At 42.8% G+C, this 288,358-nt stretch overlaps 1 protein-coding gene and 1 long non-coding RNA gene across 5 annotated transcripts; one reads left to right on the forward strand and one right to left on the reverse strand.

Annotated features, from left to right (window-relative positions):
* Positions 1–21,062: 21,062 nt before the first annotated feature.
* On the reverse strand, positions 21,063–200,126 carry XYLT1 (xylosyltransferase 1). 4 transcript variants are annotated; one of them, XM_077186663.1, is made up of 12 exons: positions 199,905–200,126; positions 154,591–154,629; positions 111,667–112,192; positions 84,169–84,341; positions 83,335–83,537; positions 62,548–62,628; positions 50,588–50,804; positions 48,332–48,508; positions 45,465–45,724; positions 41,936–42,131; positions 36,618–36,951; positions 21,063–29,045 (listed from the first exon to the last, which is right to left on the reverse strand). In XM_077186663.1, the coding sequence occupies exons 1-12, from the start codon at positions 200,124–200,126 to the stop codon at positions 28,723–28,725; spliced, it is 2,751 nt and encodes a 916-aa protein (XP_077042778.1). In that variant the 3' UTR covers positions 21,063–28,722. The 4 variants fall into 4 exon arrangements, with proteins under 4 accessions (XP_077042778.1, XP_077042777.1, XP_077042779.1 ...); XM_077186662.1 differs by having other exon boundaries at positions 45,465–45,727; XM_077186664.1 differs by lacking the exon at positions 154,591–154,629.
* On the forward strand, positions 200,113–216,599 carry LOC143695331 (uncharacterized). The gene is made up of 3 exons (XR_013184431.1): positions 200,113–200,230; positions 200,684–203,923; positions 215,969–216,599. It is a non-coding gene; the product is annotated as an uncharacterized LOC143695331 (long non-coding RNA).
* Positions 216,600–288,358: the final 71,759 nt, after the last annotated feature.

Consider the following 288,358-nt stretch of genomic DNA (forward strand, 5'->3'; position numbering starts at 1 on the left):
TGCTTTCTGTTTGCAGCAAATTTAAGTGTGATATTTATAGGCATCTCTGATCTCTTTTGATCCATTCTATCCATTTGAAGAAGCTGTGCTTTGAAAAAAACCACCGTATTCCTCTCTTCAGTGGTGGAATTAGAGAAAAATGCCAAGACACCAACTTTCAAAATGCTTCTGATGCCTTTAATGTTTATTTTAGTGCCTAAAAAATATTGGAGGGCCTGATCCAGCAGCAGGCATGGGTAAGGAAAGCAGCAGCAGGTCTTTTTGCACATGAGTTTGTGGCTAACATGTCTCTGTAGTGCCAGGCTGGGAGGTTATCACACATACTCCCACCTAGAACATGAAGTCCCTGCTGGAGCCCATCTGATGTAAACACATTTGTACCAAGCATGCTCTCCCTGTCCATGCATATTCATGAGGTGCCATAATGCTCTGTGCAGTGAGCACACTATCGGCCCTGCCTGACAAATGGATCTCTGATCTAATGTATGGATGTCACACATGGATCACAGGAACTTTGGAGGGAAATGTGTTCCTGGGAGCCGAGCTGCTTTTGTTACAGCACAGAGCAGAGTGGTGCAAAGTCTCCTGAGCTTGGGTGGCACTCAGCAGCTGACAAACTGGAAACAAAGGAAGAAGAGGAAGCTGTGCTATGAGCAGGAGAGGCTGGTGCAAGAGAGGTGTTCAGAGACAAAAACAGCATGGCCCCCTCTGAAGTTCCTTGGCTGAAGCCTGGGAGACCACAGAGTAAGGCTGAAATGGAGTTTCCTGAGCATGTGGAGCTCAGCATGCCAAGGCACACAGTAACCAAGATTCTCCAGCCCTATCTGAATGGTGCCTTCACACCTGGTCTGTGCAGCTACATCACATGCAAGTCCTTTGCCTGTATTTAAAAAAAACATGATCTTGAAGGCAAAGGTGTTCATAAAGAATTTGTGCTGAGAACAAACCAGGACATGCTCAGGGTGTGGCTCGGGGGCAGCCAGACCATTCAGCTGGTGCTGGATGATCAGGAACTTCTCAGCTCATGAGTCTTTCCTGTGCTGCACATATTTACACATCCAGAGGGCTGTTTTGTGCTCAGTACTGAGGCTGAACAGGGCATAGCACAACTGATGCTGCTTGCTTTGTGCACACAATAAACCATCAACAGATGGTGGATTGCTTGTATCCTTTCCTCTGTGTAATTTCACAATCCTGCCCAAGCAGTCTCTAATAAGCACCACAGGTAACACAGAGGCTGAAGAACCCACATCATCCCTTCATATTGACAGTGCAGCATGAAGAGCTTTAATGAAATCATTGTTCTATTGATGCAATCAGACCGTGGCACATTGTCACTGCCCGCAGGGGTTCAGCAGTTAAGAGCAATCAGTTAAGTGTTAATCTTGTGCAGCACAAGAGCATGCTTGAGTTCTGAGCTGAAGAGCAAGTGATGATAGAAGCCATATAAACAGCACCCATAAAGGCAGCAATAATAACCTGGTGCAGTTTTTTCAAGATTGTGGTATCCTCTGTAGCCCAGCTTCTTCATCCAAATGAAATTCTACCACGTGAAATCCATTGGAAAGCTCATGTCAACTCTGAATGCACATAATTGTTATGCCTCATTAATTTGGTGTGTTTATTTGAATCGGCTGGTGTGTTCCTAAAATATGTAATCTAGCATTTAAAAAAAATCTGATTGCTTCACAGAGCTTTGAATGGCTCTAAGTGAAAACTGCTCTGTTGCTCATTTGTCTTTCTCATTGGAATGCAATGGATAGCTCACAAATGAACAGGACTGGAAAGGTGTTTAATTTATGAACCAAGATGTAGTTCTAAATAATGCCTAATTAAATTCATTCATGACCTGGCATGTGATACCTAGCTTAGCCTGGGCATTGCAAACCATTAGTAAACACTTTAATTGTAATAATTGCCACTGGCAGTAATTATTTTCAGGAAGACAGCTAATTTCAATCAGCAGAGGGAATCTGAAAGGTGAGGAGCACGCGTCCTTGTCTTTTTGAAGTACCAATAAAAGCAGCTGCACAGCACAGTGGCAAATACTGGGCAGTGCTTTGTAGGAGCAAGGGTGAGGTTTGGAGAAGCTGAGGACACATCCCAGGCACTGGAGCCCCCCTCCTTCAGCAGCAGCCCCTCAGGCAGATCAAGAGGGAGCCATGGCAGGTGCTGCCAGCCCAGGGGCTGCAGGATGGGATGATTCTGGAAGATGTGAGGCACAGACAGGGGGATGTACACAAAATACCCTCCCTGTTACTGCCGTGGCTGACATGCAATGGCTGCTGTCTCTGCTGTCTGGGCCAGGAGCCAGCACCCTGCCACGCTGCCGAGGAGGAGCTGCCAAACTCTGAGGGAGCTGTTTAGGCTGGCCTGAACCACCTCCATGTTTGATTTCTGGAAGATGGAAAAACCTGGACCTCAGTCCAAAAACTGAGAATTGAGCATAGGATTGTTGTCAAATGCTGCAATTAGACACAGAGCTGTAGACAAGGAATAAAGTGTACCATTATTTCCTTGTTAAATTAACTTTTCCACCAAAACCCTGTGATGCTCACTGGGAAGATGTCACTTGTAATTTTTTTCCCTGTGCACTCAGCGTGGTTCCGTCTTACAGGCACTTTAGCACTGAATTAATTACTACATTAATGGATGTCTATAGTCCATTAGTAAATTAAGACCTGATGCTAATTCTCTTGGGGGGAAAGAGAGGGGTGTCTATTTAGTACCAAATTATTCAGTTCGTTGCCAATGGACTCTAAGTGTTCAAAGGCAGGAAGAGAAGTACATCAAAGAGACTCTAATTTGAAAAGCATAGGGGACACTGATCTCCAGGCCTGTCCATGTTACAGGCTGTACAGCAGCACATAAATTAGCTTTGAATTTATAATCAACCACATCACTAGGGAGTTGGTAGGATGAACCTCTACCACCAGGCATTTTCTTGAAATAGCACCTGACCATGCAGGTTTTGGAAGGGTACAGGTAACCTGGAATTTTCTGGAGATATCAACTTAAATGAGGGAGATTTTTCCTGCCTGCTCTCCAAATGTGACAGACTTGATCAATCATCCTTGAACTCCAAAATAAATTTAGGAGAAGCCAGCAACACAAGGGCGAAGAAAACAAGGACACGAGTAAACACAACATTGTTAAATTTGGCCCAAGTCTGCTTTGGACCCTGCCCAGAGGTCCCTGAATCCTGGGTTTGTCTCTGTGTCAGAAGTGCTGCTGTTGTTCTGGTGGGGCTTGAGGTCAGCCCGTGGCAGTGGCTGCAGTGATTGTGGCCAGGTTTGTGTCCCTGCTCCATTCCCTCTCCCTGCCTTGGGAATGGGCAGCCCTACCAAGGCTGCACTGCTTCCTGCTCAGGAGATCCAAAAAACGTCTGCATGCTCAGAGCCACTCCTGCCAGAGCTCTGCTGCCTTTTCTGCACTAGGAATGCAAGCCACGCTTAAGCATTTTACCTTAATAGTATACAAAAATGAAATTTGTTCCATAAGGGAGGAAGTCACCATCCAAAAGCTGTTCATGTGGGTTTTTCCTCTCTGCCAGCAAAAATATAGCAGTTAATTAGGCTGGAAAACCCAAAGGAAAGTGAATTCTGATGGCCAATCATGAAGTGGCATGGAAAGTATCTCCATGACAACAGAAATTTATAGCACTTCAATTTTAATATATCAATGGATAAGGGTAGTTTCACAGGCACTGTGCAGAAGATACACCCCTTTCTTCTCTTGATAGTCCCTGGATTAAATGGGAGCCATGTTAGTGTGGTCCCGGGTGTGACAGTGAAAACAACATTATGAAACCTGAAAGTTCTGAATGCAAATACACCACCAAGGTGAAAACTGACTCTGCTGTGTAGGACAAACACTTGGACCTTTTTTTGGTAAGATACTGCAGTATATCATAGTGATTTCTTCCCATATTTTAGTGTTACGTGTCTATTTACCTACTCAGGGCTCAGCTCAGTACATGTGGCACAAGGAGGTGCCAGTTCCTATCCCAAGAGCACAGTCCACTTCTTGAAGAGGTTATCAGTAATTGTCATTTTCTGATGTTACTGCTTTATACCCCATAATGAATTCCAGAGTGCAGAGGAGAAAAGAAAGGAGAAGATGAGTTCAGAGATCATTGATACGTATCCCAAAGTCTGATCTACATTCTCTGCTCATGAGGAGCAGGAGTATTATGCTTCCATCTTAAATACTGTATTTGATATATTTTGTAAATCCATCCATGGCCATGAATGTCTCTTATAGGAAATGTCTTGTAGTATTTAGTAGTGAATTAATAATTCAGACATCCATAGATATTTTCATTGATAATTTCACTAAAATTAATCTATTTGTATTTTAATTTAAGAATCAGACTTAAGTATGATAGTATTGGCTGTGGGAATATTTACCATTTTTTCTTTTAAATCCTAACAGGAAATATATCACTTTTGATCAGATTTGATAGGATGCTCCTGTCCATAAAAGAGCATCTCATGACTTCACCTAGAAAGAGCTCATCTTTCATTTTCACACACTTGAGCATGTTTTGTGTGGCTCCTTCCCACCAGCCATGCCTTGGACTTGGCCTCCTGGGCAGAGCTGGCTGGGAATGCTCAGGGAGAGAGATGTGTCTATAAATATATGAAAATGGCAGGGTGAGGAACCACAGCCTTCTGGTTTGTTTTCTGTAATACAATATGGAAAGTGCTAACAGGATTAGCTTTTTGTGATGAATGATAACAATATATTAAAAACAAATGTTAATAGGCAGCATGAAATTGCTAACAAAGTAGAAATTTGCTAATAAAATTCGATGGACCTAATTTAAACTTCGATAATGTATCTAGCCTTGAGAGCCCTTTTCCACAGAGCCAGCAGTAGGATGGTGAAGATTTTCAGTAGAAGGATTTTCAGTGCAGAGCCCAAGGCTGCCCATGCTTCTGAATTCTTACACTGCTTTTCTTGCTGCAAAGTGACCCCTGGCACCTGGGAAGTGAACATTTCCAGGTTTTAAAATAATCCAAGAAGGGTTGAACACTGAATGTGTTACCTGTGTGGAAACCAATGTGAGCAAGAACCTACCCAAGCCTCCTGAGACTTGGGGCTCTCTGGTGATACAGTGGCTACAAGAATGGGTGGAAAACTTCACTTTGGGGCACATTTTGTTCACTTCTGTGGATTGCCCTGGGCAGCTCTAAAATTATCCAGGTTCCCAGTGAATCTGCAGAGCCTGGAGGAGGAATCAGAAATCTGGGTGAGCTGGGGGTGAGCAGACTGGGGTCAGAGCAGGGTGGGACCTGGGGAAAGCAAATAGCTGATGCCTGCCCTGCAACACCCTGGGTGCTCACTCTGCAGGGCATCTGGGCTGGCTTTGTCCTCTGGCCATGATATGACTGTTTCAGTCTTCAGAAAAACTTCGGAAATTCCATTACTAATAAATATAAATAGGTTCCAAACCAGCCCATTTGGGAAGGAAGTGAGAGCAAGGGCAGAAAGATGAGACAATGCATGGAGGGAAAATTGGTTAAAGCAGACAAAGGAATCTAAAATGCAGAACGAATAAATTAATTGGATAAATAGTAGGACAAAAACAGGCAAACCAGAACAGAGACACGTGTCCTGTAATAACTCTTTCAGAACTACTCAGATTAAAGGAGAAAGTAGAGATCAAATGAGCTAATTTAAGCAGATGCCAGGCTGAAAGGATAATGTGAACCTTAATTACTTACTCTTACTCTTCTTTCTCTTCTTAACTAAGTGAATTTCCCAGACAGTATTTTTGAGTTTTGCCAGACAGGAACCCAACTGCACATTTAACCAAGGGCTTTGGCAAGGTCCTCTTCCTCAGCACGTTCTTCTTTCCGTTTTTCCTTAGATTTAATTATTTTCCAGCCTGGCCTTCTACCTGCTCCCATGCTGAAAATCACTTTAGAAGGTATTTATGAGCAGCCCAGGGAGTGGCTCAGATGCTGCAAGGCTCCTCTGTCATTTGGGATGTCCTTTGCTGTTTCTCTGTGTTCCTTGACCTCATCTCATCCCCATAGCTGCAGACAAAGCTCCTGCCACTGGTCCTGCTGCACCCAATTTCTGCAAGCTTGTAGGAGCACTTCAGACTATTTTCCACTCATGTTTGAGCTTTCTCCTCAATCTGGGACACTTGTGAACTCTGGGATCATTTCAGAGGGGTTTGGATCCCCTGGGCACTCCTTTTCCTGCACAGTGAGCTCAACATTTGCAGCTGTGGGGCTGCCCACCAAGGGCTGGGAGAGTTCAGTTCTGAGGAGTGTCCATTGCCCACATCACACTTGAGACTGAGCTTTTTTCTACTCCATGTGAATTTTCAAGATGTTAAAGAGTCACTGCATTTCCACAGGAGTAAATGGGAAATGTATGTCAAGTGAGGTACGAGAGAAAATTACATTTTTTAATAGGTTTGCATTTTAAATGAATAATCAGTCCACTGATAAAATATAATGACTTGGGACCACAGAAAAGATTCAAGGAAAGGCAGTGCTTTCCTTTTGTCTCACAAGTGACACTCAGCTGAGAGAAATAACACTTTCTAAAGCAGCAACTATAGCAACAGGAGGATTTGACTGGGTAGAGGTCAGGGAGTATAAGCTGTTTTTCACTGCTGATTTTAACATGCCATCCTCACAATTGGCTATTACTTGTGGTGTTAGGAGCCCTTTGTTGAGATTCCATTTCATCCGGTGCTATGGTGTGCTGAATAATTAAAGCTGTCAGCACAAAAATGAAGTATCTATGCACCTTTGAGAACAACTCCAAAATAATTTGATGTCCCAGTTATCACAAGAAAATGATTAACAAAAGAAGCTATTCACAGGGCAGGAAAAAAAAATGCTTTGAGAACATCTCTGTGTATTTTCCACATCATATTGCCTAGAACGTTGTCACCCGTGGCAGTCACATGAAATTTCCTGGTAACTGCAGGTGTGTGGTTTCTGTGTGTTGGGGGTAAAATTCATGCACCTCCCATCAGAGCAGGAGAGCACAAAGCAGGGGCTTGCAGGTGAGGCAAAGGGCTGTTCCTGTACCCAGCCACAATGCCCATTACCCCACTGGCCTTTAGGAGGGAAAAGGTTCACAACACATTTTCATCCTCATGGCCCAAGCCATGGCCTGACCTGCTGGGGTGCTCTGTGGGTGTTGTCAGATCTCAGTTCAGAGCCACCTGTGTCCCACCAGGATGCAGGCAGGCAGAGGAAAGGCTGAATGCTGTCCCTCCTCTGTTTTTTCCCACTGAGCACACCTGTGAGCACTCTAAGGTCCTTCTCTGCTACCCTGGGAGTACAACCTTGGGTTATTTTCAAGGGGTGGGACAATATTGGGAATACACAGCTTGATTTACAGCCACAATAACAATTAGAGATTAAAGCTCATTAGCACAGGATTCTCAGGACAGGAAATTCAGGAGGAACAAAGCAAAAGCAGCAGCACTTTCCTGGGGATGGATGGGGGGTGTTCATACACCACAGGCTGTGTGTTTGCTCTGGGTGTGCTTCCCATTGGTGACAGGCTGTGGTGACAGAGGGATCCCACTGCCATTGGTGGCTTCCTTCTGCAGGGAGGGACACACACAGCTATCAAGGTCTTACTGTAGCAGAATCATGCCAGGAAAACACTCCCTCTCTGAAATTCCTTTCTGACATTAACACAACCCAGTTATTCCAAGCACTCAAAATCTCAGTGCACAGGTCAGTACAGCAGGTTCCAGCTGCTCATATTGTAGGACTGCATCAGAATTGTGTGAAAAATGTGCATCTAAATAGGGGAAAACACAGTGGCAGTGCTCTCTGCATAACATTCTGGGGCTGGCAGAGTTTTCTCAGGGCTGTAAGGACAGGCTTAGCTTTGCCATAACCTCCCACAGAAGTGCTGTGCTGCTTTCTTTTTTCATTACACCTGTTTTTAGGTCCTCTGCATCATAAAGGAAATGGGTGCCTTGTGTGGCTCTGTACAATAATATCCCTGTAGCTCATGCTGAAGTTAAAGATAAACCCTTATCTTCCCTGGGTTTCTTGCATGAAGCTCCACAAATCCTGAAGCCATTAAACACAGGGTCTCGGTGGAGCGACTCACATATTCTGTCACACAGGTTTGTCCAGAGGCATTTAGCTGCTCAGAGGCACCTGGGTAATGCCTGTTTGCAGTTATGTGTCCTAGCTGGGCACGGGGCTCAGCAGCAGAGCTGCCATTTGTGCCCAGCAGTGCCCCTGGATGTCACTCATCTGTGCCTGTGCCAGGGGTTAGCTCCAGGGGACAGCCCAGCCCCACAAAGCCACTCACTCACTGTCCCACCGTGGGCTGGGGGCAGCCAAAAGGGAAAAAGGGAGAAACTCGTGGGCTGAGATAAGGACAGCTGAATAGGTAAAGCACTCAGAGCCATCAGGGCTGAAGAAGGGCAAGAATATTTCATCTCTAAGGCCAATGGAAAGAGTAATTTCCCCAGAAGCCAGAGCTGCTGTGGGTTGTCCTTTTGCTGGAATCTTGGTTTTATCTGTGTTGAGCTCAGGAAGTTTTCACATGCCCAGAGGTTGGGGTGGCTTTAGAAACAAGCCTGTTTGTATTTGTGCTCCACATGGAGCAGTTTAATATTTGGGTTTTTCATGAAGCTTCAGTCTCTGCTTTTAATAAAATGGCTTGCAAGCAGTCAGATTTGCTCTTGCATAGGGGAATAAATGACTCATGCCTTTTAGGGGCCCCATTCCTTCAAGACAAACATAAGAAGCTGTTTTGCCCCCCATTTTTGCCTAGGGCTTCATGTCACTCTCTCTCTATATCCATATATATATATATATTCTGCACTAAATACAGAGAGTAGAATAAAGTGTATACGTGCATGTGTGTATCTGGAGTCTGGGGACACAGAAATACATCTCTATATAAATACATGGAGTTATGTATATAAATATACAGAGTTAATCTCTTGTCAGGGGGGTTCAGCTGTTGAGAGGCTGTTGCTCTTGCTGTCAGTGTGTCCTGTGGAGGAGGCAGCACATCAGCACACAGGGCTTGCCTGAAGCTCCTGTGGGCACACAGCTTTGGGATGGAGCCCCAGGGTTTGCTGCTTTTGCTGGGAGAAGCTCATGGGGCTGCAGGAGCTGAGCCACGGGGATACCACCCAAATCCCATGTCCTGCTCCCATTGCTGCCTTGCATCAATTTATGTTTAGCTTGTGACTTCTGGCCCTTTCTTCTTTCCTGCCAGCCTTTAAGGTTTGTTGTGCTTGTTTGTCTTACCAAGCCCTTACAGCAAAGCCCATCTCCTTCTGAGCAGATGTCAGGTGCACTGCAATGAGTGTTTGGTGCATTTAGGTGATGCCTCCTCACTGGCACTGTCCCCAGCATGGCCGTGTGGCACATCCATCATTGCCTGTGCAATGGGAATGGCAGTGCAGCTCCTCCCTGCTGCCCTTTCTCCCCTGGGGGCTATTCCCCATCCTGGAAATCAATACACACTGCTATGAATCGCTAACTAAACCTCCAGCTCTTGAAAATGGACATAATGTGCTTCTTTCTCCCTGCTTGGATCCCTTGTTCAGTGCAACTCCCCTGTCCCTCTCCTGGCATTTAGCCATTTGTGGGCTTTCTATAGGTTGATGATTATTAAGTTGTGTCCATATTGCATCGCTGCATTCTGCTGCATCCTTGGAAGTGATGCCACTTGCCACAAGGACAGCAGATGGACAGAACATTATGTAAAGAAAATTAATCCTCCTGTGGTGGGAGTTCCCCAAAATGGCAGAAAATCAAGGCAATAAGTTAAGTGCATAAATATTTGCATCAAAGTCTAAACCTGCAGGGCATACAGAAAGGGCACATATTGTTCAATGTCCCATTTTTTATTGCTTTGTCAGACAGGGCCATTACTGCATAGTAAAGGATATGTACTTTCCCCCTCATGAGGAGAAGAGAACTGTACAGCACCAGTATATCAGGTTATAAATTGCTGAGATATATAAGGCTTGACTCTGAGCCCACTGGAGTGGAGGTCCGGGCTCTCATGCTGAGAAGGTGTGCATTGGTTACACTCCTGCCCCTTTCTCTTTATTTCCAATTACCTAGAAGAAAAGAAAATACTTAGAGCATTACAGATGGTGTTGTTTAAGGAAGTAGGGGACAGCATTTTGGTTGTAAATAGGGATTATTTGGGAAAAGCAATGGACAGTGCAGTGCTGATCAAATGTTGAGGCTGTGTCCTAGCTTTGGGAATGTCCCAAGCAAAGCAGTCTGATACTGAGTGAGCAAGCCTGCTGCAGCTGCAGTGTTTGGAAACAAATGAGGGCCAAATTCATTCCTGCTGTCTCTGATGTGAACAATATGGAAGGGAAAATAATCAGCAAATTTTACAGTCAGCTATTTCTGCTCCAGAAATGCAGAGGAAGCCACAGCAGTGAGTACCTCACACCCCTGTGGGCTTTTCCCCCTTCAAAATCATGTAGGCTGGTCAAAAAGCAAGGGCAGGATCTGCCTTCTTTGAACTGACATGCTATGAGAAATCCAGTGTTATGTTCTGTGCACTGAGGGATGTATTTCCATCTGTATTTCCATCTAGATCATGTTAGGACCTAAATCAGACCGATCTTTCATTTTAATGGTTAAATGGAGAATAATAAAACATTTCTGTGAGTAAACATGGGGCTGATAAACGAAAAAATAGGAAAATAAACAGCCAACAGCTCCCATTTGGGATCAAACAGGATTATTTTTTTTGTCAGATGGAAATTAAAATGATGTTTGTTTGGGTTTTTTCCTGTGGTTGCTGTCTTTCATCCTTCCTTAAAGCAGACGTTACACTCAATTCCACAGGAATTTACATTAGAACCCAGCAGCAAGGTTAAAAGCCTAGACATTGTGTGTTTTACCTGAAGAGAGGAAATGTTCCTGCAGTGTTGTTGAGGCTGAGAAGCAGAGATGTGCTGGAGTGGAGTGCAGTGATCACAAGCCCTGAGCCCTGCCCAGGCTCCTGCTCCAGGGGCCTCTGCCCACCCCTCAGGTGCTCCTGGCTCCAGGGCTGGGAGTGCCTGGGACTGGTCCCAGCAAGAGGCCAGTCCTTGCCATGGGGAAAGCAGGTTCATGTGCAGGAAAGCCTCATTTCCCCAAAAGTACAGCAGGAAAAGCCCCAGCTCTCTGTGGCTCTATGCAGGACACAGGGCTGGCTGCTGCTGGGTGTGGAGGTAAATAGGACTGGAGAAAACAGAGCCATGCAACTTGTTGGGTTTTTGGACTGTTTTCAAACAATGAACCTTTAAGTGTTGGTTAAATCGTTATAAAATGGTGCTGAGCCAAGTCCTGTTTCTCTGGAAGGGAAAGACTCAAGGTTCATGGAGGAATGTAAATTGTCAGTATTTCTTCATATATTTCTTCCATCTCTTTTATTCAGGATTGAAAGAGTTAATATAAATTGGACTAATTTTTTGCTCTGCCCTCAAAAATAATTTTTTTTTGTAATAAGAAAAACATTAGATATGTGAATTCAGTGATGTTTTGCTACAAACCTGTCTGCCTACAAAGAATGTACTGAGGATAAAAGAGTCCAGCAGAGTTAGATTTGATCTAGGGGACTAAAACATCCACACTTACCAGCTCAAGAAAAAAGCCCTCTTTTTCTGCTCTGTGCAGCCTCCCAGAGCTTTTCTGGGAGCATTAGGGGCACTGCTGCTCTTGGGGGCTATTTCTCAGCCCCTGAGATGGTACAGGTGTCAGACAGTGGAAATGACAGGTTTTGGCTATCTGAAGGAATCCAGGACTGATTTATTCCATCTCAAAGAGTTCTGGGGTGCTCACAGAGCAGAGCTGAGCTCTTGGACAGTGCAGAGCTCCAAGGGGAGCATTGCTTCTCCATCTCCTGTGTTCCCCCACCCCTACAGGCATCCCCTGAGGCTACTGGGGAAAAAACTGTAGAAAATGCCATTCTCCTTTGGGGAACTTTATTTTGACTGTGCCCTTAAATGGAAGGATTTTGAATCAAAGCTATTTCCACAGGAACCAAGAATTCAGGGTGTTTATTTATCTTCTTGTCACTAATAAAACCAAATTGCCTGTTAAAAATAGTCCTTGTGCCTTATGCAAACAGACAGGGGATGATGCAGCAGGCAGGGAATGAGACAGGAAAATGAGTGATCCCAAAATTACTTCTCTGTCTGTCATGAGGTTTGGGAAAGGTCTCAGGTCTCTGCTTTGCCTTGTGAAGCCTTGGAGACAGAGCCTCCTCCTGCCAGGAGGTGTTTGGTGTTTGCTGCTGCCTGGGATGTACCAGCCCTGTGGTCACACCAAACAACCAGGCTGGGAGCCACCAGTGCTTTTATGCAAACATTGTTAGTGCCAAAACCTCAGACAGGACTGGAGCTCCCAGGATGGCAATCTCCTCAGGAGCTGGTCGGTTGAATACAACAATTCCTGTGCAAACCAGTCATTTATCTCTCATGAGGTGTGATTTTTTATGCCAGACCCTCCTGTCAGAGCCAGCACAATGTACCTATCTCAGGGAGTGCTGGGGTCAGAGAGCTGAAGAGAGGAGCCATAGAGCTCCTTCCCTTGCAGCTGCTAAACAGCAGCCACAGCGTCTCCAGTGGGAGAAAAACCAAAATCACTGCATGTGCTGGGGCTACCCAATGGGTTATTCAACACTTGTGTAACAAGCTGCAACCAGGACAAGCAGCAGGGCTTTCCATCACTCCTTGGATCAAAGGTGTTGGTAAAGCTCCTGGTGGGTCAGCAGAGGAATGAGGCTCAAAGTGCAAGAACAGGAGAAAGGATGGGACAGACCTACAGAAGCAGCATGGCCCAAACCCACACATCATCCTTCAGCTTCTCCCCAGTCACATTGGCTTTCTAATGGTTCATTTATGCCCAACTGAAGGAACTCAGGCCCTGCAGGGACAGATGGGAAGAGGCAGGAGCACAGGGAATACATGAGGGAACTGCTACACAGGCTGGCATTTGCAAAATGTTTTTAAACAGCAGATTTGTCAGCATATAAATGCAACACTGAAAATCATTAGGAATAAAACAGCAGCAGGAAGCTGTGGACTTGACCAACAATTGGCCTGGAACCTTTTCATCTTTATTCACTGAGCTGTATCTGTGATTGTGTCCATGTCACAGAGACCTCCTGAGGGTTCTCCTCATGGGACACAGGACTGGCACCATTTCAGAGATATCAGTGCCTTTTCCTTTCCATATGTGTGTGTGTGTGTGTGTGTGTGTGTGTTTATGTGTGTGTGTGTGTGTGTGTGTGTGTGTGTGTTTATGTGTGTGTGTTTATGTGTGTGTGTGTGTGTGTGTTTATGTGTGTGTGTTTGTGTGTGTTTGTGTGTGTGCGTGTGTGTGTGTGTTTATGTGTGTGTTTATGTGTGTGTGTGTTTATGTGTGTGTGTTTGTGTGTGTGTTTATGTGTGTGTGTTTATGTGTGTGTGTGTTTGTGTGTGTGTTTATGTGTGTGTGTGTTTATGTGTGTGTGTGTTTGTGTGTGTGTTTATGTGTGTGTGTTTATGTGTGTGTGTGTGTGTGTTTGTGTGTGTGTGTGTTTGTGTGTGTGTTTATGTGTGTGTGTTTATGTGTGTGTGTGTGTGTGTGTGTTTATGTGTGTGTGTGTTTATGTGTGTGTGTGTTTGTGTGTGTGTTTATGTGTGTGTGTTTATGTGTGTGTGTGTGTGTTTGTGTGTGTGTGTGTTTGTGTGTGTGTTTATGTGTGTGTTTATGTGTGTGTGTGTGTGTTTATGTGTGTGTGTGTTTATGTGTGTGTGTGTTTGTGTGTGTGTTTATGTGTGTGTGTGTTTATGTGTGTGTGTGTGTGTTTGTGTGTGTGTGTGTGTGTGTGTGTGTTTATGTGTGTGTTTATGTGTGTGTGTTTGTGTGTCCCCAGCCTGCTGCAGCTCTGTCCCCACTGCAGGCAGGAAACCCTGAGGCAGCACATGGGGCACGTGCTAATATTTATCCCTTTGCTGGTATTGATTACTCCCTCAGGGACTTACAAATAATTCAGTCTGAATAACAGCATCCAGAGAGTGCAGCTGCAGTGACTGGTGATGCATCAGACCCGAGGGAGAAGAAAAGAGCCTTCCCTGGAAATTTTCATGCATGGACAGGTGCTCTGCTGTGTGGGTGGACATATTTCACCACTCTTGCCATGCAGTGATGGATGGGTGACAAAACACCTCCAAAAAGACAGAACAGGAAAGTTACAGCACAAAACCTCTTTCATGAGATTTACCTAACTATGAAGCAAAACCCAGAGCAGGACAGGGTCACCACGCTGGGATCTGGTTTTAGGAGCACAGCTTTGGCTCCCCAGCCAGCAAAGGCTTCTTTCTCTTCTGACATATTCTGATGCTGCAGCTGATTTCCCAGTTAGGTTTGGAGATGACAGGGCTGTCACTCAGCTGTGCTTTTTCACAGTAGTTTAAAAGTCAGATAGTAAGCAAAACTCCCAAGCTCCTGATGATACCTGTCTCAGGAGGGAGTTTTCTCACCAGAGTATTGACTGGTGCTCTGCTAAAAGGAATATATTAAACCCCAGGTCTCCAGGTAACTCTAGCCCCAGCTTTGCTGAAATCCAGAAGAAAAGGAGATTCCTTGGAATTATGTGTTGCTGAAATATTCTCTGGGGTGAAAATCTTTGTCCTAACATGATCAGAAATGTCACAGAGAGAATTTTATGCCATTCAAAGCCTTTCAGTTTAACAGCACCTGCATGAGAGGGGGTCTGAATCCCCACCCACCAAAAGTTGAGCTCATACCCCCTGTATCACCTTTTCCCACTGAGCTTCCAGAGAAAAAATATTAAGAGCTAGAGAAAATGAAACTAAACCAAAAATACTCCAGACTTACAGATGATGCTCTCCCTCTAGCACGCTCTTGAGGTGATTTTATTAGCCTTTAAGGAACTGTGTCACATATTTCCCCCATCCCTCCTTACTTTATAAATACCCTTGAAGACTTTCAAGGGTTGGTCCAGAGCCCTTCATCAGCCCTGTGCATGGACAGGAACTTTCACAGCACTGCAATTCTTCCAGCATGTCAGAAAAAATTCCTTTAAACGTCCCCCAGTGTAACTCATCTGAATTAGTCCTGCTGCTGGTTGTGGGAGGAGAACCACTTGCAAAGCAGGGAATGAATCACTCAAAAATGAATATTAAGCTTGTTTGGAAATGAAACCAAAAGAACTGAGTCAACACAGACTCTCCTCCCCGTGGGAGACAGGGCTGCTCAGCAATCCCCATATCCCAGCAGGGCACGCTGGGTGTGTGCAGCATCCTCACTCAGCCTGGCTGCAGGGTAACCCCCGTGCCCCAAGGGCTGCAGTGCCCGTCCCTCCCTGGGCTCTCCACATTGCAGGGGTGCCTGAAACACACTGCTCCAAGTCTGCACTCCACTCCCCAGGGCTGTGCCCCCACCTCCCTGGCAGGGGGAAGGACTCTTGCTCGTCTTTCCCCTGGCTGTGACAGCATCAGGTGCTCCAGAGCTCTCGCTCATCCCCATGCAGACACAGTGGGGCAAGGCAGGATCCTGCATGCTCCAGGATGTGTGGGATGGCTGTGACTCTGCCAGGCTTTCTGGGCTGCCCAGGGGGCTTTTGGCAGTAATTGGTGGTTTTCCATGGGAGCTACTAGGTAATGCTTGGGTTTCTGTGGAACCACACTATAAAACAGGGATGAACTTGTGAAAAGACACAAACTCTACTGTAATGAAATATGGACATGGAAAGGGGCCAGACTCAGCTCTTCTTTTCACAACAATTTGAGTTATTTCAATGTATTTTAAATAGTTAATGACTTTGTTGTTCATTCAGCTCAAACCATCTAAAATAATAAAAGAATTAGAAGGAAAAAAGGAAGTTAAAGGTAGTCAGAAATCCAGCCAAAACATTTGGCAAATAAAGAAACCCAGCCTGCCTGTGTGTGAGCAGCAGTATTTGGGGTTAATGACACTTTTTGTCCAGACTGGAGCAGAGAAAAGGAAATTCTCAAGACTTAAAAATATTGCTGTAATGTGAACCGCAGTTCTCAGCCAGCTCTTGTTCTGAAGTTATTTATTTGCCATGACTAATTTGCAGTTTCAAATGCGGTCACTGCCTCACACGTGGCAGTGCCTGGGCTCACTTGGAGCCCAGCAAAGGAGCTCTGCCTGTTCCCATGGGCAGTGCCAGCCCTGCTCTGCAGCCTGGAACCAAAGCCCATTAACACTGAGTTCCTGAAATGCATTTCCCAGGCGTGCAGGATGCTCACACACCAACAGTGAAGTGCGGGTGCAGACTCAGATCGCTGCCTCGCTATTTCTCTTCTTGCCCTGTTTGTTTTTTTTTTCTTTTTTCGATTAATCAGCCCAGGGATGCAGAGAAGCCAAGTGTCTTGACAGCACAGAGGTAATTTGGGAAGGGCAGGCAGGCTGCAAAGCTCCAAGCAGTGGGACCAGCATTTGGCTCAGCTCTGCTGTTGCCCCTGGTTTTAGGGTAAACACGTTGTTAAGTTTGTTCAGCCAACCATCACTTCCCATTTTCCGTGCCCAGAGAGCAGGATGAGGCTGGCAGCACTGCAAACACAGGTGGTTTAAGGGTTCTCCCCACCCTAAATCTCCTCTTGGGGTGAAGAGAGCGTGTCCTGATGCCCCTTTCCCAGCACAGACAGTCTCTAGATCTGCCTTTAATTAAGATGAGAAAGGGGGGCTTGGGGGGATTCTGAGTCGATTTCTGGCACTTTCAAATTCCTTTAGTTCTGTTTGATGCACATTGGGCATGAGCTGAGATGCACCAGGCAGAGAGCTGGGCTAAAAATAAACCCAGAGTGTCACTGCTGTGTCAGTCTCCTGTTGATATTTCTTGGTTTGTTTTATGACATCTTTGAGGCCAGTCAAGTGTAGGGGGAAAAACAAAAGAGAGAGAATGTTTGCTTTTGAGGCTGGATTAAGGGTGAGCTGGTACAAATCATGTCATTTCACTGAGTGGATCCAGAGCATTACAGTCTCTGTGGTGCTGGTTCACACTCATGCTCATGCACTCTAAATAAGAACTATCTTGTTCTTATTTAATAATAATTAGCTTGTGCTAATTCTTAATGCATTATCATATTGATACCAATTTAACTGATGTTAATTAATTAAAGGAATGGACAAATTAAATCAGCACTTACCTATCCATGTGAAAGAAAGGGGCTTAGAGTCAGCAAGTAGCAGAGGTGCTGGCTCCCCAAAGAGAGACCAGGGGAATGTGAGGTGTTGATCCAGTGAACCTCGAGTTAGGGACTTACTGGACCTATGGAGAGAAGGACTAAATCTGACAAAAAAAGCTCCTAAAGAGGGAATTCTGGAAAGAAATGCATACTTTTAAATGCATTTGGGCATTGCATCAATTGCCTGGGGGTGCAAGGTCTCTGCAGTGAGCAGGTCCCAGTGCATCCCCACTCTGTGGTGGGCTGCAGTGGTCCCTGGGCTGTGCCTCCCCAGGGGACAGCCTCCCCCATGGCTTGGCTGCTCCTGCTGTGGCCAGGCTGCTGGGAAGTAGCTCACAGCACTTTTTCTTTTTTACTGGAGGCAAAAAGTAATTTCTTCCTCTGAAGGCCAGGGCTGGAGCCGTCCTCTGCTAATGAATGCAAACCATCAGTGAGCAGTAATGGAAAATCGGGGATGATGTGGCAGGCAGTGGCTTGCTTTCATGGCACCAGAAAAGCCCTTTTAAATTTAAATTTAGCAAAGAATTTAAAGCACATATAGGCAGACTCTATTAGAGAGTGAAATATTTGATCTTGGCTATTAATCTGTTATAAGAATACTTTCATTTCCTTGCCATGTGTATCCAGTGATAGACTTTCATAAATGAGATCACATTAAAATGTACTTTATGTTTCTAGTCAAATCTCTCTTATTATTATGCAAGTCCTAGTTAGGGGAAAAAAAAAAAAAACCCAGAAAACAATTACAGAAGCAGACTAAGAAGAGCATATTATTTTAACTCATTTATACAAGTGAAATACTGCTCCGCCTTGAAGGCTGTACATTGTGCACTGCTAAACACCCTGGGAAGAGATTGCTCCATTGCAGCCATGCCACCAGATTTGGGATGATTTATGGGCAGTGGAAATACAAATAATCTAAAGCAGCCCACGTGGTGTGGGGCACTGCTATGTGTATATAGACACAGATATACATATGTATTTTTATATGGAGTACATTCATATTGAAGCATTATATTCCTATTGAAGTATTACATTTGGCCTCTGTCTTACTGAAATCAAATATATTTTAAGGATGGTCCATAATTAATGTGAGCTATCATTCCTGACACACTGCACCATGGGCAGACAAGTGTTTTAGGGAGTTTCAATGTGCCCAGGGAGGCTCTGCTGCCCTGGTGCTACCTGTGGACACGTGCAGGGATTGTGTCAGCCCAGCTGGGCCAGGGGCGAGGGCTCTGCAGAGCTGCACTGCCTGCTCTGGTGGAGGCATTAATTCAGAGAAGAGACCACTGTCAGCCTGGAACAAGCACAGAGCATCATGATGGATGTTTCAGGGTGAGAAGGAAAAAGTGTTTTACATCTTATAACTCACTTTGGCCGATTAGGCACAAATGTCTGTTTTAAACCTTCAAATCTGGGCACCCAAACCATGTCATAATCCTGCCACTTTTTGAATGTCTTTTCACTCCATTCAAGCAGCCTGACAGAGACCCAGCAGGGGCCACAGCATCTGCTGTCATGCTGCTGGAGCAGAAAGCTTTGCTTCCAGATTCACCAGTGCTGTGGATCCAAATGCTTCTCCAGGATGGGGCAGCCATGGTGTACAGTGGAGGTGTACACTGACATCAGGCTTTAGCTGAAAAGCCCAGTCTGGTGTCTTCCAGAAGAGGGTGCAGCTCGAGGCTTGAATCTGCAAAATGCTGGATACTTTTGGATCATGTTAATGCTATTAATAAATTAACCTGAAACTCCTTGCCTGTGAATTTCGGATCCTGGCATGACTCTGCTTTGCTTGAGAGCTGGCCAGAACAAACTGGTGCTTGGCAATTTATTCCAGGACATGAAGTGTCTGAGCCTTGTCCTCCCAGAGTCCCCCAGCTCCAGGTTCAGCCCTTCCCCATCCAGGTGGGATTCACAGTTGGTGCCTCAGCTGTGCCCCTGCTCAGAGCCCTGCAGTCAGGGCAGGGAGCAGCCAAAGGCTGATTTGGCACCAGAATAGCCACGATCGTCTTTTCTGGAAGAATGAAAAATTGCTGTCGGTGTCTGGTTTAAACTTCAGTACAACCTCAGTATCTCCTCTTTTTTAATCATTCATAGACAGTGAAGATTTACAACTGTTTGCATTTGTGAAGCCTTAGATTACTAACAGCCTCTGATTTTTAGAAAATAGGTTACAATAGATTCTTTAGCAACAGATGAGGAAATGCCAAATTTCAAAATCCTCATTGTCAAGGCAATTAAACACCTCGTTCCTGTTGCACTTGGTTTACTGGGCAGCTGTTGGCAAAGTGCTCTGCCCTAGGTCTTGTGTCATAGTGTGAATTAACCATGTTCTAGACTATAAATAATAATTACAATAAGAGACCTCAGGCATGGCAGATGCAGGGATGTGGTGATGGTGTTTCCAGCAGACAGGGAGGCACAGCTTTTCCTGCCAGTGTGACACTCTCAGACCAGCCTCTCCATGGGGAACTGGGATTCCTGTGCCTTACAGAGCAGATTCTCACTGAAGTTTACAAGGCAAACAAAACACTTGAGCACCTAGCAGCCTGATTTCCAACTCCCCCCTCAACCTTTCCTTTAAAGCAGTGGCCAATGACGCATTTGGAGATAATTAAAACAAAGGTTGAGGGTTTTTTGTTTTAATATGCCATGACTATTAGCAGCTGGATTCGGAGCATACTTCTTATGCCAGCTATAAATAAAACCAGGCTTCAAATTTGAAAGCAGGACTTTTTTTTCCTTTTTCTCCTCCACAGAAGATCTTTTCTTTGTGCCAAGACTAAAATATTAGCACTGTGTTCCCTCCTCTGTTTAAACAGACCTCATTGCATCTAAGTGCCAAAAAAGTGGAATTCCTGAACAGCAGGTGAAAAGAAAACACAAGATCAAATGCAGTTCTGGCTGCCAAGAGAACCTGCAGCACGGCTTAGGGGTGCATGAAAAGTCATGCAGCTCCTTGTGCTGTCAAAGACTTCTGGAAGGTCATCAAGGAGTTTTTCCCACATCAAAAAGCTGCACAGGGAGACAAACCTGCAATACATCATGGGGATGGTGCTAAAGATACCAATCATCCACTTTTAGGAGAATTTAACTTTTCCCCATCATATCTATGGAAGCAGCTCTGTGTGGAGACCAGGGTATGGAAATAAATGTAAGTGCTCACACTGGGTGAGCATTAGGCAATGGCTGGTTCGGGTCCATAACCCAGCAGGGAACTATGGAAGAAATGTGTCTTTCTGAGCTCATCCTTGCACTAAAGGCAAAGGACACATATTTTGCTGCTCTTGGAACCAGCCAGCCCTTGCATTAATTTGTATTTCTGCACCCAGCTGGACATCTGTAAGCCCAAGAATCTTTCTCTGGCTGATGCACCCTTGGGGACACAGGGAAGAAACTGCTCCAGCACTGCTCGTGGTTAATGGCCTTCAGGAAACACTTCAGCTGAGCTCCTTGTTGATCCTTTGCCTACCATTCCTTGTCATCACTGGAAAAAGCAGAGAGGCTCTGACACAAAAGCAGACATCTGGGTTTGAAAACAAGAATTTGGACGTTTCTCTGGGTCCCACTGTGCTGGCAGTGCTGGGAGTCCTGCCAAGTTCATCCACCTTCCACCCCTGCACTGGGGGCAGCACCCAGGTGAGGCTGCAGCACTGCCTGTGAGCAATGACAGATCCCCAAAAGGTTTCATCAGTGCTTCCCCCATAGTGGGTGTGGCTGAGAAATGCCTGACCAGGCAGCAGCACTGGGATCACAGGCTGGAAGTGCTCAGGCCCATTTCCCCTCCTAAAAATCACCAAGCAGCAAAGTTCTTTCAAATAAGACACACATGGGTGGTGTTGAAAATAATACAAAGTGCACATGCTCCTAAAGACAGCCTTTTTTTTTTTTATTTTAAAACTCTGCATCTGAAAACACCGTATGACAGAAAGCATTATATACACTGCAGTGTTTTTGGTATAATACAGTATTTCATACATCCATTTCTTTTTCTGCAAAAAAATTTGCTTTGTCGGACAAACAACCAAACTCCCATTGACAAAGAATACAGCTAAGGCACATTGTTTCTGCTAAATGAAAGACAAAAGGGTGCAAAAACGGGTAGTGCAATAATTGCTGAAAATCACATTCTACTACAAGAAAAGCATTCTGACTTTGAACTTTGATTACTGGTCAATTTAAGACATTTCAATATCTCATAAAATACTCCTTTAAATAAATAGCAAAATATCTACATCTTTCAGTGTGTTCCATTTGAATTTCCAATTTTTTTTAAACTTTTTTTTCCCTGTATATACATGGTTTTCTTTTTTCTTATTCAATAGATTACAAAATATTTCTGTACAATTTTATGCATATTATGATCTATAACAAAATAGTTATTTCTTAAAACTATATTACCACCAGTCTTTGAAAATGACAGATTAGGAATAACTTATTATGGACTATGTTAGGCAATAGAAAAATCCAATCAAATCAAAACAGAACCAAAAGGACAAAGTCAGAAAAATAATTTCATTACATTGAATCAATTATTTTAGTTTCACAAATCTTGTTTTATATGTAAACCCTTTTCAGTTGCCTTTGGGTTGTATCCACATATGGATACCAACATAGGACAGGATGTGGGATTCCTAAAAGCACTGCAGCCTGCCGGGAATATTGGTGCTACTCACTGAAACATTACACTTCTCATGGAGGAAAGTATTAAAGAAACCCAACATAGACAAGCCTTAGCAGAAGTCATTGCTTTCTGCTAACTTTGACAACCTTTGAAAGAAGCTCCAAATGCCAGATTTTTGCAAATGCATTTATGACAAAACAACCATGTTCTAAATGTACTGTTTGATTCCCAACCAACACCCAAAATCTGGCCCTATGTGGTGACGTCCTTCAGATTTAAAGACCATACCATTAAGAGGATATTTCTTCTCCCAGCTACCAGTACAAATCTGAGAGGAAAGCTACTACAGCATGTTAAAATGAGTGAAATTACTCTACAATTTGTCTTGTGCAACTGAGAGCAGTCTGTCCTGTTGTAGTCTGAAGATAAATTAGAAGTTACTAAGTTTGTACTTAGTATGTAATTAAACCAAGTTCCTTATCTACAGTGACTTGCAAGAAACAGAGCTCATAATTTCCTAAGGTTTATATGAATGTCTGAGACTTCCTTTTGCCCGAAGGGAAGGTCATTTTCTTTCCTTAAAGACTGCATTTTTAAGCAATTTCCATTGTATTTGTGAAGTGTAAGCTGACAGCAACACAACTGAACTGTAATAGAAATCTCAAGGTGCCTTTTATTCATTCCGCAACAAACAGAGAAAGTGAGCAAGACACAGACAACACCAAAGTTCCTAACACAGTTTAAGGCCACATTTAGAAAGGATGGAAGTAAGGCTTTCTTTAAGGGGCAACACACTGGATGCCACAATGGGAACAGACACCGAGTGATCCAAAGCTGATAGGATTCATCCACAGAAAAGCTGAAACAACACCCTAGTTTTGGCAGCAGGTCTGTGCCTTTTTTTGGATCTAGGCAGGAAAATAAAATGAAATGCCATAGACATCCTCCTCTGGAATACTCCCAGCAAACTGAAGGTGCTCCCTTAGCAGGAGTGCTATTGTCTCAGTCAAGGGTGTTAATTACAACAGAACCAAAGACAAGCCGAGTCATTACAATATACAAATGCAGCGCCATGAACCGCGCCTAGAATCGTCACTCTGGTATCAGAGGCACCTGTACAGTATCTTGCTGTTTATTTGGCAAGGTTACAAGTAATACTTCTAGGTTGTAACAAAGTAGAAAGAGAATTTGCATAGATTGTACATTCAGTTCAAGGAGATTTCTGGTACCTTTTTTGTTGTTCTCAGGTAAACGTGTTTGCAGACACAGTGAGGTAGCAGCTGTGGTAGCACCCATGAGCAAAAGAAGGTAACCAAGGCAGAAGCAAAGAGCAGAGTGATCAACACACTACTGTTAGTAAGAAGGAATGGAATCCACGTGGTACCTGCAGTGTCACATCCTGAGGGTAACTGCTTCCAGCCCCACACGAAACTGAGACCCCCGAATGCTGCCCTGGTCCTGGGCAGCACAGGCTGTAAGGCCTTGTAGCTCGAGTTTAAATGCTCTCAGCCTGATTATTCTTTCCCTTACTGTGATGATGGTGGTGAGGGTTTTGAAGGTCAATCTCTTCTACAATACACCTTTGTGGGGAATTACAAATCAGAGTGTTTGCTTGCCTTTGAAGATTCTGCAGGAAAATGTGCTGTCCTACAAATTCTTTCTTGCTGTCCTCAATCTTAATTCACATTTCTTTGGCTCCTCTGTGCCTGGCTGCAGCAGCAGCTGCCCTCAGGGCTCAGCAGCAGGTATTCCTGCTCTCAGGAACTCCTCCTGGGCCTCTGGAAGGGCAGTGTCCTCTCTAACACTGCATCACTCCCAACTCTCTGTCAGCATCATCTCTGGAGCTGCCTTGGCAGAAGCCTGAGGGTTTGGTTTGGAAAGTGTTTTTTACATGAATTTTTCATTTTTTCAAATTGTTTTCAATTGTCATTTAATATGGGCTTAAGTTCTACTAATCCTTAAGACCACATTGGAGGTCTTGAATGGTAGAAATAAAGACACATATGGATCATTATCTTTTCACAACTGGACTGAAGCAAAGGCCAGTGGGAAAGGTTGCCAACCATGTCCCACCAGGTCTGTCTTATTCTGTTACTGAAATATCAAATAACCAAATCTCCTCTTACATATATCAGATTCTCAGGCCTGAAAATCAGGACAAGGTAACTGCTGGCTTCCACCAACTCCTTCCTGTGTGCAAGTACTGAACTGACTGAAGGCTGCTCTGAAAAGCCAACTTTCTGCAACTTTCTTCATCTGCAGCTGGGTTTCTGAAGAAGCCTAGGGTATTTAGATCAGTCAAGTATAAAACTTCCTGCTCTATGGAAAGTGCTGGAGTTGGCCAAGGTTTCATGTGGCCAACTCCTGAAGCTTTGGGAGCTGGGAAGATGACAAGGAGGGTGTGTCAGCCAGAAGCAAGATGGCAATTCTCTGATGCTCTGATGAAAGAGAACTAGAGAAATCCACAGAAAGCTGGTCCTCATTGCTGGGCCACAAGAAATATCTGCATCTTGTCTATCAGGATCTTGTCTGTCTTGTTTACCAAAGCTGAGATCTCAGGGCATCAATGGTTTTTAGCCTTGCTGTCCAGAAGGAGCCCAGTTTGTTCAAAGGTTTGTTTCAAAGCAATTGTGTCAAACTTTTGCAAAGTTTCAGCATCTTCTCTACCCTTCCTCTCTCCCTTAGGTCAGGTTTACACTATCCCTGTTCTGATTCACTGACTTCACTACTGTGCTCACTACAATCATGGCTAAGGGTGATGGAAGCCTCATTAGGAAGGCAATTAGTGCTGCAGGAGATGGAGGGAAAGTGAATGCACATTAGGTGGTACTTTTGAAGGTGCTGCAGGATCACTGTTAATACACCATTAAACAACTGTACAGGCATTGTGCACTGAAGCCAGTACCCAGGAAAGTCAATTTGTAACACACGAATGCACATTCCTGTATCTCTAGGCTTAGCAATAATGAAGGCTTAACAACAGAGATACAGAGGGACTTTCTTGTATAACACTTGCTATCATGAAGGAATTGTTAAAATTCTCTGCTTGCTGAGAGCACAAAAAATGAAGACATAATTTCAATTCTAAAAAAAAAACCCTTGAATATCAGAAAATGAAAATGCAAATATTACTACTCAATGTCCAAATGTCATCAAAGAAGGAATTGGACAAATGTGAAAATAAACTGTCATTTGAGCTATTTCGTTTAGCCTTGGGGTTTAACATTACCATATAAACAGGTTTGCATAACGCTGAGCCTGACTTTGGACATAATTCATTAAATCACATATGTAGTTTTTCTGCATTTTGCCACATTCTCTTTCTGTGTAGTACAGATTGATCACAGGAGTGTTACATGGCTGTCATGCAGAATGGGCAGGGAATTTAAACAATTTAAACAAAGCAAAGCATTACACACAGAGGATAAATGTGTGCATATGGAAATAGAAACCCCTCCCATTGAAAGGAATTTTGATCAAAGCAGGCTTCCAGCTGGGATCCTGTTCAGCAAGGACTGGCCAGTGTTACTGGAAAAGAACACCTGCACATTCAGGTGAAGATGCATAACTCTTGTGTTTTGTACCAGCTGTGGGTCCCTGCTCTGAACTCTCCTTTTCACCAAATGTAAGATCTGTGAAGTTATTCTCTTCTGACCACTGACAATGTTCTTCCCAGGCTCCCAGTGCTGCCATTTCAAACCAGAGAAGCCACTAAGCAGGACTAAGTTGGGCTTAACAGCATCACCTCAGAGACAGCTCTGATCCCTGATGCAGAGTCTGGCTTTATATGTTTTTTATTCACAACTCCTGGACTTTGGAGCTCAGACACTGAGTCTCATATATATCTTTTGGATCCATGTCTGCATAACAGCTATAGCAGAGGTGGCTGTTTAGGTCCAAAACGTGACACTGACCCCAGAAGATGTTCCAAACATAGCAGCTTATCTTTTGATGACTTCAAACACATCTTTTGATGACTTCAGACAGCATTTACCCCTAGAATACTGTCATACCCTTTATTTATGCTGGACTTGACTCTGAAATCCTCATTTAGCACTAGCACTCTGGAAGTTTTGCCTGAGAAAGGACTGCAGGATCAAGCCCTTCAGCTCCACATCCTATATTTTAACAACAGCACTGGAATTGCCAGCTTGCTACAAAACTTCACTGTTTAAATGCGTCTTGCCTTTCAGAAAATAATCTCATATAAATTTTCTTTGAGATATTTTAAACCTAGCATATAATGCAAATGGATATATCAGCAACCATCTGTTTTCTTTCCCTTTTTTGTACTAAAACAAAATAATTTGCACCTTATTTTTCAAATGATAAAAGTGGCAGCTTTTTTCCTAACCGCAGAAGACGTGATTGTCGTCACCTTCTGCTTGGTCTAGTTAATGAAAACTTACAAAAAAAGCACTTAAAAACATTCCTGCTTAAGAATAAAAACATCAGATTTAAAAACGAAGTTATCTGCATGCGTGTGCGTGGGTGCACCCCTACACATGTGCTTATGTGCAAGACAGACTGAAGATTTTGTGGCTACCTCAGGAGTCTTACTGAGAACAAGCACTGCCTGGGCTTGTTAATAGATTTTATTGTGTGCCTTAAATGTGACCTTCTTCATTTAATCTGCAGGGCTTGGACCATGCAGTCACCATTGCATCAGTGTGAATAAAGCCCTGGATTTCACAGTGAGGATTGGAGGTCCCCAGAAAATATGAACTTCACAAAGGAATGTTACATTAAAACAAGCACTGTTAAAAACCCCTACTGAAAAAGTAATAACACTGTGATTCTATTACATAAACCTGTTGGCAACCCTGGTTTCACACACGCTTGCCTCTAGAGCTGGTTGAAAGCTGGAACATTATCTTGACTGGAATATTCCAATCAGCTCTCATTGCTACAAACTTTCCTAAAGCTACTGCTCATGACTGACAAAATCAAGACAAACAAAGAAAGGGAGGTGTGAGGGGAGGAAGGCCTTTTCTTAATAAAGGCAGCTTCAGTTAGTAAAATAACATAATCTTCAAGCTGCAAAAGCAGCACCTACTAATTAGTCATTGACTAAAACATAAATAATAAATACCTAAATTGTTCCTTCTATGCATCCATTTTTGTGCCAGATAAACATTTCAATGCTCTGCCTTAATGCCAGCACAGCTGACACCACAATTTCAAGTCCAAAGCAAACTGAAGTAGCTTTAAACCAATATGACAGAGATACTCCAAGCCATGGGGATCTGTGTGTTACAGTCCTACTGCAAGTGTTGTTTAAAAGGGAATTCAACCTTCCTGTGAGACATGATTATGGAATGATCTAAGGGTCTGTTTCCCTCCTGATGTGGACACTTCACTCTCAGCAGAAAGCTATCCATTTGCACACAGAAGGGTGAACAGATACCTTCCTTTATTGCAGCAACAGGACTTCTTTCCTAATTAACCCAATGGCTTTTGATGGTCTTTTTTGGTTCTGTTGCTAACTAGAGATTAACACAGCAACAGCAACAAAGTGCATGTTTTTGCTAATGTAAAACACATTAGTTGGAGATGAATTTGTATATAAAACCTGTATTTCAAAAAGTTATTGGAATGTAAATTAATTTTTCCCTCCTGTAGAAAATGCAGGTTGAAATGATGCAAAAACATGACTATTTAAAACAGGATGCAGCCTGCTAGGAATTCTGAAGACAGGCAAGGGTAGATTGTTGACAGAATAAAGTAAAAGCATGGAGAAACATGACATTGTTCTCCTTCCCCTGGCTTTGGGCAGTGACCCACATCCTGCACAGCCTTCCAGCTGCCCTGGCAAAGCCTGGAAGGATCCTTCTTTAGGAAGAGATGAAGATCTGAGACCAAGGAAGGGAATTAGTGTTAAGACTTACTAGCCACTACTCAAATTAGGGAAGAAACCTGTTGTTGCTGATTTAGGTCCCAATTTTACTATTTTATTGGTTTACAACTCCACTGTCTGAGAAAAAACTCAGCTCAGCTCATGAGCAAAGGGCGTGAGCAGACACATCACAACCCACCCCAGCCTATACACACACACCTGTGCTCTACTGGCAGCCTGTGAAAATACTCAGGTACTGGTTGCTTCCAAAAATGCCTGCAGATTTGAAAGGGCTGAAATTCAAAAAACTTCTTTGTTCTTTAATAAATACTCTTAGTACACTGACCCTGAACCCGACTGCATGAGACATAAAAGACTACTATAGCAAAACACTGGTTTCATTTAGAGTTTATCACTAAATTTGTGTGAAAAAATCTCTGAAAGGAATCTGAAAGTTTCTGCTTTTGCTCCTTCTCTCTAACTAGGATAAAAGACATCAGCTGTGTCCAGAATTACTTTGTGTTATTAAAAACCCAAGTGAGGCTGTACCATAATTACTTCACATTCTCTGAGGTCATGTGGCCATACAGGCTTCAGCCTGCAGGAACCAACCTCCCCAGAAAGTGTAAGTAGAAGGGAATTTTGATGTGATTTATTCATTATAGCAAAATAATGAAAGCCTATGAAACAGCAGAGGCACGGACAAATTTATTTAAAAAAACCCCTTTAGCAGCTGCTCCTTCACTGCTCTCCCCATGGCTTGGTGCTGCTGTTTCCAACCCCACAGGCTGGTGGGTGCAGTGGCACCTGGAATGGGACAGCACAGGCTGTGGGATGAGGCCACGCTCCCAACAGAGCTGATGGAGAGGGCAGTGCCAAAGGCCTTGTCAGAACTTCGGAACTTTTTTTTGTTGTTTTGGTTTTGTTTTTTTAAAATGAATTCTATTACAATAAGTAACAAAAAAAATGTAACTTCCCCTTAGGTTTCTAAAACCTGGTGTGAGATTCACAGAGAAGCAAGGTTCAATTCCCTTTTAAAAACCTACGGCGGGCAGAGCGCAGCGGACGCTACCTCAGGCGGCCGTCGGGTTTGACGGGGCCCAGCTCGGACTTGGGGTCGGGGCTGAGGGAGCTCCAGGCGGTCTGGGCACAGCCCTGCAGCACGGGGCAGGCCGTGGGCCCCACGCTGCACACGTCCACGGCCGACCAGACGCCGCTGACCAGCGAGTCCACCCAGGCGTCCAGGCGGGCGCCCACGAGCCCCGCGTTGCGCTGGGCCTGGTCGGCGCGGGCGGCGCTCACCGGGATGTTCAGCACCGGGTTCAGGCCCTGGAAGCTCTGCTCCATGTACGCGTTCTTTGGAGGCCCGCTGTGCAGCTTGATGGCTTCCTCTGGAAAGGAGCAAAGCCCAAAGTTAGTGCATTGAAAAAGCCGCCGCTGAGGGTCTAAAGGTACATTCAACAAGAAGAGCAAGGGATGAGGGATGAGCTGTAGCCCATTTCCCACACATTGCACGCCAGGGGTTGTGCTCAGCTTTGGCACTCCTCGTGCTCAGTACTATGGATTCTGCTCACTGTGATTCCCATCCTGCAAGTGCTGCCTTAGCAGGCAAAGCTCTGACCCTGAAAATAGAGCCACCCTTATTATCAACACATACAACCAACCCCAGAGCTGCAGGACATCCAGGACTGGCTGCACCTCAAAATGAGGAAACAGTTCAAGGACACCTGGTGCAAGAAGTCTGCCAACCCCTGTCAGACATCCAAGTGCTATCATTGATTTGTCTAGAAGAAAGAGCCAAGATCTGAGCCTGTTTTGTTGTGGTTTTTTTTTCCCTAAACAGATGAACCTTGCCCTGCTGTGGAAAAGCCAGAACATTTGTTCTCTATCTGCCTACAAAACCCAGATGGTTCCATTTGTGGCACTAAAAGGACAACACCATGGTCTTGGACAGACCAGACCATAATGAAACACACATAGCCCCAGCATGATTCCTGGAAGTGCTCCAGTCTCACTGGGAAAGTAGTCTCCTGTGAGGGTTATATTTTCAAGCTCCTGTGCTGAACAGTAGATCACAACCATTCCCTAATGACACTTTGCATTGTGGTTGCTTTCCTTACCCATCTCAGCAAAATACAGTACAATAACCCAAATTTGCAATATGGCAGTAAAAATCAGTGTCAGGCTGTGACAATTCTTTCAGAGACCTAAACTGGACGCTGTGGGTCAGGCAGCCCCTGTCAAAGGTTGGCTGACTTCTGAGAGTCTGAGTGCACCAAGCTGCTGCTTATAAAATCAGGATGAGACCCTTGAAAAACGTTCACCGAGTGCCTGCTGGGAGCAAATTTCCAACCATTTCTTTCCGCTCTCAGCTGCCTTCCCCAGCATCCTCACTCTGGCAGCACAGAGGATATGTTTAGCTCTGCCAACAGACACAGTGTCTAGAGCAGAAAATGGGCCCATTCAGGCTGCTCCAGGCGAGGAAAGCCACCGCGCTCAGCGAGCGTCAGAGGCCAGGAATTACATATTCACAGCTACAATTCCTTCCACATGTCCTTGCTGCTTGCACTGCAGCCTGACACTGAGTCCTTTCTTCCATGCAGAGGACAGCATCTCAGGTGCTGGAAATAAATCCTTGTATTTATTTAGAGGGAAAAAGGGTATAATTGGAGCTTTGCTATTACATTTGCAAAGTCTTTAATGTCAAATACTGTGCAAGTCCTTTACTTCAAATCCCCAATTAAAGTGGTTCAGCACAGGCCCATCACTATTATACATCATTTAACTGTTCCTGCATTTATCTAAACCCCTCTTTGTATTTTAAATGGCAGATACACACAATAACCTGTAGTCAAAATGAGTTCAATCTGTGCACATGTGTCAGAAATGTGCTCTGCCAGAGCACTGCAGTTAAAGAAATAGAACAAGTACACATGATTAAATTTCCTCCTTTGGAAGCAATTAAATATGGAAGACTGTTTGTCAACATTTTAGTTAAATAGGAACGTTCTGAGTAAAAATTCCCAAATAAATAAGAGTTGGCATTACTAGCAGGATCATCTGATTGAAACAGGCAATTCAGCAAGCTTGTTGAATCAATGCCTGTTGCACATGTGTTTGATGCATGGAACAAGAGAGATCTTTATTCAGACAAGAAACAGGATGAAATGGAACTTGCTGTTCTCTGTGGCTCAGCCTTGTACATGTCCCAGGTCTCAGGACTTGGTGGATTATCAGGATTGGAAAGGATGGAACCTGCAGGACTCAGTGCTGGGCAGAGCAGCAGAGGTTGTGTTAAGGCTACCACTGCCCACAGTGAAAGGTGCTGCTCCAGTGAAGACACACAGAGAACCCTGACCTGGGACAGGTGGGGACTGCCTGCCCCACAGCAGAGCAGCACCCCAAGGTAGGTGTCAGCACTCCTAGAAAGGAAAAGCTGGGCAACAGCAACCTGAGTGCAGAGTCACATGTACTCATCAGCAGGAAATGCTGGGGACCAGACCCAGAGCCCTCTCCTGGAGCCTCCAAGGCTTTGTCAAATAGTTCAAAGCAGAAAGCAGAGAGGATGCTGCTCATCTGAGCAATGGCAGATGGGCTGTTCCTCTTTGCATTAAAGGAAAAATGACAGAGAATCATGATTCCATGATTTACTGAGCTGGTACAGAAGAGAGACAGTGAGGCTCCCAAGCCCTGATATACTGTAAAAAAGGAGGCTGGAGCTACTGGGTGTTCTCTTGAAGCACTGACACTTCAGTCAAGTGTCACAAGGAAGAGCTCATGAAAAAATAATAATGAAGAATGTAAGGCTTGCCTCTAAATATTTAGACATTTAAATCTGTTTGGCTAGCACAAACAACACAAAATTAGCTGAATTGCAGACATTAAGCCAGACATTTTGTGCCTGCCCTTTGACTTCAGGAGGATGTGTATCAATGCAAAATATATTCCTCTGACTTGAAAATATAAATTTGAAAAACTTGGTTATTTTTGACCCCTATTTGTATTTGCTCTTCACCCATATGTGAGGACACATTTCTCAATTGACTCTTCTTGGTCTAACTCTTTCAGATTAAACATGCAGCCTATGGCCAGCCATACAGGCTGGGATTTCAGCATTTTTGTGTGGGTTTGTTCATCATTTTGCAGAAAAAGCAAATTAGTTTAGACAGACAGCAGGCTAAGGAATGAAAAATGTGGTTATCTTGGTACACATTAAGGCACTAGACCTGTGGGTTTTTTAAAGAAACATGAACGTACAGCTTTATTTCTTTACTTGAATTGTGTTAAAACCCTCTGGCAAAGAGGTAATTTTTTTATTGACATTTTGTTTGTTTTCTCTTGCAGCAAACAAGACAGTGCTGCATTTGCTCATTGTGGAGCTAATCGACTCCTTGTCAGCTGGATCTGAACTAAATTTCAAAGCAAATCCCTGTCTTCAGGGTTTTTCTCAGAATGATGATTCCAGGGCATGTCTGCTCTTCTGCAGTCGTGCGCCTGCCTGCTGCTATTACTGCGTTTATCAAGAACATGTCATGTTACCTCTGGTTAATTTAAAGAAATCACAGCAGTTCTGACACAAGTTGCCACCCACTTTATAATCGGTATAGATGCAATTAGAATTGATTGAGCCACTGCAAACAACCAAGGGCAAAACAAAGGTTTCCCAGTATCTGCTAATTGAGATGATCTATAAATATGGATTAGGTCAAAAGGCCGTGGAGGTGCCTGAGTGCATCACCCGTGTCTGCTAATGCTGTCAGCCCTTGAAAGGGGGCATAGGGACCAGGCACTGGTATTTCAGGCTCCATGGGAGCAGCAAAGATCAGCAGCCCCACGTCCAGGACATGCCATCAATCTGGGAACAGAGTGGGAAAGCAAAGCAAAAAAGGAAGTTGTTCTTTCTCACTTCTCTCCTTGCTTGAAGGAGGAAGGGCTTTTAATGTATTCATTTATTTACAATCCAGGGTTTACTATCATCTTGAGGTTTTGGGGCTTTTTCTGCCCCAGAAGTGAACCTGCTACTGGCTCACAGTAACCTCTTTGGCTTTAATGGAACAGGTACCATCCATTAAATGGATGACAACTCATTATTGGCACTCCAGCTGGGAGAGTGCTGGGGAAACTTTGCTGTGAATATAAACTCAAATTAATAAATGAAATTGCTTTGGCTTTTCCTGTTCCCCTCACTGTGACCCTGGGAGTCGATCACACTTGGCCTTTAAAGAGCAGGGAAGGGGGGAAAGTGGGATGATGGGGATGCAGAGACAACCTCTACTGAATTTGCTGTTTTCTTAGGATTTGAATCTGCTGGGTAGCTTGGATTACAGTCAGTGAGCTGCTGCCTAAGTGCTCTGAATGACACCTGTTGTCTGCTTCTGCCTCTGCAGTCCTTCACAGGAGAGCTGAACATTTGGCTTGAGTCTCCAAGTACTCAAATTCTGGTTGCCTAAAGCTGCCAGCAAAAGTCCCCCATTCCTGTGTGATCTGCCAGTGATCTTACACGGTTCTGCTCCCTGTTTTGTCTTCTTCACATCCCATTCCCTCTTTGTCTTGGCACAATTATTCCTAGAGCATCCTGCTGGTCCTTGGCAGCCCTCCTGTGTCTTTACAACAAGTGTGGAGCTCTTGGCTTTGACACACTCAACCATATGGTGAGAACCTCAAAATTGTTGTTTAGAAGAATAAACTGGAATCTGTCTGTGCAGGAGGTAGAGGGAAGGAGACTGGTGGAGAAGGTGAACCTGATTTCTCCAAATGATTTATCACAAATGAACCTAATTTCCTTTTCTTTTTTACTTTCTCCAACCAGGCAAATACTTGCAGGCACTCCTGAGCCAGAGTATCAGCTGAAGGCTGAGCTGATCAGTGACACAACTCAAAGCAGAGAACATAGACATAGATATGGATGACTGGAGGGGGAGAAGGACCAGGAAGGAGTAAGTAACATTAGATTATAGACTCTCCACTGAAATACCTTAGGGAGCCATATTTACAGTGAAAATATCCCAAACAGTATCCTCAGTAATTCCGTGTAAGATCTGATCTCTCACAGATTCAGGTTTTGAAGAGGTCAATGAATATGCGTTTTTAAAACAACTTACATTCTATCAGCTACTCACATCTGGACACAGCATCAAAGAAAATACTCACTCTTGATTTCCCTTTATGGCTTTACTTGCATGCAAAGAATTTAGGCCAAAATTAATAAATAATTGGAAATAAAAACCCCGAATAAACGAGCGGCATATGCTGTTTTTATAAACTGCTAAACAGAACATCTTTGCTGGCAGCTGTCCCATGATTATTTTTTTGTTTTGAATGCAATTATGAATTCTGAGAGTCATGATACAGGAATGAACGTGTTTTACTTTGATTATTCAAAAGAAGAGCCAGTGGCTTCCTTCATGATGCTGGGAAACCAAAACAACTTTTCCTTGTTGTGCTCTGGGCTGAAGTGATGTGTAGATAAGCAATGATTTAGGAAATACAGGGATTGTTGTCATGCCCATGCTCTCAGGATACAAGATGTTTTTGTGCAAATGCTTTTTAGAATGGCAAAAGCAAATTGCACACAAGATCATGGAGAGATTTTTGTCTGTAACTTTGTGGACTCCACTTTCTATATCTGGAGTGGAGAAGAAAGAGGGGCAAAACCATTTTTGAGGAAATGACATGCAAAATGTGTCAGTCCAGGGCAATCTTTCTGACAAGAGTTGTTTCTTTTAATCAGGGCAGGGGAGTGCAGGGTGGGGGTTGGTGGTGGTGGTGAGGGAGGATGGCTGGAAAAAGGAAAGATTTAAAGAAATCCCTAATAAAACATATTCCCATCTTCTACTGACAACTCTGGGCTAAGTCTGATGTATTTTAGTTTTATTTTCAATGTTAAGACAGGAAAATAATACTATTCCTTCATTTTAGAAGATTTTTGGCAGTGTTTGAATTGTTTACGGTAACAGAAATCATTCTTTTAGAAGTTCTAATTCTTCTGTCAAACTCTCATTATGCCTTTATTTGGCAGAGAAAAATGTTTTTAGAGAATAAAGTGATGACAAACTGACAAAAATCTGGAAATCAAAGGTAAATCATGATTGCCTGCACAGAGCACAATAGTGTCACTGAGACAGAAAGCCTTAAAAAAAAAAAAAACCCAACAGGAATTTGCATTGTAAATGCAATTCTAACAACAGTGCAGTGTCACTGCCTGCCCCTGTAATTAACTTTCTTCTCTACCTCCATGCCTCAGTCATCTACAGATTACACATCACATCATCAGTAGCAAATCACTCCTGAGACTCTCTTCCTAGACAATATTGTTCCCAAGCTTTATATTTCATTCCTGTAGTAGATTCTAGTTACCACAAGAATAAACAGGCTTCTCAATAAAAAATGTGAGCCCAGTGTGTCAATGGGCAATACAGGGTAGCTACACAATTTCAGTGGAATTATTCCTGATTCAGAGTTTGAACCAAAGGGAGTTTTGCCTTTACACCATAAAGTGTGGGCTTATTTTGAAGTCTGACACATGTTTACCTGTCCATGGGGCTCTCACACTGTAGGGAAAAGCAGCAAGATTGCTGGCTACATGCCACCTTTTCCATCCAATTTATGCCTTAAATGTTAAATTACCAAAGAACATGGAATTCATTAATTTCCAGCAGACAAGTTGGTAGCAGCTGCATTCAGAAGCGGGCTGCCTCAAACTTTGAACATGTATCCCTTCTTCACATGGTGTCTGTTCACAATTTATCACTGCCTATTAGCTATTAACAGCAGTGGGCTGGAGGTGGTTTCGTTTCTGCTTAAGAAATGATGCCACCAAATGTTAGCAGCAGAAATCAGTAAATTCACTCTTGTGCTGGAAACGTGTGGAATCAAACTCCTGTTGAGTGAGATAAGGGCTGCATTAGCTCTCAGCAGTTGTCTGCTGGTGTTTGCATTACAGAAGCAGCACGTTATGCTGGGAGGTAAATGCCTGACTCAGTTTATTTGCTGCCTTGTCAGGAAGAAGAACTTCTGAAAACTTAATAGGATCATTCATGTATCTAGGAAATTTAAGATGTCTAAAGTTATGAATATTAATACTGGGCAGATGGAAGCACTTGAGCACTTTAAGAAGAATGGTAAAGATATTCAGAGCAACAAGCTTGTTTTGATCTTACTGAATAAAAACCCAGGTGTGGCTGTAAAATGTTCCCTCTTCTCCCAGCACAGTGTCCTGGGCACTGCCTGCAGACCCAAGCATTTGGATGGTGCCTGTGCCATGCAGACATGGGAGCCTGCAGAGCCTGGCAGCCCCAGAATGGCCTCTGTATTTGGATGGCTCAGGGCTGCTGTGGCAAGGAAGAAAACAGTTTCTTTCTAAAAACTGTCAGTGTGGGTCTGCTCCCAGGACTGTATTTGTAGATATTTCTGTAACACAGAACACTTGCTTGGCAAGTGCTGAGCAGGTTTTGGCAGGTATCAGGCAGAAGTCAATGCCTGGACCTGACAATATGTCAGGTGAGCTCTGGCCTAAGGTAATTTTGTCTAATCCAGCATTTTGTAAATTAATGTTTTTATTGTTAAACACACAGGCTTTGTCAAGAAAACAGTTTAAACACATGTAAGTCTCTAAGAGGAAATATGAATGAAAAGCAGCACAGAAAGGTCAAATTTTCTTTCCATTTCTAAATGATGGCTTTTATGATAGCTGTTAGATTATTGAGAGTCTGAAGTTCTCTGGATTCTGAACTGTGCATAATTTAAAGATACAAATAGTCTTTTGTTCAAAGTGGCTGTGTTTTACTGACTGGATACAGACACTTCCACTTCTCTTAGTGCAAAATTTTCTTCTGACTTAGTATGTATAAAATCCCTTTCTTTAATCCTTTTCCAGTACACTGCTACTTCATTTTTTAACATCAGCATTTACAGTGAATAGACAAAATATCTATATTATTCCTGTAGCAAATAATAAAACTTACCTTGTTTGATAGGCTGCTGATTTGAGAAGGTGAGAGGAGTAACGAGGAATTTGGTTTCAGCTACCTGAACCCAGTGGTGCAGAATTTTTATTGTCCAGACACCAGGTCGCAGGGGCAAATTCAGAGGTGGTTTGTAGTGAGTAAACTCTGCACTGGATTCGATAAGAATATCATATGTTGCTGCAATTACATTAATGGGATCCACCCAAATGACAGTCACGGTGACATTGGGGCCTTTCCCCCACTTCTGCATCCCCACTGGCTCATCTGTTGGCCCAAGGAGTCCTCCAAAATTCCTGAAAAGCCTTTCCTTGGCATCCCACTCAGTGCCAATCTGAAATGAAAGAACACAGGGCTGGTAGCATCATCTCTGTAAGCACCTGAGACCTTTACGGCAAATAAGGGCTCTCAAGAGACACAAATCATATTTCTCTAATCACATGAATTATACATACATTTAAAAGCAACATGACCTAAGATCATAATGCATACACAAATTATGAGGCAAGAAAGAAGGCTTGCTTTCTTGCTCCCTTTCTGATTGATAAAAAGGTTTTCTTTATCTTAGAGTGACACACCAGATGATAGCAGCTCTCTCTTCCTGCCACAGAAGCAGCCAACAAAGGACCAAGCCAGTGGCTGGACACAGCCTATGCACAGAAAAAAATAGTGACCCATCATTTCCTGGGTCATGAAAATGTATTACACACTTGAGAGATGGAGAGATGGACCCTGCAGCTGAGACCTGCCCAGCTGCTGCTAAGACCAGGGAAGACACTTCAGCTGCTGACTTCAGGACAAGTCACATCATGTCCTTTACTACAATCCACCCATGAGATGTTGTCTCTTTGTACTCCCTTCCTGCCCCATGTGGGAATTTATCTCTTGTAAACTCTTATTGTCATAATAGTGACATTGTTTTTCATTTATTCACAAACAGTAAACCAGTTGATTCACAATCTAGTGTAAATACTTAATTCATGTTCAAGTGCTCTTTATATGGATTTCAATGGTTCACCCACAAACTTCCAAGCTGTTGCCACTAACACTTGTGCACTACTGAAACCAGCACCTCTGACCAGCCAGCATGGAAATGGAGTAACTGCCTTTCTTAGGCCATTAGGAAGATTCAGTATCCCAGCATGAGAGCCAGAAGGTGTTTATGAGGCTGAGCACTATGGAACCTTTCCATCAGTTCTCCTGTGACCACAGCACTGAGGGCTGCACTTCTGCTTTTAGAGGCAGTTCTGGTATGAAACCCCTCAAAGTCCTTCTGGTCTTCTTTTGCCCTACTCTCCAAACAGTGCAGATGACCAAAGGGTTGATTTCTTCCCTGTATGGAAAGTCTCTGTGGGTGACCTCTGGAGACCCATGCACACAGGCAGGATCCCCACTTTCAAAATACATGTGGATATTGCAGATTTTCCCCACACAGAGCTGTCCTTGTCCCTAAGCTTCACCTTACAAGGGCATGGTCAGAACCTGCTTTCCTGAAAGCATAAGAGATAATTGTAGCTCATTTGCTTCAGAGATTTTTCTTCTAGATTTCATTTCACTTCATGAGAGTAAGTGATTCCAATATAATGCCTAAATCCTCCCCCCCACCCCCAAATCCCCAGAACATAATGATTACCTGATGCCTATTACCTGTACTGGAAACTGTCCAGTCTCCAGTCTCTTCTAAATAAATCCCTGTGGTTGGCAGACAAATTACTGGAGGACTGCAAGCAAAATGCTACAAGGTCAGTAAAATAAAACCCTACCATCCTAACTCCATCTGTCATCACACAAATTCCTCCTACCAGGCTATGACACTGCAGAGTATGAGACAAAATGAGTCTTCCACTACTCTGCAATCAACACAGCATTTGTGGTATTTCAGAGGAATTTCAGAGGTATTTCACCCAGCACACCAGCTAATCAAAGCAGACAGCATAGCCCAGATATCAGACCCAAGCACTGAATGCCTCGAGGAGCTGTCAGTGTGTGCTCTCCTGACAAGACTGACTGAATATGTATGGAAATAAGCTGAGAAAGAAAATTTCCTGACCAGGCCTTATTATCTACTCTGCCAACCTTCACTGAGGTGCAGCCATATCACACCTACCAGTGCTCAAGGGACCTAGAAAGAATAAAGTCACAACATGTGAAACAAACCTACACCCTCCTGGGCAAAGAAAATCTGTAAGGAAGCTCTTTCCACCACATTCAATATTTCTTACTGAAGAAGTCATTGCAGAAAAATTACTTCATCCTCAAAAATTAAACATTCACTCCTGACATCCAACTATTTCCCCTCTAGTTTCTCATCCCTGAGAAAATAAATCAGAAAGTTACAGTGCCCTTGTTCCAACCTCCAGGTGACACTGCTCCGTGCCAGGCTGCACAAAAGATGAGATGTGCTCACACACACAGAGGTTTATCAGACTGCTCTGTGGAAGAGCTGAGGCTGCTTTTGGGGAAAAATTGTAACACAATTGTTGTCTGGTTGTTAAGCTTTGGCACTGGGCTCCCTAAAGCAACCCCAAAGTTCCAGCCAAAGGGCAGGGCAGGAGGGGAGGGAAGGACAGGTACCCCCAGATCCCTGTGTGCCCCAGGGCTCACTGCAAGGCTGCACGGGCACCTCGGGGAGGGAGAGGCAGGGAGCTCTACACTCTGCTCATGGCATCTGCCCTTTATGTCTCATTTCCAGCTGGGACAAACTTCCCCATGCTGCACAGCTTGCAGTACCAGCTGCTTTTAGAAGCACAATATTTTATAGGGAATTTTACTTAAAGCACTGGTTAGAGGTTTATAACCCCTTGAACTTTACACAGCCGAGTTCCCAGCACTGAGATGTCCGATTTTACAGGGCAAGAGATACTACAGCCCTATAATAAGTTTCACAGCTCTTTAAAACATTGTGAGTAGGCTTTCACTTTCAAATAGAATACACCAAGTATGGATGGAATCAAGCAGTAATGAATATCTGATAAATTATGAAGAGATGTAGCACAGAAACTGACATTTTCCACATCATTATTTTAATCACCTTTATTTTGGGCTTCAAGAGCAAGCACTGTGCACGGGGTATGCTTGGAAAGCTGGAAATCTCTCATTGGTTCAAAATTTCTGTTTCTATCTCAGTTCAAACCCAGATAAAATTTTCCCGAGATAAATTATACCCTGATTATGGGTTTGTGTCTCATTGCTCACCACAAACAGGACCATTAGGTTCACACAATGCACACTAATTGCCTGCCACCTAATTTATTTTATTCTCTGTGATGAATCACAAGTCTTAACAAGACCAGAAACAGCATTTAACTGATAGAGGGTGAGCTGAGACTTTTAGTTCTGTGCAGCAAATCAATCCCCTGCCCTGCACAGAGAAGCTGCCTGAACCCAGGCTGGCAGGACACATAGTGTGTGCATTGTGCACGAGCCAGCTTCAGGAGGTGTGGGAGTTCCAGGCTTGGAAATCATCTCTTGGATTTCCTGTGAGTTTATTTGCTTTGACTCAGCCTGCAGGAGCCATGTGCCATCGAAATGCTGCCATGAGCTCCCCCCAGGTGTGGGGCAGCCCAGCTGGCTGATGCCTTCCCACTTGTCTTTCCAGGGTGTGGGGTGAAATCTGCTCCTTGGGAATGAAGTCTGAGAGCAGCAGAGGGCAGGAGGCAGGGGCTGGAGAGATCCCATCAGCTCTGCTGCAATCTCAGTTGTGCACCAGGGTCACAAATACACTTGGGAGCACACTCAGTGCAGCTTATTTGTGTGCTCTTCCTGCTGGCCCCAGTGCTGCCAGGAGAGGAGAAAGTTCCCAGCTAAAATAGCCCCATTCAGTTTAAAATTCCTGCCAGATCATGGGGTGAATGTTGTTGAAAAACAAGAAGTTCTATGTCCCAATAAGCTTAAATCTCAATTTTATTTTCTGTGAACACTCATGCTTCCATCTTAGCTAAACTGCTAAGTTTGTTTTCCATATGCTGGACCTTGACAAAGCAGTGGCATTTTAATAAGAAGTAGCAGATCAGAGCTTTCCAGTCACACTGAGGCTGAAGAAGTTAACACTGGATTTATAGCAGGGTAATGAGACAATTATTTGGCTCAGAGGAGGAGATCCCTACAGGCCAAGGGAAGGCAGAAAGTAAAAAAAAAAAACCAATTAAAAATGTAATTATTTACTTTGTATGTCCTGGTCTTTTAAAATATGAATCATCTATGAAAGGAGAGACAATTAAAGAGGTTAGGTGATGAAAATAAAATGAAAACAAGTAAGCAGCCACTAAAACTCTTTTTTTTGAGTTTCAAACAGAAGAAAATGTTTCCTTATGCTCAAAAAAGCTCACCAGTGATTAAATTCTTAAAAGTACTAAATAAGCAGAAGAAATACTCCTACAAATCACAAGAATTGGAGCTTGTATGAACATTTATCACAGCATGAAATGGCAGGCTACCATCTGACACATTGATAAATGAAACACATTTCCATCCATCTCTTTAATGGCACATTAGTGTCATGGATTTGCCATGCACACCAAAACACTGAATCCCACCTAGGCATTTCTTAATTGCCCAAGAAGATGGTAATTTATGGACTTAGCCATAATGACTGCAACACATTTCTTCAATCAATTTTAGGCCTTAATTGAAATTTGCGGCTTAACAAGAAAAATCATGAAATTAACTGCTCAGACAATTGTATCTTTAAAACAGAACACAGATGTCAGGTCCTATTAGTGGTCAACTTTCCTGATATATTTTAGGTAGATTTTTTATACTCTATGACAGACACTGGGACAAATTTCTAGAAGAATAACAGGATTTGTGGGAAATCTCAGCCACTGCTGTGATAATTTTCTCTTTTGTGTTACAACATCAATATACTGCTCACATGTGGTATCAGTACCTGACTACCACTAATTTTGAGAGGTTTTTCTAGTGTACTCTTGAGAGACACAGTTAAACATGTTACCATTTACATCTGGAATTGCAGAAAAATGGAATTTTCCCCAGGAGCCTTTCACAGCACTCACAACAGACATGGTGGCAAAACTTTTAAGTTACTTTTAAATTACTGAGCCCCTTTGACAACAACAAAAGGCTTCCATTTGGTTTTAAAACAGAAGGGAGTGAGAACACTCAGATCGATGTAAGAAATGAGTGTTGACCACAGACCTGAACTGCCAATGGTGTCATCTCCTATGATGAGGAGGTATACTATGCTAGAAAGCCATTTTCACCTCAAATTTCCATGGAAATCCAGTTTCCAAAGGCTGCTGATTTAGTGTTCACTCCTGTGATGCCAGAGGAGTGCATGGGTGGCTACGAACACTCACCTCTGTGAACTGCAACCTCCCAAAATCACTCGGTGGACTTGCAATCTTGAAGACTTTCTTGGGCATCACCCAGGTTTCCAAAGTTTCCAGTTTACTGACAGCCAGATTGGTTGCATGGTGCCTGATCAGGAAGCCTTGGAAACGGTCAGCAAGGAAGTACAGGTGGATGGAAACTGGATGGCCCATGGGGTAGTATCTGTAAAACAGCACATGCTCAGCAGTTATGTAAGAGAATGAAATCTCCATTTACTTGGAGCTAGTGGCTTAAGAAGCATTCATTTCAAATAGAAAATCCACCACTGTACATTAAGAGATTTCAAACGTGTTCATGACTCATTATAAAATATTTTAGGCTGTTCCGATTACCCCGTAACATAAAAATATGTTACTAAGAATACAGGCTAATTAATTCCATATCCTCAGCTCAAAGCTCTTTAGGAGTCCTTCTGTGTGCCAGAGAGCTCCTCTCCCTCACCACCTCTCCTGGTAGAAAGGGGCACCCAGAGACACTCACAGATTGTTAGGGTGCAGCTCTGTTTGCTCGGATAAACTGTAGGATAAAGGATGCCCTAGGATTGTGCCTGTGCTCCAGAGCTGCCTTTCCTGCCCCAGCAGGGTCAGTGCCTGTCTGCACAGGACAGCAGGGAGTGCTGTGTGACCAGGCACTGACCTCTGGGCCCCCTCCATTCCCAAAACCCTTCCCCAAGGGCAGGGCTCTGCAGGCTGGCACTGCAGCGAAGGACACCAGGATCCTGTCCCCATTTTAGGTCTCTGTATTTTAGGGAAAAAACTTCACATTCTGTAAAGACTTGAGATTGCTTTTACTCTGATTTTTTTACTCATAATCAAAAAAAGAAAAAAAAAACCTTGAAAAAGGTCAAATAACTGGGCAAAACCAATCATTGAGAGATCTGGAAGCCTTCAGTTGCAGCTGAGATTTAAAGACATTGTAGTCACAGCTTCAAATAATTAAAATGTACGGTTGATTGTCTGCTATGGCCTCAGAAACATCTGTAACAATGTTTGGGTACATATGGATGCATAAATAATTAAAAATGTGTTATTCATAGCTCAGAAATTGAATATTTTGCTACTTTACAGCACTGACATTAACTGCAAAACAAGTTAAACCAACCAGCATCACACCTTCCCAGTAAGTCAGCCAAGCCTGACTTGTCAGGCTTGTTACCACAATTAAAGGATGAGCACTAAGGATGAGCACCAGGGAGGACTTTCCATTGCACGAGGTCTGCAACACCCCAGAAGGGACTCTTAGAGCTGGAGAAATCAACATAAGAAGACAGGGTACCAACAGGGCCAGCACTGATGGACCGAGCAAAACCACTGCAAAGCTACACAGCCAATGCCAGCAACAATCTGACTTCTGTTCCCAGTACTAAGACCTCCTGTTTTATATGTGTGCAGCAGCAAATATTTACAATATCCTTGAAATAGACTGAGTAAATTGCCTCTTGGCAGCAGAGAGTAAAAATGCCTAGGGATGGAAAAAATGAATTAAATCTCAATCACACATTAATGTAGCTCCCACGGAAGATGCTGACACTCCATCTCCTTTGGTACCCGGGCAGTCTGAGGGGGGCATGGCCCTGCTTAGGAAAGTGTGCAAAGCAGCTGCTCTTACAAACATCTCCTGGGCTGCTGTGGGTGGCAGCATGGGCCTGACTCCAAGGGGGATCCGAGGCAGGAGCTGCTTTCCTCCCAGCATGAGCAGGACCACCAGCCTGGGGCTGTGCTCAGCCCCACAGCAAAGGGGATGCCCACTGTCAAGGGGCTCAGCCCAAACCAATCCTGCCATTACTGCATTAGAGGCATGCAAGACCACGAGAGGGAAAGAGGAAAGGTATAGGTGCAAACGCCCAGAAGGACAGCACAGGATCAGAAGAGAGGAAATGTGAATCATAAACCTGAAGATCAGCCATGTTTCTCTGATCTGAACTGGATGCTGACTCACAGTGTCTTGAGGGGGCTCAGGTAGGTATGAAAACGAAGCCTCCACTCGGTATCACTGTTTGCAATTCCTCCCTGCACTGTTTCATGAGACTCCAGCCTGCTGAAGGAGCTGTGCTTTATCCTGGAGACAGCTGCAGTCACGGTGTTCCTATCTATAATCTGAGCAAGCTTGAAAAGCACCTTGAGTTCCTGTACAATGGAAAGCTCCTCAGAAACAAAAGTGATAATTGATATAAATCAGCACCAGAATACTGGCAAAAGGACTGAGAACAAAAGTAATTCTCAAATTATTTCAGTACTGGTTATACAGAGTCCCCATCCTCTTTGCTGGCTTCACTCTGCAGGACAAATGACCCAGGACTTCCTCAGGTCTGCCTTTATTTCATAGAAGGAAGGCATGCTACTAGTGATTATTTCTATCTAATTGTTATTGATCTTTTATTGCTTTGCACCGGTAACCTTCACTGACAAAAGTCTAATAGGAATCTGGAGCACTTATTGCCACATCTTTCTAAATGGGGCATTGCTCAGCACTTCCATGACTAATTTAGGAAGGTCAAGGCACATTTGGTTCCCTCTTGAGAACACAACATGGGCAATGTCCATCCATCAAAGCACATGGAGTGTTTGCTGATTTAGGCTCTATGTGTTTTCTATTAGGATAAAAATGGGCAGGCTCCAGAAATACATTCTGAAGATGGAATTAAGAGATGGTAAAGTAAGACTTAAAAAGAAGAACCATCTCTGCTTTGAATCTAGACAGCTCCAGATGTGTTTGCAGGCAGCAAACATCTACCATGAAGAGAGCTTTTCTATGCAAGTCTAACTTCAGAAATTCTTCCTTTAAATCCCTTTTAGACTGAATTCTTCTTAGCCAGGCTTAGAGGTGAAAAAGGAATCTAGAATATAGGGATAATTTCCTTTTAAAGAATAAGGAATTTCATTTGAGATAAATATAACTACCTATATATAGATATATAAACACCTACGTATATTTTATGTATTTGATGCTAATAGATCTTACCAGTTGCAGCACTTTTGGCACAGAGAGCTGCACCAAGCAGGTGAACTGAGCCAAGCAAACTCTCTGTACTCCATGTGTGCTCCCAGGGAAACAAACAAGCAAGGACCATTAACCTGCCTGTGTTCAGATTTGTTCTGAAATCCTGTCCTCTGCTTTTGGTAAGCATAATAGAGGTGAACATGACCTCTGCTGCAATCACACAGAGGGTTTAGGAGCTGAGGCTATAATACACTTGCTGAAATTAATCAAGGGAAACGCAGCAGTGGGGGTAGCACTGCCCAACTGGATCCTGTCAGTCTTCATCAGGCTGGAGAGGAGCTCCTTAAAAGTGCAGCAAACAGGTCACATAATGTCAACCTGGAATAACCAAGGCTTTATCACGGCCATAAATACTCCTGGAAATCAGCGCTGCGCACTTGCAGCTGCCTGGCTGTGCTGGTGGCCGTAGGCTCCAGGCAGCACAGCCGAGCAGGACGAGTCTCCCCGGAGCCTGGCGGTGCCTGTGTCCCCTGCAGGAGCAGGGCCAGCACTGACCTGCAGCTGTTGTCCCCAGCAGCGTGGAAGGAGGTCTCGGCCCTGCGCAGGCCCAGGCGGGAGAAGGAGTGGAACATGGTGAGGGCCACGTCGCTGAGGGCGCCCGGCCCGTCGGGCTCCTCGTACACGTTCTCCCAGTAGGAGCGCAGCCCCGGCGTGCCCGGCGGGTAATTCCCGTACAGGAAATAGTCCAGCTGCCCAATGATCTCCTGGTTCACCACCGCCTCGAACTTGCGGGCAAAGAAAGTTGGCCTGGCAGTCTGCTGTTGGGACAGGACAGGACAAAGTCACTTGTGGCCACAGAGAGTAACACAACTTTCACAAAGACTGTGAGAAGATCAGAGAAAAGAATGAGAAACAATTCTTATCTTAACTCGCTGCACCTGGTATTGTGAATGTAGCCATGATATTTTCTGAAAAATCCTTTCCTTAGGATTTTTTTCTCCTGAGAAGCTGAGAGGCCTCAGAAACAAAATGATTATCTGCTGCTGTGGAATGCAACAGGTGGATCTGTGATTGGTCTCATGTGGTTGTTTCTAATTAATGGCCAATCACAGTCTGGCTGTTTCAGACTTGTTGGTCAGTCACAGGATTTTGTTATCATTTCATTCTTTTCCTTTCCTTGCTAGCCTTCTGATGAAATCCTTTCTTCTATTCTTTTAGTATAGTTTTAATATAATATATATTATAAAATAATAAATCAAGCCTTCTGAAACATGGAGTCAGATCCTCATCTCTTGCCTCATCCTGGGACCCCTGTGAACACCACCACTGTGAACATGTGGAATGTGTTACAGAGATTTGTTTACCAAAGGGTGCTTTTCTAATTAGCCAGTGGTGATGGTGTTTGGACTGGAGGACCAATTAGGTCCAGCTGCATTGTAACTGTCTGTAAGAGCAATGGATTTCTTAATAAAGAGATTATTAATCAGCCTTCTGTGAATCATGGAGTCTATGCTAATTATTACCCAGCCAGGGGCCTGTTGCAACAATAGACACCGAGTTCCCATTTTCAGACATGGCACTCTGTCTTAAGCAATGGGTTGTCTCCATGGGCAAAGATGACTTAAAATGTCACCTTTGGGACCATTCATCGTTAGGGGTGATGTTAAGATTCAGCTAAAAACTACATAATTACTCCATGAAAACCCCTTCAGACCAACAGGCACCCTGTGCTGCCTGGCTCAGGAAGGCTCTTCAGGTGCAGGAGGGCTGCGGAGTGCTCTCCAAAGCCCCGTGTTGGCCTGGAGGCAGTGCAGCACTGGCACGTGTTACGCAGGGAGCAAAGTGGACTGAGGCACTGAGGCTCAGAAGAGGCAGAGCAGCATTTTCTGTATATGGATTTGCTGCCAGGAGGTGATAAGAGGTCTCTGGGAGAGGTGCCATTTGTGGCTGTGGTTTCTTTACTTCTGAATGGTTCTGCCCAGATTTTTTCTCAGTGCTTGACACAATCTTGCGCATATAACTGCTTTATATGCTACTCAATTACCATTAGCTTTCAAAAAGTCTTTGTTTTGCCTTGTTCGTATTTGAGCATGGGTCCTGAGGTGCCAAGGAGTTCAAGAATGTCCCAGATGGTTGGAAAATTCTTTTGAGGATGCTCAGTTTTGCTCTGAGATGGCGCATGCTGTGGGCTTTGTGATCTCGGCTTGTTTTGTGCCTCTGTGGGAACAGCAAGCCCCAGTCTTGTGGTGCTGTGTGCTCATGTGAGGGGCTCTCTCACCAGAACATGTCAGAAGCTGCCTTTTCATCTATTCTAATTTTGAACTGTCCTTTCCAGCTCAGTTTACCTGATTGTTTTCTGAAATATCATTGTGGGTTCACAGCCTGGAGCAGGTCAGGCTCTGTAGTCTGACAGGAATTTTTAAAGATTTGCCATTTATTCTGTGCTGGAGAATTCCCTGCAATTGGTGTTTAGGACAGCAGAGCCTCCTTTAGATAACATCTCATTTGCTCTTTTTGTGAGTGCCAGTGTCACTGACTTCAAGCGTGCCTTGTAGACAGCACATTACAGCAAAGAAAAGATCTCTGTTTCAGAGCAGTCATCATTTCTGTGCTGTAGGGTAACACATTCCCCATCCCACACAGAGCCTGAACAAACATGCTTTATGCAGGGAACCCCGAGGAGCTGGAGGGATGGAATTGCAAATGTGGTGACCTTGAAACAAGTGGCTGTTCATTCTCAATAGAAGATGCACGGGCCGGATACAGCCTCGAGACTGAGTGCAGCCCGGAGCACAGGACTCGCTCTCATGTCTGCCTTGAGGAAACTATCTCAAAGGAACTGAATAAACCTTTCAAGACAGTCCTGCCAAACCTGGGTGATCAAAAACTCATGACTAAGGCTCCCAAAATCATGAGATAAACTTTAATATCATTGTGCTGATGAATATAATAATGAAAATGGATTTGCCTTGTGCTGTGTAAGTCTCTAGCACGCACACTGATCAACTTCTAAGCTTTTTTTAAAGATGATAAACATTGCTTAAAGCTGAAAGCTAGGAGTGTTGTGAGTGATGAAAGCACCTGAGCTGGAACATTGGAAAAAACCATTTGCACAAGAAGTTACCAAGTAATAGTGGTACAGTCAGAGATGTGTCAAGCTTCCCTCCTTTCTAGCACAGCCAATTACCAATGCCAAGGAGCTTTGTGACCTTACCATGCAGTGGTATGTCTCCAGGGCCAAAACATAGGAGAACTTATCTTTCATTCCCCTGAAATTAAGATCAGAGCTTCCTCACATCTCTTTCTCCACCTGCCTGATGGAGTGAAAGCTTCCCTTCTCTCTCCCTGCTGCAGCCATGCATTCAGCCAGCTCTCCACCCCAGTACAGGGGGAAGAGCCTCTCTGCAGGTGTGTTCAGTTACCTGGAAGCGGTGGAAGTCTGCTGGTTTGAAGTCATTGGGTGAGCAGCCACACCAGTCAACAATGTGCTTGTACTGGCACTTGCAGCCCAGCTTCCTGTTCCAGTTGGTGATGCGCAGGTTGTTGTCCACCATGGAGTCACAGAAAGGGCTGTTCTCCAGCACGGTGTGAAAGAAGGACTGCAGCAAACACAGAGCACATCACCACATTTAGCTCCTCAAATTTCCATTTTCTCCTTCACTTCAGCTCATGGGCCCAAGCCTACTGCAGGTGAACTATTTTAGTTTGAAATGACAGGGTTAACAAGCTCTGTTGTTTTGCCACCTATGAAACACACTCCATGTGCCTGTATTCCACAGAGCATGGAAAAATCACAACCCTCTACAGACCCAACCAAACTGTAAGAACACACAGCTAAGGTCTTGCTCCAATAACCTGGCACAGAATAATTGCACTTCTACAATGACCAGCTTTGGGCACTGGCACCCCAAAGGACTCCAGGAAAGGCACCAGTACCAGCAATCATTTTATTTTTATTTCAGCTGTGTGAGCAATTCTAAGAAATGCCCTTTATTTCCCTTCTGTAAGTTGCTCCCTGGTCTAACAGATTTAGACTATTTTTCTGAACAATGTACTAATGGCATATTTCAAGTTGTTTCCCAAAACAATTGTCAAAACTGCACTATCACCCTGGTTACTCTGATAAAAATACAGTCTCAGACAGCTCTTATGTGGGTGTCTATCTCCAGCACTCTGAAATGCATTGCTTCTTGAGTGGCTTTGTTCTGAAACACGCAGTTCACTCTAGGCACCAAAAGGACATTCTGCCTCCTGCATTTACGTCTCAAATTGTAAGTCTTTATTTGCTGACTCATGGCAGCATGGAATTCCTATTGGGCAATCCTAATTATATCATCATAATAACAGCTATTACATAACCATGTGTAAAGGGGATGGATATAGCAGGTTAACAGGTCAGTGAAGCAGGGCCATTTTACAAAACCAGCTATGTATCTTGCAAAGAAAACCTTGTAGAAAAAAGCTATGGAATACCACCAATTTTAGCTCTGCAAGAGACCATTTTTGGAGCAGTGACTTCTCTTTAAAATCAGCAATAGTAAGATCTATAAATAACCAGCATAACATTAGCATGGCTGGCCCCCAAATAATCCCCCTACCCTTTTTAATGTTAAATGACAGCCCAGTGAATATGGATTTTATGCTTGAACTGTTTGGTTAAACCCATAAAGGCATCCATTCTCATTCAAGCGAGAGGGGGAAAAAAACCCTACCCAATTACCCATTGCCCTGTGTCCTTTTATAGCAATACAGGAATTTCTCTAGATAATGGATGAAAAGGTTATCAGAGAAGAGAAAAAAGGTGATTTTTAACAGAAACGGGATTAAAAGCACATTATGCAACATGTGTGGGGAATAATAAACCTCTACCAAAAGATAACAATTGCTGTGCTCCACCAGAAGCTAACGAGCAAGATTTGCAAGATCGGTGTCACCCATCCCTCAGAATGTTCAGGAAACAAGGCAGTTATGGGTTTAGAGGCAGTCATAGCTCTTCCTTGGGCTGCAGGATGTGGAGCAGAGGCTGGCAAGCCCGGGGAGCAGTGTACCTGCTGGGGCAGGTGGAGCACAGGCTGCCAGCCCCAGCTCTGTGCCCTCCCTGCAGAGAGTGCACACTGCTGGCACATTGCTGCGCGCCAGGCAAAACCCCACACTGCTGTGCACTCCCCTTCTGCATCACTTGCAGCCAGAGCGACTCCTGAGTGATCTAAATGATTTGTGACTGTGCCTTCTGGCTGAGTTTTGAACAGAACAATAAACCTTTGTTTGCAGGGTTTATATTTTTAAAGAAAAGTGCTGGATAATAGCAAGGAAAGCTACTTATTAAGACAATTCGCCATCTCTAATATCCTTCAAAAGCTTTTGTGCAGGAACAATTTGCAAGCAAAGGGCAGCTGGATTTTGGTTGTTCAGTAACAGATTAATAGGCTTAGAAGTACAAAACAAAGCCGCTCTTTGCAAAAAAGTCCCACAAACAAACAAGGCAATAAACAATTGCAAATGATGTTCTATCCCTACAGGGCTTACTCATTACAGAAGTAAAATTTTCATTACCCACTGTGGGATGCTCCAAGCCCAGTGACATCAGGTGAAAGCCCCTCTGATTTTGGTCAGCTCTTTGGGACAAGCACAAACACTGCAGGTTTGAGCACAGAGAGGGAACCTTTGCATTGACGTACCTCGGCAGGAAGCAGCGTGTAAGAGTAAAACCTCTTCATCTTTGTCACCAGGTCATCATTGGAAAAAGTGACATATTCCACAAACTTCCTGTTCAGGAGGAACCAGTCTGAGCCCCCATCCACTGTGATTCCTTCTGGGATCTTGCGGTCCCCCAGGCGCCACATGTGCGTGTCACACTCCAGGAACAGCCGGTCCAGCCCCTGCTTTCTGATAAATCTGAGGGAATGCAAGAGCAGCCATTAAATGTTAATTTGTAGTTTGCTATCATCGGGAGATTTATAAATAAAAAGCTACTTTAGCAAACAAAAAAGGATCAGAAGGTCACTTGTTTATATTTCTGTTCTACTCATAAGTAATGTAGAGAGGTTTAATAAATGATTAATCAGTTATATGTTCTGTTACCGAGGCAAAGATCAACAGATTGCTTTTAAATATTATTTACACCTTCTGCTGTCCTAAGGCTGTGCAGGTGACAGAACTCTAGGGCAGGAAAGTCCATAATGTTCATTAACTCTGAACAAACCACCACAGAAGAACTGCAACATGAACAGGAACTAAATACATTCTTCTCTCTCTAAATAAATTCAGTTTTTAAAAAACAGAAAAAGGTACATAAAGGTAAAATGACCAATTTTCTCCTATGCTATTATGTCATTTATTTTTCTACAGGGATATAGCCAATAAGGAAAAAAATACCATTGTATTGGTCTTTGCTGTAGAATGAGCAAGTTTGCTCCATTTTCAAGTCTCTGGGGAGCAATGTTTTGTTATTGCTGAACCATGAATAAGAGGAGCAACTGCAGAACTGCAAAGTTATGGAAATGAATTATTTGAAACCAATATAAAAGAAGAAAGCTGGGAAATCAATCTGTGTTTGAAAACGCTTTGGACTGAATGCCCACTCATTGTTTGAGGCTGTATGATCCAGGTTTGTGTTTGTTATTCCATTTGGGAATGGTTTCCCTGAAGGAGAAGCAGGGCAGCTGTGAATTAGCACCGAGGGGGGCTGAGCACCATCCACCCTGGCTGGATGTGAGCACTGGGCACATCCCACATGTCCTGAGCAGTAACAAATGCTCACTGACCACACACTAGAGCAATCCACAGCCCCCAGACCCCGCTGGGTGCAGGACCTGCAGGATAACAGCAGCTGTGGCAAGAGCCTTCCCTTCCTGAACCTCACACAGCTGTGCCAGGGCATTTCAGGATTAGCAAGCCAAGATGAAATTTTAGTAGTCCTCAAACACATGCTACTGAAGGTAAGGGAAAAGAATGAAAGTTAAGGAACAACAAACACCAGAGCTTTCTGGAGTCCTGCATCTGGAAACATGAGCATTAACCCCGTAGGCCAACTCCCTGATTCAAGTTCTGTTCTGTACCAATCAAAGAACTGAGATGCAATTATGAAATGGTGCATATTAATTTTCAAAAGGACCGTAAATGACTTCAGGGTCTATGTCCTACTGATAGCTATGTCTCTTTTCACAGTATGAGAAGAGCTCCTCTGTTAACACAACAGCGCTGAAAATGCGTAAATGAGAGTCGAGAAATTTTTCTTTCCATGAACAAGTTTCTAATTTCATGTTCCATTATGAAGGATAATAGAAAAGTCTTGCAATTTTAATGCAGTGCTCTGGAATGTAATCTTCAAATTCAATATTTATGCAGTTATCTCCAAATCAAATATTAATGTGCCTGAAAGTTTGGTCATTTATTTATTTCTCTTCAAAACTAAATGCTCATTAGAGTTAATTATTTTAAGAAAATAACAGAACTTTATCGACTATATTTAAATAGGAACATAAAGTTTTTTTCCATGAAGTAATTTCTTTCAACTGCTATCTCTACCAATTTATCACCCTTTACTGTCCTTTTCAAACAGAAGGTTCTTTGACTGCAATAGAAACCCTCAAACAGAAAAAGCCACCTGGCTATTTCCAAAACTGCTCTGCATAGAAACTGCCTCAGCCTGTGTGACATGATCCAGCTCCAGCTCCCCTGTACTGTAACAGCTTCAGCCTTTTTGTCTGAACTTGGCAGCAGAGGAGCATGACCACGCTCCAGATGAGAAGGTCCCAGCAAATCCTGACTCACAGCCTCCTGTTTTCCAAAGTAGTTGACAGGTTCTCTTTTTTCTATACATGCACAGCTCTTTTTTTTTTTTTTTTTTTTCTAGCTAATGGCTTGGAAAAGCACATCTCGGGATATGGAGTGAAATAAGCCAATTCCTGGAAGTACAATTGTTTTCACAACAAACCTCAGCCCCCAAATATACAACTGGGTTCCTAGAAGAGAGTAAATGTACTTTCCAATCACTTACCCTCCAGCAAGGCAGCACAGCCCAGCTAAAGAGCTGCAATGCCTTTAGAGATCTCCCAAGAAATGACCCTTTTGCTTGTGCTTCTCGAAACCCTCCTAGAAACATCACACCAGGTTTCAGATACATAACAGCTGAAGAGGTGTTTTTCAGAAGGATCACCCTTACTGAACCTCTTCACACACAGTCACAACACCTCACTGGAATAAGGCAAATTTGCAATTATTAGCAAAGCAAATCATTTCTGTGGCCTATGAAGCAATGATTTGTCCGAGGGGCTGTGAAGACACAGCTCCCCACTGGGTGATGGCTTGCTGCTCATTTATGTTCCTTGGCAGCCAAGGGGACCAAGTGTATTTCAGATCTGCTGGAAGCTAAATAGGAGAGGCTGCTGGCACAGAGAGCTGAAGAGCAACCAAAGTGGAAAAGGTGGGTGAGGTTCCCTTTTGTCCCTCTGGGCTCTCTGCTAGGATGACTGATGCTCCCAGCTACTCCAGCAATAGAGATTCTGGCACTCAGGCAGGCAAGAACTTACCCTAAGCATATTGAATACTGCCTGAGGGAAAGGGAAAGGGGTATTTGTATGCCACATAGGCCTTCCCAAGAAATGAAAACCTCTTGGACACTACAAAGAGTTCATAAAGATTCTTGACTAGCCATCCAAGAATGATTGCAGCCACCTCTGAAAAGAAAGATAGGGAGATGGAGGGCAAAAGCATGACCCTACTGGTTTGTTTCTAGTCTCATGCTGTATTTCATTAGTTTCTGGTTATTCTCAAGGGAATACCAAATCAGTAAATTTTATGAAGCCAGGCCAAGCTTCATAAAGAGCAATGAAATGCAAAAAAAGGGTGGTGTTTCCTCTTGTCTTTCTCTCTTGGGTCTCAGAAAAATGCTTGCAGATAATTCCCAAATTAAAAGTAGGGGGGGGAAAAAGGCTTAGTAATAGCATTTCCTTAATCCTAGTCAATGTGGAAAAATTCAGGTGCTTCCTGAATGTCACCCTGAACATCAGGTAAGACTGGGATACCTCTGCCAGCTGCAAATGCACTGGCCAGAACAACGACATCCTACTGAACCAAGGTATGGTTGGCCAAATACAACAGAGATTATCATCAGCTGAAGACAACTGGCCTTTCTCCTAATCCAAAAGAAAACAACAGGAGGAAAACAATGATAGGAAAAGAGTCAACCACGAGAAAATCGAATTAAAAAAAGACTAGGATTAAGAAAAGCATGCTATTTTGCCTTATTTCATAGAACACTCACTCTTATGATTCACAAACACATCTTATGCTTCCCCTTATCAACCTTAATTCTTTCTAAAGAGCCTCCAGTTTTGAGGGCCTGGGGTTACACTCAAAAGTAAGGAGGAAAGACAGGATATTAAGAAGGTGTGTCAGCACCTGAGCTCAGCAATCAGACACTGACACACATGAAAGGTGCCACTGAGCTCTGTGTGTGGATGCAGCCTCACAGGTTTCAGAGAGCTATTTTTACACTTTGCTAAGAAAACCCCACTGCCTGCAGCACGTGGTCTGTCACTGAGTGTAGATGTCAGTCCAGGCAGCTCATGATGGCAATCCAGCTCAGGGAGCTCCTCTTACTTTGTAGTTTATTTAAATATTTATAAATGCATTTCAGACAAGATTCTAGGACTGTATAACATATAAAGCATTTGTAACTTGTGTAGCACATACTCCTACAACATGAGTATAAACACAGCTCAGCTCTTATGATATGTTCTAACTGCTAATAAATATTGCCACACAGTTACTTTATCAGCAAAAATGTCACAACCAAATATCCTCCTTTTTCATAGTTTTCTCCAAAGGACAGTGCAAACCACAGCAGATTGTAGAGACCCCTGCTCCTGAATGCTCTACTTACACATTAAGTCAGAGAGTTTGCTGTTTTCTTTTTCCTGAAGTTTATGAATGAGTAAAACTTCCTAAAGTATCAGAGGCTATCAGATTGCTAAATGCCATTTACCAGTAATTTTATCACTAAAGGGTTTTTCTGGAAAGAATATATTTCTAAGGTGAAAAGGTTTCTTCCTAAACGTTTCCTGTTTCTGGCCTCTCTCCTAGAAAACCTCCCATTGACATTTCACTGTTAACCAGGTGCACCTACCCAGGACCTCAGCATCGTTATTCAGGATTTAAGAATAAGAACTATGAATAAAAGTTACAAAACTCCAATGAAACAATTCCTCACAAGTCAAAAGCCAATGTCAATGTCAAAGCAAGACTCTGTAGAGCTAGAGCTCCGCTAGCATCACGTCCATGTTTCCCTGAGTGTACGTGGACAAGCTCTGCATGCTTTGACTTTATCTGCTCCTCTTTTCATTGTTTTTAGATGAAAATTTGAGGAAGAAAGTCCATTTCAGTGCAAAAAGTCAAGTAAATATTTTTACAGATGAGAAATGTGAGAGTCACTTGCCAGCAGTGTTTGCACAGCCACCTTGGAAACACCTACCAGGGTCAATCAGCTGGGAAGCACAAAACAGTAATTTGCAGTTTAGGTGACCAACTAGAAAGCACTGAACAATAATTTGACAATCTTGACTGTAGCAGTTGCAAGAAGTAATTTGTGAGCAATCTCTAGGCTACCACACATATCCATAAACCAGGCACTGAAAAATTCTTTATAATAAACAGATTGATGAATCTCAAGCCTGTGCAGGGCAGAATCAATCCCTGCCTGCTCAGGGCAGAAATCCTGGCCTCACTGAGTATGCTTAGTCCAGCTGACTCTGATTTCACTCCATTTCCATGAGTAACTCTATTCTACCAAGGGTTAAACAATATTTACATCTGAAATAATTAACAATTGGCTATTTAAACACAATGTCTCTATGGTACCAGCTATTCATCTGTTTTTCTGAGGCTAGGATGTTGCAGTGTGTTTCCTGAGACCTTCCTGTCATGCTGAAAGCCTCCAGGGCTGATCCCCCACTCCCAAAATGGAGGTGAAGCTTGAAAAGGGGAACAGTGTCAAACAGAAATAGCACCTACTTAGTCTGTCAAGATGAGGAAGATTTCTACCCAGTATGACAGGCATCGTGTGGAAAGCACAGAACAAACAATTCCTGCTGTTTCAAAAAGCCTTGAAAATAACTCTCAGTACAGACAGAAATGATGGAAGAGAAAAAATAATTGTAACTTGCTTTTCAATGTGCTTTAACTGTGACATCCTAAATGCAATTGCTATGAGGTCAAAAATGTTGTGAGAGCAGAATTCTTATCTTTTGTTAATTCCCTTACTCAGGGTAAGGGAAACACATAAAGTGAACACATTCCTATCTCAACAATCCCCCAAAGCCTTAATGACAATGCAGGAAAAAACTTCAACAATATCAGAAAGAATTTCTCTCTTGACTGAATTTGCTCTAGTCAAAGATTGGGATTATTTATTGATTGGCCTTATTTCAGGAGCAAAAGCCAAAGCCATAAATAAGCACACAAACTGAAATGCTTTTAGCAGTTTTGCCCACTGTGCTAAACGCTCAGGAGTTACCAAGGAACACAAGGAAATGTCACTCAAATGGGATCAGTGTTTGTCACCTGCACCTCTGCATGGCCCACAGCAGAGCCAGGGGGCAGCTGAGCAGGGGGGTGTGCAGGGCAGGGCAGAGCTGGGAGGTCACAGCTGCCCCTGGAGCACAGGGATGGGCTCCAGAGCAGGACACCCCGGTGACACAGCCACCAAAAGGGAGGCAGAGCTCAGACATGCAGTTTGTGATATTTGCTCCTGGAGTTTCTGTGGCAGAAGCTGAACTGGAAGTGATGGGAACAAGGAGCTCCACTGGAAGGATTTTTTGGCAGTCCATGTTTTCAATGTATGTTAAACACTCTTATATTAAGAGTGCAGTTAAACCTGGGGCAGACTACTGCTGCCACACGCTCTGGGCAATAGAAAGTTTAGATCATTTATATTGCAGCAAAAATGGTACAGCAATTTGAATATCTCTTTCAAGACACAAGTTCAGCCTGAAATATTATATTCAATGTGTCCCTTCTCAATCAGTGGCATCTTTATGGAAGCCAAGCATCCATGGCACTTAGGGTATTCCACATGAGATGCTGTTGAACGCTGATGAATACAACATTTTATCTGGTCATTATTCCATCTCTATATGGACATGATTAGACTTTTCAAGCTCACAATAGGCACCTCATATGCTATATAATTTGTTTCTGCTTCTTTCATAAGCAATCTTCCCAGAATACCCATTTAATGCTTTAGTCCTAGCACATCTTTGCATTCTCTTTAGAAGAAATTTCTCATGATTCTTTCTTCTTCTCTGCCTTTTCCTACACATTAACTTCCACTGGTTTTGAAAAGCTTTTCTTTCCACTTTCTATCTTTCAAAGGAGAAGTCTCTTTCTCAGAGAAAGTCTTAAAAAGCCTCAATGTTTCTCAATATTTTAATGTTGCAGGCCAGGGAGCAAAATGAAAAACCCTCTGAAATTCTTTAGTTGTAGGAAACTTGCAAAGTCTATTTTTTGCAGTAATGACTCTACTAGGAATTGCCTTGTTTTGTCAACAATTCCATGCATTTCCTTGGGAGCATAAAGCTCGAGAGAGACTTTAAAAGACTTTCCTGTGGGTTTCTTTATCCCACTCTTCACTTACACAGTACCTTTTAAGCAATACTGAAACAGCTTTTAGAAGGTCAAAAATGAAATGGCTTCCTCTCACCATAAGGGATGTCACAACTCAAATGTTTCTGTTTCTTTTTATATTAAATAAGCAAAACTGCAAATTATAGTATGCAGAATGTAGCATGAACTCACCACAGACAGACTCGATATTAAACCTGACATTTTACCATCTGTTTGTCTCCAATAAATGTCTTCTCTGGAAGGTTTCTTGTCTCCTCACCTCCTTTCTAGTGACTGAGAGCAAGTGTGAGTCCCTTCTGTAAAGGCTTTCAAGCTACCAAATCAGGCCACTGACCTTTGGGTACACCAGGGCCAACAACATCTGTGCAGCTTCAAATGATGTTTCCTGTCATAACCATTGTATAAAATGCCTCAGGACCTCAGATGACAGGGCTGCAAGTGAAGTGTGCTGCTCAATGTTCTTAGATAGCAATAAGATTCCTGATTATTTTACCAGTATCTCAATTTCCACCTCCTTCCTAATTCTGTCCTTGCCCCATAAAGGATGGCTACTACTTCAAACCTTCTCACTTGAACCAGGAGATGATCTTGCTGTATACTCTAAGAACAAAGAACATCCTGCTTAGTCCCACATCAAGATATATGGCTGCTTTTGTTTCTCTTTGCACTGACAGCTTAGAGCTCTGTTTTCCAAAACTGAGCAGAAATAAAAGCCCTACAAGGAGGTGAATTGTCAAGCTGAAGCTGTAAAGGCTTTATGGCTCCCCTAATGCTTAGCATAAAGCACTAAGAACATTTGAAAGTTAGCTGTAATGTCTAAATTTTTAAAGTGCAGTCTCTTTGCAGAGAAGATGCATGTTGCTATTTCAGTCACTACACGTCTCATGCAACTGTTGTGCTGAACTACTTCCAAGCAAAAAATAGATCTTAGTCCATGTGCTCCAGAACACTCAAGTGTTCTAAAAATTTAGCAAAAAAAGTATGAGGCTGAGGATAATTTGTGCCAAAGGAGCCACCAAATATGTGACATGAGCAGCAGTGTGAGTGCTGCTAGGACATGTGGTTAGGCTATTCCAACAGCAGTGACAATTAATCCATTCTTTCCCCTCGTGTTTGGGTAATTCACCAGTGCAATACACAACTGTGTTTACTGTGTGATCCATTTGCTAACTGACCACCAAACCCCCATCAATGCCATGCACAGCACACCAACAAACAGCCTGTGCCACTGGGGAAAAAAGGCATGTCTGAAATGGGGTGAAACAGATGTGTGCCAGCAGTGCACATTTTGGGAATGTGCCCCAGTCCTTTGGTAGCTGAGGTTTCTCCAGCCTCTGAGAGCTGGGATGGGATTGTGATGCCCTTTGATACAGGTCACTAAAACCTCTAAAATCATCTGGAACCCAGAAAGGGGACAACACAACTGCTAAAACAGCAGTAATGAGGAGAAAAAATCAGCAGAAGAAAAGAATGTGGACACATACTAAAATTTTAAGGGTCTTTAGCTGTTTGTATTTTGCCTATGAGCTCAAGATTTCTCTAAGATCTAACAGCATCCAGCCTTCTCAGCATTTTTGCAGTGTTTCCCAAATGACTGCTGAGGAAAGGTTTCTATACAAACACCCCCCTCTTCCTGCCTGCCATTGAAGATGTCACATTTGACTATCTTTATGTTTTATAATCATCCAGGTGCTGCTCCTGCCAAAAAAGAAAAAAATCTTCTGTGTATTCCAAATTGCAATAGCTTATACAACTACCAGGTTATTCACTTGCTTTTAATAGTCTAAGACACTGAAAATAGGAGGAAATGTGTTGCCCACTAAGCACTATGTAACAACTCCAGCCACTGTGTGCAATTTCATTTCATACATCCACCTCTGTCAGGAAATAATGCTTCCAGCTGAGTGAAGGAGCCATTTTCATGTCCATTCTCTTTGCTGAAGCCACTAAAGGAAAATCAGAGTGATGCACTTTTTCATGACTTTGGCATAACTAAAAGAAAACTTAACTCTATAAAAGGAAGCCTGATTTCTCTCCTTATTTGGCAGTAAAACAAGCACTGATTGTGCACATGGCTTGAATACAAAGTATACTGTAATTGAGCTGTACAAGCATTTCAGGTTTGAGATGGCACTTCTAATCTTTCTCTGTTGTATGATCCAAAGACTATGATGACTTAAAATTAAGAGTTTTCAGTTGTTTACAAGGCAGACTTGAAAAGCTTATTGATTAGGTGCCATTATTCATCCACAAATTAAAATTAAAAGTATCAGCAAGGATTATACATTGCTTTCAATTATGTTTAGATGCTGTGCTCCTGTATTAGTAGTTCCCATGTTTTGGACCATGTTTTAGTTTTCCATGTCTTGGACCAGCAAAATCATTATTGTACATGGGGCACCAGCCAATATAGGCCAGTGTCCTCTCCCTTATTATGGCTTCAATTAGTTGTTTTAAACAAACAATTCTGTTCCAATGTGTTTTGGATAGAATATCCAAAGGGAGTTTTCTTTTATTGCCCAATAACATGGACACTGGCCTATGTTCTAAAAGCTGTACTTTATTTTTCCTTTTTCTAAACTTTTTACTGCCAACCCTCGAGGCTGTTGCTTCTCTTCCAGACCTTACTAAGCTCTTGGCCATGCCATTCTCTTCATGGGGTATTTCTATTCCCCTGGGCTGTGACAGGACAAAGCAAAGAGCAAAATTTAAAAACAGGAAAAATTAGTAGGGAAAAAAACCCCATCCCTTACTCTTAGAATGAGCAAATCATTGAGTTTAGCTGTGGAAATTCCCCAGGCAAAGGTCACAAGAGGTTGGGAGAATATTGTAAAGCAGCAGCACCACACACCCTGTGCCCCCTGGGGACACTGGCTGTAGGACACAGGGTGACAGCCTAGGTGGGGCTCACCTGCCTGAGCTGCTAGGAGGAATTTCAGCCCAGAGCAATTCCCCACTCTGACTGCAGGGACAAACCTGAGTGCTGTGAGCACAGCTTACACACCTGGGCACTCAGTGAAAGTCAGGAACTGTGTCAGATGGGAGAGCAGAGGGCACACTGACCAGTTCAGTCAAGACTGAGTCACTCAAACACTAAACATGAAATATCAGGCTACAAGTCTTCACTTTAGACAATTCTCTCTCACCAGGTGGATGTAGAAATTCACCCACAATACAAACAGGGTATAATTACTTTTTGATCAGCTCTTGGAAACAATGGAATGAATTTTTACCCAAGACCAGCATTACTCAGAGGTGTTTGCAGCTGCTGGCTTGAGTGTGTCTACAGCTGCCTGGGCTGTGCAGGAGGAGGGAAGCCACTCTACCTCCCTGACAGAAAATTTGGGGACGTGCCAAGGAGCAATGTGAAAGGAGCCATTCATCCAGTGGTCAGCAGTGGGAGCACTTATGGGACTCAGGGATTAGGGAACCATAGCAGACAGAGATGGCAAATCTGCCCTCATGTCCCAGATCGTGTTTCCTGATGCACAGGGAATTTATGGTAGAAATCCAGGGAAAAAAAATAAAACACAGTGACATGTTGTAATAAGCTAAAAGGTATTTAGCTGTTTATACAAAGAGAACCATTGAACTACTAAATGAGTTTGCTATTCCTGTGATGGAAGGACAAGTGGCACATTTGCTCATTTCATTATTAAATTAGTACCAGCTTAGTGTGTTTAATTGATTGAAATTGTTCTGATCCAGTTGAAGTTGGCATGTTTGAACCAGCCTGATGTTGGTGTGTCATAATCCATTAGTTATTTTCCTTTGCCAGCTCAGGGAATTTGAGAAGACTCAGGAGCACCAGAGGAGCAAGGAGGCAAGAGACCAACTGCTTTTCCCTGGCTCTTTCTCTCCTCTTTTCTACACTAACTGTGCTGTCCATCAGTATTGCCAGCTAGAGCTGAGTCTGCCAATCACTCTGACACTCTGCATTTCCCAAACCAGGGACTCTCCTGTGAAAACTGTTGACTTGGCTTTAAATATGACTCCTCACAGGATTATTTTTTACTACCTGCTATAGAATTTGTGCATGCACAAGATGAATGCTTGTGAGGACTTAATTTAAACAGGAACATGACAGAATTGATAAATCTGGTGACAAGAGTAAGAATGGCCAAGAAGAGAGAGAGACTTGTGAGTTATTCTGCCTGCCTGCTGTGCTGAACACATGACTCACTGTGTCACATTCTCTGGGTACACTTGACATTTTACAGAATAAAGGGAAGACCTGGTGACCCAAGCAGAATAAAACAGTATTTTTAGATGCAAAGCCACTGGGGCTCAGTGTATGGAATTGCTGGAAGTGCAGCAGGACTGCTGTTATGGTACAAAACCAGCAAAAAAGAGGAATAGCAAAACTATGAATAAAGAGGAAAACAGGACCACTGCAGTCAGATGGGAAACTTCTTTCATCTGCAGAGGTTGTTAAAGCCTTTGGAAGATGCTGTTTGGTCACTGCTGCTCCCTCAAACCACAATGGAAAGTTTAAGTACTACTGATGTGTGATGGGAAACACAGCACATTCCTTCTCCAAGGCTTGTGCAGGGTGGATGAAGAAGGATTTTGATCCAAACTTTAGTAGACTGTGATAAGCTCCAGCCACCATCCTCATTCTTAGTGGCATTGCAGGCTGCCACAGGCTCCCACAGCTGGGGCTCTGCTGTGCCAGGCTGTGCTGCAGAGCTCAGCTAACCCAGCCTTGCCTGGGGCCACCAGGCCAGTGCTGGGCTGTGGCAATTGCCACTTGCTCACAAAACATCAATCTGTGCTGAGTCCACAGGAGGATGCAACACCAGACTGCCTAGAGCCTCTCTCCCCACAAAAGCACCTCTGACTCTGCGAAGGAGTCGCTCTGGGCCAAGGAACAACCATCAGAAAAGGGTTTCCTCCTCATGCACTTCTCTTTCCTGGATTAGGGATTTCTTCAATCAGGTGACACTGGAAACTGTCACCATACAAGAATTCTCAGTGCTCTGGTTAAATTAAGGTGAGGAAAGGGCCAGCTCACCTTGCATTGTCCCTCCCATGGGATTTCAAGAAGTTCATGTCTCGGTATCTGGACAGGAATGCCACGAGCTGATCGTTTGTCCTGTGAGAGAAAGAACAAAAGATGCACAAATTACACTGTAAAAATCACTGCATCCAGAGCAATTTATAGATAAATTGTTCTCATTTGGGGACCATTCTCAGATTCTGAAGGAGGTGGTTCCAAAAAAAACTTTGATCCTGCTGCTAAACTTCAATGACCCCCTCTGCTCAGGAAAGCATATTTGGAAGGAAGCACAGATTTATTACACCTTAACAAATTTCTTATCAACCCTTGGCAGGTATTTAAAGCACTATAACAGAGAATGCATGAAGTAATACTGCTCAACACTTCTTAAGTATGAAAATCCAGCTGCAAGATGACTGCACTGATAGTTCCATTTTACATGCTTTGCTAGATATTTCCTAGGGAGTTTGGTTCAGTATCTATTGGCATTTTATTTGTTTTCATTGTGTAATAGAGAAGAGGTCAAGGTTGGAATGCACAGTGCAGAGAATTTTGATGTCAAAAAGGCAGTATAATCAACAGGAACAAAGGAATTTAGAAGGTTAATTCCAATTAGTATGACAGGCAATCTGACACCAGCATTTTCAAAATTTCAGCTGACATGTCCAAGAATGTATTCACATTGACAGCTTTTGTGGTCTGTTCTTTCTTTAACAGTGGAGCAAAAATGTTCTCTATTTACCTAGGTCAGCATATTTAGGAAAACTGAATAAATCACATTAAAAAAATCTTAATTTCCCGAATTGCATTTGAATCCACAACCTTATGGATACAACACCATTTAAGCAATGGTCTGTAATGAAGTTGGTAGCAGAAAGACTCCAGATAAAAGAGCTGTCAATACTACTGTATTTTGAAAACATTTCATTATTATAAGCCATAGAAAACCAAGTTAAACCTGAATGTGTTTAACTGTACTAAATGTGTTTAACTTCTGGGGTCAGGCTGCAACAACCTGGAAATGTTATCAGGCAAGTAAACTATTTTCATAATCTCATTGATATTATCTAGACCAAATGAATTATCTGTCAATCAAGCATCCTGACAGACAGGGCCCTGAGACCCTCCTCCTCTACTCCCTCATGTGAGCTGCAGCACCTCCCAGGGTCAGACTCTGCATCTCCATTTGGCAAACTCAGAAACTGCTTTCTGTATAGTAAGCTGTGCAGATTTTCACATTTGCTGCTCCAGTGACTCTCCATCTTACTGGGATGAATAGGCATTTAGTGAATTTACTTAGCAATGCTTCCACATGAAATGGTTTCAATGGCTGACATCTTCGGGTGACTTTCTAGGCAAAAGCTAGCATGCAAAGATGATCTTTAGAAATATAATCAAGTTTGGAAGTGCTTGAGCTTTAATTTCCTTACAGGATAAAAATCAAATCAACCAAAGTAACAATCCACACCACTCAATAAAACATCATCCTTTCTAGATTGCTCACCAACCTGTATTTTGCTATTCAGCAGTACTCTACCAAGTGTATCAGGACTTGGGGCTGCCATACAAACTTCTCACTGCTTCTCAGCTTTTAGGTAATTCTTATAAATGTCCAAATGATGCTTTAGCTCTCAAAGTAATCAATAATTGACCTTTTCTCTCTTCTTGAAAACACTAGAGGTATCTTGGTCCTACTTTGAATATTTTTAATTTTTTTGTTTTAATGAACTCATACAGAGTTTCACTCCTTATCAATTAATATGCTTCGTTTCAAGTGTTGACAACATGGAACTGAAACATCATAGGTCCATTTGGTAACACTTTCTAGTTAATTGACATTTAGATTTATGCAGTCAACCAATTCTATGCTCAGCATGGCACCACACTGAATTTCTATTAAGCTTTCATTCAAAGTGCTCCTTCTGGCCCCAACATCATGAGGATGCTGCACATGACCTCTGACTTATTCCACCAGAAGACATTAAAGAGAAAATCAAAGGTATTGAACACACCATCGATGATAATGCATTTGTTCAAATCCTCCTCACCTTGCAGAAACCTTTGCCTTGAGGGGCAGATTTCCTAAATGCCTCTGGCACAGATTGCTGCCACACTTCTTCATGTTCAGCAGCAGAGTCTGTGCCACGGCAATGCCTCTGGCACAGGCTATTCCCAGTGCCTCTGGCACAGGCTATTCCCAGCGCCTCTGGCACAGGCTATTTCCAGTGCCTCTGGCACAGGCTATTCCCAGTGCCTCTGGCACAGGCTATTGCCAGTGCCTCTGGCATCAGCTATTCCCAGTGCCTCTGGCATCAGCTATTTCCAGTGCCTCTGGCATCAGCTATTTCCAGTGCCTCTGGCACAGGCTATTTCCAGTGCCTCTGGCACAGGCTATTCCCAGTGCCTCTGGCACAGGCTATTGCCAGTGCCTCTGGCATCAGCTATTCCCAGTGCCTCTGGCACAGGCTATTCCCAGTGCCTCTGGCACAGGCTATTCCCAGTGCCTCTGGCATCAGCTATTTCCAGTGCCTCTGGCACAGGCTATTTCCAGTGCCTCTGGCACAGGCTATTCCCAGTGCCTCTGGCACAGGCTATTGCCAGTGCCTCTGGCACAGGCTATTCCCAGTGCCTCTGGCACAGGCTATTCCCAGTGCCTCTGGCACAGGCTATTCCCAGTGCCTCTGGCATCAGCTATTTCCAGTGCCTCTGGCACAGGCTATTCCCAGTGCCTCTGGCACAGGCTATTCCCAGTGCCTCTGGCATCAGCTATTTCCAGTGCCTCTGGCACAGGCTATTCCCAGTGCCTCTGGCACAGGCTATTCCCAGTGCCTCTGGCACAGGCTATTCCCAGTGCCTCTGGCACAGGCTATTCCCAGTGCCTCTGGCATCAGCTATTTCCAGTGCCTCTGGCACAGGCTATTCCCAGTGCCTCTGGCACAGGCTATTCCCAGTGCCTCTGGCATCAGCTATTCCCAGTGCCTCTGGCATCAGCTATTTCCAGTGCCTCTGGCATCAGCTATTTCCAGTGCCTCTGGCACAGGCTATTTCCAGTGCCTCTGGCACAGGCTATTTCCAGTGCCTCTGGCATCAGCTATTCCCAGTGCCTCTGGCACAGGCTATTTCCAGTGCCTCTGGCATCAGCTATTCCCAGTGCCTCTGGCACAGGCTATTCCCAGTGCCTCTGGCACAGGCTATTTCCAGTGCCTCTGGCACAGGCTATTTCCAGTGCCTCTGGCATCAGCTATTTCCAGTGCCTCTGGCACAGGCTATTTCCAGTGCCTCTGGCATCAGCTATTGCCATTGCCTATGGCACAGGCTATTCCCAGTGCCTCTGGCACAGGCTATTCCCAGTGCCTCTGGCACAGGCTATTTCCAGTGCCTCTGGCATCAGCTATTCCCAGTGCCTCTGGCACAGGCTATTTCCAGTGCCTCTGGCATCAGCTATTTCCAGTGCCTCTGGCATCAGCTATTCCCAGTGCCTCTGGCACAGGCTATTTCCAGTGCCTCTGGCATCAGCTATTCCCAGTGCCTCTGGCACAGGCTATTCCCAGTGCCTCTGGCACAGGCTATTTCCAGTGTCTCTGGCATCAGCTATTTCCAGTCCCTCTGGCACAGGCTATTCCCAGTGCCTCTGGCACAGGCTATTCCCAGTGCCTCTGGCACAGGCTATTTCCAGTGCCTCTGGCATCAGCTATTTCCAGTGCCTCTGGCACAGGCTATTTCCAGTGCCTCTGGCACAGGCTATTTCCAGTGCCTCTGGCATCAGCTATTTCCAGTGCCTCTGGCACCAACTATTCCCAGTGCCTCTGGCACAGGCTATTCCCAGTGCCTCTGGCACAGGCTATTTCCAGTGCCTCTGGCACCAGCTATTTCCAGTGCCTCTGGCACCAGCTCTTGCCAGTGCCTCTGGCACTCCTTTGTACAAGGATGGAGATGTGGGCCTGCTTTTTCTCTAAGTAAGGCAATCAAAAGCAGAGATTTTCAGCTGAAGACATCACTGGGAGCAACAGCAACTCCACACTGCCAAATTAAATTCTGCTGTAGCTCCACAAATTTCAGGGATAATTCACTGAGCATAAATTTGGCACAAAATCTTTTACTAACTATCACGGTAAAACAGAAAGTAACAAGTGCAACAGAGCCTTCTTAAGAAGGAAATAAAGTCATGTGGAGAGGGAGGGTAGTTCATGCTACTGATTAAAAATACACTGATATTGCATATCACACTCCTATCAGTTTCCCCAGTGTAACACAGCACGAATACAGAGTGAGGAAAAAGCCCTTCTGCAGTTGGTGCCTGAGGCTGGCCTGATGGATGCATCCACACAGCTCTCACTTCTATTTCCTTTTGCTATTAAACTCACTTGGAGGGCAAGGCACCAGGGAGAAGGGTTTGTCAGCTGGTTACCTGTATCACTGGCAGGGAGGAGGGTGGTGTGAGTGTAGAGAGGCTGAGAGAAAATGGGCATTTCAGGTGTGCAGCACACAGGGAGAAATGCAAAATGAATCTTCCAGTGAACTCCAAGAGTGGAGAGAGCTTGTGTGTGTGTGGACTGCCACGAGAAGATGACAAGTGAAGAAGAGTGATGGGAAACAAAGCATGTTTGAGTTCACTGGTGCAGATTTGGTGCTCAGCAAGGACAGGTCTGCCAGCTGGGATGGGGGTGCCCATCTTCCCCAGAGCCCTGCTGAGGTCACCTTGGTGAGGTGTAGAGCTCCCCTCCTGCAGCAGGGGTGACAGGGCTGGCAGGGGCACTGTGCCCACCTGCTGGGGAGCCACTCAGCAAAGCAAGGATGGCAGCACTCACATGGGCAGGCAGTGAGGCTGCAAAAGGGACTCAACCCATGGCACTGCCCAGATGGGCATGTGGCTGAGCCCCCAGGCTGGGACCCTGCTTGGGATTAGGTCAAGATTAGAGTTACAGGTCTAAGGGAGAGAAAAAGGTGAGGCCTATATCCACAAGGAAATTCAGAAGATATTGCCAAAGCAAAATCTGGTACCAGTGTTTCCTCATGAGCAGCCCCTGGCCTGGGACTGAGGTGTCCCAGGGTGTGAGCAGGCAAACCAGGCACTCAGCAAGCACATGCTGAGCATGGCAATAATTTCAGAATATGGCCTATACACTGGAGACTGAAATGAACAACTGAAGAATGAATGGGGACTGAAATGAACAACTGGAGGAGAAGCAGTGACCTTGTGTTTGCACTGTCTGAGCACACTGGAGGTCTGTGCAGAGAGCAGCCCCTGCACACAACCACAGCCAGACCCTGTGGGCAAGAGGCGGTGCTGGTCTGGCTGGTTTTAAGCAAACCCTCCAACCCTAGTGACTAATCCAAGCAAAGAGCAGAGATGCCCTCAGTCTGCAGCTGTGAAAACAGATTAGGAAAGCTTTTGGAGAATATGAGAAAAGGAAATCAAGATATTATTGCTTTTGGAGGATAGTGATGGCTAATAGAAATGTTCTGATTCAGCAAGGTACTTTAACACATGGGCAACTTGAAGGATGTAGGGAATAGCAGGCACTTCAATGGGATTATTAATTAATTATTAATATGTCAAAACCTATGCAAGTTAATAACAATTTGGCTAAGTTAGATCAAAAGTTCAGAATCTTTTGGCAGCACACAGGTATGGAAACAAGATGGTTTGATTTTGTGTAGGAATCAGATGAAGGAAAGAGTTTATTAATGCTCTCAGTTTATTAATTATTCACCTTAATTAACTTAGGGCTATCCAATGACAAGTCTGCTGGCTGCTTCACAAAAGGAGTTAGTGCAGGGAGGGGGTTAGCCCTGGCCATGGTGAGCAGTGGTGGCAGCAAACACAGCAGTAGCTCTGCCTGGTGAGGGCTGCTGGAGAGGCAGGCAAGGATTACAAAAGCAGCTGAACAGGTAAAAAAGAAACTCAAAGGCAGAAGTGTTTAGGAGAATAGGGCAAGGAGGCTAATGTGGTTTGAAGCAGCAATGAAGGGCCTCAGCAGCAGGGATGATGAAGGCAAAGATACAGTCAGAAAGAGATAAGTCAAAACTGTTAAAGGTTCTCCCAGAGCCCAAAGCTTTGGTGTTTCCACTCGTTCCTGCCTGACTCATGCCCACAGTTTCCTTTCCCAGGACTCTGTGACTGTGTGAAGGCACAGCCCCACAGAACCCAGACCTACAGCAACCCCAGAAGCTCTTTGCCAAGAAACTGTTTCTACAGAAGGAAAAGACTGCAGAGAAAAAAAAGGCTGTAATTATGGGGCAAACTTACCTCTTCAGAGTTAAGCATTATATTAATGGTTAATATGGCTAAACACATTAAAACATGCAGATATACACAGAAGAGCCTGAAAGTGGAAGAACTGAACACCTTAAATTCTGCTACCTTCTTTTCAATAAATTCTTACTATGATACTTAAGCTCCCTGATTCCCGTAAGTTATTAATTTCATATTCATTAAGGCAGTATTGTAAGGTATTAGGGCATGCCATCACCACCAAGCCTTGTGACAGAAGAGTTCCCTCAGCAGAGTTCCTCACCTGGCTGTTCCTAGCCTGGGCCATCCCTCTGTGCTCAGCCTGGCTGCCCAGGTTCTGCAGCACTGCAGGGCACAGAGGAGCTGGGGAGGAAGGAGAGCAGCCCAGGAGACAGGGAAGGGGTTTTGCCAATTGCTGCACACACCTGCACAGCACCCAGTGCACTCTGAAAGCTTCTGCTGGGGCACAGCAGCACTCAGGGCATCTCCCCACTCCAGAAAGGGATCCTGACCTGCTCTGGTGCCTCCAGTTTGCACACATGTGGGCACAGCATGTCCCCTTACAAAGGGATGCAGCAGACAAATGATTCAACAGAAAAAAGCAGAAACCTACAAAACCTCCTCCTGGAACACTTACAGCAGGATGATCAACCACTCAAATGCAGCATGAGAAGAATGTGGGAAAAAGTCTGCAGGGTTCAGCTTTCAGACTCTGGACAGACAGCCTGACCCTCTTACTGGTGTTCCCAAGTCCTCCTGCCTCTCCAAAGGCAATTCAGCACAAGGGGAGGCTCAGCAGAGCCTGACCCAGGCTGAAGAAAGAAAAAAAACCCCAACAAGTCTGCCATCTAAAAATGCAAAGAAAGGGGAAGGCTATACTTAGCCTTTGCTATCCATCACAGAACAAAGATTAGCATGGCAGCCTTTCTCAGCAAAGCTGATTCCAGGAACAACAGCCATTCATAAAACAAACCATAAAAATGAGAACAGCAGATATGATTTCAGAGGCCAACTGCATGAGGAAGGCTCTGGGTGACAGTTAATACCTCAGCTTTTACAACAGTGTTGTCTTAAATGGTTTGTTTTGTCTTTCAAGTCAGGTTTAACAGAGGAACAAGATAATGGAAGAAAACTATTGCCTCAGCAGCTCAGCTGCTGGAGTGCTTGGAGATCAGAGCTGGGCTGGGAATTCACACCTGAGTATTTCAAAGTGTCAGCCTCCTGCATGTGGGTGCTGCAGGCACTGATCACTCATCACAAGGGATGAGCTCCTCTCCTGCAGCCCTGCCAGCGCTGTGAGATGCTCGAGACATTCTATTAGCAATACACTCATCTTGGCTGTGCTTTCAATTACTGCTTCCCATTCAACCACTGTCTGTTTCCTATGGAAAAGAAAGGAACTTGCATAGTCAAGAAAGAGTGGAAGTCTTTTTTGGATGGCACACTGCTGAATAAACCTCTTCTAGTGAGAGTACATAAATGCCTGGCTACAAAGGAGATCTGCTGAGAGAAAATAGAATATACTGCACTGTCTGCTTCCTGAGCCACTCCACAACCTATTTTCTATAAATTCAGACTTCAGATGGTATTTATAAAATAAATAAATAAGCCCACTGCTGAGAAGCAGCAGCACATGCTTAAATGAAAATCCTAAAGAGACCATATAAGAGAATTCCACCAAGGATTAATGAACAAATGTGATTAAAACTATCTGCAGTTGTGGACTGCTGCCAAAATGCTGCCAGCAGTGTTTGATATGTAAATGCTTAAAACATTTGCTGTGTGTACTGTTGCTGATGCAAAGCCTCTATAGAGAGTTTCTCCATCTAATTAGAGATATTGGTTTAGCAAACTTTGGAGTCTATAAAACCCTCAATGTCTCATTATTCTTTTAAAATAGAATATTCATTTGTTTGGAATGTTTTCCAGCTATATCCCATGAAACCCTGAAAGGCCCTTGGCTAATGAAAAACTCCAGCCCAGTATCAGCTGATAAACCCTACAGCTTTTATGATAATAAAATTCTCACCACATGCACTCATTAAAACTTTGTAATGTCGCTTTTGACTTTCTTTAAATATTCACTGGGAAAAAAGTAAATTACTCAATTTCCAATTATTTTATAGCACGATTTCAACAAGCATTTAAAATCTCCAGGACCTTATCAAATACACCCTACAATGGTGCAATCACTGTGTCTCTGATCTGGTGAAGCCCTGAACAGTAAGTGCTGAACTGTAGCACATTTGGAGCTCTCCCAAAATGATGCAACTTTCCCACTGTATTGTCATAAATCACTTCATGGGTCAGGGCCCACATGTCCACGTGTCCAGAAGCAGGATGTGCAAGGATTACACACAAGGACAAGAGCTGAGAGCTGTCCTTAAGCTCATCTTCCATCTCTTAGGGCACAAGTACATTTACTAAGGAGACTTTTCCAGGCAGGCCAATCCAGCCATAACTCAGATTGTCCATCCCCACCACTGATATGTCACCAATGTTTAACTCACTGGTGTTTGTGTAACATTTTTACAAAATGCCCTCAGTCCCAGGAGTACCTTTGAATTGATCCTAGGGTTTAATTTGTCGGTGACAATGACATTTTCTCAGCATCCCTGCTGCTGCAGTAAAAAGTAAATAAGAAAAACACTACTCTGTAATACCATTTCATATGCAGCTCTTTTTCTCTGATTTTAAAGCCACCATAAGTTGCAAGTCACTATATTTTAGAGTAAAACTACAAAATACATTAAGGTAGTTTTCCTTTCATAAATCTAATTGTATGCAATTGCTAAGTCTAGATTATTTGTATGCCTAACAACAACAAATGCACTGAAAAATACTTGAATAACAAAGGCTTCTGAAGTACCTTCCAAATGTGCAGCTCCGTAAGACCTGGTAGACATGAAAATAATCACAGAAAATTGGCTACGTGCAGGATGACTTCTTCCCTACATAACCTGGTATTGATACATGCAGATCAGAGGTATTTTGCTAGAAAGGAAGGAAATGTTTCACTCTGATTTTTTAAACAATTTTCTATTTATTAAAGTTTATGAATCATCAGCATATCACCGCCATTATTTATTTTTTCATCTTGCTGGCCCAGAATTTGTGTGCCTGACAGATAGCCTTTGCTAGAAAGGCCTATAAATGCCTATTTCAAATAAATATTTTTAAGTAAAGGCAGAGATGTGTGTCTAACTTAGATAAGAGCTAGAAAACTTGTTAAAGGCATATACTGTAGTAAAGCAAAATTCCTCTCCCACCACATTCACAAGAGATGTCAGTTTAGTTGAACTGCAGGAAAAAATATCCATTTCTATCAGTGCTGGCAAAAACTGTTTATCAAGCCTTGCTAGCATTCCCATTATTCAAATTTGGAAATTAAAATAATGCAAATCAGCACAGAAAAAATACAGCAACGTGGGGTTTAGACACTTCAACTTACACTCTGATCTAAAATGCTCAGCATTCATAGAATCACATGATTACTCAGCATTATGTCAGCTCCAAACATAGAATCACAGAAATGTTCAATTTGAAAAAGACCTTTAAGATCATGGAATCCAGCTCTGCCAAGCCCATCACTAAACCACATCCCCCAGTGCCACTTTCCCAAGCTAAGGTGCCAGCCTTGAGTAAAGGAGATTTCCTTTGGCAGTGCTGCAGTCATGTTCACAAGCAGATTTTTGTTTCATAAGTCGCAAGTTCAGGGGCTTGTGAAAGGTATTTAAGAGAGAGAACTGCCACATCTGCCTTCTTCCCATATTAATGATAGAATGGAGGAGAAGCAGCAGTGCAGGCAGGGGCAGGTGAGCCTGCCCACACTCCTGGAATCTTGTCACACTCAGGCAGATGGGCTCACACAGAGCACAGTGAGGCCAATGCTCCCCTTAGTCACTGTAGCTGACCAGCCACTAATAGCTGCCACTGACACTGCAGTCAGCAACTTTCCAAGGTAGCTGTGCTGAGGATAAATGGAAAGAATTGTGATTTTCATGGTAAAAAAGCACCAATTTGGTGGATGACACCAACAAGTCCAAATGCGAATGTTTTTAACCTTTTTCTATTAAGAGTGTAAGGACTGATTGAATGCAGAGTGTGGAGCTAATGAACACAAACTATCTGCTGACAGTTTGGCACAGAAAGGCTGTTTTAATATCACACAGTCAAAGGTCTATCACATTTTTGATTTCCACCAATAAGGAAGTTGAGTGTTGACGTAAATGATCATTTTGATAGACTGTGAGCAGGAAGCAGCCATGCACCTGAAGAGGTTACCTACACACACTGCTATTTACATTGAGACACATGTCTAAAGAGGATTCATGCCCAGAGCTTCTAAATTTATTGAGGTTATTTACTTAGTTTTAATCCTGTAAAGAATAAAACCCAATCTCCCTTTTCAGCATTTTTCTATTTTAAAACTTTTATGACAATAAGGGCTTTCTCTCACTAGGAAAAGAAAAATCTATGGAGTGGCAGAAACCTTGGAAAATGCACTTTCTGCCCAAAGTGCATCTTTGAAGAAAGCAGTACACAAATGACCCATATTTTGTTCCTTAAAATATTTTTAGTACCTTCAATAGTGAGACAAGTTCCCTCTTGCAGATCCTTTAATCAATGAAAAAAATACTTTTTTTCTATCCTCTTTCCTACTGATAAGCACTATGCAAAGGACTTTATTCTGTTTTCATATTTGTAATTCTCCACAATCAGTGCAGTGCACTCACTTTATGCCTGTGTAAGCCAGAGCATAAACCCAGCTCTGTGTTCCTGGAATAGGCAGTGGGAAATCATAACAAAGGGTTTGTGGTGTTTCCCAGTCTAGAGGCTGTGAAAAGGTGTTCCATGTGTGACAGCATGGTAATAGATGAACATCACCTCTTACTCTCAGAGGTGCTCTGTCTTTCCCTGCCTTGTCTCATGGTAGGCAATTCTCCATAGGAAAAATTCCCAAGCAACCATTACTTTCCATAAGGCCCATCCATTGTGTCAGAGTGGCAGCAAATTAACTGCTGCCAATTACTACAGGATTTCTAAAGCTGCTGAAAAGTATTTGCCAAGATAATTTGCCTTTCACAAAGTTGCCTTTGCCTGTTATTATAATAACAAACCATTCAATTTCCAATCACTGCCTCAGTGCAGGGATCAGGGTAGAGAATTCCCACATTAAAGTGCCATGAACTCTTGATGGGCCATGGCCCTACGGGTGCCAGAATATCACTTGTGAGGATGCTGCACTACAAAGAGTTAAGACAGACAAGATTATCCTATCTCACAAAAACATCTGAGTTCACTTAATATCTGCTGGAAAGCATCTGAAAAAAGAGAGAACTGAAATACTTGACTAACCAGCTGCTAATACCCAAGGATATTTAATTATTAAAAGTAAACATGATATAATTTTAGCTTTATAAAAGCACTGGGATTTTATTTAGTACAGAATGATGCTCACTGCTTTGTATTTTTCCAGTGTTTCTCTGCTGCTGCATATTCATGTAGAACCTCCTCTGCCTCCATGATACATCCCATTTTGATGAAAACAATAATCACTGATTAAATAAGCAAGTGGAGTGAGCTTCAGAAATGATCAAGTTCATTACTCAAATTAGTGAGATTTTGTATAAAAAGAAAAAAATCTAGATATTGGGCTGAATAGGAGCTTTTTGTTTGTTTATACCGTGTATATTTTACATTGCATGGTTTACATTCAGCGGTTTTTTTCACCATCTCTAAAATTAAATTATCAAGAGTTTTGTGCAAAAAGAGAAATTAAAATTAAATATGATTTAAAGCAACCATTCACTTCATCCAATTCACACATTCCCACATGCATCTGAAATTTTATTTGTACAAGTCAATATGAAAAACGATTCACTAATTGTTGAAAAATGGTTTGATAGTTGTTGAGCAATTACAATTAAAGATGCTCAGTTCCTTCCAAGAAAGTGGGAAGAAAGAAACCTCCTTCCCCCTGCTTCTGATGGCAGAGCTCTGCCTGGTGGGGTCTGTCAGTCTGGGGTGCAGTCCTGCTGTCCTGCCACAGCAGAGACCCTCGAGCACCCACAGCTGCCCCCCCAGGCCAGTTCCATGCCAGGGATGGCCCTTGCCATGGAAATCATCTGAATTACCTCGCACCTGACTGGCACAGTGCATCCCATCATATGAATACAATGATCTGAGCCACTGCCAAAACATCTGAGGCTGCCTCAATTAAAGCCATAAGCTGACACAAATAACCAATTTGGATTTATAGACCTTTTAGTCTTCAGCTGTCCCAAGAATGCATTGTTGCAAGATTACCTGCTAGAAGTGACTTTGGGGCAGCAGACTTTTAAACCAAGATCAACTCTGCATTTGGAAGAGACTTGGCCCCAAACCAGTTCCTAATGTGGCAAAGAGTGCAATTATCCTGATGAAAGCTTAGGGATGCTGGTGCCTACAGCTGGTTCATCAAGTAATGCTGAATGATGGATATAATTAAACTGCGTGCAGCAGAGTGGAATGTGCTACAATGAACCATTTAGGGCCTCATCCCCTCCCATCAGCCTGGAGCTACAGATGGGCCATCACAAACAGTCAGTGGCATTCAGCACTGCTATTTGTACAGGCAGGTTCAGAGGTATCATACAAATGCTCTGTGCAGGTTGAGCAGAAAAGAAATATTCCACTGTAGTAAGGTGCAATTGTAAAAGCCAGCTAGTCCTTAATTCTAATTCAGATTGCACAGCAAAATATTGGTCTGGGATTTCTGATTTCTGCACTGCCAGGTCAAAGCTCCCACAATATCTCGAGATACAAAGTTCTGACCAGTTAGCACCAGTCAGGACTAGAAAGAAAAATAAAAAGAAGCTTTGGAAAAAGAGATACATTCTGCAGCAGATCCCTGAAGATGAAGAACACCACATACAGAGGTGCCCAAGAACACCACACACAGAGGTGCCCAACTCTCCTGTGAGCCACCCGAGCTCTGCAGCGCTGGGCAGGCTCACAGATCCTGCATTTGGTCTACAGAGCTGCAAGACCTGAAAAATCTTCAACATCAAATACCATTCAACTCTTAGACTTTTAGCCCTATTTTCAAGGGAAAGAATTTATTCATCTGTCCCTCTCCTTCCTATTCTATATCACCACTAAAAGACTGAATCAGAACAACATTTTGGCTCACCCTTTAATGGCCTTTTGGTTCACAACTATTTAAGAGTGACTTGGGAAAGGTATAACAGCACATGTTGTGTTATCTTCACTTTGAAGTGCCACCAGATATTATTTTGCAGCTGTTTTATTGTAAGTGGCATCCTGAAATCTAAACAAAAGAGTGTCTTAATGGCAATTTCAGCAGATTTTTAATTTCCTGAGAGAATTCAGCGGGACCACGAAGGGAGAACACATTTAAAATGCAATGCCTTTATAGGAACATTTCCCTCTTTCAAGCACTTTTAGCTTTTGGAATTTTTGTAATGATTTCACTGAACTTTCTAAAAAAACCCAGCAAAACTCAAATGAGTTGAAGACACATTCACATTTCTCCTCACAAACCCCAGGCAAACATCACAAGGACCTGTTCCTCTGCAGCTTCTATTACACAACTCAGACTTAATCCAAAGTAAAAGTCACTTGGAGCAAAGCTGTGGGAGAGCACACAAGGGAGAAAGTCACACCTGGGATTTCCCTGATGATCAACATCCCCCTGCAGCTCAAACTCCACTGGAGCTTCTTGCCCAGGAATGCAGTGAGCAGCTAAATGCCATGGGAAAGGCCTGCCAGGATGGTGCAGCTAGTGGGGAATTTTTCTAACCATGGTTTTAAAGTACAAAAGCCATTCTGCACAAAGGACTCTTTTCTTGGCTTCGTCACCCCACACTATTTGTCCACAAAGACAAGTTGTAAGTGAAAAACAGATTTTGTAAACATCCCTGGAGCTGTGAAGGAGAAATACAGAGCTGGCCAGATCCCTCATGCTGCTCACTGCCTTCCTGTGCCCCAACACACTGGTCACCCTCACAAAAATACTGTTCCAACCATTACTGGAGCATCCCGATGACAGAAGATGGAACTTTACTGCACATTATCCCAACATTTGTGCTGTTACTGTTTACAGATCAGGCTGAATGGCAAATGAATCCAGGCAGACTCACATTTAACTCTTTTTAGGAAACAGACTTTTTTCTCAGTCATAAATAAATTTAAAAAAATTACATCCAGAAAGCAAATGGCAAACAGATGAAAACCCTTTGGCTCTCTGCTTGAGGACCTCCCTGTGAGCAGCCCCAGAGCCAAGCCAGAGCAGAAGGGGCCACCAGCCAGGCAGCCCAAGAGGGCTCAGAGGTGCAGTGCCCATCAAACTGCAGCTCTGGCATCTGGGGCTCTGGTCTGCCAGGCAGATCCCCCAGGGGCCAGACACCAGCTCAGATGCCTCAGTTCTCATGGGAGGAGAGAAAGGGCTCCGTGCTCACACTGTAATCAACAGTGCCAATGCTGCCAAGTACAAGAGCACTTGGAGTAAAAATCCTATTCTAAAACTGTGCCTTACTGACACATCTTTAATCTGCAGGCACAGTAAAGATGCCTGGATAGCCAATTCCAGTTGGGGGTGCTTTTATTCCTGTTCCCAGTCTCAGGCTATGGAGCACATCCCAGAACTACCAAATACCCAGAGGAGTTACTATGAGCTGCAGATGTCAGTTCCCCAAAGCAAAAGCTGCTTCATATCCTTAAAGCCAGGAGGGGAGGGCAGAAGGAATAGCCCCAGCTGCTGTGGCTGCACAGAGGAAGGGTGGGCCTCCCATCACTAACATTTGCCAGCTTGAAGAAAACATTATGTTAACATCAGAGGTAAATAAAATTTTTAAGCCACAATAATTTCCACATTTTACCCCACCCATTTGTGACCATGCACACTGCTTTCCCAACCACTGGAAGCTTAACAGTAAAACAGAGAGGTGGAACAGCAAATCAAAAAGATAACTTTCAAAATATATATAAATCTCAAGCAAATGTGCTGGCAAAGTGAGGAAAGAAGAGAAGAAAAGGTTATTTGAGGGATTAAAGAAAGAAGCAAATCTGAACTTCTCAGAGAATGCAGATTCAAGAAAAACACTGATAAAGTTCCTTTTGGACAGGAAAAAAAGATTTCCTGTGAAGCATTAAGAGTGGATTGACATCTGGCTTGCCAGATAACAATATTCTGGCAAACAAAGCCACATACAATGTTGGTGACAATCCTGAGATAAAAACCTCAGGCTCTGGCATCTTAACAGATGTTGTAGTGGAAAAGCTACCTGAGCTGCACTCCCCTCTGGATGCAGGGAGAGGATTGAGCACTGCTTCAGCCCAGGATAACATTGCAAAGGGCACTTCAAAGAACACTGCACTATTTGCCCAGTGCCTGGTACATTATTCTAGTGGCAGGGCTTGCTTTTCAGATCAGCACTGCAACACTTCATATGGGGTGTAAGGTCAAACTCAGCCCTGGAAAGTCAGTATCCTTTATCCAGGCTTTCATGTCCAGCACCAATTTATGTAGTGCCAGGAAGGAGATATCTCTAGAGGACAGCTCTGAAGTCTGAATCTCAGTGAGACACAGAATTGTTAAATTAAGTCCAGTCAAACTGATGAGAAGTGAGACAGAGTGGAACTGCCTTTTGAGCCAATGGCTTTGCCTTATTTGCCATTGCACAGCTCTCATCAGCCCTGCTGGTTTTGGGATTTCTAAGCTCACAGCCATCAAGAGGGCACAGCTGGGTCTCAGACATTTCTCCCAGAGCCAGAGTGCTGGATGTGAAAGCCAAGTGCTTTGTTTCAGTTCTAAGAGGAGATTTTCCTGTATTTCCAATATTGCATTTCAAGCCTGCACATTGCAAAAGCTGAGATGTTTTGCAAGAGCAGCTGGGTAGCTCCAGTCTGGTGTACCCACTCCAGGCAAATTGTATTCTCTTTTCTTCTCCCTGTCACCTGCTCCAAAGGTTGTGTCATTTGGTCACAGGTGAAACTGGGGCAGGTCATGGTGAACTTGAGAGAACAGAAATCATCCCTGATGTAGTTTCTATAGAATGGCAGTCACCCATGCTTTGCAGGGGATGAAACTGAGCCAGTGGCAGAAACAAGGAGATGATCTCCCAGGTAGTTCTAGCACCTGAAAAATAACTTGAAAAAGTGCTAAAGCATTTTTTCCAAAGGTTGAACTTCCTTAAATCTGTTGGTTGTAATTATTTTCACCTACCACAAGAAGAAAATCTGAAGACCTCTTCCCTGCACTCCCACCTTTTTACTCTTGGCAAATATTCTCTGGCTCAGGGACCTCATTTAGATGTCATCACTCTGGTTTTTTATCAACCAATGTCACCTTGACCAACAGAGGGCATAACAATGAAGCAAGTGCAGGTCAGTCAATAGTTATTTGCTAGCTCAGTTTTTAAATTTCTGTGTTATTCTGATTGGCAGAGATAATCTCCATATTGGCACCTGCTTAAAGGAGCAGGGCCAGTCAGATCATCCCATTTACTCCCTGCAGTGTGCAGTACCTCAGGTGCTATTTTTATGATGATACACCTTCCATTCAAGCACCAGACCCAAACTTCTGCTGAATGTGTCTCATTTAACTGAGGCTTCCCAGCACAGGCTTTTTTGGAAAGTACACAACTTCATCCTAAAATAATGCCAAGCAGCAAAACACAAGTACTTTCACTGGGTTTCATTTAAATTCTTTTGTTATACCTGATTGCATATAATGGAAAATGTAGTTGTATCTGCATTCCTGGCTCCATCAATAAGACACTTTATTTTCTTACTATTCTGAAGCACTCCCCAAGCTTCTGCTAATAATTTTGCTTGACCTTTATTAAAGACCAAGCATTAGCTGGCAATTAGATTTGGTGATCCCTTTGGTGATTGAGGCTCAGTGATTTACTGTAAATTACAAATAGTTCAAATGTTGCATTATGTTTATTCTTTATACAAGCTCTGTGGCCAGGTAAGCACTGACACGATATTCACTGTTAAATGATCTCATTAAACTCCTTAATTTAAGTGGTGCAACACTTCACCTGCCACATTATCCAAGGACTCCTGCAATGCACATTAAACATTCAGCATGAATAGATGCTCTACCACAGTTCACCTTGTTAGGAGTGAAATTTCAGTCCCTGAACATAAGGTTGACTACTTTATGCTGTTTGTCAGAGACAATAAATAATGCAAATAGATAGCCATGTAAAGTAAGAGGTTGAAGACATCAATAGCTTTCCCATAAGGTTTTGAAAGAGGCTCCCAAAAGAAAAGACTTTAAATTATGAAAAAAATACCACTAAAATTAAAAAAAAAAGTTAAGGAAAAGGAAGGAAGGTGCTGATTTCTTCCATTTCTTGTGAATGCAATGACTGTGAGAGATGATTTCTTGAGAACCCTCCAAATCTGTTCCTTTTTTATTCACGAGCCCAGAGCAAAAGGAGGGACAGTAACACAACCTCCCATCTCTGAGTTGCTTGTGGAGGTTTGTCTTTAACCATTTCACCCCTCCTTCTCCTGTTGAGAACGTTTAACAGAGCTGAATGAAGTCAAGGGTGGATAATGCACCACATCTTTTCACTTAGGCCAATAAATAACATATTGCCTCTTGATTAAAGGGAAACACTTTTGTTGGAGGCACCTTCATGTCCAGACTGTTTGCCAGTGGTTTCCACTCAGTAAGAAGGAGAAGCACATGGGTTAGAACCTCCTCTGTGCTAGTGCTGGACCTACAGACTCCACAAACAAAACATTCAGACGTGAGGAGGAATAATAAGGGTATCTGGATTTTCCTGGCATGCATATGTTTTATTTTTCATATTTTTAATTGTTTCCCTCACAAAATGAATAGTTCTAATATTTTTCTCCCATGCCTTTATATTTTATGATGCTTAACATCTGCTTCTGGACATCTCTTCTGAAGGATGAAAGGCTCCTGGCAATTCTACTGTAGTCTGTGAACAGACCAGACTGCTCCCTGGACAGATTTAGGCTTCATCATATTGTATTAACCCCACATATTGAGTATGGCTTTTTGACTTAGAAGGCTGGATTAGCTTTTATTATCAGAAGAGAAGTAGTAAAGGTTTCAGTATTACAGATGGAATGGCAGATGGGAAGCAAAAGCTTAATATGAAGCAGCTCTGGATAAAAACTATTAATCTACAAAATTCATATGTTCTTATACAGGGAAACCTAGCAAAACCCACTGCAGTATGACTAACCAGAGAGAAGTGGAATGTGCCCCTAGCCCATTATCTAACAAATCATGGCATGGGGTCTGAAAGAAAAAAAAAGAATCCCCTAAAGATCCTCTTTACTATTTCCTGAAAAAACAATCACTTCTCTCTGGGCTATGCAGGGAGGTAATGCCTTCCTAAAGATTATAAATAATAATAATTTATAGCACCTCCACCATGAAAATTAAATGGACTCATATATATATTTGATGAGACAAGACTTCCCATGGTTTATAATTGTAATATTCCATATTAAAAGAAATACTTAACATTACTTCACTGTCAGTGAAGTTGTAGCACTAAAAAGTTTTATTGTTTTTTGTTGAAGTGCATCATGGGATGAAGAGGAAGCATGTTCCCTGCAGTTCTGGTAACAGTGCTTTGGCAGGAAGGGAAGTGAGCACCTCAGAGCCTGCCTGGGTGCTGAGAGCCCCTGAGAGCCCCCAGGAAGGCACCACAGAGCTCTGAGAGCAGCTGCAAGGGACAAGCACCACCTTCCAGAGCTCCCCCTCTGAAGAAACAAGTGCCTGGAATTTCTCCAGCAGAGGTGGAATGACTGCAAGACATCGTGGCATTATCACACACGCTCCAGGAACGCTGAACCAGCTGCAGTCTGCCCCACAGAGCCAGTGGTTGTTGATGGCCATGTCTGGAAGGCACTGACCCCATCTGGCCCTGGGGTTTGATTTGCTCCCCAGGGGACTTGGAACAGTTCAGACTGCCCCAGGTCATGGCCTCAGCATCACACAGTGGTTGGGGTGGGCTCAACAGCACAGGATAACTGGACTCACCAACAGGCACCAGTGTACAACCATACCAGCCCTTCAGCACTCTCCTACAATTTATCCTGTTTAATTCACAGTGTCATCACCTACTTATTCCTTTATGGTCCTGCATTAGTCCACTTTTCAGCATCAATACAGCATCCCTCACCAGGAAAGTGAATAATCAGGAATAACAAGCTAGCTTTTCCCAAGACTCAAGAGATATACAGAAAACTACATACTCTCTCCCTTATAAGCAAGGTTGATATGCCAAAATTGTTAGTTCTCTTCCTCTCCTGATTAAACACATCAGAAGTGTTTAAATAGTACGATTTCTTAATTTAAGTCCTCATGTTCTAATATCAAGGCAGCCTCAGTAACTCTTGTGCTCTAATCTTTCTCCCCAAAATGTGTTGCATTTCACTGAGAATGCTTAGAAATGGGCATCAGCAATAAAGCCTTTTGTCAGTCCTCACAAAATCCTTCCTAAGGCATAGGCTCAGGGGTTTTGCTATTGTTCACTTCAGTGGCAATTTCTGTCCAAAGAACACCTTCAGGAAGGGATTCAAACTTTGAGAGAGATCTTGGAGAAACCTCACCAGTGGAAGCATGTTTCTCTTCCAGGAGTATTAAAACCAAGTCACTCATCAGGAAATCGCCCAAGAAAGTCACTTCCCCTTTCACTGATTCATTTCAGCATAGAGGGAAACAGAAGTCACAAGAATTTTGTGTTTCCTTCTTCTTAATAACTCTTACAACCTAAACCTAAAAACAGTTTCAGGACACTTGGGGGTTTTTTGGGTGGCTTTGTTGTTGTTGCTGTTGGGTTTTTTTGTTTTGGTTGGGGTTTTTAACAGACTATCTACTTTTGCACAATGTAGCAAACTTACTGAATGCAGCTCTGAGGCCTGGGTGATGTAAATCCAGAAAGAATATAATTTCATTTAAAATCACAAGCCTTATCATGTGATGGTGTGTGAAATTCTTAGCCTGATGCCATCTGAATGAGGATATTCAGGCCACGGTTGGTGCTGAAGATATAATTGACTCCTAGCAACTTATTTGTCACTTTTACAGCCATTATCCTCCACAGAAAAAGTACTAAAAGAAGGGAGAGGAGTACCTGAATCTATATTCATACCTTCAACCCTTGCTGAGACATCAAATGACACTGTTAATCAGAGCCCTGGGAGGGAGCAATCTCTCCATGCCTGGGCTTCCTTTGCTGAGCTCCCCCACTTTTGGCTCCTTTCCTCATCCTCTCTTGCAGGTACCCCTTTTGTGGGAAACAATGACTGACTGGAGCAGCCTCTCAGTGGAGGTCCCCCCAGGCAAAGGGAAGACACACAGGGTACAGGCAGGGGGTTGAATACTTGGCTAAATTGTGGCTGTCAGACACCAGCTCACCAACAGGAGTTTTCTGCTGTAAAACAAAAGAAACTGCTCCTCTGCTTCTTGCAGTACAGCACAGACATTATCATTGTTTATCACTGCTTATCTCCATACCTCCTTTAGGAACAAAACATGTGCATCCTTAAAATACTCATTGTACCTGATTGGGTAGTCAGCAGCACTGAGGTTGATGAAGAAATCCCAGGGCCAGTCACTCATCTCCATTAAGTCCTTCATGGTCTGCAGGTAGGTGGTCAGAAGACTTGCTCCTCCCCAGATGGTGGCCATTCTCCAGGAGGTGACTCTCACGTTTGGGTACTGGCTGGCAAACTGCAGCACTTGCCGGTGCAAGTAATTGGATCGCTTTACAGGAGAGAAGAGTGATACATTCAAGTTATTCAGTCCAAAATTGTCTCTCCCTGTGTTCACTAAAGGCCTACCCTGCTTCTTGACTCACTGAATGCTGCTATTGCTTTGCCCTCACTTACTATGGCTCACAACCTTCTTTTGCTAAATGTGCAGAGAACCCTGGTTAGTATTTTTTGTTACAACTACAGTAATCACTAAGCAGTGTGATTAACTTTGTTCACCATTTGTCATCATAGAGCCCAAAGGGCTTCTGTAAAGGAGGTGACTGCCACCACCTCCCTTTTACAGTGTGTCACTTGCCCAAGGCACCTCAGGTCAGCTCTCCCTCCAGTGGGCCACCTCACTCTGCATCAACTTATCAGTTACTGCTAACTAAATGTACAACAGACAGACAAGGGGAGATACTCATCACAGAGAAGGAGAAATGAAGGCTGTTACATAAATAAGATAACAAGAAAGAAAATTTAAGGGAAAAAAAAAAGAGGCTCCAAACATGTAACAGATGGAGAGACAAAAAATGACATGTACTTTATGCAGCAGAGGTAAAGGGAAGATGAAGAAGATGACAAGGATGGGTAGACTGACAGATGGTGAGACAGGCAATTTATAACCAGTGATATATTACCTTGTCAACATGAATGTAATAAAAATGGTCTTTATGGTAAATAGCCTTAAACATGCGCTGGAGCTGCCGGGAAGCTCTGCCATGAACAACCAAGACAAATGCGATCCTGACTGGGTTGGCTGGCATGTATTCTACGGAGTCCTCATCCCACTGAACATTGTTGTTGGCTTTTCCTGTTCAAAAACAAAACACAGGACATCTCTGAGTGTATCCACAGGGCAGGGTGCAGAGAGCAGTACACAATCCACCTCAGCTCCCTCTTCAAAGGCCTTTGCAGGGCAGGGGGAGCACCCACGAGCGGTGCAGCCTGTGTCCCATCAGTCTGTACCCCTCTCCTTTGTCCCCACACAGGGCCACCACCCCTTGGGCAGCAGCCCATGCCCATGGGCTTCATCCTGAACAAGGCTGCACAAGCACAGACAAGTACCCAGATGTTTATGAGTTGTATCAAGCTCCACCTGAGTACAGAACCTTCAAAGGAATCCCCTCCAAGTTTGTACCTAGTGTCCAAAGTATTCAAACACTGGCAAGGCTGGTGTTCCCCCAGAAGGAAACCTCTGTTCAGCCAAAGCTGCTCGTTCCCATGGTCAGCACAGCTCTGCTGAGGAGCTGGTGGAACTCTGCTACTGAACAGCTGCTGAGGATTATTGACAGATAGCATTTATTTGTAACAGCAGATGTGCCCTGGAACATTTAAATGCAACTTGGATGTCTTCACTTTTTCATGGAGGAGTGGGGCTCTTCCAGTACAATTTAAAATACCTATTCATTTTTATTTTAACAGAGTCATTTCTGGTCTTCCTTTTCTAAAGCAAACACCACAGTGTGAGGTTCAGACAGGATGTGCTGATAAACTGAAGAGCTGGAGGACATTTCTAATAAGAAATTTAAAGTGCTTTGGTTTTGGTTTGTGTACCCACTCTGCAATTCAAAAACTAGAACACAATGTAAGAAAAACATAATTTTATCCAAAACACAACATTCATTCTTCAATGAAACAACACCATTCTTCAGTGGTCTGACCTTGTAAGGACCTTTCTCAACAAAAATGATTTAGAAAGAACCTGAAATTTTGAATATTAGCAGACAAAGAAGGAAAGTACCTCCAAGCCAAAGATCTTCCTCCTGCCCAAATTTTCCTCTTGCAAATTTTAACTTTATTATTTTTCAAATGAAAGGAATAGTGTTGTCTTAAAGGATACTTGATGTGTGTCCCCCCTGCCAGAGGTACAATTTTCAAATTTCTAAGATCTGAGCTGTCACCAGCACTTAGTGCCTTTTGTGATGCCCCTTTCTCCTCCCACCTCCACATCCCCACCACCTCAAGGCTCCTTCTGCAGACATTGGAGACATTTGCTCCAGGCAAATGTAGGACAAATTTGAGGCTGTTCCTGGGCTCAGTTATCAGACAGCCTGAGTGCAGCTACAAAGCCCAGTGCACCTTCCAAAACATCTCCTACAGTTATTAAAAACACATGCTCAAGTCTGTTTGATTTGATATAAGGAACATGACAGAAGACATTTGCCAAGAGTGAAGTGAGACTAAGAGAGAGAGAAAGACACTTTTTCCCAGGTTTTTGAAACTGGAAACATATGTTGGTAAAATTAAACAATACCAAAAGCTTTCTTCTTTTCCAAATGTAATAATTACAAAATAAAGGCTGGACACAGAAAAAAGACCTTTGCCTAATCCTTCTTGGGCATCTCCTCCTTGTTCAAGGCAGTAGTATAAACTTGGAAAAAACAGACCAACTGAATGTTTGCAGAGCACCGTTTAGGTGATAAAACAATTTGATGACCTTGTTTGTACTGAAATGCCCTTGAGTAATTGAAACACTCCTTTTAGACAGCCACGAGAGAGAGATCCTGCTGCAATGGGAGCAGCACATCCCAGAAGGGAATGGTTTCAACACCTCCCCCAACTCTCCCTTCAAGTCTCTCCTCAGCAGAGCTTCCCTAGCACACTTCTCCAAGTCAGAGTCTGTTTTTCCCAGGAAAGCTGCACATGTCAGAGGTGTCCCTTGTGCCCAGAATGGGCTCTTTGCTGACTGTCAAGGGCTACAAGGCAGCGGCGTCGCTGCCCAGGAGCACACTCAGATCCCCAACAGCACAGAGTTAGTCTCTGCACAGTCCCAGAGGCTCCCAGCACACCCTCCCTGTCCACAGCCCCTCCAGAACATCTCTGTGCAATAGAGATGCTGCTCAAAATTAAGGCAACTTTATTGCCCCCTGTTGTATTCAGAAATTAGGAAATTTCCAGCACCGTAAGTCATTCTTAACTTTACACAGGACACAAACAATTTAAATGGTATTTCTTTAAAAAACCCTCCACCACTAGGACTCAGAGGAGTATTAAAACATTACAAAGATAGCTTAAATTTAATTTATCCTATAATTTGCAGTTTGTTTATTATGGCCATTGGCCTATGCCCAGTTCTACTGTTTTCTCCTGTGCAGCTGATGAGCTTTGCCATGCACATGCTCAGGGTTTCTGCAGAGTGACAGCGACAAAAAGGGACTGTGAGAGAAAGAAATGCGCTTGCAAAGAGAACTGACAGGGAATGAAGGGCAATTGCAATTGCAAAAACAAGCCATTTTTCTTTTAAACTGTTTTCATTTCAAACTGATGATGTCCCATCAATGAACTCAAATATTTTTAGTGGTTTTCATTACATTTTTGGATACCTCTCTTTTGAAATCAGTGATTTTCTGCAATGATATGCAGAAGGTGAAGGGAATTTAAAATAGTCATATTGTGGGCCTTTTATTTTAATCTAACTCACTGTCAATACCCACACTATCATTTATCTAGCAATTACTGAGAACAAAATCCTCTCAAATTTTCACCTGAAATGCCACCTCACTGCATCAGTTTCCTCTAATAAATTCCTGCAGTGATTTATTTTGTTCTTTTCTGTTTTCCTCCTCTAAACATTTTTTTTCATATGCTAGTTTCTTTCCTTCTCTTTTATACTTGCATTTACCACGTGCATACTATTATGGCTTTTTAAATATAATCCTATTTGTGGCTACCCGGAGTTTCACAAAGGAAGAATGCTACATTTTTCCATCTGTCAGACTACCTGCTACTTTGCTCTGTACTGTCACTTCCCTGGTTTTAGCTCATGGCTGCTTAGCACCCTCTATTTTGCAGACTACTTCACTGATAAAGAACCAGCCTGATTTGTAAAGAAGATGAAATTGGCAGGAAACATTCAGCTGAGGATCTGCTTACTAAAAAATACAGCAGGACTTCAGATCTGTATGAGCAATGTCAAGACCTGAATAGCTCCAGCCACTTCATTTCCATAAAACTCATGCAGACCAAAGCCTTGCTCATCATGTCAGTGCCTACATATTAATGAGCTGCCTCAGGTAGGAGCTCATCCTCTTCAGGCTGCTGGGACAGAAAATGCATCAGATGGCTTCACTTAACATCCTACCATTCACTTGAGGTAAAACATCTAAAAGGATTTTAAGGAAGCACTTGGATTTGACAGCTATGTGGGTACCCCACTACACTGCATTCTCCCCATGCACTAAAGCTCAGCCTGGGTGCTGATTCCAGCTCCACCCTCGGTCACTTCAGTCCTGCAAGAAGCAGCTGCCAAGATCACCTTCTTATCACCCAGCAGCTATAGAGGACTCAGGGACAGCTTCTTTCCTCTGCAGCACTCCCTGTTCCCAGCCTTCCCTACACTTGTCACCTCTCACCATTCCATCATCTGCCTTTCCAAGAGAAATGAGCCAAGCCAACACAAGAGAATCCCCAGCTCCTCTTGCACAGGTCACTTGGGGCAGTCTCAGTGGAACTGGAGGTGCACTCCATCTCACCTAGAAAGCTTCTTGGGGTGTGGGTATTGCCTGTTGAATGAAGTTTCCTACATGGTCCCCTTTTTCTGGGATAATTTACACAGACCAGTGCTTTACAAATCTTAATAAAAAGCCCACAATGTCAATAGAAATTAAAACAAAAACCATCAGTGCTTTATAAACCATAATAAAACCCCTACAATGTTAATACAAAGTGAAACAAAACTCATGAAGAATATGATTGTTACAGTTCCATATTGGGAGCATAGCTCTAACCTCAAAGTTGCTTAGCACATATGAGTCAGTGGGGAGAGTGAATGGAACATCCCCTTTATGGCCTTTTGGCACAGGTGAAACAGCCCTGGCCTTAAAGCAAGACTTGTCTTAAGCTTCCTCAAAGTTTGCTGTTTCATTACACAATGGGAACAGAGGATAGAAGAGCAGCTTCTCACATTGTCTTGCCCCAGAGAAACTCAGCAGAAGGGGAAGTGCACACCCAAGCTCATCTTCCAGCCCTTGTATCAAAGAGCATTTATTGTGCTACCTCCACTGAAAACAAAACCACAGCACTTTGCTCTGTCACAAACTTACTAAGAAAAGTAAAATCTCCCCTTCTGCTTCCTACTCAAAGCCTGACAGTCCTGACATCAATGTGTTAGCAGGAAAACCTGCACCTGTTTTTGAAGATAACAGGAGAATCTCAGCTCTAGTGGAATTTTAGCTTATATTTTCTATGTCCAGAGAAATTATTACTCATAATTAAGAGCCTAATCTTCAACTGTTGCAGTATTACTGAATTCCAGAATGAAGACAGTGCAATCATTTTCACATTTGTTGTGATGCCACATTATGCTCAATCATCCTCCAATACAACTCAGAGCCAGCCTGCTGATCTCTTACCTCTGCTGTTAATTAATGGGACCACACTTCCCCAGCAGCACAAAGCAATCTTTCAATCTGTTTTGTGAGCCATCTTATGCTTTGTAAATCAATCCATCACCTTCTGTTCTCAGTTTGGTATTGTCCTGGCAGTCCAACAGATTTCCTCTGCAGAGATACCTGGATGCTGCTGAGTCCATCTGAGCAGAGCTGTGTGTGTACCCTGTGCCTTGGGCCATGAATCAATGGACAGAGGACATTAGCAGAGTTATTGCTGTGCAGTTCAGCAGAGTATTTGCTGCTATTACATCCATAAATGCAATCAGGAGCCCTGTCATTACAGCAGGAGTATGAGCCATAATCACTCCAAAGAGGCAGAGCTCTGTAGTCCCTATTTGAACTCCTAGGAGCAGCTCCATTCCCTTCAGTGGGACCATTTCTGCAACAGCCAGCTGAGTGGTAGTTGCTGAACTCAGAGTTCTACTATAAACTCCTTTTCAATTGCTCACAACTCAACAACACAGCAGGTTGAAAATTTCCAGGCTTGGCTTTCATCTAAAAAAGTTTCCCAGTTTGATTAGAGCACAAACAGGTTTGCCTTGTTCAAATGGTGGCAAGACCAAAAATAAATAAATAAATACAATGTTTTCATTTAGGACACAAGAATTTTGTATCAGACCTAGTAATAGAAGTAGTTGGAGGGTTATATAAAAACCACAAAAAATGTCACTGAGCAATTCACCAGTGAGCCAGGAGCTGATGAGAAGTCTTTGTCTGAGGGTCTGCTAACAGCAGCACTGCCCTGGGCTGAGCCAGAACTGGAGCTAAGCCCCAGTGCTCCATCACAGCAAGGGCATCTCTTGCCACCAGGCTCAAGGGGCAAGGTCTGTCTTGCTGCAGTGAGGACACCCTGCACAGGAGAGGTGACTTCTGAAGCACAGTGCCTGTTAATTGTACTTAGGTGAAAAGACAATTTTTCCTATGCCAGCACCTAGAAAACTTTCTTTAGCAACGTTAGTCCCATCTTTGGGATGCCAATTGTCAATTCCAGTCTAAGAAATGATTCACTTGTTTCCATGGTGGTCCTGGTGGAGATCTTCAGTGAAAGAAAGGATTTCAGGTGAGCACTGATTACATATATATATTTTAAATTATTACAATTATTTATATGTAAAATGCCCGCTGGTGTCTGGTCTGTTCACTGTGCAGAAGACTCCTGTGGTGAATAAGATCTCTACCATGAAGTGGAATGAGCACCTTGTGTGCCCATTGAGCCCAGCACATCCACTGCCCAAGGCCAGTGAGGGGCTATAGCAAAGCAAGCCAAGTTCCTGAAGGAGAAAATTATCATGACTGGTCATAGGTGTGGCTTTTCCTTGTGGGTTTTAACTTAGCAAAGCAGGAGAGGTGAAATCAGTTGAGATGATCTTCTGCACATCTGTTCCCAGGCATGGGGATTAAGAGGGATGGTTATGATTACAGAGTGAAGTATTGCTAGTTGTGTTCTGTAGATTTCCTTAAAACTACTGTTACCTCTATTTTTTTATCTCTGAGTTAGCATTGAGCACTTTGGAAAAGAAAATCAGAAATCCTGCTGCTATTGAGGAGTGGATATTCAATTTTTTTGCAGTAATATTTTATCTCAACAACCCTGTTCTACAACTTTTCAGTCTCAGACTCTATCAAAAATCACAGGAACTATTTATGATCCTCTGTAACTTCATATGATCAAGTAACCCATAAGCAAGAAATCAATGCAAGGCAGGAGGGAAGCAGTGAGACATAATTTAGAAGCACTCAGTGGCTACTGCATTTAACATTAAAGAGACAGATTTCATAATGTTCTTTCCATGCTGAGAAGAAGCCCTGGCTTGGAACAAAGGAGCTGCTGATGTGGCCATTCTGAGTCTTCTTTAATCATTTCAGAGGGTGACAGCATAAACTTAGGGCAGTCAGAAGAGAAGAGTCACTGCCTTACAGATGGAAATTCCCTCCATGAGATCACTGGGAGATTCTCTACAGTGAGTTTGTGAGTGGATAAGCAGCTCTGCATCCCTGAAAAATTTATATAAAAAGGGAAACTCACTGTAATTACAGATGTGGGTTCAGTTCTGCTGTCCATGAACAGAAAAATAAAAGGCACGAAAGAAGAAAGATAGAAAGATAAAGGATACATGTAGAAGTGTTTCATATTCACAGATGGATTATAAGAAGATGATTTTTTTTATTTTATTCTAAGGGAAAAAACCCCCAAAGATATTTCTCATGGGAATTTAAAAGAAACCACTTCTACCCCAGCTTTCTCATCCTCCTGTTACAGCTGTGTAACATTTCTGCTGCATGCAGCATTTCCAAGACTCACTCAAGAAATCATCCATTACACAAATCCAGAAAACACCATGCACCAGAAAATTTGGTGAATGTGTCTTTTTTTCACGTGATTTGCAGAATTCATTGTAAATGAAGAAATATAAAAACCTTGAGAACAAGGACAGAAATTTTTTTGTATCACAAACCTGTAAAAGCAGTTGGGCTAACACAGAACTGTTCAAAATCAACCTTCAGGGTCCAGGTATGTGTGTGTGTGCAGCAGCAGCACACCCATATTCACTAAATTTCCAGCAAAAGCAAGCAGCATTTGGTTTGAAGCAGCCTACCATATTTCAAACAAAAAATTTGTTCTATCTTGCAGTCAGTATTGGATCATTACTGAAACCATTTTTATGATTTGCAAATGACCAAGTAATTATCAGATTCCACTATACTGCACTTGCAACACACACTAAACTTAATTTACTACAATACTTATCTAGGCAGGCCAATCATCTCTGTAACAAGCTTGCTTTTCTGACTATCCTAATTATGGAAATGGTAGCATTCCTGGGAGACAAATCTCAATTATTTGTAGTTTTGCTGGAGTGTGTTAGTCAAGCATTTTCTCCCTATTCCTACCGACTGCCATGAATAAATAACACTCAAAAGCAACAGTAAATTAATTAATGTTGAATTAGAATGAATCTTGTAATAATAGTGTTTATCATATCAATTAACAGCCAATTAGCACATCGTGATCAGTGTTATTAGGATGAATACAAAATGCCTTTTAAATGAGCATCAGGCTATTTTTACTACATCCAGTGACTTTACTGGACTTCAGAGATGTAAAGTAAAGCAGATCCAAGAACAGCCACAAAGATTCCTTGCAAAGAACATTGATTCCTCCTGCACCTTACACCCTGGCTTGGCTTCACAGTCCAAAACCCAAGCCAGTCCTGGCTGCATCCAGAGCAGCGTGGCCAGCAGGTCAAGGGAGGGGACCCTGCCCCTCTGCTCTGCTCCTGTCACCCCACCAGCAGAGCTGCAACCAGTTCTGATGGCCCCAAGGTAAGGACATGGAGCTGTGGAGCAGCCCAGGAGGCCATGGATAGGAGAACACCTGGAACACCTTCCCTGTGGAGACAGGCTGAGAGAGTTGGGGCTGCTCAGCCTGGAGAAGAGAAGGGTCTGTGGAGACTCATAGGAACCTTGCAGGGTTTGAGGGGCCTACAAGGAGAGGGAGCCTTTGTCAGGAACTGCAGGGACAGGACAAGGAGCAATGGGTACAAACTGAAAGAAGGGAAATTTGGCTTTGATATTAGGAGGAAATTCTTTACCATGAGGATGGTGGCATACTGGAACAAGTTTGCTCAGGGAAATTGTGGATGCCCCAACCCTGGAAGTGTTCAAGGCCAGGCTGGATAAGGCCTTGAGCAACCTGGTCCAGTGGAAGGTGTCCCTGCACATGGCAGGATGATCTTTAAGGTTCCTTCCAACCCACACCATTCTTTGACTCTCTGACTTAACATTTAAGAGGTAACACCCTTGGAAACCACAAAAAAAGAGGAAGACCACTATTTAGAGGTGCCTCTGTCACACAGCCTTAAAAAGAAACTCAAATAAAAGAGATTTTCAAGCTTGGCTCTCAGGACAAACCCACAGCCCATTCCCAGCCCAGAGTCAAAACTTGTGGAGCAGCTCCTGAGTGCACCAGTTCCTTGACAACATACCCAAGATAAAAGGGACAACAGCAGCCCTGTATTTTTGGCTAACACAACAGGTGTGAGAGTTTTCTCACTGTGTGGAGTCACCCTCCTCTGACAGAAAGCTCGCTGCAGGAGGAGACTTCATTCAGTTCTTGTGCTCCAAGAGCTGACTTGTGCTTGTAGGAGGGGAAAGGTTACAGAAGGCAAGAAGTGAAGGGATCGAAAGGAAGCATGTGTTTAGTTATCTTATCCACCACTGGTTGTTGCTAAGGATGCTCCCATCAACAGCCCCAAACTGATGAGAACAGGAATTTGTCATACAAGAGAAGTCATCCCACCACTCCCAAGAAAACTGATGACACAAAGCCAGACTGAAACATTTATAAAACCTCATTCACAGTTTGCATTTTCTGAACAATCAACTACTGATTTAGGTGGCCTGAATTACACTCCAGGGGCTGCCAGCCCTCTTGCTGCAGATGGATTTCATCCCAACTGGAACACCAGTGACAGACTCACCACCCTTCATGCCAAAACCAACAATGGGCTTTGGAGTCAGCTCTTCTCTGAAGAGCCTCACTCCCTTGCCTCCAAAAAGCCTTTAGATTTCTTTGCAGGACAAGAAGAAAATGCAGAAAATGCCCTTATTTCAGTGCAGACTTTCTCTTCCGCCTAAAATCATCAGGAAGTTTAAGCCTTCAAGGAACAGAAACTTGAAAGTCAATCAGTTACTATGGAACAACCAACATAACAAATACTAAGCAAAATATCAACAGAAGTATATCAAGGCTTATACTTCAAATTAGCATTTGAAACAGCCTCTGCTGATTGGAGTGTCTGTTCCAGTGTGTTTGGAGACTGGAACGCTGTAACCTTTACACCATCTCTTCCTCTCATGCTCACAGCAAGAATAATCAATAAGGAGTGAAAACACAAGCAATTACACACATCTCTACTTCACATAACCTCCCAGGAGATATTATGTACTGCTGAGACTACCAAGAAATGAATAGGTAGATAAAAGCATGTTTGCTACCTGCCTGATCAATGTTTTCCCTTTCTGTTTTACTGTGCTGGCATCTTTCAAGTCCTATGCAGAGTATCTCTTCCCCCAAATAACCTTAAGAAATTAACAGTTAATCATTACAATCAGCTGGTGTAAGGCCAGGACCAAGTGAATTTGTACCATATGAGTATCTGGTCTGTTAACTCAAAGTTAATCCTCCCTTTGAGATTCCATTACATCTGTCTTCCATTTTTTGAATGTAGGATTGGAAGGACAGAGTCTGCCTTTATTCTCTGTTCAAGATAATTATGAACATAGTGTTGGAAACAGACCCAAAAAATAAAGACTTTCACATGTATTTTACATAGCTGGTTTGAAAAGGTCAACTTAGGTACTGAGAATAAAGGCTGCACTAGCAGAAGCAAAAATCAACCCTCATACCTGTCCCCTGTGCCAACATGGTGCAAAATGGGAAAGTTTAGCCTCATGTTTTAGCTGGCACTTGCAGTGACAGTGAAATTAATGGGAATTTCACAGTACAGTCAAAAGAAAGAGAAAAGATAGATAGCACAGGTCTGTGCAGATTCACTGCAAAGCTGTCAGGATCTGCTTCCCCTGCATCCCTTTGAGTTAAACTTTACGGGTTTCAAAGACTAAGCAGTGCTAAGAATCTCACACTGTGGCAACAAAAGATGTGTCAGATATCAGATTCATGTATGTCTAAGTACAATAAATACATATATGCCTTGAGTTTGTATCCACTGGTAGATAGCTAGGAAACAGAGGGAACTGAAGCATTTAAAGTAAAACAGCACATCTAAAAAACAAGCTTCCCCCAGAAACAAACACAGTTTCTCCACTCAGACTATACATTTTTCGGCATAACTGATTTTTTGACACATAACTGTTGTCAAATATCCATTATGTCAAAGGACACTGGCAAGCAATGGTTTTGTCAAATGACCCAAAGTACTTCTCATTTGCCCATGTGAAAAGCAGCACATGAATTATTTTATAATTGATCAGCTTTTGTGCTTCCAGACAGAACCAGTGTCCTCCTTGCTACCATGTGTGCTGCATAAAGGATTATTGTGGAATGTGAATAATTTTACTCAACAGAGAAGGAAAAAAGGGACCAATCTTCTCTGAGAGTAATGCTTGTCAGACAGAGGAACACAACATAATTATATTGTGACACTTCCACCAGCAAATAGATTCTACTGTAAGCAATTAACACTGGTTCCTTCAGCAGACTTCAAAAATGTAATTATATGGTATGCTCAGTTACAATAACATCTGATTAATAAATGACACTGCACTACTTGAGCTAGATTTTAGCATATACAGACAGGTTAAAACACAAAACAGATGGATGTTAATTCTTGCACAGGCCACCCTTACACCCCAAAATTGTTCATTAATATGGGAAATGTTAAGGACATAAATATTCACATTTTCAGAAAAAACAAGCACCAGTGACAATGAGTACTTTGGATCTGACTAAAATGGAGAATTTTGGTCTGTGCAGTGAATATAACAGCCTGTCTCTCCTCCTGAGATGGGTGAGGTAGGGCTGGGCTCTCCTTCCTGACTGGAATGCTTTCCAGAAGCTGCTTCTGATCAAGAGGGATTAGTAAAGATGGTTTAAGAAGGAAAAAAAAAAATCATTGGGCATTAATCCTCTAAACATTTCATAGCCAACATATCTTTAACACAATCCCTCTAATCCAATTAGGGTGCCTTGAAAATCATATCTTGAATTCCATGCTTCATTGTGATGGGTTCTGTGTGAGTGAAACGTGCACTCAGCAGAAGCTGCTGAGCACCTGCTCTGCCCCAGAGCCCCCTCCCCAGCCCTGCCTGGAGCAGCCCAGCTCCAGCTCCAGCTGTGGCTGCACCAAACCCCTGAGCCCTGACACATCTGGCAGGGTCAGCCCTCCCAACACTCACCCCTCTGAAACAACAGGGAAAACAACCCTTAATACAAAGCTTTTGCCAGCAACAAATTAGTATGAATTAACTGAGCTTGGTTTTTTAAATGTTCTCATGGAAATTGTTTGGGCTGGTGTTCACGAGGATGTATATTCACACTTAAAATGATGGGCAAAGGATAGAACAAAACAGCAGTCTTGTTGCTAAAATAAAGGACTTGCACTCCATTACTCCATCACAGAATAAAAGGATCCCATTAACATACCACTAGAGGAAAACAAAGGGGAAAATCAAATTGCCAGCATCAGAAAATGTTCAACAAAAGCAACATAAAGTGATTTTTCTGTATTTCAATTGACATTACAGTTTTGTTAAAAAAATCCAATGTGCAGAAAACATCACTTTATTGACTAAATAAGTTACTGGCTGCTGTTAAAAGCATCTGGGGAGAATTTGTATGCAAAATGCATTCTCGCAATAACACCATAATTTATAAATGAGTTATAAATTTCTCTCAGATTTTAACAAGTCTATGATGCCCTTGGATGTCAAGGAGCTGCTTAAACAGTAACTTGTAGAAGGGTCTTCTCTATACTGCACAAGAGGAGTATCTGTGCAACGTCTGAAACAAAAAAAAATCATGCTGACTTTTTACAGACAAAAATAATAATGGAGATAATTTCTAAAATTATCTTAACTCTGCCCCTCAGAGTGTCTCTTCCCATTCTGCAACCTCATTTCACGTCAGCAGTCAGAGGTACTAAATTTGGCCCCAGCACTTCCCATTCCTGCAGCTGGGGCTGATCCTGGCTCCCAGCACTGCTGCATGAGTGCTGGCAGGGTTTGAGCTGGACCCTGGCACAGAGAGCCTCTGCCCATGCACAGCCCATCCCACCCCTCTGAATCTGGGGAGCTGGCAGAAGGGAGCTGTGCATTAATGTGGATCTCCAGAATGACTTAAAGAAGCTGCAGCACACTGTGAGACAGGGCACACATCCAAGTTGTTATGCATTTTAATTAGGTAAAACAAGTGCTAAAAACTGCTTTGAAGGTCTAGATGTAACCCAGCAGTATTGGTTTCCCACATATGGGTTTTCCTCCTGCCATCTCTCATTCATACACAAGTTATTTGATCATCTCTATCACAAAGGGAGGCTTAAAAGAGAAAAATAAAAAAACTCAATCTCAACTCGTGTTGAGATGTAATTCAGTTCCTCCTCTAAAATGACAGAGCCCCAAACAAATTCATTCACAACTTGGCTTTTATGGTACAGTAGGGCATGAAAATCATCAACTGGCTGCAAAACTGCTAAGTAAACCTAATTTAGGAGATGAAAATGTGTGAAACGCAAGGAGCATCTCACAGATTGTAAAATGACATGTTTATTTAAAAAAGAGCCCAGGAAAAACAAGAAATGTTGGCAGAGGACTGCAGTAACAACCCAAGGGCTCCCAGGCTGTCGGGGGCTCGGAGCTGCCATGACCTGCACAGCCAGGGCAGTGCCCACAGCCCTCAGCCAGCACCTCAGGGAGGGAGGCAGGAAAAAGCCCCAGCAGGTTTGTTAAAGAACCAGTTCTGTAACAAACAGAGGGACCCCAATGGCAGCAGCTCAGCACAGAGAGGAGCAGCCCCAGCACTGCAGGGCCAGGAACCAGCGAGGTCTCAGCTGTGAGACACCTCCAGCTCTGCACACACCCCTGGGAGGCTCTGCCATCAGGAGCTCAGCCTCTTCACAGCCTAAAAGCTAAACCCCCCCAGGATGAGTTGTAATTGAGCCAAGAAGCAATATCATTTGTTAAGGCAAGGAGGTAGTGAATGAGTAGCAACAACATAACTTCGTTCAGTTCATCTGCTGAATTCATTTCAGTCCATCTCCCACTCTGCAGCCCCTCTGAAATCAATGGAGAATGGACAGTGTAAAATCAGTATGAAAAGAGAATTAGCATGTCTGAGCCAAATTCTGCTCATGTTCCAGTTCTGAACAATCCCTGGTCTATAAAAACGCAGATTAACTCTGAGCCTCCTTAACAATCCTCCACTATGGCTAAAAGAATCAAAAACACCTGAGCTTCAATTTCTTTCAAGTATAATTTAATTTCCCCTATCTTTATTTTGACATTAAAAGAATGATGAAAAATCTCTTCATATTATTTCTCAGGACACTACTGCTAGAAGGTGAACTGTTTATCCACACACACACTCCCCATTCATTCTCACCCTTTTTCTATGAGACTGGATCACCCTATTCTCACAGCAAGTACCAACTTTATGAAATAATTTAATTTCTGGAATGCATTTTTATGTAAACTAATCCAATGTCTCCTGACACCAAATCCTTACTGTTCATCAGCACAACCTTCTTAGAGTTGAAGACAGCATCTGAAATAGAATGCCTGTGCTGGCAACATTTTTATTAGAACAAAATCATTTTATAAATCCAAAAGTGAACCAGTATGGAAAAGTTTAATATTATTGTAAATGAAGAAGTATTTAAAGGTAAAAATTATACTTGAGACTGTAATTACATTGCCCCAGAGTATAATCCCAAAAGAACACAGAGACCTTTTGCCAAAGGTGATTTGAGTGTTAATATGAAACTCAATGTGGGCTCATTTTAATTACATACGTGCCTGCTGAGAACATATGATAGAGTCCAAAAAGCTAATTCATTGTCAGCATGACAGCAGGACCCAATATTAAATCTTGCACACCAAGTAAATTTTCCAGATTACCAATTACTACACAAAAATGGGACACATTGCAAAAGCGGTAATCAGCATGAAAGCAAAAATACAAAAAAATATTGCCAAAAAGAGCTTAGCTCTGGGCCAGCAGGGGGTACAGGAAATCTCCAAGCAGTTCATTCTTTTTTCTTCAAAAGCAGCAATATTCAGTTGGTCCATCTCTAACCCCACTGACACCAGGTTTGGACTGACATTCACAGCATTGATCCTCACTGTCACTGCAATAATGTGGCACTGTTATCTATAAAACTCTTTAGAAGTATATAAAAGCACTTCAAAGTAGATTTTAGTGTGCTTTTTTCTTTTTCTATACTTAGCCCTAAATTTTCTTCATTTAAAAGAAATTACTGAGTTATTTTTTGTTCTCATGAGTCCCTGACAGGTTTCTGGCACTGAAAAAAATGTTAGGAGTAAGTTTATCTCTGTTAATGTTAACAGACATTTTGGTTTACTTTTAATTTTGGATAAATTCATGCACCAGTCAGTATTTTCTACAGAAAGTGCCTGGAGTATGAAGAGGAGAACCCAGAGTCACAAGGATGAGCTAACCCAGGGGAAACAAGACATACTCACAATTCTGAAGGCAGCAGAGACCCAGCCAATACTTGTAACTGCAGCTTTACCTGCCCTTCTGTTGCTTTACTGATGCATTATTAATTAATAACTACCGAGCGTTCCCAACAGAGCATTTTAAATAACAGCTGAATTTCTTTATGGATGATTATGAATCATAAAAGTAAATCTGCAATGTTCAAAGCAATAAACAAGCCCAGGTAGGGAGCCTGAACTACTACAAAAACTGCCCTTTGAAGCTGGAGGTTTTGGGGGTTCCTAAATGTCTCCTGCGTAGAATTACACAATTTCCAGTCTAGCTTAATCCAATTAGTCTGAAGAAATGTAGGATTTCCTCTTTTTGCCTCAGCACAGGCAGATGCTGCTCGAAAGGGAGATGATGGCATTTTAGAAAAGCTGCAGGGTTGGTTTGGTTCACTGCTTTATCCACATGAAGCTACACCAGTTGAGGCCAGCTAACAATTACAGGTTTCAGTTCTCAACTCAGATAATGAAAAGAAAACTGTCAAATCACAATTACTTCTACACAAGATTTATGCAAATGATGAAATATTTCAGCAGCTCTGCAATGTATTATTCAGGGATGATGCAAGGTTTTCACATTCTACTTGAATTCTGGACAAACTCACCAAGTACTGAAGGTGTACTTAGGGCACCTCTGTGGTATTGTAGCTGGATGGTTTTAGGCATAGTTGAAATAAATTTGTAATGCTTTAAGATGAAAACTCATTTGGAGATACTATTTTTCCATAAGATATTTTTTCTAACTCCACCTCAAAAAATGAAAAGCCTCCTACTATTTGAAGAAAATTCCAGCATTAATTTTCAAAAATATTGCTGCCTTTAAGGCAGAAAGGAACTCACTATTTCTATTGACTCTTCACTAGATTCAGTTACTATCTGAATAAAGATAGGGATTCATAGAAAATAGAAAGAATAACACCTTTTTTACTTTCAGATATTAAGATGGATCATTATTCCTCCTGATGTGTTAGAAGATATTTATCAGTTTGAGTTATGAGGCCTTTCTGACTGTGAAGACTTAAACATCGATTTAATGCCAACTTAAAGACTACTAAAAGTGTAGGAGATTGCATTAGATAAATAATTTAACAATAAAAGGTATATCAAGGCAGACATTATTGCAACCTTCCACCAATCAATCACCATTTTCCATGTTTATCCAATTTTCATCTCAAGGTTCTGTATATCAAATTGCCCAGACACACACTACACAACTGAAATAACTTCATCATTGAATAAAATTGCATGGCCATTAAAATTCTCTGATATCAAGATAGCTGACATTATGTTAAATATTGGCTTCAGTTCCATAGGGTAATAAATTTTGACCTAAATCCAATCTTTCATGGATAGCTGATTCATAATGAAAAATTACTGGTTTGTCACTTTACCTTGGGAAATTTATTGTGGATACTAATATAGCACCAGGCAGGCTTTGAAATATATGATAAGTAAAACCACAGTTCCCTTCCTAAGCACCCTGAAACAAAAAGAACAGATTTGGTCTGGTACAAAAACATCAGACATACTGATAGCTACCAGAAAAAAAAAGAGAGAAAAGAGGAGAGAAAAGAGGAGAGAAAAGAGGAGAGAAAAGAGAGAAAAGAGAGAAAAGAGAGAAAAGAGAGAAAAGAGAGAAAAGAGAGAAAAGAGAGAAAAGAGAGAAAAGAGAGAAAAGAGAGAAAAGAGAGAAAAGAGAGAAAAGAGAGAAAAGAGAGAAAAGAGAGAAAAGAGAGAAAAGAGAGAAAAGAGAGAAAAGAGAGAAAAGAGAGAAAAGAGAGAAAAGAGAGAAAAGAGAGAAAAGAGAGAAAAGAGAGAAAAGAGAGAAAAGAGAGAATTTTTCCTCCTTAAAGATACTTTTGTAGAGCAAAATCCATAGGGAACTCAGAAAAAAAACCCTGTTATTTTTAAACAAAATTATTTCAAAGTCTCTTGATAAACAGGATTTAAAATCCACATTAATAGCAAACTAACTGTAACATCAGCACCCCCATTTTTCCTCTGCATGAACCTGCAATGGAGTTAAATACCTGGGCTGAACATGACATGAGCTGTCTGAGGTGTCCCAATGAGCCTGTGCCACAACAAAGAACAAAACCCAAGTTTTCCCAGTATCAGCCTAGGACTTAACTTCTATTAGGGCTAATTTGGTTGGCCCATGATATGGTGGAATGGAGCATATTCCTGCTGTCCCTCCTTAGTTTAGAGCTCTTTAATAATTTCTAGAGCAACCACATTGCATCTTTCCTTTTTCTTCTTCTTGAAGTGATCCTTCTGCTTGAATGGATTTCAGTAGAATTTTCTGAGTGATTTCAAGTTTGCCCATTAGGAGCCCCCTAACATCCCTGATTTATTTCCTAAAATTCTGCAGGCTGCAGCAATGGAAAGCAAATGCCATGACAACATGAATGTTTGCATGTTTGGCAAATTATGTCTACAAATGGCCAGAAATGATTGAGAGAAATGAAAATGAAAAACTTGTGTGCTAACTGCAGCCTTTTCAATTGTAAATGATGGAGCTGAATCTAGCAGGATTTCTCACTAAGATTTCCTTTTTGATGACCAGGTTAAGAATGCCAGAGATGTCTGAAGCTTCCTTGTACTATTCCTCATGAGCGTGTCAGAAGTGATTTTCTCATTTGCTTTTCAGGGATCTGCAAGGTAGAACATTTTCAGAATCAGAGCTGCCATACAACTGTTCTTATTCCCAAATGCTGGATGGATGGGCTTTGCTTTGGACTATAAATTTCCACAGACTGGTAAGACAAGAATCCCTACCTCTTTATCTTGCTCCTGTAAGAACAAAATTGTCTTGTTTATTTCTCAAGTGAATTTAAAATTTTGGTGATAGAAGTGCATAGAGACATTTTATGGTTCACTGATAAAGGTTATAGAATAAATTTACTGAAGTAAGACATCACTTAAGAGGGGTCAGCAAAGCCACTTTATTACATCAGTTACACCTCTAGCCCACTTTGCTTTGAACACTTCACAGGAAGCTTGGCTCTGTGATCACCTCCTGGCAGAAAATTATAGATTTGTTTACAAAACCACTTCAGCTCTGTGTAACCTCCCTCTGCTCTGGTTTGGCAAGTGTGTTATACAGAAATCTTTTCTATAATGTCTCTTGGTAGCTCTCCTCACATTTATCTCACACACACCTCTCCTTAGCCATTTCTTTCTCTGACAAGGTGGCCAAATGAGCCAGGCTGGGTTCTCCTGTCCAGCTTTCCCTTCTGTTAGAGGGTATATTCCTCACATGCTTTTGAATAAATGACCAAAGAGACTTCTCAGATAGAGAGAATGACTTGGGGACAGATCCTCAAACCTGCTCAGAGTGCCACAGGGAAATTCTTCCATAGCACCCACACCTCAGTCCCATGCAACAGAGAAAGTACAAATGGGTAAAACATATATTGCAATAAATTTCTCTTTTGAACTTCCCTTTTCCTCTCTACTATTCACTTAATTGCCCAGAATGAATCACAGCCCAGAAATAGATGAAGAACATGACAATGTATGGTTCTGTTTAGTCATACTCCTGTCGAGCTCCACACGATTATGCAGCACGGAAACACACACAGGGCTTCAGCCTGAGAGTAGCAGGGATTGCAATGCTCCACTGCACTGCAATATCCACCAGCTGCCTGGAACCCTCCATTTGCCATTAAAACCACAGGTGAGTAAGCAGCCAGGCTGCTTGAGCTGCTGTTTACAGCCAGTCACCAGCAAAGGTGCAATCTCACCAGCAAAGTGTTTCTCTTACAACTTGTAATGAGTTACAGAAATTAATCAAGACCTCAACAAAACACTTCCATTAGTATGGGCAAGAAAGTCTCCACAAAAGAGACAGAATCACCCTGCAATAAAGAGAATTATATAAACAATTATATTCTAGTTCCACTGAGGGCTGCCCTGAACTTCAGCTGAGTAGTGAGGCTTCCAATGAGATTTGTAGAAAAAGATGCTTTTGACTGACAGCTCTTTTTGAGGTGCTCTCTGACAGGACCTACAACTGTTGCAGACTGTTGAGGGAGGTTCAGGTTGGATGTAAGGAAAAGGTTCTCCACCCAGAGGGTGGCTGGGCCCTGGACCAGGCTCCCCAGGGCTCCAAGGCTGACAGAGCTCAGGGAGTGTTTGGACAGTGCTCTCAGGGCTCTGTTTTAAAAGGCAAAAAGCAATTCAGGCCTTCAGAAGAAATCCTACAAATTCCACAATTTGAAAGCACATACAATTGCTATGCAAATTATTTTCCAGAGACCACAGAGTTTGAGTTACTAGACAATGATTTTCCTGCAGCATAATTTTGCTTTTTGGCTTGAATCTTGCATCATTTTACAGTAACATCTGTGGATGATGACAAATGGGGAAGCACTGAACACAAGAGTTGATAGAGATCATTCAGCTTGCAGCAAGCCCTAAAAGAAAGGACTGAAAAATTCTTTGGCCTCCCTGGGGGGTGGTGAGAAAGCTAGAGAGGAAAAATGATGGATGTTTGCCATGGGCCTTTCAGTAGGGCCAGGACTTTAAACCAATATCTTATTTTATAGTAAAACTGTAAAATGCTTCAGACTTTACTGTGCATTCAGCTGAGCCTGTTGGTGACAGCAGCAGGGACTGGGAGATGGGAGTGCTCTGCTCCTCCTTACAAAGGTGCCAATCAGGAGTAACTTATTTGACACAACTAAGTGATAAATCAGTGAGGTAGGTGGATATTAAAATAGTGTGAGCAGTGAATCAGGGCTATTCAACTTCTAACACGCTCTCAAACTATCAAAGACAAGCATTTACTTGGAAGACTAAATATACAATGAGCAATTTCAAAATCTTTTTCAAGGTTGCTCAGCTACAGATTCTTGTCATTCAGTTTTTCTATGGAAGTCATGATTACCCATGGAGAAAAAAAATGGATGTTTTAAAACTACCTTCTGCATAAGAAATATTTGCAACAGAAACAAATTATGGTTTGGAATCTTAAAATGGCAATAATGTCCTGTAAGATTGGCTTCCTGCCTAGATTGCTGGCATTTTAATTCAGAGTTAGATCTCTTAAACAACTCTTCCTCATTTCCAGGGGAAGCCATTACAAACCAGTGATCTCATAAAGCTCAGTGACTCCCGAAATACATCAAAGAAATGTACCCTTTTAAAAACCTTCCTGAAGCAGGGTGCATTCCCTTTAATTATATTTTTAATACAGTAACAAACCCTGTATTTATTCAAGGCATTGTTTCAAGAAGCCACAAAACAGAAAAATTCTTCGTCTCGGCTCAAGAGGAAGAAATTAAATGTCAATAGTTTCCCCCCAATTATTTTAAAAGCAATACACTCAGTGCCACTGGCTTCAAACTAAACTGTGGCAGCCTCGAGCTGCAGCTAGCATGGCATTTCTGGAACATAACACTTCCCTATTCTCAAAATAATAGTTCATCAGCTGCAGATTCCCATGAAAACTGAGTATTTGCTAAGTAATAGTACTTGGAGAAGTGCAGTGGTTAGAAAGACAGAGCTGAATCTGTGCTCCTTTGTCCTTGATGGCATTTTAGACTTATAAAAAAAGCAAATCTAAAAGCTGCCTGCTTACAATTAGTATGTTACACTGACACCCTGACACAGTTTTGTTATGGTTGGAATGTTGAATTAGGAAAGAATAACATTGAAGCTTAACTCAAGCTCAGTCCAGTACTAATGTACACAGCTGCTTGCTTAGCATTGAATAAAATTAAGATAATTAGATGCCATGTTTCCTCTTCAGGGTCTGTCTACTAAAATCAGCATAATGGGTCCACTCCAGAGGTCCAACAACAATTTCATATGAAAGACATTATGCATGAAAAAGAGTAGGGCTCAAATTTTCCTTGTACAGGGGAGGCTGGGTTTGGTGCTTTTGTTTTGGGTTGGGTTTCCTGGTCCTTCTGATTCATCTCCCTCCCAGCTCATACCTTCATATGAACAATTTTCTTTAGCCATAGTTGTATTTGACTTTCCCCACCATCACTGTCCACACGTTTCAGGATCACTGGGAAGCATTAATGATCACTTAAGTACTTTTCTTTCATCTCTATACATACACAGTAATCTTTATCAAAATATTCACTGAGCTTCTGCTACCCTCACACTCTCTTCCCAGGAGGTTTGCAGCAAGGACATCCTCAGCCATTATCCTCTCCCACGCTTGCCCACGCTCCCCCTTTAATGCTCCATAAAATGATAACATTTTCCAAAACAGAGGCTTGGTGAGAACTAGGGCTGCTGACCATAAATTTTCCATCCCTTCTGCCCCCCACTCCTTGTGTCATGCATTGCTCCCAGCGTTTCCTTGAGATGCCATGTGCCAGATGATTTCTGCAAGTCTGCTCTTGGGGACCAATTCTGCAGCCTCCAGACCCACGGGTGATCAGACAGGCCTAACGTGACCAGACACTAGCACCACTCATTTTTGTCCTGACAGTGCCACAGCTTCACTGGTTTTATTAGAGTTGGTTATGCCTCACACATGTTAAGGGGAGAGACACATCACTTATTTCATAAATTCATTTAGCCTAAAATGCAAGTACTGAATCTTGAAACGGCCCTTTATAATGAAAGCAGTGCTGGAAACATGGTTTGCAGAACAGAACACAATCTCTGTACACGGTGTAATTACATCTTAGCATTCTGCAGAATACCAGTGCATGGCTTAAATGCTATTAATTGTAAGCAGTTTTGTTCCACAGGATGTTGTTTGCTGATAACTACTCAATTAGGGTTATTTTGCAATTAGTCTACTCACAGTAAATTTACTGCAACCAGAGTCATCTGTGGTGTAGCAAATTAAAATGCTGTCTGGGCTGCATGTGCAGTGGCTCTTACATGCTCCTTAAATTGTGTATAGCTCACCACAGTGATTCTGTCACACTAACAGATTAACAGGAAAGCAGCAGCAGCCAATGTCATTTGGAATCCTGAAACCAGCAGAAAAAGACAAATCTGGGGTTCAATGATCTGTAGATCAAACCCAGCGAGTCCAAAAATGCTCTGCCAAAATGTTAAAAGCTAAACAAACCGCACATTTATATGTCACTGTGTGCATACATGCATATTGAGCAGATGAAATCCTCTGTTTGCTTCATTACAGCTCCCATTCTTTTAAAATTCTGTAGAGGATGCTCTCATTTCCATGCCTTAAAGAACAGCTCTGCTCCACCCCAAAAGTATTTGGCATCTTGTGGCTTCTCCTCTCCCTTCCTGAGAATCACACCTCTTTCTGCTGAGTGCTTTGTAGTCATCAGATAAAAACATTATGGACATTCAGATTGCTATTACCTGTGTGTTGTTCCGTAAGCAGAGCTCCAGAGCCCTCTTCTCTCAGTTTGAAAACCAAAAGGTTGTGTTTCTAAAATAAAATGGAAATTTTTCTTCCCAGCAGCCTCTAAGAAGCTGAAAGCACTTGCTTCAGTGTGCCAGAGCAGCATTATCAATAAGTAACCAGGGAGAAGGCAGTCTGATCTGCAAAAAACTCTTTCAGTGCTGATAAATTATTTGGAATGAGGGAAGCGTGATTATTTTCCTACTTTATTGTAAGTTGGGTTTAGCCCACAAGGATGAAGGTAGTGGAAAACCTGTTTGATTTAAAAACTAAGAAAAGACAACAAAAACACCCACAGGAAATAAATCAGGATCAATTGTGGCTCTCCTTTCCTAGGGACTTCTCATTTGCTAGAACTACATCTTAGAAAACACTTCTCAAAAAACTCTGCTATGTACTTCGGTCTATCTAGGGCCATAATCTGGGCCAAGAATAAAACCAGCTGGGTAATTAATGATAAGGATTAGGCCAGAGTCTCCCCTGTGGATATGGCAGCTGGGAGAAGCTGGCCCAGAGGAGGGCTGGTGCAGATACCACCTGGCACTGTGCCTGTGATGACTCCTGACCTGGTGGCAGTGACCAAGCAGGAATTGTGCTCTGTGTCCATCCAGCAACCCTGCAAGGCAAGGGGTGCAGAGCTGTAAACTGCCATCATCCATATGAAAACCAGAGAACTCAGTGACTGAATCCAGGCACTGGCCAGCACCTAGGCTCTTCTTCCCCTCAGGAGGACAGAAAGTAGAAATCACAAGTTCAATATCATGTTGAGATGTGGAGCTGTGTAATTACAGTTGCAGTGCTCCCATAGCTGTTGGGCAGGCTCACAATGGCCATTCCAGGACTGTGCTCCTGCCCACAGTAATAATGGATTCTGTGAGGGGCAGCGTGGCACAGATCAGCTCACCTGGGCTTGGTTCAGGGGGATTTTATCCAGGTACAGAGCAATGGGTATTTTAGAGACAAGAATTCTCATTTAAACTTCTGCTTCTTCCCAGTACCTCTGCACAACAGGAGGACCATGCATGATGATGGACAAAGAAGGGAGGCAGCTGGTCCACATGCACTGACAGCTTTGGAGAGCAGAGGGAGTCTGGCCCACCAGAGAATCTGTGTCTGTGCAGGACTAGGCCAGAGATGGCCCCAGCAAGGAAACATCTGCCACATTGTCCACAGGCTGCTGATCCCTGTACCATGTCTCCTGAGACAAAAGGAGCCCCCCAAAGGACGTCTGCAGGTATCTTCTATACCTGCACAGGACTGGATTTGCTATTTCCTCATCTAACGTTGTGCTGAGCCTACACTTCCTGTGTCACATTTGCTGAATGCAATTTTCCCCAAAACACACTTCTACAAAGACCAAACATCCCCTTCTGAGCCAAAGGAGACTTGCAAGCTGCCTCTTGCCCTGCTCTCAGCTGTGACTGGGTACGGCTGCACCTAAAGCCTTCGACACCAATCTCCTGTGCCATAGCTTTTGTGCCATGTTTTTAGGACCAGCTTGCAGGGAAATGCCAGCTCACCTGCTCTGCAAGTCAGGTGACTGGTGAAGGTGCCATGTCCTGTTCTGCTCCAGCAGCCATGCCCTTAGAGGGACTGCAGCCCTCAAGGAAATAACACCTGCACGTCAGGCAGGGGACATCATGCTCTTGATTTTAACAATCCTCCCTTTTATAACTGAAGATCCTTATTATCAACTTCCTTTGCCTATTGCCTTTGGAAACAATAAAACACTTTAAAAAGTAACAGCTGGTATGATCCTGTTCTCGTTGATAAGCACTGAAGTGAATGTATCACTTAACATTTCTGACAATGGCTGGATGGAGCCCTGTCCATGATTGATAGCTGCACTTAGCAGTGTCATGGTTTTGATCAGCTGAGACAAGATCCAAGGGGATTAAAAGCTGGATGACATCTCAATGGAAACCACAGCACTGGGAACACGTTTATATGTTGGGATAATGGATGAATGTGCTGCTCCAATGCATAAATATTTATACTTCACAGTTTTGCTGAAAACAGACAGGAAACCTTTGTTAAACCAAGCTGATGGGAACAACACTCACATGCTGAACACACAGGCTCAGACCCCAGATGTCTGACTGCTGCTGAAAAACACCAGATCACTTTTTTAATACAAGAAGTGCCTCTACCCACATCTTCCCCTACCAGCAATCCCACCAATGGGGTGTCCTACATCTCCAAAAGCTGATGTGCAATACTTTCAAACTCTTCTGTAATCAAGCTCAACTCCTTCCAAGAACCAACAGAGTTGATGAAGTCACCTTTCATGAGGGATGGAGTCACTCTGTGGCTGAAGAATGGCAGTATTTATGTTCTACAGTGGGAGGAGAGATATGGGACCACAACACACTGAAACTCAGACAATGGATCTTTAACAGGCCTAAAAATTCAAGGGATCTACCAAATGATACACATACAAGGCCTTCCAGTAGGCACTATGTGCTTTCATGGGGTTTTGGGGTTCCCCCATGTCTGTCTTGACAGTTCTGTATTCAAACATTTGGGAAATGACTTCAAGGTCTGGATCTCCTCCATAGGTTTGGTGACCCAATCTTCTTGTGCACTGGTGCTTCCTGCATTAGCAACTCATCTCCCATTCCATATGCTGCTGCACTTCTCCACAGCAAAGCTCCCAAATCTGCTCTACAGCAACCTTGTATGGAACACAGGATGTCCAGACTTTCTGCCAAGGAAATCTGGCAGTTGAAGTGGTTAACTTCAGCTGTCAGCATAGGCAGGAGGAAATAACCTTGAGGCAAAGAAAAATCAACATTTTCCACATGTATCCATCTGGCTAGGCTAACATGTCTCTGAATTATTCTTTTTAAACAAGTGTCACCACTTAAAATAAAAAACTAAATGAAACTCTAGCTCAGCAAACCTAAAAATTTTAGACACAATCTTTATGCACCTAATATTTTAATGTGGTATATATCCATACCACATAAGTTTTTCCTAAATTAATCACATTTGGACATTTTCATCATTTTGCTAGACATATTTGTAGCTCCCAGTTTTCCTGAGAATTTTACTCTGACATTACAATGGAAGCACTTATACCAATGTGCTATGTACATGTATGCTAAAAGGCTTCAAGTGTAAAATGTGACCCTGTTCTTGGTTCTAAGACCACACTATTATCCTGACTGCACGGCATAAGAGATAAATCCTGTATTTAGAAAAGAAGCAGTAAATATTTATTGAGAAATCTGTTTTTAAGGATGGCAGTTGTTTAAAACTTCTGGAAAGTCACCCTGCATCCCTGGGAGATCACCAAGCAGGGCATGGAACCATAGGTGTGTGCAAAATGGCATAGTTGCAGTGTCTGCCCACACTAATGACAACACACCTTCAGCTCTGGCCAGGATATCACTTGCATATTTGTATTTGGGATACATTTATCTACACAAGATTTATAGCATTGGTCCCATTACTAAGACATCTTCTTGATCCCAAAGGTGGAGGGCAGTGTCTGCAAGGTGCTGGTCTCCCTCAGCTTTCTCAGAGACCACAGTGACTGCACAGCCCTGAGGGAAGAAGGGGGAAGAAGAGGGAAGGAACAGCAAGGACACTGATGCTCATCCTGTTACTGATGTCTGCTTTTGCTCCATTTTTAGCTCTCTACTGTTCTCTTGTCTTCCCTTCAACTTGTGCTGCCTTTACTGTCCCTTTTCCCTTCTTCCCATTGAACACAGTGTCTTCTGCCTGCTCCATTAATTGTCTCCAGGGTCTGCCCACCCAGCTTAACAATTTGGAGTATTACCATGATAAGAAAGGGAGAAAAAACACCAAAAGAGTCATGGTAAAAAAACAAAACAAACAGTCACAGATGCACTGGAGTGGGGAATGAGGGTGCTCAGACCATTCATCCTGCTAAGATGCAACATCTAAATTAAAACCCTAAGAATCCTGTTACAGGGAGATGTGCTTTTTTGGATACATTCTCTGGGGCAGGTCCTCTTTTTCACTGTCTGTACAGGGAATTTAACCTCCTCATCTCTGTAATAGCAATGCCATCCTTCTCTCTACCACACTGAAATCACCCTGCAGTAACCACTGCTTTGTGATGGTGCAGTAAACAACCCATTAGAGGATGTTCCCAATGAAAGGAACTAAATATCCCCTGGTTCCCATGGATCCCCATGTTTATTCTACAGTCTCAAAGCAAGACCTATTCCCTAGTTTATAAATCCCCTCTGCACTTTCAGCCTGGACAAAGACATGGCATATCCTCCTGTGCACAGCCAATTACAGGCCTGGGACTCTGGACTGTTGTATAAACAAATGCTGCTGTGGGTAATGCTGCTCCTTGATCAATACCCATTTTGATCAACTGATCAATGCTATTTTTTTTTTAAAGGCATTTTTCTCTATGGAGATCTTCTAGCTGGATGAACAGTGGCACATGAAGCACTTTTTGAAAAGTAGAAAAAGGTCAGCCCAGACATGCAAACTGACAGCAAGCTGAGAGGTAACTCGTGATCTAAGGGCATGGAGAAACCAAAGCAACAATCAAAGCTTGGCTTAGGCCAGCAGAGGTAACTGACTTTCCAGCAGTGATTCTGAAAATAACTTTTGCTGATTCAAGAACATTAAAAATAGAAGTCAGCCACAAAATTGGATTTTCCCCTGTGCTTTCAGAATTTTTTTAATATACTTCTAATAATTACCTGCATTATCAAAATCTTAGGACTCCAGTGTGACAGAAAAATAGCCATAACAGCCATAACAGCAATGCCACTCATGCATTGGTCAGCAAAAAGCTCCAAAATTCACAATGGCTGTTCTCTGATTACCAAAAAGCACACAACTCCTGCACAGCATGGCAAGATTTTGACTATGCTTCTCTGTGTCTGTAGATTAAGAACTAAAAGAAGCAGGAGTAGCAGCTAAATACCTAGATCACATTGTGCAATAAAAATCTGGTGAAAGTGAATTCTACAGGAATCCACCAGGGATCTTGTGACATCCACATTATTCCCTTGTTCAAAGGGAATTGAAAGCCTCCCTTGTTTTCGTGGGCCAGGCCATCACACATCCTCGCAATAAAGCCATTTCTGTCAGCAGAAGGCCATTCCAATTACACAGAATGCTTCCCCCACGACAGTGTTTGACTTCTCCATCTCCCCACTTACCCTCCAGGGCACAGAAGCGTGTCACCTGCTCCGGCATCAGCTTCCCCAGCTTGTGCTGGCAGTACACGTCCGCGATCTCCTGGCGGCACTGCTGGGACTTGGCGCGGGACATGGCCGAGATCGCCTCCTTGCCCGTCACCTCACACTTGGGTGGTTGGTCGTATTTCAGTTCAGGGGAGCTGATCTCAAGCTTTTGTATAAGATGCTCTGTGGGAAACCTGTCAATCTCCTTCAGGTTGTTGCTGTTGCTGCTGTTTTTTCCCAGGGGATTGCTGAACTGCACCACCTCGTTGGAGTTCTTCCCCAGCAGCAAGTTCTCCTTCATCTTTTCCTCTTCCAGTTTCTTTCTCAAGTGCTCCTTTTGTTTGCTAAGGGGTTTTTTCACCAGCTCAGACTGGTGTTTTTGTCTCTGAGTCCTGGGAGCAAAGTTACTGTTATCAATAGTTTCAAAGTCCTTGGGGACCGAGTTTTCGTTATTGCTGTCTGTTCGCATTTTCTCTTTCGGTCGGTGGGAAAAATAGCCATCCTATAAATGGGGAGAAAAATTACACTCATCTTACTAAACAGTCACATCCCATGCACGACAAGCATTTCTTACATGAAAACATAGATCAATTACAATCCAATACACTGCAGAAAACCCCTGTGTAGGCGTTTGCAGCAGACCAAAGCTGAGAGGCCTCTGTGGTGCCCAAGTCACCTGCACTGGCATCTCTTCTTCACTGGGCCAGAGTCCAAGCCCTATCTCAGATGGAGCAGGGAGGTTTTACACAGGTTTGTGAGCAGTGATTAACCAGACACTTCACCCTGACACCATTAAATATCCATGAGAAAACAGACACAGGTTTCAAAGGAGCAACAGCAGGTCCTTCAATGCTTTCCTTCACTCCTTGTGATTACCCATCACAGTTTGGTATCCCAGAACTGCCTCATTTCTCTGCAGAAAGCACCACCTGACTACAGCCTGAGTTTTATTTCAGTGAAGTAGCTTTGCCACAAAACAAATCCCTCCCAATTTTGCACTTTTTATTTTCCCTTGATTTCCTACATGTTTGAACCCTCCCTGGGAAGGTCAGAGTCAGGCTCAGGTGTCAGCTCTTAACCATCATGATCCTCCCCTCGATGCTCTTAGATAAACACACAGCCCACAGCTTTGCCACATTCAAAATCTATCATGTAAAGGAAAAGGAATAGACCATGTAAAATATTTGTCTGCATCAGGGATGGGTGAGGTTGAGCTGCCTTTGCTCCAGCTGTGGAAACTTGGGGGGGACACAGTTTTTAGATCCATGGACATGGAAATATCTCTGTTTGCAAAAGTGAACAGTAGCAGATAAAATCAATGATGAATGGTTATTAAAACATCTGAAGACAGGAGTAAAAATATTGGTAGATTTTTTGAGTCTGTCCTGTTTCCTTTCCACTTGTGGAAGCACATAACCAAAAATCAGAGACTAGGAAATGACAGCATCACTAATGATGACTGATGGGAGCATCTTTTAGCACCTATCAACCACATTTTGTATTCAAAACATTTTATCAGCATGAGCTAATTGTTTCTCACACCTCTTCTGGGAGGAACTATTTAACAGTCAGGGTTTGCAGAGAAAGGAGAGAGATAATGACTTATCCCAGGCCATGCAGGGAGTCAGTATCAGTTTGACCTCTGAAGCTTGGCAATGGGAAATGTTTGAATAGCTTATTCATTAGAAGAAGTTGTTTAGTGAGTGAATAAAGGGATTCTTTCTCCATGAAAATATCTAGTTTGCAACAAGTTTGAGCTGTCAGACACAGATGAATGCAAAGGAGTTTTAAAAAAACCCAACACCAGACAACAACTCACAAACCAAAATCCAAACATTTTTCAAACAAACAAAATACTTCTAGTTTGGGAAGAAATATTTTTAAAAAAATAAAATTCTAACATTTAAGTGAAAATATGAAATCAATTTCTTTTCTCAGACTTACTTTAAGGAAAAGAATAGCAATTATACAGACACACAGGTTCATTTAAATACAAGACGACTTCCAGGGTCAGGAAGCCCAACCATTAATCCAGCATTGCCAAGTCCACCACTAAACCATGTCTTCCAGTGCCATATTTACACAGCTTTTAAATCCCTCCAGGGATGGTGACCCCCACCCCTTCCCTGGGCAGCCTGTTTCAGTGCTTGACAACACTTTCCATGTATAAATTTTTCCGAATATCCAATCTAAAGCTTCCCTGGCACAACTTGAGGTCACTTCTCCTTGTCCTGTCACATGTTACCTGGGAGACAGGACCAACCCTGACCTGGCTGCAGCCTCCACTCAGGGAATTGTAGAGAGCCAGAAGGTCTCCCCTGAGCCTCCTTTGCTCCCTCAGCTGCTCCTCATGGGCCTTGTGCTCCAGCCCCTTCCCCAGCTTTGTTGGTGCTGATTGAAAGCCAAAGAGAAAAAAAATAAAATATCATTTCAAGGCAACCTTCATTCCCAGGAATGACCAAACTAAAAAAAAAAAAATTACTTTCAGAGCCCAGCTCCCACCACTTGTCCTGTATCTTCAATGGATCTTCAAAGAAAAAAAACCAACTCTGTTTTCTTCAATAAACCTTTTCTAAGGTCTCGAAGGCAATGCCATGACAGGATATTTCTACGTATCTTGGCAACATTTTCTCTCACAGGCTGACTCTCATGAAATGATTTTTGTCTTCAATTTAAAAAAAAAAATCCTAATCTGTAAAGCAAATGCATGTTAACAAAAGGGAAATGAAAGGAGAGGAGATTTGCTGTTGGTTCTTCCCAGTAGTTCCTATTCCCACAAAGGAGACCTGGCCTGCACCAGAGCGAGAGGCACACACCTCCCATGTCCTGGGGAGCACAGAGCCTGCCCATACCCTGCCCTGCTGCTCCTTCCACACCTCTCTGGAGCATGACTAAATGCCTAAAGAGGAGGTGTGGGCAGTCCTTGTTTCACACAGCATCTGGCACTACACTTGTGTGATGTTTCGATGGGAATCTTTGCTCCCCACTTTGCCAGCCCTGCAGCAGTGATCCCACCACGCTGGGACAGAGCACAGGGCTGGGATGAAACCTCAGGAGAAAAGGCAAAGCAAACAGCAGAATTATTGGTGTATGGTTCACCTCTTCAGACTGTTTTCCTCTTTCAAGTGCTTTGCCCCTCTGGGAAATGCTTCTCCAAGTCTACGAATTCTAAATGCTTCCAAGGCAGACACAGCTCTTCCCTGCCTGCAGGGACAGTGAACACCACAAAAACTCCCACCACACAGGTGTGCACACCCAGTGTCTGCAGGGACATCTCTCTGGGAGGAGCAGGGGCTAAAAATAAAGCAGGGTTTGTACAACAAGTGTAAAACCAAGAGCTAGAGATATACATTGAAACATAAGGACACATAACAAATACTCCAGCTGGAAAGTCAAACCCAGCCTCACGCAATGTCACACCTGCTGGTGCAAGTGTTAAATGCCACAAAACCTGAAATCCCCACCCACCTTTGATCTGCATTTCCCTCTCGATTGCTTTCACCAAAGCCAAGTGTGATTTTTACAGTACAATGATTTCAAGACAGGTTCCACACGTTTGCAGCGCAGAGGAAATGAAACTCAGCACTCCCAACTTAGAACAGCAGCAGCTGCTGACACTAAGTTGTGCTCATTTGTGAAGTTCAGGGCTACAAGCAAAAAGCAGCACATCAGGTGTTCAGCTGGCTACACAAAATGGGTATTACTTGCTCTGCAATACTTTATTTTTACAGTTCTGGATTAATTGCAGATTTTATTTGTCACAGATGTCTAAGACATTCAAGACAGGGCAGAGTCATCTCACAGAGAGATGATCTTGAAACCAGGCAATCCCAGTTCTGACAGTACCATGGGACATACATCAGCAGGTTCACTGTCTGAATCATCATTTATTTCAACTTTTATCAAGCTATTTGTTAGCAGCACCTCCTTATCTCTGTGCTTGCAAATCACTGGAAAAATGGAAGGCCAAACCAGGACCAAATGAGAAGTGTAAGCCCATCAATACAGCCCTTATGTGTCCACAGCCAAAGATGAAAGCAGTGTTTTCAAACCAACACCTAACACTGCTGTTGAAAGCACCATTTTGGTCTTTGCAATAGAGCAGTTCCCTCTAGGCATAGAGCAGAAGAGGCTATATCCAAAATCAACACATTTGAGAGGCTACCTTATTACATTTATTACAGGTGTCACACACAACACGTGCCACTCAAGAGCTCATGTTTCACCTGTGCCTTTGCTGCAGTCCTAACCTCTGTCAGTGTAAAGCCCTCCCCTCTCATCCAATCACTCCATGCCCTTGCTCAAAGTCCCTCTCCAGCCCTCTTGCAGCTGTTTCAGGTACTGGAAGATGCTATAAAGAAACCTCTGGAGACTTTGCAGCACCATATTTCCCAGATGAAGTGTGACACTGTGGATGCCTACCACAGAACACAGGCCTAAGAGAAGGATTGCCACAAGCAGAAATGTTCTGTCCTAACTTTATCTGGTTCTCAGAAGATACAAGGAGAGGTTAACTGCTGAGTGCTCAATGGCAAGAGCCCTGGCAAGGAGAGTTTTAATGACTGTGGGGCCTCTTCTGAGCATGCAGTTCAGGAATAACAAGCAAATACTCCAAAACTGGGAAAGAACAGTCTGTACCCAGGAGCATGCATGAGATCACTGCCAATTACATACTGATTGCCATTGATGTTAAAAATAGTATTATAATATTAATGCAAAAATAAGATTTTAAGCTCAGAGCCATTTTATGTAATGTGAGAATTTGAATTCTGCTCCAAATCCCACTCCCTGTTGAACACACAGATTTTAATTCTCCAAACTCCACTTCTGGTGTGTTTTTCAGACACAATGTATGCTCTTTGGTGTATTAGCCACTTCATCTGCAGTGATTGAGGGTCTGGGGCTTAGGTACTCTGAGCTTGATTGAATTCAAAGTCCCATCTATCTCAGGAGGGAAAGCCTGGGTTTCTGCAGAGACTTTGCAATCTACTGAGGAAACCATGGAACAAATTGCTGCTGTCACCTACTACAGACCCAGCAACAGCTGCTGCACCTAGCACAAACACAGAGAATTTGGAAGAACTTCCCAGCTCTCTGTAATGACAAATGGATTTTAATGACAGCCTGTTAACACTCTCAGAGGCTTTTGCAAGTACAATCCACACCAGTTCAGCCAGACCCCAGGTAAGTTTGCACACCTGCAGATGCCTCTCCTCACATTTTGCTTGCCTATATTTAGAAGACACATCTGTCAGCTATATTTGCATCCAAGCTAAGCATGTTCAAGCATAAACATGCATTTGGGGTTACCCAGGTCACAAATTCTCCTGTAGTTTTACAGGTACAGTTCTGTATCCTGCATGCTAAAGGCAGGAGGGTAAAGATAAAGACCATGGCTCCAATACAGGGCACAGGAAACCTCCAGCAAGCCAGCCCTTTCTCAGTGGGGCATCCCACTGCAGGATCAGAACTCTGCAAAGCCATTAGGTACAACTCACTGCCCCTGGAAGGAGTTCCTCTGCCAGCAGCCTGGATTAGGCAATAGGACTGGTAATTTTTGCAATACACAAAAAATCAGCATTAGACCAATTTCAAATCTGCTTTCAGAGAGAGAAGCTAATGCACATTTAAATCAGCAGAGACCCAAACCTCAGCAGCCAGGGGTGTACCAGCTCTGCAGACAGCACGGGCACACAGCCAGTGGCTGAGGGGTCCAACTCAAGGCACCAAAGCCAAGGGAAGAGCCCACAGCAGGAAGGCAGGCACAGCTCCAGCATCCCCTGCCACACACCTGAGGAGGCACAGTGCTGCTGCAAGGCTCCTTCTGCACAAGCTTTGTAGGGAACCTAAAAGAAAACCCTACTCAGCTCACAAAGGCACACAATAGGAGCTTGCATTTATCTGTCAGGGGTACTCATTGCATTGTGCAGAGCACTTCCTCCTGACAGTAAGAAAATGCTCCCTTCTTAGGAAAAGTTATTCGCTGTACAATTTCTTTATCAACAAACTCCTATAAATACTATACAGACGGATGGACCATGTGCAAACCAGCCCTGAATGGCAAATGTTCACAGTTACAGTTTATCTGACAACTCATTTTCTCCCCAGCACAGAAGGATTTGCTGTCTTTTTGTACTGAGAACACATTCTCATATTCTTCCTCTGGAAAAGCTTGGTATCTCAAAGACACAGCAAAACAAACCAGAAATGTGCACATGCACACACAGAGCAACAACAAAACGAAAAGATCTTCCTCTAAATACAAAGTACTGGACATGCTGGCATTGAGGACCAGCTATAAATCTAACACCTGTACTATAAAAAAGTACATATTTTTCCTCCTTTCACATAGTAAAGCACCCAATTATTGACCTCCTGTGAAAATATGCAATGCCTGGGCAGTCATGCAGGATCACACAGAGCTGAGGCCCCAGAGCTGGCACAGGCACCTGCTGCTTTGCTGGGGTGAGCTGCTCAGGATCCAACCAGCTCCCAGAGGGGGGAATAGCTTCAAAATCTGCACCACATGTCAAAGCCTCAGAGACCTGCTCAGCTTTCACAGGACCATCTACTTTACCTGTCCTGTGACTGAGAAGAATTTAAACAGAACTACGAAAAGATAATTAAAACAAGTTTCTGTTCAGTATTAATCACAGCTGTGACATATTAGTTTGTAGTGCTTGTTAATTATTTCAGTAAAGAGACCTTCCAATTGTCAGAGGAGTCAGAGGATGGCATCTCTACAATTAAATCTTCTTTTCCTGCTCTTATCTTTGTGCATTTGTGGGCTGTTTCTTAGTTGAAATCAAAACTTTTGCATCCAGAAGCACAAACTTTACACTGTGGTCACCCCATTGTCTCCTGTCCTACCACACTCACATCTTTCAAACTGTGAAACCACCACTGCTCTGCTTGAAGCCCTCATGCAGCCACGTGGATGCAGAGCAGACATCCCATTGTGCCCTCAAAACAAACAAGAAATTGGGAACTTTAATTGAAGATGTGGTTGATGTGCCATGAGACCCTTGGAAAATGAGTACTTTTGGCAGGTTTGAACAAAAGTGAGGCCAAAGACAGCAGATGGAGGAAAGGCAGCAGATGTTAATGTAGTTATATTTTTCCATATGTTTTTCTGTTTCGCTGTAATAAGTACATTGTACTTTAATTGGCAGTGGCTGAAGACTTAGGAGAAACATTTTGTGAGAAATATATTAATGCTACTTTATGCCTTTCATTAGAGAGGGAGGTGCAAAAGGTGAAAATAGATTTATTGACTTGCAAGCTGACCAAGATAAAAAATGTAATTGCTTCAAACACGGTGCTTTCTGCTATGTAAAAGGAAAATGAGACAAAGCAATAATTTGGGTTAAAAGGGGGATTCTGATACTTGAAAAAGCAGGAGTCCTTCAGGTTCAGCTCTAACAGATACAGGCACAGCCAGCCCAACACTATTGCAACACTTGGCATTTCAAAACGCAGAGGAACAGATGGACCACCACAAAGTGCACAGGGGACCCCTCACTGGAACATCTGCACTGGTAAGTGATTGTCTGGAGGACTGTTTTTCCCTTCCTTTCCAAAACTGTTGCCATCCATTTTTATTTTTCCTTAACACCAATTTCAGCAATGTGACCCAAAACTCTAGAAACAACATCAAAAAAACATCATTAATAGAAGTTGCTTTTATCCCCTTTTATCCCATGCACACATTAAGGGAAGATGCTCTGGTTTGAAATTGAAAGAAAACAGCTTCAAAACTTTGGCTCCTTTCTTCAAAATAGTTTTTCTGGTTTTTGCTAACATGTGACTTACTTTCAGAGTGATTTAGATTAGGGAATAAAATAATATTGCATCCCTCAAGAGACCAAACAGATTTTCACATTTGTTCCAGCTTAGCACAGTAACTGTACAAAAAGCCATAATTGTATCAACAGTAATTTCAGATGTTCTGGTTATTAAAAAGTTTGGAACACTGCTAGAGGGAGCTGTGAAAGCACACATCCACAGTCCTTCCAAAACTGACCACTTTGTTTTCTGCTAAATTAAACTTCTCAGGAAAGTTTGCACTTTGACATCACAGACCAGTCAAATGTATTCAATCTGTAACAGAATTTGATTTATAACCAATAACTGCCCCCACTTTACATATTTTGCTCACTTTCAAATGACACTGGACCTCATTAGGACTCCAGATTCAGGCACCAGCTCTGCCTCTGGCAAAGTCCATCCCAGGGATTCACCACCAGGAACAGCAACACTCACTGAGCTGGGGCAGGCTTTTTGTCTGTGTATACACACACATATTTTAACATTTCCCATCTCTGCTCTCCATCAGCTTTAGCTCTGCCTGGGTGTGGGCAGTGGAACCCACCCTTGCACTACACAAGACATTGCTCAGCTCCCAGGCAAACAAGCCCTCAAAACACTGTTCATTCAAGCACCTGTCCTGCAACATTAACCAGGGGTACTGAGCCTCCTGACCCACTTCAGCACAGCCACATCTTCAAACAGAATTCACCACAAAACCAGGAAGGACGTGAAGGAGGACTGGCCTGACAGTGCAGCTCCTCAGAAAGCTCAGGAGAACCCTGGAGGTTTATTTTCCTACAGCTTCTCCCCTAGAGAAGGGGATCTTACAACAAAGAGTTCAGACATGAAGGAGCTTACCAGGAAGTCAGTCTTGTGAAATACTTCTTAAATACTTTCAAGGGAAAGTATTTAAGTGACTTTTTATAAGAATGTCTATACTTCATGATCCTTGAACAGAACCTCAGTTGATGAGACAAGGTAGAGCAGAGCAGACACTAATTAATGCCACACAAGTTCTTAACAGGAGCTCAGCAAGTGAGGCCAAGAACTGATAAATCCACAATTGTTTTTCCTGATGGCTATTCTGATACTGAAAGGAAAATGTAAGATGTTCTGTGTTTTTATTTCTCACCAAATTGTACTGCTTCATTGTTTGACAAAGGTGCCCCAAAGTGATAGTATGTAAATAAAGAACACAATGTAAGAACAGGGGTAAAGCTCAATAATTTCCATGTTTAAACTATGGACATGATAACCACACTGAATACCCATTACCAGCCAACTTTCATTTCTATTTTTTTTTGCCTTCTCCTCTCAATGACCTAACCCATAAAAAAAATAACATGGTTAATCTGAACTGAATTCCTCAGCTTTCATCTCTATTTCCTTCATCCAATATAGATTTTATATCTTTCAGAGCAGTAGTAAACACATGAAATTGCTTCCTGGTGACTTGTTATTAACTAGATTCCAACTAAATTCATGAGGATGCCTATTCCAACTCCAATCTAAACAATCTTGAGCAGCCCAGGGTGAATTGCTGAGACTCACAATAAATCTCTGGCAGCTATAGAAATTAAACATAATCAGAATATGGATGGTAGAAACCAAAGACGCCCTCTCACACAAATGAAAACATCCTTGTAAAATACAGTCAGTTTAGCACAAACCTATTCAGCCTTAATTAGGTAGAAAATCTATTTAGATGAATACAATACAAAGAATAATAATGAACTTCAGGATTACATTTTGTTACTTGGAGGGAAAAAAACAACACAAATAAATGGGAAGTAATTGGACCTTATTTAATAGTCTCAGACTATCAGCTCGAACAACTATAATCATTAAAGGCCCTGCAGTGATCTTCTACTGATAAATGCTGTTAAATCAGAATTACAATACAACAAGCATGAAGAGCAAAGCCTATTAAAATGAGCAACACTAAAAGAAATAGATTAATTCAAATCTTTTTTCACCAGCACCACAAGGAGTCTTTGAGCCAAGCACACAGAAATGAAAGGCTTCCATGTTTCCTCTTGTTTTGGGTGAGATTGAAATATTAACACTTCCACACAGGTGATTATTGCAGGGGGACTGCAGGTGAGCAGCAGTTACCTGCTGCTGGATTTGGGGATGTGCCAGATACTGGCTTGTACCTTCAAAGTTCTTCTGCAAGACCAGTAGTTACATCCATAAAATAAAATTGCAAAAGCCAGAGGATTATTATGGGCTGTGCCACCCACCTCCTTAGCTACCCTGTCAGCAGTTCAGCCTGAGACTGGCCTCAGCAGGGGTGGGCTGTGTGGCACTGCATTCTCAGTGTTTGCAAATTCATTCAGAGCAATACAAATGAGCAGTTTTAACAACATGAAGAAAGATGACAGAGTTCTGGGATTAAAAGATAGAGCAAAATAAAAATTTCTGACACCAAAAAAGATGCACCTTAAATTCAAAAACTTAAGTTTAAAATTTTATTAGCTCCAGCAAAGATCATGAAGAATATATGCATTAGGAAAATACATCAGAAAGTTTTCTAGGAAACTGCCCTCTTCCCTTTCTTGAATAGCAACTCACTGTGGAGACCAAACCCTTTTTCTGTACTGTACTAAACACACTGAGTACACCTGACAAACACCAGATTGTATAGTGCCCAACTTTCTTTAGCCACAGAGCAGCTTTCCCCTCATGCTGTAAGCACAGTGCTGTCAAAACAGTTATTTGTAATTACACTGCATTTAACAATGGTCATATTTCCATAACTCCACACTTACAATTCTGTCAGAAACAAGGACTCCCTCCACACACAGTGATCATATCCCAGCATATCCACATCCTCAGCTGACAGAACCAGATGGGCAGCACAGCATAATGTTAACTTAGCTCATAGACTGTGCCACACAGAAAAATCAAATCACAATATACTCCATTGTTTTAATGAACATCATTATGCTAGAGCATAAAAAATGGAAGGCAGAGAAACAATGATGAAAAATGAGTCCTATCTAGAAATTCTTGCTTGTGTCTTCCTCATACTTTACTATTCTAAACCAAAAAAATAATGTAAAGTGAGCAGGGAAACTTTAAATTTGCATCTACAAATAGATATTGTGTGGATTTTATCAGATTTATTCAGAGATTTTGGTAAGTTGTCTTCTATAACAACAGCACTGGTCCAAAACATGCTGTGAGGGAATAGAACAGTGGTGATACTCAACAGTGGCATTATTTCCACTTAATTGAAATTAAATGGGCACTGGAAGGATGACTGCAGGATGAGATTACTACTTCTGCCCTTCTCTACAGCTGCTCTTTGGATTTTTTTTCTTGATTTTGCAGCACTCATGAACTCCCACCAAGCACTGTGATAGGGTGAAAGGCAAAGACACATTTCAGTTCCAGGGACAAGGTGTCAGTGATGTCACACATCCAGTGGTGCTTTCTCTCATGGAACAAATGAGAAAATTCTATCTCTGTTTTTATATCTCAAACCTGGTGTGTAGGACAGGATTTAGTTTTTTATACACTAGAGAGTTCTCTTTTACAAGCATATTTAATAACCTACAGCAACCTTGGTGCACATACGATTACTGCAGTGCACTGTAATTCTTTAGAAAGAAACTGTTTTGAGAATTTTCTGATTGCTGGAACACAGTTTCATTTTCAGAGACAGCACAATGATAGCTCACACATCATCCTATGTATATCTTTCAAAACATGTATTTCTCATTAGTAATTTTACTATGCCAACCATTCCAAATATCAAAGTGACACCTGACAATTATAATGCTACATGTTCACCAACATCATAATAACGCTTCAGCAGAGTGATATTTGCAAGGGTTTAAAAGGAAGAAAATCTCTACCTAAAATCTCGCGTAGGATGCATCAACTGCAGAGATGAGGGCACTGCCAGAAATCAGCCTAAGGGAATTGTTGGTATTACAGATTTGAAGCTAACAGCTTCTAATGCATGGTTTGTAAGGAGGGATCTATCCACACGAAGCAATGCCAGGGAGAGACAGACACACACTGTGTCTCTTTAGTGATGGGGGCAGATCAAGTACAGCCATTCTGCAAGCTTTGGCCCTTTGGTCATATATCTCCAAGAATATATATCCAAGAGAAAAGACTTTCAGTATCCTATTTTGTCTGATGAACTGCTGTCTCTCAGTGATGCTGCTGTGGAAGGTGCAAATTCAGCAAATGTCCACACTCCAGGTCCTTGTGCACATCTGCGGCAGCAGATCGCCTCCCCTGGAAGCAGCCAGGAACACCCACGTGCGCCTCAAGGCTTTCCCGGAGAAGCCCCTTGTGGTGACAGGTTGCACAGAATTCCCTTTCTGAAGGCCGGGCTGTTTCGGGAGAAGCAGCACGGGAAAGATGCCGAAACTCGGCCTTTTGCCGCTGCCCCGCCGCGATGGCACAGAAATGTTTGCTGAAGGCCGAGCTGGCCGGAATACCAATGCAGGCCAGCAATGAGCTGAAGGGCAAACAGGAAGGAGGGAAAAGCCCCTGTGCCACAAAGGAAACAAAGGGCCGGAGCTGAGCTTTCGCAGCGGGTACCGCCGGCAGCGCCCAGCGCTCCGCAGACGGGCGGCGATGCCGGGACGCGCTCCGGGCTCCGAGCGCTCCCCGGGCCGGAGCAGCGCTCGCTGCCAGCACCTCAGTGCTGCCCTTTCTCCCTCTCTATTAGCGTGAAATGATGTTAGCCGAGCCGGTCTGAAGAAAGCTGATGCGAGCCGAAGCCTGCTGTAAATCCGCATGTGAAAGGATGCGTTTCGCAGGCGGTGAAAGCCGAGAAGGAGCTGTCGTCTTCACTTAGTTTAATTCCTGCGTGTCCTTTAGAGCAGCAAAAGCCGTCATCGAGAAGAAACAACGAGAGTCTCTGTCTATGGCTCAGATTCTCAGTTTATGCCCAAATAAATTCTATATTCTTCTGAAAGCAGCCCCTTTGAATGACTGTTGAAATGGGCTATTTTTGGCTTCTCGGATTGCTCAAGGAACTTAAAAAAGAGCAGACTTAGGAATGTATTAGGCAACATTTTCTCATTGCGTTGAAATCTCCACCATAATGAATGTCTTGGAAAGAGCAACAAGATCGTTATCATCCTTAACTCTTCAACTGAAGGCATGAGCTGGGCTGCTTCCAGCAGACAAGTGGCTCGTGTTAATTTTATAGACAGGATTGAAATAAGTTAAGAGTCACTTGAATTATCTTTTTCCTTTGCAGTTAGTGAATAAATGTGGGCTAGTTGGCCAAAAGTCCCCACTGACACAGAACATTGCAGCAAGACAGTAGTGGCTGAAAAACCCCTGTTCATCTTATCTGCCATCAGCCACCCACAGAGAGAGGGAAAGCCAATTGCAATGTTAAACATCTATAAATACAAATTCCTCTGTTCTCTACAGCCAACAAGACTGTTCTCACACATAAGGGTATTACTTCAGTGCTGGTTTTACAAATAAGGTGAAATTCTGGCAGTGCCCACCCAAAGTCAATGGACAGGAGGAAGTCTTCCACTCCTGGTGAGCCACATCAGCCCCACAGGGATCCAGCACATTCCAGCACAGTTCTGCTCACAAAATACACCACCACCAGTGTCTGACTCAGAGCAAATCTAGATGATGAGCTACAACTGCTTGCAGTGCTAATTATTCTATGCAGTGCCCATATTCTAATGAATCTCCTATAAAGAAGCAGCACTTTTTTACAATATAATTCCATTTATGTTGTGAGCTGGCTGGCAATGAAATTTCTGAAGCTCTAAACACATCTACCTTGAAAACTGTCTCCAAGTATGTTCAAAGAAACAGGCCACTGAGCAAGGAACAAAAACCAGGATGAGATTGCATGGGGCAGAAAAGTAAATTTACTTTCACTGCTCTTCCAGGCATTTGGAGGGGCAGAGTGGGGGAGAACAGTGAAATAAAGGATATTCAACACCAGAAAAAAGCATGCATGAACTCTGGTAAAAACACAGTCTAAGCAAGGAAATGGCCTAGCCATTGCACTGAGGAGTAAAACTGCAGATACACAGCCCAGTGCATAGGAAAAGGGCAGAGCCAAGAGTGCAAAATAAAGGCAACTATCTGACATGAAAAACATAATTGACAAGTATCTGTAAGAAATTGTTTGACACCAGCCCTCTTGACTGTCAGCCTGACATTCATTAAGTGCAAAGAAAAAGTCTTTAAAAAGCAGCATTTAATTACTTACTGAACTGATATTACAAAGCAGTTGCTTTTAATTACAGATCACATTAACACAAATATGACCCTAATCATTAGGATTAATTGTAGTGATCTTGTTTGCCAACAATAGAATCTTTGTATTTAAAGTAAAATGTCATTAAAAAGCCATGGGAAGTTCATCATTAATGTGCAGGCAGTGTAATCTTAATTTCCTCCTGCAGATACTGAACTGAGACCAATCATGCAAGATTTCCCAGTATGTAAAATAACTGTCAGTTTTCATTACAAAGAATATGAAGCAAAAGGAACACTGAAATAACAAGGCTGAAACAATTTTCCAGATTTAGAAAAACCCATGCCACACTTTTCCTAAGAGATTAAGAGATTTTTTTTCAAGGGGTAAATTTACCCAGGAATCCTGAAAACAAGATGTAATGCTGCTTTGTTCAGAGCTCAGTTCTGGGCTGGTAAGACCACAGCAGGCTGATTATTCAGCCTACCTCGCATGCAGATGTGGTACAACCTCAAGTGTATGGCAGATACTATTTATTTAAGAAAAACTGACTAAAGATCAGGGGAAGTGCCAGCAGTTAAAGATTTTAGTTCTTGATAGTACAAAAATGATCAAGCAGACCTAATGACAAAATGTACAAAGGCAAGAGTAAGGCATGGCTTAGAAAAGGGAATTACAAGGGAAGAAATATAATCTTCAAAAATAACTTACGTCAAGCAAGTCAGACTGTGACATCAGCACATGTGGATGTGAAGGTAGACAGCTTTCAGGAATGTTAAACAAAGGGCTCAGACCTCTCCAAGACCCTGAGCAATTTACAAAAATTGGGCAAGAAGTAAGGAAAACAAAGCAGCTTTCTAAAATGTAAGTGTAAATGTATAGGTAGCAAAAGTTTTACATATTACTCAGAACATACATGGTATAAACAATGGGAAAGAATGAGTTTGATAAATATCTGGATTATTCTCTAGAAATTATGGACAGTTTGAAGACATGAACTCTGGATTAAGTGTATTTAACACTTATTTAGCCTCAATCTCCTTCATACTATAATCTCTGACCCCATCTTGAACCTTGCTGCTGGGCACCCATCCTGTCAGATGCCATCCATGGCAAATACAGTGTGTTTTATGTTTGTCTTTTAATCTTATCTCTCAGCTTCTGCTTTGGTGTTCAATAGTTCACCTTTTGTCTGATTGTTCCCCTTGCCTGGGTTCCAATCTTTGCAGAGCTGCAAACCTGTCAGACAAGGAACAAAAAACTCATTTCTAATTAGATAAGGGAACATAAAAAGAGCCATGGGTCAGGTTCTGCCTGAAGTTAGGACAGTAGGTTTTGTGAAGTGCTGCCAAGATGAATCAGGCTTCCTCCCCTAGTGCCTTGCTGGTGAAAACACATGAAATGTCCCAAAACTTCAACCTCAAAGCTCTAATACAGCTTCAGCCAAGGACCAAGGGCTGCACTGTTTCTCCACCTCATCCATCCCTACCCTCCATTCAAGGCTGCCCCTTGCACTGCTGAACTGGCACAGGTGTATCAACACCTTAATCTGGCTGGCTCAGGAGGCCTGAATGGGATCAAGAAAGCCACCAGTATTTTCCAGTTCATTGTCAGCAATGAAAGTCATCAAAAAAAAACCTTGGAAGCCTCTCCCTAATAAGCCCTGAGGTCAACATCTTATCTCTTCTTTCTCAGAGTGACACAACAAATTGGGATCAACAGCTTGCTTTCTTCTCTTACCATTCTTTCTCAAGTTCCAGATAAAATGACATTTTCACAATTAGTTTAGTAGTTTAGAGCTAAAGGCTTATTAGTCAAACTGGAAAAGATATGAGTACGACCAAAAACACGGGTTTGACATTTTTAGCAGTTAACTCCCCAGGACATTGCATTTCTATTGTTGTCAAAGAGCTGGAACAAGGCTCAAGACTGCACCATGCAAAGCTGAAATAAGGAGGGGCTCAGGGCTCCAGGGTTTTCCAAATCCAAGAGCCCCAGGCTGCAGCGTGCCCCAGAGACCCCCACAGGAACAACAGAGCCTCTCCCCCAGCTGCAGCCACAGCAGATCAGTCTGGAGGTGCTGGTCCACAGGCACAGACTGCCCAGCTGGCACAAGGGCACATTTAAACTGTTCTGCAAGCACAGCAGTCATGGCCATGACACTGCTGGTGGAGGCAAACCAAATGGAAGTCACTGGGAAGGCCCCAGTGTCCTAAACCAGAGTCTTGTCCATTGTGGCACTGCTGAGCCAGCAAACCACAGCTACAAGGATTTGACCAGGCCTATAATGCATTTATTACCCCCACAGCACAGGGTAGGGCAGTTCATCATGCTCAAAGGAACTTGTATTTTTTCCTATTACAAATAAAATGGTTTGAGGTTATGCTCCCTGCCTGGTAACACTGTCCCAGTGTTTATGCTGAACATCTTTCACATGGTTCTGTTACCCAAACTCCCCCCTACATCTATGATGGTGGTCTTGGAAAGACAAGAAAGAGGCATTCAAAAATGCATGCAGGCTGCATGTATTCTTTAACAAGAATATTTTCATGTGTGTAAAATGAATAGTTAACCAAGCAATTCACAGTCAGGATAAAGCTACTCCAATACAAAAAGTTTCTGTCCCTCTAAAATCTGGCTTATGTTATCACAGAAAACAAATAAAAATGGATTCCTTGTTCCTTTTCCAGACATTTCAATCAAATTTTTGACTCCCTGCAAGTCTCTGCCTGTCCTGCTGGTAATGACCTTCATCCAGGAGACAGGGTATGGAAGAGCACTGAGTGTTTCCACAACTTTCTGCCTTCCTTTAATTTACCACCTCTAACATCAACAGTCCCAAGTCTCTCTTGAATTATCACTCCTCAAACAGGCTTGTATTGACACTGGAGATCTTCCTCCTACTTTTCAAGTACCATTAAAGTCCTTATGAAGATGCACACAAAATGGAAATATTTATAAAACTGTGAAACTGAAATATGCTACATATGCTGAAGACTAAAGTAAAAACAGCAGATGTCATTATTATGCATACTTATTATATATTTACATTTTATGTATCATTTACATATTACACGCTTCCTCTTTTTTTTTCAAATATCAACACACTTGATATTATCAAATAGCTTTTTAAACAAAAGCCTGGAAAAAGCCTGTTTGTCTTCTCTGCAACCTCATAAATTTGCAACATCTCTTATAAAGATCTGTTTTGCAACAAAGTAAGCAAAGGAGTGGGTGGAGGAAAAAGCCTTTTTTGACAGGCATCCTCTTTGCTGATCCAGTTAAAGGAAGCTGGATATTCAGACAAGTGGTTTAAATGTAAAAAAAAAATTCCATGTTTTGCAATGGCAACAGATAAAGCTGCTGATGTGGCACCTTCCCAGTGCTAAGAATTGCAAGGTTTGTGATTGGAAGCTTTTCGTGCCCCAGTGAATTTTTAGGTGCTAAGGCACAGAGAGGCAACTCCTGCTGTTTGCTCAGAAAAGGTTAAGGGAATAAAGGAAAAATCAGCACATTTGCTTCATCTCTGACACTCACTCAATCCAGGGTGACTCATGGCTGCTGACAAAGCCTGGGCTCCGGAGGAAGCCTAAGGCTTTTTGGTCTCATTTTTTTAATTTCGAAGTGAAAATAGCTGTAATTATCACGTAGCTGACACTCATCCCTCTAAAACTAGTATGTGCATAAAACAGCTAATAAAACAAATAAATTAGAGCTGGATGGGAGCTGGTTATGGGACTGGTTCTGTGCAGCCTGCACAGCCCAGCAGCAGCTCTGGGAGGCAACCAGTTCCCAGTGGTTTTCCAGCAGCTCAGCTCCAGCAGAAGGCATTTCCTCAGTCACAGGGAACTGCTCTGGACACAGACACAGGTCCCTCTGAGAAGTACAAATGTGGGAGCACAGCACTGTGTAAGTAGAACGATCACGAAGAAGTACAAATAGAACTAAGCAGGGCTGACCCACAGTACTGTGAGAATCCAAAAATCAATGATAATAGTCAGGTGAGAGAGTTGTCCAGACCTGTAAGTGAAACAGAGGCATTTTCCATGGGAAAACTACAGCTCATCTAAAACAAAATAGGAGGCAGCAAATTCAATTTGCAGATTCAGCAAATTCAGGGGGAGAAAACAAGGATGATTTATCTCTGTGTTCTTGCTGCAGTCTGTGGCCAGCTTTCACTAAAATGCAATGTGTCTAATGCTTATACAGCATCTTCCATCCCAAACACTCCATGACACACAGCTCCACTGAAATATTGGACACTTCAGTATCAGCACAAGCAATAAGTAACTTCTACTGAAAAAATTAACACAAAATATCTTCCTGAACTGCTTCAGAAAGATGTGGGCAAGTATCCTACATAAGAATCAAAACAGGACTCCTTTAACAAACATTCCCTTTCTAAAAAATCTAAACAAAATCTCATTTGGGCTGACAGTTCATTTTACATAAGGGAGGCTTCAGAACCAACTCACAAAGTCTATATATGAGAACGTGCGCCAATATTAAATTTAGATAAGTCATGAAGTCTTTCTGACAGGGTTCTGGCAGCTGCCAGTTTGTGTTTCACTGATTTTATAGGTCAAATAATAGACATTCTGATGTCAGACATTTGAGTACATGATCATTAAGCAATACTTTAGCAAATCCAAAAGAGCTTAGAAACTACACATATGGTCCACAGCTGATTTTAGCCACCAGTAAAGCAACTGTATGTTGCTATAATAAGAGATGCAACTGCTGCACTCAGATGACACCATTAATTTAGAAACTACTGAGCAGCAAGCAGGCCCTGCTATCCTGATTGTTCATCTGCAGCAAAGAATGACTTGTCCAGTGAGCCACCCTGGTTACTCAATGAAAACTGGGACCATGCAGCTTTTCAGCAGTGCATCACCATCACTGAATTGCTGTGGTCTGTGCCACTGATCAGTGCCACACTGATGCCAAGACAATTTTTGCCTTTTCTTTTATATACCTTTTAGGTATTCTTAGTGCCCTTAGCATGCATACTTATAATTTCTTAAGTCTGATAACTTAAGACAGTCTTGGTATTCTGTTAAACCAAAAGACCAAACATCTTAAAGACCTTGTAGCTGGAGGCTGGAAAACCCAACACTATCTTAAGAAACCAAGGCCCCCTCCAGAATACATCCTGTAAACTCAGATTAGGCCAGTCTAAAGAAGAATATTGCTTTGGAAAAAAGCTTTAGAAAAATATCATGCTATTCATCCAAGCCTCTTCATTGAGACATCTTTGTTAGAAATGCTGATTTGTGAGGTCTGTAAAATTGTATATGTAATCTACCACGTGTGTGCATTTCGATGTATTTCACCTTGGCAAAGTGTTGCACCATAAAGATCCTTATTAAATACAGAAAGAAAAGCCTTTTACCCTTAACCATGTCTAATTCTTAATTTTAGGATCAAGGAAAAGGCATCAATGTGAAGAAACAGAAAACTGACCACACATGAACATAAAGAAGGGACAGAAGGTAGAAATGTAGGAGAAAAGAAAACAGGGAGATGGTGCTTGTTTTAGGGACCCAAGAAGACAAATTCAGGTGAGTCTGAAGTCTCTCCAGCTGCCATCCAATAAAGGGTAACTGTCACACTGTGCTGCAGCTCTGTACTCGCTGCCAGCCCTGCCTGGCCCCAAAGAGCAGAGCAGATCCGACAGCTGCACTGCCACAGCACACACACAGCAGTTATGGGGACATCAAACAGGGCACAAGCCACCCACTGCAGGCTCAGCAGCTGTGGAGAGGGGCTCTGCAGCTCTCATGGCACCTACAGTCACTGCAAGCAGCAGCCACCAACACAGCCCGTGCTCTGCACACCTGAGCCAAACCCTGGAGCTGCTGCCCACAGCCTCTGCCCAGGGCTCCTCCCTTCAGTCAGTCCTGCTCAGCCCAGCCACCTGCACACCAGGTGTCCCCACTGCCTTTGCCACTGACCCACCCCACAACCAGAGAGCACAGCAGCCCCTGCCTCACCCACACCCCTCCCAGGGAAATGCTGGCACAGGCTGGGAGCTGCACCTTTCCCAATCACCAACAGAAACAGGGGTGCCACATTGCCCAGAGGTAAAGCACAGGGAACTCACTGTATTTTCCCTACATGGTTAGGATGGGTTAAATAGAAAATAGTATCAAAATTAGGTATTTTCCAGGAATTACCTATATGCCTCATTAACCTGATTATCTCCACCTGATAACCTCCTAGGAGCTATTGCATAAAGCATATGGACAGGAACATATTAACTTCTCAATCCCTATCTCCCACCATAACCCTTGTCCAGTTGTCTTTCTTTGTTCAGATTTCCTTCTGGAAATGACAGAAACGTGAATCATTTCAGATGTGCAATCTGCTATGCAAGAAGAATGACACGCATTGGGAGGTAACTGAGACAAGCCATAAAATTCTATTTACACATGGCTCTGAATTTCTGTTGCCATTTGAAGGAGCATAAGGGCTCATTTAGAGCCAACAAATGACAATATTTTGTTTTGCATCTCCTGGGTTTTTAACAAATCAACTGTTGCAAGAATGCTTTTTAACTCCCTAGAGGGACTTCTTCCATGTGAAGAAGTTTCCTAATATAGAAAAAGAATTAACCAAATCAAGGACCCAAGTAGGTCCTAATACATACTGAATTTTAGCAGATAGCCTATGAAATATGTAACCCCCAAAAACTCTCTACCTTATTTACATAAATATATACACAAAGGATGATGGTCAAGGCTATGAAATTATCTACAAATCCATGGAGAGATATATGTAGCACATCACTGCAAATTATCCCTTATGTAGGAGGGATGTGGGAAAACCTGGAGGAGAAAAGATTGCTCGTGCTATTTCTCCTGGTTAATATCTTTGACTAAATGAAATTACATGCTATTGTTACTCTTAGCAGAGCAATAGCCAAAAAGGCACCTTCCTGTGGTGCCAGGAGGAACTGACACAGCCCAGGGGCTCAGCACCAGCACATTTCCACAGGCCCTCCCTTTTCTAGATCCTCGGCAAACCTACAGCTTAGACACAAGCTATAAAGACTCTTACAAGATTTCCCTGCAACTAATTTAATGGCTTTTTCAAGCAGATAAGATAAATGAGAAACAGACTTAATATATTTTTTAAATCCCACTATGATTAGCAGGAAGATTTCAATAAAATTATAATTAAAAATATTTTCTTCCAGCCATACTTATGTGAAATAAAGACCACCAGGAAAATGAAGATCACTTTTTTTTTTTATTCTAAAGCTCTGGATTTTCTGTATTTGCTTTTCACCCTTACCAGAAGGCCAGAAAAGACACTATGAAGTGATACATCCAATGGATAATATGCCAAGTAATGACAGGTTTATAACTCTAGTTAAAGATTTAACTTTCATACTGAGGCCATGCAGGCTATAAAATATGAACTCATTGCTGTAACCTCCAGTTAACCAGTCTGCCAATTTTACCTCACCCTTTCTTTCTCATTTGTTTCAAAATACTTTGTAGTTCATATTTTGAGCAGACAAAGACCTGAAACTGTGACCCAAGACAGAGCAAAACTGTAACCACCACAATGTGATAGCAAAGGAGGCAAGAGGGCAATCCGGATTTTGAGATTTTAAGATCTGGGATGCCATTAAGCGGCTGAAGTACAAACACAGAGCAGATCAATGCTCAGAGTAAAAAGAAACATCTTTTGGTGTTAGTGGCAAACCAAAGCCCAGAAAGGCTTCCTTCGGTACAGTACACTTTTTTGACTCAACTGAAAAACTCCGTTTGCTGCTAATTTTTAAATTTATTTTTAGTACAGAAGAGGAGTTCTTTCCCAGCTGTACCTTGGAGATTCTGTTCAGGGCTGTGTTTTTTCTGCCAGCACAACGTGACCATCAGGCAGCTGCTGAAAGAGCGCCCTGTGCGCAGCTGCAGCCCCGCGCAATCGTTACCCTGCCCACGTCCCTGCCCATGGGCAGCCCTGCACAAAAAGGGCCTGTGCAGGAGCACAGAGCTGCCTCAGTGCCCAGCAGGAGCACAGAGCTGCTTTAATGCCCAGCAGGGCTGTGCAGGAGCACAGAGCTGCCTCAGTGCCCAGCAGGGCTGTGCAGGCGCAGTGTGGCTGCGGCTGCGCCCGGCTCGGCACTGATGGAGCCTTGTTGGGAGGGAACCAGCCCCAAACTCAGCCCAGCTCCAAGGATCACCAGTTCTGTTACCATCCCCTGGAGCTGCAGGAAAACAATCTCACCATGAGCCCTTTCAGGGGAATTCTCAGTGTAATTCTCTAAAAAGTAGCTCGTTTCCATAGAAGCCTTCAACATCCCTTGATTGCTGCTGCAATAATTCAGGAATTTGAATAACAATTCAGTAGTTATGTTTGGAAAATAAAATAACCTACAGAAAACCACCACACACATACAAACAAATAGAAGTCAAAAATTCCCCATCCAAACAAGGCCTTCTCTATCAGGGCAGATCTTCAGTCAGTAAATCAAAGAATTTCCACTGCTCAGTAAAGAATTGAGTTAAAACCAGAAAAATGCTTGGATGGAGTCAATTGATTCCCTTTTCTTCCATCTTTTGTAAGCATCAATGGTAAGAAAAAGAGAAGAAAGTCATTTCCTGGTCCTGCCAGGTGGGCTGACAGGCTCTTGCTCCACCTCACTGGCAATGGCTCCAGCTGGGAGCCTCGGAGCCCTCACTCACTTCAGCTTTGTGCCTCCTCTCAAAGGGGGTGGCTTTTCTCAGGCATACACACAAAACCTTTTGGGGCACCTTGTGGAAAAAAACCACTACACATCACTTTGACAGCTTGAATCCCACAGATTTGAGGCCAAGTGATATTTATTAGGGAAGACTTTTGAGCATTTCATAGCTGTAGGAGCTCTCTGTACTGGAAGGGGTGGGGTGTGTCCTGGCTGAGAAAGGACCTGGCTCTGGGGCTGATGAAATCATCTCTTCCACACCCTCAGCTCATGGCAGCCCACAACTAAACAACAAGAAAAGTGATGACTGTTTAAGTGAAAACCTTTTTAACCAGCTCCACAGGATGTCCCACAGCAAGACATACATTTGTGGGATTCAAAATAAATCTACTCCAATTCTAATGCAGTTTTATCTCTAAAGAGAAGTTCTGCTGGTTGACATAGTTGGTACAGTCTGAACTCAACAGTCTAAAGGAAGCAGCTCTCTGGAGTCCCTAAGGATTAGTGGAGACAAATTATAATGAGCACATCAGTGGCATAATTGCACAGCAACCCAAGAAGCAAAGAACAGAAAATTTCGTCTTCTTTGTTGCTAACTAAAATCTTAAAAAATAACAGTTGCAAAAAATGTGTCAGCCAATTACTGCACTTGGCTTGTTTCTAGATGCAAGATTAGGCAATGAGAATTGCCAGCAGCAGCTGCCAAGGCTGCTGGAGCTGCTACAAGGATGGTACATCTTCCCCTTGGCCCAAACATGGATTGGCCATGGCTGACAGCTGCAGGAGAGCCTCTACAACAGCATTTATTGCAATCAGTGCTTGCATGGTAGTTATTTAAATTCAGGTTCAGAAACACAAGACAGGATTATACAAGTGCCATGACATTGCAGGTGATTTTTCACCAGCTCTAAAGCAGGTTTTACTATCCTGCTGTTATATGCACTGCTGGTGAGACAGAGAGATTAGAGTTAATTATTCACATGTGTGTATTTAAAATCTACAGGTGGTATCAGTGCACCACTCCAAGGTAATTTCCAAGATGTCTCAGGGGGACAGACAAATGCCGAGAGCACTCACTGTCAGAAGGGACATGTCAGGATTTGCCTCCTGCTTCCCAAAGCTGGGCAATTCCTCAAACCCACTTGAGCACAGGCCATTGTTGCCAGCAGCAAAGCTGCCAGCAGCAAGGCTGCCAGCTGGCCTCTTCCCTTCAGTTTCTTTTGGGCAACTTGGCTTCAGTTTCTAGAAGTGCTGTGCAGAATGTGAATGTACAGAATCAATGTACATTTATAACAATGAGATCATTTATGCTACCCTAGAATGTATCTGTGTCTGATAGGTTAAGTATTTGTAAAGCTAATGATCCCTTAACTGCACAATGGTACTCTGGTGCTCTCTGCTCATTCCCATCAGACATTTCAGGGCTTGGTTTATGAAAGAAATTCTCTTAAAGGTACCAAACGGAAAGCCATGACAGAAAAATCCTTCCTCTTTACTAAGAATAACAGCAGCTTCCATCATGAGAAAAGTGTTTTGCCTTGCCTCTGAGGTGAAAGGATTAATGTAAAACTCTGCTGCTGCTGTGTTCTCTGTACCTACCTTCAAATTCTCTGCCCAGTTTCAGCTCATCCCAGTGGTATTGGTGGTAACTGAGATCACTAACTCTCCCAACTTTTTTTTTTTTTTGCTGTTTTCAAGACATTTCCTGAAATATGAAGTTAAAGAAATGCTGCAACCATTTTTACTTCTATAGAAATCAGAGACTGACAATGGAGGAAAGCAACTTAATAATCAACACAGCTCCACAAGGCCTTTGTGCAGAGAACTTTATATATTTGGCATGTAGTCTGCTAAGTCTGTGTTTTCTCTTATGGGAATTCAGAGCAGTATGAATGTACTGTCAGAAGCAGTAAAATAAAAAAGTTGGTTCCATTTACTGTGATTACAGAGCTGGTGGGAAGACATCCTGATCCCACAAGGCCTGGCTCAGTTGCTGGTTCCAACACACTGCCAGAAATCACACACAAGAAACCCAAGGGGTGCAGCAGTCACACATTTACTCAAAATTCCTCTCTCCTGAAATCCTCTGCTTTTGTGCATGGAAGCACTGACACCAGCCCAGGTTATTTATGCTGATTTAAAGAAATCTTTATGGGATTACACCTCAGCATCACTAGAAATGGTCACCTAATTAATGCCTAGTTCAGCTTCCTCCTGTGTCTGATGGAAAGCAGTAACTGGTTCTTGCAGAGAAACCAGATTTAATTCTCCAGCCTTTTCCATCTTATATTGATTCAATTCTTCTGATTTCAATACTTTAAGTGGCCTAGACTGTTTAGTATCTCCTGCAGTGTAAGGAGGTGTCCCAGTGCTGCCTACATTGTACAAGGCCTAGCTGTGTTCTTGCTCATTACCAGGTTTAAGCCCTACATGAAATGAAACAACAGCAGAATTCTGCTGGTAAGTTGTGCTGGTAGTGAAGTTTAACTGGACAGATTGGCTGTCTGGGGGAGAAATGGTCCTCTGCACCACAGCAATGGCCATGCATGTTGGAGCTTATCACATTCATACTTCAAACCAGCCAGTATCATGAAAGACAATCACACACTTTTCCTAAATAGGTTGAGGTTTTGCATCACCCTGAAAAAAATACAAGAATCCATGAACAATATGGAAAGATTGTGTCACCACTCTGCAGTATTTAGTTTTCATCAGGCCTTCCCAGGTACAGACCTACTTTAGTGGATCAATTTTAATGCTGTTACTGCAAAGCAAAGAGTGAAATTATCACTAAATTGAATCTATCAAGTACTGCTCTTGATAGAACAAATGTGGTTATGTGTTTTTGAGGTCACTGGGATCACATATGGTTATTTCTTCTTTCTACTTTTAATCAGGTCTATAAACTGGAAAATTTTAGATAAACTAATGAGAAAAAAATGGCATCTTTCTTCTCTCCTTCCATATGTACATTACAGGCAGAAAGAATAAGGAGTTGTACAAAGCCAAGCCTGTTTAATCAGTGCTTGGCTGTGGGCAGTTTCACACTTCAGTAATATCCAGCTTCACAATATTGAGCACTTGCACAGTGGCTTCCCCAAAAATACTCAATTGAGTGCATAGGAAGTTTTTGTTGTTCAAACACTGCATCTTCCAATGAATAATCTAATAAATACACTTAGATTTTTAGTTGAGTTGTTTTCTCATTGGACAAATACTTGATGTCTTTAGTGGTTTAACAGAACTGGATTTCTACTGTAAACCAGGATGAGCTCTTTTGCAGTGCTATTCAAACAAAGCATCAGAAGCATTAATCTGGCCCTCCTAAAATTTATGGCAAACACTTCAGATAATCTCAAAGAATTTAATAAAATAATTGCAGGTTTTTTCAGTTTCATTGACAAGAAAATGATAATTTTTAATACTTGCGAACTGGAGTAGTTTTGATACACAACTGAGTAATCCAATGCAGACTGGTCCATCTGGTCCATTCTGGTCCATCATCAGCTTACCTGTAATTTACAGTTGTGTTTCTGCAAGTTTAGTTGGACTGATTTTAATTTTTTTTTGGGTTTAGGTGCAACAAGACCTTCTTTCTCTACTCTCATAATGAGGATAACATTACCTTAATTCATGGGACTTAAGCAAGAAGAAGCCCTCCAAGCCCCAGAGCATTGCTGGGTGTATGCCCAGAGGAGCCTCTCCCTGCTCAGTGCCACACCTGCACTCTGACAGCCAAAACCTGAGCCCATGCTGCCAGTTCTGCTGGTGACACTGGAGCACAGAGGGTCTGAAATGTCAGCAGAAGACATAAAAGGTTGTATCAACTACTTTACAAAAACATAGCACCAGCCAAAATATTCACATTTCCACAGTCTGTGACTACAACCATTACTAGAGCAATTACATTCCTCTAGAAGTGCTCATTTTACACTCACAAACGGTCACTTTAGACTGCATGACCTAACTTAAATCTGCATTTTCCAAGAGCATTATTCCTACTTTTCCCACATGTATTGATACTTGAAACCAAATTTACAAAGGTATTTAGGGACTTTGCAGTAACAATTGGTACTTTAGCAGGGAGCTCAACACCATCAAAGCAGGCATGGGAGTTGCACTTCTATGTCATTAAGTACTTTTCCTGGTTTTTACATATCTATGTATCATAATCCATTCTGAAACAAATCTAACACATATGCTTGTGCAGAAATATTCTTTGCAAAGTAAATTTCACCACTGCAGAGGAGCTTTGAACCTCAGAATAAAAATCACTGCTAAACTTAAGATTAAAAACATGTCTCTTTGGGCAATGTTCTGCAATTGCCCATATGTAACAATGCAACTGTTTTGCATGGGTGTAAAAATGACCCTCTCCTTAAAACTGGACAGGCACTAAACGTAGGGGCAGCAAAGATTATTGTCAGAGCTTGTATCAGAGCTTCACACAGGACAGAGCCTCTGCAAGACCCCAAAGGCTTCTCTGCAAGAGATTGTTATTCTGGTGTTTTCCCCAAAACTGGGCAGTAAAGCCATCCCGGAAGAATGGTTATAAACCAACTTTACAAAGCAATCTGCACTTCATGGTAACTGCTCTTTATCATTTTCCAATCAACACTAGTTGGCTTCTAATTGATTTTATATTATGTCCCTTACCAGAAGTAAGAATATTGTGTTTACTAGGGCAGCACAAAGAGGGCAGGCCTATTCTTACTGCTGTATTTAATGCTGCTGCTAATCATGGAGATTAGACTGAAACAATTACAACAGCTAATTAAAGAACAATGCGGTTTTTGGCATCTTTTCTCAGACAGCACTACTGGGAATTCCTAACTCAGGCAAAGCAGGGATAATTAAAAATCGAGCTCTGGTTTCCCCTGCACTGGCAGCTGGATCACGCTGATTAAACTGCAAATAAAACACATGAAACCAACACTTTGTAGTGTATCCAATTTCACTTAAAAGGGTCTTTAAACTGAATCATAAACAGAGAAACAGTGCACAACAAATTATTTAGCTGAAGCTGGATATAGTCTTCACTGCAGTTGCTTCACAGCTCGTTGTCTCTGGCACAGAGCATGGGACACTCATTAATGCAGGGCCTGGTGAGCCTCCTGAATCATCCATGGCCCTTCCAAAGGCAGCACTGCTCAAAACATCACACTACAAGCCACTGAGCTCAATCAAACACCAGCATAAATATTTGGAAGGTCCCTGTGGAAAATGCAGAATTGCACCCAGTGACACTCAGGCTGTTACTGAAGAGTAAGACAGGGCTAAAACCCCTTCCAGTGAGACTCTGGAGGGTGGATGAGGTGCTGAAGAGCAGCTGCTTTATGACAGCCACACGTTCAAGACAAACTTGCAGAAATGTTAGCAGAATTAAGCCTTGTTCAAGATTATCTGGTGCTCTGCTGTAAGACACCATGGACATCAGAGCATCCCTTTGTCCTGCTCAGGTCTCAGCATCACCTGGGCTCAACATGCAGTGACCCAGAGACAGCTTAACTTTGTTACAATGATAATAAAAATAACAACCCTTACTCTTGGCTAGTGTTTGCCTGTACACTTTTGAGTCACACAAAAGCAGTAAGAACACAAACAAACCCTAAGAATAAGACATGAAAGGTAATGCAAAAAATACCAAATTACTTGCCTTAAGCTTGTTTGGGTGCTTAAAATTCTGCCTGAAGGTTATTACTGTGCTCTCTGGACAAGTACTTAGTGCTTTGTTAAATAACAAGGGAATCTTGTTAAAATTTTTTAGCTAATGCCAAGAAATTTTGTGTTCATGCAGCTCTGTGGAGAAACATCAGTATTAACTCATTTTCACTAACTGGGCATACCTCATATGAATCTGATCCTGGTACAGTCCAACTACACAGAGTCTGTAAACCAGCAAGAGCACCACCTTCAAAAGCACAACTATTTTTAGCTTCATATATTAAGTAAATATATTTAACAGCAACAAATAATAATAAAAAGCAGAGAGGTTGCACTTGGCACCTGCAATACTTACACTAAAGCAAAGTGTTTAAGGGACAGGGTGCTGATGCCAGCAGATGCAGAGGAAGGCACAGAACTAAGGGGAAGTTTTCTAAGACTAGGCCCTTTCAAGTTTTTGGCAAGCATTTGAGAGTTTGGGCTACAGGACAGAAAATCTGCTACAGAAAAGAATTAGAGACCAAAAGGGGAAATAAATTTTTTTCTACCTACCTACATATGGTGCACAGATTACACAGCAGTCCTGCTTTAGCCACATGTCATGGGAACAGTTTGGAAGGCTGGCTCAGAGTTAATTAAGAATAAAATTATGCTAAAGGTCCTTGTGGAAAAAGCCCAGTTAGCACAGTGGTACTTCAGAGGAAATGCTCAGCTGCTCAAGAAACAACCAGCCTAGGCTTAGAGGTGTTACAGACATTGGGCTGGCTTTTGTCAGGAGAATACCAGTGGGGAGCATCTCCTGTGAGCCTCCCTTGCCCTCTGCCACCAGGGAAGTGGCCTGGTGCAGCTGGACACTGCCAGGGCAGCTGGACAGTGCCCAGGGTCAGCTCTCTGTGCAGACAGGTACACATGTGAACAACCACAGCCCTGCCTCAGCTTAGTCTATGAGTTTGGTTGTGGTGGTACCAGTTGTGGGTTTCTCTGGGTCTGGATTGGAGGCACTTGAGACAGTAGTTCATGTTCAGACTCAGGTGTTTATTATCTCTTATCAGTAAAACAGTCTCACTGCTGTGAGTTCAGCAGCTTTTCATTAGAAGGCACAGAATGGCCAACAATCTCTTGTGACAAGGTCTTTTAAGACTCAACTATCCAATTAAGAACTGACACCTGGATTATTTTCCCTTTTAACCCAATAACTGATCCCAAAGAGCTGCAATGGGGACTTTTCTGCCCAATTACAAAATGCCACCCAAACCCATGAAGAAGGAGGAAGAAGCATGAAGGGGAAACCCAGGATGACACCCTGTGCCCTCCATCTTGCTTCCATCCACAACATCCTAAAAATCCCAAACCCTCAATTTCTCACCAAGTGACACACCTGCACTACTCTCTACAATCTATCTTGAATTCTGGAAAACTTTCTCCATGAGTGAGGGTCAAAGTCAGTGCTCCCCTGGGGGCCAGGACACCCCAGAGCAGACAGGGAAATATTCCCAGTGCCCTGGGTTTGCACATTTGGTGACATTTCAAAGCTCAAAGAGGATTTTTAGAACCTCATCTCTGGAGACCTCAGAGATTCCACTGAGGCTTTACATCTAGTTCACCCAGAGTCAGCCTGAACTGCCACCTTTTATTCTCTTCATTACCCCAAAAAGAGTAATTTTTGCATTTCCCTCCATTTCATTAACCTTATTTACCTCAGAAAAACTTCAAAATAATTTTAGCAGCCTGGACTGCCTAGAAATCAATGTCAGCAAGCAGTAAAAGACAACATCACCCTGACAAAGGGCTGCAAGGAGAAGTGGCTGTTGGACACCAGTAACAGGAGAGAAGAACCAAAAAGCCAAATAAAGAAGCTTAGAGGCCTGGCTGCAACATGCAGTGTGGTCTTGAAGGCTTCTCCTCCACCTGATCAAAGAGTGACTGATAAGGACTGTGCAGATTCCCTTTTGTCCACTTTCTTGCTTAGATGCACACATGCTTTATTACAGGCATACAAGATACTCTTTATTTTAAGCTATTTGTTATTTCCTATTACTTTTGTTAGTCTCTGGTAACACATAAAATAAGTTTATACTGGAGAAGTAGCTTTCATATTTTTCTCTGAAATTACAAGTTTGTTCTCAATCCCTGAGATGATATCTCATGCTTAAATGAAATTTTGGCAAAGAAAAGCAAAGCACTTTACAGCTATCCTTCTCCATCTAGTACCATTATGTCTTTATATACCTGTGTAAAAGCAAGCTATGCAAATTTTCCTAAAAATAATGATGCTAGTGTAATTGTTCTTTCTAGGCTATGTTCCAAAACCAATTTTAAACTTGAAAAAACCATGAAAGTGGGATAGCTAGAAAAAAAATACTTTGTTTTTTTTTTACTTAATAATAAATGCTTGAAAGGATCACAGCATTTTATAAGGTCATATGTAACACCAGTTATGACACCACAGTAATGCATTATTCAGTGCCAGCAAAGAATATAAATCCTTGTAATGTACATGGGTGAAATGTGGTTTAATTCTTATTATCCTTTGGCTTTGACTCAAAGTTCCTGCTGAGCATTATAATGTTTAGATGATGCAAATTCCCTGAGATGCTTTAATTAAAGCTGCAATGTAAGACTTTGCCTCTGGCTGTTGGTCACAGTACCTGGCACTTCCATTTCCAGAGGTAGAACTCACCAGGCTCCAGTGCCCAGCCTGAGCTCAGGCCCCAGTGAAATGGGCATTTCTGGTGCTGCTCAGGCTGGGGCACACATTCTGTCTTTGCTACTGCAAGGCTGAGGTTTAGCAGAAAAATATGACAACTAGGAGACTGAGAAAATAAAATTCCTGCTCCAACCTCTCCTTTTTTAACAAGGAATTTCTCCAGGGGACTACATGGATGTTTAAGAAGTTTGCAGCACACATGCTACTTCTCAACAGCATTTCCACTGTGCTCCAAACACTGGTAAAGAAAAGACTTGTGGGATCTGTATTACCTGGTGACTGCCATGATTCTCTCCAGCTCAGCAGCAGGGCAAACCCCTGAACCTCCAGGACCTCTCTGCTGTGTGCATGCACAACACAGCACTGGGCTAAAGGAGCATCTTCTGCCCACCTTTTATGAAAATATCAAAAGACATGGTTTTGTTTTGAAGTGAAAAACCACCTCAGATCTCTAAACCCTACAACTGCCAAGAAAAGCTTTTCCTGCTCAGCTCTATGGACTCTCATTCACAGGCAAGGACAGCTGGATGCCTTCAAGCAGTCTGGCAAACACCCTTCAGCATTTTTAGGAATTTCCCTCTGTCTCTGCACAGCACTTGCACTCCTGTGATTGTGACCAGCCTAATGGATCCTTCTCTCCTATTGAATGCTGAAGCAGGCATTTTAAATGCAGTTGTTCACATTTGTTGACTCAAAGTGCACACATCCTGGAAATTCACCTCCTTTCAGCATCACTGCCAATAAATAATTAAAAAGCCTATTAAGACGGCAAAAGGCAATTCACTGAAATTATAAGCAAATATTTTTGCATCAGGGCCCAGACTTGGGGAAACACTTAAACAGCACCTTCAATCCAAAGCAAGTAAGCATTCCCATTGATGCAACTGCCTGACTTGCAAGTCTTGTGTTTTACTGAGTAAGAGCTATTACTCAGCTCTGCAAATTACTTTCTCTTGTGGAAACATACAGTTATTCAAGATTTCAAAATATCTAGCAAAAACAACAGTTTCATAAGTAGAAAGACAAGTCTGATTTCAGCCTAAGTCCTATAATTTTGAATCTGGATAGAAAAAGCAAATAGTACTGACAGAATTTAGCCTCCACTGTATTTTTTCAGACATCAAAATACTTATTCAGATACACACAATATCACAAAGGCAGACAATAATGGAAATAAGGACATCAAGAAAGTGTTCTACTGCAGGCAGCATATTTGCAAACATTACTGGAACAGAATTAACTGCCACAGAGGGAACACAGACATTAGGCACAAGGAATCTCAGTTTGAAAAACATTCAGAAAATGGGACACATCAAACTAAAAGTTAAATTCTAATTAAGAACATGAAACCTAGGAGGAAAAGCATATGCTGTCAGAGCCACAGCAGTTACATCAGGAGGTGACAAGGGAGGAAAATCTGAAGAGAAACAGGGATACTTAGAGACTTAGCAAACAGAGAAGTGAAAAACCCTTTTTTGGGAACAGAGCATCTCTGCCAGACAGCACATGTGGCTGGCAGCACACCTTGGAAGACAGGCAAGCCCTGCTGACCCTCTATAGCTTGAATTTCCCAGGGTGACCTTCCCCAGCTTCCTAATTCTGCATTTTCATGACCAGCAGAGATGATGGGCATGGGGGGCAGGAGAGGGTTTGATGATCCCAATGAAAACTAAAATTACCAGCTGGGACACCACTAGTCTTTGACTGACTGCAATGCCCACTCTCCCACTCAACAAATGGACAAATGCCATTTTCTGAATTATGCTAATATTTGGATTGGTGTTGGATGGAGCACAGAGGCTCAGACAGCTGTTTCAGGAGCATTTGCAAGGAAATTATGCTTTTGAAAATACACAACCTATTCCTGGACTTGAACAGATTAGCTCAAGATGTAGGACTATCTACTGTAGAAAGTAATTTAAACTAAAACAGAGCAAGAATTCACCTTGGACCAACAATTTTTGATTAACTTCCTTTGCTGGCAAGCTCAGTGTAAACTAGGCACTATGCCAAAGCCTCCCAATCCACTCTGGAGCAAATGCAATTTGAAATGCTGCTCTCATCTTTTAACAGCATGGACTCCAGGGTGAATTTTCAGGTAATGGTCAGAAGTGGCACAGACCTATGGATCAGTCATGATACTGGCACTTTGTGAAACAATAAATCAAAACAGGTCTTTACTAACTTCCTTCACTGCACAGTAAATGAACAGCTCCCAAACTGGTGTGTGCATCATGGCCTGCAAGGAAAAACTGCTATTTCTGTGCTGGAACCACAATTCACCAAAACTGCCAATGTTTAATTCAAGCTAGAACAGTGGGAAATTTATATTAAATATATTTTTAAATATAGTAATACCCAGAGACACAATCCCAAAATGTCTTTAACATGAGAGAGATCTGCACACCCCTGGATTCACAGGCACAACACCAGCTCCACCAACTCTGCAGAAGCTGCTTGGCATTTTGCTGTGACTTCTGCAGCATCCTCCAGGCCATGGACACAACCTGGATTTCCACCCTCTGGCACCACAAGAAACAGATACATGCCAGAAACCTGTTTGTCATGGAGATGGAAGCCAGTCACTTCATCAAATCTGCAGTCTACTCACACACATCTGTGCACAGCTCCTCATGGTCACTACTGCTGAATATGAACCCCAACAGGAGTTTCATTTGAGTTTTAGCTTCTCTGAAGCTTTTGGGCTTCCCAAGTCCATCAGTTTGCCTCAGGCCAGCTGGAGCCACGCTGGGATTTGCAGCCTTCCTGCAGGAAAGCCAGAGGAGCTCTGCCCAGCAAACATGCACCCACTGCAGCCACACAGACCTCTCCAGCTGCAGCTGGGGCAGCTCCTCCTGCACAGCACAACCCGCATCTCTCAGGGACCTTTTAAATAAAACATGCTGAACTAAATCATTTCCTTATGAATGGCCAAGTTTTTGTGTGCTAGATCTCCCAAACACCAATTCACTGACAGGAGCAGCGCTGGCACATAATCAGCACTTTCTGTGCCAGGCTACCCAACCGCCACAGGACCAGGAGAGCCAGAAAGGGACTCCTGCACTGGGGGCACAAGAAATCTGGGGCAGGGACCTGTGCATGTTTAAACTTAGGCTCCTCTTTAAATCAGAATTTAAAGAAGAGATAAAAAAAACATTAACAGTTTTATATGTGTGAGTTTTGAAAGGCTGGGCTATAAAGAACACAAAGCTATTCAACAAGAGAAAAAAAATGAATGTGAAGAATATGTCAGTTTGATGACTAAAATAAAAAGGTAATGACCCCCATTTGCACAACATTTCTTGTTTTCATAGGCAAAAGAACAATCAGCACACCTTGAGAAAAGGTTACCAAAAGGCTGACTTGGCGCCTCATGTGTTATTTAAACTGACTTTTGCTTTTTTGCCCTTAAAAAAACCAACAAACCAGCTATAAGCCAAGGTAACTTTTTGACCTTTGCAAGACACTATGTTCAGCTAGAAGTACGGTGATAACAGTGCCAACACAAGTTCAAAGCTGAGCTGCCAGAGGTGCTCTGTAAGCAGCCATCAAACATCGCCTGTTTCCTGCTTACTAAGAAACCAAACACTGTTGAAGACCACAACCAAATTAGCATCTAGATAAATTGTAAATAATTAACTTAGTGTCATTTTATAGACAGTAAGTGCTTGCTCTTCTAATATCATGATTTAATTATCAGCATTTATTAAAAATATTTTGTTTGCTGTACGTAAACGCAAACATTAGAAGACAGTCAAAAGCAATTAGAAATGTAGGTAACATTTACTACAGAGGAAAAAGCACAATTAAATGCTAAAAGACACAGGAACAAAGAAATAATAATAATTCTTTCAGGTTCCCGTGGAGTCATAGAATAACATGTGTAATAAATTGTATTATGCATAAGCAGCAAGATGAAAACTGCTTCAGGTTTACAAATGTTTTACAGCTGACTCTCTAAGTAGAGCAAAGAGCTCATCAAACCTCTTGTAGCAAAACCTTTCTTGGAAGCTCCACTTCAAGCTTGGCCTTACAAATGACTAACCCACTACCAATGGCAGCCCCTGGCCCTTGCTACCCAACAGAAGCCACCACCAAAGGCTCCCCCAGTCTTAAAACTGCTGATTTTTTCCTCCAGTTGAGCAGCACATTTGAAGTCCTGCAACAAGGGGCAGGGAACTGACCTGTCCTGCAAGGGACAGCATGGCTTGCACTCTGCAAAGTCTCAGTGGCACTTGTGGGGCACAGGGCAGTGTGGCCAGGCCACTCTGGGATGCAGTCACAGAGGGGCTGTGCCATCCCAGCCTAAGGAGAGGGCTCCTCTGGGGCTCCCACTTCTCAGACAAGAGCTCCCCACCAGAGAAAACTCCAATGACAGAAGAAACCCTGGCAGGGTGGTGTGTTTGGTTTTGTTTTGCTCTGAGGATACAAGCAATGCTTTGGCTTTGAATGCCCAACACCAGAGAGGCACACTCTGGCTCTGCCCCAGGCTGTGCTGGTGTGAGAGGCATGACTCTCCCAACCTTGGTATTTTTGCTGCATGACAGATTTTGCTAATCCTGTTCTGAGGCTGACAGCTCTCTACACACACACAATGCACTGAGCTCAGGCAGCAATGCAGGCTCTGGCTGGAGCTTTGAAAGGCAAGCCTCAAATTCAGATGCTCTGTCAATTACTGGACACAGCTTCCAAGAGCTCACAGAGCCTTATCTAATGCATGGCTTGCTGTGGCTGGAAACACAGCTGATAGAGGAGGGCAAGGCTGCCTGTGTGACTGATGGGATGGCTCACAGCCAGGGCTGTCCCTGTCATCACCACTGGGATGCCACAAGAAGGTGCTGGAGGGGAGGGGGAGCAGCTGGTGCATGTGGGACATGCCCTTTCCACTGCAAAAATCACCTGTTTGGCCTGGGCCAGCACAAGAGTTTCAGTCATGGAAAGGACATTGAACCACACATTTCCCAACAGTACTAACAAGGGGCCACACCAGCAAGTCACAATTTTGGTGTTTTTTTTTCCTGAAGAGGAAATACAGGGAGTATTTCAAGTAACCCAAGATTATTAGCTTCCATCCTTCATTTCCCATGGAAACGTGTTTTCAGACAAATTCTATCACAAATGTCCAGCTAGCAGCTTTGGGAGTTACAACTGACAGATTGCCCACTGCCTCAGCATCCTCATCAACTGTGCCAATAAACACTGTTGTAAGGCAAAACAATCAAACATTTGTGTTTTTTCTTTTAAATCTTGCTTTGGCTTCAGCACTACAGCCCATCCAGTTGCAGCCATTTTTCCAATCAGAAGCCAGAACACAGAAGCAGGTAACACAGAGCTCAGCATCTCCGTGGGATTTACCAGCTACTGATGGACTTTTAGTGGGCCTACAGCCCAGTTAATTCCTCCCTGAGTGATACTGGGGAGCTCTGACAGTGAGCCAGACTCTGGGACTGCACAGCCACATCAACAGGGCTGTAAAATGAGGCAGAGGAGGAGGAAGGTGAATGTGAAAAATGCCCCTGTGATCTGTGCAGCAGCCCAGGCAGGTGAGCAAAAGGATCTTCCACACAACTCATCCACTGCTGTGCACTGGGAGCAAGAGCTCCAGGACTCCAGGGAGGGGCAATACAGGAACAGACACAAGTCCCAGTGTGTTACACAGAAATGGGCACAGCTACTTCAAAACTGCCCTGCTACAAAATTACTGTAACTAGATCTGCATGTAAAACACAGCTGTGCACGTCTATATTTATCCAATTATTATCTGATTGTTTCTAAGACATTCTTGGTGCATTTTTATTTCCTGTGCTGTACTTCTCCATCCCACTAATAGAATTAACACTTTAAATCACTTTGCTATGCAAAAGCTATTTATGCCACTGAGGTCTATTCCCAGCATAACCTGAGGAAAATTGCAGGAGTGTGTGTGGGGAAAAAAGCAGCATCACAAAAGCCTTTTCAGTTGTGTTCAGCTGTAGCTATTACAGAAAATGAAATAGAACACAAACAGACCCCACGTTTCAGTATCATTTCAAATCAACCCCAAAGTAAAATGCATCCCAGAGAGTTTTCAAGAAATGCTGTGCAGAAAACAGAGGGTAACATGAACCAGGTCACCTGCACACAGCTTTCTGTCCTGCCTGCTGCACAACCTTCACCCTGGCAAGCCAACTCACATTCTCCTCACTGCTCACGGGGTGCCTGTGACTCAGCATGCTCTGCAATGCCAGCCTGGCAGGGGATGAATGGACCCACCCAGCACAGCACTGGAAATAACAGGTGAGTTCTTGTTTTGATGTTCTGACAGCAAGTGACACACAGGAAAAAGGAGGCAGCACTAAAATCCTTTACAGCCCTCACTTCAACATTGCAACTACCAGAAATACATATTGTATTTGCAACCAGTGAGATATGAAGTACCTCTTTATTCCTAGATATATTTATCAGAACAACTCTTACATTTATTTCACTCAAAGAAATGAAACAGATACCCAAGCCTTTAATTAGTCTCCAAATATTTTTGTTAGTACAACTATTTGTTATGAGCAAAGATGTGCCTTAGAGCTTTATTTAAGCAATTAGCCAGACCTCATGCTATCAAATATGAATATTTTATGTTTTATCTCCAAAACCATTACTTGGAAAAAAAATCAAGATTTTTCCTATTCTGTGATGTCATTTGAAGTGCAGAGTGTAACAGCACAGAATAGCTTTACAGTACAGCAGAATCAGAATGACACATTTGGTTCTGAGAGCAATTGATTATAATTAACATAATTTAAATACTTTATAATTAACATATCTTCCCTTTTGCCAATTTGCCCTATACAATAAAAACAGACAAGGACAAAACTCCATTTCCTTTCCTCCACCAAACGTAGCTATAGCTGCTAAGCGTTTTGAATGCAGAACAAATTAAAAGGGTACTGCTGGGAAAGATCACAATTTCCCTAATTTTTTAAAATCATACCTTGGAAGCATAAGACTTTGGTACGTGCATTGCTAAAAATATTCATAATTAAAGACAACTGCATAAGAACAGCTCATGTTCCTGAAGCTTCATCACGCTTGAATGGACTTAGGGACAATTAAAACTTGCTCATTTGTAGAAAAGACAAGTATGTTTTATCAAATAAGCATATAGAAGGGGCAGACAAGCCACTGGACAGCTCAGGAATGCTTCTGGGAACAAAAAGAAATCCAACCCAGAGCTGACATGCAGAGAACACAAGCTGTAGTTCAGGCTTAATTAAATGAGAGCAAGGATGCATAGCAAGCTGTGGCTGCAGAGTTCAGGTAAGAACAGAAAATACCCTCCTGTCCATCCCAGAAGTTCCCTTCTGCATGTGCTGGCTCTGGGAACTTTGCCCAGGCTGCAGCTCTCACAGAGGAAATTTCATTCTCAGCCCTGTCCATGGGACAGCTTTTACAAGCACCAAGCAGACTGAAAACATGCTGAAAATATCAAACAGCCTGCAAAGAACAAGAGAAAGGAATCCCATTATTACAAGCACCCAGGTCACTGTGAGCTGACAGGTCCTTTTTTTTATTACATAAATTAGAAAGCTTTATGTAAGCCTTTTTTTTTTTTTTTTAACTTGATTTTTAAAGAGGTTTCATATAAAATTCAAGCTTCCCAGCATTGGAAGAAGGTTTCCAACACTCAGTGTGTAGCCTTTTCATGCAAGAGACTGTTGCAAAGAACTCCAGTGGCCTTCAATGCCAGACTTCTCAGCTTGTTCATAGGTGCGAGTTCAAAGCCATTAAGAGTTTCCATTCTGCATCCATGGCTGAATCCCATACAAGGACTGTAGGTAACAAAAGTTACACAGTGTGTGCAGGAGAATTTGAAACCTCCCAAAATACTGCATGAGATCATACCTCAGCATCTTCAATGCAAATAATACCCAGTTAGTGCTGCAGGCAATTTTCCACCTGTACCCAAAAGGGACCCACTCAGCAGATACATTTGAAGATGTATTCTCCTTATAATACCTAAACTCTTTCCTGTGTGATTTAACAATGGGGATATTTCTAGCCACTGTGTTTTGGGGCTTATCTTTGCCAAAATCAGTGTATCTGATTATTAGAGAACAGCAGCTCAGCAATTTGATTGCAGTGCATGCTTCTATGGGGACTGCTTTATCAAGATTTCAGTGGGAAGCTCATGAATTCTACTTGTATTTTCATGTTCCTCAGCAGGAAGGAAAACATGCTGTTTCCTCTTCATTTTGACAGCTGAGTGCAAAATCCTCAATTACCGTGTGCACTGTCACCACCAGAAATTGCAGAACTTTCCCCATTGGCCATGTCCCCTTAGGTCAGCTCTTTCCTTGCCTTGGCAGGTCATGGACTGCCATGGATCCCTCCTCACTCCCCAAAGTAAAGCTTTGGAAGAAAAATATTTACCTGCATTCTGAAAAGCAATTACCCTGGAATTATCTTGTCACAAAAACTGCAAGACATTCTTTTTCTACAGGCTCCAAGCTTCCTGGATTCATGTGGTTTTTGCACTAATATTTACTAAAACTGAAAAAAATCCCCAGGTTTCTAACACATGAGGTAACAAAAAAAATTCAAAGTAGTTCCAAGAGGCACAAAACCATCACACATCTTGTAACAGGCACAAAGCCCCAGCTTTGGAAGGACAGCAACCACCACCTTTGTAACCCAGAGACAATCACAAACTCCAAGGGAATGGAAAGCCAGGCCAAAATGTATCTCTGGGCTAACTGCTGCTAAAGCTGTCCCATTTGGCTCCTGCTATTTCTGTGAAATGGAAGATGGGAAGTGCAAAATGGAAACAGCCACAATCTCATTAATGGAGATAACATCCGAAATTGTGAGAAAAGGAGTCACAAACAGTCACAACTGCTTCAGATGTAATGTATAAACATCTAAGCTGCTGAAAACAGCTTCCATTCTCTTTTTGTTTGCTTCATCCCAGAGTTTGCTCAGTTTCTCTTTGTGTGTTAGTGCAGGCAAACAAGCCTGAGCCCTCCAAAAGAATCCTGATGTGACCTTATCAAACACCTCAGGGCTCTCTGGATTTGGCATTAGCCCACAGTGAGATTTAGAGATAGGAAATGGGAGGCTTGTTTTCAAATGGTTTTTTTTTCCAATTAAGGCCAAGTTTCTGGGTTTTACCCTAGATGAGAATCATCTGCAACATACTGCAAATAAATTTGCCATTCCCTTGAACAGAAGTGATTAAGTAGTTGTTAATCTCTTGCACCAAATTTATAAATTACATTATTCATGCTTTTTACACACCATTTAACATGAGAAAAGCTGAAGAATAGTTATTTGTGAGCTATATAATCACACTTGGGGGAAAGAAAATGAAACCAGGAAAAATAGAAACTTACCTGACTGTATCAAGTTGTGACACACTGTCCCAGCACAGGTAGGTATAAATGAATCACACTGATCCCCACTATATTATTTGATTAGCACAAGTAGTGTGATTTGGCAGGTCCAATTTGAACAAACTGCTTTGATAAGCCTCTACAAGAGAGAACATGAGGGAATTGTGCATCTTTTTCTTGGAAAAATATCAGGGAGAACACTTGCTTAGCTCTCAAGTCAATACTTCCCTCTCTTCATTTGCACACAAACCAAAATATGTCTTTATATGGGAGTTCAAAGAGATCTGCTGAAGCTGAGCACACTGAAGAGCACCCACTCTCTCTTCAGAAGGCCACTTGCAGCCATACCTGTAAATTTTCAACAGCTGTATGGCTGATTGAAAGACCAGGGAAAGGAGGGGAAATTATATGAAAAATTCATGAGAAGGCCTCCAGAACACAGCATGGGTTGGGAATGTCAACATTCAAAATACCAACCAAACCAAGGCGAGACAGGAAACCAGAAGGCAGTGGAGAAAAACTCTCAAATGAGCTGATTCATGCCAAGGCTGTGCAGGAAACCACCCAGCAGAGAAGCTGCTCACCAGTCCACTCAAATGAATGCAGTGCAATGCTCTGCTCCCATCTGCCCCCAGAGAAAAAGAGGAGAATAAAGCATGCAGGAAACTTCTGCAAATTTGGAGATTCTTTACTAACCATAGGAGCTAACATCCTGTTCAAGTCTGTAAAACATTAAAGCTGCTGATGTTATTCTTCTCAAAGTGCTTTTTCACAGCAGAGAAAACAGAGACACTTTTAGCTAAGACTGCTAATTTCTTAGTCAGGATGTAAACCATCAACTTCCACTGCTAATCTGAATTGTTTTTGAGGTAAAGAGAAATACATCCCTAGAAACCAAAGCTGCACCCTGACCTTCAGCTGAGAAGGTCCTCCAGATGCAGTTCTGCCTCTCACAGAGGGACAGTCTGATCCCTCCCCACTCCAGACACCTTCTGCTCTCAGCTCCTGCATGTCCCCCAGTCTACAACACTTGGGGACACAAGTGCATTGCCTGTAAGAAGTTTTGACTCTCCTCATCTATTTCAACATCAGAAGAAATCAGCTTTCTAGAGAAAATGGCTTCAAAAGCAGACGTGGCTTTCAGTAACACTGACAGAAATACCAATACGTAGGAGGATACACTTAATTTCTACCTTTATTATTCACTAAATAATGCATCTCTGCCTTCCCTGACCCCAAAAATATTAAGGTCCCTTGAAAATACAGAAACTTTGGGACTGGCACTCTTGCTGGGAGTCTTAGCAAGGAGCTAAGGGACCTGAAGAGGGAATGCCATGCAGGTCAGAGGGGATGCAGGCTGCAGGGCAGGGTAAGGAAGAGGTCTATTGGGGCTAAAGGCACCCCTCAGCCATAACTCATAGCAGCTGGAGCTGATGAATTTATCACTTCCTTCTCCTCCAAATGAAAAGTTCTCTTGCTCACATTCACATGTGCATTCTCCCCTAGCACCTTCACTAACACAAACTTGTGTTCTTACACTATTTCAAGTCAGTAATAATGTAAGTCTTCATTATTACTGTGCATTTCTAGTTCAACAGCATGCACAGATCAGTACTTTATGACATACACTGTGTTTTGATACCACTTTCTAATGCCACTGTGTTTAACAAATTCTGTGTGATCCTTCCTTGTCAGTTTTGACTCACGAGGACTTGGCTCTGAAGTGAGGTCCATAAAATAGATGTAGTAGGCTTGTTGAAACAAATAACAAAACAGTCAAAAGCTTTCTCCAGAGAAAGGCGAGCAGAAGACAAAGGTAGAAATATTTATGCAGTCACTCAGGGGCATTGGAAATGTGTTCTGAATAAACACTCATCTTCAGTATGCAAGTTCCATAGCCCTTGCTGTCTCCCAAAGATCAGCAAGAATGGAAATCAATGATGCTGCCTTGTTAGAAAACACAAATCAAAGCATCAGTGACTTTGTAAAATCCCTTCTGTCATTTTGACCTTCTGGTGCCAGGCAGCTCCACAGATTCATTACCTTTCATTGTAATGTCTGAAGAAAAAATCAGCAGCACAAGTGTTTGAGAGCAACACCAGCAGCAGGAATTGGAAAAAGGCTGGGAAGCAGAATACACAAACAGAAATGAGAACACCATGAAAGGATGCTCACTCTGCCTTGTGTTCTCTCTTCCAGCACACCCAAGGCAATTCTGCTGCTCTGCAGCTTCACACCAGGTCCTTCCTCATCCTCTGCACCTGCTGCTTCCTGTCAGGAAGCTGCTTCTGCCCTTGCCCAGCCAGTCATGTCAGGAGCTACTGCTACACCTGCACCCTCTGCAGGGACACCCCCAGCAGCAAACACCATGAGGATGGTGGGCAACACCAGCCCAGCCCTCTTCTTCAAAGAATCTCTTGTCAGAAAGAAGTGGGGTGGGGGTGGTACTAACCTGAGTCTCCAAGCTGGTGTAGGGACTAGGAGGTTCAATCTACAAAGAGAGCAGACAGAAACAGCCATTACTCTGGAATAGTGGAAAAGAAGGTGTTCTGAGCTGTTATTGGTCCAAAGTAGTGATATCAGGAACAAACACACCTGCTTGAAGCAGGATGCAGGATTATTTTTTCATTTTTAACATTTACCACTTTTCCTGACATCTGGAAATCACACAGAACTCACAGAATCTCTACAATATTTGGATGACAAAAGAAGTTGCAGTAACAGGAGTATACCAGAGGGCCATGTGCAGGCCCTGACATCTTTGATTTGATTCTCTTTTACAATTCTTTGATTACAGCTGACTGGTTTTACATCAGACTAATATTTGACTGGTGCTCCTGTAGTTTTAAGGCATTAAGACCTTTTCAGAAAGTTGAACAAGACTTGATGGTGAAAGAGTTGGCCACATCCTTGACAAAATTTTTCCTCTCAACAGCTGCAGTTAGCTGTGGCTATTTTGTTTTCCATTACATTTCTTCCTAATTAAAGCTTCACTCCAGTTCTGCACATTATAATTCAAGTGCACTGTACATTTTTTGCAGTCTGGCATCTTCCTTGGTGTCAAAATCTGAACTGTTGGCTTAGCTTGGCCAGAGGATTCAAACCTCATTAAAGAACTTCTAAACACAAAAGCACAAAATCGTCTATTTAGCCTGTTAATTAAAAGGTTAGCAAGAGATAACATCCCTGTAGGAAACTCCATCATTAGTGTTCTGGGATTAGCACTCAAGCAAAATCTTTAAAAGCACATCCTTTAAAGTATAAGGAACATTTAAAACCTCAGTCCTGCTGGTCCAGGTATTACTCTGCAAGGTCTTGCTCTCCACATCCTGTTTAATTGGAAAGCCTAACAGAGCGGAACCAGGTCAATGGTGCTCTCTCAAATCCATCACATCTGTCTCAGTTAGACACTTTTAGTTTAGAAAATTCTTGTCTATCAGATTATTGGGCTCCTGAGACTAATTTTGAAGTTGGAGCCATTGTGATTCTCACTTTGGCTAAATCACAGAACGGGGAAAAAAAAGTGGGCTTCCTCCAAGAAACTATATATCCCTTTTACTTTTAATTATGCCTATAAAGCAGCTTTTAACAATCAGTATAAATATACTAAAGGAAAAACAAGCTATCAACCCAGGAAAAAAAAAGTTTAAGGAGGAAATTGGCCTTGAAAGCCTTGACACACCTTTCCTCCACTCAGCAAGCCATGGGTCAGGCAGCACAGTGTGCACAGGTGAAAAAGCCCATGATTGCCTCTGTCACACTGCTAACTCTGAACAGGCTGATGAGAGGTTACATTTAACACCAGAGCTCCATGATGACACAGATGGAGTAGATATTATCTGACAACGGGCCAAACGACACCAAGAGTGGAAGGAAACTGAGAAACCTCAAGGAAATTCAAATATCATGTCATCAGCTAAGCCAGAGGAGGAAAGAAATCATCTGAAGGTGAGAGATGAGGTGAGAGGACTTGTGTCCTTGGACTGCCTTACTCTAAAACAAATGAGGGCAACACTCACATAGACTTAGCTGGGATAAACTCATCCATTTTGCAGCTGGACTCTTAAGCAATGCTAGTTTGGTCACAACACTGTCCTCCATTGTGCCACTCACATTTATATCATAACAGGAGGATCACAACACTAGCAGGTGTGTGGGGCAGACAGAATACTAAGTGTGTTTAAATACAAAAAGCAAAATACTGCTGTAACAAAGCACAGCTCAGCTGCACAGGCTCCCCTTTGGGAGATCATCTGGATTTTCTCAGTCGGTGCCAATTTGACTACAGACAAAAGCTTTTTCAACATGCACTGTTCACTTCCAAATGACAGTATTTCCATAAGAGGAAGTAGCTACTGTATGTATAAAACATCCTGGAAAGATTAGGGGATTCCTGCAAGAGATAAGGCTTCAGACTATTTAAAAGCTAGACAAGCTCAGTCCAATATTTCCTGAATAGAACGGATTTCTTATGTTAATTACTAATTTCCAAAGCTTCCTGGCCAATGAAAGCTGTAAATATAAACCCGGTTTTGAATGGCATTATTTCACCATGCATCAGCATGGGCCTGTGATCCACAGTTTTTCCTGTTTATTTCCTCCCTCATTTGGCTGTGGTGAGTGGTATTCACTTGTGCAGTCACCATTGTGCAGCATTGCAAGGGAGATTGTTTTGCCCCATCATTAGAACAAACAACACTCAAATGCCACATTCACTTACACATTATCTGAGAAAAAGCTTGGCTTTTATGGGCAAGACTATGAACAATCCAGGTTAACTCCTTGCCCAGCTCACATTTTTTTGCACAATTGCTAGAAACCTTTCTCTCAACTGCAGTTCAATGCCCAACACTGCTGCCTCTCAGCCTGCACTCCACTGACTGTGGAACAAAGGGATGTGGCTGGGTTGTCTCTGGATGCCACCTCTGCCCTGCACAGAGGTTTTCTTTCACTCTGTTCTCAGCTGCCCACTCCACCTGTGCAGTTACAGGTACACTCAGGACAGCTCTTGGATCTGAGGGTCCCCAAAACACAACTGCAGAGAATACATCCCAATTCTCCTCTTGAAGCAAGGAAAGGATAAGGAATAATAAGGAAATTGAGTAATAATAAGGGATAAGGAAACTGAGGAGGATGAAGAAGGTGGGAGGACATAAATACAGTCAAATTTGATTTTCAACAGCAAAAATTAGTTTTAAAATTCAAGCCCAAAGTCAGAAACACTTTGACTTATTGCAGGAAGAGGCATGTTCTTAGAATCAGCTGCCTAATGCCAAATAAATGTAATATTTTAGTAAATCCCAGAGCTCTCCTCCAGCTCCTGTGCATGGCCTGATGCACAGTTATAGATGACAGTATGCCCAGGAATAGCCCACATGTGAGGGATGAGGGTACCACAGTTCTTTTTTAAAGGTAGAACCTCTGTGCTTTGTCCAAACCTGCCTGCCCTCATTGATTATTAGTTGCTAATGAAAGGCAAGAGAGCAAATTATCATACAGAAACACTCAGGAAAAACAGAATAACTGGCACCATTCCAGGCAAAGTTTTGGTTGGTCTGTGTATGTTCCACTTTAATTCTAGCAGGTTTTAGCAGCCTGACACAGAACCACAAGAGCTGTGACAACTAAACCCCAGGGACAACAGCAATCATCCCATCTGAAATTTCAGCCTGCCATTTTTCAAGTGCTGTGAATCATTAATCTCCAGTGCTTGTGATCAGATGAAATCTGTAGTGGGATTGGAGTGTAAACACTATGGCAGTGCTGTATAAACAGCCTGACACATTGATCACCTCTAAAGACTGATCAGGGTAAGATTCTGTTTACTACTGAAAGGTGACACTGAGAGCAGCAGCTCAGCTCTGGGGTTTGGCCACTGTGTCTTTCATAATGGGTTCATGTCTCACTCCCATAAAGGAAATAAACATGTTTTCAAATACTTTGCAACTTTCCCAAAACAAAACTAAAGGATAGGAAAGGTTGGAGGAACTGAGGTACAGACAAATAAACCAAGTATTCCAAAGTCATGTGGGAAATATGAGAGAAACCTGCAAAGTCTAGGACCTTGACCACAAGACATGCCTCTCCCCCATGCCACAAAAGATATTTTCCAGCAGTTTCAAGAGACACCAGGTTTGACTATGGTGACTCTATCTTCTAATCACACATGACCTCAGCCTGAGTGTAGGAAAGCCCAGGGCTCAGACTCCAAGTGCTGCTGGCTGCACTGGAGCTGTTCCTGCAGACAAACCTCCTGCTCCCTGCTCCTCCCATCACTCTGGACTGCTCACCTTTGGTACCAGTGCAGCTCTGTTCAGCTTTGCTGAGGGGGCCAGAAACTCCAAAGGATTTTTTACACTTGATGAGCAATTTTCACTCATTGCTAATCACTTCTCTGCATCCCTGGAGTCAGCATGGATCTCTGTGTGGCTTGACACAAGGCAATGGCCCCAGCAGCAGTGCCAGTCACAGGTGCCCTTACCCCAGAACCTCAGCTCTTGCACTGCAGGATTCCAGGTTTTGTGCAGCTGGACCCTGAGACACACAGGAGAACTGGCTTGTAAAGTTCTTTTTTAGTTTTATTGATTAGTTCTATGTCACTTTACAGCTGAATTAGTTCTTTCAGTCAGCTCATGCCACTAGGCAAAGAGAGCTGTGCTGGTGCAGCAGAGGTGGCCAGCAGAGGCAGAAGCAGGAAGAACCAGCAGCTAGGACAGGGTAAGAAGGCAAGTAGCAATAACAAATGCCAGCACCAATAGCAAATACTTCTTCCCATGAAACCACAGGTTCAGACAAAAATACAAGATATTCACCTAGAAGTGACATTTCACATGTTCTCTCCAATTGCTCTGCAGCCTACAAGGTAGAGCCAGGGAACAGCAGCTCCCTGTGTGGGCAGTGCTGTTTTTACAATTTGCAGTTGAGGATTACAGCTATCCCAGGGCACTGTCACTTGGTCTCTTCTGCTGACTCATTTTATGACCCAGAGGTTTGTTAGCCTGCCAGCCTGGGGTTTTATCCTACACTCCAATGTGGCTCAAAACCTTTGTACATTCACAGAAACGAAAAGTAAAACAAGACAACAGGATTTGGAGTGACTGCCTGGAGTGCCATTTCCCTGAGTTTCTGCCACCTCTCCCCTAGTGAGGGGGAGCACAAGCCAGGGAACCTCCCACACACCCTGAGGATGGTGGTGACACGAGTGCCCTGGAGCAGCACCAGGGCACCAAGGCAGGAGCTTCCCTGCAGACATGTCCCTGCACTGAAACCCAGCCTCTAATTACAGGAAGTGTTCAGTAACCTTAATTGTAACCCTTGGCTACAAGTCACATTAACAGCTGCCTCTGCAGCACCAGCCATCTCACATGCTGACTTATTTGGGGAAGAGTGACTTCCCAGCAGTGCCAGTCCTGCCAGCTGGGGCACGAGCTGCAGGGCAGGGTACAGGAAATCCTGCATCACCCAGAAAATGGTCTTGCACAGCTGACTTTCATCACACTGCCCACCATCAGAAGCTGCACCAACGTCTGCAAAGAGTGAGCATTTCCAGGGTGGTCTGAGCGGAGTGCAGTGACAAGATGTGGCTGTGGAACACCCCCAGCCAGAGGTGCTGGGTGGTGCTGCAGCTCCTGTGAGCTCTCAGGCCACCAGAGTGTGCAGGGGCTGCTCCAAAGCACCGAGCTGCCCTCACTGCCAACAGCCTCAGTGGTGCACAGCTTAACCAACCTGCTCTTCAGCAGCAACATGAGCCCACGTGGCTTCTGCCAGCCCTTAATTTTGACAAATGAACTGTTTGTGTGGCCAAATTGCACAACTGATCCTAACTAAACACAAACCACTGGGTGAAAATGTATTTACTCAAGATCATTTTCTCAACTAGTTTGCTGAGAAGGTGCAAAGAATTGGAGGGCATGTTAATCCAGGACACCACCAAAATTTAAGATGAAGATCAGCTCTATAAAAGCTCTATACTCTTGGGTAACACCCCTGAGTATAAAACATAGTCTCTAGACATTCAAAACACTTCCACACATACAGGGCTACCACTCCACCACCTCTCCTCCCCTGTCTATCCCAACTCTGGTTATTTTGCCACCAGAAACTACTGCAGCCTTTGGCACAAACTGTTCTAATCCTTGGCTAGTAAAATAAATCTGTATAGGCCCTTCAAAGCCAAAAATCTGAGGGTCTGTGTCTTCTCCCAAATGAACAATCACATGTTTATCCAGCAGTGGAAGAGCAGGTCAGTGAAATCTAAGACCTGCTAGTTCCTTGCTTTTCAGTAAAGATAAAACTCTTCTCTTGTCTGCAGGAATTGCACAGAAGACTGTAGTCATCTACAGAACCTGAACTGCAGCAACACCTATTACTCCTTAGCTTACAATAACAGTCAGTGCCCAGAAATAGCCCAGCACTCCCTAATACCTCCATAAAAACCATTACCCAAAATAAATCCATACCATCCTACTGAACATTTAAGCCACACACTGAATCTTCTGTCTATTACTGTTCCAGTTACAAATGAAGCTGGAATTATTCCTGTCTTTGGTGTCTTTTACCACCTGAAAAGTATCTGCTGCAGCCAGCTCAGCACAGAGCTGTGAACATAGCCAGGGCCAGCGACTGCAGCTCACTGATAGCAGAGGGAGTTTCCCCAGATGCCTGTAAAATATGCCTGGCCACTGAGATGCTGCTGTCCCAGCACTGCTGTGACATTTTGGCTATGCCAGCTCCCCAGGCCAGACACGCTGTCTCACAGGTACGAGCGACAGACAGTTAATGTTTTCACTTATTAACTCCAGGCACACTTATCTTTCAGCCCTGACACCTCAATACAGCACAGCTGCTCCAACACCACTTCCCAAATCTGTGCTTAAGAATGATAGATCTGACCAGCTCACAGCAAGGGTCAACTGTCCTGCTTTCCTTAATAATTTATTAAGAGCTGGCAGGAGCCACAGCTTTGCTGCACTGTTCAGTTGTTCTAACAAACTGCACCGTTGGTTTCAGGTGGCAAAGGTATTTCAGCATGAAATGCAAATGTGTAAAAAGGCAAGGAACACTAATCTAATGGATCAATATAAGTGGGTTGCTTAGAGATGGCAAAGTGCACCGGATGCTGCTGACAAAGATCTTTTTCCCCATGCCCCAGCTCATCTCTGAAAGTCCCACACGCCCTCGCTGCTGTGAACCACAGCTTCATGCCCACTTCCCCAGCAGATGCTGCTTGGGAAGCCTCCAAGAGGGCACCCCAGGAGGTACTGCCTGGGCTTGATTTTGAGTGTAATTACACTCATGGATGTGGGTTATTTGTAGTTCTAGTGATGGAAAGGAAAAAAGTAAAAGAAAAAAATGACACATGTCCTTATGCAACATTTTAATAGAGCTGGAGGAGTCTATATTTATAGAGTAACCAAGTGTCTTAAACAGCTACATAAAAAGCAAATGGAAGGAGACACTAATTCACTTGAGAGTATAAGCATTGCATTTATAGGGGAAAAAATGTCCTGTCTGACAACCATTCCAGTCAGCATCTGTTATGAGAACAATCTGCCTGAATATTATCTGACACAGGACACGGTGTATAAAATCAGCAAGAAGACCCTGACCAAATTTAAAGATCAGGCTCATTTCAAGTTTCCAGACAAGTAATTTGCCAGAAGCAAATTAAAGCCTGCACAGTAAGGAACATGTTCCAAAGTTAAAGGAGCAGCTGAAAAGAACAGGGCAGGGCCAGTTTCAAAGCCGAGGGGGGCTGTGAACAGAAATCAGCCAGTCAGCACAGGGGCTGCACGCTGCACTTGGAGCTATCGCAGGTAATCGAGCTGGAAATCCACATCAAAGCACTTGGAAAAGAGAGAGACACGGTGGTGGGCCAGCTTAAGTGGTGTTGGCATCACCCCAATAACAACAACAACAAAAAGAAAGCACATTTTCACCAGATTTGGCACTGCACACAGAAAAAGACACCCCTGCAGTCCCTGCTCTCAAAGCAGAGCAAAGCACGGCTGCTCAGTGACAGCCACACTGGGGAGTCACCAAACTCTGCTGTGAGCAGCAGCTCCAGGTCTGAACCCTCCTGAACCACCCAGAGCCCTCCCAGAGAGGGGCAGAGCCTGGCACAGAGCTGGGGTCCTGCCCTGAGCCTTTCCATCCTGCTATTCTCATGAGAAGGATCTTTCAAAAGAATAAACTGAGGACACCAAGAGGCTGGGAACACAGCCCTGGGTCTGTCTTGGGGGAAAGGGAAAGGCAAGGGAAAATCAGCTTTAAGAGAATCCAGTTAAAAGTCTTGAGGGTAATAGAACGAGAAACAGCCCATATAGCTTCATACAGAATAAAGCCTGCCAGACAAATTTAATTGCTTTATTTGTTCTTTGATAGAGTTAGAGATCAGTGGATGAAAGGAACACAGAGGAGGTCATATTTCCCAGATTTCAGGACAGCACATGTGTCTCATGAAATCCTAATTGAAAAATTAATTCAAAAAGACTTGGGAAGGGGCAAGCACAGCACTGGAATGGAGAACTGGCTGCAGGACTGTAAACAAATGATAATGATAAATGGCACTGTATTGAGCTGAGGGGAGGTCATATTGAACAAATTCATTAATGACCTGGAACGAGGATTAAAGAGCACGCCAACAAAATCTGATGATTGCATTAAAGCTCGATTGTGTCTGACGGGTGCAAGGCTGCTGGAAGGTGAGGGGGACACGTCCAGCACCAGGATCCTGCTCCCAGATCCTTGGCAGGCAGGGCTGGCATGCTGCAGCCACAGCAGCCTGTCATCATCACCCTCACAGCCCTGCACATCTCCTTCCCTGCTGGCCACCCTGAAGTCAACAGCATTTCCTGCTGCCCAAGAGCCAAACGGGATGTGTGGCACAACACAGCCCTTGGCACACGTCAGGAATGCAGGAGTGCACTGACAAGAGGAAGGCTGAGACCTCCCAGTGCAACACAGCCAGGAAAAGAAAATCCCACCACTAAAAATAACACAAATGCCTTAAATCCCACCAAGTTGTGTTTTCATGATCTCCCTGATACAGCTTAAAAAATTGTGGGGTTATGGATTAAAGTCCCTGATAAATCCATTTAGGACCAGACACTTCCTCTGCATGAACTTACTACATTCCAATCTTTATGACAGGGGAGGAGAAAATTAAAGAAACAAACAAACAAAAACCCCTAACCCAAAACAACAGATATGACCAAAAAAATCCCGACCCAACAAACAACGTTTTGAAAAGTTTGAATGAAACTTTTAACAACAGAATTTGGTAACACTGATCTTTAAAGGATGAAATACATAATTTACTTTTTTTTAAGTACAGCAGCTGATTTTCAGCTTGGGCAGTATTGAGGGTTTAGCACTAGACTTTGAGTTTTATCAATAAGCTACAGGAAAAGATAAAGAATATGCAGGTAGAACAGCAGTTTTGGCTCCCCTCTGCAGTTTTCATGCCAGAACTAAAACATATTTTTCCCAAATAACAGAACCTATCCATCATTTTTATTATCAGCCTGGATGCAGATCCAAGTTTCATCACTTGGTAAGTTAGAAAAGCTCTCATTAGCATCTGTGTGTGTAGGGAGCCCATAAGAACACCTCATTAACTCATTAAAGAGGATTCTCACAGAGATTAGCTTAGTCAATCCTTCATTTAGCTACCAATCCATTCATGTGATGCTATTAAGCCCCTCATAAACAGCCAAGTGCTCAGTAATACACTGTAGGAGCTCAGGTTTGAACCCTACCCTGGTGCACACTGCTCTGGACTTGTGCTGCACCACCATGGAAATCACTGCAGCCCCAAAGGATCATTTATTTCCAAATGATGAGTGGAGCCAACATGTTGGACTAAGATGGGACACAATAACAGTACCCAAACCCCACGATTTCAAACCATTCTTAAGCAAACCTTACTCCACATCACACATTTGATGACATGACAAGAAACATGCACAGGCAAAAGAAAGGGCTGCAGTATTGCAGTGCAAAGCAACTGCTGCTCATTGCCTGAGTGGGGAAGCAGTCAGTGAGGAACCTCTCACCTCCATCCCTAATTTCCAGGTTTTTCTTCTTTTCCTTCCCTCTAACCCCTCTTCCATGCATCATTGCTGTCACACCATCTGCAGCCTATTTTCAATAAGCCACCTCTGCATAACCAGCACATCTGCCTCTGCCAAGAGAGGCTCCCTCTCTCTTCTGGAACAGGCTTCCAGCACTGCTTTGGCTCACTACAGCCACAATGATGACAGAGAGGCAAAATCTGCCACTTGCACACACCAGACAGGTATTGTGTGTTGGTAAACAGCAATTGTCATCCAGATGGCCCTACAGCAGCTTCATTTTGCACTGGCCTTCGGATGGCACAGTGACAACTGCTCATGTAAGAACATGAACATGAGTCCTTTGATTCCTGCCAAAGCATCTCCATTCCCTGCACTGCAGTCAGTGCTGCCTCCACACTGGGAGGTGTCAGAGGATTTCAGCCCATCTAAATTCATATCTTTAATATAGATGCACAATCTTATTTTCAAGCTGAATAATTCAAAGAACATTAAATCACTCCCATCTGCTTCAATGAAACAGATTTGTAAGATCCTAATTAGTTTGTGTGTCCACAGTAGCCTTATGATCAAGAGCACTGGCTTGGTTTTGTCTGTGGCTGTGAATAAAAGGCCCCACAACTCTTCACTGCAGCTCAGATTCATCTCACAAACATTCAGCTCAGACCTAGCAACTGCTCTGTCACATCCAATCCACTTTGGAAAACATAAAATAATCTCTGTTACTGGAGGATAAACATGGCAGCTTGCAGGATGTGCAGGGGGGCAGAGCTGCCTGCCTGACCCCAGGCAGCTGCCTGGGACTGAAGCTGTGTGTAAGTGGCTTTCCAGATTTCAGGAACTCAGACAAAAGATGCTATTAATGGCACTTGGGGCTGGAGGGGGGAAATCCTTGAATGTGAACTTTCAAGTCATTGCACATTGAGGAAGAAGAGTAAACAACAAGAAAAACTTGCCCACAGTAAAGGATTTTGTGAAAGGGAACTCCACAGCTTGGTAGTATCCAAGCACCCTAGGAATCTGGAGAATGAGATGGGAGAAACTGTGGGGAGACTGAAGTTAAAAACTGCACACTGCATGGTTCATTTTCCTGTAATTCTTTTTATTCATTGCTATAATCAACTTGACATGCAAAGCTGTTCCCAATTTACTGACAGCTTTTCAGCTGACATCTAGCTCTCAAGGTATTTTTTTTTTTAAACTTAAATAGCTAATTATTCATTGCCTTAAACCAGGATATATAACAATGTCAGGAAATCATCTGTTCAAGTTATATCAAAAAGCCTTTGGGGATTAGTTCATCTCTTTTATATGCTGCAGAAAACACTCACTTGTAAACAATTAAATCATCATTTGAAATCTGTCTACACTTTTAGCATCTCTGAATGTAGATTGAAAAACCATATAAACAAGTACCTTATTGTTGCATCTAGAACCCAGGGCTGAAAGGTTTTCCTCCACAGTATCTTATCTGGTGGAGGCTGAAGGCTGAGTTTACAGGCTAATACATGCTCTCAGTAAAACTTGTAAAAAAAAAAATCTAAAAAAATGCAATAGCAGCTTAAGGAGACCAGTTAAGTACTCTTAGGTTATGCTGAGAGCAGAAGACGTGCCACAAGGATATCAACACATTTTGGCACAGAGGCACTTGACCTCCATGTTTCTTAGTTTTGACAATTTGCTTGGGCAAATATATATTTTACAACTGCACTGGTCACTCGAGGTTTTCATTACAGAGTTATCTCTATGCTCAAGAATTTAACTCTCTATTCTACTTCTCTGAATCAAGAACCTGTAAAAGCACTGAGATGAAAGGCAAACTTGCTGTTACTGCTTCACCACTAATTGTGTGATTTTGTGGCTTTAGTACCTTGATAAATGTTTTGGCTAATTGATTTGAATCACAGCAGCTGTATCCTTTTTATGATATAATTGCTGACCCAGTCAAGAGAACAAAACAAAACAAATTATCTTCCTTATGGAATGAAAGCCAAGTAGGTTCTTGTGAAACTACAACTTCCTTTCAGTTAGTGGAAGAAAACAGAGCACAGAGAGAGAGGGGATGCAGACAGCACATCATTGTTTCAGAGAGGAACTCCTCCATGGCCAAGGAATCCACTGAGACGGGACCAGTGAGGCACAGAGCCCTCAGCTCTCTGGCACTCAGGGTGCCTTTGGTCACAAAAACAGGACATGGGCACTTTCTGCCTGTAAGTCAGTGCCCAGATCTGGGATAGGGAGTTACTATGATGGAAATTAAAATTTGACAAGACAGGAATGAATTTTACATATTTAAAGGGTGTTTCCCAACATCTTGAGTCCTCAGCTGCACAGAAAAACTCACCTAGAACTAAAGGCAGAATGGTTAAACCCAGCTCATCTCAAATGCCCAGAGGAGAGGTTTGGATTTATTGTTTGTTTCTTTATGATTGTTTGGTTTGTGGGTTTTGTTTGTTTGCATATTTGATTTTTAAACTAAAACTGGGGAGTACCTACTTCAGTTTCTGACATGGTACCTTCAAGTAAATCAACACAGAAACTGTAAACTAGTGGGAAGTTGTAGACAGGTTCTCACCCAAGCATAAGGAAAAATTTCCTACTGGCTGGAACAAACCAGAACTTCTGAGAAGAGTGCAGACTGATCATCCAGGCTTAGTAAAAAAAAAGAATTACAAGAAGTTGCTACATGTACAACAACTCTTTTCTTGAAGATCCCATCACTGATGTAAAGCGTAAATAAACACTGCTGCTCTGTCAGAGGCAGATAATTTACTGAACATGACATTGCTAATGGCAATATTATACAAGACACAAGTGTTTCAGACAAAAAAAAATCTGAAGAAGGTATTTCTTATTCTAACAATTCTGCAACTGACAGGTGACTGCTGGGCTGCAGATAGGAAATTCAGTTTTATCTAGAGGAAACACACCTCAGCTCATTCTTTTGGTAGTTTCCGAGAGCAAGAGTTCCCTTAAGGAAAGTCAATGCATATATCAAACACCTCTTAAACTATAAATAACAAGATTCCTGTATTTGAAAAATAATACAGGTTTTCAACATTATCTCTCTCCTAGAATAATTCTATTTTAGAGAGGTAACAAGTTTTAAAATACAAAATTTCCACAGCAAAATCTGTCAATTTTGACAGTGTTCAATTCTAAGGAAATGGCTTTATTTTTTTAAAACTGTGTACTAATTAACCTTCAGAAGAAAACATTTAATTTATTTGTATTATTTTTATAGAAAATAAACTGAAAATTTCAGGGGAAGTGAACCATAAGTCTGCTTGAATATCAGCTAACATTGCTCCTGCCCTATCATGCATGTATGCTTGAGCTGACACTGCTCATGCCTATCACATTCCATACCTGTATCATATCAGAATTTGACTTTGGGGAGGTTTTTTCATTTCAATTAAAAAAGAGCAAGTCACCACATCTGACTTTGGAAAGGACATAAGGGGTAGGTTTGTAAAGAGAGGATCATCAAAACAGCAATCATTGGCTTTTTAAACAGATGTCTTTGAAAGCAACCAAACATATCCTCTCATTCATTCATTCATTCCTTAATGGCCAGGAGAAAGTATGAGCTCTGCTTCAGGGGAACAGGCTATCTGAAGGCAGGGTTTCTAAGCAGAAACTTAATGCACAGCCCTTCTGATCTGTTTTAATGGACTGAAGGTTAAGAAACTTCATGACCTTCTTCAACATGTGCTAATCAGGACCTTTAAATAGTAATGCATGGGCTTTATCCTCAAGTTCTCCTAAAAAAGACAGCTCATTTCCGAAAAAGGAAGCAAGGAAATGAGCCTCTGAATTTTTGATTGCTAGCTGAGGAAAAGTAATACACAAAGCCCTGAAAAGGAGGAGTTACAATGCTGAAGTGAGATGACTCAGAGTACTGCAATTAAGAGCTCAAACCTGCAGACAGCCCTCAGGAGGACAGCAGCAGGGGCCAGGGTGGTCTGGCTTGCATCAATCCTGGCCATGACTTTCTGGAAGTAATGAAAGATCCAGATGAGCAGATCACTGATGAGGAGATAAAAATACCATAAAGTAATGTTTGAAACACATAATTAATAAGTGCTTCACAGCAGGAGAAAGGAAGCATTACTCTCTATGAACACAGGGACTCATTCACTCAAACACTGATGTGCTCAGCACTATCCCCATACAAACAAAATGCCTCTACCATTAAGGGATTACAATCCTTTACTCTGTTTATACTCTCAGATATGGAAGTCTCTATTTCAGAGCATTACTCTGCAGTAAGTGACTATTAAAGATGTCCACACCCTTCCCACCAGGAGAAACACTGCAATGTTTTTTTGACCAACGCTCTCCCGAAACTTCAGATGCATTGTTTTCCTTCTGCTGCATCACAATGGTTGTGAAAACCTTTCTCTGAATTTACCAGAGCAAGTCCTTTATGCCTTCAATAACTTAAGGCAGCAAGAAAGACTTGAGCCTAAATTTCTCATGAAAAATTAAAAATGAAATTTCAAGAGAAACCCCTACATTCAGTAACACGAGTTGATCACCTACTCAGGAGCCAATAAAAGTACATTTTTTAAAGTGATTAACACTTTATAAATCCATTTGACTACTCAGTAACTTTGCTTTTTGTATTAATTTCTCCAAAATCCACTTTCTCACTGCATGGGATGTAAGAGCAATTAGAGTGCTCTTTCCTTTCACATGTACATCCTGGGAAGAAAACAATGCCACATAAACAAGACTTTTATTGAACAGGGAGATTATTGTATCACTTTACAGCAATCCACTGCAAACTAATTCCTTCCAATCTAAAGCCAAATATGCCAGTTGATGGTGTCTAAGGAAAATAAAAAGTATCAGGCAATGAATAAACTCTAATGGCAACTCAAGAACAAGTCTTGAAGGTAAATCCTTTAGTCCTGCACAATCAGTCCTTGTTGATGGCAAGGCAGAGAGCTCTGAGAATGCAAACACTCTCTGTGCTGGCATGCTATACCATCAGCACCAGGGCTCCAACTTTGTTATTTCCCTGAGGAGCAGCAATTTTCCTTGTGCAGCACAAGGCAGTGTGGCTTTCCAAGGGCTCCTCGCAGCCAGGTTTTACACTGGGGTGCAAGTGGGCCACTGAGTGTGGCTGCCAGCAGGCACCCTGCTCCCAGGGACACAGCCAGGGCTCCTGCCAGGCTGCCCTCACCTGTGACACCAGGGGACACTTAACACCTGGGATTACTGCAGAGGGAGGCAGCCAAATTAAACCAATAATGATTATGAGGGTTTACAAGCAGTTATGGATGTTACAGGGCCTTGCTTTTCTTTTCCTTGGACAAAAAGCTACTTGACTGAACCCAAAAGGAAGCCAGGACTGACTCCTGAAAACAGCAGTTACCCAAGAGAGCCAGCCCTCAAAATGCAGCTGAGACAGAGCTAACCTGAGACACCAGCTGAACATTGTCTCCATTTACACACCATTTTGTCTGTAATTCTTGCAAAATATTAGCCAAATTTTTTCTCCTTTCACTACATGAAACAATGGTGATATTTGCTGTTCAATTTTTAGGAGGCCATCAACAGTTTTAGTGTAACCATAACATTTTGAATAGCATTTTCCAAGCTCTTTGTAATGGACACATAGACACAAACAGTCAAGCCCACTGAAATTCACAATATGAAGCAGATGCATGTATAAGATACACCAGATCTAACATTTTGCACCACAATTTATAAACATTTCTGAGCTGACATCAGACACTGCTTAAATTCAATGCAAATAATGGATGGACAGTAGCACCCACAGCTCAAAGCTCTGGGCAACTTCTGCATCAAGAACAAGTTGCAAAGAGCAGTGGAAGGTAACTAGACACGTTCAGAGCAGCAGTGGAAGCAATCTGCACTAATGCAGGAGTGTGGGGAAGGAAAGCCATTCTGCACTGCTCTGCTCCCAAAGGAACCAAAGGCAAGGCCAGTCTAGTCAGCAGACCAACAGTTACCCCATCCTGCTTGGTCTAGTGCTTAAAAATAAAAAGAAGTGCAAAACAAAACAGTGGTGTTAGGCAAGCAACCTAAATTACAATTCTTTTTTTACTGTCAGGTGTGAATATCAGTATACAAGCAGAAGTCTGAAGTATGCCATCACAGAGTATCCTGAAAGTGATAAAAAGATCTCCAACTAAAGAGAAGCAAAGGCCTCCTACACCTTAATATGTAATGCAAAAGCTCCTTACTTTGGTTCATACAAAAATAGCAGAGCTAAGTTGATCACTCACAGACTATCAAATAACCTGTTCTTATTCATATCCTCCCAACAACAGCCAACAGCTGGGAGCCAGTGGTGCCACTTGTCACAGATGACCTGGCACACCACAGCCACTTTAACCATGAAGCCAGCTCAGGGTTATACAGATGGTCCTCAAAATATTCTATACACTGTCATTGAAAATCATGGCCAAGAGCAATTTGAATTGTGTAGCTTAGAAAAACACAAAAGCAGCCTTCCCACATACCAGTAAATAACAAGGATAAGCAACTTATTAATAAATTAAACCAACCTACACAGAGTGCTTAGCAGGAGAGGACTTGTTTGGGATTTCTGCAGGGTGTATTTAAGTATTTCTGCCTGACGTAGCTTTTATGTCAGGGAGGTAACACAGTAGAGCTCACTGAATTTAATTTATGCTCACTATGCAAACCACAGCCAGCTGTGAATTTATTAAAATCTCTATTGCAATAACCATATCACTTCAAGCATGAAAGTCATAGTTCCACTTTCAGGCTGAGTCAACTGATTTAAAAAAAAAAAAAGAAGGTAGGGTTAAGATAATAGTGTTAATAGTTGAAAACATGACCAACTGAGTAGCTCCTGCAAAGCAGGGCTGCTCCTCCTTGCAGCTGTCCCCAGCAGAATCTCCTGTGGAAGAGCCCAAGCCATGGGTGTGGGGCTCTGATCCCAGCCAGGCTGGGACACCAGGCCTGGCAAGCCAGGGAAACACAGCTGAGCTTTGGCAAAGATGAATGATGCATGCACACACACACACAGGGAACTGCTGAACTCTTGGACACACCATTCCATCACCATTTTAGAGCCATCCAGCAGCCATCCAGTTTTCCAATCACTTGGCAAATAACTGTGAATTTTTCAAAACTATTGAGACCACCTGCAATGGCTAAAGGTAGTAGTACCTGTGGATAACGTGGAGAGAGAGAGAGATGTGTTCTTTGATGAGAAGAAAACATGGATCCAGACAAACAAGGGCAGATTCAGGCAGCCAGGAGATGAGTCTTGATTTCTTATTGTAGATCTGCCACCAGCCCTTTGTGAGGCCTCGGGCTACCTTTCATTTCCTTGTCAGATGTGGCAGCATATCCCTACACATTTACAAGGCACCACACTTGTACTGAGGTCAAACAAAATCAGGAATCTTTTTATCAGATCATCCTGCAGATTTCCAGCATAACTATCAAGTGGATTACTCTAACCTAATCCAATCTAAAACAATTTGATGGGAAAAAAGCCCTCAGATATTTCAAATTCATACTACAGCCCAACTTCAGCAAAATATGGGGGTACCTCCTTTGCCTGAGGGCTCTCACCCTTTCAGAGTTCAAAGGCTCACCACAAAAACAGGTGTGACAGCATTTCAAAAAAGGCTGCAATCCCATTTTCTTGTCAAGTTGCAATCCATAGTTTGTAACAGAGCAACTGAAATGACAAAAATGACTTTTTTGATAATCTCTGCATTTATCTTCTTTTTCAAAATCATGTAATATGGCTTTACCCTAAAGGGATGACACCTGAAATGAATATAATCATAACTCCTCATTGGCCTATTAAATCAAAACTGTAAGGAGATAAAAGTTAGCAATAAAAAATTAATTTAATTCCTACCTAAAGCTGGGTGGAAATTTCACTGTATTAATTGAGGTCAGTTTGCAGCCAGGCCTTGCTCTCTGCCTCAGTAAACTGCATCCTATTAAAACAATGTTGTGGAAATGAACCAAGCTCTAGCACTGCTGCCTCTCAGACAGGTACCAGCTCCAGCTCTGCAGCTGACACCCACCCCAGGGTGCCTGGCCCGTGCTCTCATCCCAGAAAGCACAGCCACAGGGCACTCCAACACTGACCCCCATCCCAAACCCTACAGGGCACTCCAACACTGACCCCCATCCCAAACCCCACAGGGCACTCCAACACTGACCCCCATCCCAAACCCCACAGGGCTGCACACAACACTGACCCCCATCCCAAACCCCACAGGGCACTCCAACACTGACCCCCATCCCAAACCCTACAGGGCACTCCAACACTGACCCCCATCCCAAACCCCACAGGGCTGCACACAACACTGACCCCCATCCCAAACCCCACAGGGCACTCCAACACTGACCCCCATCCCAAACCCCACAGGGCTGCACACAACACTGACACCCATTCCAAACCCAAGCTGCAGAGAGCAGGCATCCAGATCCCATGCACAACAGCATTTCCAGAGTAAACATGCCATACATTAGACTTTGTTGTTGTTGTTTAAATGCTGTGTTTGTAGAATGGAGCAATAAAACTTCTTGCAGGCAATGCTGGCAGGGTTCCAGGTTGGAAATTGTATGTGAGAAACAAGGGCATCCCAACATGATGTAAGTAGGAAGCAATGGTGATCCCAATGAAGGGAACTGTCCCACTGAAGGACACACAGCTGAGGTTTCCAAAAGGAGCCAATTTCACTCAACACTAAAGGCATCTGCATGTCTAAGTGTCAAACACTCTTCAAAATTACAAGTGTTAACAAATATTCAACTGGGACTTAAATAAAAAGTGGGAAATGCCCTCTGGATGGTGCCAGAGATCTGCACTCTATTGAAGTTCTTGAAAATTGTGGGTAGTTGCACCCAGAATGAAGTGGGTTCCACATATGTACCCCCAAAATCCTAAAGCTCAGTTTGGAAGCAGTCTTTACTTTAAATGATGCATTTTGACTGCCTAGCATCACATTTCAACAGAAAATCAATTGGAGACAGCAGGTGAGTGAGAGAAAAAATAAAATAAAATACAGTATTTTCTTCTCACATGTGAGGTTGGCTCATCCTTGTCAATAAAAACAGCAAAGATGTTCCTAATTGTGTCTATGTAACCACTGACCTTTAAAAGAAAAAGTCACTTCATTTCAGAACACTCAAAATTCCTGAAAAATAAAATAAATCCGTTCTGCCAACAGAGGACATCTCATCACAACAAGCAGATATATAATGCCATAGGCAGCAGCAGCAAATTGTTTTCAGCACTACACAGATTATCTGAGTAATCTGAGTATTTATGCAAAGCTGTGAGGTGCTGAATGCACACCACGGATGATGCTCTGAGCTGGCCAACTGCAGCCACTACAGCAACATAAAGCAGCCCTCAGCAAAACCCAGAGCACCCTGCTCATGTTTACAGGAGCAGGAGACATTTCTACAGCACCCTGGCTGTGTTCAGCCCTGGCCTCACTGCACACACATCTGTACAACAATAACAACTTTCTTAAGACGATGTAGCCCAGTACAATGACATATGTTAAATATAGCCACGGGAGAGCTGGGAGCAGAAATCCATGAATAACTGTATTGATTGCAGTAAAGAAAACCTGGACGTATTTGGAGTGGAGACATTTCCTGATGAAATTCTTTCCATTTGGTAAAAACACAGACATTGTCTTACACCTTTCCACACACTAAAACTGTAAAACAAAACTCCAGACACTACTGTTAAGAGTTCAGGTATCTGCTCAACTATTGTTGCAGACAGGACAGAAAATGGATCTTCCAGCACAAAGAAAATCCAATGGTTTGAAATTATCCATAATTCTTAATATCAAGCAGAAGTTGGAAAATTTGAATTTAGTTCTATGAAGATTCTAGATAAAATTTCTTGAATGTTTTCTATGCTTTCACTTTAGGAGATTAAGAATTTACTTTAATGCCCACATTATCCCACATGTATAGTCATTACCAGGTACTGTATATTCAGACCATATTGTAAGGGATGGGATAGAACAAGATGACAACACTAGGAGGGTGGCAGAGCATTAATGTCTCTTCTGGTCTCTAGTTCTTTGAAGTCTTACACTGAGTTTTTACACATGAAAGTGCATTTCCCAATGTTAACAAATAAATAAATAAAAAGTCAGATATTCTACACTGACTATCCAATCTGTAAGTGAAATTCCTCAAGACTCTGGCTGAGACCCAGACTAAGGTTGATTTTACTACCCCTGAAAGTTCAGGCAGTTACTTTATGCAAGTATTACCGGTTTCAAAAATCCACTCTCTTGCTAACAAATGTTAGGAAACTTCCCCAGAGACAACTCTGCCTCTCTGCAAGCCACAGGCAGCACTTTTGAGAGTCACCTCTCGGGGTGGCAGTAACTTCCCTGGCACATTATCCCTTAACATCCCAACTCTGTGTGCTGCTGGTCCCACTTTCCCCCCTGCAGCAGAGGACAGGAGCTAGCGCTGGTGGCTGCACAGCTGGGCCATTTTGGGCCATTTTGTGGCCCCCACACAGCACTCTGAGCAAACAGGAACTGGCCCAGGCATGGCCTGGCCTCAGCACAGGGTGCCACGAGCAGCCAGCAGAGCTGGGCTGAGGCTCCCTGCAGAAACCCAGAGAGGAAGGGCTGCAGCAGTGAGAGTACAGCACACACAGCTGGATCCACAGCGGAAAAGAGAAAAACAAAAACCAAGAGTGGTGACAAGATAAGGAACAGTGATAACAGCCAGGGAAAGGGAGGAAGAGGTAGAGAAAGAAAGTTTAAAAGTGGAAAGTTGAGACAGATCTTTACAGGAAGCACAGATGGGAGCTCCTCTTTGTGAGCATCTACCTGTCAGCAGGGGCTGGCAGAACATAGAGAAGCACCCAATGCTAGCATCATCTCCATGACAGACACTTCAGCAAAAATAAAATCTTTCTCTTCCTGAAAGCTTAAGCTCTGCCCTGAAACATAATCCTCTGCTGTTTGCTTTTCTGCTCATCTCCTTCCATCAATCATTTCAAGTGCTAGGAACCCACAATCCTTGCTGTACCCAACACAGTTTTCATTAACAATACCTCTGCTACCTTATCCAAAGGATCAGAATTTCAGAATCTGCATTGTAGGACACATCTAAATTCCCTTTTTTAAAAAAAAGGCCTACAAACATGTAATGAACATGCAATAACCTATATTACTGTGTTTGTCAAACTTCCTCAGGGAATCCTCTGCCTAGCATTTAGAATCCCTTTGCACAAGACTTTCAGCCATGCATGAATTAGATTTGTGGTGAAAAACCGTATGAGAAACCCCCACAGGCAGGTGAAACAGCTATGTTCTAGCACAGAACAGCTCCCCTACACCCAATAAAACTCCTGCCTTGTCATTTACTCACTTTTAAGTGTTCATCCTTCTGTTACCTAAGCAGCAGCATGGAAGGTTTCTGTCACACTAATCCATACTGTGTGAAAATGATTTTAAGCAGGTAAGCAATGTTGAAAGTATTTCCAACCAACACAGTTAGGAGCAAAAGCAGTACATCCTAATTTGGGGGCTCAGGATCATCACCTTACACCCAAATATGCTGCAGCTGAGAAATCAACACCGACACAATGATAGCTCACACCAACTCATTTCTGTAGACAGAAAGTGCTTGCAATGACCAGGGACATGTGCAGGAGAGTAGAAATGAAACCTGCAGCTGTGCAGGACACACAACCTGCTCACTTCAGATGAGACTGGTGAAAATAAATATGCAGATGAAGACAGAGGCTACCCACATTGTTATCAAAGCTCAGGTATTTTGTTTTTCCATCCATTATGACTAGAATGCTTGGACAGAAAAAAGCAAATTTATTTATTTTTCCTAAGATTTTGTTCTCTCTGCTCACACACATGCATGTGAGACAGTGTTTAATGCCTGTTCTTCCCTGAAGCACATGTCCCAGGGAGCTCCCTGCATGAGCAGAGCTGCTGAGGAGGTGATGCTCAGCTGCCCCTGTGGGGTGGGTGCCCCACTGCTGCAACCCTTGGGGCCACTGAGAGCTCACTGGCACTGCTGCCCAAGGCACACAGGTGCAATTCTGATGGGCTCCCCACCACTGCCAGGCTTTGCAATGTACAGTCCTAACAGGGCTGGCTGCTTTTGAGGCACTGTGAATGAGCCAATATCTGTAACTGTGATTTTACAACAGGACTGAAGTGTCACACCCCAAGCAGTGCCTGCAAAAGACTCTTCAAATGCAGATCAGGCCACAGCAGCCAGAGATCCTGGAGAGGGAAAAGCTGTGCATCCCCATCACACAAACCCATCTGACAGGATCTTGAAATAAAGCCTAATACAAGTTTCTTCTCCCTGACAGAGTCCACCCAGGCCTCTTGCTCTCCAGAGAAACAAAACAGGCATTTTTGTATGGAAACACTCTGCTCCTTTGCCTCCTGAAGACTTTGAAAATCACACACACTTATTAGTTATTCCATGCAGGCGTGTGAACCTTTGCACTTGGATGTTGAAGGAAAAATTTATCCTTGACATAAAAATCAATCACATTAACAGTGCAACTTTCCAAACTCCTGCAGGTTCACTCCAAAGAGAGCACTAATTCTTTTTTTAACTTTGAATGAGTCAGATAAAGTGTCTGCTCAGGGCTTTGTTTGTAGGAATTAAACATTTATGTGAGATCCCTGAGAATTTTATGTAGCAGCATTTAGCAGAAAATTAATGTTTCCAGCCAATTTTTATTTGAATTTGTATTCAATACCACAGCATTTTCTTATGGTATTGTATTATAGCTACTGTTTCAGAGCTCCCAAACTTGTTCTCTCCCAAACTAGGAAAATTTGGCAAATCAATCAGAACTTATGAAGTATTTATAACAAAAGGATAAATGGCAACAAGAAAAGTTTGATAAGTTGATGAATAATCAGAAAGCTAAAGGAAGAACATCTTAGCAGAAAATGTTACAAAGAAGTAATTTATTCCTCACAGAGTAATAAGCCTCTATGAGATAAAATTTAACTTTTGAAAGGTTTACCATCCCTGCAGTTCATGGATTGGTTTAACTACCATAGTTAGGAAATTGCAGCATTTTGTTGCCAACATGAGATTTCTGAAAGCAGCAAACAGCAACACATAGCAAACCATGTCTGTAAATCAATCTGCTGGGAGACAACAAGTGCTAAATGAATCAAAACTCCTGGTAAATAGTATGCTGTAGAATAGCTCTTCAAAGATGCAAACAGAGTAACAGAGCTCTGAAGACAAACTGATAGAGCAATGTAAACCCCACTAAGCACAATTTCAGGAGATAATAATAAAGCCCTAAGAGTCTTGCCATCAAATCCAAGAGGTTTCAATAGAAAGCAAGCAGCCTGCCTCTAATATTAGCTCCACAAAAGTCCTACAACCAACTACTTTTGTTAAAATAGCAAAATAGTCATTTGGAAAAGGCATTTTTTCCTGAACCATTTAGATAGGCAGGGAAGAAGAAAAGAAAAACTCAAAGTCTGGAAGTGTGTGGAAACCTGCAGCCAAACACTTCTTTTGTAACAAACTGCAGTTTCCTGAAGTCAAACAGATATTTATGTGCAAAGCTGCTTCAAACCAGAAGCACATTCTCCTCTCTGGGTTTGTTTGCTTTGCCTTTTTCACAATGCAGAGCATCCTTGCATGTGACACAAAAGCCCCTGAATAACCCCACTGGGAGTGGGGGCCTCTCTGTGCTGAACATACAGCAAAATAACATTCCTGCTTCAAAGAAAACTTACAAGATCCAAAGAGACAAAAGACTCAATCCAGAAAGAAAATGAGGCACAGAGGCCACCAAAGGCCACAAAAAAAGGTCAGCAAGAATAAAACTTCCGAGTTCTGTCCCCTTGTATGCAGTATTACCCCTGCAGAGTCAAGAGGCCTCCCAGCATGGACTGATCCTTTCTCCCAGTCCCAGTAATAAACTGTAACATCCTCTGAAGTCAGGAGGAGACACAGGACAATGAGGGAAGCTACTCTTGCACTGTGCAGAACAAAAGTCATCCCTATAGGGTCTGCCTCACAAGGCTCAAGTGTAGAGTTCACTTCTCTACAGGAACCAAGATAAAGATCACTCTATATTTAATTTAACTGAGGTGAAGTTACTGCAGCAGTGCTGGACAACTTCACTGAGGCCTGAACTGCAACTTCTAACATTAATTTGAAATTCTTGCTAGAACTCAGAAATTCAAGATTTATTAAATTATCAATGCTTTAGTAATCAAACAATAATTCAGGCTATGAATTAATTTGAAATTATAAAACTAGAGACTCGTCACATAGTATTAATTTATCCATCTTTGGATGCTTTATCATGAATAGTGATTGGTTCATTATATATTCTTACCCTAAGATACATTTTAAATATGGTTTAAAATTCTAGAGACTGCATTACCAACTGAAATGTGGCAGCAAGAACTAATTTAAATAGAGAACAAATAATGAATACAGTGATAGTTTCTGAAAAACTGCCAGATGACAAACTAACAAGGTCAGCACCTCATTTGCTATGTCATCTTGTATTTCTCCAAGTTTAATACAGGATTTAATCTGGAGCATCAAATAATAAGTTTTTCTAACTGCAACCATGTTTTACTTTGAGAGAAGGCTCAGAGGTCATTGCACGTTACATTCTGCTGTCATATCTGTCCTTTCAATTTTTTCAAGCTAGAAAGATGCCAACAGGCAACTCAAAATAGAGGTGCATAAGAGTTACTTTGTGCATCAGCTCCTGCAAGGTTTAAACAGGCATCACCCCTCCATCCCAACCTGTGACAAGCTGTTACCTCAGCTGAGGTTACAAGGCTCTGTTAAATTAGGATGACATGCCCTGTCTGCAACTGAGAAGCAACTCATACACACAGGGAAAACATCTCTTCAGGTCTCTTGAAAGTAGAGGAAAGAACACAAGTGAAGAAAGGAGGATCAGCTATTTATTTGACAAAGAGATTTTTAATGCAGCTTTTAAAACAAAGCTATCATCTCCATTATACAAAGAAGCACTACCAATCTTATTCCAGGATTTAGAACCTCAGAGGAAACTCTCAACAAATGCATTGCAACAATAAAAATGGGTAATTTATTTTGAATATTTGTTTCTAATCTTTCAGGCAATGCCCAATCATGGCAGGATGCTGCTCATCACTTTCTCACAACTTTCTCTAGCAGTGTCCTGTCAACAGCTCTGGAATGGAATTGCTCATTACTACTCTGCAGACTCATCATTCCTCACCTCTTTATCATCTATTTTGCTGATAACTTCAGCAGACCAGCGAGAGCTCATTTTCCTTTGCAGAAACTGAACTGCTTATGCACCAAACTCCTGATGATACAAACATAAACACTGGGGGGAAGCCCACAGAAATTGGCAAAAGATGGACAGGATCCCACTACAAACTCTATAACCAAGGAGACTGCAAATAAATACAAGATACCACACCTTTATGCTGTTAGAAAGGTCACCAGATTATCAACATTTGTTTTAGATAGAGGCAGACTACTTCCCTTCCCAAATCTTTACTTTATTGTGCTTTCCCTTCCAGCTATAACAGAAAAAATTGTGCCAGTTATTTTGTCATGGAGTGAACATGAAACAAAACTTAGTTAGCAATTTTTGTTATAAATACCACAGAGAAAAGTTTCAAAAAGGAAAAAAAAATACAAAAGTACCAGGCAGGCATCACTTCCCAACTAACAGAGTAGAAAAATTTAAAGTTCCTTTAAAAAAACCTTTACACAGCTTTAACCTGAAATCAGGTTGGATGTGCTGCAAGAGACTAATAGCAACAATTTTGTTAAGAATAAAAAGCTGGTTTGTCACAGCAGCACAACTCTGTGCACAGCCTACATCTCCAAACACCTGAGCTGTGCATGAATACAAATTTCACCTTGTTATTTGTTGAAGTTCTCTTTCCTCAAGATTCCCTGTCCACAGATCCTTGCCTTCCTCTAAGCAACAAAACAGTGTTCACAGGGAATCTAAAGCTGCTTCATGCAGCATCAAAGTCCTACATCAATCTTTATACAGTAGCTGGGATGGGCTGACACTCTACTGCCTTTAAGGCTGAGCATTCACCCTCTGATCTCCAGCTTCACATGGAGATCTCCTCCACCATAGAGATATGCATATATATGCACACAAACATAGCAATGTACATTGTACATATACATATTTAAGTAAGGGTGGCTGATTTGTCAATAAATGGAGGATAGGGGAGCATTTATTCTAAGTGCATTTGTTTATACCATATTTGAGACAAGTGTGTTTCAAAAGCAGGGAGAAAAATCCACAAATGCTTTGCATTGGCAAAAGAAGCCTAAACATGAGCTCAGGACACTGGTGCATGTGCCACAGTATAAATGTCACAGCACACTGCACTGCCTCAGCTGAGGGCAGAGCTTGCTTTGCCTCTTTGGTGATGTGAACCAAAGCTGAACTTGATTTTGAGTAAGAAATGTTAAAGGAAACATTGACCTGAGCTTAGAGAACGAAATGTCAACTTGGTGAAAAGCTCCAGGTGACTTTGACTGCAGTCAGTCACTACCAATCACCACTGAATATTTCAGGTCTTACAGCTCTGCCAGGACTTTATAACTCAAAGCACAACAAGCCTTAAGGTAAATCTTAACTCCTTGAAAGTAATAGGTTGGACTTGATCTCAAAGGTCTTTCCCAACCTAGCTAATTCTGTGATTGGGAATTTTTCCACCAACTTCAGAGGAGTTGAGAATTCACTACATATTCAATGCTACATATTAAAGGATAATGGACATTGCCATTTTATTTTAACTCATAAGAGATCTTGAAAAGATAGAAACTAGAAATACCAAGCAGAGTGTCCTTGTGCCCAGCTAACAGAAACATTAGCAGCACACAAAGCTCCAGCACAGTGATGTGGATGAATCACACACAAATCTATCAAGAACAGTACTTCACCTTCAGCCTGAGCTCCACTGCCTGTCTGCCCTTTGGTATTCCAACACACCACAAGCACAGATAAGTCCTGCTAAGGCCAGGACGTTACCCTGTGACACCTGCATTAACTTTGAGTTCCCCTACAGATTCTAGTCTTCATTTAAGAGAATTCAACATTAGAAAATTCACAGGTTTGCTAAGAAATTCCTTCCACATTTAATTGCTTTTAGTGTTGATACAGTTTATAGTATTTCAAACACTGTTTGCAACCTCCTCATTACACCACACCATATTATGGCATCATTGTAGGGCACACACTGCAGTGCTCTTTGAGAAGGTGTTGATAACCCCTCATTCATATTATTCAATATCTGAAAGGACTGTGAGCTCATATCAAGCATGAAGCATTTGCCAGGGTCCCTTGCTGCACAAATAAAAGCTGCATGTCAGAAATACATTTCCAGAGGCATTATGCTAAACACCAGCTACAAAGACACTCTACAGAGTATGCAAGTGCACAATGTGAATTTCTACAACCACTTTCTTTTGCTATTGATCAAAGTTGGTCTATCTCAGCAAAAAGGTGACAAAACTGCTACTCAAAAGCTCAGAAACGATAAATTATCTTTGTTCAGAAAAGAAATGGAAGAACAGAAGTAGAGATACACATCAGTGAGAGTAAAAATGAAATGGATAACAGGAAAATCTGATCTTTAGAAAGAAGAAAGGTGTCAGCAAAGAGAAGCACAGACACGGACATGAAAGCAAATTTCCATGTCATGCTAAGGGAGAACCCAAACAGAGAGTTCATCTCTGCCCCAGTGATGGGTTGTCCTGCAGGTGAATCAGCAGGGACAGGACACTGCCTGGGCTAACAGCAACTGCAGCTCAGCCTGGTGGGGAATGAACCAGCCAGCTTTCAACAAAAAGGGATTTGGGGATAAGCACAGCAACCAGCAAGTCAGGAGTTAGTAGCATAGTAACAGAAATCAGCTGCTCTAAAATAATTTAATCCTACACAAGTTGCTTCGAACTTCTCATGAGCTAAGTGACTAAAGTTACCTTCCAGTAGCAAGTGATACCTCTAAAAATCCATGAAAGGCATAGTCTGAAATCATTATTAAAACACAAGTGCTCTCAAACATATGCCAAGTGTTTCATTTTTATTTTTTTAACACAACAGCAGGTCCTGCAGACACAGACAGAGCCTAAGTGGTGAGATTGCTCAAGCTTGCCCTAAAGCCTTAACCTGCTCCTGCTCTCCTCTACAAACCCTGACCTTGTCTGTAGGCAAACTGTGAGAGCTGTCTAAGATCAGGGCATCCTGCAGGCACCCTCTGCTCCCAGGGCACATCCACTGCTGTGGCACAGCTTCACTGAGGATCTGGACATTGTTTCTGGCTTCTTCTCCACAGCTACATTATCAAACTCTGTTCTATAAGCCTAAAGATCTTACTCTCACAAAAAATTGTCTAAATAAGGAAAATAATTGGAAAAAAAAAAAAAAAGCTGGGAGGCAACTTGACCAGAGTAATAGCAAAGAGTTACTTTGTCACAACATACAGCCTGCGACCAACTCAGAGTTATTCCTTTTTCATTATGCAGAACGTTTCTTACAAACTTGTTAAAACCAGCATAACTTGAGTTTACCCAGAATTAAAACAGCTGTGAAGGGTTTCTGTACAGTACTGATTCTGGTTTTGCTCAATTATGAGCCACATAACTGCCCCCCAGGATGGGAGGCAAATGTCTGTTCACGTGCTCATTCCTCCAAGGATGGGACTTGACCTCAGCACATGGCAGCATCCTCACAGCACTTCCATGTGGCAAGAAATGAGCTTTTGGCTGATTTAAACACATCTGGGTAATGAATTAAGTGGTTAATAAATTGTTAACACAAAAGGTACTGCTCAGCAAGCCTGTTCCACTTCACAGGAAGTTTCCTTGGGTAGGACTGAATTGTTTGGTCCACAGATTTCTGCACACAGAAGTTGCAGCTGAGCAATGCCTTGAGTAGTGTCTTCTGTGTGAACTGTTTCACCAGCAAGGAAGCATCTGTGTTCATTTTGTTTATTCAGCAAGCTTTGGAGCATTAGGGATAATAGAGAAGATTCTTCTCAAGGACTTATGCTCACAGTCAGCAGCTGGAAGGCCAAAGGTTTGGGGGTTTGCTGGTTTTTTTTCCCCCTTCATACACACACTAAAGGAGATTGGTAATCTTAAAAGAAATATTAGGCTTGCAACTAGGTATGTTCAGAAGATACTCTTATTTATGCTGATACATGCAAACCAAGTGACTTCCTAAATATCTGTGTTAAATCCTGAAAAATAAAATGCATAGAATTGAAGCAGCATAAGCTGCTTCCTCTACTGGCAAGAGAGCACTGAGCTGTGGGAAATGTTACCTTTCACTGACTTCCTCCAGGCTGAGACAGGTTTGGGGCCACAGATGTGTGCAGCTCACAGAAAAATGATCCTGATTACTGATGTAGAGAAAAAAGATAGAATGAGCTCCCTCCACCAACTGCTCCAAAACAGAACCAGCTGCTGCAAAGTGAGCCAGGCACAACCCCAGCCTGCAGCACTGCTAACAGAATCTAACCATCACTGAGCACACCTGGACCACACATCCCACCAAACCAGGGTCTATCAGACAGCTGAAGTAGAAGGGTCTCTTCTCTTGGGGCAGGAAAGGTGCCTGCACAACCCACCTGGGCACCTCGAGGGCTGGCAACTGTTCTGTAACTGACAGGTTCAGGTTGGGCTCAAACAAATTCACGACTCTGAAACTGAAACAGAGAAAAGAGCTCTGCTTCTGGGAATCCTGCACAAGGTGATGCCAGGCACATGACTTACACTCAGAAGCTGAAGGGAACAGCCACTTTTTGCACTGGTATTGGAATAAGAATCTGTCACAGCAAAGTACATTTATGCTATCTCCTTAGTCACAGCAAACCCAACAGATACTGTGGCAAAAAGACCATCTCATGCTTTTCTTCAAGTGCACCTTCTCTTCTGCATTCCTCAGTGAGTCACTTACCAAGCCATGAATGCCCTTTAAACCTCCCAGCTCCTTTGGGTGACTGCTCTATCCAGGATAGCCACCCTGTCACTAAAACAACCCCAAACAACAAACAGACACGGATGTGTGGCCACATCCCTCCTGAGAGCAGCTTCAGCCCATGTGTTTGCTGCCTGCCAGGCACTGGTACACACCAGCCTGGTCCCTGTCCAGTGACTCAGTGCTTCTGTTGGGCTGGGAAGCACAGACAGCCAGCCTGTGCTTTCCTCCTCCAGGAGAGGCCACACAAGCAGCACTTGTAAAGCTGGGAGGGGAATCTACCTCCACTTGCTGCCACACAGACAGAGCACCTTTCTTCTAGACCCTGAGGCTTGGTTTTATTTTTCATCAAAATTCAGTTCATACAATCATGGCATCATTTAGGTTGGAAATGACACTAAGACCATTGAGGGAAACTGTTAAAAACACCATAAACCAGCCATTGGAGCTGACACACTGTACAAGCTGATCTGAATACAAAACAACAACATTAATGTTTGCATAAACATAAACTTCAACATAAATGTTTGCAGTTTCATCTCACACTGGCAGATGCCTGGGCTGATCATCACTTATGGGTAATTTGTGTATCTCCTTAGGTGGGGATCAATACATTTAAATTAAATTCTAACACAGGTAATCCACTTGAATACAAAGCAGGCATTTTAAACCCATTCAGAAACCCCAGCCATCCCTTCAAATCTGATCCAAGGAAGTCCACCAGTCACACAGTGAAGCACATGACCTGTAAAAAACTGAGAGAATCAGAGCTAAAGCAAGATGCAACAGAGATGGATTCAACACATCTCCATCAACATAATATTTCCATAATGCAAAACTCAGTGCAGTCTTCCCACATGAGCATCCTTAGTAATTCAGCATGGGATTAAATTATTAACTTTCCACAACTTTCACTGGGACCAAACAAGGCCAGCAGAATATGAAGAGGTTTTTTTAAAAGTCCTGAATTTTAGGTTTTGCACTCATAAAACCACTAAAACGAAAAGTGATTGTTAAATAATTCCACCACTGCCAAGAGAAATATGCAGGAATTCAAGCTGTAACTGCCCAGCACCACCAATCTCTCCTATCACAGGTAATTCCATTCAGAACACAGAACAGAAAAGAACATTATATGTTAGTTTTACAGAACCAATATTTATAAATTACTATAAAATATTTTCCTTTTTTTTTTCTAGTATCCTGGAACACTTTAGGACAACAGAACAATCTTCATTTGAAGACCCTTTTCACTTTAACAATTTCAATGAAAATACAAAGGCTGTATAAAAAACCCACCCTAACACAATCATATTCCCAAGACTATTCTTGACTGATTTTATATCCACATCTGCACTCCATGTCCTAATGAAGACACTGTGGCTCTAAAGAACCACAGGTTATTCCCAGTGTGCTGTTTTACTTGAGCTCTTACACATCTGCATCTTCATCCTACAGCAAACAACTGAGAACACTGAAAGGTGGAATTTAGCTGACAAAGATGTCTCAATATCAGTCCTGTACAAAAATCTCCCACACATCATTCTTACACAGGATAACGATCAAAGGTAGAACCAACCCTAAACATGAAGATTTTCTAAAAGAATCTGCTACTAAAAGAGCATGAACTTGATGAAGTGATGACTTGCCACATCCTAGACTTGTTTAAACTGCATGCTGCAAAGTAAAATCTTTCTAAGCAGCAGTCAGTCTGGAAAATTCTAGCCTGAGCAACTCTTGCTTATATTTGACCACAAATATTTGACCACTATGGAATACAGGTATGTATGCATGCCTCTGTTTGCATGAGAGCTGCAAAACCGAGTCTTGAACATTTTACTCTAATAAACAGGAAGGGGAGAAACACAGAAACCACCAAACCACCAACTCTCTTCTAAAGAGATGATTGTAACACCTGTGGTATCTCTGTGTTGCTACGAAACTACTATCCTAACCGTAGCAACAGATTTAAACCTTTAAGGATACGTTTTGCTCTCTGTAGGCAACATAAAACAGGAAAATGCTGCAGAAGGGTTTATTTTAAGCCAACAGGAAACAGTATTTCAAACTGGACAACACAAGTTAGGAAGACAGCAATTTACCAATGACAGCAAGCAAGGAAAAAAAAACACACACCAATTTATTCAACAGTGAAATAGTATTTCATAATGGAGTTACTATTTACCAAGTGTGCAATAGAGACCTGAAGCACTTTCCTCACCAGTTACCTTAATCCACTTCCTACCAACACAGTCCCAGCTGAGCTGCTGAAGTCACTGCCATAGATCCCAGCTGGAGCCTGGAGCAGCCTCTGCAACCACTGACAACAGCCCCAGAAACAGGAGGGAATTGTTCAAGGATGAGGAGGAAGTGAGTACACGAGGCTGTGCTAAAACTAAGAATAATACACAAACACTTAGAAGCAAACAAAACACACAGCACCTCGTTCATGGCCTACCAAAGGCTTGAAAGCACTGAAGCTTAGGTGGCAGAATTTAGAGCAAAGCTGGGCTAGTTCTAGTAACTAAACTGGAAACACACCCCTGAGGCCGAATCCAGGAGAGTATGAATTTCAAGGGCTTCCTTTCACTTATCCCTTCCAGGTGACACCACTCCACAAACAGGGAGCATCAGGAGCACAGTGCATGACTGCTGAATACGCTCTGCTAAGTTACACTGACACTTCAAAAGCAACAAAATGCTCCAGCAGTTGCTGAGCTGCCCACATTGTCCAAAAATGGAGATTTTGATGAACCATTTGGCCTGCAAGACCCTTTTTTCACCTTCCAGTTATTCATTCATAGGTCCTTGATATGAGAATGACTGTAAATTTACATCAGTGCAACTAGAAAGTGAAAATCCCCTGAACAACTTAAACTACAGAATAAGCTATTGATCACACTCTGGGAGATCATTGTCCAGACTCATGATGGTGCTAAAATGGACAAACCCCAAACCACTTTGAATAACTGCATCAAATTTGTCTGAAGTCTTTTAACTTACATATTTGGTTGCATAATGGCAAACAAACCCTGTAACAATTTGCACATAAAATACCTTTAGGTCAAGTTTTGCTGTGTAAAATACATGCTTAAACCCACAGATCCCACAGCACCTGTAGAATTAGGGTCCCAAGCTACACAAACCTACCCAAAATTCCAAATTAACCTGGTTCTTTCTCTGCATCAGCTACCTTTTAAAATGGCTATTTGTTACAAGATTCACTTCTGGAAAATTCTTGTCCTCTGAAAGCACAATAAATGCATTTACATTTATCCAACTTTTAAACTAGCTGTGCTCTCAGAGGCCCCATGGAGCCTTACAGCTGACCCAACTTTTTGTTCTTCCCCACAGAGGAGCTTGTCCTCCTGCCCATTTCATGTCACATTTCACTGAAGCCCTAACCAAGGGGAGCAAGCACCCCTAAATTCACACCCTAGATGCCCACGGCAGCTTCACACAGAGAGACAGGAAAAGGCCAGTGCAGCCTCCTTTTCTAAGACATCCAGGGATGAAAAACATCAACTTCAAAAGAAAGCAAAGAGAAAAAACACCATATTTTTTAACTGGGGGTTAAGGGTTAGGAGCAGAAATCTCTGTTTACACTGTCTGTAAACTGAGCAGGTTTGAGACCATCTTCTCCTAATAAATAGTCATTAATCACTTGCAGTCACTTAGCACAGGAGGTCATGTGGTGGCAGCCTGGGCAGTGTAAATGTTTAATACTGAATTAGATTAGAAAGGCTCAGGACAGTGTCATCACAGCTACAGTGCTACCTGCAAAACCTACCCATCTTTCCTTTGGTTTCAGTATCACTGAGGCCTGACCCAGGCTTTGGGATGGGATGATGTGGTCTTGCTGTGAAGGTGAGACACAGCAAATATCACAGAGCTAACTACAGAAAGCCAGATGGCCAGGAGCTTATTGCACCTTTTTATCACTGCACTGCTGTAAAACACAGTCACCTGTTTGATCATATCTCTGTTATTAGGAACATGAGCACAGGGGTGATGAGCTGCCTGCAGGACAGACTGCTTGGCAACCTCCAGCTCTCTCCTGGAGGACCCACCCAGCACACAGGCACTGCCATGCCCTAACCCTAAACCCAGCATACAGGCACTGCCATGTCCTAACCCTAAACCCAGCACACAGGCACTGCCATGCCCTAACCCTAAACCCAGCACACAGGCACTGCCATGTCCTAACCCTAAACCCAGCACACAGGCACTGCCATGTCCTAACCCTGACCCTAAACCCACCCAGCACACAGGCACTGCCATGTCCTAACCCTGACCCTAAACCCACCCAGCACACAGGCACTGCCATGTCCTAACCCTAAACCCAGCACACAGGCACTGCCATGTCCTAACCCTAACCCTTAACCCACCCAGCACACAGGCACTGCCATGTCCTAACCCTAAACCCAGCACACAGGCACTGCCATGTCCTAACCCTGACCCTAAACCCAGCACACAGGCACTGCCATGTCCTAACCCTAAACCCAGCACACAGGCACTGCCATGCCCTAACCCTAAACCCAGCACACAGGCACTGCCATGCCCTAACCCTAACCCTAAACCCAGCACACAGGCACTGCCATGTCCTAACCCTAAACCCAGCACACAGGCACTGCCATGCCCTAACCCTAAACCCACCCAGCACGTGGGCACTGCCATGTCCTAACCCTGACCCTAAACCCAGCACACAGGCACTGCCATGTCCTAACCCTGACCCTAAACCCACCCAGCACACAGGCACTGCCATGTCCTAACCCTGACCCTAAACCCACCCAGCACACAGGCACTGCCATGCCCTAACCCTGACCCTAAACCCACCCAGCACACAGGCACTGCCATGCCCTAACCCTGACCCTAAACCCACCCAGCACACAGGCACTGCCATGTCCTAACCCTAAACCCAGCACACAGGCACTGCCATGTCCTAACCCTGACCCTTAACCCAGCACACAGGCACTGCCATGCCCTAACCCTGACCCTAAACCCACCCAGCACACAGGCACTGCCATGCCCTAACCCTGACCCTAAACCCAGCACACAGGCACTGCCATGTCCTAACCCTGACCCTAAACCCACCCAGCACACAGGCACTGCCATGCCCTAACCCTGACCCTAAACCCACCCAGCACACAGGCACTGCCATGCCCTAACCCTGACCCTAAACCCACCCAGCACACAGGCACTGCCATGTCCTAACCCTAACCCTAAACCCAGCACACAGGCACTGCCATGCCCTAACCCTGACCCTTAACCCAGCACACAGGCACTGCCATGTCCTAACCCTGACCCTAAACCCACCCAGCACACAGGCACTGCCATGCCCTAACCCTGACCCTAAACCCACCCAGCACACAGGCACTGCCATGCCCTAACCCTGACCCTAAACCCACCCAGCACACAGGCACTGCCATGTCCTAACCCTAACCCTAAACCCAGCACACAGGCACTGCCATGTCCTAACCCTAACCCTAAACCCAGCACACAGGCACTGCCATGCCCTAACCCTGACCCTAAACCCAGCACACAGGCACTGCCATGTCCTAACCCTGACCCTAAACCCACCCAGCACACAGGCACTGCCATGCCCTAACCCTGACCCTAAACCCAGCACACAGGCACTGCCATGCCCTAACCCTGACCCTAAACCCACCCAGCACACAGGCACTGCCATGCCCTAACCCTGACCCTTAACCCAGCACACAGGCACTGCCATGTCCTAACCCTGACCCTAAACCCACCCAGCACACAGGCACTGCCATGTCCTAACCCTGACCCTAAACCCAGCACACAGGCACTGCCATGCCCTAACCCTAACCCTGACCCTTAACCCAGCACACAGGCACTGCCATGTCCTGGATACACAAAAATACAGACACAAACATCCCCATCTGTGTGCCCACAGCTGAGGAGCAGCACTCAGATGGCTCACAAGAACATTTCATAACCCTCCTCCCCCTGTCCTCTACTCAGTTAGCAGCTCAGTCAGAGCCAGCTACAGCTATAATTATTGTCATAATTATTATTTTAATAAGTATCAATGACTTATCAAAATATTGCACTGAAGACTTTCACATCTTTTGTTGTAAGACTGCCAAAAAGGCAGCTCATTGCTGAGGTGCTGCTCCATGTACTCTGCTAGCAGGCAGCACCTCCAAGTTTCTATTTCTGCCACTGAGTGACTAAACTCAATTCCAGTGAATGCCAAAATGTAAGCAGTTTGAGGCACAGTAGCTGTGCAAAAGTATTATTATTCTCGTAGTGCATACACACTAACAGCTTTGTTTACTACATTCACTCCTCCTCTGCTTGTTTCCTTGGTTTTACACACTGTGGGCCAAGTTGCTGAACTTAGGTGCCATAAGGTAGCCACCTGAATTCTTATTTACATATTTAAACAGCTGTCAGGCACCCACACCAAGTTATAAGAGCATAAGCAAGCCTGTAAACACCTAAGTCAATATAGTTAGGTGCCAAGATGTATCCCCAGCTAGCCAAATGTGGATCTCTGCAGACAAGATGCTACTTTTCATGAGATTATTCTTTTCTACAAGGCAGGATTAGCTTGATAATAGATTATTTTTTATTTACATGCCTGTTCAAGATGACTCCAACCCAGATTTCTGGTAACACTATTTCCACAGATAACTCCAGCTTACATTTTCATAATTAGCAGATGGCCATCTATTTAGTTCGAGTTCCAGGTACACAGAGAAAAAAGTTCCTTAAATAGCTGATGACAATTAGTAACTTAAATAACTAATGACAACTAATGACAATTGTGGGACTCTTCATGATGGGTGTCAGCTGTCACCCCACTGAGTCCACAGATAGAACTCTGTGACATACAGTGGTACAATTCTAAAGAACCATAAAAATTCCCCTAGAAATGTCATTTTTCAGGTTTGTTGTGCCTCTCCCAAGTAAGGGTGCACAGGCTGGATGTAGTTTCAGGGAGCTTGCTTCACTTTAGTCAATACAGTCACAACCTCACACGCTTTTTCTTTGAAAGAAGACACTTCAACTGAACCATGTGTGCTCCTGAAGCAGAAAGAAGACAATTATAAAGAACAAAGATAACCAGAAACAGGATGAGTTTTAAGAACAAAATGAGATATGTCTCAGAAATTCAGACAGCATGAAATCCAAAACTGACCACCACAAAAAGTCAGCGAATAGCATCAGCTTGAAGAAAAATACTCAGATTTCACCAACATAACTGAACCAAAAAGTACATCTGAAGGGCAAGCAAAGGCTGCAGCATGAAGCAGAAATAAGTGTCCATGACTCATTCAACCAAATCCAAGTTAAACTCAAGTTTGCAGTGTCATTCAGCTTTGTAGAATTGTTTTAAATAAGCATCCCACTTACTCTCTAATAATAGAACAGCAACAGAACAGTAGCTTGAAAACAAAATATATGTGGGAAGCATTCACGATCTGACCTCAGAGTCAACCACACACTAGTGTGAAATCTTTTTTAGCTAACTTTTTTAATTAACTGGTATTCATTTATTGGTTTAATTTCATCATAAAGAAAAAAAAAAGCAGCAAATTATAGACATGTTATAAATAGTTTGTCCCTTGGAGGAATTCTCTAATCATCTCTAAAAATAAGAAGTCATATGATTTCAGTGTCCTGTGCTGACCCTTTCAGTACTCAGCAAGGTTACTCCATATATATGTTTAGGTAATGCTACATGTTGCTCAATTTTTATATCCACACAGTTATAAAAGCCTGCTCTCTTCACTTCTAGAGCACACTCACACTCAGTGAAGCACTCAGTCCTGTATTTGTTGTAAAGCTTGGGAATTACTCCATAGGAAGCACAGATCCACAAGGCATGAAAACCATTTTGTGCTTCCAAGTGAAGCCCGGAATTATCCTTTACTTGCCCAAAACTAGCTGGGCAGCCAATTTATAACACCAGCCTCTTGCTGTGCTCTTTCTTGATCCCTCCATGCTAATCAATCCTTGAACTTATCCCACCCCGAGGCTGGATAGTGCCAATCACAGAGAAATTCTGAGCAGGAGTCACTGAAGCAGGGTTTGTGGAAGTCCTGTGCTGAACAGGTCCCTGATGGTAATACTGAAAAGTTCCATTTGTGACTCTGGTTAGCTGCTAGCAGCTCTAACTTGCTATTCAGCCTGTAAACTCTTCAAGACAGGGACCTTTCCTCACATGTGTCTGTGAAGCTTCTAGTGCCCAGATGGTGCCATACAAATGAATAATAATTATATTTTCATGTAGACCATTATTGTGCATAATGTAAATTACTTTCACTGATCCAAGAGGAAATAATTTTCTCATTTTGAAATGAAAAGAGAGAGTAAAAATAATGATTACTTGTTTGATGCTCTCATTATAACAATAATTACATTTGTGGGTCCAGAATCCCCAGCTGGTCTGTACTGACTTTAATGGAGTTATACCAATGCATGGCAGCTGACAAGCTCCTGGTCCTTGCTGAAGACCTCAACTGCTTCACAAGAGCAGATCACTTCAAACCCACACTGCTTCCATGAAGGATGGGACATTAATGAAGCAATCAAGCACACTTTGCAGACTGGGGAAGACAAACAGCAGACCTGGCATCTGGAGAAATGGATTCCTCCATGCATGGCAGGTACCTGAGCATCACTACCATGCCCTGCCTTGCTGGCATAGAGGAACAGGCTTCTGCACAGATGCACACCTCAAATGAGCTGAATTGCCTTCTGGAGACTCTCAACTCTGCTCATGAGAAGGCCTCAGACCCCACATGTCTGAGATTCAACCCAAGCTTAAAAAGGAAACACCCAAACAGCCACAAAAGGAAACAGCCCTAATCAGCAGCACCAAGTGTGAAAGGGAGGACTGAAGTTGTGACCTGTCAGGGCTTGGCTCCTCTGGAGGAAAGAGATAAAAACCACAATTATCAGACCAAAGAGGACTAGTCTGGAGTACCAATAAGTGAAAAACCCAAAACTACCTGTCACCTCAGCTATGTGGCCCTAAACACCTTGCTAAAGATGTCAAGAGGTTACTGATGAGAGTAAGCAACCAAGACTTCAACTTTCCCTTGTCCCACAGAGCTGTCTCCCATTCAACATGTGCTCTCTGGAACAGCATCAAAGGCCTAGCATTACTTAAAAAAAAATGAAGGACTGAGGTTCCAAGTCTAAAACTCAGATTCAAACCCTTGGAACTGCTAGTCCTCAAACTCCAGTCATACACACCAGAACCCACGTGCCCTCTGAGTATCCACACAGGGATGCTCCTGCCTCTGCCCAAATCAGACATCCCATCAGCCTAAGCAAAAAAAAAAAAAAATACAGGACATTGTATTCCAATTAAAGAGTCACTGCAAAAGCTTCAGTGAAGTGCCAGATCTAATTTTAACACTATAAAGAAAAATCAGGAAGTATTTGATTAAAATTAATCCTTGAGGTTATATAATTTGACTATTGCTACAAATTAAGATCACTTCATGCTTCCATTGTACTCTTGGCCCTTCAGCAAGCACTAATAAGATGCCATATCACAGATCACAGACTTCCAATGCTGAAAAGAAGAAATATTTTGAAAAAAATGTTTCCGAATAGAGCCAAAACATGTAGCAGGTAATGAGGGCCTTTTACACCAAAATGTACCCATTTTGCAATATCTGACTGGAAGTAAATGGGATTTGTACATCCCCTGTACAACAGCTGGTCTTCTCTTGCTAAAAAATTAAAATGCTTCTATTTCAAAGGGAACATCTGCAAAATCCCATCACACATTAAGGAATAAAAAAACAACACAACAAAAAATACACCAGTGGCCTGGAAAAGGCTTCTGATCCATCTCCTACAACACATTCCCACACTCCTGCAGAGAAGATGCTTAACAAGGTAACTGCTGCAGGAGCCCAACAGCCTAATCTGGCTCTAATACTCCCCTTAAATGATGCATACATTACTTCTCTTGCTGCAAAGATTTGTTTGTTTTATTAACGTGTGCCTTGTTAAGTGCTAAGACTTTGCAAAAATGATTATGCACCTTCCAGCTGCAGATGAATTGTCTCCCCCCTTTGCCATTACTAAATGATGAGTTGTCTCCATTCTCCTTCTCAATTGTTATTAAAGCCATATTACAGCATGATTAAGCCCCTGATAATAAGTAAAACTGTATTTAACAGTCAAGTCAGTACTATGGACCCATTCTCTAAGAAATATATCATTTTTGGTCACATAATAGCTTGATGCTATTAATTTTATTCACAATGCAGAGTACCTTAACTCAGCAGTTTCACTGAGCCTGGTGTACTAAAGTGAGACTCCGTTTCCAGAGATGGATTCATTCTGGACTGAAGTTCAACACACAAATGATTAGCTCACATAAAGCTTCTTAGCACATCTCAGGTCTGGAAATTTTTCTGAAAACCAGTTTTTCCCTCATTTCCCGTGTTCAGATTAAATTACTGAGGCCACAGGTCTATATCAACAAGATACTTAGAGTGGAATATATTCAGATAGCTACCATTTGATTGTGTCTAGATATATGGAACCTATATGTTCACTGATTGAAACAAAAAGGATAAACCAGGGGTGGGATAGTGTTATCTCATTGCAAAGCTCCCATACCTTCTTGGTGATGTCTCATGGGCAGCTCCTCACAGCACTGACTCCTTCTTCATCACAGCACAGCCAACAAACTGCAACAATGCTCCTCACCCTCTCTTTTATAGCACTCATCCTTATTAGACACAGCTGTGGCCTATTAAGGGCAGGCCTGCTCCTAATCTTTGGTAGTTAGTGCAGAAGGTAATCTTGCCCCTGAAGAGTTGCAGCTGAACTATCTTTATTTTCTTACATTTTTCCCCCCACAGGATAGTTCCTTTTGAAAACCCATTTGTTTTATGGAGCATAACAGCTTATTTGACACTTAAGTGCAGCTCTGTAGAGTGAACTGCCAGGGACTACAGTGACTCTTCCAGCAGCAGCCCAGTTCCTCACCCGTGGCAGAGGCTCCCTCCTTCAAGGCACAGCTGCTGCCACCCCTGTGCAAAGCTGAGCTTTACCACTGGTGCTGCACTGAAAGCTGTGCTCCATCCAGAAACTCACTTGTCCTGTACCTCCCACACAGATGCTCAGCACAGGGTAGGTCCAGGCTGTGTGTTTGTTTCTGGCAAAACAGTGCTGGGAATCCACCTGCACAATCTAAACATTCCAGGGGCAAATACACTTCAAAAGAAAACTCTCATCTCCAAACCTGAAAGAATCCCAAGCTTTTATGTGATGCAAAAGGTGAATTCTGCACTGGTCTTACTTTGGGGAAGCATTTGGAAAAGGCTGGGGGAAATAACTGATGGATGAACCTTAGAGAAAGTGGAGTAAAGTAGAGAAAGTGGAGTAAACCCCTCCTGGGTTTTCTTTCCTGTATGATTCCCATGGTGTTTTCCAGCATTAGAGTTGCTGCTGCTTTGCTTCTAGCTACAAGAACTGATCCCAGTTTTTATAACCCTTAGCATGGAGCAGAGCAGCTCCTGGATGCCTTTCCTAGCTCCAGTAGCCAACAGGGATTACAGAGTTTAGGCACACATTGTAATTACTTTTTGCTTCTTGCACCTTTAACCTGGTGGAGCTCAGCATGAATCACCAGGAGGTGACAAGGAAGGAAAAAGCAAGAAAACACAGGTTTGAGCACATTCAGCTGATCAACCCATGGAGGACCCAGCCTCACCCTCCACACTGCCAGGAGAAGGAGAAATACCACATTTCCCACTACAGATATGAAATGAAGGAGAGGCACTGGTGATCCTCAGGACTGTCATCCCTGGCTTAACTTTTTTCTTGGAATTAAAACTGCTCACTGACCCCAAACACACTTTCTTTTCATTCTACAGCTCTCAACATTTTGAGTTATCGATATGTTTGGTTCCTTTGACAGCTTCATGCTGAAAGAAACATACCATTTCTTTACAAGAACACACAAAATTTCAGACTGAAGAAATGCTTTGATCCCACACCAGCAGGCAAGAGCTGTATTTCACTGAACTGACAGGAGGAGTGCCCTGGCATTTCTGCTTTATGGCAAAGCAGGCAGCAGTGGAAAGCCAAGGCTAGCAGGAGGCACAAAGGAGCAGCACATACCCACAGACAGCACCTTCAACTCCCAGTTCCAAGGCAGGGCCACAGCTGGGCAGCACAAGTGCATCCCTGTGATGCACAACAGCCTACCAGTGCAACATCACAGCAGCAGATTCTCTGCTGCCACATCCCATCCCTCTCATCCTCAGCAGCCCCAAAGCAGAGATTTGCATCCCATTTTCCTGCCTTTGGGCTCCCAACACACACCATCCACCAGCCCCTTCCACCACTGCCAGCAGGCTGCACTAAGGAAACCCAGACTGAGCAGCATGCTTACAGTGTTTTCACAAAAAGCTGTTGCACACTTTTCAAAGATAAAGACCCTTCCATAAAAATCAACCCATTCTCAGAAGGGAGCTTAATTCTTCTGTGCTTTTGACACTTGAGTTGTGCCTGATGAATACAGCTTGAGCAAAGGGTGCAGCTGCCAGAACGGTTGCAAGTACACACTGAAATCAGTGCTAACCATACATCTGATACTTCTTTAGAAATATCTATAAGCTGATTTAATTAAAGAGAGAACAACTGCAGGAAACTGCTTATGACTAATGAAAGCTCCAGGTGTAGCTGGTCAGGGGATCTAGCACAGTAAGTGTTTTCAGTTGCAAAATTGCTCAATTCAAAATTGTTTCTTCCTGCCAAGTTGGCAATTCCCATTCAATTACATGCAGGTACAGTGGCAAACCTTTTACTACAGCACAATGTTATTTTATCTACCAAATGATAGTGCTTATTGCATGTATCTGACAGCACTTAATAAAAATCTAAATATATGTTAAACACCTGGTTTAAAGGATTATGTTTCTTTTCCCACAGACACAAATTACCAAATCCTCACGCTACTTATGTCTAACTCAGTAAAATAAAATAGGGACCTCCATTTCAGTCTTTTACACAGGACTGAGACAAATGAAAAACAAGATAAAGAAAAGCACTGTAGTCTCATATGGCAACTTTCAGGCATAGGTTTGAAAAGCACTGTCTTCTGCCAAGTATCCAAAATCTGCTTTGCATAACTATTTAGTATAAAGGGTCATATAAGGGTAGTTAGCAGGGCAAGTGAAAAAAGTACAAAACCCATGATCAAGTACTACATTACAGGTGAACATTTAGCAGCCTTTCAAAAATATATTCCTCAAAATGCATTAAAACTCACCATTCCACTCACAGACCAAAGACACATTGAAATTAATACTATTTTTGGTTAAAATGCAAGACTGAGAAATCTTTGAAAAATCCTTGGAGGGCCCCTCAGATGCGCTTAACCCAAGACATGTGGATATAATGGAACCACTGTATTCACACCAGTCAGCCTCTCCAACTGTTGCAAAACAATTTGACATACACAAACTATGGGAAACTTGGATCGAGAAGGATACTAACTTTGCTTGGATATTACATAAATTGCATTCTAATGTGCAAACAATGCAACAGGAAAAAAATCTTCCTTTGCATAGATGATACACAATTCCATTTCTCAGAGATTTTCCTCGTGAACTGAGTCAGAAATCAAGATTGGTAACATAAACAAGACTGGTAACTTCACCTACCAATTTAACACAGGTGCCAAGTTTTTAAGGCAGAAGGCTGCACAAAGACAATTTCCCTGTCACTTTTCCACCAAGCACACATTGCAGTCAATAGATGGATGCTTAAGTGTGAGGTTTTGTATTCTGACAAAGTAACTTTAAGGATGGCGGCCCCTACCCGGTGTGCAGGCTAAGCAAAACCACAAGTACCATAAAGTCATCTTGAAGAAGCCTTGCCAAATCACCTCTACACAAAGTGTTGTGAAGTGCTGCCACTTGCTTTGAGCATTGTTGCCCTTTATTTTTTTAATATCAAAGTCAGACATTGTGGCACAGCCCAGTGTGATCCATACCAGTCATTTAGATAATGAGGAGAAAATAGGTGCGCTCAGCATGTGTTTTAAAGCATGTTTTCCATTCAGAACCCCAGTGCTCCATCTTTAGGTCTTTGATCAAAACTGTATGCAGAAGGCATGATTCATAACTGCCAGCATCAAAACACTCACATTCAGTGTCTGCGTGTGGCCAGCACGGAAACAATGAGCTCTCAACCCGAACCCAGCACCCGTTCCAGCACATCCAGGGCAAACTGGACACTGTGCCAGGACATTTGTAGGACAACTGCTTAGAGAACATATTCCAACATAGCCCTGAGCCCACAGAAGAGGATCATTTCCTAGAAAGTCTGGGGAGCTGGGAAGCGGGGCTGAAGCTCCAGGTGCAGCCTGCCCTCTCCCGGCCCCCTGCCTGCCCAGGTAACAGCGTCTGCCAACCTTGGTAACCCACAGTGGAGAGATCAGGAAGGAAAAGCTGGAGAAGAATGAGATGAAAGCATAAAAGACTTGATGGATTGATGGACAGGAAAAGAGGCAGAGGGCAAGGTGATGGAGGAAAAATAGTGGAGCTTAAAATAGCTACATTTATGAACACAGCAAATACCAAGATAAGATTATGTGTAGAAACAAAAGCTGAATTCAGTAAACTAGAATTTTAACTTTCACATCTAGAAAGCAGAGCAGGATCTGCACTCAGTGGATGGGTCCGTACGACAAGTTGTCCCAAACGTTAGTGATGGAGTACCCGTGTGCTGGGAGCTCAGCTCTTTGCAGCCTTTTCAGGCCAAACCACCCACTGTAATTTACAAGGGTAAATCACCTCTGTGCCCCGAGTTCCTGCTTTCTCTGTAAACAAAAATAGAGAAACGGACAAAACTAGGCATGCACTTCCAGAGGCATCACGTACTTAATGTAAGCCTACTGCTGAAAGAATAAAATGAAAACCGAAGGAAGCTTCTCCTGAGCTGGAGAACACTGGTACTGGCGTTACATCTCTGAGGTTTGCAAGAACACTGTTAATTTGCTTTTTCACATGCCTAATAGAAAACTCAAAAATAGAAAACTCAAAAATAGAAAACTCAAAAATAGAAAACTCAAAAGGCAATAGAGCCAGATTTGCAACCCCTTCTGGTTTCAGGCCTGAGACATTTGAATGAAAACTGGAGAGTTTCCAAAAGAATGAGATAAAAGACAAGGTCCTCATCCTGTGTGGGCACAGTTTCAGTGTCCCTGAGTTGTCAGCGGTTAATAAAATGATTGCATTACATTTCACTGCCCATCACCTCCCGGGCCTCTTAGAGCTGTGCAATAAAGAATAGCCCCTGTGCGCTTTACCGGGTGGGAAAAGCAAAGTAGCAGTAAAACAAACCCCCAGGACGGTGTGGGGCAGGCGGCTCTCCCGCGAAGTTCGCGGATGCTGGGATGCCCGCGGCAGGCAGCGCGGGCGATGGGACGAGAGATGCCTCTCTCGGGGAAGGGAGAGGATCCCACGGATCCATTTTCTGCCTCTGCCCCGCGGCCCCCCGGGCTCTCCCGCCGGACCGGGGCAGGACCGGCCCCGCACCGCGGCACCTGCGGGAGGCGCCCACGCGGGGCGCGGGAACGCGAGCCCCGGGGCGGCTTCCCCAAGTTGCCCGCGCCGCAGTCCCGGCAGAAGTGCCGCCAGACGCCGTGAGACACCGCCGCTCCCGCTCCCCGCCTACCAGCGCCTTGCCGTGCGGGGCGGCGGGTCCGCGCCGCTGCGGCTGCCCCCGCTGCTCTCCGCCGCGGTCTCGCTTCTCGCGGCCGCCGCGCTGCTCCTCGCCGGCGTCGAGGGAAGAGAAATTCCAGACGAGGAGGGTCTGCAGGAGCAGCACGGTGAGCGCCGCCACCAGCGCCGAGCGGGAGCGCCGCGCCAGCCGCCGGGCGCACGGAGCCGCCACCATCTTCGCTGCTGCTGCCGCCGCCGCGCTCCCGAGAGCCGCCGCATCCGCCGCGGCACCGAGTTTTCAGCCGGGCAGAGCCAGACGTCAGCAGGAGGAGGGCGGAGGTGGGGAAGGAGGGAGGGGGGGAAGGAGGAGGAGGTGTTCGCGGCGCGTGGGGATGGGGGAAGCCGGCGGGGAGCCCTGGCGGCGCGGCAGCCCGCGGCCGGGCCGGCCCGGGGCCAGGGGTGGGGTTGGCGGAGGAAGAGGAAGGAGGAGGAGGAGGGTGGGCTGGAGGCGGAGGAGGAGCGGTGCGGGGGCTCGGCGGGCCCCGGCGCTGCGTGAGGGGAAGGGGCCGGGGCGGGGCGGTGGCGGCTCCCGGCGGGCGGGCGGGAGGGAGGGAGGGGGCGGCCGGCGGCGGGCGGGCGGTGACTGCCATCTTCTGAGGGAGCGCGGCCTCACCGCGCCCGGCCGCGGCACCTGGCGGGCGGCAGCCCCCGCCTGCGGACCGCTCACCGGCAAAAAGGGCCCAGCTTTCCCCAAGCTGATGGGTTTTGGTTTTGGTTTTGTTTTTCCTGAAGCAAAAGGGTCCCTGGCATCATCTCACCTCAGCGGATTGAGAGCCAGAGCAAGCCAGGTGCAACACCTCCGCAGCCCGGTGAGGTCTGCAAGGACCAGGCTCAAGGCGGCTGTAACTGAATACCCAGTGTCTCAAAAAGTGAACATAACGGACGAGTTCAGCTGCCTTGTTCTCCCGTACTGATATTGGCTTTCTAATCTGAGAGATCTCATTATCTGATGATAGGACTGAAGTAGGGAGGGTTTTTTAATCTGCCTGCACAGTGCTTCTTTTTCTAAGCCTAATTCCACTTTACAAACCAAATCCAAAGGTAAAAAATATTATCTCCTGGTAAGAACAGTTGCTTTTTAAAATGACAGCCAGGTAGGATTTGCGCAGACCAGCGGGATTTTGTTTCCATTGAAAGTGCTTTAGTTTCTGATCTGAAGAAAATGAAACAAGTAATAATACTCCAAGTAATAATACTCCAACAAGTAATAATAAGCATCCTTTATAAAGGGAATTTTCCTAATGATCCAGTGAGGCTACAAATAAAATTTTACAGGAGGTATCTTTCGTTGCAACATTTCACAAGCAGATGAAGCATGTGTCAGTTTCAAGGAGTGCCACTCTCTGAGTATCGCTGACTGCGAGGCGTCTCTAAAACAGAGAGGTCAAAATCCATCATTGGTAACTTCCAGGAAAGTCAGCCCAGAAAGGCTCCTCCTGTGTGACAGCAGAGCATCGTCTGGCTGACCTTCCATTCATGCAGTGGAACCGTGTCCCATTTTTGCCAGCTGAGGTGGTGGCAGAGAGCCCATGATAACAAATTTTGACAGTGTCAGGCTTCCACACCAGTTGCACATGCATCAGATTTGCTGGTCCCACAGTACAGTGAAGTGAGCTGATAGAACAAAGAAATGAGAAGGGCTCAAAGTGTTCCTGAATATTCTGACAGGTTCTGCACAGCTTGGGAAGATGATGGATAATTTTTATTCCAAACTATCAAATAATTGGGCATTGTAAACACAGTCAAGCAGATTCGCTGACAAATATAAGATGAAAGCATCTTCTGTTTGGGATTAAATGCTTTTCTCTTCAAAAGGGAATTATGGTCTTAGTAAATGATTGCTCCCTGCAGCCTTCTCTTGGGCTTGTAGATGGCAGGAGGTGCTCATGGTGCCAGAAAAGAAACAGACTCTGAACAGGCCAAATGACCAAGCACTCCCAAGAGCCTCAGGACCTGATTCCAGTCCTGCATGCCTCATTGGGAAATGGGAGACTCATTCCCATGGATACCCTAAAATGGCTAAAAGCCCTAATAGCAACATCCAAGGCAGGCAATACCTCAGCACAGGGCAACGCTGCTTTCTATAAAAGGAGCACAGCAGTAATTGGGATGAACTTGTGATCCATAGTTCTTAAAATTTTTATGACCTATTGGAAAATTTCCTCCAGATTTTATGGGGTAACATATAGGCTGGAAAATGTCTCTGGGTGTTCCTAATCTCTGTATACAATTACTGTGACTGATAGGGCAGTGAGGAACAGCAGTGCATGCTCAGTCTCACACATGTCCTACTGAAAGCCCTTCTGGAGAGAAGATTTGTATCCAAACCACATTAATTTATAGGCCATAAAGATCTGAGTCTTCAGTGTAAAATCAGCCCTGTGTATGGGTGGGAGCCCCAGCATGAGACACTTCTGCACTGACAGAAAAAGCAGAGCAGAGAGAGGAGCAGACTCCTCCTTCAACATCCTCCTTTCCCCATATTTAGAGACATGTAAAATCTGGAAAGGACATTGCAGTAGGTATGGCATTCATTTTTGAGATTGTGGTATAACCAATGATCACTAACTGCTCGAAACATCCTTCTTCTGAGCTAAAGAAAACAGCCAAATAGAAGGAAGAGAATATAACTAATAACTTTTTTCTTGTGCTGATTCAAACTAAAAAGGGAAGAGGGCAAGGCTGAACATCTTGAGAATATGAAGATGAAAAAAAAATCACAGAAACTGAAGAAATGAACTGTACCAATCCAAAGAACAAACTAAAATCAGGAATTGCATAAAACTGTTAAATGATTTTTCTTATTATAACATTTATGAATAATGGCATCTTGATTGAGCTGTGTTGCATCAGAAAATATTTAATCAGGTTACACAGAAGACACTTGAGAGAGTTACCACTGAAAATTCCCCATGTTAGGTAAGAATTAGTATCTAACACAAAGTATATAAGAGAAAAACCAGATTTGATTCTTATATAAGTATTATGTTGGTTGCACATAACTGTCAAAGAGCTGGTGTTTTAAGCACAGGTAACAACTGTGACTGGGCTAATTTGCTCTAAATTCTCTAGACAATTGATTTAAATATTTTTTTGCCACTGCACAGGTATGTAAATTCAGTGTGGGTGTGTTTGAGAAGTGGAGGGTATCAATCTTGCCTACTTGAAATGATGTAATAAAGGAACCATACTCAGTTCCATTTTAGTCTGATCTACTTTGCTAGATTTGCCTATCCTGTTATAAAAAAAAATTGTTTCCTCCTCCTAACAGTGTAAATACAGTCTAAAATTGCATCAAGTAACCAGACTTTGTACAAAGAAATAAGTGAAGTTGGGAGCAGTGTTAATAAGCAATATCCTTTGCTCTACTTTGCAGAGCTTATGGTCCATCTGGTGAACAAACACTGCAGGCTTATCTGAACTCCAACTCACAGCCTGACTCATAGGCGGCTTCGAAGCACATTCTGTAATCACTGGAAGACTAAGTTATTTCAGAGTGAAGATTAGCATTTTTCTTACAAACAGTCAAGTCCTTATCACACCAAAATTTAGATTTTGGATATGTGTTATGAGATGAAGGGGAAAAAGGTGAATGAACTGATTTGTCCAAGAATGGGTATCTCTAAAATACTCAGTCTTAAAATCTGTGAAGAATACAGAACAAATAGCAAATTTGTGTATATTCCTATGATATCAAAAAAAAATCACAGCACCTAACCAATGTGCCTTAGGAATAGAAAAGGTTGGAAATAGGCCATGAGACTGTTTAATGAGTAATATGCAGTAGCAATGTCATCTGAAGACTGGGCTTCGTCCCTGAAGTGACAAAGTCTTTCTTTTTTTAGCTTCCATCACTACCAGAACAACACAAGACTCCTAATCCCTTTAGTGCATATGGAGGACATAGACCTTTTCCCTGGGAGTCTGGCAGTCTTACTAGTCTAAACATCAAATATGAAAGAGCAAAACAGGGTAAGGAATTACTCCTTGAGAATTTCACCATCTCAGACTACAGGTCACTGCCTGCTCTGCAACAAGTTCCCAAAACATTGCTTTTTGTTTTTAAACACTGGTATATTGCTAGACTTAAAAGGTAGAGGAAGTGTATTTTGATTTTTTTGGAACCACAGAACCACCATTAACTTCATGTTCTGCAATTCAGTCATTCTATGGTTTACATGTGTGTTCTTCCCTACTCAGGTATCCTGTACCATGGATGTGCACTTTTTCATATTTTCTTTTCATAAACAAAACCAAGATTCTTTGCCAGGTACTCATTTTCTATCAGGCTACCCTCCAAGTGGGTTATAAAATTCAGGTTCTCTCTTACGTGCATGGACAGAACTAAAGTCAAAGGAGATATGACCACTGCATGCAAGAAATGCCTTCCATACTGGTGGTTTTGTAAAACTTGAGATTCCAGCAAACCTTTCTTAATCCACTCTGGTTTCATTTTGCCACATCACAAATGCAAACTTTGGTGTCAATGAATATGCAAAAGCCAAATTTTTGACACCGGCATTTCATTCTGGTAACACTGTCTATAAATTATCAACTGAACATACTGTGTCAGGATTCAACAACAATAAAAGCAGGTTCTATGCTCAGTTTGTATGAAATACCTGATATGGATGTGGGATGTATATTACACCTTCCTTCTGAGAGATAAATTTAGTTCAAGACCTTGGCATATGCTCCACTTCAGGAAGTGAAGGAAAATGGAAGAATTATTCCCTTCACCATCACATTAAAGCATCCCTTTTTCTTTATAATGTCTTGCATATAAAACCTTTTACTATCAATGAGGGGAAATGGCTGTAGATGTACTTTATATACAGCCCTCCATGTTGTGACAGCTTTTTCTTTCAGCCAGTGGTCGAGGATAATCACGGAAGGATTACCCATCTGTTCTTGCCATGTGGCATTCTGTCTCAGTGAGGAGATACTGCAGTTCACAGCTTCCTGCAGTTCTTTTTTTTTCTGATGTTCTCTCATTAACTAAAAATTGTTTTATTATCCATCTGAGTTGCTAAGTTGGAAAGTCTGGAAGACTCATGAAGGTGACCTACTTTGGATTATCTAAATTAGAATTAACCACTGCCTGTTGCAAATATCATTTTGTTTAGATGCAGAAGATTTCTTTGGCTTAGGCTTCCATCCTAGGTTTTGCTTTTTTTTCTGTCCACTTGATGGAAAAAGACAAGTGGTACACAAAGGAAGGTAATCAGAGGAGAAAAGATGGAATAAAGAGACTTTTTCACTAAGATTGACTTTGTAGGTTGTGTTTACATGATTAGCCAGTTTTTCAGGACACCCAACAGTTTTTAGACTACATTTACTATGATGACATACTTGTGCAAAGTGTATGTAGAGATTTATCCCAGTAATCACCTGGAATATGTTCTATGTGTCTAAACTTCTACTGAGTTATTGCTAACACTTGCTGACAGAAAAATAACTAGAAAGGAAACAAAGTTTTAAAGAAGATTTCCATAGTCTTTCATTTTTCCTAACACTGGAAAATACAGTATTTTAAAGACAAAGTTTTATTCTTTACCTCCTGATATGATACAAATTCATCTGTATGAAAGCTTGCTCTGAAAACATATCTGATTAAATAGTGTGACTGTTCTTCATAAACAGAGCCATTTTGTGGTGGTTGATTTAACATAAATCAGCTTTTCTGTCAGGAAACATTGTTTATGATGGTATGTCAAACCCAGCATTGGCAGCCTCAACAGATCATTTGCTACCACTGAGTCACTCGTGTCCCTTGTACACACTGGGCAGTCCCAGAGAGCAGAATGTGTCAGGTGGGGCTGGGACTCTTTACCAGTGTGTGACAGGGACATTTGCCTGAGCTTCTGCATAAAGTTTCCAAACCCTTGGACAAAGCTTCCCAGGGCAGGGAGTGGGGGAAGTGCATTTGTGCCATTTGCCCTGGGAGAGGGGAACTGAACAGGTAGCCTGATTTCCTGCTGCAGTTTCTAACAGATGAGCTGGCAAAAGAGTGTTTCAGCTTCCCTCTGACACTGGTCTGCCAACACCATGGGCTATGTGGGGTATTAGAGGGCAAAGACAATTATACAAATTTGAGCTAACAAACTTGGTAACTATCATTAATCTTTCTGTATTTAGAAAGTCATTAGCAAAAGCAGGTGCAAAAACCTGTTTGGCTGTAATTTGGATGCTACAAGAAAAGGAAGTTTTCAGACAAGATATTTGATGTGCCTTAAAAGAAATACAGGGTTTTTTTTTTAAAGTAAGGCATTAGTCCATGTATGGCAGAGATGACTGTGTCATATATTTTATCTTCTGAGCTGGAAGGGACCCACAAGGATCATCAAGTCCAACTCTTAAGTGAATGGCCCATACAGAGATCCAGCTCACAACCTTGGCACTATTAGCACTATGCTCCAAACAACTGAGCTAATCCCAGTGTTGGTCTGTATGGTTTGGGCTTCATAATCATTTCTGCTTTGATGAATTTGAGAGCTGGGAGGAAAAAGAGCTGGTAAACCTATCTGCCCACATCAGCAACCTCACACCAAACACACCAGCTCCCTGCAATTAGCAGAGCTGTGCTGCTGACCATGCCTGAGCAGAGGCTACTGCTCAGTGCTGGTTTGCACACAGCTGGAATCAGTGGTTTGTGTGCTGGTGTGTCAGCCTGCAGCTGCACAAATCAGCTGTGCATGGACATGGCCCACTTACACCACAGTACAGCACATCCTGTTGTAACCACTTCTAAGGAGGGCATGGTTTGGTGCCCACCATTGCAGCTCCATCAGTTTTTAAAATTGATACTCATCTCACATAGAAACACTGTGGATGTGCTGACTCTTCAGTGAGGGCTGCTGGAGGCAGAGGCTTGTTTGCTCTGTGGTCTCACTGAGGGAGAAACTAAATTCTGCTGCTTCTACTGCATTCAGGTCTGCCTTATAAGATGGAGATACCTACATGACTGCAGTTCTACCTTTGAATAGTACAGTTCTTGCCTTGACAACTCAGTGCTGAAATTACTGGTTCCTTCCACCTATTTCATTATTAAGTTGTGGGTATGACACACATGTGACAACTCACCTGGAGAACATCCTGCTCCAAAAGGCCAGGAAGTGTTTGCCACTGTTGTGGTGGTGAGATGATTTGCAGGAGACACCTGCCTGTGCAGTTCACATGCTGCATTGCAGAATTGCTCAAATACCTAAATGCCTCTATGCACAAAATCCAGGATATATATGTATAGGCCTTTTGAATAGACAAGTAGATGCCATGGATTAAAGTGTAGCTCACAGAATACAGATTAGGGATTGGAATTTAAATTGCAATACTTTGTCCCAGGACTGATCCTAAAAGGTGTTACATTTCTTGTACAGTCAGAGAAAATTAAGAAAATAAATATTATTCAGTGAAGTGGAAAATAAGCAGATCCAAAGTGATTACACCGTGCTCGTAAAACAATTCAAGTATTCTCCACATTACAGGATAAGATAAATTCTTCAGGAAGTCCATATAACAAGTTATTTGTATATATTGTGCAAGTCACCCTTAAGATCAAACAAAATGTTATGATGAATTTTAATCCAACTTCTGAATTGTAGTGAATTTTGACAACACATGAATGATCCACAACACAATGATCTTCAACACAATCTGCATTTTCAACAAAGTGACTCATGTGACATGTGGCTCTTTTGCCCTGGGATAGCTTCTAGTATTGCAATTTGATGTAATGGTGGCACACAACTTTCTTGATTAGTGAAAGTTTTGCATTAGATCTTTCTTTTGCTGGAAAGTATTACAATAAAATATTTTATATCTCTCATGATGTAAATAAGCACCTGAAATTCCTATTAAATTCAAGCAATTAGGTCTTAACCCAAGAAAGCACTTAATGACATTTATGGTCCCATTGAATTTGAGGACATATGCAAGGGCTTCAATCAAAACATGTACTTAGGAGCTTTGCTGAGTTAAGGCCTTACAAAATGATGCTATGCAGATCAGCTGCTATTCATAAAATATAATTTAGTGAATAAGGTAATTTGCTTGTTAGCCAAAAAAGAGGCTCTAGATTCCTTCTCAAAAAGTTATATACAGGCAGATCTCACATTGCTCTTACCTTCTTAACCTTGATCCTCCAGATTTACACAACTGTTGATGAGACTATAGCTGATCCTATACAATACTGAAACTTCTCAAATGGCCACATTCTTGCCTGGAAACTGAACCAACAAATTTGGTAGCTCATTCTGCTAGATAAGCTCCACTGGAACAGATTCTTACCTCAGACTGAGATTTATCTGAGCACAGATGAAAAAAGCAAAGAGGATCTGTATAATTTAAGTTCCATGTAGTGAAGAAAAAGGCATATTATGCATTTCATGCATTATTCTCTACTTTGTGCTGTATATAATTGGCAGAGCTTTTCAGTGAAAAAACTATCTGGCCAAATTCTCAGAGCCTCATGCTCTGCAAAAATCTGTTTTACATTAATCTATATTAGGAGTAATATTCAACTTGCCTGCACTCATATGAAAAATGTATTTAAAAAGGTCTAGAAGATACAATCTGCTATTTCTTGCCTGACTTTGTTCCCTGCTGTTGTTGGTCTCTCACGGGATTTCTTGCAGAGTGGTTAAGTGATCTATGCTGAGGTTTCAAAAGCAAAGATAATAGGAGTTCTATTCATGGGTTAAACACTTAGCTGCTTTAATACAAGATGTGTAGGAGCAGCCCCTAATGACATTCAAATCTTGTTATTGCTGTGCTTCAGTATAGTATATACTTGGTTTTGTGGCTGCAAGAAGCAATTCCCAGAGATGACTGTAAATCCTGAACAGCAAATAAATCCCAGCACATGGAAAAAATGCCTGATTTTGCTCTTACAGCAGGGCATCTTTGGACTTCACTGTGCTGGCTCCTGACTTACAGCAATGCAAGTGACCCAGAGCAGTCAGTGGCTGATACCATTCCTACCCTGGGGTCTGGCTGCAGGGGCACCAGCTCTTAGCTTCACCTTGGCCTAACATTTCTAACCCTTCTTTTGCAAAACACTGCTGCCTGTTCTTAGGGTCTTGGCCATTCCCCTAAAAGCAGTATTGTGGCAAGCTCTGAGCCTTTGTATCTTTGAATCACACGTCCAGCTTACTTTTCTTATGTCCTCCAACGCTTGATAGTACTTGTCACCATGCCCTAGTGGAGATAATTCTATTGAAAACATTTACAGGAACACTCCTACAGTTCCTCAAGCAAATTTGTCTAACATAGCTTGGACTATCCATTTATAAATTTTAAACTTACCCAGCTGGCTCTGTCAGAAGCCTATTAGACAGCACTCTCACAAACTGCTCTCCTTCAGAGCAGTGAAGACTATTTGAGAATGGTGATCTTGTCCTCTGACACAGCTGGACTGGAAAGGAAGTGAAAATGAGTGAAAACAGCAACCCCTCCCCAGGTTTCTAAGTAATTGTGCAAAAGGGCTAAAAAAACCACTTAGCCTTACTATGGAGAAATGAAAATGAGCACTCTGAACATGGAGAAACACTTCTGCCTCTGCTGTTCTTTGTCTCACATTTCCATTTGCTTCCTCCTCTAGACTAACCTGCAAAATATTACTGTTGACCAAGCACAAGTGTCAGAGGAACAATTAAAAATCTTGTGGAGGAGAAAGTTCTGTATCCTTTACCACCCCTTGCTGAAAGTCATTGAGCAAACTATCCAAGTTCTTAATCCAGCATGGGGTACCATTGGAAATGGTAAATTCCGTGACACAGCCTATCTGTGCTGTGTCATAAGGGGAAAAAAAGATACATGCAAATATGTATTATGTATCTTGGGACATTATTAGTAGATATGCTCATGGCCTTTAAATATACATAAGACTGCTGCAAAGAGAAAAGAAATTAATTGTTCTGAGTTCAATTACAACAAGAAAACATTTAGAAAGACATTAATAAAACTTTCTAGGCACTGTCAGGATCATTTAGGGAAGTTGTGAGGACTCCAAAAATGGTTTAGATGGATAAGCTGTTGGAATGGCTTCAGTGCTTCTGATTTTCCCCGAGGTCAAAATGAGTTTTCAGGATCCCTTCCATCCCAGTATGCTGCAATACTACAGAACGTGCTAGCAGGTGAAGCAAAGGGGCACACATGGAAACACAGATGAATTTGATGTTTCCTGTCTACAAATCAGGATGCTAGAAAAATAAACACAGTATGAATATATAGTATTATTTCATTGAAAGAATCTAGAGGAACAACTGCAATAAGAAGATCCAACAATAGCTTAAGAAATACTTGCAAAGAGCAGAAACAGGAGGCCTGAATTCAGTGTTTGTGGAAGGCTGGCAGCTCCCACCAAGCTGCATTTCCCACCCCAGCGGGCAGTGGCAGCGGGGTTGGGCAGTGCCTGTGAGCTCCAGCCCTGTGTGGGCAGCTCCTCTGAGCCCCTCATTCAGAGGCTAATGCAGCTTTTAATTGACTGGGCTCACCCCTCTGGCTGCCAGCAGATATTCAGATCTGTCTCTTGCATGTTGCATGCACTGCAACTGCATGGCTGAAATTGCATCTCTCCTTCAGAATTCATGGTGAGCACAGCCATTGCAGCAAACAGCTAAATACGGCTTTGGGCCGCCAAATTTCACTTTCATTGCTGTCAGAACATCACTCATCATGGCTAGGCTATAATTTTCAGGCTTGTAAAACCTCAATTGTCATGTTTGGATTTTTTTTAACACTTATTATAAATGCACGAATTTGATTTGTGTAGAATGGAATGACTCTCAGTGGCTCAGGGATTTGGCAAAAAGCTTCATACATTTCATCAAAATTCTGTTTAGTCTAGAGAGGCGTTACAATTCTAGATAAAAAATGTGCTTTTTTAATACAGAAGTAATTTGTAATAGAATGTTCCAAAATAATTCTGTATTAAAGATGAACTGAAACAAAAGCAACACGATCTTTTCCTCTCCACCATGGGAATTAATTCAGATTGAGAAAATGGAATTGGGAGAGTCTAATTTGACACATTTTGCAAAATACATGGTGGGTGAGTGCAGGGGAAGGAAGCAATTCCATCACCTTGAGCAGGAGGCCAAGAAGTGAGCACATACAGTTCTTTGCAGTAATACTTGGAGCTGTCTAGGAGCTTAGGTAGCGTTAGGGAGCAGCAACATTTGTGTAAATCATAATTAGTAACAAAGCAAATTACAGTAAAAGCTCTTTGGTAAACAGAAAGAGGAAGCCTGCTGAAATTTGCTTCCTTTTAGTAGGATAATTTGGATTATTTATAGGCATCTGAACATTTGGAAAAATCTAGGAAGAATCTTAAAATGCCATATTTCTAAAACAAAAGATAAAGTTTTACCCTTTTTGGGTCATATAACTTGGATCTATATTTACACTTGGTTGAAGCCTTCAACTAAGCAAATACATATGTATGAAGTCTTATTTTTACACTTAATTTTGGTGTTTTGGTAAATGCAAATGATGGAAGAAGTTGACATGAATAAATTGGCACCAGCTTAGAAGTCACCTCATTGCAAAGCGAGAGACATTTGGGACTGTTCCTCACCTTGCTACAGGGGAGGCTTCTGGTGTTAAGTCAGCCAGTCACATGTTATCTATCAGGAATGTTTTCAACTCTAGGCTGAGGAACCACAAGCTCTTGAAGGAGCCAAGAAACAAATGCAGTACTTGAGCATGTTTACTGTAAAATGAAGGGCTATTTTATCTCAATCAAATAAACCAACAAGTGAACTGCAAATCTGATACTGAAATAAATCCAATTTACTCTTGTGTAATTGCTTATTTGATTCTCAACTATGACACGAAGTTAGAAAACAAATTGATATTCTGTCACTTCTGTTTCAGTAAACTTAACTCAAACAAGTTGCCCTTTAGGTGCATCTTGGATGGAATGGTACTTTATCTTCATCCCAAGGAAATCAGTGTATTAAATTTGTTTGAAAAATTATTATCCAAACCATGACTCCTTTTCAGACAGTGTTTGAACTGCATACTAAAAAGGCCAAATTTCCCCCGAGAGCCAGCACAAGCACAGAGAAGATAAGTACTGTAGTATAGCCTCCCTCTGCAAGAAAATGTACCAGCAAAACCACAACAGAACCACAAACTCAGTAGGCACAGAAACTGCAGAAATCTTGAGAGCATGGGCATCTTCCTCTTTCCTCATGGCCCAAATACAATCCTGCTGTGACTCAGCATTTAAAGAATAAGCTATATAGACCCTACACTGTCTCAGCCATGATCAGAATACTAAATCCAGCACCACACCCACAGTGGGTGAAGTTAATAAAGTGAGAGGTGTCAAAACCAAAGGAGTGATGAAAGCACAGGGGATAGGAGGAACACCCTTTTGGCTGAGAAGTTCTAGGGGCTGAAATTGTTTGTTAAAATAAAAGAGAATCAAGATTCACATCAAGAAACCAAGGCTAGGTTGTTTAGCACTGCAGAGGTCAGGAAAATGGGCTGGCTGACTCTGCAGCTGGGCACTGCACAGAGAGGCTGGGATCAAAACCGCCGATAGAACACCTCACCCTGGACCTGCAGGGAATAATCTTCATCATCTCTAGTTTAAAGGTCAAATCAAGGCAGGTTTAGGGAAAAAAATCCCTTTAAAAGGTCCTAGGCATAACTAATGTCTGTGCAAGCTGAAAGAAGATTACAAAAATGGTCCCTGTGATTTTTTTTTAATATTTTTTTCAATTTATAAATGTAGGGAAAAGGTCGTTCTGGACAAATTATCATTTTTAGTGATATATTCTACTTTAATTATAAAGAATTTCAGATTAGCTCATATGCTTAAACTACACTATTAAAATTAGTGTTACAGAAACAAATATTAATTAAATAATGAGGTAGGACAAGTTAAGACATGGCACTAAGTGCCAGTAGGGGTGGGTTAGCAGTTTGTAGGAACTGGGAACTTCAATTGAGAATTTCCAGATCAATCCAATTCCACCAGTTCAAAAATTCTATTAATGTATATTTATACTCTGTATACAATAACCATAATTACTGCTAAAATATTTAGATTTGATGTAATATGTACTAGTTCCTCTGTTGTGGTACCCTTGGCCCTTAGACAATAAATAACATTTGTTTTTTAGGCTTGTCAAGGCCTGTCTCTAGGAGACTGGATAACATCCAGACAACCCTTCCTTATACCTTCCTTGAATAAGAAGGTTGCCATAGTGTTCATGCCATAGTCTTTGCTGACTAATTTCATTCAGATTTTACTGTGATTCTATGTTTTCTGGTTTACTTTGTGTATTCTTCTGGCATATACTTGCCTCTAAATAAATTACATGTAGAGGGATCTTGTTTTGCAAGATCTTTCTCAAAATCAAAAGTATTAGAGCTTGTAAAAATAAGGTCTCTAAGACTGGGTAACATCCTCAGTTCTAAACCATCATCACTTTCTCTGATTGGGAGTTTTCTACAGACAAACTACATCTTCTTTTCAATTTACTCTTCACAGTTATTTTAAAAATTGATGTTTCACAACCAGAATTTGTTCTTTACAATTGATTACCCACATTGTGGTTGGCCTGTGGAAAACATCCCATGGGAGAGCCATGAGGCTCACAAAGAAATTTCAAGACCTATGTATGAGCACCTTCAAAGCAGAAGCAAAAATCCATTTACATTTGCACATGCAGCTGTTTTAATTAGAACCTTGGATTTATCTGTATAAGCAAACACAGGGCAGAATTACTTTCAAAATAAATCAGTGGCTTGAAGAACTTTTTTCCCCCACTTGATCCCATTGTAAGTAACACTAAGTGTTGATTATTTTAATAATAACATAATGAAGAAAGAACAGACCCCAGAGAAGATTTAAGTGATCTGCAATGTGCAGTGTAGATGTGGGAGTGAAAGAAGGGCCTGCAGGGGCTGTTCATGCTGGGAGAGGCTGCTGTTGCTGTGTCACAGTCACAGGGTCCGTGCTGCTCTGAGAGCCCTCCCCAGGACGTGCCCAGCAGAGGCCCCTGGGTGCAAATCAGTTCCTGTCTCCAGCCCAGGCAATCCCCTTTCTGTCACCAGGGCTTTACATGCAATCAGGACCTTCCTTGGGAGCTGAAGGTCATGGCTGGGACAGAGAGAAAAGAGGTGGCACAGAGAAATGTGCTGGAGGGACAAACTGAGGGGCATTTGGATTAGAAGATTCAGAGGCTGGGGTGAATTTGGTGAAAAAACCACAATTTTTGGGGTGTTTAACCAGAATTATTCTGTTTAGAACTCAGCCAAAAAATGTAATGTTAGCATAACACCAGAACAGAACAACCTCTTCAGTCACAGCATGTAGTTATGTTTTCCTGCTTTGTAAAAATTGTGGCATAAATACCTGTCCAGATTTACATGTAATGCAGTGTATTAAATTTTTAATGTTTCTTCTGGGCTCAGTACAGCTCTTTCATCCCCACTACCATTATGTTAATGATGTAGTGAAATAACATTGATTTTAAAACTCTCATTTTCTGCCTTATTAAAAAAAAACCCAAACAGATGTAAAGCCTAAAATACTATTTTTGCCCCAAAAGCAGAATATTGCTGGCCTGCCCTACAGCACCTAGATTAGGAACAAAGTTGAAGTCACAGACCTGAGTATCAGGAACTCCCTTGAAATGGGAGTGGAGAGGGAATACACAACCCACAAACAACAAAATATCTGAAGGAAGAAACACAATAAAAATTGGGTAAAATTATCCCTTGAGTAATGCTGGATGGAATCCAAACTAAAATCACTGAACAGTGAAGCTATTCCAATTTATGCCACATAACATCAAAATACTTCCTTGTCCTCTGTAAACATCCTTTAATTCTTTCTAGAAAATGGAAGAGTACCACATGTGACAAGTGTTCCTAAGCAGCATGCTGAGCACCAAATGTGAACTATAATTCATAATTCATGCTCAATTAATCATAATGTATAAGGAATGGCTCTGTTAATGTTTCTGCTAACTACCTAACCTATTTTGAGAGATGCAGGCAGAATTTCAGCTCTTGTGACTTGCTGTTGTGAGTGATAGACTATGGATACCCCAGCAGCTGTCAAAGTCACCAGCCTTCCCTCAGTGAAGAGAAAAGCAATTCTCAGTATTGCAGCAAACTAAGAAAAGCAATGAAAAGCAGAAATGAAAGTATGTGAGTGTGGAGAACGCTATCTTTTCTCATGTAAATCCCACTGAAAAGCAGCCTGTGTAATCCAAGCCTTGCATCAAACTAAGATTTGGAACAACCTCAATTCAGCAAATGAGCAATTTCCAAGTGATACAACTGAAAGAGGAGAGGTCCAGTGTCTCCAGATATTGTTCTGGAGTTATTTTTACATGGCAGCCAGGGAGCAAATCCTGATTTAGGGGAAGAAGCTTTACCTTTACACGCTACTATTTTCGTTAATCAGAAGGAGGAGTTAAAAATGGACTGGCTCTTTGCTCTGCTCCATTCACATTCTGACAGAGGAAACTGATTGGAATCATCAAAGCCACACTCACAGCTGATGGACCTGGAATCAGCCTCTCTGCCCCAAAATCTGTTTGTGGATATTAGAAAGCTGGACTTCATGGTCCACCTTTTCTTAGCTGCATGAGCTGGCAAGAAGAGTGGTAACTTGATAAATCCTTGAAATCCTCTAATTTGTGTTGTGTAGCCCACAGGTACACCGTGATATTCTAGAATGCCCGCAGCATATTCAGGTAAGTGCTTATGTTAGAAAACACAAATAAAACTACTGTGATGAAAGAGAAGAATTACATAAGGAACTCTGATGTGTTCTACCAATGAAATTTGGCTGTTTCACCCTGCCACATAAAGCTTAGGGACAATATGGAACACATTTTTCAAGCTTCTTGCAGTATCATTCCAAGAGTCTCCTGCAGCCCTCAGTATTGCAGGGCTTTCCAGCCAGGAGAAGCACAGATAATTGTATTCCAACCTGTCATCACTAGACTTTGAGGTGTTTTCTTTTTCCTCCCTCTCCATTTTTAACAGCTATTTTCCATCTCAAACCAGTAAAACCTGCCATGGAAAGCTGAGCTCAGCACTAGAGCACCGCTCTTGGAAAATTTCTCGGAAAACCATTAGAACACGCAGCATTCTTCTCTCTTGAATGTCAATTCCGGGCTGTTACGAACATCAGGAGAGCACGGCCGGACAGAACCGAGCGCACGGAGCGCAGGCGGGGCCGTGCTCATGGAGGGGCAGCGCTCCCGCCTGCGCTTAACTGAGACCAGCGGGGCTGGGCAAAGGGGTGGGCAAGGGCGGCACCCACGGGTGCGCGGGCCGGAGGGGCGGCCGGTGCCCACCTGAGCCCCCCTAAACTCACCTGAGCCCACCCTGAGCCCTCCTGTGCTCGCCTAAACTCACCTGAGCCCGCCCTGAGCCCTCCTGTGCTCGCCTAAACTCACCAAAGCTCACCTCAGCCCTCCTGTGCTCCCCTAAACTCACCTGAGCCCTCCTGTACTCCCCTAGACTCACCTGAGCCCACCCTGAGCCCCCCTGTGCTCGCCTAAACTCACCTGAGCGCCCGCGGGAGCGGCCGCGCCTCCGCCTCCTGGCCGCCAGGTGGCGCCGCAGCACCGGCTCAGGGGGGGCGCGGAGCCCGCGCGGGACCGGACCGGGATCTGGGACCGGGACCCGGGATCTGGGACCGGGACCCGGGATCTGGGACCGGGACCCGGGATCTGGGACCGGGACCCGGGATCTGGGACCGGGACCCGGGATCTGGGACCGGGACCCGGGATCTGGGACCGGGACCCGGGATCTGGGACCGGGACCCGGGGAGCCGCTCAGGGCCAGCAGCTCGCCCAGCCGTCAGGGAGAGCACCCCGAGCCTGCCTGCAGCTTTTATTGGGAATAATTTCTCGTGCTGCTGTGATTGCGGCGGTGCCGAGCGCTGCCCCTGGAGATGGGATCTGTGCGGCCGCGGTGGGCAGAGCAGGGTCAGACACCGCCTCATCCACAGCCACCGTGAAATTGTTCCTCTGCCACAATGAAAGCACTCGCAACAGCCTGATCCTCAGACAACACCCACACATGAATAAGAGTACTCAAATTCACAGTCCCACAGAATCCAATTAAACAACGCAAGAGCATAAAGTTACTCATGTATTCATGGATACGGATAGCTGCATCCAACATTTACTTTGGTCTGGTGCCAGTTACAGTAACCATCCCTTATCTGCATTTCATTTCTCAGCTCTACAATTAAAAGTTACATTCAAGCATCCCTCTCCCAGTGGGCCCGCAAGGATGAAACTTTTATATGTCTGGAAATACATTATGTATCCACTACTTGTGTTTGTTGTCCAGGAAATCTCCAATGGACTCTATAGGGAAAGCACAAAACAATGTACCACGTATTCAGGATTTTGTGCCAATCTCAGTGATTGTTACAATGCTCAGAATAAAAGGAACATAGCTATTTGATAATTAATTACACTCTAATTGCATTCACCTGGGAAAAATAGATAACACTAAGGGGCAAACAGGGGTCAATAATATTAGTATAGGTGATCACCAATCTTGCATATACAAGTACCAATTAGTTAAGCAGAGTCAGTGATAATTTGCATGAAGGATCCTGAATGTAGAGATAAATTAAACACATGGAAAATAAGAGAAATAAAGCTACAGCTTAATCAATTTTCCTTTTTTATGGCTGCATCAGCAGGTTAACCTCTGGGAGGAATGGGAGCACCAATGCCACCTCCAGAGCTGAACTGTGCACAATCCACCTCTGCAAAGAGGCCCCCTGCATGTTTTGGAGTGCAGCAGTGTTATGTTAAGGTGTGCAAGAGAGATGGAAAAGCAGCTCACTCCTGTGTAATGACAAGCAGATGGTGCAGTGTAACTTGGCCCAGACAGGGCTGGAGCTGGCTCTCTGCTCGGGGAACGCAGCTGGGCCATCCACAAGCAGAAGGAACTGCTGGTGAAACTTTCTTACTCAAGAAAGTGGGGCCCTGGTCTTTCATCTCACAGAGAGGAAAAATAGATGGGAACAAGGATTGACTGCTGCTGATTCATAGGGTATTGCACCAAAGCCACAAAGAGAGGTAAACTTTGGGCTGCTATTTTGAGGCCTCTTACTAATCTTCAGCATAGCAGAGCTTTTCCCCAGCCCTTAGCTCAGCAGCAGTGACACAACTGAATGGACTCTTTCATGGGTTTGGTAGGTCCCCCAGGACTCCTTGGCTTGTGCCTACAGAATCTGGGAGTCACACATGAACCCCACCCAAGCAGCACAAAACTCACTGCTGCTGATCCTGCCATTCAAACACATTGATGAGCAGTCAAGAAATAGCAGCTTAACACAACCAATGAGAACATGAAATCTGCAATCCCTGAAGTAACAACTTCCAACTCAAAGACCTGTGGCTGTATTCAATTGGTATCAGACCAAATGGCTGAGCATTTCTTAGAGAAAACAAGGGTCAGAGAACTACAGCACAGCACTTCCAGGGCTGCTGGGTTTAGAGCTCAGCTCTGCCCTCAGCCTGTCTTACAATCAGATATTCTCCTCAGGCATTGCCAGGGTAGGGGAGGAGACAAATCATCAAAAAGGAGCTTTGCAGCATGCAGAGAGAGCAGCATGCTCTGCTGTTGAAGTGTAGGGTCTGCTCTTGCACATCTGTGTTGCCATTTAGTCCTTACAGACTGATTCCCTCTCTCCTGGGACTTGCAGCTCATTCAGCATTTCCACTGCCCTTCCCTTTGCTGATGTGCAGTGGGTGTAACTGCTGCCCATCTGCTACATGGACTTCTTACATGGTCAAGTAAGTCTGTACAATTTTGTTATTATCATGCAAACTACTGCCCTTAGGACTGAAAAGCATCTGCCTCTCAGATGGAAGCGTGGAACTTCTTGGCCAGGGTGAGGAACCATTATATTCCTACTGCTCAAAGTGCAGTTCTTTTAAACTGAACTATGATGAAAAATACAAAATTTTAAAACCATCTGTGATGAAGTTTCCAGGCCTCATAAGGACTCTGGGACACCTGCATGGTTTTTGGATAAAGAAAAGAATGTGCAGTTGTTTCACAAACAGCAATGGGACCCCTGCTGCCTTTGATTGTAGCCACTGGTGAAAAGAAAATTTCTCATTAGGCCCTTTCTGTGGCCCATGGAATGAAGAGCAGGTTGTCCAGCACGAGGCCAGGACAGGCCCCAGCAGAACACCTGAAATCCAGCTGCTAATCCAAGCATGCCTTTGCTGGTGGATCCATAACTGGAATGGATTACAGGCCCATCCAAAGCCATGTACATCCCAGATCCTCAGGAGCATTATTCTCACACAACTGTTCTAACCTTAAGGACGACTTGAGCTCTCATCAGCCATCTGCCTTACAATAAGTTGACATCCTTATGTATTCTTTCCACCAAAAGGCAACTTTTAAAATGCTATTAAAAAAAAACTGTGTACAAATTAAACAGTCAACACATTTTACTGCTGCTCGGTAACTAAAATGCTTTCACTATGCTATGCAATCTATAACTGCTGAAATTACTTTCATGTGTGTTTATAAGTCTTCCTATATTTTCTCCTCATTACTCCAAATACATTTTAAAAGCTTGTTAAGATAGATTTGTTGGTATTTTGTATCTAGCTGACTGTGCATGTTAAAGGCTTCAACTGTAACTTTCCTAACTTGAAACACACTATTCTTCATGCTGCTTGTTAAAACACATATCATTCCAACCATGTACATTAATTGGCTTGTCTGGGGAAACAGAACTCAGTTTATGAAGTCTATCATCCTGCTTTGTAGCTTAATTATAAAATAAAATTCATTTTCCTTCCCCCAGCCAGACTATTTGCTCTGTGTTTTTCTTTTTCCCCCCCTTCCTCATGCTGCTGCTGTTTAAATTCCAGGGCTGAGTAACTGATCCTGCTCCAGCAGCTGCTCCCAGGGCTGGTGGTGAGCGCAGTGCTCCTCAGGGAATGCAGGCTCTGCAGGGTCCAAAACTGCACTGGGTAACCACCTGGGGCTGAGGGGTGCTGGCAGACAATCCTGCCCAAGCTAAAGTCTGCCATTTCCAACAGAGGCAAAGGATTCTTGAAGTTATTGCACACTGACTTGTGGTGTTCTGTGTACACCAGTCCCTCTACAGCACAGCAGGGGCTGCCACGTACCCAAAAAGCAGGGAAACTCAGACATTTCCAGGGACAAAGGAACAACAAACCTGTAGAAAACAGGTGGAGTAACTCTTGTCAGGGCCAACCCTCAATGAGAGATGACATCAAGCTCCTTTGAGACCAACTCTGAATAAAGTGCCCACCATTGGTAATTCCACTGGGTTCACCCTAAGGTTTTTCTTTTCCTATAGCAGAGTTCTTACTCAAGGATCAATGGCACAACCAGAAGTCAAGAGCAGCCCAAATTAGACTGCCCAGGAGAGAGGGAAACTTAGGTGGCTCACTGCAGAGCACAGAGCTGAAGGATAAAGTCACAGGTCAGCAGCTGCAGTCACAGCAGGATTCCCACTGACTTCCATGAGGCACCAGCAGCTCCCCCATGGAAGGAAAAAAGGCCTTATTCCTACCAACTGAAACCTGATATACTAAAGAAGGGGTTTAAAAAAAATACCCAGAACTATAAGAGATCTCTATGAAAAGTAACTTTTTTTTACTATATCGTCCTGCTCAGGGTGATACTATATCCAGAGCTCCCATCCAGCAAGTCCCAGCTCCTTAAACCTCCACTCTTCTGAAAGAGTCCCCTTGATAGGCTGATTTTAAGGCAACTCTTCAACAGTGGAACAGTGCAAAGCAGCAGGAACCTGAAGCACTATTCAACCTTTACAATACCCAAGTGTGCTAATTGTTTCTTCCTCCTCTAACACACAATTCTGCATGTTTTAGAGGTCAGATCCTGTAAAAAGTCTTCTGAATCAGAAGACAGAATCTTAACTCTTAATTTGGGATAGAAATCAAAAGTATCAACCTTCACAATGTACATGCTACTGCAAATTTTGCTTCTTATCACACAAAACCTAATTTCTCTTTACAAAGAGATCAGTCTAGATCAAGACATATATCTTCCAGCAAGCAGCCCCTCTGTAAAAATATTCAGGTAAAAATCCTTACTTTAAGAGAGGCACCAGGATCCTCCAAGTTCTCCCTTCTGACTGCACCAGCCCACTCCCCCCACAATGGCAGGAAGGCCATATGTGCCAAGAGTTATTGGCATCATCTGTAACCAGGCATGCTGCTAGTGATTTAGGAAATCTGTTAATGGGAAATTAATTGGAATCAGGATCAGCCAATTGCACAAATTTTCCCCTTGATTAACACACCCACTTGTCGACAGGATGAATTACAAGTCGTGCCATTCACTGACGTAGCTGGGCCCCAGGGAACTTGTCGGTGCTCTTGCAGTGTGGTGGCATTTTGTGTCCAGGAACTGGTGATTCTGGTGTGCAAAGCTGGGGGCGTCACAGCAGGAACTGAGCAGGGAGAACAAGGCTCAGTCCCACCCAGCCCCTGCCTGTGACCAGCCCTGAGCTGGGGCTGGAGCCGATTGCTGGCTCTGCAGTGACAGTGACACAAACACGGTGTGACCAGCCAGGAGCTCCGCAGCTGCAGCACCTGCACCAGCCCTAAGAAAGCACAGAGTGGGGAAAGGTGAGCTCAGCAGAGCCCAGCACAGCACGTGGTGCCTCCTGCTGCTGGTGTGGCTGCTGCACTCCCCTCCTGCTGGGCCTGGCCAGCACTGCTGCCAGCAGAGCCAGCCTGCACACAGCGCAGCTGCCAGCCTTGCTCTGCTGCTCCCTGCAAGCAGCCAGCTTCTTGCTCTGGTATTTCTTCTGTGGTCATGGCTGGGCTCAAATCTTCATCTTTCTTATGTTTGTAACTTAAGAAACCTTGGTGAAGCCACTGAACTTAGAGTAGTGCCTGGCAAGTGTGGGGTGAGCAGATGCCCAGCAGAGAGCTGTGGGCTGAGGGCGCTGACCCAGGAGCACCCAGCACCCTGAGCTCTCTCCTCTGTCCCACTGTGTCCTGGAGCAGCCTCTTCAGAGTGTGCCAAAAATACCCACAGCAAACACCAGTGGGTACATGAGTATAATATATACTCATTTCTTATTACTCATTTCTTCAATAATACTCATTTCTTCAGTGCTGTGAGTATTACCAAATTATTTCTGAATAAAAGCCAGACAGGGTTGCCACAAGCATTTACATTTGGCCTAACTCTGCCCCAGCACCACGGGAAGAGCATGGCTTGCTATGACAGCTTGCAGCTGGTCACGGGACTTAAGGCAGGCTGTTTTCCTCTAGTTCAGTGTTTTACAATTCCACATTAAGTAGAGTGAATGCTAATGAGAGAGCCCTGGAGCTGCTGGGGTGGTCTGTAACAGGGGATGACAGGTCCCCAAGGAGAGGATCAGACTCCCCTCTAATGTGACAAGTGTGGCTGTGTGATTCTCTGCTCTCCTGACATGCTTCCCCTGCTGCCTTGTGAGAAAGGACAGCCTTTTATCTCAGGGAAGAGAGAGTGGGTTGGAAGAAGCTGATGATCAGCTTTGCTTTCACATGGAGGGGAATGAGTTGCAAATTACCTGCTGTCAGTGGAAGGCCAAAGCCAGAGCAGAATGCTGGGCAGGGTGCTGGGCTGGAAACAAGATGTGAGTTAAAAGGGGAATGGAATGCTTGAAGGGTACTGAGTGTTTTGAGGCAGAAAACATTTTGCAGAAGAGATGCCTGCATAAGTAACATCTTTATAAGCAGGGATATATGGAGATTAGAAATTGCTCCTAGAGCTCTAAGAAAATGAAGATTTACTGCTTTAAGTAAAAAGGGAAAAGGAGATGCCAGGCTGTGCCCCTGCTTTGCAGGGAAAGCATTACTTGGTGAGGTTTTGATGAATAGCTGTAAGGAAAGCTGAGTAGGCTGTGCTCACTGTCAAAGACAGATTGAGCCTGAGCTCACTTATGGCAGAGCAGGATCAACCTCTGCCCCTGAGAGAGAGCAGTGGGGTCACTCTGCCTGCCCCAGTGCTCCCGTGGTGCCTGGGGTGCCCTGCAGCACTGGGTGCCCTGCTGGCCCCAGGCAGCCTGGCCACACACAGGATTTGAGCACTGGGAATCCCCCAGTGCTGTGGGGCTGGGAAACTGCTTTAGACACAGTCCAGGGGAGCACTGGAGTTCTTTGCTGGCAGGTGCAACAGGAGTTCCTGGAACACCAGACAGTGTGGCACAGTCCCAGTGACTGCAGCCAGAGGGGTGGGCAGCCAACAGACACCAAATCCATCCCCTGAGCCCAGAGCCAGCCACAGGGCACACGGCACCCAGGCACATCCTGCAGCAGCCACTCACTGCCTGTCACAAATGCAAAAATCATGGGCTTTGCATCCAATTAGTACTCAAAGGTGTGAAGATTTTTCTGCATTTAGAAATTTCTAAGAAATTAATCTCCAAACCAGTTGCTTTCATTCTAATGCCTCCTGAGGGTTTGGAGGGGGTTATTTGTATGGATTTTTTTTTACTGACTCTTGTCAGGCTTATTCTGAATGCCAAGTTCCCGTTGCTTTACCTGTGCATAAGAGGATGTTGGAAATGCCAGAGATGACACTTTTCCTTGCAGGAGCCCGTGGCTTCCAACCCAGTCAGTAATGGCAAACACCACCCCCATCATCTTGGAATGCCCACATTCTGTACAGAGAGCACTGTGGATACATTAGTGATCAAACTATGTCAGCTATGATGGAATAAAAGTCTTTGAAGATTAAGCAGGAAAAAAAAGTCTTTGAAATAGATATTGAAAAGTTATGTTGTCCTTTTACTTATCTAAAGCTTCCAACAGTGGTCTTACAGAACAGAACTGACCAGAGATTTCTTTGTCATGCATGAAATGATTTTATTTCATCCTGGTGCAGGAAAGTACATGAAAACCATGCAGAAAATAGTAAAGTTTAAAGTCTGACTGGAAAAAAATAGAATAGAAATGATTCATGCTAAGCTCAGAAATACTATCCCTTCTTACCTGCTGACCATCCCAAACCTGGTCTCTGTGTGGAGCCAAGAATTAAAATACATCAAACCCCATTCAATTTGCAGGTATCAGAGAGGTATCAACTGGAAAAGATTAACTCATTCCTTCCTCTGATGCCATTTGCAGAAACCACACAGTGCACAGAGTCCCAAGAGAAAATGGGATCTCATTTTGCTGCAAAACAAAATTGCACAGCTCTTTTTCAGTCAATCAAGCTGTTAGTAATTACTACAGGAGTAGTAGCATTTTGTACACCTTAGTAAACTTCAGGAGTCATATTACACAAGAGCTCAGTTCCCAACATTAACAAAAGCAAAAGCTCAACAGATTTTTTTTTTTTTTTTTATCAGAACAGCTTTTTAAGACACTGCAAATGAAAACATCTTCTTTGATATCTTCCTTGGGAGAGGGCAGGGGCTGTGTTCTCTGAGCCAAAGGTGTGAGCTCATCCACCTGAACCCATGCTTACATCACACCTTTGCCACTCAAGGAGTGCCATCACAGGAACTTCACTTCATATTTTATATATAAAGTTATATTCACATTATATTTTCCTGGTGCAGCTGCAGGCTTCTGTCAGAACCAGCAGTTTGCATTCCTTCCCACAGTTTGTTCCTGCTCCACAGTCCTGTCCCCTGGCCTGTGCTGAAATCGATGACTGGGCTGATCAAAGGGGACAGGCAGGCCATGGGGTTTTGTGGGGGTATTTTACTGAGATAGTTTCCTGACAAATTTGGCCAGCCACCTCTGCAAGATCGAGTGCAGAGGGGACAGCAGGAATGCAATGCCAAGAGTGGAGCTGGGAGCATTTCTGACAGCAGCTGTCATTAATAGGTGTAACACCACACTGCACCTTATGGGGACTAAGGATGTTTGTTTATATAATCTGAAAGTCAAAAACAGTTCTGAGGAAGAGAGTAAAAATTGGAGATAAGTAGGAAAAGGCATTCAAAACAGCAGAGAAATCCATTAATTGACTCTGATTCCAGGCAACAAATCTGATTTTCCTTTAGCTCATATCAAGCAAAATCTGTTTGCCTCACTCACATTGTTCTGAACTCTGTTAGAATTTGTTCAAAACCTCACAGTCCACCCAAAAACTCTGCTGGGTTTCATTGATTTTTGTGCTTGGGTGAGATCAAACACACATAACCTTGCAAAATTCAAAAGGCAGATCACGTGCAAAGAAATAACCAGAGACTCTTCCTCCCCATGATGGTTGTAGGTAAGCTTTTACACAACACTGGATTTAACTATTCCCACCTTTGATGTTACCAGATCTCAGATGGCATTTTCCCTTTCCTTTATACTTCCTTTAAGCAACAGTGGCATTTTTTAACTAGAAGCAGAAATCTCTTGGATTCTGACAGATGCTTTCCATTGTCAGCCAGAGAAGAACAGGTTCTAATTTCTAATCTCACATTGTCTTTTAAACTAAAAACTGCCAAAATGTTCTGCTAATGGAGGCAGAAACATTTGCATGCAAATTTGCTTCAGAATGATTAAAAAACTATGTTATTGGCAGACTGTAGAAATAACTATTTAAGAAGCCTATCCAATTTCATAGTTTTATTATTGTTTGCTATTTATACAATAACACTGATGCCCCTGGTGTTTAACAGGGACATTCATCACTTTACACATTAACTGCCTAATCCTAGCAAAATCCCTGTTTTGAAGAAAAGTATTGTAATCTTTCCTCTGCAGATAAGGATGTTTCAGTGAGACATCTTTGCACCTTGCCCAGGAGCAAAATGCCAGAGGCAAGAGCAGGCTGGCAAACAGAGACCTGGTGTTGGGGCCAGATTTGGCCATGCCGGGAGGGTTTCCCCAGCAGGAGGAGAGCCACAACTTATGGAGCAATGGTGAGGGAGTAAAAAGTGCATGGTGTTGAGGCCAGTGCCAAGAAGAAAGGTGGGGAGAGAGCCATGTTGTGGCTCTAAACCCAGGTTTAGGCACTAAACCCAGCCTAGGGTAAGGCTGATTCCAAGGGAAAAGCTGTGGAGGAAGGCATGTTGTGGCAGTTTTGTGTTCCCCTTGGGATGCCTTTTGCAGCTGCAGTGTGCCTGGAGCTCTGGGCTTTGTGATTTTCAGAAGCCCAACCCTAGGTGTAACCTAACCTGGGCTGATGGAGTGAAAAGTGCATGGGTGTGTGGCTGGTGCCAAGAAGAAAGATCAGGAAGGAGCCATGTTGTGGCTGATCCATGTGCCCCTTTTTCTGCCTTTTGTAGCTGCAGTGTGCCTGGTGCTTCTTGAAGAGTGCTTACATTTTTGGGCTGCTACCCATTTCCATGGATTGGCCTTAGTGCTTCTCTATTTATCCATGGACATGAAGCAATCCATCCCAAATTAGAGCAGACTTTCTACCTGTGTGTGGCTTGTGCCTGTGTGCAGTGTATGGTGTGACACCACGTAACGTGAGTGCTCCAGACATAAACAACAACCCAGCCCCTGGACCTGCAGCCTTAGAGACTCCAGGAATTGGCACCCTGGATGCAGACCTGAACATTCCATACCCAGCTTGACTGATGGACAGTGTGTTTGCCTTCACTTATGGAACTATCACCTGCACAGCTCTGAAATATCTTCCATGTGATCCTTGATTTAGTGCAAGGCTCAGACCAGCCTCCAGCAGACACTCAGTGTCACAGCTGTTTTGCTTGTTACCCAAAAATGCTGGGGACTGGCCACACTCCACCTGGGCTCCCAGGACTGATCCTACTGCTGCTGCACAGGAACCTCACTTCAGAGCAGAACAAGAAATAAATATTTGGGGTTTTTTAGGCCTTAAGGTGGTGCCTCCTTCCTAGAACTGCTGCCTTGGCTATTAAAACAACACAAAATGGTTTCTCATTTCATATAGACACATCTTGAATTTCCCAGCTGTCATCTGACATATAGGAGCATTGGGAGAGGAAAAATATAAACAAGCATATGTATAAACAACCCTGGGGAATAAATTTTGCAGACTCTGAACATCAATGATGTGCAATTCTTTGTTTGCTGAAGTGAGCAAGTACACAGGGAGAACCGTACATAACAATTATATTAAAACACTGCACAGGGCTTGAGCTTTAAATATCTCAGAGGAAGAAAACATAAGAGCAAAGATATTTTCAGCTGTTTCTTTAAGAGGTAGAGGTGAAGGTTGTACACAGGGTGTGAACTACCTTGGGTAATCTGAGAGGTCTTGTATTGGTTGAACTGCAGCCATCCCTGGGCTGTGACTTTGGACCTCAGCTAGAGACCCTGCAGGAATCAAACACAAACATTGCTCCCAGGATTTCTGATTAAAAAGCTAAAAAAGAAAAAACTAATGGGTTTTATTCCACACAGCATTTCTATTAAAAACCAGTGGGTTTTGTGACATAACAAAGGGGACACACACTCTCAATGGCTGCCACTGCAGGTGCCACAAGGTTTGCTTGTGAAGGAGAGCTCACATTCTGGAGACTTTGGAGGGGCCAAAGCTCTACAGTGACAGCTCCTAAAACAATGCCTCCCCCTGGCAAGATCTGTAAAGTCCATAGCAATACAGGGCCTCAGATGCATCCCTCTTCCCTTTGAGACAGAAAACCCTTTAAAAAAACCTCATATCAGATCTCAAACCCTGATTATTTATCTTTGTTTTAGAAAAATGTCTTATCTGTAACCACACCTAATTTCTCACCAGTATCCTCCACTCTTTCAAATTTCTTCAAATCATTTGACAGATGCACTCCTTAAGCTGTATTTTGAATAGTTTGTTGACACAAAAGTCCCCAGTAATTCCAAAGATCTCAGTTCTCTCTGCCACAGACCCTTTTCCCAACCACTCAGCCCTAAGTGTGAGTTGAAGAGCAAAGTACAAAGAGCACAAGGAAAGTAACCAAGAAAGCTTTAAGTAGCAGAAAAATGCCAATCATTTCTTTAGTATAAGTAACATTTTCCAAACACACCTATCAATAACATTTCACAGCGCTAAAGGAAGAGAAAATGCATTACCTTATAATGGCACCAGAGTGATTACAGCAATGGTTGACCCCTACAGGAGTGACACAGATGTGACATTAACCCTTCCAGCAGGGAAACCTCCCCTGAGCTGCAAAGACAGTGCCATGTATGTCAGGGAAAACTGTCACATAAGAGGCCAGCACTGCCCTTCAGCGTGCCCAGTCAGATCTGGAACATCTGTTGTAGCTACAGCTTGCCTCCAGCCTTTTGCTTCCAGCAATTATTGATCTCAGCTCTCACTGATCCCTGTGACAGGTTTGTCAGAACAAAACACTCAAAGTAAATGAACAAACTCAATGAGCAAAATTAACAACCAGAAAAAAAAGAGCAGATACTGTTTATTCAAATAATATAAATACTTATATTCCATTAAGCCTGTTTTAATCCACATGTGGAAGATATTAAGTATTCTGCACTACTTACACCAATGAAACCCTTGGTGGCAGACAGAAGGGGCATGCATTTATAACCTCAAAAGAATAGACCAATATTTTTCAGACAAATTGAGGCAATAAGGACTACAGAGCAATCAGATCTATTTAAGGATCAGCCTGGGAGTTCTTACAACTACAAACAGAAATAGAATTTTGCTGTAAGCATGCTATAAATGTAGAGCCACAGCAGACAGGGAGACAGTCTTCCAGCATTTATAAAGACATCAAAGCAAGGAGGACAGAAATAAGCTTTAGTTCTCAAAAAAAATTTTCAAGTTATTAGGGAAAATTTGTGAAGTTTCACAAACATTCTAAAGGTTTGGGATCTTCCCATTGGCTGTTAACAAAAGCAGTGCTTTACCTACACTAAAGTTAAAAAGTGTACTTCCTAAATGGAGTGGGAGTTGTGTTTCCTTGACAGTCACCTGATACCAAGAAACCATAAAGGCAGAGAAATTCACAGGAAAGGCTAGAACAAGGTGTATTTTCAAACTTGGCAGAAATGCAAGCAGATAAAGGCTGTCAAAAAGCACCCCTTGGTGACAGGGTAATGAGGGACAGATGCAGCAAATCTGTTTCAGCCTTCACCAAGATTTTTCTTCCTTCCTCTCTCTGTTCTTTGTCTTTAAGTGTTTTCAATGTTATTTTAACCAAATGTGTATTGCCAGAATAAAACAGCATGATGGAGGCATGGGCTGAAATCTTTCCAAAATTTCAACAGATCGGGAAAGAATACTTTCCCAGTGGTTTGCAATGTGCAGAGTTTACACCTGCTGGTCTGTACAGGAGGACATTGTACTGATGCTCAGAGTTTGACAGCCAAGGACACGATTCCAGCCATGTCTCAGAGGGGTACAAGATGTCATGGGCTGGGAGTGGTGGTAGATCAATGGTAGGTCCAAATCCCTCACGAGGGACAGCTGAATCTGCTGGTGACTGAAAGCCAGAGTGTGGTGTGACCCGGGGAGAGTCACTGTGGTGCTAGACAGGAGCTGTGCTGGGGGGAGCCCAGAGCTCCTGACTCACAGCCGGCTGTGCCCACAGCCACAGCCCGCGCTGCCCGCAGCCTCCTCCCGCTCCTCCTTGCCAGCCAAGGGCTGGGACAGCAGCCAGCAGCTTTCCAACTCGGTTCACTTCACACGAGTCACCCCTGGTGACACAGCCCCTCCTGGCTGGCTCAGTGTGTGTGGTGTGTGGCATCCCCTGTCGCACGGTGTCACCCCTTGGCTGCTGCCGCTGAGCGCCCACGCCTCAGCAAGGACAGCAAAGGCAGCACAAAGCTCTCACTCAAGCTTAGATGAGGCTGTGTTCCTAAAAAGAAAGGGTGTTTGTGGAAACCCAGAGCACCAGGAATATTTCTCTGTCTGCTCTGGGGTGTCCTGGCCCCCAGGGGAGCACTGACTTTGATCCTCATTCATGGAGAAAGTTTCCCAGACTACAAGTTAGACTAGAATCCACAAAAGTAGGAAATAGATTATAGAGAGTAGTGCAGGTGTATCACTTGGTGAGAAATTGAGGGTTTGGGATTTTTAGGATGTTGTGGATGGAAGCAAGATGGAGGGCACAGGGTGTCATCCTGGGTTTCTTCTTCATGCCTTTTCTTCCCCCTTCTTCATGGGTTTGGGTGGCATTTTGTAATTGGGCAGAAAAGTCCCCATTGTGGGCTCTGTGGGATCAGTTATTGGTTTAAAAGGGAAAATAATCCAGGTGTCAGTTCTTAATTGGACAGTTTAGTCTTAAAAGACCTTGTAACAAGAGATTGTTGGCCATTCTGTGCCTTCTAATAAAAAGCTGCTGAACTCACAGTAGTGAGACTGTTTTACTGATAAGAAATAATAAACACCTGAGTCTGAACATGAACTACTGTCTCAAGTGCCTCCAATCCAGACCCAGAGAAATCCAGAACTGGTACACCCACAGGTGTTGTTATAACACTGACAAGCTGTATTGTATTTCTGGGGGAAGAACCAGTGTTGAAGCCACCCTCGCCTGTGGGAGCAGAGCTGAGGAGTTTGCCTGCAGCATCACCTCAGCACTCTCCACCCAGCCAAAGCCTGTGCCCAGCTGGGGAAAAGTCACAAGTGAAGGCTAGGATGGTGTAATATCTAAGTGGAGGCACAGGAATACTCTCAGTGTAACCTATTTAATATTTATGTTAAGTTGCAGTCAGAAGCCTTGAAGAAAATAAGTGTGGTGATATGTTAAAGAGCTGTGGTAGAAAAATCCCACAATTTTGTCCTCATTCGATCTTCTATACTAAGAAGTTGAATATGAAGTGTACACCATAAAATGCAACCAGCAGAAAGATGTGAATTACATTTGTGTTTTTCCAAGTTCACCTTTCAGCCACTGTGAATTGTACAGCTGAGCTCTCTGCATGACAGCTGCCCTAGAAACTTTGACAAAAACCTACATGTGAAATCAGTGGCCAAGCCACAGGGGCTTCAACAGATCTGAGCATGGAGTCACACAAGTAAGGATGAAGGAATATGAGAAGACCAAAGTGATCCAGACTGTAGATTTCTGTCAAGAGCTACATGTAAGATAACTTCAAACCTGAATATCAAGAGTGTAGGGATGTATTTATATTTTTCCAGATGGTAACTAACCGTTCCAAAATGCCCCAGATGTTTTAGTTTGAGTTCACTTTGAATCTTAGACCAGATGTGCAGATTTTTTGCTTCTTTCCCCAAAAATGTTTCCACAAACTTATCTACACTGTTCTCCTTAGGAGAACAAGGGTTGGAGATGTGTTACTGAGCCACTCTGCATATCATGGATAAATCTTAAATGCCACAGGCTACATCTAACTGTGGTGCTGCATCTGCATTTAAGACATGACTGAACTATCTGTACATCTCAACCTTAGCTGTAACAATTTTCTTTGAACAACTGAATCAAGAATCCATGAGTCACTTAGGCATTTTTATCAGCCTGTAAGCATCAGCAGCACATCCCAGAGTTTGCCCTTTATGCTTGACTGGGACAAGAGGGACATGCACAGGTATCCAGAGTTTTGCTGTGCCAGCACAACAAAATTTTCTAAAGAGAAGTAACTTTGCACAGCACATGAAAACACTTATTCCATAGCATCAGCATCCTTTACTATAATCCTGGCCTTATTCCAGGAGTAGATCTTGGGTACAAGGGACAAAAAAGCCAAGTGATGAAGAAGTGGTGCATCCAGAGAGATCTACTGTGCCAGTGAAGTACCCTCTGCACTCCAGGGAACCCGAGCAAGCCTCAGCCATCATCTTTACTGCTGCTCACAAAGGCCAAGGAAGGAATATCCCCACACACAGCTGGATTTTGTCAGTCACACAAACACCTCTGTGGATCTCTATGGTGCTTTAGCATAAGAACAGAGAGATCTCCTTGCCAGCACTTCAGATTATTTTTTTCCATGGTGAACTTCTACTGTGTTTTGCACATTACATCACTCCCTTAGACTCTTCAGCTGCTCTCAAAACCTGCTGAAGTTACTGGTTCTGGCTTTCATTTTCACTTGGTGAAGTGTAATCTAGAAAGCCCTACTTAGCTTCTCCCACTTGTGCATCTGAATGTGAAGAGAATGCCCAGGCAGAAGCAGAGCTGGGGGAGGAGGAGGTTTCTAGAGTACAGTAAAGCTCCACAGTGTTACTTTGGTGCAAGCTATTATATGATTTCAGTACAGATTTCCTGCTCTTGGGAAAGCCAGAGCTTGCTGAGACTCAAGTGACAACAGCTCCCTTCCCAAACAAATGGCTTCAGTAGCCCCTGGCAGAGCAGACCCATTTGCCACTCTCTGCTCAGCCCACAGCTCCAGTCAGCACAGTCCAGGAGCACCATCATATTTATTTTTTACAGCTGAGAACTTTGACAAACAGCAGCAGGCAGCAAAGGCCAGTCTATTTATATTTCTTACAGTATATATTCTTAAGAATGGCAGTCACCATTATGGAAGCTATCAAAAGCTAGCTCTGACCTTAAATAAGTGTGCTCCTATGTCAGGCAGTCCCAGGAAGGAGAATTTATGAGGCAGATGCTGAATTCAGGGAAGGAAGAAGAGTTGGATTGCTCTTGCCAGAGATGCAGCCCAGGATGCAGTTGCCAAAATTTGGCTTGACTCTTTATGCTCCATTAGGACAGGAATTTAACCAAGATTTTAACCTCCACCTCTGGCTTAGACTGGCTTCTGGTCTGTTCCACGGGACATCTAAACCCAGCAGGTGAACTCACAAGGCCCCCAGAGTGCAGGGGACAAACTGAGTCACACGTGTTTGCATTAACATTGTATGAGGAGCTCAGCAGAGTACAATTAATTCTGGGAATTTATAGACAAGAAAAACTGCTGGAGGAGCAATTCTGCAGCAGGTTGGATACCTTTTGCATATGCTTTCCTTGATGAAAATCCTGCATAATAACAGAAAATCTTTCATATCTCCTTTGACATTTCAGAGGATGAGACCATTAAGTATTAATTTTCCTTGACAAAGTACACCTTTCTTTTGCAAAAATGAAATCCCAGTCAGAGCACAATGTTGTCTAGTTTACATCTCTTCCTGCTTTAATAGTGCTTTGTAAAATATGCTTATTTATTTTTATGAAGCCAGCTGAAAATTATATTGCTCAAATTTATTTTATGTATTAATTTGGGAAAAAAAATCAACAAATTACTTGTCCCTCCCTTCAGCTCTATTACATTTGTTATAATTTATTAAATGGACTTATTTTAAGTTCATTTGCAAGCAAAATAATCTTAACTGAAGACCCATTCATCATTTTCTTCATAAGAAAATACCAATGAATGCCACCTAATTACAAAAGAAGGAATAAAAAAAGAGAAAAAAAAAAGAAAAAAAAATATACACTTTTTACAAAACGGTAATTGGAAAAAGAGATCCTTTTTCAGCCTACTCCTCATCCTGGCTGTGACCCCTCCAGGCTGCATCCACTCTCCCACAGGCCATCAATATCCTCCCTGATATTTGACTTGTCCTGAAGGAAGCAGCATTTCCCATGTCACAGAGTCACAGAGTCACAGAATCACAGAATGGGTTGGGTTGGAAGGGACCTTAGAGATCACCTTGTTCCAACCCCCCTGCCTTGGGCAGGGACTCCTCTCATGAGACCAGGTTGCTCAGAGCCCCATCCAGCCTGGTCTTGCACACTCCCAGGGATGTACAGCTGTTTTCAGATTTTTCTTTTAGAGAGGATTGCTTGAGAGGAGAGGGAATCAAGGAAAAAGGAGCATTTTCCTTCATTTTGCACAGAGACAGTAGAAATGAGAAAAAGTAGAAAATGGCAAAGACAGAAGCAGCATCAGTTGTAGGAGGAAAGAGTGAAAGGGAAGAGGGGCAATGTTTTTAAAGCATTTTCCTCCTAGTTTGATTAACTTAAAACCAATTTAAAGCAAAAGTTGGCTCTATACAGAGTACAGGCCCAGCAGCACCTCCTTCACATCACTTCCCATTCAGCATGGGGGGAATCACTCCCTCCCTGCTCCTTGCCAGCCACCACTTCACTTTTTCTTGTCTGCTCTCACCACTTCTGCTGTCTCCCCTCCTGTCTTTGTCTCTTCAAGAAGCGTCCTGGAACCCATCCCAGCTTGTTCTAGCTCCCAACACATCTTGAATTTTAATTCACTCTCATTTGAAGTCATCTATCTCTGTTTTAAGCCCAGACACAAAGAGAATGAGCCAATTTATTATTACTTAAAACCACAACAAATCTGCAGAGAAAGCCTGGTCCACTCTCAGCACATCACAGTGTGTCCAGCTTGGTGCTAATACTGACTTGAAGGTAAGTGACCTGGGGGCACAAAATTTTGCACAGGGACAGCCTGCTTTGGAAAGGTGCCTGCACCAGGCACCCAGGGCAGTGTGAAGGCACATCAGTTAAGAGGAAAGATGACAACAGAAGGTGTAAAAGCAGCACAACCTGTTCTCAGAGCACATTACAGCCTTATCTGGACTCCAAGGCTGCCTGGCAGGTGAGCTTGCCTGCCAGGCAATGTTGCATTTCATTCTAATTGGCATTAAAGACATTGCAATGAAACCCCTTTATACTTCATAAAGAACAAGAAAAACAGGACTCATTTTTGTCAGTGAATGGAAAATTTACAACAATAATCAATGAGGCAGGGGAGAATGGGATTCTCTGCTGAACATGATGATAGGTCACAAATACTTTCCATTAAATAAAAAGACATTAGAGTATGGAAAAACAAGTAAAGAATTCCAAATAAACACAGGTGGAAAAAGTAAAAGGTGCAACAAATATTTGCCAGTGGTCACCCTGGAACTGCACTTTAGCACAAATCATAGAACCATAGAATCACTGAGGTTGGAAAAGACCTCCAAGATCCTTGAGTCCAGCCTTTAATAAAACACAAAACAAACTAGCACTGAATGCCACATGGAGCCATTCCTTGAGCCCTTCCAGGGATGGTGACCCCACTGCCTCCCTGGGCAGCCCATTCCAGTGCCTGGCCACCCTTTCAGTGGAGGATCTCTGTCCTTTCTGCCTCTGCCTGTTGTGTGTGCTGCCCAGCACCTGCTTGTAAATGATGTGCAGTGGACACAGATTTAAACAGAAGTAATCTATAAAAGCAATTTGAATCACCAGTGTCAATGTTATTTTAGTGTGTTAGGCTTTTAATTCTTGTCATAATTCATTGATTGATCATCTTAATGGCTGAAAAGGCAATTCCTTTCCTATTTTCCTGCACTCCAGCAATCTTTGCCCATTGCAACTTTCTGTCATCAATACAGAAACTGCAACTACTTCAACTGCTGATTGCAGAGCCACATTTCATGTTCCCTTCCATGGGAATGCTTTTGTAGGGATACTAACATAATAGTGGATTATTTGTTGCATTTCTTTGATCTATAAATAGGACTCCTCTGTAGAGGATATTTTTACTGTGTTTGGAGCAATCTTGACACACTCATTCTAAAGTGTAACCAAGTAATTTTCATCTCATTTTGAAGTTCTGTGCCTGCAAAAAGTAACTATAACAGAGTGAAAAGTCAAATGAGAAACCTGGAAGTCCAAGTGAGGCAGAGTTTGGGAACAGGACAGAGAGCTGTTATACTTTTCTCCTTTTTATTTATAGCTGAGACTAAAATCTCTTTCCCTTGTGTCTTTTCTAGTGGCCTGCAAGAAATGAGTTCAAAGTGGCAAAAATACCTACTCAATGCTGTTTTACTTCAAAGCCAACATGATGTGGGGGCAGTGGCAGGAGAGCCTTGCCCTGGGGCAGGATCATCCCTGGCACTGGGGTGAGTGCAGTGGTAAAATGTTTCTGTATAATGGCCTGGTCCTGCTGTTCCTGCTGCCTTCATCAGGCTGCAGACCTTCAGCTTCACATGATCTCATTCACACTTCTTCTATATAAAGAAATCTTGTGTCACCAGCACATGTTATTTTTTTTTCTAGATTTGCAAGTCCTATTCATAACTTGTCACTTCTATCCCTGGAAAACTCATCTGTTTGGGCAATTTGGTATTAAAAACCCCCTAAAGGTTGTAATTCTCAAAATAATTCCAAAATGGCAGGTGTGCACAGTGGAACACATCACCCTGGCACTTTGCCACCAACCCAAAGCACAACCATGATCAAGGCACAACATCCCATCTTTTAAAATAAGGCTACAGCATAAGACACCATTTAGTTTTGCTGCAAAAAAAAAAAAAGGCAAAAAAAAAAAATCTGTATAGCATTCATAGGACAAGAGACCAGGTCCTACATGTATTGGGTATTTATAGTAAGAGTATTTGGGAATGCAAATTGAAATGAATCAATGCCAGCAGGGATGCCTAAAAGAAATAAGTGAGAATTACAGCAATTAAGAATGTTGTCTCAAAGGAAATTAGTAGAGTCCATTAGTTACAAAGCCTTAACGGAAAATGTACCAAAATAAGAAGGAAAGATCAGGAATCAGGAATTTCTGCTAATCAGGAAATTAGCAGAAAAAAATTGGGGTGTAGAAAAGATAATGAACACAGTAGATATTTGCCACCCTTCTTTTATTAATAAGGAAATGAAACAAAGAAATGGTGATAGGAACTGAACCACCAGGAATAACAGAGCAATATATTCTGCCACAAGATCAATGGCCAGCTCGCTCAAGGCTTTGCTGATCTAAGTCCAATTTGTCATCAAATTCTGTAGAAACTGGTTCCATGGAAAAGAGTGCAAAAAGAAAATGCCAGGCTAATAGGTAGAGCAAAAGTTATATTTATGGTACAACACTGCTGGGGTGTCAAAGGGCTTTGAGGAGAAAAATATATGTTATACTCTGTGGATAAGTGGATTTCACTGTGCTGGGACCCTGTGCACACTGGCAGACCAACAGCTCTCATTTCACCTGCTGAGGTGAAAATGGGACTGGCTTAGCCCAGCCTATCCCAGGTGAGGGTTGTTGCAAATCCTGCCAAACCCTCTGAATTCCACACTCACTGCTCAGAGATGGCCCCTGATGGCCTCAGTTTACTTTTGATACGTGACAGAACTGACATTTTGCAAAACTTTGATGGGGAGCCTGAATGTAAAAGTGCTAGAAACAACGAGTCTCAATGCATACATCTGCCAGCAGGAAAGTGAAACAGCAATGGCCTGTTTGAGTCAGTATGGAACCTTGGACAATCAACACTCCACTGTCTGCTGCTTGTGGACTTCCAATTCCCATTCTGATGGTGTGCCTCAGACACCACAGGCAGGAAGAAACTGAAATACATAAACCCCAACAAACAAGATTTGAATGGAAAGACAAGAACTGCTTGCAAAATATAATCATTGATGCTTTTTGCTGATGGCATCATGTCATCGTGCTGGTTTCCAGGTTCATGGAGAGCATTTATGCAACTCTGGAAAGGTGTTCCCAATTCTCTGAGTTGCAATGGTTTGCCTCTCCTCCTTCAGGCTCAGCCAGATGAATCTTGATGATCTGACTGGAGCCAATCACTGCTGCTTGAGTGGGTTTTAGCAGGAAGAGGTTCAAATGTAGAACCTACAGAAACTCCAGATAACAGGGAAAGAACTATTTCCATGCCAGACTTCCAGTTAGGATAAACTGGCTTGGCCATGTTTATTCTCCTGAGGAGCTGGGCCTGTATCTTTTCTGCCTACTTTCTGTCTGCACTATAAAATGTTTTTTCAAATAAATGAATTTTAGTGACATTTGAGGCATTCAATTATTTCTCTAAGTGCAAATTCTGCGTTCCTTCATCTGTTAGCTCCATATATTTAGTATGGATTGAACAGCACCTGCTGACTGGATGAATCATTTGCATCCAAGCCACAAAATGGGAACTAAAGGACCTCCAGTGCTGCTGTTGAAATTGATGCTACTGATGCTGCCAATTCAACTCCTGTTGCTGGTACTAATCAACACTTCTTTAAAATGATTACAGCATTCAGATAGGGCCATAAAAGTACCAGGTGGGATATATTTTGTACTGCTTCCTGGTTTTTCTACACTCTTCCCTATGGGAAAGGATTTATTGGTCCCATCAATCCCTCTTACAGTCTTTAGCACGGGAAGGAGATGCCACAGAGTTTTAATGTCTCATATATTTCCTCAATTATACGATCATTATAACCAGTTTGGCACAAAATACTCTTTTCATCAAATTTGGTATTTAAAGCAAAAAGTAGCATTTGTTAACTTAGCTGCAGATTAATGTAAATTTATATTCATGGATGAAACAGAAGATATTCATTGTTTATTTAAAAGTCTTCTAAACTACATTTACATGAGAACTTTATTTAAAACCACACAACTTTGTTCTCCAGCAAAAGCTGGCACAGTGAATGCAAGTCAGTAAATCTGAACCTGCTGAATCCAGCTCCACTGCATGTCAGGGAGCTTGATAAAAAAGGTGGGTTTTTTTTAAAGGAGACCTCATATGAGCTAAAGAATGGCTCAGAACAAGAGAGTCCCTTGGGTCTGGGGCATTTTCCAATCCTTTTTGAAGCCCCATCTGAAGTACCTCAAGTGTCTCTGGCATGCCCTAACACAGCCCTTGGGGCTCACCATGGGGGCTTTTCCCTGTTGCCATCAGTCTGATGATAGTCACTGATGGGAGCCTGGTGCTCTCTCCTTGTGAGCAGCTGGGCCACAGAGCTGTGCAACAGCCCGGCTGGCAGCAGGGTAAGGGCTGCTAAAGCTTTCCACCCCTGCTGTGGGAGGCTGGGAGAAACTGCAGCCAGGACTCTCCCACTGCACTCATGGGATGGGGTCCCTCTGACACTGCTCAGTGCCACCTCAGCCCCAGCACACACTGCATGTGCTGCCTGGGGCACTGAAATTGCTGCTGAGCCATAGGACCAAGCTCAGAAAAAAGCAAATATAGGTCCTTCTGCTGGAGGTTATTTGCCAGAGTCAGGCAGGAAAGAGGAAAGAAAAATAGACCAAATAATCCAGCCAAGTGATTACACACAAAGCCATTGCCAGGTCACTGATGCAGACTTCAGGGAACTTCAGTACATTTGGAAAGTTCACGAGTCTGGCTTTGGTTCTCTAACAATCAACAGTGAGTTTAAATTGTTCATTATCTTTAATTAAGAAGGGAAGAACAACTTCCTCTTTTACCAGTGTATTTCCCCAGTGCTGCTTTGGCCTTTCAGCTTCACAATGTAAAACACACAAACTTGGTGAAAAGGACAGCAAGGCAGGTTCCTATCTGTGCTCTCTTTTTGCTTTTCCAAAGTTCAGTGAGCTAACACCATTCTCATGAATTGATTCTGAATTTTAGCAATAGCTTTAATACAAAATTGCATTGAGAAATTGTAGTCCAGCTCTAAAACCAGTTCAGAGTATTTACCAAAGAATACTTGCCCTTGAGAAACATGAAGAAGAAATTAAATCAGAGCTTATTTTTCCATAAAACATTATTATTGGCCCCAGGATGAATATATTATAGTTATAGCCACTATAGACTTTCACAGGGACTCCTATATAAGAGGTTCAAATATTTCTATAAAGTTTTTCATAGGACTTATTGCTTCTTGCCCTTTATACTTTCTCCATCCCCTTCAATATCCCTCAGGTCTGTCTGTACCTCTGCACAGTCTCTAGACCCTAACCAGATGCCCAGTCACTGTCTCCCAACAGTGCCACCTCCAGTTTCTCCCAGCTGCTCCATCCCTGCATTGCCTCATCCCCACCACAGCATCCTGGTCTCCTTCATGTCTCCTTCCCCTGCTTCTATGTCCACATTTGCTTTTTGCACAATTTCCCATGGCTTTGTGCTGACCTCCCATTTTCCTGCTTTGGCCCTGCCATCCCAGCATCCCAGGAAACACACACAGTTCAGCAAACACAATTACAAGGAAGGCAGTGGGGCCAAGTTTCCTTTAACCAACACTGGGAGTGTTAAAGGAGGCTTAGGCCAGTCCCACACTCAGGCAAGAAAACCCAGAGAGCTGGAAAATTATGCCTCAGACCACAGGCACCTCATCTTTGCTACAGCTCAAAATTCAGGCACGAAATTCTCCCCTGCATTCTGCTTCTCCCCTGAGCAGCTCACATCATGAGTGACATGAAGCAGGAAGAAGGTGCTGCTCAGGGTGCTAATCAGCATCCCTGTGCAGCACTCCCTGATGTGCTCCTGTAAACACAAGGCAGGCACGTGCTGAATGCACAATAATGGGACAGAATTAAGAGAAGCCTAATCTCCAATTCAGCAAAAGTCCTCTGTTCATATGTGCACACTCTGCTTTTCCCTCCCTGACATCCAGCTAATATTTCTAAGATCTCCATATTGACTGTTTTTATTTCTTTTTGATAGCAAATGTTCTTCCAGTACCAGTACAGTTAATGGATAGGAAAGATTATTTTCTGAGTATTTGGGATAATGCAGCTTTTCAGCTGTTATGAAGCCATATTGTTTCATAGATCCACTGTCTCAGTCTTTCCTTTATGTCCCTTGAATTTGTGTGTGCAGCATCCTAGAGCAACACAGCACACAAGCTCTCTACCAAACACAGAGAAATCATCACCATGGGAAAATAGCTGGAATAATCTCCTCAAAACTTTTTAATTATGTATTAATTTATATTATATACTGAGTTATATTAAGTTATATTATATTTATATTAATTTATATATGTACTATATTTTTGAAGGCTTTGCCTGAAAACTTTGGGAACTGTTGCAGAGATTGAACTGAAATGTATTAAATATGCAAGAAAGTACTAATGTAACACAAGTTTGAACGACTAAAGTTATAATGTCAAAAAAATGTCATGAAAAAAATGTTAAATTTCAAAAACAAGAAGCAGTGTGTAATACATTTGACACAACAATCCAGCACAGCTCCACATCCAGTAATAGCAATGTTTAATGCAGTCTGAGACATTTAAATAAAGTCTACATAATAAAAATTGAACAGAACTAGAAAGCATGAAAATGACACATCCAAATTCCCTGAGCTGTTTCAAAGGCTCCAGAAGGAACTTAAGTGAATGTCAAACTTTGTTTAAAATCTTTTCCTTTCCACAGTCTGTTTCTGAAAGTTTTTCACCATGGTAGCTGTCAGGGGTGAAAGCAGTGGGAGAAGCTGACAGAACACTTCAGTAAGGAAGGGCACAGATCAAACTGCTGAAGGGGAGATGCTATATTCCAAATTTGCTCTTGGGGAAACCCCAGTGAGGTGTGTGTGTCACTGAATGCCCTCAAATGAACACCTGAACTCCAGCTGACAGAGCTATGTAGGGAGTGGAAATGAATTCTTGATCTGCTGAGCTGGAGAACAGAACATCTCCAACCAGGTTTTGAGCAGTTTGAAATAAGCACCCCATGAGGCATCACTGCCATTTTGAACACCCTGAGACAAAATATGCCAAGTGCTTCTGGTGCCTGGCTGTATTAGAACTCAGGGGTGAGCATGGGTGGGACTGAGGGTTTCTACCAAGACTTTTCTCCCAGAGCTGACAAGCTTTGCCTGAGTCCCACTCTGCTATCAATTCCTCAGCAGGAGAAGTCTCCTGAACTACTCCCAAAGCAGACAGCACCTGGCAAGCAGAGACCCAGCCAGCTGTCTCCTCTGCCCTGCCCACAAGGAGCAGTGACAGTGCCCTGTTTCTGGAGGAGGCTGCCCACAGAGGGCTAAGATGCTCACAAACCTTCCTGCACAAATCCCACGAGAGGCACTGCTGCTCTGTGCCACCTGCAGAACAAAACATGGCCATGAGGTCCTTGTGAGAAGCCTGTACACCTGTACCAGGGTGCCCAGAGTGTGCTCCCACAATCATCCCCTTCCTTCCTGCTCCTTCAGTGCTCACAGCTGGAGTTACAGGTTAGGCAATATCTGTTTAGCAATGTCACGTGCAGCAAGGGCTGATGTGGGACTACAGGAGTAGCAGCATCTAAAATGTTATCTACTCTGCCTGGCTGTTGCCAAGAAGCTTTGAACTGGCTCCCTTGCCCCCAGCTCCTGTTCATCCCTGCCTGTTTCCTGACACCTGCACTGCTGCTCTGCCCCTCTGCAGGAGCACAGAGCTCCCAGGCACTGCCTGCAGCAGCACCTGAGCTGCTGCCAGCAAAGGTTACTCACACCTGCCAGCTGGGGATACTCCCCAAATGAAGGGAAATAGGGCTATCAATCAGACACAGAAAATGTGGTGGCAGCCTCAGGCTTTTGGATGTTTTCACAGAGTCAGGCAAAACAGAAAAAATAGGGTTTTTTTCAAGTCTATCTTGGGTCCTCAGAAATAATTTCCTATCTCAGCAGTCCTGGGCAGTCAGAGCAGGAGACAGCAGTGCCCACTATCTTTCCAAACAAATGGTGTGTTATCCTTCCCTGTCTTTACCTGACATCAGAAAAATCAGCTCCATTAACACAAGGTTACTCTTTGGAAATTTTTCGTCTTGATTATTCCATTTATGTAATTTATTTTGGTTCTCTGATTCCTATTAGTGGGATCAATATTAATTTAAATCACAAGGCATTTTCTCCTGCTCCATTCATGCAGATCAGGCACACTGCATTTCCCCTGCTTGTATTGCTGACAAATTAACCTCAGCTGAGATTACCAAGATCAAGGGAGAAGAATGACTGCAACCAGTTTCTCCACTCTGTTTTAGGCAGGAATCAAATGGTTAGCCCACAGGTCAACTTCTGTAGAATTCCATACATCAGACTTGGGGAAAAGCATAGAATAAAACTGGTCAATACCAGATCACACTTAAGATAACACCTTGCTCCATAAAAAGTGACCAAATGGTGCAGCAGTCACCCTGTGGGCAGGGATGAAGGATTTGGTGTGGAGCCAAGGTGGGACTGGGTGTAGAAGGGGGCACAAGCTGAGATAACAGAACTGTAGCTTCCAGGCAGATAATAATTTAGATAGGAGGGTAGAAAATCATGGATTCATAGAATGGTTTGGCTTGGAAGGGACCTGAAAGCCCATCTTGTTCCACACCTTCCACTATCCCAAGCTACTCCAAGCCCTGTCCAACCTGGCCTTGGACACCTCCAGGGAGGGGGCAGCCACAGCTGCTCTGGCAATGTAAGCACTTAGAAACCAAGAGGCAGCACAGTGATCACCTGTGTGGAAGCAGAGAGTAAATACCACGTGAGCAGCAATGCAAAAGGCAGAGAGTGAGTCTGGAATAGCAGTGGAGGACACTGGACAGCCTCAGGACACTGCTCTGAGCAGGTGTGGCTGTTCAGGCTGTGGCTACTGAGGCAGCCAAGGCTGATGGCCAGTGCTGATGGCTGATGGCTCATTAGCAGCTGGCCTGTGCTGGGTCACTGAGCTGAGTGTAAGCAATGAGTTAAACTCCAGATAAATCTGATAAAGGGTCAAAGGCCAAACTATTCACTCACCACAGCATGTACAGCTCTGGGGGCCACACCCCCCTGGCAGATACCCCTGGGGATCCAGAGAGATCCACCTGTGAGCTCAGATCTGTGCCTTCAGATAAAACCTGACCCAAGCCAGAAAGACCTTCTTTTCAGTTTATTTAAAATTCACTGTTTGAGAGAATTGCTGGATGTAAGAAGTGATTGACTCACATTTTTCAGGAGTTCCAGATTTCAAGTAGGTTTTTTTTAGGAAAGAAGCACTGAGAGGGAATGTGTTTTCTCTTCCAGTTATTTGGAAGGTATAATGAAGATGATGCAGCAACTGCCTTCTACTCAAAAAATGTCTCTGCCACAATGTCTCCAACAAGCCCCTGCCAGCCATGGTGGGAAGCTGCTCTCACACGTGGGCAGGCACCTGGGAGTGGAGCTGCTGCTGCCAGCACAGCACCCAGAGCCTCAGCCAAGCCTCTCCTCACCACTGACATACATTTCATGCAGAAAAATGATCTCTGAATCCTTCTGTGATACAAGTAGTCAGTAGCATTGTTAATGCAAGTACTAACATTGTTAACTAGTGCAGTGTCTGTGATGAATGATCCCTGCAGCCCAGTGCTGAGCCCTTCTGAGCAGCAGGGTTTGCCCTTGGCCAGCAGTGGCAGGGCCCCTGCAGCTGACACTGGGGCACAAACGAGCTCCACAGCTCAGCAGCTCCAGCCTCAGTCACTGATTCCACTTTTTCTTGGCACACTCAGCTGTGCCAATGACTTCCACTGCCAGATCTAAGTTGGTTTTCACAGAATCACAGAATTAACCAGGTTAGAAAAGAACTTTGACATCATTGGATCCAACCTATGACCTAACACCACTTTATCAACAAGACCACAGCACTGAGTGCCACATCCAGTCTTTTCTTAAACATTCTTCCTCAGGTTTCATAACCATAGTGCAACTATTTCCAGCCATGTACCATTTCAATTAATTCCTTGGCATTTCTTGCATCAGAATTAAATTATCTTTGCTCAGCTCCAGGCTCTTTGATAAACTTCCCACCACTTTGTAAATCTGGCCTTTGGTTTTCTTCTTTTTCCCCCTGAGAAGAGTGGGGTTTCTTTATTAATCTGAGAGGAATAAAGTCCAAGATGCTAAGACACAGAACCAACAACTGTTTGCTATTCTAGACTCAGTCTTGTAAGCAATGAGGGCATGACAGGTGTGACTTTGAACAATAAATTGGTATTGAGTAGGAAGAAGGTGATTCTGTTTAAATTAAATGGAAGGATAATCCAAACCAAACCTGAAGGACAAACTTTGCTATATTAAAGAACATAGAAACCATCTGGGCCAGCCAATGTGTTCAGGGTCCATAGGTACCTGACAGCCTGGAAATTCTTGAATTCAGAATGGTGAATTTCCCAAGAGATTTTGTGAAAGTCATGGAGAGAAAAAATGGAGGGCTCTAAGTTCAGATGAACAATCTCTCCAAAAAAACCAAACATATAAGTAAACAGAGAATGCAGAAAGAATGGGGAAAAGGTAAAATCAGCAGAAAAATCCCACTCAGAGGCTAGAAGATACAGAGAGGGTGAGGATATTTTCAAATCAGTCTCAATTACATCTTCAAAGAGCCATAAAACCACACAGCTACAGACCCTTCAGCAATGGAGGCCTGAGACAATGAAAGACTGAAGCAGCCAAGAACTGAAGATGAGTTATAATTACAACTCAAATACTTTAAATCAGTTTTCAATCCCTCCCCCCTTCTATTCCTCTACTCCTGTTTTAAACACCCCACACAGCTTGGAAAATCTTGGAAAATCTGAGCCATTCCCAACAGGGCATTCACACAGTGAATACAGTAAGAAATAAAGCACAGTGGTGGCACTGGGCACAACCAGTGGTGCTGCTCTGAGACAGCCAAGCTGAGCATGGACAGAGCAGGCTGGCCCCAGGAGACACATTTGGAAGTCTTAATTTCAGTCTAAGTAGGGGAAGGACATGTGCACAGATGACTTTTCCTGAATTATGCATTGGTGAAGTACATTTTTTAGCAATGAATGCTTTCTCTTTTAGGACTACATCTGACTTATTTACATAATTTTTTTCTAATACATGTTTTAGCTATAGCAAGTCATCATTCTATTGTCTGATGGGTAACCACACTAAATTGTACTAAAAATAATGCCTAAGAGAGGTATTGGGAAGAGATTTACAACAAACCAGATTTTTTCAGGGCAGTTTGTCTGCCTTATCTCAGTAAAGCTGATGTGGTTACCTCCACTCCTGCATTACAAAATCCAGCACAGACCCTTCCTGCTTGCCTGCAGAAGGACAGAGGTGGTGCCACTTTACCACTGACTGGCAGAAGAGCTGTCAGTGGTAAAGTGCTGCAAAAGGCACAGCAGAGTTCAGGGGTTTCATTGTCCTGATGCCTCCTGGAGCCATTGTGTGGGGCCAGGGATCAACTCCAAATTCTGACGGCTGGACACTGCTTTAAAGCAGTGAAACCAGACCAAGCAGAACAAAAATTCACCTTCTGGCTATGTACTGCTGGAACATAGCAGCCTAGAAAGGATAAATTTCAAAGTGTGCCCATTCCTTTCTACACATCAGTAACAACTTTGTTACCTGTAAAATAAAATACCCATTTGTCCACAGGGGCTCCTGCAGACCTCACTGCTGCCCTCAGACCTTGCAACTCTCAGATTGATTGTGGAAGTTCTCCTGGCCCTCTCCAGCACAAAGCCAGCTGTGGCTTTTTGCTTCACGTATGGATTCAGCCAAAGCACAACTGCTGATGCTCAGAAGGCAGAGGAGTATCACAGCATGCAGAGAGATTGAGCTGTGGGAGAATCTTGCTTAGACATCTATAAATCAGTTAAGCAAAACCACCTGCCTGCCTCACATTCAATCTCTTAAAGGATTTCTATGACCTTCAGTCCCACAGCAAGCTCCCTGGTCAGTGGGAAGGGAGAAGCTCCATCCTGTTTGCCTTCCCTCTGCTCTCCCTTCCACTTTCTTGTTCAAGAAGAAAACAAGTGAAAAAGCTGATGCTTCAGGATTCAGCTTATGTCACCTCCTCAAAGTCGTCAATAAATCAGAAAATAGCATAGGAAGAGATATTGTGGCCCAGATCCATTATCACTCAGAGTTTCCAACTCTGGAGGTCTTTTCACTGCACAAAGCCAAGTGAGTGCTGCAGCAGTGACCTGACAGAGCAGCCCTTGGTGGCTCCTGTGGCTCCCTTGGCTCTTCTTCCTTTGATTCATTTTAATGAACTAGGCAGAGTTTGAAGCATAAATTTCAACCTTAATTCCTTTTTTTGGCTAATCCAGTGATCAGAATAAAATCTTGGCTTCAGATAGACACAGTGCTTTTGGAATATGCCATTTATGTCTGGATCAATCACAGATTATCAAAAACTCCCTAAAGCATTATGTGGACGGGGTTTCTTCCCCCCTTTCATTAAATACTAAATTGCAAAAATGAAAAGCCTATATGAGCTAAGGTGACATTCTTTTATAGTAAAAAGTTCCACACATACTCAGCTCTTTCCCTCTTAGAACCTCCCATCATTTTCCACTATTTGTTAGGTTTTCATGACTTTATCAGGCAAGTTATATATATTTTCCCTTACACACTGAGGGTATCTAGGAATTACATTTGATATTAAAGGCTCTATTCACTCATGTGACACACAAGGTCAAAAAATCACAAGAACTGTGAATTAACTATTTAAGTGGCACAGCATAATCCTGAATGAGTCCCAAGAGACACCAAAATATGGATATCCCAGTATTAAATCTCAGATTGTTTTTCTGAAGATTTTGCTTTTCTCTCAGTGCTGGTGAGACTGGCTGTTCCATTGAACTTTCAGAGATCTATCTGCAATGAGGTGTGGAGAAAGATACAATAACAGGGAGACAGCATCACCTGGATCCATCAGCCATGGGGTAGTTCTCATCTCATCCTACAGGCTGCTCAGACTCAGCTATGAAGTGAGCAGAACTTGGAGGACAGAAGTCTTCAGGTTCATAAAAGTTCTTTTCTGTAGCTTTAGAGTAGAAAGTTTTGGAGATGAAAGTTAGGCAACAATTTCAGTTCAAACTAGGTGATGTGTTTGTTTTGTTTCCTTCTGGAAATTTCAGTGCAAAGCAAGGACAGCAGGGTGTCCCAGAGGAACCCTCACAAGCAGAGGCTGTTGGCTTGGTTTTATTCTCTGAAAAGGTTTAGGCCTTCAGGAAAAGATCTTTTGAATTTGACTGCACCTCTACAGGGATCTGAGCGCTCCATTGCCCTTGCAGTGTCTTTGGTGGTGAACAGGCAGAATCTTCAGCTTCCACAAGGCTTTCCTTGTTTGTCCTGACAGTTAAATGCCATCACCTCTTCTCCTGAGAAAATTTATTAATGAAAGATGAGACACTGCATTTCATAGTAAAAAATTAATGCTCCACCAGTAACTGCTGAGAGCTCACAGCATGGAAAGGTGAAGCAGCAAGCCAGCTTGCTTCCAAAGGAACAGTCTCCTCAAATATTTGTCTCAGAACCATTCATATCTTCCTGAAACTTCAAATTACACTAAGCTCCAAGTCCCCTGTGTTCATAACTTTTAAAAAGCAGTCATATTTGGAGAATAAGCTTCTGTACTGAGCTCTGTGGGTATCTGACACATGTCTGGCTATGCAGTCTCCTTAAATCTGGCTGAATGACATTACTGAGGCTTCTTTCTAGGAATTCCTGCTGATAATCTGTGTCCACAATGCTCAAGAGTCTTGCAAGGATTTTGGCTTGACAGAGACAAAAGACAGGTTGTATAGGATCATTCAAAGGTCCAGGTTCCTGTGTCTAGGTGCCAAGGGCAGAGTGCTTGACATATCTGTCACCTCCAGGGAGTGGGAGCTCCCTGCTGTGCCTCGTGGCTGACCAGCAGCTCAGATCCCTGCAGGGCCAGAGGTACCATACACAAACCTCTCCATGAATGCACCTCACTGCTCTGAGAATTCACCTCTCTGCTCCTTCCATCTCCACCACAATAAATGGCACAGTTTCACAGCTCAAACAGCTCTGTGGAGAAGCACCTCCTTTTAACTGATCTTACATGAGACCATCTTACCTGAAGGTGGCTTGCTCCCACCTGTGTTACTCCTTTTGAAATGGGAGGGGGAGGTCTGTAGGATATCAAAACTGGACAAAGTGTTTAAAATGTGAGCACACAACAGATCTATACAGCTGCACAGCAACGCTTTCTGGTTTACTCTCCAGTCTTTTCCTAGTAATTACTCCCATTCTAGCTGGGGTTTTGGTTTGTTTAGTTTTGCTTTGCTGCTGAATTGACAATATAATGGATAGTCCTATAAAACCACCCAGGAAAGAGATCTTGGAGTTCAGAGCTAGTTCAGAGACCATCACCGAGTGTGTTTTTCCTCCCATGTGCATCACTGCACATTTATCAACAATGAATTTCATCTGCCATTTTGTCAAAGTGTTTGACAATATGAGCTTGGGGATCCACTCCTGCAAACTCCACTTGCCCTGCAGGGTTGGCTCAGATGAGCTCAGGACAGGCTGCTTGGAGCTCTCTCATCAGCACAGGGGGAACAAATCTGCTGGCAAACTGCACCAACACAGAATAGTTAACTCCAGTTTAAAAAAAGTGGCCTAAAAGAGGTACAGCAGGGCTGCTCTTCAAAGCTGTGGGAAGCAGGAGGGAACTGGGGGCTTTGTCCCACCAGCCTGGCAGCATGGGGACTGGGAAAGCACATAGTCCCAAATCAACTCTGCTTTTGCAAACACCAAAACATGGTGCAAATGCACATTAAGACAGAATACAAATGAACAAGCCCTCAAAAGGCATTGTATCATTTTTATGTTACCCTACAACTCCCTGGGGCGTGATTTGATGTACAGAGCAGGCTGCTTTTCTTACTTGATGCTTTCCCTCTGAGAGAGCTTGCACACACCCCCACCCTACACCCAGCTCAAGGAATCAATAGTGACTCTTATGGTTAATCTGTTTCTTACAGAGACATTTGCCTTCTCTTCTCAGCGTGCCCTGTGTTTCTGCTGAAGGCAAGGACAGCTCCTGTGAGAGAGAGCTGCTTTTGGAGAGCTGATTCAGACAAAGGACCTCAGAGAGAGGAGTCATCTCAAGGCAGTGAATAACACCACAGTTATAAGCCTCTATAAAATAGAAAAGAGCTTGCAGTCTGGGACAGGAGTGTTTAGTCATGTCACAGCTCCATGGTCTCCAATATGATGCAGTTGTTAGTCATGAAATACAAGGAGTGCTCTAAATTCAGGAATTAAGCTTTGCTCCAAAGCCTAGCAATGTGAATAGAAAAACTGGGTTTGGTTTTGGTGGACTATGAGTAGTTCAAGCTTTTAAATTCATATTTTAGCAACAGTTATAAAAAAAGGCCTTACATCAGACATAATGGATATTTGCTCAACTTGTGTGTTCAACAATCAAGACAAAGAGACCTCAAAATTCAGCCCACAGACAGCCTGGGTTATCCTTCCTGAAGGAAAAGTCACAGCAGTAGACACATGAGAAACATATGGCCTTATCAAGAGCTTCATCAACACAGATGCAGTCAAGCCTGTCTCATGCAGACTCCAGGTGAGAATCCTGAGCTGGTGCTGGTGGTGTCATAGCCTCTCTGCAGAGGTCTCCCTGCAACAGCTACACAGAGGAGCACCTGTCTGTGCAGGGGCACACACCCCCACGAGCTCAGAAGCAGGGCCTGATTTCTGCAAATCCAGATTTTGACAGAATCTAATGAGCTGACAGCTTCACTGGCCCTGACCAGTGCATAATTTTTTTTTTCTTTTTTTTTTTTTTTTTTTTTTTTTTGTGAGCATCTGCTATCAGCAATATGCAGGATAATAAAATGCAGCTAGAGAGCCTGACTTTCAGGAAAGGAGAATGCTATAGCTCCCTCCTATGGCATGATTCATACCCTTTTTCCTGGTCATTTTTAACAGTGATCATCCTACTCTAATATTTCATTAACGTTCTTCATTTAGTAAATCAACCTGCAGTGACAATCTCAGGGAAGCCACACTCTTTTTGTGCTATGCCATTCTGCTTTCCCTTAAATTAGAGATGTCTGTCCACAGGAATGCTGGCCATGATATAAATTACTGAAGGAAAATGGATAAAACTCATCAGTTAGGCAAAATAATTTATGATCTTTCAAAACACAATAATCTATCTTGTAACAATTTCCTTCGTGGAATGTCATCCTGGAGTTGAATGGCCCAGTTCAGGACCACATTGGGAAGAGACCAAATGCAAGTAGACTGGCACTTTTGGCTTGTGAGATTTGTCAATACAGAGGGCACTTACTGGGTTTCATGGTGTTTCTCTGACACTTCTTGCTTTCAGAGCCACCTTCCCCACACCACTGCTCTCCTTGATCCCTTCAATCCCAACGTTTGTTTTGTTGTCCTTCAAAGTATCTGCTTGAATGGCAGCCTAGAAAACATCAGTACAGGCAATGAAGCTGATGCCATTATATGAAAAGGACCATTAAATCACCATTTAAAAAATAATTTTTAACCTACACTATTGGGGTCACTAATTAAAAATCAATTTCTCTCTGTGTTGCAAATCTGACAGTAATTCTGCCTCCAATGGGTACAGCAAGATTAACAGCACATCAGGTAAATGCAGCTGGGAAATGACATTTTCATTAGTGATTTATTGGGTGTGAAATTTCCACCATGGTGAAATATTCATGAACAAAGCAGGTTAGAATGTCTCCATAAATATCCATGTTACTAATTACTGCTGAAGCCCACGCTGGATTAAATGTTCACAAAGCAAAGCATTCACAAGCCACAGGAGAATTCTTTAGGACAAGACTTTTAGGGAGAAACCAAAAACACACAAAACCCAATAAGCAGCAAATTAAGAGCTTTCCTACTAATCCTGGCATATCACTTCTCCCATCCCATCCAGAAAAACAATCAAACCAACCCCAAAACCCCAGGAGAAAGCAAAGCAAAGTGATACAGTCTCCATTAATGAAGAGTGCCAGGGAGTGATCCTGGGCCTGAGGACCAAATGGTGGAAGAGGCAGCAGCTACTCCACATCCCCATCCCTTGAGCTGGGGCAAAGCTCAGGTGAGCATGTCCAGGTGACCTCACCCAGGCTCCAGCACTGGAGAGCCTTTGCTATGTCCTCACCAGTGGTGGCCAGGTCACCTTGCCCCTGTCCCCTGTCACCCCAGTGCAGTGACACCTCACTGTAATGGCCCCAGCCCCGCTTGCCTTTAGCACCTGGCTGCTCTGAGTTATCCCATGGACTGGAATCAGAGGAAGCTGGATTGCCACAGCACCCAGAAAGCTTCAGACAGCCCATGCAGCCCCAGCCAACAGAGACCTGCAGCTTCCTCAGGGCACAAATGGCAAAGTCATCAGAGCAAGAGGCACTAATTGGAGCAGCCCATGCATTTTCTGTCTGCTGACTGCAGGTAGACAAAGAGTGGGACTGTAAGTCCCACTCTGGGACTGGTCAGCAATTGGTGTATGAGCTTGTGCCAGCTTTTATGGGCAGCTGCATCAGGGTCTGGGCACTTCCAGAAGCTGAAAAGGTGAATTTAAGCCCCATTGGCTCCCAGCTGCTAGTACTGAGTATTTTTGTATTCAATTGGGTCACATCACAGCTTTGTGTTAAAGCACAACCACAGAGATGTGCACAGAGACCACCACTCTCTGGTGGGAAGGGTGAAGAGGAGGCCACCAGGGAGCCCTTGGATTGGGATGCACACCCCATAAACCACTTCTGCTGTCAACAGATTGGCAACACAGGACCCCAGACATAAACACATTTTGCCTTAACATCAATGTTTATGGGCAGCAAGATAAATCTGCATTGTTGAGCAACCAGGCTTTTCCATTTTCTTTGCTTTTGTACAAATCTTCCACATGATCAATTGCTTAAGCCAAGGTAACTTCTCTGTCAAATGTGGCACTTGATCACACCAAATATTTCTCATGTTTGGTACTTTCCAACTGGCACAACTTCAGTAGGATTCATTTCCAATGGAATGAGCTGCACTGTGCAACAAGGCCCAGAATGGGAGAAACAATAGCTGGCCACAGTTAATAATCTGTTAGGACTCCTGTGGCTTTGATAGCCCCCAAATAGCAACATGCAACCTAAAGATATTTAGAGAGAAGTGCAATGCTCAGAGTGCTTCATGTCTTGTAGATTAGAAGCTCCAAACTGTTTAAAAATAGCTTTATGAAATCCAATTCTGCACAGTTTTGACTAAATAGAAGAAACTGAAGAAGCTGATGAAAATGCAAAAGCAGCAAGTTTAAATGAACTGAACCTCAGAAGCTGTTGGAAGATAATGGCTTCAGGAGTCATCCATTCTGTTCACTGCCAGCTTTACACCAGGGCTTCTGCATCTCTTTTTCAGCTCATTGTTAAAAGCATCACTACATATTACCAACATTGTTGTTGCTGACTAAAATACTTAGTGATGACACAAACATCATTCAAAATCAAATTATCAGATGTACTGACAACATACTCTAGAATTTAATAGCATGTTAAATGATTGTGGGGAAATGTTCTGTGAAGTCAGTGAAGCAGCAGCAAAAACTAATTCAATTCTCAAATGAGTAAAAGTGAGAAACTGTTCTTATAAAACCAATATTGTAAAAATACATGCTGGCATACACTGCTGACTTCTAGGGGAAGGAGAAGGAATTTCTTCCTCTAGCAATAACCACCTAATTTTGGTGACTGATGTAGTTCACCTTGAATCAAAACTGCTCCATGTGCCTGGAGTAAGAGTGTCCAAAATAATACATTGAGGAATGTCATACATTCAAAATACCAGTCATGACTCAAAACTATTTGTCATTGATCATGATATGATGAACATATGGATCTCAAATTACATGAAATTCATCTTAAATTTCTGGAAACTGCTAAAGAGCAAGAGCAGAGTCTGTCTGTTACCTTCTGGAGGAAACAGCACCCTGGCACAAAATTTGCATGGAACATGGAGGTTTCACACTGCCCTAAATTAGTGAAATGTGCATTGATGATCACACAGCTCCATCAGACTTGCTCTGGTAGCATGTCCTAAGAGAGCTGTAATGCTACAGCCATTGCCAGCTTCCAAACACCTCACACCAACTAGGAAGAGTTTTCATAATACATCATCCCTTGGAGATGGGATATAATGGTGCTTGAGATCAAATAACATGTGGAATGGAGAGAATAAAATTATGGAAGTTTTAATAAAATGATGAAAGTTTTAATAAAATGCATGTCAAAAAAAAACAACACAAATCTTGTTATAAACAAGAAAGCACAATATGTTTGAACATTATGCCTCTTATAAGCTCTTTTTTATTAATGTTTTCTTTACAAAGCTCAGCATGTCTTTAAAGCATTGAGCAAGTCACAGCATTCACAGTGGGCCCATATATTGGCTTCAAATGGCTGGTGAAGTGCTCCCTGTCTGTGATAGAAATCAAGATTTATAAACAAATAAAACAGGCAAAAAAGCTATGAAGTTCAACAAATTCATGCTCCCTAGTTTACACATAGCTGGTTTGTGTGAATGAAGAACACCAGAAAACTCACTCCCATTTATGCATTCATCCCAGCCCATAGATCTGCTGTCCTGCACTGAGCATCCACCCCAAGCCAGGCTCAGGTCCCTGCCCTAAATAACAGATGCAGCACCCAGGAGAAGGATTGCCTTCAGCCAGACCTGCTGAGCCTCTCTGGGTTTGCAGCCCTCCTCATCCTCTCTTCTCCTGCTGGAGGCAGGAGCAGCTCTGGAGACACAGGGCAGGAGCAGTGCCCAACTCCCCTGGGTGCACACACTCCTTTTCAGCTGGGAACATCAGGAATCCCCCACACCCCTGCACTCCCCAGAAGTGACTATTGCAGAGCTTCTAGCAGAAAACTCACACTGAAGAAACTCCCCCATATCTGGAGAAAAAGATCATAGAACTGCATCTGTGGCTTTGATGAGCAAAATGCCAACACCAATGGAAAGGATTTATCCCTGTGGTACAGAAGGGGAGTGTGACAAGAATGTTAACAACATTCCAACACTGCTGGAAGCAGGGAGCTCACACACAGTCCCCCCTCTCTACAGCAGACACTGACTGAGGTGCAGAGCCAGCCAGCATCTGAACTGCACTTGCACAGAGCTGCAGGAGAGTCACAATTCATTTTACTTATTGCATATTGTACTTTACATTTAGTCTTTCCTGCTTCTAGCTATATTATTTAATTAATGTACTAATAGCCAAATTACAAACCTTATTATTTTGCTGAGCTGTCCAGGGTCAAAAACTATCCCTAATGAAAAGCAATCTCTAGCTGCTCTCTGTATTTGGGGAAAATGGGCAGCAAAACTCAACAGATGTCATGCACAACTCTTTTGATAGGAATCTGTAAATCATCTTCCCAGAATTTATTTGCATTCTAGCAATGGCATCTTTTTATGCCATTTATGAACAAAAATCAGAGAAAAAAATCAGGAAAAAAATCAGAGAAACCTAATAGATATTAGATATTCTGTTTTGGGGTTCTCAAATGGAGTATTTAAGAATATTGATTTTTGTAAAGCTGTTACATTGTATTCCCAGACATTAAACATTAAAGTGTTTTCAGGCAGATACTTGACAACAGACATCAAATTTCCATTAGCTACTTTCTTGTAGAGACCTTGCTTTTAGAAAAGTGCTCAAGATGGGGAGACAAATCCTAGGGACTTTTAATTATACTTATAATCCTGTCTCTGTCTGGTATTTTTGAAAATAAAAAAAGCACAGAAAGACAAACAAAACAGCAACTCAGGAAGGGCAGCCCCATGGTCAGCACTCAGTACCTTGGTTCACTTCCCAGCTTTGTTTTTAGCTATGGGCCACTCAATTTGCCTTTCTTTTTCTCCCCTAGAGCAGGTATAAAACTCTGATCAGGAAATAGGCACATCTGGGAAGAGGCCATTGTGCTGACACAATTTAAAAGGTAAGAAAGAAAGATTTAATAATCAAATAGTATATTTGAAAGTCCAGGTAGGGAAAAAAAAAGGTAATTCCAAAAGAGAAGGTAGCACACATAGCCACTCCAAAGTCAATGGAAGTTTTGCCTTGACTTTACTGCAATCAAGATTTCTGCATTAAACACTCAGGGATCCCGTGTCCAGTCCCTGCACCTGTTCCATCTGATGCAGTATCACAATATCTGCACATATTTCACAACATGTTAAAAGAGGTGTACAAGGGGAACACTGGAAACCTGCAGCCAGTGTGCTCAGAGGAGGACAACATGCTGGCATGTGTGAATTAGGATTGTTTCAGCTTATAAAATCATCTTTTATAAAGACAGGAGGATGACTCCTGCAGCATTCACATTTCCAACACAGCCAGAATCTTTCAAAGCCCAGCATGCTCAGACTGAGATCCCAAGTCCCATGTATTACATTGATTTTATAATTGATTATCTTCCCAGGGTCACTATCTGGAAAGCTGTAAGACATAATTTTTTTCAACTGATTTGTCTCCCTGGACAGCTGCTGCTTACAACTTCCAACTTTCCAATAGATGATGACAGCACAGTGAAGGATGGCTCAAGTACTGTGATCATTCACTTCCACCCTGTGGGCTGCAATTCAAAACTTTCCTACACCTAATTTTTTTCATGCAGTAAATCATCATTGGGAAGAAAGTGTCCAGATATCCACTAATGTGAAGGCATTTAATTGCTCACCAAAATGTTGTGAGGGCTGATTCAAACACATCTGGTGTGAGGCAACATATTCACTCCCAGTACTGACCACAGTTGCCCCTGCTCAGCAGTTCATCTGAAAACACTTCTTCCATTTGCAGCTCAATATTTCCAATACCTTGGTATTTTAAAACCTGTCTTTCCAGGCACTTACTGCCTTGTAACTATATAGCTAAGAATCCAAAGTCTACTAAAATCAATGGGAGTATTCCACTGGCTGTGGGAGCTTAGATTTAACCCCAGAAAGATTTGGCAATACCAGGCTTTCCTACAGAAGCACTGTCCTTATAGCCTGACAGGCAGTCACTGATCTGGGGGTCCCACTGTGGGTCACACACACCAGGGACAGTGGTGAGGCTGAGGAAGTGGCATTGCCATTGCCCCTTGCAGGAATGCAACTGCAGGGATCAAAATCACCCATCAGCAGTAACTGCCTGTGAATCTGTCACCTGTCCCTGCTCATCTCCCAAGGCAATCCATGCAGGCAAATCCTGTGAAGAATTCACTTACACACCCCAGCAGGACACTGCCAGAGCTGTGTGCAAGCAGGGGCCAGCACCAGCCTGCAGGGAAGATGAAATGGGCAAACCATCCATGAAAGATGGGGAAAGCTAAGAATAGAGAGAACACATCCTCTTAGTGGGGCTGTGCAGCAGCAGCATCCCCTCTCCCATCCAGCATGCTTCCAGCAGGCTGGAAAAGGAGCTGGCATTGGCCCCTCTGGCAAGGACACCCAGCCTGGTGAGCCTGACTTGTCCAGAGACCTCAGAGACCCTGCAGGTGAGGAGGTCACTGGTGGGGAGTCCTGCCCTGCAAGCAAGAAGGAACCAGGTTGGTGGTGCTTCTCCAGAGCCCTGGCTCCTCTCCAAAAATGGGATTTGTCTCTCCAAGTGCAGAGGGATCACTTTGTAAGTTTTACTAAACACCACCACCCTACCTGGATTTAATTCCTGATTACTTCTTCAGAGGTTACCACTTCACCTTAGCTGGCAATTATTTTGCTGTGATTAATTACTGGTTTCAAAAGTACCACCTTCATATTTACTGGGCTATAAAGAGCTTTAAAGCTCTAAACCTTTGCATTTTATTCACAGTAGGACAGAAGTCCAGTTATAGTCCTCTAGTACAAAATGCATTATACAGACCTACCAGAAACCAATTCCTGCTCCAAGGACTTTACAATTTAAAGCTGTGATTGAACATTTGTTCACATCCTTATCTTGAAGGAGGTAGGTTGTTCCAAAGACTCCAAAGTGATTATTCATCCTATTCATGAATTCAAGAGCATGCATATGTATTTGCACAACTGGAAAAGGCCACAAGAGTTGGAATAACAGCAGGAGGATATAAAGAGAGATAATTGTGACTAATGCAATAAGCAGTGGTTAGAGAAGAGTAGCTGCCAAGCTGTTGCTGAATATTTTATTGGCAGTGCACTAGGGGCAAAAGTCAAGGAGAGATTTGAAAAACGACATTGTAGTTTTTTGTTGGCTATCAGGAGAGCCTTTCTTGTGCATTATTGTAGGAAAAAGCACAAAATTTCTGATGGACATTGGATTAATGGCATAATTTCTAGGGAGTCTTAAATTACCTGGCATATTGTAGAAACATTTATAATTTATAAGTGAAATGACATTAGCAAATTACACGAAGCTTAGAGAAATCGTCTAGACAAGAATTATCACATTGAAATCCCAGGTTCACACTACAGGGGTGTGTTTAACACCCATATCCTGTAAGAGGATCCACCACACAGAGGAAGACATCAGTTTTCCCTCTTTCCCTGCCTCTGCCCTCATGCAGACAGGAATCAGGACTGAACAGCAGTGCTGGGAAGAAGCAGCCCAGGGGAGCCACTCTGAGACTGCAGGTGAATGCAATCCCACTCCAGCTGCACCACGTGTGGATTGCAGAGCATGAGGAACTGGGCAGGATCCTTCACTGAAGGATCATCCATCACTGAAATGCATTGCAGAGATGGAAGCTCGAAAACAACATAAAAATCTCTTTCTGCTAAATGATGTTATGGATTGTGGGTTTCCTTCACACGTGTCAGCATTTTACTTTTAGAGGGATGCTTCCCTGTTGTGGCTAAAACAAATGTTGCAAGCAATAAAAATAGTACAGGGCTACAAAGGAGCCATTTATCAGTTTGCAAAGGCCACACAGCTGAGATCTGCAGGCACAGGACAGGAATCATGGCTAAATCAGAATTACTGCAGGCTCAGGGATGGGGGTGTCATCCCCTTTTATTGCCCATGGAACATTCACATTTCAAAATTCACTTTACTCCCCAGTTATATCATTTCTAACCCTCCCTATTTTCAGCTACTATTTTACATTCCCTCATTTTTCAGGCCATCAAGAGGTACAGACAACATTGCCTGCCCTTTTAATAGGCATTCTGGGATTTGCAGCAGCAAATTTTGCCCCCAGAAAGCCACACCAGGGTGATGAGCATTGCTGATAAGGGGGTCTAGCCATCCCCCAGAGATAAGGACAAGCTGCCAAGAGCCTGACTGGCAAACAGGCATTGTCACATAGAGAACAGGGTAACTCTTCCTTCAAGGGGGTCACAACCAGCCCTCAGCTGCTCTGTGACCCCACAGGGCTGCCTGCAGAGTGTGGCACTATTCCACAATCTAGATGCAAATAATTTAAACTTAAGTCCAAGTCCTGCTATGAGTACACAAATTGAATCCTGTACCCTCTTCATGCCCAAAACTCTCTGTGCTGGGCCAGGGGGCTCTGGGAGCTGCTTGGGTTTACTGGAAGGTGCCCTGCCCTGTGTTTGCTCTCCATCCCATGCCAGGGGATGGGGAGCATGAGGACAGTCCAGACCTGCAGGTGCTGGAGCAAGACAAACTGCAGCACTGTCACAGAGCTGCTGTGAGCTAGGGCTGAAAGCTAGGAGCAACACAGCAGAGAGAAGGAGGTAATAAATACCAGATGGCAAAAAATTTCCAACTGTTGGTTAGCTGGTGAAAAAAAGGGATTAAAACTCTTGGGTTTTAACATCTTTATAGATAGCTGTGGCTAGGCAGTTTTCTTCAGGAGTTGCCAATACAATTTGTTTTAAAATACTCTAAATATAATGCTAAAAATAACAGAAAACCAAATTACTCACAAGGAGTGCCCTTTCTAATAATCTTTAAAACACATCTACACTTAATGTCACATTTTCAACTTCTGCAAAATGCACTGGAGCAATGGATTCCGTGCAGCAGGGAGGTATTAATTTAGCATTTTAGTGTGAGCCTGTTGTTGCTCAGTTAACTTTAGGCTATTGATGTTTTATTGAGTGAATAAATTAGTCAGGTCCTATTTGTTACATATCTTTATTTGGCTTTACATCTTTCTTGTGAGCAATGAGGGTGAATGGAGGCAGCTGAGGCCAGAGACTGGTGAGCTCTTGGGCACATCCAGACCTTAGACTTTTCTGAGCCACAGGCCAAAACCATGAACATCATAAGCTGCATTTTATCTTGTAGGAAGCCTGTGATGTGCAGGGGGAGGCCATGAGCTGCTCAGGAGCTGCCTGGTCCCATAGGAGCACAGCTGTAATGGCTTGGTAAGGACCCTTCATAATCGAGACCAAATCAATGTCCCAGTGGGGAGAAAGTCTCTGGAAGCTCAACATGGAAGAAATGCAGTACCTGACTTGATAACGTTGAATAAAACTCATCTTTAAATGCTGCAAGAGGCAATGACTTTGCTTATTCTTTAAAAACTCTGGCAATTTCAGTGACATTACTTCTTTCCCTCTTGCCCTAGTATGATTTCACTGTCTCTGCTGCACATTGGAGCATTCCAGAAATGGAGGAACCATTAAAGTGTTTGGGTGCAAGCAGCACGCTGGCATTACTGAGATTCAAGCATCTCCTAGCAACCAAGAGGGGCTGCTTATCCCCAGAACACTGTGCTTGTTTGGAGCAGCCACGCTGGAGCTGAGCTTTCAACAGAAGGCCTAAGTAAATCATTTTACTTAGAGTTACTGTTTTGTAACTCCTACCATATAACCAAGAAATAAACCTGCTCTTGCACAAATCCTGAGCTGAAGCAGCTGCTAAATCCCTCTCCTCTAACGATTTCTGCTGTGAAGCAAAGTAATTGTTTTTAAATGCTGCTCAACACTTAGCAAAACTAAACTGAAGATTAATGGTTTATAGTTTTCATTTGTATTTCCACTAGAAACAAGGAAAGCAGCCAAGCAAATATCCAATTGCCTCTGTGCACAGCTCTGGTACAGTGTGACCAAGCAAATGAGTTCTGTGTTTTCCAAAGAAAAGGAAAAAAATCTGTCCTGCAACAAACTTGCCTTTACCTCTTTGAACGTTGGCTGTTGCAAATTTTCAAGCCAACAGTATCCCCCTTCTGAGATTATTTCTCTGCTTGCAGGAAAAAATTCAAATCCTGGGATGGGGTTATTATAGACCCAACTTTTCCACAGGATAGAGTAACTGATCCTGTGTCTTCTGATGCCTCTTCACAGTTCTGTTTAATAAATGTTAATGACTAATATATATATAAATGAACAGGTTTTTATCTAGAAGAGTTTTAATTCAGTACTGATCAGAAGATTTGGGCTCCCTGGCCTCCAAGCCAGATAGGATTTGGATAAGGACCCTGTGGATGGGTCACTCACTCCAAGGTTTAGAGGAAAGTTTCAAGAGTCCCAGTGAAAATAAAACAGTGCTTGAAGCAACTGTTCATGCTTGAGATGTCTCTGCTTGTGTGACAGGCCTGAGCACAGAGATTTACTTCCAGCTGACATTTTGCCACTCTTTTACATAAGAGGCCAAGTTGGGAAAAACACAGCACACATAGGTGACACTTCTTATGTTTTGGGAATATTTTAATGACTTTCTTCCCCCCTATATACTATTAGTAATGAAATTCATACAGGGATTTGCAAGAAGTATTTCACTGTAGTTAACACAATGAGACACAAAACTCCCAGGAACACTGGGACCTTATAAAAGGGATTTATGAAACACCATCACTATGTTCAGTGTAGCTGCAGTTACCCCACACAGCCATGTATAACACATACCTTTACAATTAACCAAGTGTCCTTCCCTCTTTCTACTCAGATGATTCTGAAATGCCTTGCAAAATAGTTTTGCAAGTTCATAGGTTAAAGTCTTCAGTATTTTAAAATATTTATGGAGTAGAATCTCATCTTTTCAAAATTTAAAACAATCTCAAAATATAATTCCTTGGAATTTATGTTTGAAAACAGAAACGTACTATAAAATTATAATAAAACAGCATTTTCCACTGAATCCTATGTTGTTAAATGCATTGCTTGTAAGGGATATTTTAAATACTAACTAGGAAGATAAATAAAACCCTGCACAGGCCATGGGTCTGCAAAATCTCCCCTCAAGGAGCAGGGATACCCCAGGCTCTGTTTCTCTCCAGGTGTTCTCCAGAAGCACAAAATCTCTTCTGCTACTCAAAGGGCTCATTTCAGAGCCATGTCCTGGTCTAGCAGTGCTTCCCAACACCTTACACAGTGCTGCTGAGAGAGAGATTGATAAAGACAATGGGAACAAAAGGGAAAATGCAGTTTAAGATGAATTAAGGGATCAAGTTTTTGGGCCAGACAATCTTTTTTTGTCTAGAGATTGCTTTGGTCCTGACAGCCTCACAAACACCAGCAGAAACAATTCGGTGAAAGTGAAGTTTTGCCTTCAAAAAAGAAACAAAGAACCTCTGTACAAATATTTAATTCTGTGAACAGATTCTTTTTTTATCACCTACTTCAAAAAGTCATTTTACAGCAAGTGTATTGCATGAGCTCACAATATCATTTGTCACATTGGACAATACCAGTGCTGGTATTGACTTTTCCCCTGCTGCTCACTGTAACTATGAATAAGATATTAACTTGTCCCATTTAAGTGTTTCTCCTACTTTTACTCCACAAGCACAAATCGAGTTGTGCATAAATATGTACCTTTTTGTTAAATATAAAAATCCATTTTGCAGGGAGGTGGATGTGCAACACAGCAGGGACTATTATTGCATGTACCATGAATTAACTGAATCATCTCTTGAGACATTCATATTCTCAAGACTTCAGCAATTACATCTATATACAATTGTTATGCAAAGCATACTCATAACTGAGCACTTAAAAAGATCTCGATGCAACCATTTGGGAATCTATTCCCAAATTCTGTGTGTGTGTGAGGGTAAATGTGACAACTCTCCTGGCAATGTGTGCACTTTAGAAACTCCTTTTAGGGGCCAGCCAGGACATGAGGCACCAAGAAATGCACCCCTGTGACACTGATAGGTGACTCCAGAAAAGGACCAGCTCAGCACTGCAAAACCCACAGTGAAGTCTTTTTCCCAAAACACACCTCCTAAGCCCCTGAAACTGTTTGTAGAAAACAACAGAGCAGTAATGGAAGAAATAAGAAAACAATGAAACCACGAATATGACACCTATTCACAGATGCCTGTAAAAAGATCAAGCTGTTATTACTGGATACATTTTTAACACAACAGCAGTATCTCTCTAACACAACATTTCAGGATTTCAAGTAGGAGTAGAATAATATCATGTTAGTGCCTCTTGCAAACATGTAACTGCAAAAAGGTGATGTTTCCTCTGTAGAGGGAGTGGGTACTGGCTGCTGGTGGGTCTCTGAACCTTCCTATCCTGGGCTAACACATTTTGGGGAAAGAAAATTTAATCTGACACGCATTTAAACTGCCTTTCAATGTAGGAATGTACAAAATTGTTTTCTTTCTTTGATGCCAATCCCTGCTCTATGGTTATACCAGTGCAAGGGATCTAGGGTGTAGCAGACAGTAGGAGAGGATCTAAGATGCTATAAATGGAAATTAAAAGCAGTCTCTGGGTAAGGACTGAAGTTAAGAGCTATAGCAAAGAAGATAAAACCTGATTCAGGTCTGAGTTTTGGTTAACCATATAGGTACCATGTAATGGGAAAGGATGCACTTCAACACTCTGTCATCAGGAGTTAGTGAGTCATAAACGATGGAATTTGATAAGGAAAATGAAGTTCCAAAAAATACAAACATTTCATTAGAAAAACCCCAAAACACCTCACACTCACACTAAAGTAAAGGTAACTCTGTGCAGTAGGCAGTATAATTTTGATAGGCTGGGAGGGAAGGAATGTTTTAATAAACTAATAAAGAGATACAGATGATTAGGCCAATAAAACCAGGAAGATGGAGTTTCATTATCCTATCCTGTACTGCACACTGTGCACCCAAGTGTGCACAGCAAATGGAAACCTTCAGCTGTACAACTTCAGGATGTTAAAAACAACACAATAACAACATGTACTTGGGGCTAATAATGGCACTGTAAATAGACATCAATTTCAGCAATCAAGGCCACCAGAGCACAGCTGTCATTAAATGCATAATAAAAACCTCCAACTCAACAAAGTGGGAGTAGAAAGCAAATCAGAGCTGCCTGGCTGCTCTGGTTGTGCTGACACCACACAGACAGAGTTTTAGCATATAACATTAGGTATGGACTTGTAGCACTGGACTTTCAGGGCTTTTTATCCCCTCAGAAATTTGTTGGTGCCTTTTGGAGATTATATGACTTCAGATTTGATGTTCAAGCTGATCACCAAATTTTTTAAAATATATTTTTATATTTTTAATATAAAATATTTATATTTTTATTCATATTTCACTAGAAAGTGTTGAATTTAAGGAACATGAAAGGATTAGAAAGGGATAAACATAAGAAGGACATTATCAAGACCATCCACTGAACAGCCAGTGTAGCAGTCTATTTGCCACCATGGAATTTTTTACTGAGTCGTCTCAAGCACCAAAATCCTTTAAGACACATTTGCAAATAGCATTTTAACTAATCAATTTTTGCTTCCCCAATGCATATATATATAAAGTGAATGTTCATGCTAAAAAAGTCACCTACCAACAATTAATCATCCACTTTTCACTTAGAGAGAAAGTACCAATGTCTTTCTATCAATTTGTTTCCTAAGTACAGCAAAAATAAGCAAGGATAAGATTATTCAAACCACTGAGCTCATTAGTCTCCTTTTAACATGTTTTGATCAGGCAAGTCACCATCATAATGTTAAGAACTAATTTGTATGTTAAGTACAAACCAATTAATATCCCAAAAGCCATGCAGAGTCCTTGCTTGTGAAGAAAACTGCACAAAGCAATGAGCTCCATCTCAGTTCTGTCTCCTGGCACACTGATGGCTGTGCCAGTGCCCTCCCCTGCTGCCTGGTGGCTCAGGTTCCCTCTGCTGTCCCCTGCTCCAGCCACCCTTCCTGGGCACTGCTGTCACCACTCTGAGACTGTAAATGCTCAGAGGTTTGTAATGGAACTCCCATAGGACTAAATACTGCCTAAAGTAGGAGCAGGAAAAGATTTAGATTTAATAAAGGCTTCTGCATTCAAAAATAAATTAATTATTATGTGGTTTCACTTTCACCATATTAAAATATATTGTGATAGGGTTCTGTTATCCAAACGTAACTTCTGATACTACAAAAATTTCAATATAAAAAAGAAATCTATGGAATTATCATGCTTGGGACTCTCTGCTCCTGTACTCAATTCTTACCAGATTTACAAGGCATCAGTGATGCTACTCTGAATTAAGTACAAGAGAGCTTTGCTTCACTCTGCAGAACATGTCACTAATAGAAAATGAGAGGCTGCAAGTACCACAAAGCCTCACAGAGGAAAAGGGAGACACTCCTTTCCTATGATCCTTTATAAATGGTCTCTTGAATTCTCAATCCAGCTCTGCCACTGACATTCCCAGACTATTCAAAGTCTGTCACAAAAAGTTTTACAGACAATGAATGCACCCGTGGATGGAGAGGAGACATGCTGTGCTGCCTGCCACTGGCAGAGACTCCCCCTCCTAACACCATCCCTCAGTGTGACAGCAGCTCAGGAGGTGTGAATATCATGTCCCACCCAAGAACTCAGGACAACTGTTTCAGCCTTTTTTGTTGGTTTTTTTTTTGTTTGTTGGTTTTGGTTTTGGGGAGGGGGGTTGTTGTGTTTGTTTGGGGTTTTGTTTGTTTTGGTTTGGCTTTGGGGTTTTATTTTTTTGTTTGGTTTTGGGTTTTTGTTTTGTTTTGTTTTCCTAGAATTGCAAACATATTTGGATTTCAGAAAGTTCATTCTCTTACTGCTCAGACTGGTGCAGTGGCAGTGACTGGGCACGAGGATGCCTGACAGACCCTCAGAGGGCCAGCCAAGACCTCTCAGGGTGCCTGTGTAACTTGCATTTACTGCCAAGTGTGTTCTACAGAGAGCACACAGGTCTGGAAACATCAAAATGTGTCACTGAAACTGATGCAGCACAATGTGAGCGTGTCACAGTGCTGGGAGCACATGGAGAGCTCCCAGCAGAGGCTCAGACACTGCCTGGGTGCCCAGGCTGCTGCAGGGCTGGCACCCCATGGAAAGGGCCCTGCTGCCAGCATCCTCCCAGGGCACAGCTCCCTGAGAAATGGCTGAAGTGACAGCCAGTACTTGGAGCTGCTCTCCAGACTGGCATTTAACAAGCTGTCAGGATGACTTAAAAATAGCACAGGATCTAACTGCAAAACAGAGTTCTGGTTTGCTTATTCTGCTTTCCCTGCTGTGATTTTATCAGGAATTGGCCAGCTTAATTCAGCTTTGCTAGTTGCCAGGAAATAGCATCATTTTGTTTCAAATTTGCTTCTTGGCTGGGTTTTCCAAACTAACCCAGCCCTAATTGCCCCTCAGTGACAGGCTGCAGCAGTTTGCAGCAGAGCCTGGACCAGGAGAGCTGGGCCCTGTCCCTGCTCCCAGTGCTGAGGACACGGGGACACCAGGCAGCCCTTGTGGACCCTCGTGCTCCTGTGCCCGCATTTATAAAAACAAGTTCTAGTTTCTGCCTGTAAAAAAAAAGCTGGCAGTTTTATAAATGCTCAGAAGCAGAAATGCCTCATTGCAGTGTTACCTTGTGAAGGTGTAAGCTTTTGGGATGAGCTGGGAGGAGGTGTGAAATAAAGGAATATAAAGCCCCTGCAGCACTGACTCTGGAGCTCAGACATCTTCACACTGGCTGTGACTTTGCAGTGCTTGCAAGACTGAGATCCTCCTCCAGCTCAAACAAGTGCTGTTTTGTCAGTTTGAAACTAATCCAGCCAAGGTAAAAATCAAGGTTTAACCAGCACAGATAAAATGAGAGTGATCATGCAGCTCTTCAAAAGGTAATCCATTACCTTGCTTAAAACTTAATATTCAGACAAAACAATAACATGCTTTTGAACAGGATTTAAGATTATTGAAAGTAGAGAGGTCATTTGGAAAATGTCACAGCCTTGGTGAGCAGATCTGGGGATGGCTGAAAGTACCCAGGGGCATATTAAAAGATTAAAGATATTTAGAATTCATCAAAATATATTATGAGGATCTCTTGGATTTCTGGTTTATCTGTCTCTATCTTTCAGTTTGCCTTTTTGCATCATATTTCAATGTCTTGAACCTGGCTTCCTCCTTCAGATACAAATGAAAACTATCCCCAAGGAATTCACAAAACTCTTCTAGTAAAGAAGAGATATCTCTACTATCTGTTTGCAGAAAGACTTCAACACAGCTAGTCCCTGGGTAGCTTCTCTTTTCAATTTCCTTTAGGTGTTCTGTTAGAAAAATACTTTCCAATATTTTTGAGGTCAGATTCTCTTCTAACAATCCTATTTTTATCTTGCTTTTATGAGACGCTGAAGAACATTGCCTGGTCATCATCCAGAACTGCATTTCTTTTCATGTATCAAATTCCATCTGTAACTGCTATCCAACTGCACCAAGACTATTCTTTAGCTAAGCAATCTAGAAATATTGCTTTTCCACCCATTTTCCTTTTCCAGTCTTTCCAGTTCTGTAGCACAGTCTTCCTTGGTAAAATCTAAAACTACCCCAGCCCTGGCTTATTTCTTGTCCCATCACACAGATCAAATTAGTCAAAGGCTCTTTTGCAATCAAAGAACATGAACTTAAGTTGCTGAGCTGTTATGTAAGAAACCAAGCCTGACCTTATTTCCCAGAGAGCACTTCCTCCACCTCCCACCTTCACAGGTGTCTGGCTCCTCAGCAGGCACTTTAGGGACCCAGGACTTCCCAGACACTGGCAGTGGCTGCCTACATTCCCAGTTTCAAAGATAGGAACCAAACATGATCCTGCAGCTCTGTCTGGTTCTCTGAAATCTTACCTGCCTAAAATCCCCTACGGTTCATGGATCCCGCTCCAGGTAAACTTCTGCTGTCCCTCCTGCTCATGGTAACATACCTCAAACAGCAAACTTCTATTTGTTTTTGTAGATTTGAATAAATCCCTCCCCAAAACAATGCAAACTCTTCCTGTTTTTACTGAAAAAACAAATTAATTTACATATGCTTGGAGGATGCTGCTGCTTTTAGGAAGTGCCCCTTGTGCACACTGAAGAGGAAATTGGGAGTTGTCAGACATGAGTTTCTCTCTTCTTGTTATTCTCACATAACCCTCCCCAAAAGAAATAATCAGAAAGCAAAATTCTCCAAACTCCAAATATGGAGAAGAAATGTGGGCAAAAATAATTTTTAAAGGTTCCAAGAAACAGAATTTGCATATCTTAAATCTGTAGGCAGCCCTGCAAACCGTATTTCTTTCTCTTTTGAAAGCAACTTCTCTCTGCATTCACAATTCAGCCTAATAAATTTCACAGCAAGCCTGTGAAGTGCACAAATAACAGACCTCAATAAGTCACAGTAAGAACTCAGAGAGCCTAGGACAGAAAGAGGTCCCAAAGCTGCCTTGAAATACCTGATTTCTCAGGACAGTGTCCCCCAGCATTGACACTGCCTCTTCCAATACTCCAAAGGCAGTCTATGTCTCAATTGCCTTCATTTTCCTCTGCAGCAATACCAGCCCTGCTCTGCAGGACTCAGCACCCCCTGCAAGAGCAGGGCTTGAGGTCAGTTCTGGCTGTCACAGCATCCTCACAGGCAGCCATGAGCAGGGACAGGAGCAGCCAGAGGCAGGGAGGCACCCCTCAGAAAACAGGCATTGGTCATCATCCAGAACTGTATTTCTTTTCATGTATTAAATTCCATCTGTAACTGTTATCCAACTGCACTAACCCCAACCCAACCCCAAGGCCTTTGATGTGCATGGTTTGTGCTGTAACATGGGTTTGTGATCTTGTCACAGTAACATAACAAATACCTAAGAAGTCACACAAGGTATAAGAAAATGCTTGCAATAACTATTGAACTTTTTAGTTAAGATTTACATGAATACTTATCCCCTCTCAGTCTCTAGCAATTCCCCACTTAGCTGCAAGAGTGAAATACTTAGATATGCACATTATCTGATCCATCTAAGTCAAAGAAAATAAACATAAATAAAAATATTTCAGGGTTAAAATTATTTTTAGGAGATTCAAATAACTTGTTGTTCCTCTAGCAACACTGAGCATTGGCAGGGATAAACCCAGGCAGGAGATTGCTTGGGTTTCCTGAAGAAAAGACCAGGACCTGCTGTCCACTTGGAATATTGCAGCAGCCTGGGTGTATCCACAGGTCCTCATCTTGTAACGCTAAGGACTGAGTGTGAGGGCATGGCAAGCTCTAGTAATGTTTTTGCTAGTGCTAGATTAGAGACTCCACTGGGGATACAGGTGAGAGCTGGGAAGCCAAGGAGAGGACACAGCAGCCCAGCAGGCAGCCCTGGAGCCAGCCAGAGGGAGCAGCCTTCAGGGACACCACGCCAGGAGCACTCAAAGGCTTCAGTCTCCAAAGCTGTTTAAATAGAACACAGAATCCTAAACAAGAACAACACAACTCTCCAGATACAAAACACAAATCTTCTGATTTCAAAACAAATCCTGCCTCCCTTCCCACCATGTCCTTGCAGAGTTGCCTCCTTTCCACACACCTGCTGTGACTAACCCAGCTCACATTCCCTTTGTCTGGCTGCAGCAATCCCATTTCCCTTCTCCCACTGCCATCTGTGCCCCCAGCTCATGCCCTGTGTGTGTCTGCTCCTGGAGTTTGTCCCATCCCACTGCTCCAGAGGAGAGCGCTCCTGCCATCCATCCATCCATCCTAGGAGGCCTCTCTGGCCAGACCTCAGAGATCCACAAAGCAGTCCTGACATCAAAAATGCTTGTCCTTGGAAAATTCAAAACAGAGGAACAAGAGCACCTCTCATGCTGTAAAGGACCAACACAGTGATAAGAAACCCACCAGCCCCTTGCTTTTCCTGTCATGTCAGCACTAGGTCAGTACACTGAGCATTTAGGAAAGAGCAGTAATAATCTTGAATAATGGCATGCAGGCAGAGAGACAGCTCAGAGGCAGCTCTGTGCAGGCAAGGTGTCCCACCAGGGAAACAATCAGGGCCCTGCCTCACAGGGAAATGCCAACCTGCACCTGCTGGGGAGGTTGCTCACCCTTCCTGCAGCTCCATTCCCACTCCTGCCCTGGGGCAGTCACAGCCCATCACCATCAAGGCGGTTGTGATAGCTCCAATGGCTAAACCACTTCTGGTTTACAGGATTTATGTTTTTACTTTCTCTATTTATCTGAAAAACTGTCAAGATCCTCCTTCATGTGACCAGCAAACTTTTAGGAACACACGCACACGTGTCATGTTGAAAATGTTTGGAACTACTGACTAATCTGCTTGAAACCTGATTACTTATTTGTACTTATCTAAAAAGGAGTTCAGGATTCTTATCACAATCTCATTTTTCTTACATCTCCTGGTGTTACTATTTTAGGTACAGAACTAAGAATGGGAAAACACGAAGAAAGAAATGAATATACTTCCCAGAAAAAAAACCTGCTCTTTGAATTTTGTTCTGGGAACCAGCAGAAATCCAATCCTGTTGAGCTTTTTATCTGTCATTTTCCCTGGAAGGTATTATTAGCTCAATTAGCAGAGCTATCCATACTGAAATTTCTCCTTCTATCTAGTCTTACTTTACAGCTCTTGAATGTAAAATTCAAGAGGTAGAACTTTGAGACACAATTTATGGCAAGTCTGAGAATCTTTCAGTCTTTTACCTCATTACCATCCACTAAGCTGTGTATTTAACTCTATTCCAGGTTGTGGGAACAGAGCTGGTCTGCAGTCAGGCCACCCCACAGCAGAGCCCCTGTGGACATTCAGGCTCTCAGAGTGTCACTGCAAGGGCCTGGCAGCTCCTGTTGGGGACACAGGACCTGCACAGCTCAACTGGCCAGCATGGCCACCAGCTGTGGGACTGGGCAGGTGAGGCACCCACACAAGAGCACAGGGGCACAGAGATCACCTTTAAAAACAAGTTAATGGTTTGATCAAATGTTCGTCCTGCCTTGCTGCAACAAAGTCATCTCAGGCCACAAGGCAGCCTTTCAGTGCTTCTATCATTGTTATTCTATTAACACACTCTACCTTCTATTCTGCCTGAAATAACATTGACTTATACCTTTCCTTAAGGGCAATTTTAGGATGTGAGTGAACTGCTCCCTCTGCAGTATCTGAAACAGAGCAAATGTCTTCTATCAAGTCTTCACCTCTTCAAGAAACACACACCTGCACTTGTGTGCATTCAGTGCTGTGCCTGGGAGGGATGCTCATAGTGTCTGCTTCAGCTGGGGACTCAAAGGGAAGCAAATTCCAGGGGCTGCCTGCCTGCTGTGGTTGGTGCTCAGCGGGAGCCAGGAGCGAGTGCCTGACATTTCCAAAGCTGTGCTTTGTGTCTGCAGAAACCAAGCACTCCTTACATCTTCCTGGGAGCCCAGCAGCCAAGTCAGAGAGCTGCCACACAGGAAAGAACAGCTTTCTCTTCTCAATCCCCCTTTCCCTCCAGATCCATTCTCTCATTACTGTGTACCCTGTGCAGAACAGGAGATCAAAGGATGCAACCCAAGATCTCCCAGCCCTAGGGTAGCCCTAAAAACACAGCCCCTACAAGAAGGAGACTTTGAGAATGAGCTTCCAGGAGAATTTCAAATGCAGTTAATAGGGTTGTTCAACCTTCTGAAAGGGCAAAAATACTAATAAAGGAGTGAAAAGAGATGAATTGTATGAGTCAATGTGATCTGTGCAGAATACATGTAATACTTTTGCAGAAGGCAATGCAAGTAAATGTTGTCTTATATATTACAACAGTTCTATTATCATTATATGTTGTCTTATATATCAAGAGTTCTGTTGTCATTATAGTGCAAGGATTCCATAGCACCAGAGTTTCATACCTCCTCACAGGCAGCTCCTCTAAGCACTGACTGTTCTTGGTCCTTGCAGCAGCCATCTGACTCCTCTGACTTCTCCAACTCCTCTGATTCCAGTTCCCACCAATCCACTCGTTTGTACCACTAGTTCTTATTTGCTATAGGTGTGGCCTGTTATCATCCAGCCTGCTCCTAATCTTTAGTAATAGGATCCAGCTGCAACTCGTTGGGGGCTAAGATTACATTCTACACGACCCATACTGGGTCCTCCTACAAGTAAAGGGGAAGCATTCAGTACCTTGCTGTCATTGTCAGCATTGTTACCATCACAGGATAGTGCTCCAGCAGGATCTGTAAATTTGTCTGTAGAATAAAGAGGTGTTTCAAATATTACAACTGTATATGCAAACACCATACTTTCAACAACACAAATTAGGTGTTCATTTTTGTACCTCTAATAAAGTCCAGTACAAAATATGTCAAAAGCATCCCTTTATCTGAAATAAAAAAATCCTTTATTGGTAGACTGACAATCACTGCTGTTTCTGTAAACTGTGAATCAACTTCCCACACCTTAAATCAGCAAATTACTGTATTATTTCTCTTGTGCTTGTCATTCAGAGCACCTCACCTCGAGAGGAAAGAAAGAATTTGTTTCTTTGACAGTGGCTGATAATGAGTATACTTGTAGAAAAGCATTTTATAAGGGTCAGCAGCCTGTTACAGAGGGATTCTTCTATAGCTTTTCATCACAGAGCAAATGGAGAACATGCTTTTGCTGCTATTGAATCATATCCATTCTTGAAAATTACTGTGCTTCCTCAATTTACAGTGTGATTGAGACAGAGAAAGAAAAATATCAGGTCAGTCCTCACAGCATGTATCAACAAAATCAGTATTACAACAATACAGAAATTCTGAATATCATAAAGCACTAGAAAACATTTTGTTACCATGTCTCTCCCATTATCACCTGCCATGCTGGACTGTAATGGAGGTAGGGCAAGGCTTCAGAGCATAAATACATCAATCCATGGGGATCAGGCAATTTGTCTTGTACTATTCTAGCTGTACTGCAGCTTCCATAGGTTGGTCATGACTTTTTTTGAAAAGCAGGTATATACCTCTATAAAGGTAAGCAGGAATATTAGTCTTCTATTTCTTTTATATTAATTTCTTTTGTGTTAACCAACATTTGTGGAAAGTCTCTCATTAAACCATAATTCTGCACTGAAATAGGATTAGTAATTTTTCCACTCTGAATCTACTGATGCTCCTATCAGTACTTTGACATTCAGAATTGAATTTCTGCTTCTGAACCACATTTCAGAAGGTTATTTTTGCCAGCAATTTATATCGTATTATTCTTATTAAGAAATAGTCTTAAAAAGAGAGCAATATCAAAGGCTTTTGGTTTTCAAAAGCTGAAGAGCTGATGGGAACAGAGGGAGCCCCATTTCTAACCCAGAACCACAAACCTAAATTGGCACAGGGTGTTAGCAAAACAAAACAATTCAGAACAGAAATTAGAGTACGTAACAGAAAGAATTGATTAATCCTATTGATTCAGAGCAGCACTATCTGCATTTAACACCACCTAGAAATAAGACTCTTCCTAGTTTAGAATTTACATGTCTAATAGAAATACCACTACATTAAGGACAATGCACACTGGGAAACAGAGCCACCAGCCCCATCTCCAAACAGTACAAGAAACTTTCCAGCTGGAGACCTAAGACAATTGAGACCACACACCTGAGCAGCTTTTCATGATACAGAAGAATAATAACTGTATGTAATCTGATATCAGATGATCAGCTGATCTTTAGAGTCTTTTCCAAGGGTTATCTCTTTCACAACACCTCTGAGACAGACACATCTCCAAGGCAACTTTCTAACTCTAGATAATAATCATTATGTGTGTACAAACAGTGGACATTTAGTGCAGATAAGGTACAGAAAAAGCTCAGGGTTTGGTCCAAAGTTGCCTGGAGAAAAGGGCTAATGGGATTCCAGGTGACTAAATTGATTTTAAGCTACTCTCACATTCAGATCATTGTCCCATGGGCCGTTTCCTCAGTCACTGCAGTTCATGGCCTAGGATATTTAAACTGCCATTCACATTAAAATGTCAGACTGTGAATGTAGGGGCAAGACAGAACCAGAGATTTGTCTCCAGTATCTCTGCTGCACAAGGTGTAACCTCTGGCAACTGGGCAGAGCTGGGACCCAGGAGTAGCAATGGCTGAGTCACTGTTAACTGAGATAAACTATACCCAGAATCATGACTGGTGGAAAGTGAGGATCTTGAGGATAGAGATATCAAAATTTAAGATAACAGGTATTTAAAGAAATAGAACTGAAACTGCAGCATCAATTCTCCACTAAATCTCCTGCTGTAAATAAAAATCAATGACAATCTTGTCTCTAACTTTTTAGGATGTGTTCAACAGATATATTTCAAAGACTGAAAGCTAATGGAGCCTAGAATATGAGTTTCATCCTTAAAACAATATGTAACACAATTATGCATAATGTTCTACTGTGTTACAAATTTACAGGAGAAAATTGACTTCTGTGTAATTGCTTATTTGACATTAGTGTCTGTGTAACTGAAACCCACAGCTTGTCAGATATTTTGTGCCTTTCCACCTGTGAAACATTAGAATTAGCCTGACTTTCCCAGTCAAATCTCGCCCAAGTGAAATGGCCCTTCTGATCTTCATGGCTTTAGGTATTGTTTGAAGCCACCCACAGTCACCTACACTGTCACCATGAGAAGTAAATGTCCTTCTCAAGGACATGAGGCACAAACAGTACACCAAATCCAGAAAAGAGAGAAACGTTTCTCATGTTTCTCAGCATTTCCTGTGCAGTAGAGGAAACCTGATTACAAGCAGCAGTATTTACCCAGCTCTAAGGTAAATAAAGGTTAAGAGAGTCCCCTTCTAGGACACAAGGTCATCACTCACACATGGGTGATCAGTATCCATCCCCCTCTGCACAGGATTTCCTCTCCTACACATTCTACTTTCATTACATTGGAGATTATTGGGATCCAGAGAGCACAAAGAACCTGCAACAATCCCGTGCTAGGCAGAAACTTGAAGCAAGCTAAAAGAGCACCCTTGGCCAGCAATTAACTCCTTCTCACCAAAGGATCTACTTTAAAAAAAAGTTGAGTTAAAGGTCAAATAGACTGGTAAAGTTTATTACCAAACAAACTGGTAAGTTTAGCTACAGTCAAAGGTGAGCATCCTCTGCACTTACTACAATTTTCCCTCCCAGTAACAGGTCTTATAGCCAAGAGACTCCAGGCATTGCTGTATGAGCACACTATGACACCAAAATAATCAGGCTTTAAGATTCTGAATTCTCACTTGAATGCACTGCTACACTGGTAAGGGATTTCTGTTTTAAATTAACAACAAGGACAATATGAATAAAGATGATTTTGAATTCATAAAGATGAATTTACTTGGATTAAAGGAACGGGCATGCAAACATCTGACACAGCTAAGCTTACATTATCTGGCAGCAAAAACAAAGGCAACACCACAAAATCACTAGAAACTAGGTTAAAAAAAGACAGTGTGAAAAGAAGATTGAAAAAGGTGAAAACCAACAGCAGTGAAGGTTAAAACCCAATCCACATACTCTGCCTTTTCATACACATAATTCACTGCAAAGAAAAAAACATTATCTCCCACCAGTGGAATGGCTCATTGCCCCAAGGAAATACAAAACAATTACTGTTACAGAATAGAAAAAGACCACAGGATATGGGGAGAATTACCGTCATCGTCTGTCCCCCCCACAAAAAAAACCACCCAAAAAACAAAATACAAGAACAACCTTACTGCATACAAATGAAAGAAAACACATAGCAAAATGACATCACAAAACCCAGGGTGAAGTTGTGTAATACAAACACAAACTGAGTTCTCCCAAAAACAATGGGAATATTCTTCCCAGATTAAATTTTGCCCACTCAAGCAATCAGCCCATGCAAAAATCCCAGGAACATCTCATGAAGCTCTACCTGTGTCTCACACAAAAGAAAATAATTTCATAATGCATGGCAACAAAGGAAGAACTGATCCTGATTTTTCATTGTTATTATAAATTAGGAACCATTTTACAGCACCCAGACAGAAACTCTGCAGATGTAAAATGAAGTTTAGGCTCAAGAGGAAACATTGGCTCCCTATTTTTGAATCCTCCTGCAGCAGAAGGTCTTTTGTTATTGTCTCAAGGAAGGAAAACACAAACAGCAAATCGCTTTTGACCACGTTTTCAGTTTATGATTAACATAAAACAATTTCCACACATTTTTTTTTTTTCATTGCTATTTTGGTGCTTATAGCACTTCCATCACTGATCTAACATCATGGAATGAATATTTTAAAGAAAAAACAACACAAGTGGCAGGACAAAGTTTGTTTCTGAGGCAAGCTGCCATCCCTCAGAAGACAGCTGAGTCACAGAGTGTATAAATAACTCTGTCAGGAGAATAACTTAGCCTGACTGTGAAACCACTCAGCAGAGCCAGAAAGGTGGGACACAGCAGGTGTTAGCAGGGCTCAGCCGTTCCCTTTCTCCCTACACCATTTGCAACAGCTTTTGCCTCTTTCCAGCAGCATGAAGGCAGACAAGAATGTTTGTTCCCAAGTGGAGGCATCAGGTTTTGTGAGAATTCATTAAGTCTGACAATTCACAAATCTTAACAGTGCTGGGAGGTCACTGGAGCGACCATGTGTCAATTAGATGTGAAAAGGAAAGGAGCCATACACAAACCTGATGAGGAGAAGTGGAGGGTCACATCCCACCCAGCAGGAATTCCCTGCTCTCAGACACAACACACCCTTCACCTGCCCCACCCTGAGTACCCAGAGCACACTGAGATGGAACTCAAGGTCATTGGAACAGGGGCAGCAGAGAGGCAGGGATTCTCTGGGCCACTCTCATGGAAGCACATAGAAACATTTGCCTGCATCAAGTATTGCTTTGGGGAGCAGGCTTCTTTTAAATTAACAAAGCTTATACAAGAGTTTTGTGTATTAAACCATTTTTAACTTATGACCTCAGCACTTTATATAAAAATTAAGATGTAAATACACACATTCTTCAGCTAAGACTTTTCTTGTACCTTAATCCTTTCTTCTTTACATCCAGATGTAACAAAAAAGCCAGTCCCTAGAACTGTATTTAGTCAAACCCTTCTGGTACAAAGTCTAGGAAAATCCACTTCATTACTGAGGCAGTCACACACCACTTCCAACATTAACACAATATTGTCTCATCTGCTGGCATGCTCAAGAACTCAAGGCTGGATGAAGATCACAATACTTTATATAACTTCATAAAAATATGCAACATAAGGCACTAAAGCACCACTTTACAAACTGTTTGCTCTTCTGCTCTTATGTTCCTTCAAGTCCATTTGTCTCTCAGAAATTTCAGTCCTCCAAAGAAATTCTGAAAAAAGCTCCCAATCTAAATGCAAAGTTATGCCATGGATTTCTGACAGGTAAAATATGAGGAGTCCTTTGAGTCCTGTCCCAAAGGCTGTGCGCAGTCACCATTTCCACTGACTTCAGGGAGAAGTCTGATGGAAATATGAGCCTAAAAAGAAATGTAAAGATCCCAAATAAAGATGCGACTCTGGATGTGCTTTTGCTCTAAAGACATGTCTTGAATGACTTGTACTTCCTTAAGAGAAGAAACCAATTCCTTGGTTCCTGGGCTGCCAATTTTTGTTCCAAATCGTGCGATGCAATATGAACAGCTGGAAACATCAAAACATGTTTTACTCTCCATCTGTAATCTGCCCTCCTTTGTAAACACCATTACAGACTTGAATCCTCAGCTATACCAATTTCTTATTTTTAGCTGGAGTAAATGTAGATATTAGCATAATTCATAGCCAAATATTATTGTACTTCATTATCTTTTAACACAGGCAACAGCTAAGGTCAAGTCATGCATAGCCCAATGTCCTGTCTCAAAAACAAAGCTTTTTTGTGTAATAATGCTTATTATTCTTTTTTATCCACTCCTTTGCCTTCCTCTATCCTCTCCATCTATGCTGCAGATATTTTTGTATTTTTTACTTTATTTTTACACTCATTTTACATCTGTGCCATTCACGACCTCAGGTAAGTATCACAAAAATGATACTGAAGACCTCCACACTGCTGACATTTTCTTTCTCTTTGATTTCTATAGAAAGAAAAACTGGGCTTCTACCTACTGTCATTGCATTATCATAACACAGCAAAACATTTCAGGCTTGAACTGAAAAATTAACTTCTCTCCTGTGTCTTAGGAGTAATTGGTGCCCTGGTGACAATCTGACTGCAGAGAGGGGCAGGCTGTGCTGCCAAAGCTGCTCCCTGGCTGTGGGACTGGGAGGTTCCTCGCTGCCAGGCTCCAGCCAGCAGGCATGATCCCACTGCTGCATCCCACCAGGAGAGCAGGAAGGCTGTAGCACAATGCAGTTTTCACATTTATCTCCCTTTCACAGATGCCCAACATCCATGAATACAAATGAAGGGATACGATGAAAATAAGTTTGTTTGTCATTGAGAGTCAACTGTGAATGACTAACAATCAATGAATAACCCAGTGGGTGTTTGATTGCATGGCCTGCACGTTAGGTTTTTGAAGACTAACCTCTCAAAGCATATTTCCATCCTCTTGGCTCCCTATGAGAGGATAAACTTTTCAAAGAAGGCACTGTCTCCTGCAGTATTTGTTTGTACAGTGCCCTAGCACAATGGGGCTCTGTTCTCCAAGCAGTTCTTAATGAGAAGTTCAACACCCATTTCCTTTTACAATCACACAATAAACAGTTTGTGTTTAGTCTTCTACTTTCAAGGTAGGCAAAAGCTTTATTGATCAGATCCCCTGTTTGTTAGTTAGTTGTTCACCTCAGCAAGAATCCTCTTTCTAGGTAAGAGAGGAGAAAGAAATTGTTTTCCTCAGCAGCTGCATTCTTGCTTGTGTTCACTTCCACAAATAATTTCAGCTAAAGACTGCTTTCCTTTTTCCTCCAAGATAGGCATTTGTTGAAATTCAATTTGAGAGATGAGTTGAGCAGAAGTGAAATTTTTAGAGAGCACTTCAGCTGTGAATACTGGTCTCTGCTTTGCACCTTTGAAGACATCTTCCTGAGCTACTCAGGATTCCAAACTGAACTGTTAGAAGCAAGATGTTGTTCTAAAGAGCGAGCAAGCCTGCAGCACCTCTGTGTCTCTTTAGATGAAGCATTCTTAGGCAGTTGACTCCCAGATGCACCCATACTGCATTTTGTCTCATCAGTTCTTGTTAACAAAGAAAAAGTGACTTAAGCCCTGCTTGTGCTTCTAGGCTTGGAGAACTGGTTTTGTGTAACCCCCCCCAGGAGCAGCTCCACTGCAGCAGCAAACACACACAGAGAGCCAAGCTCCAGCAGTGCCCACCTTTCTTCTGCCCCCAGGAGGAATGGCAATTCTCCCCAGCAGGGCTGGAAGAAGCTTTGCCAGGGCAAACCTGTAAATCTGCCTCCTCTTCTGCCCTTTGTGCTCCCCCATCATTTTTTTACTGATAACTGGTGTGGCCACTTTCATTTCATTGTTCTGCCTCATAATGGTTTAGTGCCATTTGGTGTTGGAAGGCAGATTAAAATCTTTAATTTTAAAGTGTATAGGAGGGTGTACCACCCTGCTATAAAACTGAGCATTTTTTTATCAGTAACACAAATGATGTAAAGCAGTAGAGGAATCTGCAAGACTAAGACTAATAAACTCTGGGTTTGTACCCTTTTTTGGACATATTACTGCTATCAGGAAATCCTGATAAATAGGAAAGAAATTCCCAATATTCATTGATAAATGTGTAAACTGAGGAACAAACCTGAGAATATTAATTTTACAGAATACAATAATGTTAACTGCCATGAACATGTGAAAGGTGGGGATGATGAATTTCCAGAAATGCTATCTGGTCACTTTTGCAAGTTTGAAAGCTTAGAAAGATTAGTAAATATAACTGGCTTACATGGCTAAAGGTGTTGCTACCAGTGCCAACTGGTAATATAAAGGACAAATTACTTGTTCTAAATGTAACAGAGCCTTTGGAAAGGAAAAGGGGTTGAAAAACATCTAAACATTAAGGGAAAGGAGGAAGGCCAAAGGGTAAAGAAAAAAAGAGAGGATGTTCTCTATTTTGGTTTTGCCTTACACTGACTGTAGTGTTTTTCTTAAGCCAAACCCCTTGCCAATCTAACTCAAGAACAACATGAATGAGGCTTTTCAAGCTATGACAACTCACTGAAGTTGTACCTTTTACAGATGAGCATCCATGGAAATTCCTCCTGGTGCCCACTGTTACACTTTGCACTGGACCCTGTAGGATAGCATTGCCCCAGATATGTCATGGTGAATTAGGACATCAGGAGAGAGTAATGAGATCCATGAAACCAGCATAACAGAGATAGAAATAGTCCCTTGATAAAGGCAACCTTCACTTCTTATCTGCTTTAGACTCACTGTCGAGCTGAGACAGCTCACAAAAGTATCAATTTAGAGTCACCTGTAAGGGTAGTTTTCATACAATGGGCAGCTGGTCTGCTCCCAGTGAGTCTGAGCCCACCGATTTATTTCATGAGCAATCAAACATTAATGGGTTTCTGTTTTAACCTGTTCAGAGCAGAAATGGTGACTGAAAGAGATTAAATTGCATTCTATCATGGTTCTGCACAGTCAACGAGGTCCTTTCATCTTGCAATCACTTTTTTTTCCTTTGTGGTAAAAGGAAAGTTGGGATCTGTAAAAACTTCAAACACATTGCATTCTCCAAGCAGGAACTTCCCTGTCAATTTATCATAGATTTCATCCTCTTGATCTTTTCTTTGTGTCTCATCACAAGACCCAATGCCCAGAAAGACTTTTCTTAAAGGGCCCACCTATAAAAACAAGCAAGGGGATTTTATTTCATACCTTAAAATTATAAATGCATTATTTATAGAATCATTAATTATATATTTTGGCTTTATAACCAAGATTTGAAGAAAAGCACAATATTTGAACGTACATAATTGCTATCACAGCATACAATCACATTTTTATTAAGCACAGACCCCATTTCCTCCTTGTATGAATATTTTATTCTGAATACGTGTTCCAGTTATTTGGCAATATCTCCTTTTCCATTTCAGCCCTTATTTTGAAAGAAGGAAACTCAGATGTGAAGATTTCCTACTGATATAATCTAGTTCTACTTCTAAATCAAAATAAATTGGGAGTGCAATGTCTTTAAAAAAGCCCAAATGCACCCAGCTCTCTCCAAGCCTCGGACCCACAGGCCAGGGGAACTGCAGGCACTTCAGGCCATGGATGCATCTCTCTAAGTCACAGGGCAGGATCTGCCTTGCCATGGTTTGCACAGAATATTCACATTGCTGAAGGGTTTTGCATGGCAGTGAGTTGAGCTGCAGCCCTTCAGAGAGCTCTCTGTGTTTGTGGGCATGTGCATAATTTTCTCTCAGAACAGAAGAAGAGAAGGAACCTCTCAGGTTTTCAGCCACCTTAAGGAAACTGCACTATTTTCTAAGTGAAGGCTTGATCCAAGACTCCATGGAGATTTAGCAAAATCTAAACCAGGCCAAGCAATGCAGATGTACCAGAAGGAAGATTATAAACTTTTGTGGACATGTGTCCCACTGTTTTCCCCTGGTGTGCTACGATGTGCCCCAGGAGCTGCAGGAGCCCTGGCCCAAAGCCTGGCAGGGGAGGGTGAGCTGGGGGAGCCAGGGCACAGGAGAGGCAGCAGATCTGCAGGGCCAAGGGGCCGTGATTCACCCCAGCCTCACAAACCTCTTTGTTCTGTGACAAAAGGCAGCTCTCGTACATTAAATGCACTGACAAGTGACAGTGTAGGTCAGGTTTCCTCCACATAAAATTAGGGTCTTGCATTAAACAATCTTTGGGTTATTTTTTTCCATTCATGGAATAATGAAGCTGTTTGATTCCCACAAACACACACACAGCTTCCAACTCAGACAAGTACAGAAGAAGTAGGAGATGATGACCTGTACTCTAATCTTGTCATCCATTCAGCAGTGACAAATATCTATAAAACCTTAAATTTCAGAACCACAGCTAAAAATCCATGCTCAGCTGACACACTTTGAAGATGCAGATTCAGTACCCCGAGTTACCACATGGCATTTAGGAGTGAAAACCTGATCTTCAGCCTTCCTGTTTCACCTCCCCACTGGTACAACAGGGAAGCCAGCAGATGCTGCACCAGCCCCAGCCTGCTCAAAGCAGGGCAGTGGAGCCAAAAGCAAAGCATGAGTACAGGTAACTACAGAAATCAGTTGTAACCAGCTGCTACATTAAGTAACTGAGAGCAAAGAATCTCATATTCTACTATTATTTTGTATTTCATTTCCCTAGGTATGACTACATTAATAGAAAAACTTTAAAGTTACTGAGACTGAGAAAAGGGGATCTTTGACGTCTTTTATGCTTACTTCATTTGTAGTGTAGGTACTAAACCTCCTGCTTTAGAAACTGAAGACTGTTTCATTACTAAATGGCTGTGCATCATGGCCCTTACAAATCTCTATTAAACTGAGGATTAGGCAAGGGCTGGAACAGATAGACAGTATATTTTCATTCAATCTCCTTTAAAATAATGATGCATGCAACTTCATATCATTACTCTTTAATGGTCTTGAGCCTATTTAATAGCACAGTAATATTCCAAAAAGGAAAAGGGAATTATTTCCACATTTAATTTTCATCGCAAAAGTGAATGTGGTTCTTTCCATGGCAGATAAGCAGCTAAAGCTGCTTGGTACCTTAACTGGGATATGACTGCATTAGCTCTGCTACATTACAGCTGGGCTAATGAAACAGAGCAAAATGATTAGCTGCAGACTCCCTGGAGTATCTGGAAGTAACATTTGGCTTGTTTCTAGGGATGTCCATAGGGGCAATGGGATGTGCAGGTGACAGACCCGGATGGGATCAGGCTGGATCTGTGTGACCAGCCTGGCTCTCTGCCCCATGGTCCCTGGCACAGGTCCTGTGTGGGGCTTCACAGGGACTGGTATGGCCTGGCCAGGGCCCCTCTGGTGCAGCAGGAGCTGGGTACTGCCAAGGGATGAGTTACCCTACCAACACTTTGTTCTGCCCTTATTTACACTGCTGGAACTCCGCAAATGCTGTAGATCCACTCCTGGCTGCACCTCTGCACAAAGGAGCTGACACTTGGGCTTCCCAGCTCCTGCATCAAGTGGAAATAAGAAGTTTTTCCTTCTTTAAAAAAAATTATCACAATCCACTACTTGTTACCTTGGAGAATCTCCTACTAGTTAACTTTAAAAATATAAGATTCAGATGGAGGTTGTGCAATTGAGAACACAAAGAGTATCTGAGTCAAGGCTCAAAAATCTTTCTTTTAATGCAATAATGTCATTGATTTTTTCCCTCCTGAGGATGTTACTATATTCATATTTCAGCTTTAATTATCTTCTCCAGGATTGCTAGTGCTTCCACAAGATTCCTTCCAAGTTCTAATTATACCTACTGGATAGATTAGCCAGTGTTTGATAACCTTTTATAGCCAATTGACTTCAGCTTCATGTGTACAAAAAAACCAAGCTGGAGAAGGAAGAGAAGTTGTATCAAATGACTAAAATCAAGTCACTGAAGCAGAGCAGCTCTACCCCTGCATTCCTATGCTGGTACATGAGCCTCACCAGAGAGAAAAGTCTCATCGCCCAGGCAGCAGCAAAGAGCCTGCTTATAAACAGGACCCAAGAGATATTACACACATATTTAATATAAAGTTCTACTCTTTAACAGAAAAGTTGTCTGTGGACCAAAAATATAGGGTTATTTGCACTAGTGTTATTAATCTAGGGTAAGTGGCACTGTAATCTAAAATATTTAAAGGGATTCCTTGCCAGGCTGCACTAGTCCTTAAAATCTACATTGACTTTTCCCCAGGATTTTTCCCAAGGATAAAAGAACAAAAATGGCCATTTTATCAAATATATTATTTTCAACTATGAAATTCTAAAAAATCCACCTTTGAAGACATAAGACTGTAAATGTGGACAGAAACACATAAAACTAGGGAACTTCAATAGGTAAACACAGTGACAGGTAAGATAAAACATAACTTTCTCCTCATGCAGGAATAAAATCTGTGGGTTTTTTTTTTTTTACCTTAACCATTAATTAATGAGGTTTCAACAGTATGAATGATTTACAGTGACATGCTCTGACAGGTTATACATGGTGAGTAATGCCTTGTCAGACGCCTCAGTATTTATATTGAGATGAATGGCACATAATGTGATGCACATGCTAACAATGAACATCAATATTTAGTACTCCCAGCAAAGCCTGCTGGTATGATAAATTAGGCCTTAGCTTCATATCTATCTGCAGACTTGCCTATCAGGTATTTATGTAAAGAAATATTTCCAGAGAACCCTTACCAAGTACAATTCCTTGGTTCCTGGGCTGCCAAATTTTGTTCCAAATCGTGCAATGCAATATGAACAGCTTTGGCAAGAACTTTTACTTCTCCTTGGAGCTGTGAGCTCCACTCACATCCCTTTACAAGGCCCTGAAGTCCATCAAGGCCAGCCAGGCTTGCTGATAAGAGCCCAACAAACACACAGCAACCAGCAAGGCTGCTGGGCACACAGACACCTCTTACATTTACACACTTTGCTCTCCATGGACTTGGCAGTCATGAAAGATCCCTTCCAACCCCAGTAATGCTGTAATTTCCTTCAGGGAAAGCAATGACACAGCAAATGCAGTTCTGATAAAAGCCATGGAGAAGGAACCATAATGCCAAGCACCATCACACAAATCAATAGATCAAACATAGGCAACAGCTACATCCCTGTCCAAGCTCTTCCTGCAGTTTTGTAGCATTGTTTCCTGCCACCCAAGCCCCTTTCATCCTGTGATATGATGGTGCTATTCTCAGTGACTGGGCCCAAAACCTTACTGCTTTGTATGGTCTGAAGTAATCCTGTAAAGAATTCTTTGAAAGCCACTATTAGGATGATGTATGGCCTAATTTTGGTTGCTATAGTATTTAGAGTCAGACTTATGACTGGGGAAACAATCTCCCACTCACTTGAAATGCAGGAAAAGCTTTCAGTGCTGCAAGAAAAGGCTTTCTGGCTGAAAAGCCATATTTTAAAGTTTACAGCTCCTGCTTCTGGCTCAGCACTGCTACAGCAGCAAGGAGAGGAGAGCCAGCCTGGCAGGCCTGGGCAGGGCCCTGGCTGAGGCCACTCCAGAATTCTGCTGTAGCTGCTTTATGGGAGGAATGTAGCAGCAGTTTATTACCAGAAGTACCAAGCTGCCATTCGAATTTTTCTACAGTTTTAAAAGCAGCACGTTTTTATTAAGATAGAAATGACTGTGAGGAACCAAGTGCATTTTAACACAGGCAGTGAGATGGAATGCAAGAAGACTGAGCAGGCCTTTATGGCTGGCAATAGACACCATTGCTATCAGCCTTTTCTGTTGCCTTTCATCAAGTTTAATGTGCATAACCTTGGTGGCAGAACCTCATCTCACACTCTCTGGCCTTGGGGCCATATAAACAAATAAATCAAACTAAAGTCAAATCCCAAAGCAGACAGGAGAACCTCCTTTCCTCTCTTCATTCTGCATATATCTGTTCATATGACAGAGGACCTCAAAGCACTGCTGAACATATGCACTGTACTCTATGAAAACCAATACTCATTTTACAAATGAACATAGGAAAGTCAAATTTAAAACCTTCCTCCAGTTCTGGATGCTTCAGCTCATCTATTTTAGCAGGATTTTACAAGTGCTAAGCACCAGTTTCAGAAGCAGCTTATACTTGTACTTAGCTTCACTGATGTTCAAACAGACCTTCAGGAGTCATGAACTAGCTTCTCAAGAATTAGAAAATCGCTTTAAAACATAATTTTCAAGGCAGGAAAAATGTCCTGTTATTAATAATGTACCTTAGATAAATCCAACCAAGCCAATCAGAATAACCTATCAATTTCTTGGATATGTGACAAACTCTTTTACATGCAACCACAACTCTCCAGTTGGGGTTGGCTTTTTTTAGGGGGGGGAAGGATTTTTTTATTTTTTCTCTTAAGAAAAAACCCATAATTTAGTGCTTTTTCAGTGAAATCCTTATATGTTTCCTTCAGAATCCACAACACATTATCCAGAAGGTCTGTACTGACAGACTGGATGCTAAAAGACTTTTTTTTTTTTTTTGCTTCCTTGTTTTACTTTAGACATTTTCCCAGCAGTTCTAATCTGTAATAGAATATTAAGCTGTATCTCCTGTAGCTCTGTTGGTCACAGTTACTGATAAGATTTGATTCCTACTGTTCTTAAAATGCAAGGGACAGGCTTTGCCAGGGCATGCATGACCTTTCCAAAGCCATGGCCTGGTAGGAGCTGCATTGATTGCTCTGACCTGTCAATGGGCAAGAGCTGCAAAGCCAGCAGGAGAACACCTTCTGATGCCTGTAGTTAAATAACAGCACCTCAGGAGAGCACATACATGAAATATCTGAAGGCTGAAAGGTCACTCTCAATGAATCTCCCCTTTCTTGGGAGCAAGAGCTGCCATTTCCCAGCCGCTCCTCTGGCCAGGCAGGCCGTACCACAGCGGCCTGGGTCTGCAGGGCTCTAGGCCACTTCAGAAGAGGAAATATTTTCATAGATATGAGCTTTTCTCCATAATTTATCCAACTTGAAGCAACTCCAAATGTCTGGCAGAAATTTTTAAAAACCCCAAGGGGTGGAAATTCTTTAAACCAGCAGTAAGGCCCATTCGCCTTCTCACACAGGTTCACAGAGATCTCCCACTCTCCCTTCTGGGGCCAAGGGCCTCCAAACACCACCCACAGCAAGCAAAGCTTTCATCCCTTCAAACATCCCACAGTTAGAGCTTGAAAACTTCCCAAAACTTACCACAACACGCTAGGAACCAAGGCATTCCTCCAAGTTTTTAACCTAGACATCTTGGTACACCCACAGGGCTCTCATCACACCACACTGCTCTGGCCTGCACTCGGCAGCCCCGAGCTCCTGCCCCGCTCCCCTCACCGCCAACTCCTGCAAATCCTCACGGCTCCATGCACCAAGTAACTCTTCATTGAGCAGAACCTAACTCTCAGGAAAAACAGGAGCTTTCACACATTTCAAGGGCCATAGCTTCTACCTTTGCCTCTTGCTTTTTGTTGTCTCCTGGTTTCCATGCTGCTTTTCCAGGTGCCTCCACACCTGTTCAAATGACAGGTGAAAATCAAATTCACAGCACACCTCTGTACATACTCTTTGGACACTTCAGCTTACTTTTAGAGAAAGCACATTCAGAGTTTCCTGTTCTTAGTCCAAGTGAAGGGAGCTGGGATGGGTATCAGTCTCTAAGTCTGGTGTGGTGCTTTTTAGACTGTACACGTCCATCAGCATAACAACAGGCACATCAAAGAGCTAAACAGTATTTTTTTTACCATGAGCTGTTTTGTTGCCAGCTTAAAGAGCATCTCAAAACTAGATCTTTTATTACAAACATCATGAGCTTGAAGTAACACAAGTGGTTTACTTTTTACCTTTTTTTTTTCATTTCCTCAAATCTGCCATCTCTTGACACTTCCCTCCCTTGCTTAAAGGCTTTTCTAATCCAGAATGGCATAAGAAACAGAATACTGTAAAGTGCATACATTGAAGTCTGACTGGGTAATTTGGCAATAGTTTTGCAATAACTTTTTCCAAACCCAGTAGTACACTTTCTCAGTGTTCCAGTTAGTATATAAAAAATAATGCTTAAACTGTACAACTTCTATAAAAACCTAGAGCAGGCAATGCATTCCTTTACACAACCACACATTTCAAAAATGGGATTTTTATCACAGTATTTCATTTCCAGTCAATCGAGGTCTACATTCATAGATCATTTTGCACACACATTACTCAGCCACTGCTGCTTCTATCTCTAGTCTGGTAAATATTTTTTGCCTTGTGCAAAGGATATATGGGCAACACAGCCAAGATGAACTCTTGCATTAGTCTTGCAGCCCAGATGACAGTGACATACAGCAAGATATTAGAGCACTATGGTATCAGAAATGTACAGTAAGCCTGAGTAAAGGATGTAGCCTAGAGTTTTATAGCCTAAAACCCAGGAAAACAAAGATAAAAGGTACACTTCCACTGCAGCATATGGCCAAGTTTAGTCATTCAGAATAATATACCACATCAATTAAATTTAACCTATTGATTCATCATCTTCCTGGAGCCAGCCCAGGTGCCTGAGATGACAGCTTGGCCTATTTCATACAGTGCAATAGAGATCAATAAGGAGGTGCTATGGGGTAGTAGATGGTGCCCATGTGTCTAGCTAAGGAAAAAAAAAAAGTAACTTGGAGTTATCAAACTGTTTTACTGCTTCTAAATGGGCATCAGTATTCTATAATGTAATCCAGTAGTAAAGCAGTAGAGAAGTTTGGCTCTTGAAAGTGCTAAAAGGCTGCTGTGATTTTCTTAAGGGGCAGCAGGATATTGCTCTCAGCAAGTTCCCAGTTCTGGGAGCAGGCTGGTGTCAGTTTTATGGGCACACCAGAGGCAGCTGCAGAGCAGTGCATAACCAGTCTGTCATGAGCAAAGAACACTTTGTTTTTCTACACTGGTGGGAAATCTTCATTTCTCTTCACAGCTTAATCCACTGAAATCAGGCATATTTCAAAGAGAGTTCAGGTTAAGCCATTCTTTCTACAGCCCAGCAATGCTGCACATACAGCATTTATGCTTCCAGCCTTATCAGCATTCAAAGCCACATCAGTTTAGCTAACAGTGCTAACATTTTTAAACAGCTAATGAATTCTGAGCAAGGCCAGCACTACTTTAATTCAAATTTGCCTTATAGTGAGTTCTCTCAGCTCAGCAAAGAAGGCAGTTTAATGTGCAATTAAAGCTCTCTCTGCTATGTAAGCTGTTTCTATTATATCAAAAATCATAACTGAGAAGAATTAACACATTGGAGAGTCAGTGCAAGGTGATGAAGAAGAGGCAAGTTTCTGCAAAATACAGACTGGATCCAAGTTTCAGTCGCCTTGAAGACTGTGGAAACACCAAACAGCTCATTTAACATT

The sequence above is a fragment of the Agelaius phoeniceus genome, chromosome 16 (genome assembly GCF_051311805.1).
Source record: "Agelaius phoeniceus isolate bAgePho1 chromosome 16, bAgePho1.hap1, whole genome shotgun sequence".
NCBI classification, from domain to species: domain Eukaryota; kingdom Metazoa; phylum Chordata; class Aves; order Passeriformes; family Icteridae; genus Agelaius; species Agelaius phoeniceus.

Excerpts from the sequence above, each read along its gene's own strand:
- XYLT1 (XM_077186662.1), bottom strand. The coding sequence starts at position 200,126 with ATGGTGGCGGCTCCGTGCGCCCGGCGGCTGGCGCGGCGCTCCCGCTCG. Across the intron at positions 154,630-199,904 it reads CCCCGCACGGCAAGGCGCTG|ATTGAACCTCCTAGTCCCTA; the intron begins GTAGGCGGGGAG and ends CTCTCTTTGTAG. Across the intron at positions 29,046-36,617 it reads TCAGCAGCCTATCAAACAAG|AGGAAGCCATCAAGCTGCAC; the intron begins GTAAGTTTTATT and ends GCTCCTTTCCAG.